Source organism: Camelina sativa, chromosome 19, assembly GCF_030686135.1.
Source record: "Camelina sativa cultivar CO46 ecotype springtype chromosome 19, ASM3068613v1".
NCBI classification, from domain to species: Eukaryota; Viridiplantae; Streptophyta; class Magnoliopsida; order Brassicales; family Brassicaceae; genus Camelina; species Camelina sativa.
Genome location: NC_141898.1, coordinates 26126106 through 26407087, shown reverse-complemented (window position 1 = coordinate 26407087; position 280982 = coordinate 26126106). Strand labels below are relative to the sequence as shown.

General features: G+C 35.9%; 33 protein-coding genes, 3 long non-coding RNA genes, 1 other non-coding gene and 11 pseudogenes across 87 annotated transcripts; 20 read left to right on the top strand and 28 right to left on the bottom strand.

Annotated features, from left to right (window-relative positions):
* Nucleotides 1-4273: 4273 nt before the first annotated feature.
* LOC104766823 (putative disease resistance protein RPP1) lies at nucleotides 4274-5619 on the bottom strand (annotated as a pseudogene). Its single transcript, XR_015591084.1, has 3 exons — nucleotides 5097-5619; nucleotides 4856-4928; nucleotides 4274-4768 (listed from the first exon to the last, which is right to left on the bottom strand). The product of XR_015591084.1 is annotated as a putative disease resistance protein RPP1 (transcript).
* A 221-nt stretch (nucleotides 5620-5840) lies between these two features.
* Nucleotides 5841-8471, bottom strand: LOC104766824 (26S proteasome regulatory subunit 4 homolog B). Its single transcript, XM_087501964.1, has 6 exons — nucleotides 7787-8471; nucleotides 7403-7648; nucleotides 6871-7040; nucleotides 6557-6773; nucleotides 6322-6462; nucleotides 5841-6196 (listed from the first exon to the last, which is right to left on the bottom strand). Exons 1-6 carry the CDS (start codon nucleotides 8258-8260, stop codon nucleotides 6113-6115), a joined length of 1332 nt encoding a protein of 443 aa, XP_087358090.1. The 5' UTR covers nucleotides 8261-8471; the 3' UTR covers nucleotides 5841-6112.
* Nucleotides 8472-8682: 211 nt separating this feature from the next.
* LOC147921060 (uncharacterized) lies at nucleotides 8683-9167 on the top strand. Its single transcript, XR_015590634.1, has 2 exons — nucleotides 8683-8793; nucleotides 8912-9167. It is a non-coding gene; the product is annotated as an uncharacterized LOC147921060 (long non-coding RNA).
* Nucleotides 9168-9538: 371 nt separating this feature from the next.
* On the bottom strand, nucleotides 9539-11832 carry LOC104766825 (uncharacterized; annotated as a pseudogene).
* Nucleotides 11833-17038: 5206 nt separating this feature from the next.
* LOC104766826 (protein CONTINUOUS VASCULAR RING 1) lies at nucleotides 17039-19200 on the top strand. The gene is made up of 7 exons (XM_010490790.3): nucleotides 17039-17425; nucleotides 17854-17906; nucleotides 18002-18111; nucleotides 18196-18363; nucleotides 18464-18561; nucleotides 18678-18804; nucleotides 18906-19200. The coding sequence occupies exons 1-7, from the start codon at nucleotides 17252-17254 to the stop codon at nucleotides 18995-18997; spliced, it is 822 nt and encodes a 273-aa protein (XP_010489092.1). The 5' UTR covers nucleotides 17039-17251; the 3' UTR covers nucleotides 18998-19200.
* Nucleotides 19201-19220: 20 nt separating this feature from the next.
* Nucleotides 19221-22696, bottom strand: LOC104766827 (protein tesmin/TSO1-like CXC 6). Its single transcript, XM_010490791.2, has 7 exons — nucleotides 21808-22696; nucleotides 21564-21683; nucleotides 21267-21444; nucleotides 20843-21190; nucleotides 20604-20674; nucleotides 20061-20521; nucleotides 19221-19966 (listed from the first exon to the last, which is right to left on the bottom strand). Exons 1-7 carry the CDS (start codon nucleotides 22107-22109, stop codon nucleotides 19674-19676), a joined length of 1773 nt encoding a protein of 590 aa, XP_010489093.2. The 5' UTR covers nucleotides 22110-22696; the 3' UTR covers nucleotides 19221-19673.
* A 9030-nt stretch (nucleotides 22697-31726) lies between these two features.
* LOC147921059 (uncharacterized) lies at nucleotides 31727-32616 on the bottom strand (annotated as a pseudogene).
* Nucleotides 32617-36565: 3949 nt separating this feature from the next.
* Nucleotides 36566-40085, bottom strand: LOC104768050 (transcription factor bHLH133). Its single transcript, XM_087502965.1, has 8 exons — nucleotides 39510-40085; nucleotides 39031-39310; nucleotides 38822-38905; nucleotides 38207-38272; nucleotides 38047-38112; nucleotides 37724-37786; nucleotides 37543-37587; nucleotides 36566-37009 (listed from the first exon to the last, which is right to left on the bottom strand). The coding sequence occupies exons 1-8, from the start codon at nucleotides 39809-39811 to the stop codon at nucleotides 36812-36814; spliced, it is 1104 nt and encodes a 367-aa protein (XP_087359091.1). The 5' UTR covers nucleotides 39812-40085; the 3' UTR covers nucleotides 36566-36811.
* A 10486-nt stretch (nucleotides 40086-50571) lies between these two features.
* On the bottom strand, nucleotides 50572-51844 carry LOC147921058 (class V chitinase pseudogene; annotated as a pseudogene).
* An 835-nt stretch (nucleotides 51845-52679) lies between these two features.
* LOC104768052 (putative F-box/LRR-repeat protein At5g41840) lies at nucleotides 52680-54538 on the bottom strand. Its single transcript, XM_087501357.1, is given in 5 exon segments — nucleotides 52680-53326; nucleotides 53412-53552; nucleotides 53697-54023; nucleotides 54025-54323; nucleotides 54499-54538. Coding segments are annotated over 5 exon segments (1260 nt in total). The 3' UTR covers nucleotides 52680-52873.
* A 372-nt stretch (nucleotides 54539-54910) lies between these two features.
* LOC147921057 (uncharacterized) lies at nucleotides 54911-55677 on the bottom strand. The gene is made up of 3 exons (XR_015591546.1): nucleotides 55537-55677; nucleotides 55395-55452; nucleotides 54911-54955 (listed from the first exon to the last, which is right to left on the bottom strand). It is a non-coding gene; the product is annotated as an uncharacterized LOC147921057 (long non-coding RNA).
* Nucleotides 55678-58691: 3014 nt separating this feature from the next.
* LOC104766831 (uncharacterized) lies at nucleotides 58692-59892 on the bottom strand. The gene is made up of 2 exons (XR_764125.3): nucleotides 59817-59892; nucleotides 58692-59183 (listed from the first exon to the last, which is right to left on the bottom strand). It is a non-coding gene; the product is annotated as an uncharacterized LOC104766831 (long non-coding RNA).
* A 568-nt stretch (nucleotides 59893-60460) lies between these two features.
* On the bottom strand, nucleotides 60461-62933 carry LOC104768053 (putative F-box/LRR-repeat protein At5g41840; annotated as a pseudogene). The gene is made up of 4 exons (XR_015591545.1): nucleotides 62633-62933; nucleotides 61443-62445; nucleotides 61228-61368; nucleotides 60461-61145 (listed from the first exon to the last, which is right to left on the bottom strand). The product of XR_015591545.1 is annotated as a putative F-box/LRR-repeat protein At5g41840 (transcript).
* On the top strand, nucleotides 62927-65516 carry LOC104766830 (uncharacterized). Its single transcript, XM_019241603.2, has 3 exons — nucleotides 62927-64844; nucleotides 65005-65160; nucleotides 65258-65516. Coding segments are annotated over exons 1-2 (975 nt in total). The 5' UTR covers nucleotides 62927-63870; the 3' UTR covers nucleotides 65006-65160; nucleotides 65258-65516.
* A 6179-nt stretch (nucleotides 65517-71695) lies between these two features.
* LOC147921056 (uncharacterized) lies at nucleotides 71696-73567 on the bottom strand (annotated as a pseudogene).
* Nucleotides 73568-74873: 1306 nt separating this feature from the next.
* On the top strand, nucleotides 74874-83742 carry LOC104766832 (lysine--tRNA ligase, cytoplasmic). 23 transcript variants are annotated; one of them, XM_087502567.1, is made up of 6 exons: nucleotides 74874-75257; nucleotides 75568-75664; nucleotides 75726-75741; nucleotides 75880-76001; nucleotides 76207-76244; nucleotides 81437-83742. In XM_087502567.1, the coding sequence occupies exon 6, from the start codon at nucleotides 81574-81576 to the stop codon at nucleotides 82681-82683; it is 1110 nt and encodes a 369-aa protein (XP_087358693.1). In that variant the 5' UTR covers nucleotides 74874-75257; nucleotides 75568-75664; nucleotides 75726-75741; nucleotides 75880-76001; nucleotides 76207-76244; nucleotides 81437-81573; the 3' UTR covers nucleotides 82684-83742. The 23 variants fall into 23 exon arrangements, 18 of the variants coding, with proteins under 18 accessions (XP_087358693.1, XP_087358705.1, XP_087358702.1 ...); XM_087502579.1 differs by lacking the exon at nucleotides 81437-83742 and adding an exon at nucleotides 77135-77597; XM_087502576.1 differs by lacking the exon at nucleotides 81437-83742 and adding an exon at nucleotides 77066-77597.
* LOC147921055 (small nucleolar RNA R71) lies at nucleotides 81970-82076 on the bottom strand. The gene has a single exon (XR_015591842.1). It is a non-coding gene; the product is annotated as a small nucleolar RNA R71 (small nucleolar RNA).
* Nucleotides 83743-96040: 12298 nt separating the features above from the next.
* LOC104768054 (protein SPEAR1-like) lies at nucleotides 96041-98324 on the top strand. The gene is made up of 5 exons (XM_010491998.2): nucleotides 96041-96466; nucleotides 97025-97114; nucleotides 97430-97470; nucleotides 97564-97639; nucleotides 98009-98324. The coding sequence occupies exons 1-5, from the start codon at nucleotides 96236-96238 to the stop codon at nucleotides 98111-98113; spliced, it is 543 nt and encodes a 180-aa protein (XP_010490300.2). The 5' UTR covers nucleotides 96041-96235; the 3' UTR covers nucleotides 98114-98324.
* A 13484-nt stretch (nucleotides 98325-111808) lies between these two features.
* Nucleotides 111809-112201, bottom strand: LOC109130883 (defensin-like protein). Its single transcript, XM_019240966.2, has 2 exons — nucleotides 112144-112201; nucleotides 111809-111990 (listed from the first exon to the last, which is right to left on the bottom strand). Exons 1-2 carry the CDS (start codon nucleotides 112199-112201, stop codon nucleotides 111809-111811), a joined length of 240 nt encoding a protein of 79 aa, XP_019096511.1.
* A 6151-nt stretch (nucleotides 112202-118352) lies between these two features.
* Nucleotides 118353-119873, bottom strand: LOC147921054 (uncharacterized). The gene has a single exon (XM_087501356.1). It carries the CDS (start codon nucleotides 119871-119873, stop codon nucleotides 118353-118355), a length of 1521 nt encoding a protein of 506 aa, XP_087357482.1.
* An 875-nt stretch (nucleotides 119874-120748) lies between these two features.
* On the bottom strand, nucleotides 120749-121740 carry LOC104766834 (protein TIC 20-II, chloroplastic). Its single transcript, XM_010490801.3, has one exon. The coding sequence runs from the start codon at nucleotides 121473-121475 to the stop codon at nucleotides 120858-120860; it is 618 nt and encodes a 205-aa protein (XP_010489103.1). The 5' UTR covers nucleotides 121476-121740; the 3' UTR covers nucleotides 120749-120857.
* Nucleotides 121741-125857: 4117 nt separating this feature from the next.
* On the bottom strand, nucleotides 125858-128182 carry LOC104766835 (uncharacterized; annotated as a pseudogene). Its single transcript, XR_015591383.1, has 9 exons — nucleotides 128090-128182; nucleotides 127866-127991; nucleotides 127765-127791; nucleotides 127499-127651; nucleotides 126969-127116; nucleotides 126792-126879; nucleotides 126584-126699; nucleotides 126297-126470; nucleotides 125858-126196 (listed from the first exon to the last, which is right to left on the bottom strand). The product of XR_015591383.1 is annotated as an uncharacterized LOC104766835 (transcript).
* A 5920-nt stretch (nucleotides 128183-134102) lies between these two features.
* On the bottom strand, nucleotides 134103-142531 carry LOC104768057 (uncharacterized). Its single transcript, XM_019240967.2, has 6 exons — nucleotides 142417-142531; nucleotides 135211-135359; nucleotides 134990-135121; nucleotides 134815-134934; nucleotides 134528-134701; nucleotides 134103-134442 (listed from the first exon to the last, which is right to left on the bottom strand). Exons 1-6 carry the CDS (start codon nucleotides 142529-142531, stop codon nucleotides 134284-134286), a joined length of 849 nt encoding a protein of 282 aa, XP_019096512.2. The 3' UTR covers nucleotides 134103-134283.
* Nucleotides 142532-148060: 5529 nt separating this feature from the next.
* On the top strand, nucleotides 148061-153334 carry LOC104766836 (protein phosphatase 2C and cyclic nucleotide-binding/kinase domain-containing protein). Its single transcript, XM_087500446.1, has 14 exons — nucleotides 148061-149799; nucleotides 149891-150022; nucleotides 150108-150338; nucleotides 150436-150561; nucleotides 150656-150718; nucleotides 150787-150869; nucleotides 150964-151195; nucleotides 151281-151597; nucleotides 151691-151778; nucleotides 151847-152194; nucleotides 152286-152351; nucleotides 152432-152553; nucleotides 152641-152797; nucleotides 152888-153334. Exons 1-14 carry the CDS (start codon nucleotides 148720-148722, stop codon nucleotides 153131-153133), a joined length of 3291 nt encoding a protein of 1096 aa, XP_087356572.1. The 5' UTR covers nucleotides 148061-148719; the 3' UTR covers nucleotides 153134-153334.
* Nucleotides 153335-154062: 728 nt separating this feature from the next.
* Nucleotides 154063-155453, bottom strand: LOC104766837 (RING/U-box superfamily protein). The gene has a single exon (XM_010490804.2). The coding sequence runs from the start codon at nucleotides 155337-155339 to the stop codon at nucleotides 154170-154172; it is 1170 nt and encodes a 389-aa protein (XP_010489106.1). The 5' UTR covers nucleotides 155340-155453; the 3' UTR covers nucleotides 154063-154169.
* A 1962-nt stretch (nucleotides 155454-157415) lies between these two features.
* Nucleotides 157416-158199, bottom strand: LOC104768058 (putative RING-H2 finger protein ATL12 pseudogene; annotated as a pseudogene).
* A 10333-nt stretch (nucleotides 158200-168532) lies between these two features.
* Nucleotides 168533-171252, bottom strand: LOC104766838 (CRS2-associated factor 1, chloroplastic). The gene is made up of 5 exons (XM_010490805.3): nucleotides 170298-171252; nucleotides 170062-170189; nucleotides 169733-169958; nucleotides 169510-169637; nucleotides 168533-169407 (listed from the first exon to the last, which is right to left on the bottom strand). The coding sequence occupies exons 1-5, from the start codon at nucleotides 171121-171123 to the stop codon at nucleotides 168640-168642; spliced, it is 2076 nt and encodes a 691-aa protein (XP_010489107.1). The 5' UTR covers nucleotides 171124-171252; the 3' UTR covers nucleotides 168533-168639.
* A 4582-nt stretch (nucleotides 171253-175834) lies between these two features.
* LOC104766839 (protein unc-13 homolog) lies at nucleotides 175835-179953 on the top strand. The gene is made up of 5 exons (XM_010490806.3): nucleotides 175835-176875; nucleotides 176970-177839; nucleotides 177934-178392; nucleotides 178474-178663; nucleotides 178765-179953. Exons 1-5 carry the CDS (start codon nucleotides 176453-176455, stop codon nucleotides 179682-179684), a joined length of 2862 nt encoding a protein of 953 aa, XP_010489108.1. The 5' UTR covers nucleotides 175835-176452; the 3' UTR covers nucleotides 179685-179953.
* Nucleotides 179954-181899: 1946 nt separating this feature from the next.
* On the bottom strand, nucleotides 181900-183159 carry LOC147921053 (F-box protein At1g30790-like). The gene has a single exon (XM_087501355.1). It carries the CDS (start codon nucleotides 183157-183159, stop codon nucleotides 182200-182202), a length of 960 nt encoding a protein of 319 aa, XP_087357481.1. The 3' UTR covers nucleotides 181900-182199.
* A 223-nt stretch (nucleotides 183160-183382) lies between these two features.
* Nucleotides 183383-188557, top strand: LOC104766841 (cell division cycle protein 27 homolog B). Its single transcript, XM_087500389.1, has 16 exons — nucleotides 183383-183635; nucleotides 184334-184406; nucleotides 184526-184635; nucleotides 184772-184818; nucleotides 184911-185008; nucleotides 185089-185375; nucleotides 185689-185844; nucleotides 185978-186191; nucleotides 186321-186544; nucleotides 186636-186701; nucleotides 186950-187069; nucleotides 187163-187239; nucleotides 187327-187446; nucleotides 187546-187765; nucleotides 187856-188137; nucleotides 188253-188557. The coding sequence occupies exons 1-16, from the start codon at nucleotides 183531-183533 to the stop codon at nucleotides 188301-188303; spliced, it is 2250 nt and encodes a 749-aa protein (XP_087356515.1). The 5' UTR covers nucleotides 183383-183530; the 3' UTR covers nucleotides 188304-188557.
* Nucleotides 188558-189055: 498 nt separating this feature from the next.
* LOC147921052 (uncharacterized) lies at nucleotides 189056-191150 on the bottom strand. Its single transcript, XM_087500882.1, has 4 exons — nucleotides 190630-191150; nucleotides 190157-190256; nucleotides 189740-190020; nucleotides 189056-189655 (listed from the first exon to the last, which is right to left on the bottom strand). The coding sequence occupies exons 1-4, from the start codon at nucleotides 190643-190645 to the stop codon at nucleotides 189492-189494; spliced, it is 561 nt and encodes a 186-aa protein (XP_087357008.1). The 5' UTR covers nucleotides 190646-191150; the 3' UTR covers nucleotides 189056-189491.
* Nucleotides 190985-192547, top strand: LOC104766843 (uncharacterized). The gene is made up of 5 exons (XM_010490810.2): nucleotides 190985-191063; nucleotides 191142-191351; nucleotides 191437-191724; nucleotides 191817-192026; nucleotides 192118-192547. Exons 1-5 carry the CDS (start codon nucleotides 191036-191038, stop codon nucleotides 192399-192401), a joined length of 1020 nt encoding a protein of 339 aa, XP_010489112.1. The 5' UTR covers nucleotides 190985-191035; the 3' UTR covers nucleotides 192402-192547.
* Nucleotides 192548-193652: 1105 nt separating this feature from the next.
* Nucleotides 193653-194483, top strand: LOC104766844 (pathogenesis-related protein 1 pseudogene; annotated as a pseudogene). Its single transcript, XR_015590728.1, has one exon. The product of XR_015590728.1 is annotated as a pathogenesis-related protein 1 pseudogene (transcript).
* A 559-nt stretch (nucleotides 194484-195042) lies between these two features.
* On the top strand, nucleotides 195043-196967 carry LOC147921051 (uncharacterized). Its single transcript, XM_087500390.1, has 2 exons — nucleotides 195043-195282; nucleotides 195857-196967. The coding sequence occupies exon 2, from the start codon at nucleotides 195857-195859 to the stop codon at nucleotides 196862-196864; it is 1008 nt and encodes a 335-aa protein (XP_087356516.1). The 5' UTR covers nucleotides 195043-195282; the 3' UTR covers nucleotides 196865-196967.
* A 1256-nt stretch (nucleotides 196968-198223) lies between these two features.
* Nucleotides 198224-203443, top strand: LOC147921050 (uncharacterized). 14 transcript variants are annotated; one of them, XR_015590413.1, is made up of 10 exons: nucleotides 198437-198571; nucleotides 198662-199497; nucleotides 199581-199638; nucleotides 199724-199771; nucleotides 199873-199929; nucleotides 200038-200085; nucleotides 200181-200342; nucleotides 200445-200493; nucleotides 200594-202540; nucleotides 202620-203443. XR_015590413.1 is itself a non-coding variant. In XM_087500388.1 (9 exons), exons 6-9 carry the CDS (start codon nucleotides 200076-200078, stop codon nucleotides 202678-202680), a joined length of 282 nt encoding a protein of 93 aa, XP_087356514.1. In that variant the 5' UTR covers nucleotides 198437-198571; nucleotides 198662-199497; nucleotides 199581-199638; nucleotides 199721-199771; nucleotides 199873-199929; nucleotides 200038-200075; the 3' UTR covers nucleotides 202681-203443. The 14 variants fall into 14 exon arrangements, 7 of the variants coding, with proteins under 7 accessions (XP_087356511.1, XP_087356510.1, XP_087356509.1 ...); XR_015590412.1 differs by having other exon boundaries at nucleotides 198437-198582; nucleotides 200594-202529; XR_015590411.1 differs by having other exon boundaries at nucleotides 199721-199929.
* Nucleotides 203444-204668: 1225 nt separating this feature from the next.
* Nucleotides 204669-205443, top strand: LOC104766846 (pathogenesis-related protein 1 pseudogene; annotated as a pseudogene). Its single transcript, XR_015590725.1, has one exon. The product of XR_015590725.1 is annotated as a pathogenesis-related protein 1 pseudogene (transcript).
* Nucleotides 205444-207166: 1723 nt separating this feature from the next.
* On the top strand, nucleotides 207167-212812 carry LOC104766848 (golgin candidate 1). Of its 8 annotated transcripts, none has more exons than XR_015590402.1 (21): nucleotides 207167-207589; nucleotides 207672-207752; nucleotides 208074-208123; nucleotides 208224-208871; nucleotides 208985-209047; nucleotides 209192-209269; nucleotides 209379-209582; nucleotides 209723-209775; nucleotides 209886-209960; nucleotides 210049-210120; nucleotides 210378-210440; nucleotides 210526-210624; nucleotides 210956-211033; nucleotides 211132-211200; nucleotides 211560-211610; nucleotides 211702-211797; nucleotides 211884-211960; nucleotides 212043-212088; nucleotides 212189-212287; nucleotides 212375-212419; nucleotides 212504-212812. XR_015590402.1 is itself a non-coding variant. In XM_087500381.1 (21 exons), exons 1-21 carry the CDS (start codon nucleotides 207562-207564, stop codon nucleotides 212558-212560), a joined length of 2133 nt encoding a protein of 710 aa, XP_087356507.1. In that variant the 5' UTR covers nucleotides 207167-207561; the 3' UTR covers nucleotides 212561-212812. The 8 variants fall into 8 exon arrangements, 1 of the variants encoding a protein (XP_087356507.1); XR_015590401.1 differs by having other exon boundaries at nucleotides 210045-210120; nucleotides 211563-211610; XR_015590404.1 differs by having other exon boundaries at nucleotides 210045-210120.
* On the bottom strand, nucleotides 212760-216087 carry LOC104766847 (putative N-acetyl-gamma-glutamyl-phosphate reductase, chloroplastic). Its single transcript, XM_010490815.3, has 14 exons — nucleotides 215636-216087; nucleotides 215288-215458; nucleotides 214881-214988; nucleotides 214686-214772; nucleotides 214550-214600; nucleotides 214402-214473; nucleotides 214198-214317; nucleotides 214056-214116; nucleotides 213888-213968; nucleotides 213730-213809; nucleotides 213566-213655; nucleotides 213363-213491; nucleotides 213142-213276; nucleotides 212760-213040 (listed from the first exon to the last, which is right to left on the bottom strand). Exons 1-13 carry the CDS (start codon nucleotides 215690-215692, stop codon nucleotides 213169-213171), a joined length of 1215 nt encoding a protein of 404 aa, XP_010489117.1. The 5' UTR covers nucleotides 215693-216087; the 3' UTR covers nucleotides 212760-213040; nucleotides 213142-213168.
* A 195-nt stretch (nucleotides 216088-216282) lies between these two features.
* Nucleotides 216283-221697, top strand: LOC104766852 (putative RNA-dependent RNA polymerase 5). 2 transcript variants are annotated; one of them, XM_010490820.3, is made up of 18 exons: nucleotides 216283-216820; nucleotides 216955-217099; nucleotides 217230-217380; nucleotides 217562-217633; nucleotides 217855-218038; nucleotides 218136-218334; nucleotides 218453-218540; nucleotides 218657-218800; nucleotides 218937-218957; nucleotides 219048-219119; nucleotides 219195-219298; nucleotides 219409-219557; nucleotides 219689-219911; nucleotides 220048-220273; nucleotides 220346-220494; nucleotides 220603-220898; nucleotides 221003-221157; nucleotides 221258-221697. In XM_010490820.3, the coding sequence occupies exons 1-18, from the start codon at nucleotides 216469-216471 to the stop codon at nucleotides 221492-221494; spliced, it is 2967 nt and encodes a 988-aa protein (XP_010489122.1). In that variant the 5' UTR covers nucleotides 216283-216468; the 3' UTR covers nucleotides 221495-221697. The 2 variants fall into 2 exon arrangements, with proteins under 2 accessions (XP_010489122.1, XP_087356625.1); XM_087500499.1 differs by having other exon boundaries at nucleotides 218910-218957.
* Nucleotides 221698-231885: 10188 nt separating this feature from the next.
* Nucleotides 231886-233014, top strand: LOC147921049 (uncharacterized). Its single transcript, XM_087501354.1, has 3 exons — nucleotides 231886-232300; nucleotides 232396-232625; nucleotides 232739-233014. The coding sequence occupies exons 1-3, from the start codon at nucleotides 231886-231888 to the stop codon at nucleotides 233012-233014; spliced, it is 921 nt and encodes a 306-aa protein (XP_087357480.1).
* Nucleotides 233015-233249: 235 nt separating this feature from the next.
* LOC104766851 (putative RNA-dependent RNA polymerase 3) lies at nucleotides 233250-235980 on the top strand. Its single transcript, XM_087501353.1, has 8 exons — nucleotides 233250-233531; nucleotides 233620-233768; nucleotides 233848-234155; nucleotides 234256-234425; nucleotides 234553-234661; nucleotides 235230-235375; nucleotides 235570-235691; nucleotides 235824-235980. Exons 1-8 carry the CDS (start codon nucleotides 233376-233378, stop codon nucleotides 235978-235980), a joined length of 1317 nt encoding a protein of 438 aa, XP_087357479.1. The 5' UTR covers nucleotides 233250-233375.
* Nucleotides 235681-256382, top strand: LOC104766849 (NADP-dependent malic enzyme 1). Of its 2 annotated transcripts, none has more exons than XM_087502685.1 (19): nucleotides 235681-235691; nucleotides 235808-235830; nucleotides 253177-253251; nucleotides 253342-253493; nucleotides 253574-253679; nucleotides 253875-253940; nucleotides 254018-254113; nucleotides 254216-254287; nucleotides 254401-254484; nucleotides 254565-254663; nucleotides 254753-254800; nucleotides 254874-254927; nucleotides 255003-255101; nucleotides 255216-255305; nucleotides 255391-255468; nucleotides 255552-255626; nucleotides 255720-255810; nucleotides 255896-256024; nucleotides 256120-256382. In XM_087502685.1, exons 3-19 carry the CDS (start codon nucleotides 253189-253191, stop codon nucleotides 256206-256208), a joined length of 1491 nt encoding a protein of 496 aa, XP_087358811.1. In that variant the 5' UTR covers nucleotides 235681-235691; nucleotides 235808-235830; nucleotides 253177-253188; the 3' UTR covers nucleotides 256209-256382. The 2 variants fall into 2 exon arrangements, with proteins under 2 accessions (XP_087358811.1, XP_010489119.2); XM_010490817.3 differs by lacking the exons at nucleotides 235681-235691; nucleotides 235808-235830 and adding exons at nucleotides 252538-252875; nucleotides 252959-253079.
* LOC147921048 (uncharacterized) lies at nucleotides 240562-241026 on the top strand. The gene has a single exon (XM_087501352.1). The coding sequence runs from the start codon at nucleotides 240562-240564 to the stop codon at nucleotides 241024-241026; it is 465 nt and encodes a 154-aa protein (XP_087357478.1).
* Nucleotides 247797-252523, top strand: LOC104768060 (putative RNA-dependent RNA polymerase 3; annotated as a pseudogene). The gene is made up of 16 exons (XR_015590824.1): nucleotides 247797-247999; nucleotides 248110-248191; nucleotides 248426-248606; nucleotides 248772-248970; nucleotides 249224-249311; nucleotides 249411-249551; nucleotides 249651-249671; nucleotides 249758-249829; nucleotides 249904-250009; nucleotides 250103-250251; nucleotides 250412-250634; nucleotides 250773-250998; nucleotides 251087-251235; nucleotides 251326-251630; nucleotides 251731-251900; nucleotides 252058-252523. The product of XR_015590824.1 is annotated as a putative RNA-dependent RNA polymerase 3 (transcript).
* A 319-nt stretch (nucleotides 256383-256701) lies between the features above and the next one.
* On the bottom strand, nucleotides 256702-261282 carry LOC104766853 (uncharacterized). Its single transcript, XM_010490821.2, has 14 exons — nucleotides 260549-261282; nucleotides 259999-260054; nucleotides 259735-259909; nucleotides 259529-259630; nucleotides 259301-259372; nucleotides 258977-259093; nucleotides 258753-258830; nucleotides 258600-258662; nucleotides 258420-258516; nucleotides 258252-258330; nucleotides 257957-258168; nucleotides 257598-257743; nucleotides 257365-257487; nucleotides 256702-257255 (listed from the first exon to the last, which is right to left on the bottom strand). The coding sequence occupies exons 1-14, from the start codon at nucleotides 260636-260638 to the stop codon at nucleotides 257103-257105; spliced, it is 1563 nt and encodes a 520-aa protein (XP_010489123.1). The 5' UTR covers nucleotides 260639-261282; the 3' UTR covers nucleotides 256702-257102.
* A 1494-nt stretch (nucleotides 261283-262776) lies between these two features.
* Nucleotides 262777-265032, bottom strand: LOC104766854 (uncharacterized). The gene has a single exon (XM_010490822.3). The coding sequence runs from the start codon at nucleotides 264670-264672 to the stop codon at nucleotides 262897-262899; it is 1776 nt and encodes a 591-aa protein (XP_010489124.2). The 5' UTR covers nucleotides 264673-265032; the 3' UTR covers nucleotides 262777-262896.
* On the bottom strand, nucleotides 265010-268372 carry LOC104766855 (hexokinase-2). The gene is made up of 9 exons (XM_010490823.2): nucleotides 267838-268372; nucleotides 266992-267142; nucleotides 266716-266898; nucleotides 266484-266558; nucleotides 266232-266387; nucleotides 266055-266153; nucleotides 265834-265964; nucleotides 265676-265757; nucleotides 265010-265588 (listed from the first exon to the last, which is right to left on the bottom strand). Exons 1-9 carry the CDS (start codon nucleotides 268107-268109, stop codon nucleotides 265229-265231), a joined length of 1509 nt encoding a protein of 502 aa, XP_010489125.1. The 5' UTR covers nucleotides 268110-268372; the 3' UTR covers nucleotides 265010-265228.
* Nucleotides 268373-272687: 4315 nt separating this feature from the next.
* On the bottom strand, nucleotides 272688-273848 carry LOC147921047 (uncharacterized). Its single transcript, XM_087501351.1, has one exon. It carries the CDS (start codon nucleotides 273846-273848, stop codon nucleotides 272688-272690), a length of 1161 nt encoding a protein of 386 aa, XP_087357477.1.
* Between the last annotated feature and the right edge of the window lie 7134 nt (nucleotides 273849-280982).

The following is a 280982-nucleotide window of genomic DNA, read 5'->3' as shown; positions in this document are numbered from 1 at the left end:
CGAACACCTTTGTGTTGGACCGAAGTTGGGGAAAGGACAAGTTTCAATCACAAGTTGATTGATGAGACCACAGAGAAGATCAAGTTTATTCAAGAGTGCATGAAGAAAGCTCAGGATCGCCAGAAGAAGTACGCAGATCGTAAAAGGCGGGAAGTGGAATTTGAAGTCGGATATATGGTGTACTTGAAGGTCGCACCACAAAAAGGAAAGGATCAATTTGGTAAGGTGGGAAAGCTCGCGGTAAGGTTCATCGGACCATACCGGATTGAGAAAAAAGTTGGAGAGGTAGCTTATCGGCTATCTATGCCAGAGGTTATGCGACTACATAAAGTCTTCCACGTTTCACAACTACGGAAGCATGTACCAGATCCTAACATGATTGTGCCTGAGCCTATCGAGGAATTAGAGTTAAATCTCACATACCCCGAAGGACCGTTTGGATTAGGGCAAAGGAGGACTCGGAAGTTGAAGAACATGAGCATCCCTCAAATCCAAGTATTTTGGGGAAAACAGAACCGTAAAGTCACCACTTGGGAGGATGAGGATAGGATTCGCACCAAGTATCTTCAGCTGTTCATTGGAGAGGATGAAGCAGGGCCATCATATCCTTATGGAATTCGGGACGAATTCTGTTAAGGGGAGGAGATTGTAGTGACCCTCACTTAAGGCAGAAATCCCAAAACAAGAATTCGAAGAAATGGCCCGGAAAAGACAGAGAAAAGAAAAGGAAGAAAAATAAAGAAGAAGGACCGAAGGAAGTCCAAGGAAAAATTCGTGAGTCGGAAGATGGCCGAGCCAAGTCCAAAGTGGTCGAATGTGAGATCGAGACCTTAAGACCGATCGGGAGTTGGCAGTTTACGCGGGAAGTATCGAGAAGGACGGTACGGTCCGAGTGTTACCAAAGATGTCCGAGAAAGTACCGAGAGTTGTCGAGAAGGATCGAGTGTGCCAAGAGAGAATCGACGACTGACCAAGCGACGACCGACCGATCCGACAAAATTCCAGAAATTAAGGAAATTTTGTTTTATCAAAATTGGCCAATGAGAATGCATGCAACTTAGTGGGAGACAAAATAACTTTCTCTTTTGAAAGTAGCCAATCTCGATTCATGCAACACTAAGTGGGAAGAACCATCATTTCTACTTTCTAAAAGTGGCCAATCATCCTTCATGCGAGAAGTGAGTGAGAGACAAAAGAAGATTGCCTTGGACAAGTGTTGTGCTCACTTAACAAGTATACACACATGCATTATGGTGGCTTTGAAGTTGAGCACTCGCCTAACATGCATTGGGCCATTATGCCACCCACTTTCTCTATATAAGGACCTCAATCCTTTCTCATTTCGCAAAAATCTTAAGAGGGAAGAAGAGAAAGAGAGAAAGGAGAGGAAGAGAGAAAGAAGAGAGAAAGGAGAGAAGTGTTGCCGCAAGGGAGAAAGAGTGAAGGAGAGAAGAAGCAAGCCAAGACTATCGACCATTGCAAGGTGTTAAATCGAGAAGGAAATCGATTTCAACAAAGGAGGGGATTCAAGTGTGCCGTGAGGGAGCTTCAACAAGAAAGTCCGACCACTCATTACAAGAGATCGCCGGTTTTATGTGAGTTCAGGCACATATTTCACTGGACTAGATGGGGATTAAAGACATCCATCTAGTGACCGGTTTGCATGAGCATTTAGTTGCATTTTTACTTGAATTTCTTTTGTGATTTTCTTGTTTAATTGCATGTGCTGTGAGGTTATACCAGTTACTAGTTCGAAATGTTCTAGTAACAAAGGTGATAACTAGTTTTGATACTTGTAAAATTATGAGCTTAAAAACCATAAGAACTCAAGTATCAATCTTGCTGAAGTCTTAATGCGTTTTAGTCCGCGACAAAGTCCGGCTAGCGTAGTAAGACTGGGGTATTGCTGTCCTTCCTATTCCGTACCACATGCAGCCGCGACATGCAACCCATGTTCGTGTGCTTGTAGGGTTGGTTACGAAGAGCTCGGAGGTTACTGGGCTCGCTACCCTGGCCGAAGCTGTCTACACGACGGTGTGGCTCTAAATGAAGTCCGGTTGCATGCCTTTGTGGTTGCAACGCGGTTGTTCAAAGGGGTGTTAAGGAAAGGAAGCATAGCGGACCCATAAATTAAAACTTGTTTAAAACTCTTTGTTTTCATTCAAGTTTGTGTTGCTTGTTGTTGCATGTTGTTGTGATTGCTTGCTAGATTAATTTTCTTAGCTCATTATCTTCCGCATGCTATCTCTGATTGTTTGTTTGATTGCTTTGATTGTTTGTTAATTGCTTTGCTGCTTGCATGTCGTATGTTATTGGGATTTGGGGTTGGGGATAATTTCTTTGCAGGAACCCTGAGCTCACTATTACTTATGATAATAATTTGTGTTGCAGGTAACCTAGAGGGAACTAGAGGGCGTGGTGAACGATAGGAACCCGGAGTAGTTTTATTTTGAATCAAACTTTGGCACTAGGCCTTATCCAAAACTCTACAATCTTTTGGTAACTGTTTTGTAATAAACTCTTTTTATTTATCAAAGCATTTGGATTTCTTTTAAACGGGCGAGTGGTACTGATATAGACTTTGTCCGAGTCGGCTCAACGCACGGTGTGTCACAAGGGTTGCAAAGCCTTAAGGATGTGCCGTATGGTCGGGAACCTCACCGATGGACTGGCCAAAGGGTCCTGATACGTTCTTACACCCGGCCGGATCATTGGTGAACATTTCCAAAGTAACGTCCCGGTACCGTTCACGATTCGCCGGGCCATACGGCGGTTCGAGGGCGTTACACCTGTGACTGTGGTATACATTTTTTTTTTTTTGCAATTTTATAGTTTAAAAATAAAGAAAAAAATTTGTTACGAATTTCGAAGTCATTTGGTTTTGGACTTGCCATCCATCCAGCTGAAATGCTCAGTGAGCTGTCTCTAAGGCCGTTCTGGATAGATATACTTGCAAGACTAAATTGATCAGGTTTGACAGGCGGATCCCATATATTAATGTTTCCCATTCCTCCATGATTTTCTTTACAATACTCAGCTATCGCAAACTAAGATAATTAAAAGAAGAAAAAAACAAATATTCTAATAAGTAACATGTTAGGATGTTAGGGTCTCAACTCTGAGAACAAATAGTGTTTCTTACATGACGACCGGTCATATCGAGCAAGTTTTTGTCTTTTGGATACTTGAATCCTAAGGGTTTCAAAAGATGAATTTGTATAAGATCTTCAAGTGTAGTTCTTTTAATAATCACTGTCCCAAGTGGACAACGTATGTTGTCGTCTTGTCGAAATGGCAGAGAACTTGACTTCTGAGAAGTGTTGTTATCTCTTGTCCATTTAGGTATAGATGTATGCTTCAACTACAAGTTATAATCCATTAGGATCGGATAATAAAAGAAAGAATCATAGAATAACTTTATTTGTAGAATAAAACCTGAATAGAATGGTTTTTGAGCAAAGGATGATCAAAGGCTAGCTGCTTTTGAATGTCTATGCAATCCAATATATAACCATGTTTCGTCTGTCAAAATACAAAGCAAATATGAGTTTAGATACTAAAACAAAAGTGAAAGAGCATTATTGAAATATGAGTTTTTTTTCCCACACTATCATAATAACTGAGATAATTCAATTAATTTCTTAATTACGACATAAATTTCCCATAATTAGCTTTTATCACTCATCCTGAATATATATATATATATATGCTTTTAAAACAGAAATCACATCTCCAATATGTTTTGTATCTTTCTACTGGTAGTCTGGTATGGTCTGTGATACAATAATGCTCTTTCACTTCTTTTCCTACACTATCATAATAACTGAGATAATTCAATTAATTTATTAATTGCGACATAAACTTGTTTCCCGACGGAGAATTGCAGAAACTTGTATTAGACTAATTTGGAAAAACTATACCACTAATCTCCACTTGGCTCCTTTTTACAACTGGACTTGCTGCCTCAAAAAGTCAAAATGTCTTGGGTCTTTGCAGGTCACGTTAACCAAACCATCAAAGAACACACAACTATACGACCTAAATCATACTGTATATATCTAACAATATACGGCCTAAACCGTCTAGTATTGTTTGGTTATACAATAAAAAAAGGTTTACACAAATGTGTATGAAATATAATATTCTCAAAGACCATTACACAAAACAAACTAAAACACCAGGTCACGTCTCGGTATAAAAAAATGTGATAAATATGCATATTGTAAGTTTTATTTAAAACTTTAAAATTAAAAAAAAAAAACAGTTAGAAAAATTTGTAAAACCCGAGGAGAAAAAAGTTTATTATCTATATAGACTATAGTATTTTTACACAAGTAAATGATATTATTATCTAAGATCTTTTGATCAACAAAGAGCAAAGTAAACCTAATGCAAACATGATTGGCCAGATAGAGAATTTGATGGGAGAATCATCTCCATGTGTGATGAATGAATAGCTAAGGCAGTGGTAGTGGTTTGGCACAAGGCACAATACAAAGCAATCCAACCATCTCCGGGAAGCTACCAAATCTGTGTGATCTTTGAGTTGGATAGTAAAACCAAGGAATAGGCCAAGTCCACTTCCAAAGAAGTCTCTCAACTCGTCCTTTGTGTAATAAATCTACGAGACAAAGTATACAAGATAACAATGACATTGACATAGCAGCCAACGCATATAAAGGTTTATGTGGAGAAGAGATTTGGTCGACAACAGAGGAAGCTATTTCCAGTATGGGTTGGCAATGACCAGAGACCACTCAGTTATAACCTGATTAAAAACAAAACAGAGAAGTGTTTGTTTGAATCAATTTCGCCAACAAAATTGTTAGTAACCAAACGTAAAGATTTTTAAAACCTTCGCTCTTGCGGCTCTTAGTAATTTGTTCTCGATGTCCCGAGCTATTTGATTCACCAACATCTCCTCATTTCTGAAAAAAGAAGCAGATATCAAAAATACACTATATATATAGTATAACATTAATGCAAACAGATCGAGATATGTAACCAAATGGTTCGTGTTACTGGTCACAACTGGGTTCCAACATGTTCGGAAAAAAAGAAAGAAAACGATCTACTTATATGCAAGTGAGCTATACCTCAAGTGTGCGGTGCTGCCTCCAGGGAGGTTAATAGCTTCTTCAAAACCATCTTTCTATTCTTGTAGCTGTTCGGGTTTATCTCGTCGTTCCTGTCTGATTTTCAATGTCTAGAGGATCAACATGGTAAAGCACGCAGGTATCACAATCTGACCAAACCTCTCTTTACACTTCAAGATGGTTACAACTTCATCTAAGCACCATTTCGAATCCCCAAAGTTTTCCGAGAACACAATCACTGAAACGTATCAAAACCTTCATATCTCTCTTCGTTTGGTAGTTCGTCGTATAAGAAGGTTTTGATACGTTTCCTACGTAGACAACCACTGAGATGGCTTTCGAAGTTGTCACGAGTGTCTTTGCTCCTGAAACTTATGAACACATCGTGTTTCATTTAACGCATCGAGTTCTTTTTTATCTTAAGAGACCAATCTTTCTTCTTCTCTGACCATCTTATAATCACTCTTTGTGACCAACACCATGCTTTTCTTTTTCTAATCCACCTTTGAAACTTTCTTTGCAGTTTCCTACAAAGAATAATATTAATAAAGTACAAAACGCGACTTTACTCTAATTCGCTGTTGCATTTTTTAAACTTTCATCATCATATCTTGGAGGTCCATGTATTTAATATTTGATTTAGGCATCGACCTGTTGACAATAACGACAGCTACTTATGTTGACTTTCCATGTGCCCTGAAAGTCTTCCTACAAACTCTACGAAGTACGATCATTCATGTCATGTTAATACAACCAGATCAGTTTTTATTGGATTGAACTGCAAATTGGACTACATTAGTAACCACAAAGTAAAAACAACGATCTTTTTCCGAATGAACATATGAGGTGGTTCGGAAGATGGCAAACTAATAAATGGCTAATTTGGAAGCAAATTAATAAAGGGCGAACGGTTTTATATGATCGGAAAAAAAAGCTAAGCAGAGAGTGAAAAAGGTAACAAAAGGGAGAGATAGAGCAAACTCAAAGAAGAGACTGAAATAGTTGTTGTGCGTCTTTCACATGTAAAGACCTTCAGGAACACCTTCTTTCTTCTTGAACATTACCTTCTCCTTCGCCTTCTTGAAGTCCACATGCGTCACCTAGAACAATAGACCAAATCAGGTTAACATAAAATTATTACAAAGATATGCATATCAGGTTAACATAAAATTATTACAAAGATATGCATATATGAATCAAGGGGTGAGAATCAGAGAATCTTTACTTTCATTCGGCGCTCTCTAAGAGCAAGCAGACCAGCTTCTGTGCATATCGCCTTAATATCAGCTCCTGAGAACTCGTCTTTCGTCATTACAAACTCTTCTAAGTTCACATCTTCAGCTAAAGTCATCTTTGATGTGTGTATCTAGTAATGTAATCCGTTTAAAAACCAATCAGATCTTTCTACAAAATTCAAAAAAAAAGAAGAAAGGACAGTTCAGGATCAACAATTGTGGTACCTGGAAGATACGCCTCCTTGTTTTGATGTCTGGAAGAGGGAACTCGATTTTCCTGTCGATCCGGCCTGGTCTAAGAAGTGCCGGGTCAAGACTTTCGATTCTGTTTGTCGCGAGAATAACCTTAACATCTCCTCTTGAATCAAACCCATCAAGCTGGTTCAGTAGTTCCAACATGGTTCTTTGGATTTCACGTTCACCACCTGAGTTTGCATCATACCTGTTTCAACAACCATTTTCTATCACAGATTAGATACCATCTCTAGAGCAAATTCCAGAACATTGTTATCAATAGATCATGTTATATTTAGTCATACCGCTTAGTGCCAACGGCATCAATCTCGTCTATGAAAACAATAGAAGGTGACAGGTCATCGGCAACCCTGAAAAGCTCTCTCACAAGCTTGGGACCATCTCCCAAATACTTCTGAATCAGTTCACTACCGACAACACGCAAGAAAGTAGCTGATGTAGAATTCGCCACTGCCTGAAAGAATACCAAGAGATAATACTTGCTCATACCTCACAGTTCCGAAAGTAACAAGCATAAGGAAAATTAAAAAGAGACAACATACTTGCAACATAGACAAAACAGAAAACGAAGATACTAGATCAATCTAATCCAAGTGACTCTGAAAATTTTCCTCCATCTGAACAAGTAGTATGATCTAATATCTCAATTCTATGTGATCAATTTAAAGAAACCAAGCCACTGTCCTGACTAATTTATCTTTCTAGGGACAAATAACTACAGCCTTGCTTAGTGAAGATTGATAAAAGACTGAATTGAGCAGTTAACAACTAGGAAGCTTACTGTAATTGATACACTATATAGGCTAAAAGACGAACCTTAGCAAGCAATGTCTTCCCAGTGCCTGGTTCACCATACAAGATCACACCCTTTGGTGGCCTAATTCCAATATCTTCATACAACTCGGGATGAGTTAAAGGTAGCTCAACAGCTTCCTTAATCTCCTGAATCTGAGCTTCTAAACCTCCAATGTCAGCATATGACTCCAGAGGAGCTTTCTCCACTTTCATCACAGACACCATTGGATCCACTTCATCCTGAAGAATCCCAACAACAGACAGTACCTACCACAAAACAATACAAATGTTCACATAAACGAATTGGTTTAACGTTTCCATAGACAAGCATTGTCAAATCAGCTACTCTTCCGACTAATTCCTAATTCAAATTCCCAAAAAAACGAAGCCCTAACTTCTCAATACCTTGTTATGCATCAAAATTGAGCAGCCAGGTTCGAGCTGATCCTTATCAACGAAAGACAAAATCCCAACGTAATACTCAGGACCAACAGAAGAAGAAACAATGGCATGATTCTCATCAATAAGCTCTTCGAGATTACCAACACTCATAGGTGTACCACGAAGATCATCAACTTTAGATCTATCTTCCTCAGCTTTCTCTTCCTGAGGTTTCAACCTCTCCTGATTCGCCACAAACTCTTCCTCCATAAGCAAATAGTCCTTGATTCGCTCCAGTTTAAGCAATCTAAGCTTACATTTGGTAGAAGGAGTCACCGTCGGCAACCTCGCCGCCGCTTCAGGTCCTTTCTGCCTCCGTTGCTTCCTCCCTACACGAGCAGGTGGTGCGGCTGGCTCGAACTTCTTCTCTTTCTTGTCTCCACCATCTGTTTTCCGATCCCCTTGTCGATTCAATCCGCCGGACGGTCCTTGACCCATCGGAGTTTCTTCTTTCTCTCTGGCTTCGTCTCTCTCCCTCTCTCTGAGGTTTCTTGCTCTCGGAGAAACAAATCTTCAAATCTAAATCGCAGGAGGAGATTATTAAAATGGGCTTATTATTTGGGCCTTTTACGCTGTTAGAAACTTAACGGGCCTATTAGTACCGCAATTTTCTTTATTTTGTTTTTGTGTTATCATCTTCTTCTTCTTCATCTTCTTCACTAATAATTTTCTTTTTGTTATAGATTTCAATTTTGAATCCGCTTCCATCTGTCTTGTTTATACATTAATGTAGGCATTGACTAATAGTATTAAAAAGATAAACCCACACTAATAATGTCACATGACAAATGGCAATATTGATTACAATAATTAGGAAATAGTATAAATTGTTTGGCGGCTCTATATACTTGATTGAACTTGAGGAAACAAATTACACCGAGATATTTGTTGACTGAAGCAAATTAAAATGGTCTCTACACACCGATGCTTGTTTTTCACATTTCTTTGTCTTGCTCTGCTTTTTAATCAAGGTACTTTTTCCTTTTCTTTTCAATATGTCACTAATCAATATTAGTTTTTGTGTTTTTTTTTTTCGGTCAAGGTTCATAAGAATGAATTGTTTTTGAACTCTTCTTTGTTATTTAAAAGGTCTTGCGACAAGAGAGATATTTTCTAGAAAAGACGAGACTTTGTTTGCGATGAAGGCTGGCGATTCAGCCGATCCATGTGGAGAGATAACAAACTGCGACCAAAAATGTGTCGACCAAAATTTCCCTAAAGGAGGATTGTGCTTAGCATCTACTGGTGATGCATCTACATTTCTCTGCCTTTGTAAAATTTAAAATTTATTTAGAACTTTCAACTTTTATAATTATAATAAAACTAAAGTTATAAGAAACTTTCAGATTGGATATAATCTTATTTAATTTCAGAATCGAGAAAAAGACCATGATGAATGCTTAAGATTATCTATTAACATTAATCTTTTTCTTAATATAGACATCGAAATATTTGACTACATCAATCAAGTAATTTGTACCTACTACATCACATTCCTCTCATTGTATAGTTGAATTACTTTGGCATGATTGCTAAAAAGTTATTATGCCGAGTGTTAAGTCGGCATCAAAAGTTTATCACTTGTATTATTTAGAAGTCTGAGAACTTCAGAATTGATTGCAAATCAACATATATATTTGATCAACAAGGATTAAACGACGAAAGAGAGAGAGATTGGAGAATATTAATTTGGAGAGATTGGAGAGAATGCAAAAATAGAGAAAGAAAAAGATTCCAGAAGTTATGAGGAAACGAAGATTAGAGAGATCATGTCTTCGCATAATTACACAAATCACAGAAGGAAACTAAAATATTGAACTTCCTATTATAAAACTCGAAGAAAAGTGATAAAACGATGGTGCTAGCTAGGGTTTAAGCATACAGCGGCTTGTGTATGTTTTATTATCTCAGTCATAAACAGCAAGCTTCTGATACTCCTCACCTTTGATGGCTAACCCCATGACATCTTCAGGATTCACGATCCCACCTTCTTCAAGAAACAGAGTCAGTAGATTCTTGGAAAACCCGCTAACCATAGCCACTCCTTTCTGCTTAGCAGCCACGGGTGTAGCCGACGAGTCCCTCAGGTTCCAAAATATTATTTCCGGAACCTTCTCAAAACCCTTCTCTTTATACTTCCTCTGAACGACCTCATAATCCGTCTCCCACTTCTTCTTGGACCATTGCTTCGATTTTTTCAACCGTTCCTCATATCTACTTTCGTAGTCACTCTCGTCACTCTCATAAGCAGTCTGGTAGTCGCTCCCGGGGTCACTTTCGGAGTCACTCACCTCCCATTCCCAATGGTAGTTTCCTGTCGCATCATCGAACTCCATGTCGCTGAACACAAAGATCCGCTTGATCATCTCATCATCGGTTAGGTTATTCTCGACTGCAACATCTAGAATACGATCAAACACCTTCTGTAAATCCGTGTTCCCTCCCCATTCCATTCGTCTGATAAAGCCAGTCTTTTCTCTCAGACTCGAACCTGTTACTAGATGCAGCTCCGGGTTCTGACTAAAAGTGATAACTTTCCCTTTCCACGGCTCTTCGTTAAGTTCCGAAACCAACAACCCTAGCGCCACACAAACCTCCATAGGTGTACCCGACATGCTTCCAGAGACATCACAAACCGCCAAGGAACTCTTCATCTTCCCTTTCTTGGCAACATCATCAACCATTCTCTCTCACTGAAGCTCTGCTACTTCCGCGCCGACTTCACCATCCTCCAGTTGGCTGATGATCTGATGAGGAAGCAACGCGCCAGCCGCCCGGATTTCACATCCCCCAAAAACTCTGTAAACCTCTCCAAATCATGTTCCGCAAAGTGCGTTCTGTAATTCTGCATAGCCACAGAAGCAACTCTGTTGTACTTCAACAAGTTCCATTCTCTTGCACTCATGGACAACTCAGGCAACTCAAGAGGTTTATGCAACGGCACAAGAACTTCTTTCCTCAGCCTATCTCTAACCCTATACGCATAATGTGCTTCTTCGATTCCTTGATCATACTCATCTCTAGAAAACATCCTTCTAGCAATAGCCTCACATATCAGAGTAGCCTTGTCGTAAGAAGAATCAACCGAAGGACACCACTTGGAAGCTAACCCAATCTTATTCGGCTGATTCGAATTCAAATACTCCAAATCCGATTTCAACAAATCCGCAGTTCGATCAAAGAGTAATCTGTAACTAGCATCAGAGTTATACCTCTGTAGCGCCTTTTTAGCCTTTTCGGCCTCTCTCTGTTTCCGTAAAGCCCTAGCTTTGATCTTATCCACAGGACCACCAATCTCCTCAGCGGTTTCCAGAATCCGATCTTCAAGTTCGCCGGAGACATCAGACCTTTGCTCAATCGTCCCTTTGAATCTCCTCTGAACCCTCTTCCTCCAAACCCGCTTTCTCCCTCTCTCCATCTGTTGATCACCTTCCAAGATCCGGTAGAGAATCTCAGGAAAATCTTTGAAATAACCAAAATCAACAAGAGAAGGGAGATTCAAAGCTAGGGTTTTTGGGTGATTCTTGTAAAGCCAAAGCGCAGCAGTGTAAAACCCTTCTTTATCTGATTTCCCGGTTCCTCTGACACCTCTGAGATTGCAGACGAGCTTCAAAGTAGTCAAAGGATCGTGTGACCACGAAGCCTCCAGCCTTTGGATCAGATCACCGGGACATGTGTCGGGGACGATGTGGAAGAAGAAATCGAGACATGGGCTCCCGGAAGAGAGAAACGTCGGGGAAAAGTTTTCGGTTAGACCCATCGGTGGTTCTTCGAGGTTTAAAGCGGCGGTTTTGGATATCAAAGTTTGGGAATCGGAAACAGAGGTTTCCATTGAATTGACGGTGACTGGGTTGACGGTTTGTAAATCGCCGGCAACGGAAGGTGGGCCAAGAAGAATTGTAGTAGATGAAGCCATTGTAAGAGAGAATTTGTTATTGTGGGCTGCGATGATGGTCTCAAGAGTATATCATCTTAGGGTTTTCTACTCTGACGCTTATTATATAAGGAGATTAGCTTGGGGAGCACGTTAGAGACATATGTATATCTCTTTATACAAGTTATTTATCAATATATTATGAATTTGGACAAATGTAAAAAGAAATTTTGTTTCCTTAACAAACTAGGAAAACTACTAAAAAGTTTCATATACTAATGTACAAATAAAAAATTACTTTCCATTTACCTAAAATTAATTATTAACTATTATTTTCTTTAAATTAAAATTAAAACTAACAAAAAAAAATATAATAAAGTATACACATGCCGACTTGCGTAAGTATTGGTCAATTAGATTTCAGTATTTTAAATAACCAATAGAAATAAAAAGTATAAGCTATAAGTTCCTTAAAGTCTACATAGGATTTTAAACAACTAATAGAAATTTGACATACCACTCATTAATATTTTTTACAATTTGCAGAATTTTCTATATGAAGAATTATTTTTAACAACCTATCATGATTTGACATGTTATTCATTAACATTTTTTAAATTTCCAGAATTTTTTAGAAAAAAGGAAAATTTTTTAAATTTATGAAAATAAAATAACTATGTACAATATCGGGTAGAAAATTTTTAGACAATGGTTCAAAACCAGTATAAATAAGATTAATATGATTCCAACAACGAATGAGCAAGAAAGCTTAATTTATCAGGCGTCCAAGTTTACAAGTTTTTACGGTTTAATCTGGTTTTTTATTTGATCAAATTGAAAGCTTTAAAAGTTTCAAAAAATATTATAATATTTAAAAAATTTTAAAGTTTAAATATTATAAATATTGAAACTTTTAAAAGTTCTTAGCTTTTAAAAAGTTTTTAAATTTTAATAGTTTAAAATATTATAAATATTGAAACTTTTCAAAAGGTTCAAATATTTTATTTTAAAACCTTTTAAAAGTTTAAAATATTATAAATATTGAAACTTCTAAAAGTCTTAGCTTTTAAAAAGTTTCAAAATATTATAAGTTTTAAATTTGAAAAATTTCTTAGCTTTTAAAAGGTTTTTAAAAAATTATAATTTATAAATTTTAAATATTATAAATATTGAAACTTTTAAAAGGTTCAAATATTAAAAATATTTAAATTAGAATGTTTTAAAATATTACAATTACTTAACCTCCATAGAAATTTTAAAATATTAATTCTATACTAATAAAAAGTTGAAGCTATAAACTCTTAAAGGTGTCCATATAGGATTTTAAAAAATTCTTAATTGAATACAATAAATGAAATCCCCCCCATATATGGAAAAATATGGCATTGTTTTTTAAAAAATGCATTTGTTTGTAATCTAATAAAGTAATAAGTAAAAATTTTACCTCATGCCAAACTAAATTTAAATACATATACCCTTTATTATTCATATAAATTTTCATCAAATAATCAAAATCATTCATATAATCACTAGGTTTTGAACCCACACTACGCGTGGGTTTATTTGATATATTTTGATTAAAATTATATATGATTGATGACGGTAATGAAATATTATCTTATAGAAAACTTTAGATTACTATTAAAGAAAAAAATAAATTTCAGATACACATTTTTTAAAATATATATAAATCAGTTGTGTTATAAAATGAAATCTGATAAAAAAAATCATGAATTTAACTCACGTCCAGGCGAGGTGAATCAAATTGGTGACCTCACATATCCTAAACCATTTATTTGACCACCAGAAAAACGAAACAATTTTATAATCATGAATTTATCTCGTTTTTCATATTTAATTGATCGCTACCACCTATGTTTTCGTGTTTTTTATTCAATGTTTTCTTATTTTTCATATTCTTTCTTGTCATTTTCATTGTCAAATTTTATGGTAATTAACATCGTTACTTTTATCGTCCGGTTCTTCGTTATACTCTTCTTCTTCTTCTTCTTCGTCAATTTCTTCACATTTTTCTACTGAAAAACCTTTTTTAAGACTACCACACAACTTGTTAACACATCAAACTCTAAAACCAAAATAATTTAGTTTCTCATAAAATTTGTGCAATTTATGAAGACCAGCATAGTCAAAACATGCACCCAATTATTGATAATTTTATCCATATGCTTATTAGGTTTTAGATCTAGACATATTGAAACTTCTCAAACCAAATTCCATACTTGCAGAGAAAGTAATATGAACACATGTATAATTAAAACAATATTTGTGCTTTTCATCGATCCTTGTTCTTTAAACTCAAATAACATCAAATCAAGATCTTGCGGTATCAATTTTTCTTTCTTAGATTAAAATTATATATGATTGATGACGGTAATGAAATATTATCTTATAGAAAACTTTAGATTACTATTAAGGAAAAAAATAAAATTTCAGATATATAATTTTTAAAAAATATAAAAATCAGTTGTGTTATAAAATCAAATCTGATAAAAAAAATCATGAATTTAACTCGACGTCCAGACGAGACAAATCAGACTGATGACCTCACATATCCTAAACCATTTATTTGACTACCAGAAAAACGAAACAATTTTATAATCATGAATTTAACTCGTTTTTCATATTTAATTGATCGCTACCACCTATGTTTTCGTGTTTTTTATTCAATGTTTTCTTATTCTTCATATTATTTCTTGTCATTTTCATTGTCAAATTTTGTGGTAATTGTTATCGTTACTTTTACTTTATGGTTCTTCGTTATACTCTTTTTCTTCTTCTTCCTCGTCAATTTCTTCACATTTTTCCACTGAAAAACCTTCTTTTTAGACTACCACACAACTTGTTAAACTATCAAACTCCAATAACAAAATCATTTATTTTCTCATAAAATTTGTGAAAATTAATGAAGACCATCATAGTCAAGACATGCACCCAATTATTGATAATTTCATCCATATACTTATTTAGTTTTAGATCCACATGTTTAGAAACTTCTCAAACCAAACATATTTTTTTTAGAGTTAAATCTTGACACTTTAATTTTTTATAGAGTTTAAATAGTTATAATATTTTAAAATTTTATGGAGGTATTTATAATTTTTTTTTCGTCGAAAAGAAATTATATTGATGATGAATATTGATAATCCAAATACAACTGTCTGTGGAGCCAAGTTGGAGGATTAAAACAATCAAAGTAAAAATTACAAGTTGGAGGTATTTATAATATTTTTAAACATTCTATAATAAATATTTAAACCTTTAAAATTTTAAATTTTAAATAAATCAAATAAAACATTTAAATTTGGAAACATGATAAATAAGCAGAAATCAAGAAAACTTGATAAATTTATAGTTTAAAACATATTAGTTTTATTTATAATGGTTCTCAATGATTGTCTAAAATTTTCTAGCCGATGTGGGACGTTGTACATATTTCTTTTATTTCTATAGATTTTATTTATTTTTTTTTTCTAAAAAATCTTAATAATATAGATTACTAATATATTTACAAAAATGTTATTAGTGAAATATCTAATTCTTATTGTTTTTTTTTAAATCCTATATGGATACCTTTAAGAGTTTATAGCTTCAACTTTTTATTAGTATAGAATTAATATTTTAAAATTTCTATGGAGGTTAAGTAATTGTAATATTTTAAAACATTCTAGTTTAAATATTTTTAATATTTGAACCTTTTAAAATTTTCAATATTTATAATATTTTAAATTTTTAAAATTTATAAATTATAATTTTTTAAAAACCTTTTAAAAGCTAAGAAATTTTTAATATTTAAAACTAATAATATTTTGAAACTTTTTAAAAGCTAAGACTTTTAGAAGTTTCAATATTTATAATATTTTAAACCTTTAAAAGGTTTTAAAATAAAATATTTGAACCTTTTGAAAAGTTTCAATATTTATAATATTTTAAACTATTAAAATTTAAAAATTATAATATTTAAAAACTTTTTAAAAGCTAAGTCCTTTTAAAAGTTTCAATATTTATAATATTTAAACTTTTAAAATTTTTAAATATTATAATATTTTTTGAAACTTTTAAAGCTTTCAATTTGATCAAATAAAAAACCAGATTAAACCAAATAAAACTTGTAAACTTGGACGCATGATAAATCAAATTTTCCTGCTTATTCGTTGTTGGAATCATATTAATTTTATTTATATTGGTTCTGAACCACTGTCTAAAAATGTTAATGAGTGATATGTCAAATTTCTATTGGTTGTTTAAAATCTTATGTGGACGCCTTAAAGAGGTTATAGCTTCTACTTTTTATTAGTATAGATTATGTTTTGTTATATTTTTAATTAAAATACATTTGTTGCTTATTGGTTAGTTATTCAAATATAACTAGTAAAATTTACAATACCATTGTTAATAACAATTTTTTTTTTACTTAGTCTTTTTGAACTTTCATTTGTTTCTCTTTACTAAAATAATTTGTTATTATTATTATCATTTTTTAATAGTATGAACTAAGATATATATATATATATATATATTTGATATTATGCACAAATAATTTTAACTTTTAACTCTAACATTTTAAGACAATGTGACTAGAATTAAAATACAATTTTTTGTGATGAAAAATGGTACTACAATTGTATCGTAAGATGAAATATGTGAGGTTCATCAAGTCAATAAAATTCAGTGAAAATATATATGTGAAGAGATAAGAGTTACTAAGCGATGTGATAATTAGCTAAAAAAAATGTTACTCCCTCTGTCTCTCATAGTTTGATGTTTATGAGTTTTTACACATTTTAAGAAAACAATGATTACTGATTTTAACTATATTATTTTCTCTCACTAAAAATATATTACTTAATTTTAGACCAATAACAATTCAAAAATTTAAATGTTTTCAATGATTACTTCTTGAAGTTTACAATTTTATTAATTCAAAATTGTAGAAAATCTATCTTTGAGGGACAAAGAAAATTCTCTAAAACATTAATCTATGTGAGACAGAGGGAATATTACATAGCTCAATTGCTTTTTGTTTTTACTTAAACTAAAATGTTTGTTTTGTGTTTGTGAATAATATAGATTACAATAGACTTATTTTTAATCAAAATCAGCAGAAAATTAAAGATGATGAATCGATGTTATATATTTTTTTACAATTATATGATTTCAATGAAATTTTATGATTTCAATAAAATTAAATATATTTATTCACAAATCACAACTAGTTATTAATCTTTCAGTAATTTTTTTTTTAAAATAATTTGTTTACACTGATCTGAATTTTTTTTTAACAAAAATTAATGTTGTAAACAAGAAAAAGATAAGTAAAAGAAGACAAATACAAAAAAAATAGAAAAATCTAAAAACGACAGAGAGCTTCAAGTTGGAGTTAGCTTTAGCCACTTTTTTTGTTTTTGTTTGTGCTCTAAGAAGAAAGAACAGTCGCCGGCAAAAAAGTCTCAACCTTTTTCCTCTGAGCTGTTCACTGGTCACCGGCATTTATCTCTTCTCCGACTTGATTTCCTTATCGACTGAGTTTCACGGCGATGGGAGACGAGAAGCCGGCGGTTGTGATGGCCAATCGAGAAAGAGATCGAGAGCTTCTGATTCCCGTCGCTGATTCCGGCGACAAAGACGATGGTCCTTCTTCGAAGCCTTCTTCTTCTGCTTCCTCTTCCTCTTCTTCTTCTTCTTCTTCTTCGCATCAATCCAGCCACGAGGTCTAGTTTCATCACCTGATCTAGAGTCTTGTTCTTCGTTTTCTCGTTTCAAGATTCATGCTAAATTAACAGTTGAATTCGATTTATAGTAAGCTCTTAGTTCCTTTCAAGATTTAGTCTTCACAGATTTGGGCGATTCCGTTTCCCCTTAGTTCAGAAATCTTGGAACTTGAATTACCCTAGATTCAGTCTATCACCAGAACACTTCCTGGAACTTGTGTGAACTAGTCAAACACTGATCTTTATTATGCAGAAGCTTGTAAAAATTTGACCTTTCCTGATTGAGTCAAGTATGAATTTGCATTCCTAGTGTCTTTGTTAGGATCTGTCGATTCTTGAGTCTTGTGATGTTTATGGTCATTCATGTTTTCAAGCATGTATAATACACATAGAGCATTGTGGTCTGATGCTTTGGCTATTTTCTGCAGACTTTAAGCTTGTTCATTAGGGGTTGGGCGTCCAAGAAGTTCATGACAGGCTGGTAAGCAAGAGTTGAATTTTTTTGGCATGATCTGTGGTTGTCACATGATCAGAATTTGTTCCGATAGTTTTTGAAATCTCAATTGCTCTTTGCAGTGTTATCCTACTTCCTATTGCAATTACTTTCTATATAACATGGTGGTTTATTCACTTTGTGGATGGATTCTTCTCTCCAATATATGCACAACTTGGAATCAACGTATTTGGTAAGCATTTGAATGGTCCCTCTTTATCGAATCAACTACTTGATATGATCTGCTGCTCACATGAGTTTGATTTTGGTTTTGTAGGTTTCGGTTTTTTGACTTCCATTGCATTCATCTTCTTGGTCGGTGTGTTCATGTCTTCGTGGTTGGGAGCATCGGTTCTGAACTTAGGAGAGTGGTTTATCAAGCGGATGCCATTTGTTCGTCACATCTACAACGCCTCTAAGCAAATCAGCACTGCAATATCTCCTGGTCTCGCTTTGAAAAATCTTATTCTACAATTCGACATTATATAAGTTAATTAAAATTTTCTAATCTCAACTTGCTCATATCTATTTTTTTCTCTGTTCAGATCAAAATACACAAGCTTTCAAGGAAGTTGCAATCATTAGGCATCCCCGAATAGGCGAATATGCATTTGGCTTCATTACATCGACTGTTGTTCTCCAGGTGAGTGAAAATGCTTGGTTCAAGGATTTAGTTATTGTTCTACAGAGATTGTTATGAATTGACTAAATGACTAGATCCTTTCTATACCAAAATGTAATAATGCTCTGTCATTGTAGAACTACCCAACCGAGGAGGAACTTTGCTGTGTATATGTTCCCACAAACCACCTTTACATCGGAGATATACTACTTGTCAACAGTAATGATGTTATCAGGCCGAATCTCTCTGTCCGGGAAGGAATAGGTGAGAATCTAAAGTCCGCCATTGTGTGACTTATTGTCTGTCCTAGATGTGTTGTTTTGTGGAAAGCTACTGACTTATTTACATTCATTCTTCATCTGCAGAGATTGTTGTATCGGGTGGAATGTCAATGCCACAGATTCTATCGACTCTTGATAAACCTTCGGCCTCAATCGACAGAACTACAAGTCTATAGTTTCATGCAGAAGATTTTCTCTTTTTGTTGTGGGTGACGATGAGTGTGTTTGTCTCTGGAGTCTCTTCAGTATTATTGTAATATTTCATTTGTGTTTACTAAAGTGTATAATGTAAGGTAGGTCTCTCTTCTTAGATATGAATCACGCTCCTGAAAATATTATTTTTTCTCGAAAAAGCATTGCGAATTTTCTGTTGTGACAAGATTTGATCGACTTGAAGCCTTAAAATCCAAAATTTGGTTTTATTTTATATATGCTTCAAATCTCAAGCAGAAGTAACATCAGATCTTCTGTATTCCTAAATCATATCAAAATCAGACTAAAGCATGTATGTTCCACAGTAAACAATCACTGTGATTGCCGGTGGTAAATAGCAATGTACACAAATAGTGACAACAATTTGTAATGAAACAGCTCTTATGAATCAAAGAGAAGAATTTGGAAGAAAGAAAAGAAGAAGAATGCATAACACAATAAAATTGTATGAATAGTTATATAATAATAATACTCTCTAAGCACCTGCTAATGCTGAAGCTGCGACTTCTCCTCTGTTTTAGAATATGTAAGAGGAAGAAAAAGGAGTGTTGGTGGCATTACCTCGTAAATCAGGCATGAGGAGGTGGAGGCAGCTGCATTTCTGTAAAGTCATTTTTTCCTAAAGGAGTAAATATTGATTCAGAGGTCTTTCTTCTCAGACAAAGCTGGAGTTTTATGAAGTTGAGTTTGTGCGGATGTAGTTGTTGGTATTGGTGTTGGTGTTGTTGTTGTTGTTGTTGTTGTTGTTGTTGTTGTTGTTGGTGTTAATGTTGTTGTTGGTGTTGGTGTTGTTGTTGTTGTTAGCTGGGAAGGTTGCTTTATGGTTTGAGAAACTCCATTCGCAACTGGTCTTTGTTGAACCACTGGCTGGATTTTGACGGCAGTGTGCGCAGGTGTATCTAGATCCATTCTTGACGAAGAAAAATTTGACTCTGCAACAAACAAACAAAAAAGTAGGTTTTAAAACGTGAATCTTATGTTTGGCCATATACCCCATATTCTTGATGATCAAAGAAATGTCTTTACCTTTTAATTCTCCGCAAGAAATAATCTGGTTAAGGCAGTCACGGAACTTGGTTAACACTACTTTCTCCTGTTCTGCATAAAACTGGTCTTGCCCGCCGTTTGGTAGCTGTGAGGTAGGCTCCACCGAACCATTAGGTGAAGCTGCAACCATTAACATAGTGTCCCGTTCGTCACACATCAATGCCAAAGTGTCCGGAGATAGTGACCTCCCTTTGGAGCCATCTGAACTGGAATCCTCTGGACCAGATTTCTCAGCTTGATTTCCACTCGCAGCTTTCTCAACCTCGTCACCTTTATTATTGCCTTGTCCTTGATCTTGCATAGAAGAGGACACCGACGTTTCTTTCTGATCAGCTAACCGTTTTTCTGTTAGTGCCTTTGCAGCTTCCCCAGCTACAGCAACCAGAACAGAACAGAGTGCTTTCACATTCTTCGGTTGAATTATGTCTGCCAAAAGAGACCTTCAAAAGAAAACATATTTATAAATCAGTTTCTGCAATCCCAGAGAAAATATTTAGCTTTGTCAATACATCAGACTTTCACCTATATACAACTTTAGATGGGCCTCCAGCACGAGAATCAGTTTTCGAAGATGGGGTTCTTCCAGTATTTGCCTGATACCAATAATTATACTATAAGATCTATCATTTCACTAACCAAGGAGGACAGATAAGGAAAGCATATAGAATATTAATCAGACGAAGCAAATAAACTTGAGGTTGTAACTGACTAAACTTACAAACCAGACGAAGCAAATAAACTTGAGGTTGTAAGTGACTTACCTGGCCAAGCCTATGAGTTGGTGAATCTTTGGTTCCTTGGTTGAGGAAAAACTCCTGACCTTTCTTTCTCTTAGGACCTGGAGCAGATGCAAAGCCATAGGAACCGATAGCTCCAGTTATGGCAGCATTTACGTGTTGGAGATAAGCCACGTTGTGGGAATGTTCACCGTGAAAGAGCGATTGTCTATCTTCACTTCCTTCAAAGTTTTTGCAATCCAAACATTTACAGTTCTCAGAGCAAAGAATATTTGCTTGAAAGCACTCACAATACTTCTTAAGACATCCTGATTTCTTGCAGTGACAGCCTTTGTAGTGTTTCCCTAACATCACAGGTTCACCAACCTCCTCCTGCAAATCGAATTAAAAATTTAAAAGTTATCCAACAACCTTAAAGGGCATTAACACAATTAAGTAAACCACATACCCTGCTATCTCGTCCGCCGTGTGGACTGCTAGCAATCTTAGGCTTGAATGCATTTGGATTCCGGTCCAGAACTGATTGAACAGCTTCCCGTCTCGCGGTGTCAAATTCAACGTTGTTGAAACAATTCACACAGTTGCAACCATCACAGTAAGTACCGGATGCAAAGCATTCACAGTACCTGATCAAAAGACAATGCATAGTAGTGTTCAATTCGTATGAAATCTATATATCACTAAGTTACAAAACATAAAATAGGAAAAGAGTTGCTCATCAAGGGTTAGATTGAGAGAGACTTACAGCTTCAAGCAGCGTGAGTGTTTACAGTTACACTGTTTCTTCTTCTGAGGGGTTCCATCTCTAGTTTCCCCCACACCCACAGCCCTTGGTTTCGATTTCGGTGATTCGGGCTTCCTTTCCCTATGCATTATGAAAAATTCAAAAATCCAAATCACAAATCTCTATAAAGATCTACGCTTTGCTTCAATCCCCAAATCTGACTTCTCAAAAAAGTTCAAATTTTTGAATTTAAGAGAAAACTCACGGATGCCTAATGGGGACGTGAAGAAGCCCCTGAGGTTGTGGCGGCGGTGGAATCGGAGTCGCCACCGTCGTCGTCGAAACAGGTCGTGCCTGACTGGTAGTAATAGGCGGCGTAGCCGTCACAGCCGGTGAAGGGATTGATGATGAAGCAGAAGCAGCAGATGTGACAGGAGCTTGATTAGAGTGAAGTGGATGCACCACATGAGTGAAATCGAGCTGCCTCGCCGACTTTATCGACTCTTGTGTAATCACCTCATCCTTTTTTGGCGGGAGTTTGTCTCCTTCTCCTTCACCTTCTCCCATCTCCCAACACAAAACCCAGAAAAATTTCCCCCAACGAAATTAAAAAAAAAAAAAAAAAAAATCCAAAATTTATAAATCACCAATTCCTCAATTTTTGAGAAAACACGAAAATCTCAAGATCTGATTTCACCCTTAATCCCGTTTCTATGTAAAAAAATTCAAAAGACCCAGAAGCCGAATCGTCGTCTACTTTAAAAACTTTTTTTTTTTAAAAAAAACGGGATTTTGAAATTCGAATTTATTGATCTAGACTTAGAGAAAGGTAAATGAAATTAGGGTTTTGAAAGGTTTTAAGAAGACGAAGAAGAGAGATTTGGTAACTCAGCGGAACCAAAAGAAAAAAAAATGCAGAGAAATTGGGGTTTTGAATCTTCTTCTTCTTCTTCGTCTTCGTTTTATAATTTTAACACTCGTCGTCGTCCTCCCTCTCTTATACTTGTTTTTGAAATTTCAATTTTTCTAGATTATATTAGACGGTTAGGTTTGTTTCGCATTTTGATCGTACGGTTAGTATTAGATAAGTTGATCCGACGATTACTATTCATATAAGGTTTGAGGTGTGGTTCTTCCTTCACCGTCCGATCCTCACAAATTATATTAAAAAAAAAAGTAATTATTACGAAATTGTTTTTGAATATTGGCCCTAATCTTTTGTTTATTCAAGAATTGTCGTAATCTTTGGTTTGTAATGTTCTACCCCATAATTTAATTTTTGGGGATTTATAGCAACTGAAATAATGATTTGTAAGTAATCTTTTTAATTAACTTGTATTTCTTATCTCATCTCATACTTTATTAATCTGACAAAAAAGAGAAAAGAAATACATAATTAAGGTTTAATTTTCTTATGACTAATAAAAAAAAATAATGTTTATTTAATTTTAGAGTATAGCTAAAAAAGTTGACTAAATTTGTGTCTAATTATGAGTAGTCAACAAAAAAAATGGGATTTATTTTCTATAGAGTTGATATTTATTTACGTAATTACCAAAAGTTAAAAGATTGTTTTGAATAATTTCTCCCTTAAATAGCTACAGAATCTTAGATAAGTATGTTGATAACTTTTTTGTTATTTAACCCCGCAGACAAAAATAATTGCGATTTAAAAGCCAAAAAAAAAACTGACAATCATATACCTATAACCGTAAAACCTCTATAAATTAATATCTCTAAATTAATAAACACTAGAAATTAATCAATTTTGCTGGTTCCAAATCGGAATAGTGTAAAAAATAACAAAATTTAATAAAATAATAAGATAATTTTTTTTTTGAAATTTCCATATAAAATATGGTCCCAATAATATCGTAAATTAATAATCATGTAAATTTATATATATATATATATATATATGTTGATATATGTATGTTTTAGAATTTTGAATTTTCTCATAGAACTCATATCTATAAAACAATTGTTATGTTGTATAATCAAACTATAATGATAGAAAATACTCTATAACATGTCATAAAAATAGCTAAGTTTTTTTTTAAGTTTTCAATTTCTACATATGCATCATTTTCATTTTCATAATTTTATAGAGTATTTGTAATTTATTGTCAATAATGTTTTCTAAATATTACAAATTCAACTCTAAATTGATAACATCTGAAAGTCTAATCTTATTTTGCTAAAATTATCTCAATTCATAATTTCGAAAAATTTAAACAATTATAATATAGATTTATGTTGTAAAACTAGAGAGTTTAGGGAACGAAATCTCTTGTTCTTATTAATCATAATCGAATGGAGGTTACATATATATAGGGAATACAAAGGCTAAAGCCCAAACTAACATAAGAATAGGCTAATGGACTAATGGACCTAAAGGCCATGACACATAACATGGACCGTACATGGGCCGTATGGCCGTGTACCATGGACTGTAGATGGGCCGGTCTATAGAGTCCACTAAGTGTTTTACAACACTCCCCCTTGGACGAGATGACCGTGCCATGTTGGACGGGATCGACGCAATGTGCTTAGGGGATGCTGCCTCATTAAAACCTTACCAGGAAAACCCAGTGGGACAAAACCTTGGTGAGGAAAAAGAGTACAGCACACATTGCTCCCCCTGTTCCAAACATCACTCCAAGTCCTTAAGCCTCCGCATTCCAATCTTGTGCGTGAGCTTCTTGAATGTTGTTGTCGGCAATGCTTTGGTGAAGAGATCGGCTGAGTTGTCGCATGACTGTACTTGTACCACTTGAACTTCTCCGGCCTTTTGCAGTTCATGTGTGAAGAAGAACTTTGGCAGTATGTGCTTCGTCCGATCTCCCTTGATGTATCCTTCCTTGAGCTGTGCGATGCAGGCCGAATTGTCCTCATATATGACAGTTGCTTCTTTGCTGTCGTCCATGCCGCTATCCGTCCGTATATGTTGAGTCATCGAACAAAACGCACTAAACCTTCTTTGCTATAACCTGCATCAGCAATACCAACTAAAACCTTCTTTGTTATAGTTAGTAAAATATAAACCCAAAAATTAAAGTTCCTTGTAGGTAACGTAAATACTTAATTCCACTCTAGTGCCTTTGGGTTTGACAAGAACTAATTCTTGCTAGGAGGTTCACGGCAAAACTTATCTCTGGTCTAGTGTGGCTAGCCAAGATTAATTCTCCTATAGCACTGAGGTATGGCATTTCAGGACCGAGAACTTCCTCATTGTCCTTCCTTGGACCAATGTATCTTTATCCAAATCAATGCTCCTTACAACCATTGGGCTAGTCAATGGGTGAGCTTAGTCCTTATCAAAACTCTTGAGTACTTTTATGTATATGCCATTTGATGCACAAGGATTCTATCATTTATGTACTCAAGTTGTAATCCCAAACAGAATTTTTCTTTTGCCTAGGTCTTTTATTTCAAATTCTTTCTTGTTTGGGCGATTTAACCAGAGGTTCCAAGGATGTTTAAATCATCCACATAGACTGCTATTATTACAAATCCTTTGTTTGCAAACTTCTTTATAAATACATGGACTGATGGGATCATTCTTATAGCTTTCTTTAGCTAGGTACTAACTCAATCTATTGTACCACATACACCCACTTTGTTTCAGTCCATAAAGGTATTTGTCTAGCCTTATGCAGTATTTTCTCGAGAACCACTCTTATAATTGAGCTCTATACCCTCTGGTAATCTCATATAAAGTTCATTTTCCAGTGGACCATGTAAGTATACGGTTTTAACATCCATTAACCGTAAATCCAGTTTTTCTTTTATAGCCACACTTATTAAAGTCGTTGCATCCATCACAGGGAGTAAGTCTCCTCATAATCTATTCCTGGTCTTTGAGAGAATCCTTGTGCTACAAGCCGTGCCTTATCTCACGCTTTCATTACTCTCATTTCTCTTTCTTACAAAGACCAACTTATTTCCAACTAGTTTATATCAAGTGTTGTCCTTAAGGTCGGACCAAACACATTTCTCTTCTTTAAAGAGTTTAACTCCTACGTCAATGGCTTCTTTCTATTTTAGCCAATCTTTACTTTGAGTGCACTTTAATATAGACGTGGGTTCTAGATCCTCATTTATCTCAAGTGCTACCTTGTATATACATATTGCATTGATGTCGACATCTTTTACGGTTCCATTTTATTCTAGACATGATATAATTTATTGAGTACTCATTATTATCAATACCTTCAGGTCCTTGAGGTTCAGCGTCCCAAACCTCATTTTTGGTACCTTAGGATTTGTCGCGGCCATGTCTATCATTTTCTGTAATTCCCTTAACCTCGGTCTGTTTTGCACCTTTAGATTTCCGAGGGTTCTTATCTTTGGAACCTAATGGTCTACCTCGTTTCAAACGGGCTTTAGACTCTGTAGCAACTTGATTATTGTGTCCCTTCTGAACATCAATACGTACTGGTGCATTACAAGCTGGTATGTACGATTTTCTTACTCTCTTTGGGTCAACAAAGGAATCTGGCAATTGTATAGCTAGCTTTTACAAATGTATAATCTTTTTGGACCTCTGCATCACGTGCTAGAGTCCGAGGATCTTGCCAATTTAAGGATGTTTGATTCCATAATATTTCTTTGACCAGCTTGTCTTTCTCTCCACCCAACATAGGGAATTCGGATTCAGCAAACTGACAATCCGTGTATCAGGCCTTAAATAAATCACCCATAGTTGGCTCAAGATACTTAATAATGGTGGGAGAATCATATCCAATATATATTCCCATCCTCCTTGGAGGTCCCATCTTTGTTCTCTGTGATGATGCAATATAAACGGCACACCCGTATATTATTTTAGATGGGATATGTCTGGCTCATGACCCGTTAGTAATTGGGATGGTGAATATTCTATGCTCACTAGATGGCCTGATGCGTATAAGCTCTTACTACATGTAATATTGTGTGTCCCCAAGCCGACACAAGAAGCTTCGACCTCATGAGTAATGGTCGAGCAATCACTTGCATACGTTTAATGAAGGATTCATTTAATCCATTCTCTGTATGTTCATGTGCCAACCTGCATGGTCCACACTTCCCCTCATGGACATACCATTATTATTAAACGCTTGGGATATAAATTCACCAGCACTATCTAGACTTATAGTCTTAAGTGGATAATCTCTTTATTTAAATTTACTGGTGATGGCCTTATAATGAGTTTCCCTTGTGTACATGTTACACACGTGAGATTCTTTAGGGATAACTCTTCTCTCTTTTAGGAGTGTGCCTATTTTAATATCGGCTTACGCATCATGTTAGGACCCGGATGGCCAATCCAGTCATGCCATAAAGTGAGTTGTTGAACATTTTGTTCATTGCCATATTAGCCTCTATTATATTAATCTTAGCATGGTAAAACCAGTGGCTAGTGCAGGTATAGGCTCTAGGACTTTCTTATGTCCATGGGTGATTTCAATATATAGGAACTCTCTGTTTCCTTCACCCTTTATTTCAATATGGAAACCATTAAGTGAATGTCCTTAAAACTCAATAAGCTTCTCTTAGAGCTGGGTGATTATAATGCAACACTTAGTTTAAAATGTGTGCCATAAAATATATGCCTGGCCGTAGCCTTCACTTAGGCTTGCTATACCCGCTTATCTTTGCTAATATTGGCTTTTTCAAAAATTTGTGTGGCTTAATCCACTATCCACCACACTTATTTTCTTGTCCTTAGCCATTTCCAATAATGGACAAGAATTTATGTTTTAATATATATTAAAGGAAATAAAATAATTAGATTTAAATCAAAATAATAATTCAATCAAATTCAAAGCATAGAAATTAAATTAATACACCACATGAGTTTAAATATTTTTCTTTAGGCAATCAAAAATCTCATAATCCAATTTAGTCATCATTCTCATGGTTTAAGTTTCTTTCACCATCGAAATGAACCAGGTTAGCTTCTGGATTTATTTTCTTTATTTTCAAACTCTCTTAATAGAGATCAACAAGGTGCTTAGGAGTTCTGCATGTCTTTATCTTATGGTTTTCTATACCATAATTATTATTACAAGTGGACTTGGTCTTATGTTGCGGGTTTAGATAACCCGTGGCCTTTACCCCGACCACGGCCGAAGCCTAATCGGTTTCTATAGCCTTGACCATCATAATTATGTCTTTGGTAAGTCCCACGACCAGGACCACCATGTCCACTTCTTCCTCGGCCATGGCCATACTTGTCTCTATGGACATAGATAGACTCATTAGTCTCTTTGGCTCTTTAGGCTCTTTAGGATTTTTCTTTGTCATGTCAACCTTGTGAGCTTCATTGCACTTCTCATTTATAATTGCTCATTCTTTTGGTGATACCACATCGGTGACAAACCAATTTAGCCTTGATTTGCGGTTTAAAGGACCCACGGCCCCTACCACCGCGGCCACGGCCACAACGGCCGTAACCATCAAAACGGATTGCCTGGCCCCAACGACCACCACGTCCTCTGCCACCACGGCCACGGCCATAGTGTCTTTTTCTGTGAACGTAGTTGGTCTCCTTGGGCTCTTTAGGCTGTTTAGGCTCATTCTGTTTTGCCACATCAACCTTCTGTGTTTCCGGTAATGGGGTTGTACCGGGAGGTCTCATAGCACTATTCATCAACAGCTCATTTTCACGGTACTGTTGTTGAAGTACTATATTGTGAGTACTAAAAGTAGACAAAGTCTTCTCTAGTAACTCTCTCTGTGTGACTTCAGTACCACACAACCTAAGGAGTGAGACAATCCTAAAAAGCTCAGAGTTATACTCATCCACGGATTTGTAATCATGGATCCTTAGGTTCTTCCAATCGAATTGAGCCTTTGGTAGGAGCACCGTTTGTTGGTGTCCGTATCTGCGTTTAAGCTCTGTCCAAAGGTCAAGAGGATTCTCTATTGTGAGGTACTGGTCTTTGAGACTCTCAACAAGATGTGCGTATGCATAATCACCTTATATATATTTTCTTAGTGCAATCATTATCATCCTTAATATACTCACATAGGTCCTTTGATTTTACAAAACATGCACCCGATTATATCATGCGGTTTTTAAGACCGAACCATGTAATTCATTTGGATCATGCCATGCGGTGTTTAAGACCGAACCATGGAATCATTTTAGTCTTAGGTCATGCGGTATTTGAGACCGAAACATGCCTTGCCTTTACTCATAATTTCGTGGTTATAAATTAATGCATGCAAAGACAACAAAAGCAAATAGATAATGCATGCAACAATTTCCTTATTTCTAGATAGGATTTCCTTTTCTTAAGTTTTCCTTTTTAGTCTAGGATTTAGCAAATATTCTTTTAAAGGGATTTAGATAATTGCTATAATTGAATTAGGAACTTATCCTAATCCATGATTTAATTTCTGATTTCAATCCTAGAACACAAGATCCGATTCTAATCATCCTATACAATGATCCGATTTTAATTATGATGCATGAATGATCCAAGTTTTAAATCCTAGAACAATACTCGATTTTAACAGTTTTAATTTCTAGGTTCGAATGCAACAAATAATCAAGCAAGCATAGACAATTAGTCAATCAATCGGATTTTAAGCTTGATATATCTTGGTGCAATTCACAAACAATCTAACAGTCCTATGCAACCGATTTAAAAGTTTTACAGGATTAGAACTCTTAAGATTTGTTTGTTTGTATACTTGGATGTTTTAGGGTTCAATAGCTTTAAAGTTCAAGTTCGATTATATAGTTTTAAGGAAGTTTGATCATGGTTTACCTTCCACCGTTTGGGTCTGACCGGTTTTGATCTGGGAGCTAAAGACCTCAGATATACCTTTGATCACGAACCACAAACCTCGATTCTTGTACTGCTATTGACCCGATTCTCGTCCCGCTCACGTACCGCTCTCGTCCGGAACCGCGAACTGCTATCGTCAGGAACCGCGAACGTCAGGAACCGCGAACGTACTCACCCTCGAACCGTGAACCTCGAACGGAACTTCAATAAAACTTTGATCACGAACCTTGCTCACCCTTGAACACGAACTGATCGCTGAACAGGAGCTTCCGCGAACATGGATTGAATCACGAACAGATCCCAAACAATGTCCTTCTCTTGAACAGAAACCGAACTTGGGTGGATCTCCGAACAGGAGCTTACCCCGGAACTTGCCGCGTATAGGATCCAAAACTCGGGTGGATCTTCGAACATGAACTTACCCCGGACTGGCCGCGTACACGGACAGAAGCTGATCGCCGAATTTGGGCGGCGGTTTTTAGGGTTTTAGGATAAGAGATAGAGGCGGCGGCCGATTAGGGTTTTAGGGTTTTAGGGAGGAGAGAAACGGCGGCTGCCTTTAGGGTTTTAGAGTTTAAGGCTATCGTGCTGATAACGTGTTGTGAAACTAGAGAGTTTAGGGAACGAAATCTCTTGTTCTTATTAATCATAATCGAATGGAGGTTACAAATATATAGGGAGTACAAAGGCTAAAGCCCAAACCAACATAAGAATAGGCTAATGGACTAATGGGCCTAAAGGCCATGACACATAACATGGACCGTACATGGGCCGTATGGCCGTGTACCATGGACTGTAGATGGGCCGGTCTATAGAGTCCACTAAGTGTTTTACAACAATTTATTAATTTATACTATAAAATAATAATTATTAATTTATTTAACTATAAATTAATAAAATGTCATGGTCATAACATTATTAATTTATAGAGGTTTTACTGTATTGGGCTTCTCTTTTCGTCAGTTGATATTAGGACAAACGAAAACTTTTGCAAAACACCAATTTGTAAGTGTTCAACTTCTTTTATCATGACGATTGATTATCTTTGAGTTTGTGTTTGTTTGCAGATGAAGAAAAGAGAGGCAGAAAAGAAAAGAGACGACATACGAAATTAAAATACGAAATTAAAAGTTCCCAAGACCAATGTGGCTAAGGTACGTTTTGGTGAGCTTACTAACCAGCTCACAAGGTTTTATAGAACGATTATAACTGAACAAGAGATTAGGAAGATGAAAACTCCTAGAGAACCTATACAACTGAGCTAAGGAGAAGATGAGGTTTTTGTTACTCTCAGTCTCTCTAGATCTTTCATGCTTGCTACTCACGCTCAATGATTTGCTGTACTCTTTACTTTGTTTTATACACCTTGTGGACGCTTTCTTGCCGGATCACTCCATAACCTAGGTGAATCGAACGTTATGGCCGCCAACATAACAATGATCCCGTACGCTTCAGCTAAGTGACAAACCAGAGTGTTGACCAGCCAAATATAGACATTACCGAGAACAACTTATTTCATGGGCCTTTCTTCAACCAAAAAGTCCATTAAATTTGTCTCTGGTCCATTAGTCTGAACTGGACCGAAAACTCACACAACTATTAAGGTTTTTTTTAGGAAATGGTTCAGTAAATATTACAAAGTCCCACCGTAGCTATATTTGGTGTGTTAAGGGCATCCGTATTGGGAGAATACTTTTGGGTGTTCTTAGAGTAAAAATATTATAAAAATAATGTAAGATCATTAGTTAAGATCTTTTGTTAAAAAGTTTGTTATTGGAAGAATATGTTTAAGATCATAAGATTTAATAATATAATAATCTTAAACATATTACAATTATAAAAACTTTAAAAAATAACATTTAAATTACAAACTTAAAAAACTTTTACTAATTCAAAATACAATACCAAATTTTTATGAAACAAAAAAACACTGTAACTAAAATTTAAAAAAAAAAACCAAACAAACATATTACTTAATTAATTAAAGCACACAAACATTTTATTTAATTAATACATAGTTTAATGTCCAAATTTATTCTATATATTCTCAATCAAATCCTCCTTTAATTTGTGATGTGCTTGTCTATCACGAATTATTGTATGGCCATCACCTAAACCCTCAAGATTTGAAGGCATATTTACTGAAAACGTAAGATCTGGAGTAGTTCCGGTTCCATCTTCTTGTTCGTCATAGAGTTTGTATGAATCTCGTTCATCTTCGACAATCATATTATGGAGTATGAGACATGCTCTCAAAAAATATGCAATTTTACCCTTTGACCATAAAAGAGATGAATTTTTAATCATGGCGAATCTAGATTGCAGGACTCCAAATGCACGCTCAACATCTTTTCGTGCACCTTCTTGACGTTGTGCAAACAAACGATGTTTCGGGTGTTGTGGTTATGGGATGGATTTAACAAATGTTGCCCATTCAGGGTAAATATCATCCGTCAGATAGTAAGCCAAATTATACTCACTTCCGTTGACATAGTATGTTACTTCGGGAGCTCGACCGTAAATAATGTCATTAAATACTGGTGATTGATCAAGAACATTTAAATCGTTACGAGTACCTGGAGCTCCAAAAAATGCGTGCCATATCCAGAGATCTTGTGAAGCTACCGCCTCCAAAACAATTGTTGGTTTACCGGTGCCTCGTGAATACATTCCTTTCCAAGCGGTTGGGCAATTTTTCCACTTCCAATGCATACAGTCGATGCTTCCAACCATCCCGGGAAAACCCCGCTGTTCTCCATAACAGAGTAGCCTTTGAAGATCCTCTGGTGTGGGTCGGCGTAGGTATTCAGTGCCAAACAAGTCCATTATGCCGACGACAAAATGTTCCAAACATTTACGAGCAGTCGATTCAGCAAGACGTATATATTCGTCGACCGAGTCCGACCCAGTCCCATATGCTAATAGTCGAATTGCTGCAGTACATTGTTGTAGCGGTGATAAACCATTCCGTAAGGTTGCATCCTTTTTTGGTTTAAAGTATGGAACTTCCTTACTGAGACGATTCACAATACGCAAGAACAATGACTTGTTCATTCGAAACCGTCAGCGAAATTGCCTCTTTGTGTAAGTCGGATTATCAGAAAAATAATCGTTCCACAAACGTTCGTGCCCTTCTTCCCGTTTTCTATCGATATATATACGTGTATTCCTTTCGACTGGAATTTCCTATTCAGCAACTTCAAATTGGTTACTAAATTGCTCTTGAAAAATTGGTTTAAACTATCATTATTCGGATCATAATGGTAGTGAAAATTGTTGGAAGAAAATGCCATAAAAGCTATGTATTAGTAAGATGAACAAAAGAAAATAATACAAGAGAATAAACTTGCAATTTGTAGATAGAGAGAGAAGAGAATTGTATGTTTTTGATGAGAGAAAGAAATTGGCATACAAATTAAGTTGAAGCCTCTTCACTATAAGGAATTACAAAGGTGTATATTATTAGCATACAAATTAATTATTACCAACTAATGCGTCTTCCTTAATTAAGTTCATTTGTATAACATAAAGGCTAAGCTAAGCCATAAATTTCATCTTAGATCTCCAAGACTCAATCCAAGACTTTTGAGAAGTATAGAGAATTCGTAGTAGGTAAAAAACCTAGTCGGGCCTAAATCCGAAATGAATCTAATTTCCATCGTTTAAGTCCAAATTTGAAAACTCCTCTGTTTTTTTTGTTTTATAAATCAGTTGGTGGATTTCAGTTGACATGTGGATGGATACTCCGAACTTGTTTTTTCTTTGTTTTTCTTTCTCTGAATTTATGCTTACTTACCATGTATTTGTATTCCGTACTCCTACTCTTTTTATATTCATATAAATCTTACTATATCTATTCAACGAAATTCCGTTTGTATTTTACAAAAACTGAATAATATTATTTTGATGTAGACTACCTAAAATTTGCTAACAACTAAAAGTTTTGATGCCATTGATCAAATTGGGTGGGATGGATTCGGTTACATATTGATCAATTTATCATCGACATTACTCAAAATATCACTGTTACTCTAAATTCGAAGTACTTAAGAGTTTTCAATGTTTTTTTTCTTTTGGCTATGACAAACTTAAGAAAACGTTTTTATTTTTTTGAGCAACAAATATAATAAGGCATAAGTTCGCAACATACAAAAAGTAGTAATCTAGGGGGTGTATTGAACTAAGGATTTTAAAATTTTTTGGGGCATTCTTAAATCTCATGTTATTTAATTGGTGATTTTTAAAAATCATCTGAAATCTAATGTTATTGAATGTAAAATTTCTACAAATCATTTACAATCTCTTGTTATTCAATTAATAATTTATAAATCTCACTTCAAATCTACTGTTATTCAAAAAAACACAAATTTCTTTTAAAAATCTATTGAATGTGATTCTAGGAGACTTTTCTAACATTTTTAGTTAAAATCTATGTCTAACAAAATCATACCTAGTAAAAGTGAAACTTTAAAATATTTGTTTAAAAAAACTTCTTCGATCTACAAAAAAAAAAAAAAAGACTTCTTCGACACTGTCGACACTTTTTTTTTGTGCGAACTCTCTCTCTCTTTCTCTCTCTCTTCTCTCTTTACTCTGGAAAAATCCTAAACAAATTTGTTGATGTGGAATCGAGTTCATCTTCTACAGGAACAATCCTAACTAGTTTATTAGTTACCGATTCGCTGGGAAAGACAACTCCCAGTTCTCATCGCCCATCAAATCATATCTCTGTGGGCAAAAGACAACTTCTTGTTCTCAATTTCACTCAAGTTATCTGGAACTTCATCATAGACAAGGTAAACTGTCTTGTATCTTGAGAATCCTTAGAGCTTATTTACTCTTATCCTTAAATTTTTTAGGTACTTTTGATTTTACAAAAAACCCAACAAAAAAACTGCATAAAATTATGTAATTAATATAGAATAAATTAAAATGTGTATCTTGCATTTTCCTGTGGCGGGTAAAATATGGTTCTTATATTGTGGCGGGTAAAAAATTAAAGGCCAAATTAGGGTGAATTATATATCATTTGCTGCCTTCCCTCATTTGTTCTCCACGCCGCCGTTGCTTTATCGTACGTGAGTACTCTTTTTTTCAATAATTATTTATGGTTTTGTGTCTTTATGCAATACACATGTGTTCTTTGTTTGATGATGTATCTATATTTTAACTTTCTCTATATGATGATGTGTGTGTGTGTAATACACGTTTTGTTTACGAGATGATTCTCGTTTTGTTTACGAGGTGATTCTCGTTTTCTTTATGAGGTGATTCTTTGTGGCTGTGTAGGGTATTATAATGGATCGCATTGTTCATGAAAGTGAAAAGATACAAACTAGAGAAAAAAGAAAACGAATGAGAAATTTCAAGTCAGATATTGATATTATGATTCTGGTTTTGTCAATCATTGCGAATGTTCAATATTCCGTACGGCAGATACCACGCCAGATAAGAAAACCAGCTACAAGACTTGGACATGAATACATCCAAAGAGCACTGATTCGTGAGGAGCATGACACTTTTCAACGTTTGTATCGTATAGACCCAGAAGCATTTCTGAATTTATGCTCTATTTTTAGATTGGAGATGGGTTTAAAAGACACAAGATATGTTTCAGTTGAAGAAATGCTTGCCATATTTTTGTTCATCGTTGGGCAAAATTCAAGATATGTTTCAGTTGAAGATAGATTCCAGAGATCAAGATTCTCAATAAGTACGAGCTTCAACACAATTCTAAAGGTATTAAAAGCATTTGCTCCTAAGTATATGGCTAAACTCGGGCTTGCAGTGCCTACAAAAATAAAGGATATCACAGGGTTTTATCCTTATTTTAAGGTATGAGATTGTTTTTTTTTGCTTGTTTTCTAGTATTTCAAAAAGCTATGTGGCTAGCTTATCTTTTGTTTCTATTTTTCTTAGGATTGTGTAGGGGATATTGATGGAACTCATATCCCTGCAATGATAACAAGACAAGACTCATCTAGCTACCGTAATCGAAAAGGACAATTATCGCAAAATGTGTTAGCTGCATGTAACTAGGAACACCAACAAATTAATTGTTCCAGAAGGTATGTCATTACATTATGATAAAACTAATATTCTTTGTTATTAATTTTCAAGTTATATTACTTATATTTGTATAAATTTAAAATTGTAGGAAAATATTATTTAGTTGATTGTGGATTCGCCAATCGTCGTCAATTTTTAGCTCCATTCCGAAGTACTCGCTATCATCTCCAATACTTTAGGGGACAAGGAAAAGATCCAGTAACTGGAAATGAGTTGTTTAACTATCGTCACTCTAGCTTACGAAACGTAGTAGAGAGGATTTTTGGCATCTTCAAGTCAAGATTTCTCATCTTCAAATATGCACCACCCTTTCCATATAAGACACAAGTAGAGTTAGTACTTGCTTGTGTTGTTTTACATAATTATCTTCATCGAGAATGTCGTTCAGACTTGTTTGAAGATGTTAGAAATGCAGAAGGAACTAACACTGATGAAAGAGTTTGATGATGAGAATAATGAAGAATAACAGCTTCATGGTACTCAAGAACAACAAAGAATGCTTGCTAATAACTGGAGAGCAACCATAGCGGAAAACATGTGGTCAGATGCTATGAATATGAGATCATGATACAATATTATTATTGTGCTTTATATTATTGTTTTCAACTTTTCTGTTAGTTTATTTTTTTTTATTCAATACTTTTTATTGAGAAATGCTTTTTTTCCTTTTAACTACAATGTCTATTTTTTTTTTCTTAAATTAACCAAAGTGTGATCGAGTGAAGTTGGTTAAAATGTGAATCTTCACATGACGTTGAATCAAGTTGTTTTCTTTTCTGTTTTTCTTTTCTTTTCATATTCTAAAATCACCTAATATTTATAATCAAATTTCACCAAATCTCACCAAATCCCAAAACCCAAATCTCAGAAAGTCTGCCACAATATCAAAATCTCCCAAAATAACATTCAAATCTCCCAAAATTTTAAAATATTAAAATCTTAGCAAATCTCCTAAAATATCAAATTCAATACACCTTCCCTAAGATTTTAGTCTCTCATTGAATAATTACTGTTGATGCTAAGTATAATGTAGTAATATATAAACTCCACAAGCCATCACCAAAATATACGTATCAAATATGAGCTCTTCAATTTTGATACGTAATAACTTTTTCTGCACGCTCATACCAATAATAAAACTAAAAAACAATCATTAGTTCATTAAGAGAAGAATAGATAAAGTTCTGATTAATTAAAAAAACATGATAAAATAGGCCATCTCATACTCGTCAACTGCAAATGTTCAAAGGCGAAAGGCCAAAACCAGTCTGTGTTAGCATCGCATCATGAACAACCAATCTTAGAGGAAGCTCATTTTTTTGTTGTTTTCTCAAATAGATTGGTTGCTCATGATGTTATAACATCTACTAAATTTTTTTGGCCGACGAAAACTCAAATAACAACAGAAAGTGAAATAGGTTACTGGAGAGTGAATCCGAACGCCGGAGCCCAATAGTCCGCGCCATTGTCGCTACCAACTTGGAGTGTGCATGAGATTGGGACAAGACAAAGTCCTCTACTTCTCAAATCTTTCATTGGTTCTTCGTTAGGATTTGAATTCTGGTTGTCCTTGGATGACGATGAAACTCCTCTTTTCATGCGATACTCATTTACAAGCTGATCACCAAATCAAAAAAGATTTCTTCAGCATATATATTTGGAAACAAAATATTTAAACTATAGTATAGTGTTAGTGTTAGTGATGAAACGGGTCGGCCCGCTCCACAACAATCCAAAATTTTGTATATAAGGCGGCTCAGCCCACACTACGCATAAGTAACACATATGGACAAAATGGTGATATTATTGGTTGCAAAAGTTGATTTAGATCGATCATTTGCCAAAAGATACTTTGATGAAGAAAAGTAAATATTCTAAATAATTTAAGTGGCTTTTTTGGGTATAATGAAAGGTAAATAGAGGACTGAAAAAGAAAGTTTGGTAATGTCATCTTTTTATTTATTTTATTGACCATACTTTAGTCATTTCACTTTTAAGAGAACAAACAATAGTATAGAGGAAAAGAAGGGTGATTTTTTTGGAATAAAGCTGTCAACTTTTTTTTAAAAAAAATTAAGATTTGTATTTAATTGATCCAATGAAAAGTAAAGTGCATAAAACTAGAAAATAACATAAATATGTATGCGTACCTGACCAGGGTCCTCAGGAAATATACCATTCAAATTTCCTTGAGCCTATACACATAATTAGGAATCAAATATAATTAGCAGTCAGATACATTTAAAACCCCCCATTATATGATGTGTAAGTAGAAATACATGCATGCAAGTGTATTATACATGTAACTAAGGCGGTTAATTTAATACTTACATGTTTTTGCATCATATTATTCCTCGAGGGAGTAGTACCAGCAAAGTATGGTAGACTTAGAGCCTGAACATTTTGAAAACAAACAAAATATTGAGAAAGCAGTTGTGTCAATTACTAATCTCGCAATTACTTATATTATTCTGTTCTAATAATTTTTTTTTAAAAATGAATATAGAAGGAAAACAAAAAGAACTCCAGATAATCCATACTTGGGTTTCACACACGAATTATTTTTGTTTTAGTTGTGAGGGAAGATTCGAAAGAAATATTTGTCTTGAAATAAATGAAATAAGAAGCATGGTAGTTTGGAAAAGACAAGTCACCTCAACTTGACTGTGGAGGAATCTAATGTATCCAATAGCCTCCGACAAGACAGAAGCTGTGTCAGTCTGAAATAAAAGGGATCAATCAGCCAAACAGTGACAATTTAAATTTTGATTTAGAAATTAGAATTAGTAAAAGGAGATTAATACGTAATTATACCTTGCCAAAGGGAGATACTAGCTGGTGAAGAGATGCGATTCTGCCTCCAAGTTTCTCCTTTCTTACCTTTGATAAGTGATAAACCAAGAGATCATAAAACATACTACAAAAATTGATCTAAGATTCAAACAAAAAAAGAAAAAAGAATGACACATTTTGATAACTGATCAAAATAATATATATATCTATGTTGTTACAACAATACGAATATTAATGTAGACAGGACAAAATAAACAGAGCAAGAAGAAGAAAACATAATTAACTTCGATAATGTATATATAAAAAATTGTTAGATAATGAAAGCTGAGCTAAAACTGAATCAAACTGAAAAACAGATTTAGTTTCTATATTTCATAAATAAAATAAAAACTAACAAAAAGGATAGCGTAACTACCGTTGAAATCATAGGAAAGAAAGAGAAAAAGAATAATGGGATCAAGAAGAAGAAGACACACGATAAAGACAAAAATGTAACAATCACACACACATGCAGCTTATTCTGTGCCCATTCTCTTTTGTTTGTTTCATATTCTCCTTTGTGTTTGTGCATTTGTTTTGTTATTTAAAATGTCAGCAAGAGGCAGAAACAAAGACATAGGGGTTTTAGTTAGTTACCTTGAGAGTTGATTGTGATGAAGGAACCTGAAGCTTTGGTTTCTTATTTGCAATAGAAGACCCAATCATCTCTGAGCTGTTACTCTTAATGAACACAAATTGACAAAGAAAAAAAAAATTGTTCATTGATAAGAAAATATGGAGACTTTGATTAAATATATTTGGTAAAGATTATATCTTCATCTAAATAGTTAACTATTTCGACCAACCTCGGACAAGTTAAGACCATTGTGACAAATGTTATTGTTGTTCTTGTTGTCTTCATTGGTGTTGTGAATTGTAATACATGACTTGTTTGGAGGTGAGTTCGGTGAGGACATTATTCCATAACCATTATTATTGTTACTCTCTTGTTTCATCGAAGCTTGGTGCCTCAAAACTTGTTCTCCCCAATTCTGTATATTCTTCTCTTGGTAACTATGCTGTTGATTATGATGATGACGGTTCATCATCTCCATTTTCTCTTCCTCTCCCATCATCAGTCCACCCCTTCATTCAAAGACACAATATTCATATTAGATCCTGTTTGTGTATATTTAAGATAGATAAGTATATTATATATACATGAAAAAAAAAACAAAGGAGAAACTTCATAAGATCGAACTAGATTACAAAACAAATCCAAGAACTCAAAACCATTTACTTAGGACACCTAACGAGAGAGAGTTAGAGAGAGAAAGGGAGTTACATGAGGAGTTGACTAAGGCTCCATGGCTGGTCAAGAGGCAGATCACTCATTTCAAGCCAAGAAGAGAAGTTAGGGTTACTATTAGGAGGAGGCAAAGAAGGTGAAGAAGAAGATGAAGAGGAAGTCGGAGAAGAAAAATAATTCGGCAAGAGACTTGGACGATAAGCGGTTGTAGGTGGTGGCTGGTGAGTACTCATCAACGGCGGTGGTGGCCTCAAGCCGCCGCTGACGTTATTCCACCAATTAGGGTTTCCAGCCGTGAGGTGTTGTACCGGCGAACTCTCCAACACTCCTCTATTCATCGCCTCTCTTTGTTTCTAGTAAAAGAATTTGGAAAGATTTTTAGATTAGTTGCTTCTCTATGCTTTTAGTTTGGCTCTTGTTTTTGGAGAAAAAGAAAGAAGAAGAGAGACAAACAAATTGAGCAATAGATAGATGTCAATGATGTATTTAACACTACCATTTTGTCTATCTCGCTCTCTCTCTACCTTTATTTTTTTTTATTTTTATTTTTTATTTTTAGTATTTGGATGTTCAATTGTTCATATTCGATATAACGATTAACTAATTCTGGATGAAGGGACGAATAATCATAGTACCATTTAAAAAAAAAGAATAATAATAACTCTAAGTGTGTAATTAAGTTTATGTAAAACCATGTATATAAATTATCAGAATTTTTTTTTACCAATTTAAGAAAGAAAATATATTAAAAGTCATTTTTGTATGTTAAACAAAAGAAAAAAACATATTTGAATACTTCATTTTTTTCATGCTTTAGCTTTATCGTAAAGTAGGGAAGCAAAAGGTGCTTTTGTTATTTCATCGAATTATGAGCTGAGAATCAAGAATGCTAAAAATCTTAAACACAAAAAGAAAAAGATGGTTATTCGAATGGTTTTTTACACAATTCCAATATACATATATTTTTGACATTTTCCACATATTATAAGTGTCTTGCATCGAGACCATACTTTGTACGCCGAATATATTTTAAACCCTTTTAATTCGATTTAATTGATTCACTTTCTGTCACTTTATGACGAAGTACTTTTTTTATACGGTAAGTTCCTTTAATTTAAAATTGTTAAGCTATTTGTCCTGATTTTATTCATATATAATCTCTGTAACAAATTCAAACCAATGATGTAGATAACTTTTTTTTTTTTTTTTTTTTTTTTTTTTGTCAAAATGAGATAACAACTAAGTACTAAATAAAAGTTTTCTTTGTTGGTGGTGACTTATAAATGGATCGACGTGTGTTGCTTAGGGTTTTATACGTACGCATCCATCCACTAAAAAAAAGGTACAAAGCTAATTGCGTTAAAATGAGTCAAAAGTGCATCTGAGTCTTCATTACATCGGATCATCAAGTTGTAATTGTTCATAGTGATGTTAAAATGGGCCGGATGTCCGCGGGTCTAAACGGGTCAGTATTAAAAATTTAAGCCCGTGGCCCATTTAATAACACACCAAAAAATAAAAAACTTAAATGGGTTCACTCTTTTAGATCCGCGGGCGTAATGGGTATGTCTAAAATTAAACGGGTAGCCCGTTTATTTCTCAACTTTAAACCTAAAAACTAAAACGTCGACGTCTCACTTCGTCTCTCTCTTTCGATTCCATCTCTCTTTCGATAGATGTCTCCATCTCCAGTTCTCCACGAAGCTAAAGCTCGAATCACCAAACAAGGGTAAGCTCGAATTCGATGGATACTTTGTTAAAATCACCAAACAAGCTCGATTTTTTCGTCCCTCAGTTTCATGGGTTTGAGAGATTAAGGAGTAACAATCCAAACCCTTCAAGGGTTAAGCTTGGTTTGAAGAAAAGGGCTATCAAAATTGGCTCTAGTGTTGTTGTTTCCGCGACTGCGAGTAGTACTAGTGCTTAGTTTTAGATGAACCTCTTCTTATACTTAGTTAATGTTACCATATCTTTGTGATTTTGGATTCAGTTTTGAGTAATTAAGAGTTGTTTAGTGATTTTTATTTTGTGTTAATTTTGCTGTTTGATTTGTACAGGAGCAAACAGTGTTGAAAAGAGTAGCACAAAGAGTTTAGACCTCTTGGAAACGAGTTGTGTTCAGAAGGAGCGCTGTTGAAAAGTTCTTGGACTCTGGGAGTGACAAATCTGATTATGAATGGTACTTCTTTGAGTGCTCGAATGTGAATTCTCTTAATATGTTGAACGGTTTAGGGAACAATATAATCATTCTCTAGCTACAGAGTTTCGAATCCATTGCAGCAGAACCAATTAATTACTCACAAGGTACGTTTGTTACTTACTTAGATCATTTTTGGGGTGTGTGTAGATTCACTCATGTCTTGATTTGTGTTTGTTTGCTGATTTGGATTATGTTTAATGGCACAGGTGGGTACCGGACTCTAATTTGGATTACTTACAAAGCTCAGTTCTATTTGTAAACCGGTAAGTATCTTATGTATGTTTGCCTCATGTTTTGTGACTTGTTCTATTTTGACAGTTTGTAGTTTGAGTTTACTGTTTTGCTTGGCTGTTTGAACCATGACTTTTGGCTTTTTTAGTAGGGTTTTTATTAAGTTGAGATGAACTTGATGACTCATAAACACTTACAAATCTGTTTTACAGGTCCTCTATCTCAAATACAACTCTCATCTCTCGACAATGAGACAAATGTTTTTAAATTGATTCAAGCTCACGAGGTGTGCTTAATGGAGAATAACGATTGTTATGTGAGTAGTATGTTCTTGTTTTTGATTAGGGTCTTCTCGAGAATTTATTAAAGCTTGTTTCTTCACTGTTTGTTGACTCATAAACACTTACAAATCTGTTTTATTAATTTTGCAGAATGGACTTAGAAACTGAACATTTGATAGCAAGGCTTAATGCTCAAAGTGAATATATGGATATGAATGAAGAAGATTGTGCTATAGATGTAGAAATTGATGGGAATGAGGAGGAAGAGACAGAAATGCATGGAACAGATCAAAGTGAAACTCAATCAACAACTCAAGCAACTCAAAATGCTCCACCGAAGAGAAAGTTAACTTCAAAGGTGTGGAAAGATATTGTGTCAGTTGGGGTTGAAGATGATGGCAAAGAAAGAGGCAAATGCATCCACTGTGGAACCAAGTTGGTGATCAATACTAAAACACATGGGACTAAGAGCTTGATTTGTCATTTGGAGAAGTGTCCAAAGAAACCAAAGAATGAAGATAGGCCTCCATATGATCATCAGATTAACCGTGAGATGACAAGTGAGATCATAATTTACCATGATTTGCCATTTCGCTATCCTGAGTATGAGAAATTTAGAGCAAGAGACAAGTATCTCAATCCTGAGTGTCAACCAATTTGTAGACAAACTGTTGCAGCCGATGTGTATAGGAAGTATGAGATAGAAAAGGTCAAGCTGAAAGAAGTACTTGCAAACCAACGTAGGCTGAGCTAAATGGGCAGAGTAGTCTCATTTTAACATCACTATTTGTTCATATAAGCTTTTTAGAAACATCTTACTTCTTTTTTTTCTTACCAAAGAATAATGTATGTGGCTCTGTCTTGATATCATTAATTCCATTGGGGAAAACAAAACATTCCCTTTTACCAAATAAACTGGTATAAGATCATAGAGTACCTAACTATGTATGTACTGGTATAACTGTCTACTTGATTGTGCATATATACATGAAAAACAAAAATCGACCTAGCAAAAAATTATGTTAAAGGAACAATTTCATGTGTATGTATATAGACATAAATTCAAGTAGAGTTTGGTGACCAAAAAATATAAAAATGAAAGCAGAGTTTCCATTAAAAAAAAAAACTGTTTTCAATATAATCCCCATAAGATAAGTTGCTTTTTTTTTTGTTACAAAAGATAAGTTGCTTAAGAGATAATTTGTATCTTTGCTTCTAGTTGAGTATTCTTAATGGCTACCTCTTTGAACTTCATGTCACATAAACAATTTTTTTTTAAATATATATAAAAAATCTTATCCATAATCAACTCTTTTCATCTCAAAGTATAGTGTATATATATATTTTTATATACTCTTTTCACATGGACTATAGTTTTGTTTTTGCTATTATAAAACACCTATATACATATGCGCCCATTTTTTCATATAATTTAAGCGTTGGGGTAGAGTAGGAAAAAATAACAATATTAAAGGTACCTATATTAATTTTATGAACCTCTGGTTTTTAATGGAGGAAATATTTTTTAATAAAAAACATAGGGTGAACGAAAAAAAAGTAGGATATGTACATGTACTTCGAAATATTTTTTTTTCCCACTCACGCAGAATATGATTAAAGCATGATTTCATGGTGACGCATTCAATCACAACTTGAAGGCGAAACGGTGAATTCGTGTTCGTTTACAAAACAAAATTAAAATATACTAAGATTATACCGTTATTTAGTTTTTTTTTTTTTTTTTTCATTTTACACCAAAAAAATACATTTTCGAAGGAGTCAATTTCTAGGGTTTAGAGACCCCTCTGTCTCTCCAAAGGACTACAATTTCCAAGAAATTCTACATCGACTATTTTAAAAAGAGGTGGTTTAGCAATACAGTACTACTACTGATTAAAAAAACAATCCAAATTCACCCAAAAAAAAAAAAGCCTCAATATTAAAAAATCCAAAATAATGATTTTAAACGATACTACCAAGCAAAACAAAGCTTTGATCAATATGCTGAATTATATACATATAATTATATCTCTTAGCATAATTAAGATGAGACAAAACAACAAGAAGAGTTCAGGTGATGCTGGATCGTCGCTACTAAACACAAATGGTAATTAGACTACTTGAAAAAGAAAATAAAAAAGAAAAAAAACAGATGTCGGTAGCCAGTATCAAACAGAAGTGGTAGATAAATGTTTTGAGAAAAAAGGGAAAAAGTTAAACCCTACGCTATTTTTACTAATAATATATCGACGTCGTCTTTCTCACAACATACAAGTTTGCTTTGGAATGTAAAAATCAATGCCAAATTAGTAATAATTTTTAAAAAGAGTTAGAGAAGTAACCTCGTGAGATGAAACAATGCTAGTAATATAGTAGTACTACTATTATTTATGAGAAAAGAGGTTTTAACTTTTAAGGCCAAGGGGAATGATGAAGAATGAAGCATGCTTTGTCCGTACAGGCCAAAATCTTTGTCGGAGACGATGTGTCGTTTCTTCTCAAATTATATTCTCTTCCTAATGTTATGTTTCATCGATCTTATTTTCTTTATAATAACTAAATATTATACATATTATAGCTGTTCTCTTTTTACATTTTTAATACAGTAGATATATTTTTGTTTGTTTTTAAACAGCGACATTAGTTTTGCATAACAAGCAACTGAATTTTCTCTAACTGGATTTTGAGACATTTTAATCTATCAGATTCTAAAGATATGTCTTACTTACACACTTATTGGAGAATTTCATTGTTTGGGTAGCGAAGGATACACATCTTTAACCAAAAAAAGTGTATACATTAAATTTTAAGCATTTATTTGAGACTGATAATGTGATACACTTATAGGTTTTTGTTAAAAAAGAAATATAAGTTATATGGTTATATACACATATGGTGTTTGGAAAAAAAAAAGGTTAATCTTGTTTGATTGATTGATTTAATATTCCATAATTTTATGAGATCATTCCATAAGCCTAGCTTTTATTCCATATGAATTTCTAAAACTTTAATTACATTTTTGCATTGCTATTTAAATTACAATTTCTGTTTAACATAATTGAAAGATGATTAAGTCTATTGTGTGCATCTAGAGTCTATATAGATTCGACCCCTAAAGTATTACAACTACAAGACTGTTAATACCATTAGGGTATTACAATTTGACCATATCAACTTCGTAGCTCCGAAATTCTCTCTTTTTGTCATGTAGGGAAAATGCTACTTCCTTCAATCTAAAAAACAGCCAGAAACTCGAAAGAATCCCATCTCCTCACCCTTCATATTCTATCCTTCCTCCCCTCATGGGATGGACTTGATTAGCTGGAAGCACGCTTTGGCTTCGTTGTATGTATCTTGCTGGTGCGGGCTGTCGGGGAACTTTGCAGGGATCTTGCCGCATGTCCTTTTTCCGTATTGATTAGCGCCTCGACGATACAAGTTGACATGGTACTTGGTGACATAAACCTCTTCGTCTGCTCCACGTGGTCACATGAGTCTATAGTTTGTAATTATTATGTGTTTAATAGTCGAGTAAGCTTCGTTGGAAAAGTCGACAATATTTTTAGTTGGCATCTCTGCGACAACTCATCAGGAGTTGTCTACTAGCTTCACTATCAAAATCGGCCAGCTCCTAGTGCGGTATTTGGGACTACCTTTGGTTACAAAGAGACTCACGATAACTGATTATCTCCCGCTGCTTGAGAGTATACGAAAACGGATAGGGTCTTGGACAGATCGTTCTTTATTATACATTGGACGCCTGGACCTGATAAAAGCAATGTTGTGGAGCATATGCAATTTTTGGCTGATTGCATTTAGGTTGCCACGCCATTGTATTTGTGAAGTAGAAAAGCTGTGCTCTGCTTTTTTATGGTCAGGCCCAGGGCTGAATCCAAAGAAAGCAAAAATAGCTTGGGATCAAGTGTGTTAACCTACAGATGAGGGAGGTATGGGATTGCGCTCTATCAAGGAGGCAAATGATGTTTGTTGTCTTAAATTAATCTAGAGAATTGTATCTTACAACAACTCTTTGTGGGCTAAATGTACAAACATTAACTTGCTCAAGCAGGTATCCTTTTGGTCAAAAAAGCAAAGCACAAGTCTAGGCTCTTAGATATGGAGGAAGCTTCTTAAATATAGAGATGTTGCACGGTCTTTCTGTAAAGTGGAATTTGGAATAGGCACACAAACCTCTTTCTGCTATGATAATTGGTCACCGTTGGAATGTGATAGACATCACAGGGGAGCGTGGATTTATAGACATAGGGATTCGACAGACAATGACAGTGGCTGAAGCCTGGACAAACCACCGTCATCGTCGACAGAGGGCTGATAATCTAAATGTGATGGAGGAGGTCCTCCACACAGCACTGCAGTCACAAAAGATACCCCCGATGTGGTCCTATGGAGAGGAAAGAATGATGACTTTAAGCCCAAGTTTTCTATGAAAGATACCTGGTATAACTTATGCACTCCATCACATAAGCTAGCTTTGCACAATAGAATCTGGTTTACCCATGGGACACCGAAATACGCTTTCTACTCTTGGCTTGCAGTCCACAATCGACTTTCCACAGGTGATCGCATGTTGTAGTGGAATATCAGGACTGATGGGATCTGTGTACCCTGCAACTCCAGTGAGGAAACGCGGGATCACCTCTTCTTCTCCTGCCCATTCGCAGCTGAGGTTTGGGAGTCCCTGGCAAAAGGGATTTTCAAGGCGCTACTCCACTCGATGGTCTGACATCCTTAGCACCATATCCAGCGCTCGACAAGATCAGTCACAACACTTTTGAGAGCGATATATCTTTCATGTAGTACTGTACTCGATTTGGAGGGAGAGGAATGGTAGACACCATGGGGAAGCCCCTACCACATCTACACAACTTATCAGGGGAATTGATTGACATATCAGAAATTGGTTTTTGTCAATTGGCCTACAAGGAGATTGAAGATATGATGCTGGTTTTCAGCTTTGGTTACAATCCAAGCTCTAATCTCTCTTACAGCCTTACAAACACTTTTTTTTCTTGCTGCTTTCTATTCTTTTAGACTAAAACATTTGGCCAAATGAAGCACATGATGTAACAAAATTATTTTTTCTTTTAAGTATAATTTAACATTTTTTTTCTTTTGAATTTAAAAAACGAGGAAGCTTCGTTGACAGAAATCACTATATTCTCTTAGAGCATTTACAACGGGAGGAGTCTTCCCCGTTTCTTAAAAAAATAACAATAATATTTTATCCCCTTTATAATAAAACGGAAGTACACAACATTGTTTTGTAGACTATATAATTTTAATAAGTTGGTTATAAATAGGTTATAGATTAATTGATAGATTAATTGGTTACAAATTAAATAGTGGGTGCAACTTTAATTTATTTCCAAAAATCTTAAAGAGAATATTTTAAATAATCATTTGATATCATCTAACTTACCATATTAATTTCCTTTATTAAATTATTTATCTATATTAAAATCTTTTGATATCTAATTTCATATTAATTTGTTAATTATCATTATACTTCACATCTCAGTTTTATATATGAGTCTATTTTGTGAAACAAATATATTATCATATTATTTATTATATTTAAAAAATATTTTTATTTACGCATATACCATAAGTTGAATTTTTAAACACAAATATAAATTGTTCAATCTATAAAATATTCAAGCTTTAGAAATATTATTCTTTTAAAATAATATCTATTGAATTAAAAATTCTACTGAGTAACGATCAAAATTTGAATATTTAAATTCAATTTTCTATTTTTTTGTTGAATTTTATAATTTCATATAATATAATAAACTTTAAATAATTTATTTTGAAATATTTTTAAATATTGAAACTTGATATAAAAGTTAGAAACTATAAACACTATAAATTGATTTGTTATAGCAATGTCAATATTATGTCACTTTAATATGGAAGAATTTCAAGAAATCAAGTATATTGAAACAAAAAGTATAACAGTATATTAAATTACTCATAATATAATAACTCGCTTTTAAAAAACCAAATTTACAAAATTATGTCTTATAATGACATTCAAGTCATGATGTATAATATACATTGTTGAAATTACTTCACATACATAAACTAATACACCATATTAAAATTTTATTTTAAAATATAAAATATTGTATAAAATAAAATTTAACCAGTGTTATAGTACAGATATTTTGTAAGTTTTATATTTTTAATGATTTTTCATTAAAAATATAAAACTTACAAAATATGTGTTTTTTTTCATGCCATCATGTTTAACATATGATTTTATTGCATAATGTTTTATCGAAAAAAACTTTTTAAAACAATAATATAAATTATATTTATAGAAAAATTATAATATAAGTAAAATTAATTTCAATCCGTGCTCTAGCACGAGTCTTAATCTAATTGTATAACTAATAAGAAACTGAAAAGTGTAGAATTAAGTTGAGAAGCGTTTTTACTGGGAGGATTTTGAGAACGGTTTTCTCTATTTGTCTCTCTTTTATATTATTTTATTATTTTTTAATAAAAAAAATTTGGTTGAGCAACTATCGCTAATGATGGGTTTATGTCTCTAATCAAGATATAGAAAAAAAAATAAAAATAAGAAAATGATCTTTTATGATCTATGTATAATATTCGCCCACGTGGGTCAACCAATGACGATCTCGTATCGTTTTCTTAAAATTGTGTTTAGTGTAAGATTTCGTTTACAACTCTTATCTTTTCATTGAGTTAAAGAATCAACTTATAAACATTTATTTTGGAAACTTATATGGTAAAGTGTTGTGGTAATAATCAACTTCACGAATATTTCAACGACAAAAAGCTATTTGAATAATGATAATTAATTACTAGTAAATTCTATTATTGTATATATGATATATCATCTACCTTTTTAGTGTTACGTACGTATTAGTATATGCGTATGTATTATCGCAATATCTTAACTTGACTACTTGTTGGTCTCATGACCCGATTTTTCTTCTTAGTCATACTCTTACTCTTTTTGTTTTTTTCCATAACCCGATATTAAATTCCAGAAATTCTAAATTAGCTAGACTAGATATCTCTATATATCAGATATACATATCAATATATAGTTCTATTTCTATATATTGACCAGTGACCATGTAAAAACGATGTTCATCCTCTTCACTTGAATAGTCTATTTTGTCCATTACAATCATTAGCAACGTTAATGCAGTTTCCGAGACTTGTTCCAATGCTATTTAGGGTTTTCTTCAAAGTCGACTCATTTGAAGAATGACGGATATTTAGACGATGGTTTGAATGAATGATAGTTAGTCTTAAACGTTGGCTTAATAATGATAGATTTCTTAGCCGGATGCTAGTTCGATACTATATTACGTTTAATTAGCGTCATATATTGTTAGTCCTCGAAAGAGCTTGGCGACGTCGTGTCATCTACAATGTGGTGCAAAAGGTGTCTCAACTTTAGCAAATGACAATTCCATCAAAAGAATAAAATTAAATAATGTCATTTCTTAGCCACTTATCTTGAAAGGTTAATTATATAAGCATATTAAGATAAGAAAAACGGATTAAGTCACCTGCTTATCCCTTAATTTAAAAGTGATCTGTATCCTCATTAGAAAGTTAGCTGAGTTTTATATCCTCTCAAAAGGAATCTATTTTTTTTGTTCTGGTCAACAGATAGAATCTAATTGAATTAGTTAAAACTTCTATGTTTCGTTTTTAAAAGGTAAAATTGGAAATAAATGATCACTAAAAAAAATTTGTCCATATACACTTTTTTTTTAAAATGGTCATTTTTACCTAAAATGCCCATACAAATTAATAAACCTAAATTTAACAAGTTATAAGAAGTGAAATATAGAAACATAAGTAGATATATAATAACAGAAGTAATATAATTTTTTACAAAAAAAAAAAATGTAGAAGTCATTTTTTTGATGAATAAAATTTGATATAAAACATTTAGAAAACGTTTTCTTCTGTTCTGAAAAAATGGATTATGTGTTCTAATATTTTATACATGTTATACTAATTTCAGGAATAGTTTATGTTCTAAATAGTTTAGTAGTGCAAAATTCTAAATTCTACAAAATCCAGAGTGTGTATTTTACGGTTTACTCTATGTTCTAAAATTTTTAGTACAATCTTTCTACGATTTACTCTATGCTTTGAAAACGTTAGAATATGTTTTATTCTTTTTACTTTATCTATGAGAAAATTAGTAGATATCTACAACGAAAAAGTAGAATGTATACACTGAAATTTTTAGAAACCACTAAATATAGGAAGTGAATCTTTAATAAAGAAAACTAAATATTTATCTAATATCTAGGTATGATCCCAATTGATTGTTAGGACTCTGTATCCAACTTTTGTCACAATACTCTCATAATCCAGCGTAACAATAATCTCCGACCACCGTCGAGTTATAAACCGTTGTTGCTCCGTTATCCACTATAAACTTTCTTATTTGATCATTGTTTATAGTACCATCAGCTGATGACGCTACTTGTGATAGGTCCCAATTTAGGACAATCAGAACCGTGCCTATGTAGGCAAAAAGGAAACTTTGGCCTACGGCTTTCATTTTTTGTTTCTAATCATATAAGCTTAACTTGAGAAATATAATGCTTTTAAATTAATAGAACCGCAAAGTTTTTACAAGAAAGAAAGAAAAGAAACAAATTATAACTTAAAGCTAAAATCAAAATAACAAATTAGGATAAAAATCTAATTTATTTATTATTCCTAATGTCAAATTTAAGCGTGTTTCTTTTTCTTCGTTGTTTTTGCAATCGTCTAGCACAATTAACTTCTTTGATATCATTATATTTTGCTATTTGTGTTATGTTTTATAACTAATATTTTAGTTTTTGACTCTACTCTTTTAAAGGTGATATTAGTTACCATTAATTTTTTGTATTTTTTATATGAGTTAAAGTGTTTTTTTTCTTACCGCCTCTGGCCTCCATGACCCTCGGCACGGCTCTGAGGACAATCAATGTTATCAAGAACAAAGGACAAAAACACTTTGGTTCTCAAAGACTTTAGAACAAGTTACTGCAATTTTCTCTTCATATCATTCCATAAGACAAATCGTTTCTTAAATACACAAGAAAGATGTTCATAAATTAACTGCCAACTAAACAAACATAGGATCGTGAATAAGTGGGAGACAATTCCAATATTATAGGAGAACGCACGATGCCATATCTTATTCAATCTTGACCAAGTCAATCTCGGTTTACTCTGGTTATGATCTTATCAACTTGGGTGGTGGCTTCATCATGACCACCTTCGAGACTCCATGCCCATCCAACGTATGGAAAATCCAATACTGCTTTCTTCTCCGGAAGTCCAGCCTTAATCCACTCCGCATGGACCTATATATTAACCAAGTTCTATCCCAGTTAAACCTTTGCCGAACCAAAAACTACTATTCTCTCTTTTTTTTTTTGGTCACTTATGTTTATTATACCTTTTAGTGGGTTTGGAGGATCAAACAGAGCGGCAGGTGAACTGATAATAGTGGTTGAACCGTAGATATCATAAGCAATAAGATTAACCCAATCCAAGTTTTCGTCAATCTCTTGGATCGGGTAGGAAACTGAATTGTGACTAGGGGAGTAATAAACCGGAGCTGTCAACAGCAAAGGCATATTTTCGGTGCGTTCAGCATCGTCTTCAACCGCTTCTCGCCATATCTAGCGATGGAGATTGAAGGCCAAATGAATGCTTTACGAGAGGTGGGGTTACTTGCCATGGACGCAAACGCATATCTGTCTGCGTTTCTTCGGCCGATCGACTTTTTTTTTTTTTTTTTTTTTTTTAAAATTTTTGTGAATAATTTAAAATAGCTTATTGTATTTTCTTATTTAAGGATAATTGAAAATTAAGGGTAAAACTGGATTTTAATTATTATAAAACCTATATGACTAAACCTAAAAAATAAAAGTATATATGGACATTTATCTTTAAAAATGTCCTTTTTTTTTCCAATTCTCCTTTTTTAAAATAATAGTAATAAATAAAAAATGTCTACTTTATGAGTGATTGATATTTAAGATACTAAGATACTTTAAGTGTCTTTTTAAGTGATTGATATTAAGATACTTGTATATGGTACCGTACATTCTAGAATCTTGGACCGCGTTGCCCTACATTTCTAAAAGTGGGTTTGAAATGGCCAAGTGTTTGGAGGTCACAGTGAGAAGAGTCACATTCCAGATGAGATCGTTGCTTGGAACAATGAGAATCGTGGCCAAGTGTTTGGAGGCCATGTTCATAGTTTCAATATCTGATTCACGAATGAGTCAATTCTTCAGAATGTTCTTACCAATTCTTCAGAATGTTCTTGCCAAGATCACATTTTGTTCTGATTGTATTCTTCGTGAACAAGAATAAAACTGGCTAACACCGACTTACAGAACAAAATGTGATCTTGTTCACGAAGAAAACAATCAGAGTGCTAATTTTCTTTGAAGGAAGAGAAGAGAGAAAAACAAAAGATAACCAACATTCTCAGTCAAAAGCAAAAAAGCAAACATTAAAGTACTCAAGTCATTAAAGAAATAACAAATTAAAGGCAGAAACAAGAGAATCTTGGATTGGATTTTAGATCTTTTAGCAACTAAACAAACTTGTAGCCTGAGACATATCCATGGCTGAGAAACCACAAGAAGAATCTTCTACAGACGAGTACCTCGTTTAGTCGAAGAAGACGACAAGCTGAGGTTCTTCGATTTTATTTGGACATTGCAAGTAGCTGAAGCTACTCGAGGAAGCTTCTGAAGTTTCCTGAATACTTTCATCACATCTTTGATCATTTGGTGTATGTAGTACAATATCACTTGTTCAAGATCCGGCATTGTCTCTAGGAAGTGCTTGACATGCTCAATCTGCTCCTCTGCGACATCACCAACTTCATCACAAGATCCAGCATCTTGATCATCATCGTCATCATCAGCACGATCAACATCATCATCATCAAAAGTTTTACCAAACTTCAATATCTTCAGAACCTTCACTGGACTTGATGATAGACAAGTACGGACATCCATCTTCACCCCCCAATCATTATCATATTTGCACAAGCATCCGTCCTTGTCTCTACATCTATCTGTATAATTGTGATACAATCCCTGAAACATTTAAAAGAATCAGTTTCATAATCAAATAGTGTGCTTAAAAACGTGTCAGCAGTATATCTAAAGGATGTAATAGTACTTCGAAGACCAAGGTTTCTAGACTTGGACAACTCTTGAGTAAAGGTGGCAATGATTCCCATCCTACATATGGTGTAGTGTTAATAGTTAACTCGATTAGGTTGTCGAACACCCGTATTCTTCTTCGGCAGCAAGCAAGTACCTGAAACACAAACCAAATCAAATTACATCAACACTCAGTAGTGAAAGGTGATTATTAACTCAAGCCCTTAATCATTATTTTTAGTCTACTAATAGAAACAAAAGTAGTCAATAAAAGAATGTTAAGGAGAAAGAAGGTACTGACCTCAAGAGTGTCATTTGACAAGTAGAGAATCTTAACATTGCGTATTCCCATGAGAAGCTTTGGCACATTGAACTTGTCTGTTTCAGTTTGATCACCATCAGGTGTATTTCGAAGTCTGAGATTAGCTTCGACAAGTGAGTCAAAACTCACTTGTTTATACTTGTCCACAATAGCATCAGAATACTCCAGGTAGACCAAATTCGGATTATCAAACGACAATGATACTCCCTCTTTTTCCTCATCATAGTCTCCATACTCATGAAAATCAGCCTCATAGAAATCTTTAGAACGGCAAAACTTAAGTCTCTTGAGGGTTGGGATAGACACCAGTCACAGGGGAAGGTTCTTCAGACTCACCCCACATCACATTAACCAGCACTAATTCTTCAAGCCCGTGACAGCCAGAGAGAAGCTTGTTAAACGTACTCGTTTCTATCTTGATATAATCAAGATGGAGAGTCCTAAGCTTCGGAAGGGAAACACCACGTTTCACATGAATGTTGACCCCATATTTAAACTGTATCTTCAGCCTAACCAATGTCTTGCTCTCAAAGATCTTAGAAGGCAGAGGATAGAAGCTCGAGTTTTCACAAATATCACGAGAGGTAGGGATTTGTAGATCAATATCTAACACACCACGTTTCAACACTTAGGGTATCCATTCGAGAACCCAATATTGATCAATGTTGGAATCAAACCTTTGATTAATACCTAAACTTGAGTGAATAATCAGAGATTGAACAAGAGGTGAAGAAGATCGAAGAAGAAGATAGAGGAAGAAGATAGAGGAAGAAGAAGCGACGAGAATGAGGGAGAAGAAGTGGTAAAAGGCTTTGGGCCATTAATATTGTTGTAAGCCCAAAATGCTAAGTGAATATTAGTGGTTTACAAAACCATAGGTTAAATGCTAAGTGTGGCATATATATATGATGTAAGGAGTATAATGAATCTTATCCAGAAAGGTTTAAGAAAACAAAAGAGCTAAGCGGCTGAAACTAAAAAGTGAACATGGTATCAGAGCTCGGTCAATCTTGGTGATCTTCAAGACTTGAGGGATTTGTATCTGTTGAAGGAATTATGGAGTGAGAGGGTAGTTCAATAGTAGAGAAGAAGAAGCAGTGTAAAATATGTAAGAAGTTCAATCATGGAGCAGACAACTGTTACCTTACACGTCGATATGACGTCCAGTTTGCCTCCAAAGAATTCAGACCAATGAGAGGGTGTTTTGTTTGTGGGAAACCTGGACACTTTGGAAAAGACTGCAAAAGCAAACAGATTTGTCAGAATAACAAGAAACAACAAACTCAAGAAGAAGAGTCAGCCCTGTTTAACACTGCTCACGTCGGAGAGGAAGTGAGTAGTGAAGAAGTATGGCTAATTGATAGCGGAGCAACTAACCACATGACCAAGGAAGAAAAACTTTTCACAACTATTGACAGGTCAGTCCATATTCCTATTAGGGTAGGAAATGGTGCTAGATTAATGACTGCTGGGAAAGGAAATGTCGAAGTAATAACAAAGCGAGGAATTAGAGTAATCAGAGATGTATTCCTTGTTCCAGGAATAGATAAGAATCTCCTAAGTATACCTCAGATGGTAAGAAATGGATACCAAGTGCTATTTGTGGGAAACAAATGCATAATTCATAACCAAAATGGAGATAAAATTGCTGAAGTGGAAATGGTGAGGAAGGCGTACACGTTGAGAATGCAAGTTGCTGAGGAAAGTGTGAGAATAGCAAGAGAAGACAGCATATCTGAATTGTGGCACAAGAGATTGGGACATTCAGGCTTCCACAATTTACAAAACCTTCAAACAAATCAGATGGTAAAAGGGTTACCAAAGTTTAAGGTAATCCAGGATGTGTGTGAAGCTTGTGTTAAAGGGAAGCAATGTAGAGTAGAGTTCCCGAAGATGTCTGAGACCAAAAGTGCAGATGTGCTAGAACTGATTCACACTGACGTGTGTGGACCAATGCAGACACCTTCATGCAGTGGAAGTTTATATATTCTCACATTCACCGACGACTATTCACACATGGTGTGGGTCTATTTCCTGAAGCTGAAGTCGGAAACTTTTGTCACATTCAGAAAATTCAAAAACCTGGTTGAAAATCAAACGGGAAAAAGGATCAAGAAGGTGAGATCAGACAGAGGAGGTGAATTTAAATCAGAGCAGTTCTCAAGGTACTTAGAAGAGAATGGACTTGAGAGACAATTCACAGTGGCATACTCACCTCAGCAAAATGGAATTGCTGAACGTCGAAATAGAACTCTGATGGATATGGCACGAAGCATGCTCAAGGACAAAGGAATGCCTGACAAGTTTTGGGCTGAAGCCACATTTACTGCTGCATATCTCCAAAACGGACTCCCTACAAAAGCTTTGGATCTTAAGACACCCCTTGAAGCTTGGAGTGGCCACAAGCCCTCAGTTGCCCACCTAAAGATATTTGGGTGCATATGCTATGCCTGGATCCCTGCAGCAAGAAGGAAGAAGCTTGATGACAGATCAGAAAAAGCTATACTCATGGGGTACAACAGTGTGAGCAAGGGATACAGGATATATGTTCTAAGAACACAGAGGATAGAAGTGTCAAGAGACGTCATATTTGAAGAGACCAAAAGTTGGAATTGGGAAACCCACGAAGAAGTAAAGGAACAAAGAGAGGCGGTACCCAACAATATCAATACCAATCAGAAAACAAGTATTGATCAACAAAGAGAAAGGGACTCAAGGCCAGAAATCCAGTCAAGTGACAAAAATGAAAGAGGAAATGTTAGTCCCATACCTTTTCAACTAAGCGATAGTGCGCCAGAAGTGGGCAGCTCATCCCGAAAAATCCACAAAGTGAAGAAACTAAGTGAGATATATCGTGATGAAGAAGATTTAGGGAATGAAGCAAATCAGGTTGAAGAATCTTGCTACTTTACCTGGGAAGAGCCAACTACTTTTGATGAAGCCATGAATAGTAAGGAGTGGAAGATTGCAATGGGTGATGAGATTTACATCATTAACAAGAATGAAACATGGGAACTGGTAAAAAGACCTACAGATATGAAAGTTATATCAGTCAAATGGATATACAAGGTCAAATCAGATGAATGTGGTCAAATGAAGAAATTAAAGGCAAGACTAGTGGCAAGAGGGTTTACACAGACTTACGGGGAGGACTATGATGAAACTTTTGCACCAGTTTCTAGACATGACACCATAAGGACCCTCATTGCTCTAGCTGCACAAAACAAGTGGAATCTGCATCAGATGGATGTCAAATCAGCCTTTCTAAATGGGGAAATTACTGAAGAAGTGTATGTGGAGCAACCACCAGGCTTTGAAATAGAGGGAGCAGAAAACAAAGTTTACAAACTAAAGAAGGCCCTATACGGCCTGAAACAAGCACCAAGAGCCTGGTACAGCAAAATCGATTCATACTTTGTGTCACAAGGGTGCAAAAGAAGTGATTGTGATGCAGCCATGTATACTCAAGAACTCGAAGGTGAAATCATGGTAATAAGCTTATATGTGGATGATCTTATTATTACAGGGAGCAATGAGGATATGATCAAGCAGTTTAAGTTAAATCTAAGTAAAGTTTTTGAAATGACTGACATGGGAAAACTCAAGTATTTTCTTGGGTTCAAGCTAACTTACATTGAAGGAGGAGTGTTTCTAAGCCAACAAAAGTATGCTAAACAGTTGTTGACCAAGTTTGGTATGGAGAACTGTAATAGCGTCAGCACGCCACTCTTGCCAAATGTGAAACGATATGATGATGGAGCTGAGCTACAAGATCCAAGAAAATACCGAAGTATGGTAGGGGGATTACTGTATCTTGCTGCGACGAGACCAAACCTTGCTTTTGCAGCATCCTACCTGTCAAGGAGCCTTTCAAATCCAAAAGAAGGAAACCTACAGGATGCTAAAAGAGTATTAAGGTATGTAAAAGGAACAGTTGAGTATGGATTAAGGTTTCAAGAGATGCACCAAACTGAGTTGATTGGATTCTCTGATTCCGACTGGGCTGGTTGTAAAGAAGATATGCGTAGTACTACGGGAATGTGTTTCACCTTAGGAAGTGGAATGTTTACTTGGCAGACCCAAAAGCAGGACACAATCGCTCAATCCACTACAGAGGCAGAGTATATGGCATTGAGTGCGGCCACCAACCACGCAGTATGGCTGAAACGTTTACTGGATGAATTGAAAGTAGACACCAACAAAGGAGTTCCCATTTACTGTGATAACACGTCGGCTATAGCGATTGGAAGAAATCCTGTTCAACACAGGAGAACTAAGCACATCCAGATTCGTTATCACATTGTTCGTGAAGCAGAAAAAGAAGGAGTGATTGACTTACGTTACTGCAGTGGTGAAGAACAAATCGCCGACGTACTGACAAAACCTCTTGGAACAAAACACTTTGAAGAACTCCGATCTAAACTGGGAGTGGTACCAAAACCGAACAAGCGATGTAGCATCGAAGAAGATCATGCTAAAACCACTATGGCTGAACCTGAGTTGCATGTCAGCAAGAAAAATCATTCTATGGAAAACCAGCATAAACAGAAAAAGAAGGGGATAGAGATGAATCCGGAAAAAGACACCAACTCGGGAAATAAGTTGAAATCTTCAAGGGAAGAGGTGATGAAAAGAACAAGAGACTCACCGTTGAGCTACGCAGACGTTGTGAGAGGTGTGTCTCACATGGGAATCAAAATCAACAACAAAGATTTGGAGGAAATAAAGATCAAATCTCAGCCTGGGAATTTAGAGATTAAATCAGAAGGTTTGAGAGGGAGTGTTGGAATCAAACCTTTGATTAATACCTAAACTTGAGTGAATAATCAGAGATTGAACAAGAGGTGAAGAAGATCGAAGAAGAAGATAGAGGAAGAAGATAGAGGAAGAAGAAGCGACGAGAATGAGGGAGAAGAAGTGGTAAAAGGCTTTGGGCCATTAATATTGTTGTAAGCCCAAAATGCTAAGTGGATATTAGTGGTTTGCAAAACCATAGGTTAAATGCTAAGTGTGGCATATATATATGATGTAAGGAGTATAATGAATCTTATCCAGAAAGGTTTAAGAAAACAAAAGAGCTAAGCCGCTGAAACTAAAAAGTGAACAATCAACAACATGTTTACACTTCACATGGAATCTGTTCAACGGAGCTTTGGCTTTCGCTTGCAAAGCCAATACACCATCCACGAACTGCATAAAACTTTCAGAACTGTTTCTCGCTCTTTGGTAAGTCCTTGGAGGATGGAAACAGATTGAATCGTCAAAGTCAAGATTTGGTACAAAAGCAAGCAGAGGCTTCCATCTCTTGGCAAGAACAGTGGTTGAAGCAGCTTCTTTTGTGGGAAGAAAGCTTAAGATGTGACAAATCAGTGCGTCCGGTAAACTGCTGATACTGTCACTGGAACCACCAACGACCTTCTTTCTCGATTTCATACTAAAACAGACCCTGATCAACAGTGTTACAACCTGAAAAACAGACACACACACAGATACAGTTCATTAAGAAGATATATACTAACTGAGAACAAAAAACACCAAAAAAAAGGCTAAGAAATAGCAAGTACCCACAAAACCAAATCGTTGGGGACAATATAGAAACATACATACATTACACAGTGTGAGATCATAATTAGACGTAAATTGGGAAAACGATTCTTAATCACAGAGAGATCCATTACCTACAATCTGAACAAAAAGGCTAATACAGAGAGATACAAAAGGATTCGCCTTTTTGTAAAATCAGCAAGACCCATGAAAGAAAAACCAAATCTTTGGAGATATAATACAAAAGGCTAAGAGGAGATCAGCAGTAAGTACCCACAGAACCAAATCGCTGGAGAAAAAATAGAAACACACATACAATACACTGAGAGATCATACGACGACGTAAAATGATCAACCGATTCATTATCGATTTCAGTTTATCACAGAGAGATCCATTACTTACTTACAAGTTACAACCTGAAAAAGAAGACTAGATACAGGAAAGGCGAATCCTTTTTGTAAAATCAGCAAGTACCCACGAAAAAAAAACCAAATCTTTGGAAATATACACTACAAGAGCAGCGAGATCATAAGAAGAAAATGGAGAAAACTTACTTAGAGTTATCAAAGCAGAGCCCAACGGTTGAGTCTTCTCGAGGGTTTCTTTTTATTTTATATCCAAAATAGTAACGAGAAGACGAAAAGTTAGGGTTTCTTTCTTTTTGAAATCGGTCCACGAAATTAAAGAATCCATCTTTATATATGATGAGTGGTTTTGCCCACTACTCAGTTACTCCTATATAAGCAAGTTTAAATTGTATTTTTTTTCTTTCTAAATGGGTCTACAAAATACAAATATTTATTTATTTCAATACTTTCAAAAATGTATTAATCATTTTCATTTGATGTTTATAATTTTACAAATAATTTTTTCATACATTTTTACAAAAAAAAAAATTGTGATTATTTTCTTCTTCTAATCATTTTAATAAAAAACACAAGCAGTGGAACTCATCAGTGAGCATGTGGTTTAGTGCGATTTTTGCTCTTGAGGAGGACTGTATATCATTATTTTTACAAATGCTAAGAATTTTGTACTATAAGTCTAAAACCATTACTTTTGGGGTTTGTTATTAATTTATTTCACATTCAAGATAAGATCAGTGTTACGTAAAAACAATAGTGCTTGAGAATGGTATATGTCAACTTTGACTTACAAATCAAGATTATGGACACGACATAGCAACGTTCACTCACTATTATCATCAACAAACTATGATCCATTTCAAGAAGAGAATAGTGAGCTTATGCTAAGATTCTTCAACAAACTATAGAAGAAAGAGAAGACAAAACAAAAGATGATCACCTTCCTCAGTATTCAAACGGAGCAAGCAAGTCATTAAAGGAAGAACAAACAAACAAAAGAAACAAGAGAATCTTTGAATAGAGTTTAGATATTCTTAAAGCCTGAGACATATCAAAAAATAAGGATCTTATCAAGAAGAGTACCTCCGTTTAGTACTCGACAACGTAGAAGATAAGCTTGAGGTTATCTGAGATAATTTGGACAGTGCACTTGGCTGATGCCACTGTCGGAAGCTGGTGAAGTTGCTTGAATAGTTCCATCACATCTTCATCATGAGGTGTATTGTAGTACAGTATCACTTGTTCAAGATCCGGCATTGTCTGTATGAATTGCCTGACCTGCTCTACCTGCTCTTCTATGCCTTCATCAATTTCATCACAAGATTCACCATATTCATGCTCATCCTCATCCTCATCCTCATCCTCATCCTCATCCTCATCTATTTCACCAAACTTCATTATCTTTATAACCTTCACCGGGCTTGATGACAAGCAAGAACGAGTCTCCCACCCACTACGATATTTGCACAAGCACCCATCCTCGTCGTCACATCTATTTGTAACTTTGTGATGTAGTCCCTGAAACATATATAAAGAAATCAGTTTCAAAAAGCTAAGTGTGTCTTAAAAACATGGCAGTTGTCGATATAAAAGGTTGTACTTCGAAGACAAGGGTTTCTAGATGTGGAAAATTCTTGAGTAGGGCTGGCAATGATTTTCATCCTACATCTGGTGCGGTCTTAATAGTTAACCGAATCAGGTTGTTGAATACCGGTATTGTATCACGGCAGCCACCAAGTACCTGAAAAAAAACAACAAATATCAAATCAACTCAAGCCATAACAAGAGTAAGTAACGAACAAAGATGGGACTGACCTCAAGCGTGTCATTAGACAAGTAGAGGATCTTGACATTGGATATTCCGGTGAGAAGATTTGTGACATTAATCTTGTCCTCGGTTTCCAGAAAAGAGTCTGTCAAATACAATGGCTTATAGATCTGATCATATGTCACTCGAAGTCCCAGACTAGCTTCAACAAGCGACCCAAAGCTCACTTGTTGATACTTGTCAGCAATAGTATCAGAATATTTTAGATAGACCAGATTTGGATTATCAAGTGATAGTGACACATAGTCATTATCTTCATCAAATCTTTTGGAACGACAGAACTTCATTCTCTTGAGGGTTGGGATAGACACGGTCACAGAGAAAGGTTCTACACTAAACCAAGAATCGTCCCACATCAAATTAACCAGCACTAGTTCTTCGAGAGTGTGACATCCAGAAAGAAGCCTGTTAAACATACGTGTATCTATCCGAAAATAATCAAGATGTAGTGTCTTAAGATTCAGAAGAGAAACACCATGTTTCACCTTAATGCTGACACCATCCTCAAACTGTATCTTCAGCCTAACCAATGTCTTGCTGACAAAGATACTGGTGGCAGCGTATAAAAAAAGTCCATACCATCCCAAGAACTCCGAACGTATAGATCGATATCTAGCACACCACGTTTCAACACTTTGGTTATCCAATCCAACACCTTATATTCATCGATGACATTTTTACACTTGAGGTGGAATCTTGTCAACAGAGCATTCGCTTGCAAAGCCAACACACTATCCACAAAAGCCATAAAACTCTTACTTTCTGGAGGAGGATGGAGATGGATGGAGTCATCAAACTCAAGATTTGGTACAAAAGCAAGCAAAGGCTTCCATCTTTTAACAAGAGCAGTAGTTGAAGCAGCTTCTATAGTTGGAAGAAAGGTTAAGATGTGACAAATCATTGCGTCTGGTAAACCGCTGATTATATCTCTACAACCACCAATTTTGTTCTTTTCCTTTTCCATTTTGTGACAGAGACACTAATTACAACCTGAACAAAAGACATGAACCGGTAAGAAATAGATTCCAAGTTTCAACCGAGAACAAAAAGAACAAGGCTAAGAAATAGCAAGTACCCACATACTGTTGATTGCCAACAAAAAAATAAAATACCGAATCACTGAAGACAAATCAGACATGACCAGTGAAATCATAAGAAGAAAATGGAGAAAACTTACTAGGGCTGCTTGTCGGAAATTGATCCTTTGCCTCACATGGTACTAATGATATCAGAGATAGAAGGTGATGAAGAGAAGTGGTGTGGTGAAGAAGATGAGAGCATCGTGAGAGAAGAGAAGAGAAGAAGTATGTTGTGTCCTAGAGGAAGAAGAAGAAAAAGAAAAAATGCCTATGGGCCATGCTGTTTTATTTAAAGCCCCATATATGTTAATGAGTTATTTTGTGTTAAGAGATAACAATTAGGGTAAGATAACATTTAGTATAAATATGTAAGATTGTGGTATTAACAAGATAAGGAAGTATGAGAGTTTAAGCTAAAGAGTGGCTAAACCTACAAAAACCTTCATGGTATCAGAGCTCCAAGGTCTTGGTGGCCTGGATGGAAGTTTGAAGAATCTACACAAGAAACAAAGAGAAGTCAAAAGGTACAAGCTAGGTACAGTAGAAGAAAACGCTGGAAGCAAAAATCAGGTACAAATCTGAGATCCAAATTTGCTGTTGGGAAAAGATGCAGAATCAACAAGTAGTTTCGGTGTTTAACGGAAAGAAATTTAACTTATGGGCTATAAAGACAAGAGTTCTACTTAAGTCTAGAGGGTTGTGGAAAGTAGTAATTGAAGGAATCCAAGATGAGCATAAAAAGAATACAAATTGGGAGGAGTTAAAAGAGAAAGATCAGGCAGCCTTACAGTTGTTGTGTAGTGCTGTCTCAGAAGAAATTCTTAGTGATTATTTGTCTGATACTAAGACCTCAAAGGATGCATGGGGCGTTTTAAAGCTGAGATTCGAAGAAGACTCAAATGGCTCCATGATGCAAGCTCCAAAAACAAATAATCAACAAGAACTACTATTCACAGCCACCCATGGACAAGAAACAAGTGATGAGGATGTTTGGTTGGTTGATAGTGGAGCAGCTAGCCACATGTCTAGAGATGAAAGCTGGTTCTCACAACTAAACACATGTATCAAAACAACCCTGACATTAAGTAGTGGTGAAGTTGTGCAGACCAAAGGGAAAGGAACAGTGACAATGATGACAGAGACGGGAAAAAGAACCATAAAGGATGTTCTGTTTGTTCGTAGTCTGAATTACAACTATCTAAGTGTTCCTGAACTAACGAGTAATGGCTATGGGATTATGTTCAACATATCAGGATGCACAATCACGGATCAAGAAGGGTAGAAAATAGCTAAAGCACTCGTGACAGATGAAGGTTATGCTGTCAAGTTTCAAAGGATGAATAGTAAAGAAAAACAAGAAGAGAGATCACATGGGAAGATAGAAACTGAACCTGTATGTACTGATAAAGAATGTGAGGATGCTGAATCTGTAAAGTTCCAAGAGAAAATAAAAGGACAATCAATAAGGTGTGTGACTGAGGGAGTAAAAGATCTCACTCAATATCATGAAAGTCAAGGAGACAAGCAAAAGCTGCAAACCTGCAATAAAACAAAAAGGCAAGAAATCATGAACTGCTTACCAAAACACATCCAAGAGGGAGAATCAGGCAAGGGGCATAAAAAGAAACAACAATTCCTGAAATCAAATTTCAAGAATCAACAAGGTTCTAATCCAAAAGAGAGGATTAAGAAGAAGGTATGCAAACCTGTTGAGCACCAAGTCAATAGACAGAATTCTGAGAACAAAGCAACGATCCATGATGCAGCCAAAGTTGAGAAGGAGAAAAGTGTTTACTCAATCACTGTCAAGAGAGAAAGTGTACTCATTGATCAGAAATTTGATGAAGTAAGTCAAAAAGCTGAAAATATCAAGGATGTTATTAAAGTTGAGGATCAAAGAAGTGCCACAATTGAAGATCAAGAAATAGAGGCCAAAGAGATGGAGGCTACCATTCAGAAAATTGAGAAGCACAAGTCCGTGTTCAACAAAGACACTGGACAGAGAAAAGGGAGCTTAACTAAGAGAGAGAAGAAGCTGGTTCGAGAGGTAATCAGCATGGACGTGAATAAGGGTCACGTGAAACAGAAAAGTGATTTGAGAAAAGCTCATGAGACAGTGGGAGCAAACATGGATAACAACAACAGCTGTCAAATTCAAGCAATAACAAAGAACACAAAATGCTCAGAGAAACAACAACAGATTGAAAGAGGGAAAATACAGTTAACCTTGAAATCAGGAGATAACAAAGATTTCAGGCAGAGGGAGTCTCAAGTCTTTGATTCCAGAAAAAGCTCATTTCATATGCCTTAGTAAGTTTTCTCTATTTTCTTCTTATGATTTCACTGTTCATGTCTGATTTGTCAACGATTTTGGTTTTTTGGGTACTTGTTGTTTCTTAGCCTTATTCATTTTGTTCTCGCTTGAAAATTGGAATCTATTTTTTACCGAGTTTCATGTCTTTTTGTTCAGGTTATAATTAGTGTCTCTGTCACATAAAGAAAAAGGAAAAGAACAAATTTGGTGGTTGTAGTTGCTGAAAGATCCTACGATTCTCTTTGCTTATGCCTTAGAGCATGTGTAGTAGGGAGAACTTCTCATAACCAATTAAGATGAGACATGTGTCAAGTGAGTCTCTGGCAAGGTTTTCAAAGTATCTCATTTCATCTTAAAGACTCACCTAATTCTATTTTTGACTTTTTCTATATTTTATATTTTTTTGTAGGTGAGAATTTCATTGAGAAACTTCTACTGTACATGCTCTTATGCCGTTTCTTTCTTTATTTGACAACCTTTTTTTTTTTTTTCCCTTAACACTCTTGTGTTTAATATATGGGTTTCTCCTTTTGGCTTTGAATGGTAATATCATCTTTTGTTTTTTCAATATATTTTCTGCTAGTATGTTGAATAAACTTATCAAACCAAATGTTTAATGCCGGCAAATTTTGTGGCTGCATTTACAAGAGTTTTATTTTTTGTCTGTCTTTTGCTCGTTCCTTTGTAGTCGAGTTCTTTGGTCTGAAATTAACTATATAATTAAAAAGTGAAGATTAATATATCATGTAGTGTATGTAGGCATGTCGATTAGGGCTAAAGTCTGTGGGCTGACCGGGTCCGGCGCTGAAAACATTAGGTTCGGACTTAAAAATATATGTCCAAAAAAAATCAGGTCTTTTGGGCTCAGCCAGTTTAGGGTATAAAGTTTTGTGGGCTTAGCCCAATCGAGTTCGGACCAGCCCAAAAAACTTTAAATGAATATATTTATATCTTTTTGTTAACATTTTTGTTTAAGATCTTTATCTGTGATATTTTATATGAATTATATATTGTTTTATTTGGTTAAAGTATAAAAAACTTATTTTGTTTTAAACTTTTTCTTTTAAATTAAGTTGGTTTTAGTGAATATAGATGAGTTATTTAAATTTGGATTGATTTGTTTTATAATGCACATTTAAACATTGCTTTTTAAGATATGTTATAAATTTATAAGTTTAAATTTTTGATATGTAAGATAAGTTCGAAAAATCCCAAAAAGTCCTATGACATGGTTAAGCTTTGAAATATAGGCTCGGAAATATTTCAGACCGGATTAGGCCGGGCTCAAACATATACGGGCTTTACACCCCTAAATGTATGTATGTGTAATGTGTTAGACATTTAGACGTCCCAAGTGTTTCTTTGTATTTGTATTTTTTTTTTGTTTCCATGGTACGATCAAGTGTGCATTGTAGATGAAATCACAAATTTTAAATTATTTTTCCTTTCAAAAAATATCTGTTAATCGTAAATCTCAATACAACTGAATATAATTCAAAAGTTTTAAATAAAAAATAATGGGTATTTTCAAAAAGTATTTATCAAAAAAGTAGCTAAGAAAAAAGCGTTTCTAACAAATTCTCAAAAATAATACAATAAATAAGAAACATATTCTAAACATTGGTGTATTTTATAGAGTTTATGTTTTATAATCTGCTTATAAAGTTTCACAATCTATATATATATATATATATATCTATATAAAGTTAATTTTTCTATCTTCTCCTTCCTCCATATCGCTATATTTTTTTATTTGTTAAAAATTATTATTTTAACTAGTCATTCATTGCATATTTATTACTTATAATTGATAATAGTAAAAAATAAATTAAAAATGAATTAATTAAAGTTAATTAAATTTTAAAATAGTAAAAACAATCATATAAATTTGTTTTATTAAATAATAAATAATAACTATATAAAAATGAATTAAGTAACATAAATGAAAATTTTCAAATAGTAAAAATAATATTATGAATTTGTTTTAGTAATAATGTTATTATTCAAATATTAACAAAAATGATCGTATTCTAAAATTTAGAATGGGTTAATGAGTTTTTTGAATGAAAGTTAGATTTTAATGCATGGTAGATAAATAATAAATAATAACTATATAAAAATGAATTAAGTACCATAAATGAAAAATTTTAAAATGAATTTGTTTTAGTAATAATGTTATTATTCAAATTTTAACCAAAATGATCATATTCTAAAATTTAGAATGGGTTAATGAGTTTTTAGAATGAAAGTAAGATTTTAATGTATGGTAGAGTAAAAAAAATCTATGTAATTGTATTTACAAAATTCTAAATATAAAAATAAAATTGAAGTGAAACATTAGTTTCTAATTAGAAACATATACTAAAAAGATTTATTATTAAATTTCAGTTAAAGAAAAGTAAAAGATTATTTATTCAACTCAACTTAAAAGTTTTGATAAAAAATGAAGACATTGTAAGAGTCACATTTTTTTGGGAAAACTATGAAAAAGACTATTGAAAAAATCATTCATCTAAAAAACAAAATCAATGGTCACACCATATAGAAAAAATGATATGTAAGACGTTACAAAAAGTGACATGTGATTTGTGTAGTATATCTTATAAGATATTACCAACTAAAGGTATAATTCTATAACATGATAAAAAAAGTAAAATATAAAACAAGCTTGAGATTTCATTAATTTTATCAAATGCTTTCAACCCAAAACATTGGGAAAAACAACATATTTAAAGTACATTATGTTTTTTTTTTGAAAAGACGATGCTGAGGTTGCATCACAAAATTAACATATGAAAATAGCATATGAGGTTTTAGAAAAATATGTAATTTGGATTAGTGAATGAATATTCATTGTTAGGTTTAACTGTTTCACTATTTAAGCATTCTTGACTTGGTCGGAAATTCTATTATGGTAGGTAATGCACTTGGACAACCCCGTTGTAACGCAATATCACTAAAAATGTTCATGAAACTTTGTATCTTTACATTTATTGTAGAAAATCAATATGTTTTAATGATCTTTATAATTAGGCCGACTATCAAAATTCGACATTAAAACTTTTAAAAAGATTTTTTCATGGGATATAAATATAGAATGAACTCTTTTAGAGGTAAAATGTTAGAAGATTGTCGACTTTTCCAGTGAGATTTTTAAGTTATTTTTTGTTATCATGTGATATATTGTTAATTTGCCAAGAAAACATTATTGCGACAATAGACAATAAATGTTACATATATATTAGTAAAATAAGTATAGCTTTTGTATAGATTTATTTTTTAAACTTCAAATGATTATATTTATATTCAATAATTTTTATTGATAAAAAACTTAAATTAAAATCATGCGCAAATAGATATAACAAAGAAATATTATCTTTCAACAATATATATGTTGCAGTGATCTACAACGCGCTAGGCGTTTTCTAGGCGTTAGACTAATGCCTAGTGTCTAACTGTATACACGAGTGTTTAGACGGAACCTAGACGGATATTTATATATACTAAATAATTATATATATATATGTAATATATATAAAATGTATAAAATAGCTATTTTCTGTAAGCAAATATTTATGCAGATTCAGTCAGAAATCATAGCAGCTGAATTTTGATGATAATCTCCTTCAATTTTTACTGAAAAAAATACAAAAAATATAAATATAAATAATTAAATAATCAAATCATGACAGCAGAATATGATTATTACTCCAACAATCAATGTTATATAAACACTTCACAAGGAATAGCCATGAACAATAAACCAAAGGTATGAACAGAGACATCAACAAACTATTACTAGTATAGTATAATATTAAATAATAAAGAAAAATTGTACCACAAAGACTACAATACACGAAAGTGACCATAAAGCAGCATAGTAGCTTACGTTGGGAAGAAGGTCAACCGGAGTAGAAAGATAAACTAAAGAGGAATACCGAATGACAGATAAGAGTAATAGAATTTAACGAGCTATAAAAACGAGAGGTATAGCGAGAGAGATATCAATATTAGTTGTGATTGTATTTAAGGTTTTTTATTAAGTATTGAGAAACTAGGTTTTTGTCCACTTAAGAAAACGTATAGACAACGTTTCGGTGGTGTTGTATACGCGGACTCTGCGGTGCCCAAGCGCCCGCTTTATAAGAAAATGGATAATAAGTTATATATGATGTATTTGATACGTTACGACATCGAATAGAGAATAGACGGTGCGTATACGGACAAAACGCCCACGTTTTAGAACATTATGTTGTATATCACTTATTAAAGTAATTTTAGTGTTTATATAATCAAAAGTTTAAATGATTATATTTGAGCTCAAAAATTTATATTGATAGAAAATATTTTAAATTAAAACTTCGCGCGTACGCGGGTACAAATTATAGTTTAATATATAACAAAAAAAAAACATTTTTGAAAGTTGTAGTGGAGATCTCATTGAGTTAATTACTAATATGGTCACATCAAAGTTACGGACGTCGTTAAATCTAAATTATAATCTTGATTCCGTAACCATTGATGTGACATAGTAATTATTAACTCAATGAAATCTCCAACACAGCTTTCATATAAGTATGTTTTTAAAATAGACACTTTTATTTTGTTATAAATTTACTGTGAAATTTTATAAGCAGATTATAAAACAGAAAAACTATAAAAAACTTCAAAATATGCATCTTATTTATTGTATAAATTTTTACCTCAATATTATATATATACTGTATGTATATCTTTATCTATTTATAATTTTCAAAAATATTCAATTGCATTAGAGATTTACGACTAACAAATATATTTTTGAAAATAAAATTGAAATTGTGATTTCATCTACAACACACTAGGCCTGAGACCAACTATCCGGGATTCGTGACCCGATCCGGGATCCGTCTGTATCCACTCCAAAAACCGGATATCCGGAGAAGTCAAAACCAAATCCAGATATAAAAATCTAAAATCCGTCAAAACCGGATCCAGATCCGAATACCACAAAATTTTGAACCGGATATCCAGATCCGGATTCTAAATATTTTTTTCATTTACATTGGTTTGGATCCCTGTTTTAAAAATCTCCGCCTAGCACCGATTACGCTCCGTAAAATCGCTAGGCCCACTCTCTCCGCCTCGATTAATGACTAATCTCCGCCTAGCATCGATTATCCGATTATACCATCTAATCCCATTAATTCCCGCTTAATTTTGTATATACCGATTATTTTTGGAGCCAAATATAAATTAAATATATATATATATATATATATATATATATTTATTATTTAAACATTTAAATTAAGAGTTTATGATGTTTTACAATAACTAATGTACAAACTTTTAATTAAAATCATATGTTTTTTTTTTAAATTACATCCTTATGTATTTACCGTAGTTTTAAAGACAATACTATAACTTTATATTTTATTTGATATTTTTCTTTTCACATAAACAGAATTATACATATATTTAGTACTATATATTTTTAATTTACTATTAATTTAATAAAATAATCCTAAAACTAGTCCCCGATTAATCTTCGTTTAATCTCCGGTTTTCTCGCTAGGCGCTAGGCCCACCCCGACCGCCCGACTAGCGCCTAGCGATTTCTAAAACAGGGGTTTGGATAGAACACCATAAGAGCATTCCCATCGGTTATACCGATGGGATCTGTTTTATTTTTTTAATAATTAAACATAATAAAAATAAAGATTTAACCTTAGATTTTCAGAGAAGGGAAAATTCCATAAAAATACACCAACTATTTTTCTATTACCACTTTAATACACAAACTTTTATCACTTCCAGTTTAATACTCCAATTATTTTCTTTGCCCAGATTAATACTCAAACATTTAGCCGCGTACCCAATTCACAACCGCGGATTAATTAGACTTAACGAGACTGTTCACGGTGGTTAACTTCCGTTTGATATGTGGTTAAGTTACTAACCAGGGTTAAAACATAAAACACATGTGCTTATAAATTTCAATTTAGAAAAATCCCCAAATCTAAACCCTAATTTTGATTTTGGAGAAAGGTACGAGCTTTGGGAAAGAGACGATGAATCGAAGCCAAAATTCAAGAAGTGGGTCAAATGCTACTAGCAGAGGAATGAGCTTCGGGCCAAGTAGTGGGGAGGTTTCTGTGACTGTGGCAAGGTGGCGATCATGAAAAAGTCTTGGACCGATGCAAATCCAGGGAGAAGGTTTTACAAATGTGGAGATGCGTGGAGGGGTGTGTGCGATTTCTTTAGTTGGTTTGATGTTGAAAAACCTCACGGGTGGCAAAAAGAAGCTTTGCTAGAAGCACGCGATGTAATTAATGGGAAAGAAGAAGAGTTGAAGAAGCTTAGAGCATTGGTTGAAGGTGGAAAACGGGAAAAGGGTACTCAAAGAGGATCAATGGTTGATAAATCAGAGCTATGGGATGCAATGGAAAAAGAAAACAAGAAGCTGAAAGAAGAAACAACTGTGAAACCAAAGGTATGAGATGCAATGGAGCAGGAAAACATGAAGCTGAAGCAGGAGATTATGGTGAGCAGCGAGAAGGAGAAGATGCTTCGCCAGTGTATGATTTTATCGTGGGTGGGTTTTGTATGTGTTGTTGCAGTTCTCGTTCATGCTTTGAAGTAGCGTTGGTATTTTATTTTTGTACTTGCTTAATGTTGTATTTGGTTGGATATAAACTAATATTGCTATTGTTGTTGTTTAGTTACCATAGACAATAATCAAAGCATTCATAAGAAAAGTTACCAATCCAAAAAAATAACTGTCATAGATAATACAAAAAGTTAAAAATGGGAAGGGATGCAAAAGACTACTATAGTTAACATGGTAACCCAATTGGTAATATTACTAGAGTTGGCGTGGTCCCTGAGATATGTTGTACGCCGGAGCACCTCCAAGATCTCGTGCTCTGTTTCCTCTAACATCTAATACTCAATCTGTGAAAGAGCATATGTATACCCCAATTCCTCTTCGAATAAATGGCTGTTTCCGGACTGGAGGACGACCACGACCTTGACCCGGTGGACGACCACGACCTTGACCCGGTGGACGACCACGACGACGTGTAGGAGCTGAGCCTTCAGCAGGAGCACTAGATGATAATGGAAATGTTGATGTAGTTGCAGGAGCACTAGATGATAATGGGTATGTTGATGTAGATGCAGAAGCAGGAGGCGGCTGAGTGTTTGTTTTTCGCCTTTTTGGTGGATTTGTGTTGCTTTCACCATCAACCTGAAATGTTAAAGAAGACAAACATAAGACAATGTAAAAGTTCAAAAAAATTAAGGGAAGATTTACACTTACTGGTATCTTTCGAGGTCTTCCACGCTTCCGTTTTGGACCTTCCATTGCGTAAGATTCATTCTTACAAGTTCCAAGATTATGTCCAATTTGTTTGCAGTTACCACAAGTGATTGTCCTTCCATGACGAGTTGCTTTATTGGGCTTGGATGAGGACTCATGTGCAGGTTTTATCCGATTCTTCCTAGGACGTCCTGGCATCTTCCTGAAACCTGGTACTCCAATGGGTTCCTTATTGGTTTTGTGCCAATAAAGCTCCCCATTAACTGGTTTTATGTTGTTCCTATAATTATCTATCCAAACTCCAGTCCTATAATAGTTAACAACATAACTGCAAATATCCAAAACCAAACGCATAATCAACATATAAAGAAGACATTTTATAGCAATTGATGATGAAAACCTTATTTGACTTACTCTTCCGGTTTATGGCGAATGTCATTGATGACACAGATTACATGATTGCAAGGAATACCAGTGAGGTCCCAACGCTGACAAGCACAAGTTCCCATCCGTAAGCTGACCTCATGACCAGTACCATACAACACAACTTCATATAAGTTATCACTGCTTATGATAATCTTGCAATCTTTGCTGTTTTTGCGATTCACTTCCAAGACATCTGCTATCCTTTTGTTTGTCTTAATGGAAAGAATACCCATCCCCTAAACCCAAATCTAAGTCGATCTTCAGCTTTTTAATGAACCATTCCCATGAATCCTTGTCCTCACCCCTAACAACAGCCCAAGCTATAGGATATATTCTATTTTCTGCATCCCTACCAACTGCTGATAGTATCTCTCCTTTCAACTCCCACTTTAAGAAAGCACCATCTAAACCTATCAAAGGGCGACAACATTTTTTCCATGTTCGTCTAAGGGGTTCAAAGCAGACGTAGAAGCGATCAAATACTTGTTTACCATCCTTCTCAACAGTAACAATTTCTGTAGTAGTATTCTTATCAGATCGCAATAACTCAGCTTCATAATCCCACAACTTTGCAAATTGTTGCTTCTGGGTTTCCAAAACCATATCTAATGCAATCCTTCTCGCTTTCCTGCACTTATAAATCGAAACTGACACACCGTACATATGCATCAGCTCATCCTTAATATCTGTACTTCTTATGTCAGGTCTTCTTCGTGCTTCCTCTTTAAACAACTTGGCAATAGTACCTTGTTTCAACATTCTTGCTCTTCCCGTGGCTACATGATTGTTCTTGTCTACATATACTTTAACCATCCACTTTCGCAATGGTTTCTCCACCGAGCAATAAATCCTCCACGGACATTTTGGATCAGTACATATAGCTGCTTGCTTTGTAGACTCCCACCTGTTAAGCTTCACATCATACTGAGTTTTCAAAACATACCTTAACAGTTGATCTTTGAACTCATCTCCAATATTAAATGTCTACATCAACCACAAGTATGGAGGCTTATCATAGTCAATAAGTCCTTTACTCTTCCTTTGCTTGCATTTCTCATCTTTCTTATTACAAATTTGCCCACTCTTCATCGGTATCAACTGGAGAATCCGGATATTCACCTGTATCAATTTCAATCTCCTCTTCACTTTCACTTTCATCATCATCATATGTCTGCGGAACAGCACCATATATGCGGGCCTCCTCTTCCGCATTTGCAAAAAAGTTTTCAAATCGTTGATCAACAGCTCCTTCACCTAAAATAACAGCCTCATCCTCAGACGGTGGATCTTTATTACTAGCTTCCTCAACAACTTGTATATTCTCATCATCACTTTCAGCATGTCTAACATCATCACCAACATCCTCATTTGCATTCTCATCATCATCATTTTCTTCAGGATCTAGCTCACCGTCTTCCACTTCTTCTTCTTCTTCTTCTTCGTCTTCCTTTTCATTATCAGTATCTTCGCCATCATCTAGGTGTGCTTCAATATCAGCCACATTACCCATAATTGGTGGAGATACACCATGTACAATGTACACATAAACTTCTCCAACTTCTGCTACTTCTGAACACATCTTTCTGATCTTGTTATCCTTGTCTTCGCATATACATCTTGCCACTGAAATGTTCTCATTTGGTAGTCGATACCACACTTGCTCCACACCCCTCACAATTCCTTGCTTCTCCGTAAATTCCTGGAAAATTGACCATGTCATCAGGTCTGGATCTATGCGATAATCCATCGCCAACTTTCCACCAGAATAAGAGAACTCATTGTCTGTGAGCGTCATGAAACCCCCATAAGTAATATGCATCTTCATCTCTTCGTCGTGACTGCACATATATAAGATGATATTCAGATGAAGAACTCAGAAGAACTCGGATTAGAGAATCTAAAAACTAAAAGATGCAAACAAACAAAACCCCAGAATCGTTAAATTCATACCTCATCCAGCTTGATTTCACTAAAATTGAACTTCGATTCTCGTTAGAACGTCGGACTCATGTTCTCTTATTTGATTTAGGCTCCTCTCATCTTCAATTTCTCATAGTTGCGATTTACGGTTCATAAATTGGGGATTTAGGGTTTCTGAAAATTAGGAATTTAAAACTGTTAAGTGACACTCGAGTTAACTTAACCACATATCAAACGAAAGTTAACCACCATGAACAGTCTCGTTAAGTCTAATTAACCCGCGGTTGTGAATTGGGTACGCGGCTAAATGTTTGAATATTAATCTGGGCAAAGAAAATAATTAGAGTATTAAACTGGAAGTGATAAAAGTTTGTGTATTAAAGTGGTAATAGAAAAATAGTTGGTATATATTTATGGAATTTTCCGTTCAGAGAACTGTGTCTCTGCGAAGCAAAAATAAGATCCTCCCAGACCCTCTACGTGTCAAAATATGATTGCTGGCGTTTATTTTTTTGATTTTTTCTGCATTTGGTTATCTCTCTCTTTCGAAAGAAACGAGAGAAGAGATGGAGAGAAGAATCGATTTTTCACAATTTGGTACCCAACCCATCGGTTTCCAAATAAAATTGATCTGTTCAATTCTGGGTATTAATCGATTGATTTCTAGGGAGAAGACGACAAAGAGAACGGTGGTAAGAGGGATCGTGGGGAGGAAAAGAGACATAGGAGCAGCAGAGATAAGGAGAGAGAGAGGGATAAGGTTAGAGAAGAATCGAGAGATTAAGAGATCGACCATGGTTGGGATATGTTGTTCTTGTCCTCTAATTATTTCATGGTTGGGTAGTATATAAAATGGCTAGTTTGCTTCCAATTATTTAGTAATGTTGGCTAGTTTGCTTGGGATATAAACGCTTAGTTAAAACAGTCTTGATTTGTCTCTTGTTTTGGTTACGTTGTAGATGACTGAGGAATTGCTCAGTGGTGTGTCTATTACCTCTGCTTCCACTGGTACTGAGTGCTATGTTTACGTTTTGAAACAGAACTTAACATTTTTTTCTTCTTTTTTGCAGGTATGGTGAAGGAATTAACAGGTGACTACAAAATCAAGTATCATGCTAATGGGTACGATAAGGAGCCGATTGAAATAGACTTCACTCCTCCATTCAGGTTAGTCAAATGTTTTAATATGTTTTTGGGAATGAACTCATGATCTTCTTTGTTTTTGTAGGAGGATAGACATGATGGTAATGTTCTTGTTATTCCCTAATAGTATGAATTGGGAAGTTCTGTGATTAGTTCTATTTTACCTATACTTAGTTGACGCAACAATTCTTAATGTTGAAGCTCACATTTTCTTTTTCGTGTTTCCTCTCTCTCGGCAGAAACTGATTTGCGGCGCACAGCTATCTGGATGTCTACAATTTTTCTTATGCTACAGATGCAGTTCCTTGAGAATAGAGTGGCTTTGGAACTTACAAGGTCTGATTATGTTGAAGCAGAAGAGGTATATCATCGGTTATTTTTTTGTTTTTTTAATATTTGTTGTTGCCTCCCTTCACCACTCCACTGTGATACAATTATTTATCTGAGTTAACCAGCTCTGTATGCATAATCGATCAAGCCCCCTCACATTAGGCCCTATTAGCGGTCTTCTCTAGCATCATGCTTTCTTGAAGGAAAATTTTACTCTTTAAGTATCGTTTGTGCAGGCTTTAGTTGAGATGAAAAATTTGTTTACTCGACCAAGGTAAAATTTATAACCTCATGTATATGATAGATAATCTCATGTATAGTTTTTGGAATGAGGTGTTCTATGTGCCTATTTGATATTGGTCAAACTATTTTGATATTGGTATATATGTTTTAAGGTTTTTGTAATGTAATATATTTGTTTTTTTAATATATGTATTCTACTAAACCATAGTTTCTAGTTTTATTTTCCTTATATTGCATACATTATCTAATCAACATTTATACCATAATAAAATATACTTAAAACACAATTTTAATAAAAAGTTTTTAAGACACTCATGTTTAAGGATGACTAATGGAAGGAGATAAAATAAAAACATTGGATTAAGAATCTAAACTTAGATTAATATTTTTTTAAATCTTATTTAAAATTTAAGACACTAAGATGAGTATCACCAATGGGCATGCCTAACACATCAAATATCTACAACTAAATAATATATAAATATTATAAGATGTCAGTAGAAGTTGACGTGCGGTGAAAGTGGGAATATACTAAAGTTTAAGAGGTTATTTTTTTCAAGTCACCGATGTGGGTTTCCAATCTCTCTCTTCTGCCTTAATACTTTGTCCCACATCGCTCATGCCCTATTTTCTTTCCCTTTTCTTTTAAAAAAAGAATCAACACAAAGATAATTTTATGAGTCGGACCAAATAAAGCAAAAAATAGAGTTTGTTGTAAATATTTATTTCGTATGGGTTTATTTGGTCTGAATCATGAACTGATCCTATATTGGTATGTACTTTATACAAGATCTGAGTTGTGTAGTTTGCAAGGATAAACTGACATAAGCTCTAGAGTTTTACTATATAAAGGAAGCTATGGTTGAAGAAACAAGATATGCACAAACGCAGACACATAAGAAGCTTATACATTGGTGGCAGCTACAGGGCACAACGTAGGGTGTTGTGCAGTGCAGATGCAGAGATGTAGAGCGCAGTGCAGAGAGCATGCACAGGGTGTCGTACATGGAGCTTGAAGCTGTTCGCACAAACATGATAAAGGAGCAGAAGCTTGGCTAGAGTCAAAGGGCTGAGAGCCGGACATAACCTTGTCTAGGTTTAAGGTGTCTTCAGGACACTCTGATGAGAGACGAATATGGAGTTGCTTCTTTGGGGTTCTGTAGGTGTTTCAGGGTTATACATGGAGGGGAGAGCTGTACCATAGACATAGAGAGGAGAAGAAGAAAAGTATCTACTATGTGTTTTCTTCTTTGATTGCTTTATAGTAGTTCTCTAAGTTTGTATATGAAACACTGTGTGTAAACTTTGGTTGATTGATAGTGGATGTATGTGGGAGAAGGTTCTCACACGAGATGTACTCTCTACATGAGGGAAACTCGTTAAATCTATGTGTTATGTTTATGTTATACATATTAATCTGTGAAGTAGACAAGGAGTAAGGGCAGAGTCGCGGTATGTGGTTCACTACAGAGGTGAATCGGGGTCTGCAATTCTCAACAAGTGGTATTAGAGCCAGGCTTGGGATTTCACAGATTCAGGCATGACGCCGTAAGCATACAAGGAGGATCCAGAAACTGTTGTAGAAGCCTCGAAGGTTAAATCAATTATGGGGTTGGTTGAAGGTGGAGTTATCAATAGTGTTTGATTCAGGTTCATGGTTGTGAAATGTGAATCAAAGCATCATCTAATAGGCTCAAACTTATCAAAACAAGAGTTCAGTTTTCGCTGCAGTCACAAGGTACTTGTAATGTTTTGTTTTGAAGCGTCTGAATACTCAAAACTGTTTCAGTTTAGGGAATCTAGACACAAGAAGAACACAAGGAAGTAGACGTCTTCAACTATTGGAAAGTAAAGATGGTATTTTTTTTGGTCTGGTTGTTGAAAGTCTGTGTGGTGGTATTCAATGAAGATGGACCAGACAATTTATGTTGAAGTGGTCAGTTTTGAGAGGTGTTGGGTGAATGGTTAAGTCTCAAGAATGAATCAGGTTGTCAGAGATTCGAAAGGACTACAATCAAGGTAGGTTTACAGAGATATGAGAATGCAGAGAGTATCAAGAGTCAAAGTTGCAGTCAGTGAGATTTTCTTTGTCAAGGTGGAGTTTGCTCTTCAAGGTGACTTAAAATCTCTAGAAGACTTTTGTAGACGTTATATGACTGTGCAAGGGTTTAAAAGTAAGTGCAAAAATTTATAAGTCTGGCTCAAGGCGACTGGGGGTTGTGTTTCTGCATTGAAGAGGGAATCAAAATCTGGAAAGTTTTGGTTTGACTGTTTGCATCTACAGAGATGATCTAGTGGATGAATCTTCTGAAGGTATCACTTGCAAGAAGTTTAAGTGTTTTGTTGAAACTTAATGAGGTAGTTATGTGAGTATAAGGAGAATATTCAATAGATCTCAATTGGTTAAAGATGCATGTTATAATAGACAAGATTAGTATAACATTAGTGGGTCTAGTAGCATCGTTAAGTTTCTCAGGAAAGTCACTTACATGGAGGTTAAGTGAAGATTCATTAATGGTGAAGACATATCAAGCTGATGTTGATGAATAATAAGAAAAGGGATTCTAGAGTGAAGCACTAAAGGCTGTTACAAGAAGACTAGCGGAGGTTTTAAAGATGTTGATCGGACATATGTTTTAACATGAGGTTGAACAGGAGGTTGTACTGTCAGTTCGTACAAGCTGGGTTCAAGAGTCAGTTGGTTAAACAGATGGGATGTAAAATCAATCACAAGAGTAATGCATTGGGTTGAGATTGTTTTACAGGATGAATGAGGTATTGTTCAGGTTTGAAGCATGTATGATTCATGTGTTTTGCATGGGATTCAGGAGAGTTTGGTTCAAGCTCAATGCATATGAGGGGAATCAAAGGTCGACCAAGTGAGTCAAGTTGCAGACGAATACAGATGATATACAATCATGATAACAGGTCTATGACGTTTATCAGAAACCATGGAAGAGGTTGTGTGATTGTTTAATCATGTTCTGAGAGGTTGATATCTCAGGCTTTATTGTTCTAATGTTCTAAAGGTTTTCAAGACCAAAGTTTCATAAGCAAGTCACGTGTTACCTGTGGGTGAATCAGAAGTTCTGGTTCTAGGTGGGAGCTTTTGTGAGAAACAAGGGAAATCAAGTAAAGGTCTTCATAAGTGCTTCTAAGATCAGGAGGAACAAGCTTGAAAAAGATGATTCGTGTAAGGAGTTACACGAATTTGTTGTGACAGCTGAAGAGCACCATAAGCTATTAAGAGAAGTTGTCAAGAACAATGGAGAAGATGTATGGCTTCGCAGACTGAAATTTTGAATATAGTTGATATGTATATATTTTGTCTCTCCTTAGCAAGTATTCGTCATGCATTTAGCTAGGATAACTCATTGTTTTGCATCATTTTCTTGTCTCTTCTATATACTTTGCATGTTTAGGTAGTTCTTGCATCATCTTGCATACATTGTGCATTTTGGAATATTTCAGGTGTTTAGGAGATGTCCAGACTGTTGGAACCAAATGGAGGCTAAGACACGCGACTCGACCGACGCACTCCCAAGATTGATGACACGCGACTCGACCCACACTCCTGGGAGAGAAGCAATGCGACTCGACCGACATGCGACTTGGACGTGCTCCCAGGAAGAAGCACCAGCATCCCACTCGACCGACCACGCCAGACATCCGACTTCTTCCACCTCTTTGATCGAGTCGAGTGAAGATTTTATATGGGATTCAGCTTTCAGCGTCTTCATCAAAGTTGTAGAAAATTGAGTCATCTTTCTAATTCCATTTATTTCAAGCCAATCGGAGATGTGGTTCAATAGTTATCATCGTTTTTGTGGATGCGTATACACCCAGCTCGAGCCGACACCACTCCACTCGACCCAGCTCGAGCCAACACCACTCCACTCGACCCAGCTCGAGCCAACATCACTCCACTAGATCCAGCTCGACTCAACGCCACTCCACTCGACCCGTTTCACGCGCACCGACTCAACCGCACACATCAAGAAGAAAGACGCTCCGATTTAGCCAACCCGATTCCCGAACCGACGCTCTATCCTGTTGTTTTATGTTTTAGGGCTTTTCATGTTCTACTATAAAAAAATATTTTTGTTAAGTCTTTACTTGGACATCTCGTTTTTCCAAAAGTTTACCGAGCCACCTAAAACGTTTTGAGATTTTGTTATCCAGAGATCTTTGAACTTATTTAGATTTTGCATTTGATTTCTTCTACAAAGTTGTTCATCTCATTTTTATTTATCTGATGATGCTTGATTCTGCATTTTTTGAGATTGTATCCTTGATGATGGTTTTTAGATCCGAGTAGTGTGATAGTTCTTGAGGATGAGATAGATTAGGTAGAGGATCTTAGTATATAGGGTGTTTAAGTTTAGATTCGTGTGATTCCCTTCTAGACTAGAGTTAGAAATACTAGTTTCTCTCTGATCAATTAGAATTAGTCTTAGACATTTCCGCACCCAAAAGGTGTTTGATGAAATGTCTGACCAACTAGTGCCAGAGACTTGCATTCCTAGCCTAAGAGATTAGTTGTCTAGGGTGTTTGTTGACGTGAATGAACTGATTCGTCATGCCTGCTCGACCATGTTTCTCTAGCGAGAGCTAGGTTTGGAAGTGGTTGAGTCTGAGTAGCTTTTTCCAAGAGATTGGATTAGCTAAGTCGTGATGTTCATTGTTTAGGGATAATTTGTTTGTGGCATGTTAAACACCCTGTAGACTAGGAGACTCCACTGACATCAATTACTCCCATCCTTAAGACTCCTATCTTTATGATTTTTATTGCATTCCTGAGACTGTTTCGGTTCTTGCTGTTTAGTTCACGCTTAGACTCGTTTCTGCTTTGACTCATGTTTACTTCTTGTCATGCATTCTCGTTTCTAGTTCTGTAGCTCATTTCTGTTTTGCAGTCTGATCATTCTAGGATTGTTAGATATAAAAACACTCTTTGAATTGGCTTGACTTGTGATTTCTTGATTGCATCTTGAGTGGTAGCATCATCCCATTTGGATTGACACCTTAAGTACTACAACTAATAAGGTTAATTGAGACCTACTAGGAGACACAAAAATCCTAGTATTAATTTGGTGTCGTTGCCATTTGGGATTCGTTTTGCTACATTTGAGATTTCAAGTTTTGCAAGATTAAGTACTGTTACACTTATCATACTGAGTACTGACTTGTTTTGGTTGTCTGCTTGTTTGTTTTGCGTCTCAGGAACCTGTTGATTGCAACATTGCATGCACACCAGATCAAGAGGACATCAGAATATCCTTCCTGCTATTGACGACATTAATCGGTTGCAACGACCATGACAAGCTCGTACTTTCACTGATCACACCGCACCAGTCACTATGGAACAACATAACGGACCCAATCCGCGACCGCAAAAAATTGGTGTTGGGGATGCACCGAACACTCTTACTCAGTATGCTGGAATCGTCCCTTCTGCTGTGCAGAACAATAACTTCGAAATGAAAAGTGGTCTGATCTCCATGATCCAAGGGAACAAGTTTCACGGGTTGTCTATGGAGGATCCCCTCATTTACTTAGACGAGTTCGACCGTCTTTGCAGTCTCACCAAGATCAACAGAGTGAGTGAGGATGGTTACAAGTTGCGGCTCTTCCCATTCTCCTTGGGAGACAAAGCTCATCAATGGGAGAAAAACATTCCCAAGGGAACCATCACCACTTGGGACGACTGCAAGAAAGCTTTCTTTGCCAAGTTTTTCTCCAACTCCAGAACAGCACGTCTCAGGAATGACATCTCTAGCTTCACTCAGAAGAACTCAGAATCATTCTGCGAAGCCTGGGAGCGTTTCAAGAGTTACCATAGCCAATGCCCACACCATGGATTCAGCAACGAGTCACTGCTGAGCACTCTCTACCTTGGTGTACTTCCAAAGATACGCATGCTGCTTGACACTGCTTCAAATGGCAACTTCCTGAACAAGGACGTAGATGAAGGTTGGCAACTCGTTGAAAATCTCGCCCAGTCTGATGGCAACTATAGCAAGGACTATGATCGCACAGTCAGGGGAGAGTCTGGTTTGGGGGAGAAGTACAAGAAGGATCTCAAGACTGTCAATGACAAGCTTGGTCGCCTCTTGCTAAGTCAGCAGAAGACCATCCACTTTGTATCTGAGGGTGATCATTTCCAAGTTCAAGATGGGGAGGGTGATCAATCTGAAGAGATCAGCTACGTCCAGAATCAAGGTGGATACAACAAAGGTTACAACCCCTATAATACGAACCCCAATTTGTCTTACAGGAGCATCAACGTTGAAAATCCCCATGATAAAGTGTACCCTCCTCAGCAGCAACAACAAGGTCAACAAAAACCTTTTGTGCGTTACCATCAAGGATTCGTGCCTAAACAACAGTTCCAACAAGGTTACCAAACTCCTTTAGGACCACCGCCAAAAATTTGCACCTCAACAAGTTTAGCCTACTCACGCTCCTGATCAGGAAATGAAGCACATGATGCAACTAATTCTTCAAGGTCAAGCTATTGGTTCTCTGGAAACTGCCAAGAAGCTTGCTGAACTCAGTCATCAAATGGAGTGTTCATACAATGATCTGCATGTCAAGTTTGAAGTTCTTAACTCCAAGATGAAGTATATGGAAGGCAAGACTGCTTCTACTTCTACCCCAACACCTGGCCAACTACCTGAAAAGCAGTTCAAAACCCCAAGGACTATGCTACTATCCATGCCATCACCACCCAAACTGTAGATGTACGGCTCAGTGAGGACAATGAGAGTTTAGATGGGGAAGATTTTCTTCAAGATGAAGTTCAGATAAAGGATCTCGTCGAGGTGCTCAAGGATCCAATTGAGTTAGTCAAGAAATCTGATCCTCAAGCTACTAAAGAACCCGCTACTCCCAAGGATAAACCTGTGAGATTCATTCCTCCACCATACAAGCCACCTCTACCATTTCCAGTGAGATTCAAAAAGGAGCTTAATGAGAAGTATAGAGCTCTGTTTGCTAAACAAGTCGAGGATATTGAACTTAGAATGCCTTTGCTTGATGCATTTGCACTTGTGCCTGATATATCATGGTTTTTGTGGGTTTTAACCATGATATAAGGAGTCTTTTAGAGTCTTTTGATTTGTTTTCTAGGATATTTTTGATCTTTTACAGGTTTTCTAGGATTTTAGCATGGATGGAGCAAAGTGAAGCGATTTGGATCATTTTGGAGCAATTCATCAAGGAAAAGAAGTTGGATTCGATTCAGAGTGATGGTGCCCTGTTTTGTATGCGAGAGAAGTCAAGTTTTGGAAGTTTTACAAAGTTGCCCGAAGTTTTCCATAATTGCAACACAAGTCCCTGACGTGTTTTTGGACATATAAATAGTATTTTTAGGTTTTAGAAACCCTTAAGTTTTATTCTTGCAAGTTTTACTTTCTGCAACCCTGTGAGATTTTGAGAGCTTTTGGGAGAGAGAGATCTGAACTGCTTTGAGAGAAGAATTCATGAACTCCCTCTCTACTCTTTTAATTTCAATTGCTCATTATTCAGAATTATGTTTTGTTCTTCATTGAATATGTCTGAGTAGTTTGCTTGTTAGGTTCAGGGTTTTTTACAAGGATTTTATGATTTATTAGATCTGTTTATTTAGGATTCATTATCTTTCTAGATCTTCATCATAGGTTGTTCTTCATATTAATCCTTGATTGACCATCTAGAATTAATAACTTAGGAAAATAAATTGATATGAGAATATAATTGATTTTCCTCATAAAACCTTCTGATGAGCAAAATTACTTTCTGCAAAGAGATTTGATTTAGTAATTTTCTGAACTTATCTAAACCTGTTTTTAAAGCTGATTTTTAACCTAGAATTTTACAAAGAGATTTGGATTTTCTGGTTTTAAATTTAGATAATATTTGCAGTGAGAACTGATTTATTTTACAAAAGTGTTTAGTGTTCTAGATCTGATTTTTAATTGCTTGAATCCTAATTTATTGATTGATTTTAATAATTTGTAATTTCCTGAGAAATTCCCTAGACCTAGCTTTTTAATCCCTTGAATTTACAACAGTTTTATTTTAATATTTTGCATTGCTTTTCTTATTTAAATAAATTTGTTTAGCGTAATCATTAAACTCTATAATTTATTGTGTAGTCTTGAGTCCTTGTGGAATTCGACCCCTAAGTACTGCAGTGATCTCTTAATTTGAGAGAGTAGCTCTAGGGTTTAATTTGAGCATATCAGTGCCTCAATATCAAAAGTTTTTAACTGATTTGGTAACAAAAAGGACCAAAGAGAAGGAGGAGATAGCTAAAGGAGCTCAAGCTAAGGCTCTGGAAGATGAGAGAGTAGTACATGTCATAGGTGGAGTTATTCATGAATGCAAGGCTGTTCTTCAGAAGATGATTATCCCAAAGAAGTTAGAGGACCCTGGTTCTTTCACCTTGCCTTGTTCTCTAGGTCCATTGGCCTTCAAAAAATGCCTATGTGTCCTTGGTGCTTCAGTTAGCCTCATGTCACTCTCTACAGCTCAGAGGCTAGGATTCAACAAATACAAGTCATGCAACCTCCGCTTAATATTGGCTGATAGGACTACTAGACTGCCTCATGGTCTACTAGAGAACCTGCCCATCCAAATTGGACAAACTGAGATTCCTACTGACTTTGTGGTGCTGGAAATGGATGTAAAGCCTAAAGATCCACTAATCCTGGGAAGACCTTTCTTAGCTACAGCTGGAGTAGTCATTGATGTCAAGAAGGGGATGATTGATCTCAATCTGGATAAAAACTTCAAGATAAAGTTTGATATCAAGGACTCTAAGAAGAAACCAACTATTGATGGGCAGACCTTCGTGATTGAAGAGAAAGATCAGAAAGCTGGATTTGACATTTTTGAGAGTGTGAATGAGGCAGAAACTGAGGTTTTGGTAACCAAAGAGAAAACTCAAAGTGTCACTCGACCATTCTCCAACTGAGTGAAGTCATTATCCTCCCTAAGCGTCAAGACCTGCTTCCTAAACCTCACCAACCGCATGATTCAAGTCCTCCCACACTTGACAGTTTGTATGAACTCCAAAATACTAAGATTCTAAGGGATTCAGTGAAAGAGTTAACATCTATGGTGAAGGAGATGAGTGGGCAAATCAAGAAGCTCCAAGGTACAATGAGAAGTTCTCCTCCAAGGAAATTAAGGAAGAGGTTTGGGATAATGAAGAAGAGCTGTTCATTTCTTGTTGAACCTGGGCAGAATGTTAAAGAGTATCTGGCTAGACAAGACATTCTAAAGGGGTCTCCGGAGCCTCTCTATGACCCTCCCAAAGCATAAGAAGTATGCAAAGTCAAGCTCAAAGACTTTAAACAAGCTCACTTGGGAGGAAGTTCCAAAGGTATCACTGCAAAAAAAATTTAGGATCCTTGTGTTTTTTATTTTTGTTTTTAGTTTTCTGGTGTTCAGGAATCTACAGAAGGAAGTATGGGCAACAGAAAAGGAAAAGTGAAAGTAGCAGATTGACCTCTATGAACTCAACGTCAAGACTACTGGAGGCAACCAACGACTCGAACGGATCTGCTCGACTCGACCCTCTCAACGCTCTCCAACTATCCGACTCGACCGCCGTAGCTCGCCGCTTCCCTCGAGTCGACTAGACTCCACTCGATCCGCCAAGTTGTCCCACTCGCTCCATTGAGTTATCTTAGTCCAACGTCATCCCACTCGATCACCGTTCATCGCTGCCATGCCACTAGAGCCAAGATCTTCCCTCTCGACTCACGCATTGAAGACACCCTCAAGTCACGGTGGTTAGACCCGATCGGTTCAGCATAACTGCCTTTGTGCTTTGAGTTAAACATGTTTCAGAGAAGTAGAAAGAGCACTGAACTAATAGATGAAATGAGAGATGCATATGTTTGTGTGGGTGGAGAACGGTCATCGCCTATGTTCATGGCTAAGCGTTTCTTAGAAATGAAGAACTTAGATTGAGCAGAAGATTGAGCATCAAGGAGATTATCAGCCAACAGAGGTTGTGGTGTTATTATCGAACCATTACGTCTCTCGAGTCGATGACATCCAGTGCGACGAGCAGCGGAACTTTTATTAGAACACACAAGGGGTTGAGCAGCAAGTCGTCAAAGCAGCTAAGATCACTCATGCGGATCCAGAAAAGGATGAGGGACAAAGTCAGTTTCACGCTCCTCCTTGGGCGAGCACCGACTCATTCTTCTACTACTGAGGTACTCCTACCTTCCCGTTGTATATACTATTTCATTCATGCATTGTTTTTGTTGTGATTCTCAAATCCTTCTGCAAATTTTTCTTACACAAAAGACTGTGTAATTTAAGTTTGGGGGATGGTTTGAGATGATGTATCTGATGTTGTTTTTTGTGATTTTTATTTGATATTTTTGTATCATATCATGTTTGAGTCTGCATTCATTTCTTTGCATAGAAAAACCAAAAAAAATTTGAAGAAATTTCGAAAATTTCTACAAAAACATAGTGTTCATGTAGTTTGCATTTGCATATTAGGATTGAGTTTAGTGTTATTCATATAGGGTTGTTGCATTTAGCATAGGGGTTGATGATGATTGTAACCTTGTTAGTATGATGGATTCAATAGGATAAGATCAAGGCCCTTATTATTAGTTCTTTGATGCTTGTTGATTGAACTTGAAATGTAAGACTGAACCAGGTTTTGAATTCTCGAAATTGCATTCTAGTCTTTATTGAAGCATATTTTTAATTGACGTCATTCTTTATCTATCTGAACCTAATCCTGACTTGTAATTATCTTATTATGCATTGAAGTCGAACTCATGGATACCATATACATACTTGGATTGTCTTTCACATTTTTTTCCACCCTTGTCAATCCAAGTAGCTGATTCCCATCTTTGGAACAGTTCCCCGCACCCTTAACCAACCGTTCTTTCAAGTAAATTGTATTCTTGAGTGTCAGGCCTTTTCCGAGTTGAGCTTGTTAGAAAGTGTTAGGTTCAAACCGACAAGAGTAGGATCCTGTGTAGTTCTAGTTCGCGTTATCTGGACTAGTAGGACTAGGTGAGAACTTGATTTTGGGTTTTGGGTATGGATTTGGGCAAGAAAAGTGAAGAGTAAAAAAAGAAAGTAAAAGGTAGAAAGGCTTTAGGAGGGGGATGTGTTTTCAAAGTTTACAAGTCTAGTAAAGGATTTGGGTTGAGCAAAGTAAAAAGAGTTATTGGTTCTAGGCATAAAATCAAAAGATTAGACAAAGAAAAAAAAAAGTAAAAATGCTTAAGATGTCTAGAGTCCTTAGAAGAAAAGAAAAAGAACCATAGTGATAATAAAGATTTCCCAATCCACTAGAATGATAAGAAGTGAACTCCTCCTAAGACTAAGTGTAAAGAGTAAGAGAATGAGTTTGAGATGATGTTTCTGATGAAGGGTAGAGATAGGACCAACTTCTGGGTTAGAATGTTAGGACTGAGTTTCCTTGTGGACCTTTGGGTAGACAGGGCGCTGCTCTTATATGTATTACTGGTTTCAACCTTTAGCCCTCTCTTAATCTCAACTCCTTTTCATGAGAGAACCTTATTATTTATTGATAAAACCACTAGAGAAGGAGACCATCTTCGTCTCTAACCTTTCACCCTAGCCAAATGAGGTCAATGACATTGCTTAACTTGATTCACGGTTATCTGTTAATGAATGTTAAAAAGAATGATTGATAGGATTGCATGTGTAGATTAAAGATCAGAATCGTTTCAATAAAGTTTTTTAATAAAGTCCCTTCACCATGCATCATAGAACAAAAAACAAAGACATTGATTCTAACTACTCTATTCAGCATGTTTTAGGTTCTGAGACCCCATCTTCACACTTCTCTTCCATACTTTGTTCTTGATTGTTTGCTTGAGGGCAAGCAAAGAATAAGTTTGGGGGAGTTGATATATCTATATTTTGTCTCTCCATAGCATGTATTCATCATGCATTTAGCTAGGATAACTCATTGTTTTGCATCATTTTCTAGTCTCTTCTATAAACTTTGCATGTTTAGGTAGTTCTTGCATCATCTTTGCAAACATTCTGCATTTTGGAATATTTCAGGTGTTTAGGAGATGTCCAGACTGTTCGAACCAAATGGAGGCTGAGACACGCGACTCGACCGATGCACTCCTAGGACAGACGACACGCGACTCGACCGACTCACTCCCAAGACTAACGACACGCGACTCGACCGACGCACTCCCAAGACTGACGACACGCGACTCGACCGACGCTCCCGGGAGAGAAGCAATGCGACTCGACCGACATGCGACTTGGACACGCTCCCAGGAAGAAGCATCAGCATCCCACTCGACCGACCACGCCAAACATCCGACTTCTTCCACCTCTATGATCAAGTCGAGTGAAGATTTTACATTAAAATTGTAGGGAATTGAGTCATCTTTCTAATGCTGTTTATTTCAAGCCAATCGGAGGTGTGGTTCAATAGTTATCATCATTTTAGTAGATGCGTATACACCCAGCTCGAGCCGACACCACTCACTCGACCCAGCTCGAACCAACACCACTCCACTCGACCCAGATTGAGGCAACATTACTCCACTCGACCCAGCTCGAGGTGACTACACTCCACTCAACCCGTTCCACGTGCACCGTCTCGACCGCACACATCAAGAAGAAAGACGCTCCGACTCAGCCAACCCGATTCCCCAAACGATGCTCTATCCTGTCGTTTTATGTTTTAGGGCTTTTCATATTCAACTATAAATACATTTTTGTTAAGTCTTTACTTGGACATCTTGTTTTTCCAAAAGTTTACCGAGCCACCTAAAACGTTTTTAGGTTTTGTAATCCAAAGATCTTTGAACTTATTTAGTTTTTGCATTTGATTTCTTCTACAAAGTTGTTCATTACATTTTTATTTATCTGATGATGCTTGATTGAACGTTTTCTGAGATTGTATCCTTGATGATGATTTTTATATCCGAGTAGTGTGATAGTTCTTGAGGATGAGATAACTTAGGTGGATGATCTTAGTATGTAGGGTGTTTAAGTTTAGATTCGTGTGATTCTCTTCTGGACTAGAGTAAGAAATACTAGTTTCTCTCTGATCAATTGGAACTAGGTCTTAGACATTTCCGCACCCAAAAAGTGTTTGATAAAATGTCTGACCAACTAGTGCCAGAGACTTGCATTCCTAGCTTAAGAGATTAGTTGTCTAGGCTATTCGTTGACGTGAATGAACTGGTTCGTCATGCTTGCTCGACCATGTTTATCTAACGAGAGCTAGGTTTGGAAGTGGTTGATTCTGAGTAGCTTCTGCCAAGAGATTAGATTAGCTAAGTTGTGATGTTTATTGTTTAGGGATAGTTTGTTTGTGGCATGTTAAACACCCTGTAGACTAGGAGACTCCACTGACATCAATTACTCCCATCCTTAGGACTCCTATCTTTCTGATTTTTATTGCATTCCTGAGACTGTTTCGGTTCTTGCTGTTTAGTTCAAGCTTAGACTCGTTTCTGCTTTTACTCATGTTTACTTCTTGTCATGCATTCTTGTTTCTAGTTCTGTAGCTCATTTCCGTTTCGCAGTCTGATCATTCTAGGATTGTTAGATATAAAACCACTCTTTGAATTGGCTTGACTTGTGATTTCTTGATTGCATCTTGAGTGGTAGCATCATCCCATTTGGATTGACACCTTAAGTACTACAACTACATAAGGTTAATTGAGACCTACTAAGAGACATACAAAAATCCTAGTATCAATAGTGACAGTCATGAGACAATCTTAGGATTCGATAGGTGCTGGGAATTTCAAAGCAATGTCAGAGGATGGCATTGGAGAACTAAAAGGAACATCAATGGTTGGTTGTGTTCTGTATTGATTACCAAGGAAACAAGGTTGTTAAGGGTTTCTTCAGAGTTGTCAGATTCAATGGTTCAGAGTTCGTCTACAAGTAGGATAAAAGTCATCAGGAGAAGGATGCTTGAGGGAGAGTCATGAATCTCTTGGAGTTTTTGAAGATGAAGTTGAAGATTCCTAAGGTCAACAAACATAAGGATCATTGGAAGTTGCAGGTTCTTTAAGAGAATACAAGTTTTGTTTTTTTCTTCTCAAGAAAGAATCAACACAAAAGGGATTTTTTGAGTTGGACCAAATGAAGCAAAAGGTGGAGTTTCCTGTATATGTTTGCTTCATATGGGCTTATTTGGTCTGAACCATGAACTGGACCTATATTGGAATGTAGCCATACATGATCCGGGTTTTGTAGTCTGCAAGGGTAAACCGACATAAGCTCTAGGGTTTCACTATATAAAGGAAGCTAGGGTTGAAGAAACAAGATATGCGCTAACGCATACACATAAGAAGCTTATACACTGGTGGCAGCTGCATGGCACAACACAGGGTGTTGTGCATGGCATATGTAGAGATGCAGAATGCAGTGCAAAGAGCATGCGCAGGGCGTCGTACATGGAGCTTAAAGTTGTTCGTAGAACCATGATAAAGGAGCAGAAGCTTGGCTGGGGTCAAAGCGCTGAGAGCCAGACATAACCTTGTCTAGGTTTAAGGTGTCTTCAGGACACTCTGATGAGAGACGAAGGTGGAGCTGCTTCTTTGGGGTTCTGGAGGTTTTTTAGGGTTACACATGGAGGGGAGAGCCGAACCAGAGACATAGAGAGGAGAAGAAGTAAAGTATCTACCATGTGTTTTCTTCTTTAGGTTTCTTTCTATTAGTTCTCTAAGCTTGTATATGAAACACTGTGTGTAAACTTTGGTAGATTGATAGTAGATGTTTGTGGGAGAAGGTTCCCACACGAGATGTACCCTCTGCATGAGGGGAACTCGTTAAATCTCTGTGTTATGTTTATGTTATGTATGTTGATATGTGAAGAAGACGAAGAGTAGGGGCAGAGTTGCGGTATGCGGTTCACTACAGAGGTGAATCAGAGTCTGCGATTCTCAACAATATCATTCCTAATTGCTTTTTGTAGACCATGTATTAGTCTTTGACTTTAGAACTATTAGTCTTCAACAATGTCGTTCAATGAGTTTAAGGGCCTAATGATGGTAACGATAGAGCCTAACAATGAGATATGGTGGGAAAATAGTAATGGTAGAGCTTAATGATAGATATGATGGGGATTGGAACCGAATTAAAATTGAAATAACACATGAAAACAAAGAAAATTTAAGAGAGGTTAAGAATCTCTTGGTCGCGAAGGTGAATACGAAAGGCCGTCGACCGAAATTTTTGGTAAGGTTAAAAATTATGAATAATTACGGTGGAGATAAAACAAAATAGAAAAATATTGTGAAGGTTAAAGATGTCATTTTATCTATAATGACTCTCACATGATCATGTAGTTATTATTAGTATTATTTTATTTTATTTTGAGTCAAATACTATTTTGTGCATGGACAATACTTGAGTGAACTTCTTTATTTACCTCTTTATAAGCTGAAGAGGCTTTGGTAACCATTGTTCCATAAAAACGAGATCATAATGCAGGCCTCTTCTCCAAGTGAGGCAGGAAGGATAGGCTGAAGAGGCTTCGGTAACCATTGTTCCATAAAGACGAGATCATAACAGGCCTCTTCGAATTTAATTAGTACTTTTTTTAATGAGTTAAAATAGTTATATATATCCTAATATAAAAAACCTATCATTATCCCCTGATAAATAGACATCACCCAATTGAATTTCTAATATTTGTGGGCTAAAATCTTATTTTAAAATTTGATTTTTTAATAGGAATTTTTTTTTTTCTGAAAAAGTCTTGTGTAAAAATCTCACTACATTTATTAATAAAGAGTTATTTTCCGTTGTTTTGTAGGGTAAATGTTCATTAATTATTGGTTATTAATGCTCGATTATGTTTTTCAAACAGTCAAATATTTAACGATCAGAGAGATAACATGAAATTAAGAACTCATAATGAAATGCTTTGATAAACTAATATACAGAAATGACTTTAGGTCTGATTGGCTGTCGAGGTAAGTAGCAGGATCAAAGGAATTTGATTCGAGAAAAATGATTTTTATATAAAATCCTTAACAAATCAATAATTTGAGTATTATTTAAACATTATACGAGTAAAGATAGAGAAGAAATAGACAGAGTGTGTTATAATGTAGTAGGGGAAATGCATGTGCACACAATCTACAGTAGATATTATTTCATATAAATATTCATTTGTTTAATTGTTAATAAATAATTAAGTATATATAAATATACTTTTTAATTTATGTATTCATTTACAAGCAAATAAACTCCTTCCTTTTTTTGAGGAAAAATAAAAATAATAAACTCCTTCATTCTTTTATCTTTTCAGATTTAAAAATTATCCCATGAAATCCTAAACCTCAGATCAAATCTTGAGATTCTGTAAGAAAGTTATTAATTAAACATTTAATTATTATTTTAAGCATCTGGACATTTAATTTTCTTACAAAAACCATAATACATATTCACTTATTTAATTTATTCATCGATTATAAGACCAACAGTTTGTTCTATCCCACTATGCTCTGTCTGTTTTGGTATTATGCTCTCTTCATTACTCATCAAATCACTTAATAATCTCAACATAATCCCCTATTTTGATACACTTTTCGATCTCTAATTTATTTCAATTATTGTGGTCATTATTGTTTTATTTTGTGGATGTATACATTTATAAGTATGTATGTCACATATATATATATATATACACACACATTCCTAAACATATTCTATAGAATTTTTTGTTACAGTATATAATATAGAGGATGAAAATGTGCATGAGATGAACTAATTTCAGGTTATAACCATACCAGAAATCGTGATATAAAAACTGGAATTAGTTTTACCGTAACAAGCGATGCTAAAATAAGATTTTGTTTTGTCCAAAAAAATGGATTTAATTTTAGTTCTACGAATTTAATGCTAATAAAATCAAACCAATAACAGAATTTTATGAATAAATAAAAAAATGAATAAAAGGAATTTTTACATAATTTTTGTTTTTGAAAGATAAAAATGCTTCTGTATGTATTTTGCTAATAAAGAAAAAGTATTTTGATGATAATTTCGAAGTTGTTTTTTTTTTTTGTTCACCCTTCGATTTGAATCTTTGATTAGTGACTTACTGTGATATTCCCACATGACCGCACGTACGCGTGTTTGCAACCTGTAAGATCTTTTTACCCAAAACAAAAATATTACGTGTATATCATCTCATGTTTTCTTATCATGAATTTCAATTTTTCTGCTCTTCATCGTATCTATTCAGAGCCTACGTATTTGAGGTTCTCGAATTGATAGATCTACTATATTTATAAGGGTCATGCTGAAAAAAAGAATATTCAACGTCAGCAGGACTTACACGTGTCTATCAAATATTGGTTAATCCAAAAGTGACACCTCCTTGCTACATTTCTTATATACGTATACAATATTTTAGTTTCCCTTCAGAGCTAATTAAGGCTACGACATGTTCTAAGAATCACATGTTTCACGAGTCCACGACATAAGTTTATACTTAACAGTTTTATTGGATTAGAATTAGTAGTTACACAATATTTATATTCTTTGGATCGTTATTGAACATAGCTTTGATAGGTCCATTTAACAACCTAGCTAGGGTTAGAATTTACACAATCGTGCTTACCCTTAAAGTTATCATAAACCTTCAAAAGAATTCTTTTTATTCTAAATCGAACATATTAACTTGAAGCAACAAAACAAAACCATTACAATACATCGTTAGCTTTTGATTAATTAATATTTTGGTGACGAGAGAAAAAATTATTACATGTTTTACTGTCATATTAATTAATTTGCATAATTGTATATATTGATCGATAGACAACGATGAAATGTACATATATCAACAAATATTTAATGGTCAGAAAGAGCATATCCAATAGAACAAACTGTTGGTCTTATAATCGATGAATAAATTAAATAAGTGAATATGTATTATGGTTTTTGTAAGAAAATTAAATGTCCAGATGCTTAAAATAATAATTAAATGTTTAATTAATAACTTTCTTACAGAATCTCAAGATTTGATCTGAGGTTTAGGATTTCATGGGATAATTTTTAAATCTGAAAAGATAAAAGAATGAAGGAGTTTATTATTTTTATTTTTCCTCAAAAAAAGGAAGGAGTTTATTTGCTTGTAAATGAATACATAAATTAAAAAGTATACTAAATGTATCTGTTTTTTTAATTCATTGCAACTTGCAAGGATATAATTTCAGAAAAACCATGATTTTTTAAATGGTAACTGAACTTGTTCACATGTCTTGCATTTGCATAACTGATTGGCCTGACACAGCAAAATAAGAACTTAGATATTAAAATTTATAAAATACAAGACAAATTGTAAGCCAATGCTGCCAATCTAATCATGCGTAAATCAACTCAATGACGATGGATGGTTATTTCCTTAATGTGTTAAACACACTATATTACATATACAGATATATACTGTATAGTGTACATATAAAAACCCATAAATACCATTTTATCATATACCACTTTCTTATAAATATATAGGAGATTTTCAAAAATACCCTTTTTACTATGTCACTTTTTTAAAATACCTTTTTTTGTGTATATTTTCAAAAATATCCCTTTTTAATATATAAAATGACTAAATTCTAAACCCTAAACTCCAAATACTAAACCCTACTTCCTAAAAACTATACTCTAAATATAAAATAAACAACTCAAACCTAAAAAAATTCTAAAAATTGATTTTTAAATCATATTGTAATTGTGTAAAAAAAGTAAAAATAAATTTTTTCTAAAAGGAGTATTTTAAAAAGGGCATTTTTAACAAATTCTCTAAATACGTAGTATCATTATTATACCATGACATATGTAGTTATCTAGTTAATTATTTTCTTTTGTAAAAATGTGGTCTTTGATTATTTTCATGGAAGCTACAAAGAAGAAACAGTGTATTGAACCTACAAATTTAAATAAGAAACTAATAGAAAATCCTTGTATTATAGTAATAAATAAGTGTTGACAGAAAAAGTGCATTTAATACATTATCACATTATATATGCGTTATATATACAGTACAATATAATATTTTATATACTAACAAGTTTAATTATTTTCCGGTTCTTAATAAGCAAAATGTTTTGAATGCTGTGATATATATTTGCTGGCAGTTAATTTCTTGGTATGATCTACTATTTTCAGGATATGAGTTCTATTATTATGATTTAGTATGAAATGTAACTGTAATAATATGAAGATGACAAAATCGAAAAATAGGTTTGTCAAACAGACAGACAAAACATCGAAAATAGTATACAACGTGGATTGTATATATACCATATCAAAATTGATCAAATACATATGTGTATATATATATATATATTAGCATAACATCGATTATATATTATAATGGTCAATAATATACGAAAATATAATAACAATCAAACTATATTCGTTACGTGGGTCAATATGAAAATATTAGTTTAATAAGTCCGAGTTTATATAATATAATAGGAGTTTCTCGATTAGAGCATGAATAATAATTATATCAAAGACAAGGAGAGCTGAATAATTTAGATCGAATCAACATTGAAGTCTTTTTTGTGTTAGAAGTCATCCAAAACCGAGAAATAGTTAAGAAAATTAAGCTAATCATCCATATTATTTTATTGCACAATCATTGTAATTAATTAAATTGTAAACTAATTAAAAATAAAATAAAAAGAAAGTTGCAAAATCAAAATAAGGGCATAAAATCTACGTAATGTAATGTATTTGTGTGCGTGGCGTATCTATTGAAATCTGGACACAATCTGATCCAGCGATGCAGTAGTTATACTAAGGGTTTTTATTTTATTTTATAAATTTAAAATAAAATTATTTTTTAGAAAGCTTATAAAAAAAATGAGATCACCATTTCACCATGAAAGAGATCTCTCTAATTTCTTAGTTTAAAGCAAAGACAAATCATTTCTCTCTTTCTCTCCATATAGAGAAGACTCTCTCTCTAGTTTTCTTGATCTTCCGGTGTCCTTTAAGACGATCAAGCTAGGAAACATGGGAAGTAGTTTCTTTGGTAGACCAAACATAGGAGGATCTTCGCCATCTTCATCGTCTCCAACGTCGTCTTCTTCTTCTCCGACGACAAGAAGAGGGAAAAAGAATGGCTCAGAGAAGCCCAAGCAGCCACAGAGAGGTCTCGGAGTAGCACAATTGGAGAAGATTAGATTACACGGCGAAATTAGTTGCAATAGCTTCAACAATTATAACCCTTCTTTGTATCCTCAGGTAACATATACAGTCACTTCTTAATATAACCAAGATATTCCGATCCGACACGTAGAAGTTTCAAAGTTTAAGACAACCACGGGTCGGGTTAACAGGAACATAGATATGAGCCATTAAACATCCACAGTCCACTAATTAAGACCCCATAAGTTGTTTGACATAGTAGGTTTTGCTTTTATCTGATCATCAGATCCTTTTACAAAAACCGACCAAGTTTTTATTCATTGTCCCGTGGCCTTTTGATGTTTGACTACTTAATCATAAGTAAACTTAATCGCAATTTCCATCATAGACTTCTTTTTCTTTGGATTCAGTTAAGCATATGGAATTAGTCAGTTGAAATTCTATTTACAATAGATCTTGTATAACTTGTACCTTATGTTGTTGTAAAGCTCACGAGGGCAGTTTCCACTCATTTCTTAAGATCTACACTTCATAAAATTTATGAAATAGATTAATTTACTGAATTTGTATAGTTATCGATCTAATTCCATAATTTTCAAGAGTATATATACGTTTTATATTAATTAAAACTTCGTATGTAAATGTGATATATAGGAGGATGAGAGGATGCAAGGATATTCATCCATACCATCATCATCACCATCACAATCTTCGGCTCCTTACGGGTTCTATCCAAACATGATGGTATAATTACTTTCCCTTTAATGCTGTATATGTGTGCCTTTTGTAGAGATGATATTTTGTTATATTCAGCAACATATATAGGTTGGGGTATATGAAGAAGAATAAAGTACTTAACTCCCTAATATGATTAGTTTAGGTAACTATTTGCTTTTTAATTTGAATATCACATAGGGAAATTTTCAACAAGATTTGGCCGATCATATTACCATGTTTCACAAAACTCATTTCAAACGATTATAAAACCAAAACAAAAAAAACTATAATGTAAACCAAAAATATCAACTACTAACGGTTTATTATTTCTGCTCTTTGCAGATGGGAGTACACAGAGATCAATACGAAAGAGCAAACATGAGGTACGTACAAAATCACTTATATGTGTAGGTGTATGTGTTATAAGTTTTGTATTGTCTTAAAAATAACTTCATTTTTGTTTTTTGTTCAAATAGTTGGAACCCAAGCCACGGCATCTTGGAGAGCCAACATTCTTTCGAACCAAACATCACCAGACGTTTCTTACACGAGGTACTTTCTCTATACCCTCAAACATATATGCAGCATATGTGTCAAATTAGTAATAGTGTCACATGATCAACTCTTTAACTAATTAAGGGGTCGAATTGGTAGCTAGTATACACGTTCATTCACATGTCAATGTCATTATTTCAAAAAATTAACCAATCAATTTCTCTTATCTTGAAAGTTGAAATAGGAATTATTTTTTTTGGTTCGTTATACGTCGTTCATGGTAGCCATATATATATTGTTCAATGTAGTTATGTCATGGTTAAATGATGGTTGACATGCATGATTTAAAGTGTTAATAAGTCGTAGATGGATTTGTATATAAGTGATTCTAGTAATAACAAAAAAAAGAATTGTCTAAATATATAGGATCCAAGTTCGACAAGGCGAAGTAAATCTTTGGGATCTGGAAACCAAAACTCGGGATCGAGTGAAAATCAAGAGCTAGATTTGGAGTTGAGATTGTCACTTTGATCATTATTTTTGTAATAGTTTGGTCTTTATAAAATAAAAAAGAAGTGAAATCATTTCAATTTGTAGTCTTTATATCGTAGGGATATGTTTAAAAGTAATGGAGAGATTGTTTGTACATTTTGGGGGGGGGGGACTAAAGGTAGATTTATAGAAATTTATGCTTCTGATGCAACACAATGATTTTATCTCACTTTTTTTTTTCCTTGGGAAACTGATTTTAGCTCTTCCAGACTACCCCGTAAAGTAACCATTTTATGGTAAATTTCAGTAGAATCAAACATATCAAGGTTTAAGGTTCGTCTAAACATAATACAGTATGCTTGTATTATAGCTTACCAAAATTTGCTTATATCATCCAAATAAAGAAAAACATAAACTATTTGTGAGCGTCACGTATTTTTCTACAAATAAAAAGTAGTTCGTCCTAACTTCCTTTTTCTCTCTGGCACAACCACCGAGATCTGTTCTTCCGGCGGTGTCGCTGGGACTTGGTTTCTTCCTCTCCACGGTCTCCTCTTCTCTTGTAGTCTACTCGTCTCTAGTTTCAGTTCTATCGGCGGCCTGACGAGATTCCAGATCTCGTCTCCGCCTTTGCGACAGCTTCAACCACCTGCTCCGACTCCGTATCTGGGTACTCCTCTCGGTGAATCCATCACATCGAGTTCCCACCCCCGTATTCCTGCTCGGGAGATCCATCAGTGTTCCTCTAGGCCCGGTTCTCGTCCGTCTCACCACCCCTTTAAGCCGTCAAATTTATCACCTTACCGCTCCTTGGATCCAGATCCTCTCACCAAGTTCTTTGCTTGGCTGCAGTTGGACAGAAGCTCTGTTTTGACGCTGGCACCAGTGAAACGTTTGACAAAGAAAACCTCCTCCTTGGTGACCTCTGCTTCTCTCTCGAGAACTCTTTGTTCCAGGTTATTTCTCCACTCTTATTCTCAAACCCTAGAAGATAGTTTAGGGTGGATAAACTATAAGTCATCCCTGACCTGGAAAAGCCTTAGAATCGCTAGTTTTAATCTCTTAACAAGCCTATATCGTGTAATGTTTTTGTATCCTGCTTGGTCAAGACGAGTTTCACTCGATAGCAGATCCCTAGATATCTCGATTGTGTTTGAATCTTCCTTGCGTCAAGGCCAATTAAAGAGCTTGTTTTGGAGTCTTGCAATGCTGTTCATTGATAATGTTTCTGACCTGCCAATCGGTTTACCCCTATTTCTTGCTCTCCCTGATCTCCTAGCATACATATACCAATAGCTCCACTGTTTCAGTGTCAACTTGTAACCAAGTCTAGTCTGAATTCCACTATTCCCTTGTCTAGTCAATGGTTGGTTAGGTTAAGAATACCGCTAGTCCGAAGACTGCTAGTTAACCTTAACCATAAACTGCTGCTAGTTTGGTCCAAGAGTCTTTTAAGAATCATGTTACTTGAATCGCTTAAGGATAACCCCTTAGAAGGAGATAGTTTGTTGAAGATTGGCATTATGACCCTACCTCTACGGAGTGGGGGTTACCTCTGCTTCATCAACCTCTCCATTTTCCATCGACTAATGATTATGAGATCCAATTGGTTTTGCATCAACTTTTTGAAGTCCCCTCAGCCAAGCCTGAAGAATAGCGGCATTATGACTCCTGCTCAAAGAGATAGTAGTTACCGCAATCTCCTCAAGCTACCCTCACCCACACACAGAATCACATCCACCTTTGTGGTGGTCGATTTGCATAGCAACACCAACTGTGCTCCTTTCCTTGGCAAAGCTCTTACGAGAGTCCTAGCTTTGGTTTCAGATTTAAAAAGAGTTTTAATGACTTTAAATAAAATCATGGAAAGTATAAAATGAAGGATTTTAGGTGATTGTTAGAAAGTTTTTTAAAATCTTGTTGATTTGTTTTTCCTAATCTAGTAAAATCTCTCATAAAATCTTTCTAAAAAATACTACACAACATTCTTGTATTTATTCAACGTTTATGCGAGAAAAAAAAATCTCTTACTTATCTTTCATCTTCCTTACAACTAGATTCACAGAACACATGATTTCACCACGATGGTTTATGCAAGTTATGAATATATATATATATATATATATATATCCCCACAACACAATGTTTGATGTTTCACCACGATGACTTTCATAAACCACCAAACACATAATTGAGATTTAGTGTTAAGGTTAGTTGATATGAACGAACCACCGAACACATAATTGAGAAAATTTTCTCTCTACCCAATACGTAACAAAAAGATTGATATAAAGATATATTGAGTCTGAGAGAAGAATCGAAGAGATGAGGACAGAGCAAGCTATGAATATATATCCCAAAAGACCCATGTTTTCATTTTCAACAAAAGAACAACAAAAAGTCATGGACTATATGATTAACAATCTTTCTATTTGATGAAAGATTTTTTATAAAATCCCAAACCAATAACATAATATTTGAATTCATTAACAATCCAAGATTCTTTTGTTTTAATTGAATAACAAAAAACTTTTAATGACTTTATAAAAATCTTAATCCAATAACACTATATTTATCAAGATTTTAAACAACTTTTTACCAATCCACAACTAATAACACCAAATTTTAAAAGAGTTTTAAAAAGTCTTAATTGAATAACAACATATTTTACAAAACTTTTAAAGTCATTAAAATTCTCTTTAAATCCCAAACCAATACCCCCCTCTTAGTAACTCAACAAAAACAATTAATTCTTCTATCATTCTAATCATTCTAATTTATTTTTGAAATTATGAAAGTGTTCTATTACATTTGATATTTGATAAATGGGAAGAAAATAAGAAAGAGAGATGTTTAAAGGAAATGATTTAATTAAAGAGATTAAGAAATAACGTACCTGAAACAGAAATGCTTAAGGGGGTGGGTGTATTCAAAATATGATTTTGGAAGATTTTGTGGGATTTATAATATTTTAGATTTTAGGAGATTTAAAGTGATATTTTAAAGTATTTAGGTAGATTTATTATTATTTTTCTATTTTAAAAATAAAAAATAGTTTGTGATTTCATGAAATTTGGTGAGACTTTAAGTGGAGTTTTGGTTGATTTTAAGAGATTTGCACCCAAAATACATTGTTCATCAACTTTTTACACACAGTCATTCTTTGTAATAGTATATTGGTCTAACAAATCGTAAAGATGAACAAGAATAACAGAACACCTCTCGTTGCTTTCATATCTTCAGAACACTCTTGTTGGCTGACTTATCACTACGATACTGCTGAATTAACTTTTTTCGGCTGGCTGAGTTATGAACAACGGCTGACTTATGAGATGTCGTTACGGCTGAGTTATGGTTAAACACTATAACTCAGCCGTCATAAGCTGACTTCTCCGACAACTCGGCCCTTTTACGGCTGACTTAGTAGCAAAATATTAATTACTAGAATATCATTCAGTTACGACTGACTTATTAAACGATACGGCTGAGTTACAAATTTTCAGTTGATTAAGCGGCTGAATTTGGCAGCCATTTTTTTGCTTTTTAATTACTGTAATAGTAATCATGTTACGGTTGAGTGATAATCTTGTTTGATGGCTGATTTAATTAGGCTGATTTACATGTTCGTTTGGTGGCTGACTTGCCACTTCGGACACATCATCCATGTCAGCATTCCATGTCATCATCTTCTCCGAAAATAAGAAACGTCGTTCCTTTGACTCTTGTTCTTCAACTGGTTAAAAAGTGTTCTTCCCCTTGTTTTTCTCCTCGCTTTTAACTTCTTAATTACACTCATTCTTATTAATTTCCTCATGCTTCTTCATTTTCTTTCATGGATCCAGTTCTGGTAATTGTTGTTTCCGGTAATTGGGTAAAGAAACACAAATATGTATTTAAGAAACACGCATGTTCGCGATGTAAACAAGTTGGGCACAATATGAAAACTTGTCGGATGTAGTATTGTTGTAATACGTTTGTTTCATTTTGTGTAATAACTCAGCCGTCAAGCATTATAACTCAGCCGTCATATTAATCGACATGACCTTTCGTTTTCCGCTTTCAGATTATTTCTTGTGATAACTCAGCCACAAAGCATTATTACTCAGCCGTCATATGAATGGACGAGACCTTTCATTTTTCCGTAAATACTATAACTTAGTCGTCAAGTCGTATAAATCAGCCGTTTGCTTTCAGATTATTTTTTGTAATAACTCAGCCACAAAGCATTATAACTCAGCCCTCATATGAATCGACGAGACTTTTTTTTTCCCGTAAATACTATAACTCAACTGTCACATACCGGAACTCGAAAACAAGGATGGAAACGAACAAGACAGCGACGACGAAGAGATAGAGAGTGAGCGAGTACGGCGAGAGAGTAGAGAAAGACAGAGTATCGCCAGCGAAATTAGGGTTTGGTGATGAGAGAGAGAGAGAGAGAGAGAGTTTTTTCGGGTTGTGAACAGTAAAAATTGTTCAGTTTCCCTCTCTTTTGATATAAAGAAGAAACTATGGATTTTGGGAAAAAAACAGTACAGTGACGTGGATTATGGAAGGTGATTTGTATTTTAATTTTTTGATGTGTATTTTTTATTATTTTCTAATCAAAATCGAAAAAACAAATCCAAGGGGTAAATTATAATTACACTCAGGGCACTAAATATGTGAGCAATTTTTAGAAAATTTGTAGATATCAAGATTAAACCAATTTTTGGAGTACATCTGAGTAATTCTTTTCATATTTTATATAAATCATAATCCAAGTGTACTAAACCCAAATCTTTCAATTCAAATCCAGAAATTGAAAGCTTCATTGCTCCAAATTAAATATTCAAGTTGATCCGAACAGCATAACACAAATATTTAAATTGAAAAGTACAAAACATAATTTAAAGACAAATTAAAGCACTTGTATTGCATCATTACCCAATATTCAAGCATCAGTCCACATATGTGTAGCTATTGTTTCTCTCCAGTTATTAGCATGAATTCGGTCAACATATGTGAAGCTATTGTTTTTCTCCAGTTATTAGCATGAAATCTTTGTTGTTCTTGAGTACCATGAAGCTCGTCATCCGCATTATTTTCACCATCATCTCTTTAGTCAACACCACTTTCTTCAACATCATTTTCTTTATGAACAAACACACCCGAACAACATTCTTTACGAAGATAGTTATGTAAAACAAAACATTCAAGAACTAACTTCGCTTGTGTTTTATTCGGAAAGGGTGGTGCATATTTTAAGATAAGAAAACTTGATTTGAAGATGTCGAAAATCATCTCTACTACATTTCACAAACTAGAATGACGATGGTTGAACAACTCTTTGATTTACGGGATCTTTTCTTTGCCCTCTAAAGTCTTGGAGATGACACCGAGTACTTCGAAATGAAGCTAAAAATTTACGACGATTGGCGAATCTACAATCAACTAAATAAAACTTTCCTGAAATTTTATAAAAAACACAAATATAAGTGAGATAAAAAACAGATAGATAACAAATTCTTGTTTATTTAATCATAATGTAAATGACATATCTTCAGAAACTGTTAACTTGTTAGTGCTTCTTGTTAAAGCAACATGTAAAACTTTTGAGTCATGAGCTGAACCTTCCCATCCACTAAGAACATATATAAATTCTAAATCAAAATTACATGTACTAAAACATTTTACGATAATTGTCCTTTTTGGTTACGATGAGGAGCTGTTTCTTTTCCAGCTATCATTGCAAGGATATTTGTTCCATCAATAGCCCCCCATAATCCTTAAATAAATGAAAACAAAATATTAAAATTTTGAGAGTTCATTAAAAAAAAGAGAGAACAAGAAATCACATACCTTAAAATAAGGATAAAATCTTGTACTGTCTTTTATTTTTGTGGGTACTGCAAGCCCAAGTTTTGCCATGTAGCTTGGAGCAAGTGCGATTAACATATTCAGAATTGTGTTAAAGCTCTTGCTTATTAAGAATTTTGACCTTTCGAATCTAACTTCAGCATTGATATACCTCGTATTTTGACCAACGATAAACAAAAACGTTGCAAGCATTTCTTCAACTGAAAAACCTCTTGTGTCTCTTAAACCCATATTCACTCTAAATATGTTGCATAGCTTTAGGAATGGTTCTGGATACATACAATATAGCCGTCAGAATTGGTCACGATCTTTGACAAGTGCATATCGTATGTATTCATGACCAAGTCTTGTTTTCTGATCTGGAGTTGCATTTGTGGGTAAAAATAACGGATTTTTGCAATGATGGAAAAAAGCATTAACATTGTGACAACATCTAACTTGAAATTCCTCATTCTTTTTCTTTTTGCTTGTATCTCTTCACTTTCTTGAACAATACGATCTATTATTAAAAGTCTACACAATAATACAATAAAAGAAACGTTGGATGAAAAACCAGAAAAAGTCACGACTTAAAACAGAGATTCTATTATGAGTAGTTCATACAATTCATACATAGGCTAAAAGGCACATGGTCATTAAAAGATATTAAGAACTACGTAATTGAAATTATAAGAAAATGGTGTACCTCACAGTAAACTAGCGGCGGTGATGTCAACTCTCGAGAAGAATAACAAATGAGTTAGGACAAATATCATTTACACATATATAAGAGATTATGTTGGCTCCAAATTTTTACCCTCCAAAATTTGTTTCCAATTTTTTTTACCTGCCAAAAGAAATATAGGGGGTGTACAATTTTTTTATTTATGAATAACAAATGAGTTAGGGCAAATATCATTTACACATATATATAAGAGATTATGTTGCCTCCAAATTTTTACCCTCCAAAATTTGCTTCAAACTTTTTTTTACCTCCCAAAAGAATATATAGGGGGTGTACCATATTTTTATCAATGAATTTGAGAAGGGATTATACTCTTTTCATCCGAGTCAACACAACTCAGTGACTACTCTCTTTTTTACCTCTAACATAGGTTTCAAGTGATCATGGAATGAGTTGATTATACGTAGAAGAGAATATAATTAGAGGTATTAAACTAAAACTGAAACTATAATTAAAATAAAACTAATAAAATATTTTAAAGAATTAATAAAATGTTACCTAAAACCATAAAATATTTTTAAATTAATGCCAAAAAAACCAAAAAAAAAAAAAAACTCAAACTGAAATAGAAAAACCATCCTCACTCCATATTGATCCATAAAACTTCATTCGCTTGGTTTACAAAGGTTTCATATCATCCATCTCTTACGCTATGCTATGGACATATGCACAAATCCATTTATCATACCTAAGATGTGAACCAATATCATGGCCTCATACCGCATATCGTCGGTCAAATCAGGAATTTCTTTGATAGCATCCCACACATTATTAGTTTTGTCATCAGCTTCTTTTTCTTCAGTTTCTTTTTCCCATCTTCTTTGTATCATACCAAAAATCTGATGACCAAATTCTGCCACCGTATTCACTTCATCAAAAGCCTTGTTCGAACTACATGCATCAGTTCTAGCTTTTTTACGTGAATTGTTTCCTCCGTAAAGCAACTGGCATTTTACCATCAGACATCAGTTTGACAAAGAGCAATCCGTGGAAGAACTATTACATGTCCTGCGTTATGACCAGTAATAATTTTTTCCTCAATAATACGAATACCCCAGACGTGTAATAACCAAACGTGTACCATTGCAAAGTCCATTAACTTGACAAATATTACGTATAAGCATCACATGTGAATTTACTTTCAAAGATAACTTATGTTGGGGAAAGTTTGGAAAATTTATCGAATTTAAATAGTCAACAGGATATTCAAAACTAAAGTCATCTCCCTCATATTCATTACTATTGATCGAATCTACACTTAAATACACTTGTGATTTACCTGGGACCCATTTTAACATTTCCATGTTAATTTCACCAAGTGTATCTTTTAGTGGGCTTAGTATTGCTCTATCTCTCAAATAATCTACGTTAGTATAATTCTCTTGAAAAGATGTATAAACATGGCTTGCTAACGATGTTATTGGGTCGCTCTCTGATTTCAACAATAAGCTATCATCAACATAAATATGATCTTCACCTGAATACTTGTACGTCTTGGCGATGACCTTACTTGCAGTACCATCACCAACCTTCAAATCCAATTAGAAAATTCAACTTCGGAAGCTCTTACTCTCATAATTTGTGAAAGTACAAAAATATGAAAAAGAAGGCCATAAATAAGACTGATTTATTGACGCAAGTATGCTGTCTTGTCGACTATTCTGAGCAATAACTGGTAACGTTTGCCTAAAGTTGCCCCCTAATAAAATGGTTTTGCCTCTTAATGGTTTTAAATGTGATTGATCATCAAAAGTAGACATAATATCTCTTAAGGATCTATCAAGAGCTTCAAAGGCATATCTATGTGTCATTGGAGCTTCGTCCCAAATAATCAAACTTGTTTTTATCAAAAGATCAGCTAACATAGTTCTCGCTTTTATATCACAAACATAATCATCCATCAAGTTTAAAGGAATTTTAAATTGTGAATGTGCAGTTCTACCACTAGGAAGAAGTAATGCTGCAATTCCAGAAGATGCTACAGGAATTATAATTTCATTTTTAGAGCGTAACTTGTTAACTAACGTCTTGTAAACAAAAGTTTTTCCTGTACCTCCACAACCGTACAAAAAGAAAACAAATTTCCTTTCTTTTGTTTAACTAAAGAAAGAACAGCATCATACAATTCCTTTTGCTCTTTAGTTAAAAAACGAAATTGTGTCTCAAACTCTTCTTTTAAACATTTAATATTGAAATTTTGTTCTTCACTTAGTAATGAGTTTCAAAGGCGTGCAACCATACTCTTATCAGGATTTGGCAAATCAGGATAGTTTATGAGAGATTTATCATAGCGGTGTAGTAACAATTCAATCAATAAGAGCATATTTTTGCAAATCCTCATCTGTCAAGTCATACTCCTTATAATTAAGAATTTTTTCTTTTCTTGATATGTTATATCCTCACTTAAATCTTTCCAGAATTTATTCCACAATTTCAACAGACTTGTCACTTCACAATGAAATATCAACATTGTGAATAGTTCACGTAACTGATGGGGAGTCGATGATAACACAGCTTCTTTCATTGTTTCATGCCATTCCACATCATCTTCAAGAAAGCTACGAGCAACACCTGATTCTTTAAATGTTTTATATTTCTTCCCTTTAAATGTTAACATACAATCAAAACTGGTTGGCCCTGCTAAGTGATTTATTAACAGTTGTAGATAATATAATTCACCAAAAGAGGGGTGTATATTATATAAACGTCCAATTGATCGACCTATTTTCTGTCTTGTACACATATGAATTGATTTATTCCAAACATAATAAGTTGGAAACTGAACATATGTTAAGGTTCTTGCAATTCATTATTCTGGTTTGTCTCTAACCACGCCTCAAACATACTTAGTTGGTACTCAGAATAATATGCCACATTATTCAAATTAGATAAATCTTTAAATAGGACAGATTTTTGACCAGGAAGATGTATGCTTAACCTTTGCACCAAAGGATTCTGATGATGAATCTCAAACTTAAAAATTCTCCACATTGATTCACAAGCAGCTACATATCTACAATCAAGATAATTTTCAACCTTATTGACCGTATCTATCTTATCCAGATTAAGATTACTTGTATTAGTCAAATTTTTTTTCTAAAACTATTGTAGCTTTATCGACTCTTTTCGTAATTTATTTGAATAAATATTTTACTGTAGTTGTTTTACTGCAAAACTCCACATTAATATGAGCCCGGAATCGCTTCAATCATTCTAAATTATGAGGAACAACAAACTGATTATCTAATTTTATATCTCCCTTCATAACAAAGCTAGACTTTATATTTCTTCGCCTATATATTATGTAACCGTTCTCATCGATACATGATGAGTGACAAAAAGCTCGAGGATATTTTTTTGTGCAAACACCATTTTCCTTACATGAGTTGTTTGGTTTTTTAATTCCACACGGTCCATGCATCATATTTTGTGTCACTGATTCATAACCTTCTAGATCTATTAATTTATTAGGCAATTCAACAGACACAAATTGATCAATATCTTGTGAGGATCCAATATCACACCCACCTTTAAGCCATGCAAGAATATGTGCATAAGGAAGTCCACGTTTCTGAAATTCAATTGTATAGACAACTGCAATTTTTTTTTATAAAAAAAGCGTTAAATAGATAAGTATAAAGTATTATGCTAATAAATTTATTTATTATATAACTACATACCTCCATTGACAGGTCCAAAAAAGTTTTTATTTTTGATTAAATTAATTAGTTCGTCTAGCTTTAAATAAAAAACTTGTGATTCAACATCTGGTCGATTATTAGCTGAATCATCACTAGAAATTTCTAAATATTCATTTATCTCTGTCCATTTGGGATTAACAATCATAGTGATAAACAAATTTGGATTTTCATAACAACGACAAAGAGCCATTGCATCTTGATATTTTTCAGCCATATACCTTGAACTTCCCGTAACTGAAGAAGGCAATACTATTCTTTTCCCAAGTGTATGTGGGTCATGATCACCTCTTGTTACAACATCTTTTAAATTGTTATAAACATCAGCTCTAATTGTTTTTTGGTTAATTTTTATATATGTAAGACGACTGGCTTCAATAGATGTAGAGGCATCAACAAAAAATTGATGATGAAATAATCTTCCACTCTTTAGAATGGTATTTCCCTCCAAAGTCCTCTGTTGTATACAATACATATAATTTTATGTCATCAAAATATACCTTTTCTTATCATTTGAAGAGGAATTAGTATGATATGGTATCCCTTCGTAAAATCCAATTTCTCCATAAGGAAATAACAAAGGATATTGCAAAGCTATGTATAGAGGATGATAAGCCAAAATTCTCTGCAAATTTCCTGTTTTATGTTGTCATAAAAAATCATGTTCACCAACGTCTCAGTAACCACCCACAACTAAACCTGCTATTTCATTAGCTGATGGTAATTTATATTGACGTTTCCTCTTATCAAATCCTACCATATGAATTTTCAGTTCCTCATCATTCCCGCTTTCATAATAATTTCTAGCTTTTCTAAATGTTTTGGCTAAAATATTTTTTTCATCAAACTTGTTTATTAGAGCTAACAAAATTTGCTCATCTACTATTTCTTTTCCACCTGAAAATATAGATAACCTATTTTCAACTCATTAGCGGTGTCAAATATATACATTTGTAAGAATTTAGGTTGTTGCTCATCCACTGGTAAAAGTGACCCAATACTATGATAATTTTCACCATACACTTTAAAACAAAAAGGGACTGCTGAATTTAAAATTGAATAATCAATGGTAGCACCCATAGAACACATAGAGAACATAGAATTATATACTCTAATATGTCTTCGTAAAAATGGATCGGACAAAAGCTTTTTTTAACAGATGTGGAGGATCTTGAATGATAGGCAATTTGACACGCCCTTGTTTACAACATATTGTAAATAAAGGTCTTTTTGTTTGACGATCATTTGCAGTACTTTCCTTATTAATTGATTCCGTTTGGTTTTTTTTGATGATATTGGTTGTTTACCTACATTTAATTAAACCAATTTGTTTATTAATTACTTACGTTACGTTTTTTAAAAATTGTATACAGATTAGAAAGTCATCAAAGAGCAAATAAGTCACCTTTAGAAGATCTTTTCTTTCTAACTTGACTTGTCATTTGGTCCTGCTTACGCTTTCTCGAATTTGACATTGTGTTGTCATAAGTTTGTCTGGCTTTTTCTTCGGTACTCTCTATTTCGATGCTCATTTGGAATGCTTCTATATATTATCAAAATGTTTGATACCCAGAAAGTAAAAAATTGAAATTTCAACTAAAACTTTTAATACACTTTATTTACAAAATAATGGAAACTAACCTGGATCATTTATATCCAATGGACATCTTTCATAACAAAATAAAAAAAAAAAGATTATTACATTTATAACATGTTTGTTAAAAAAATAAATAGGTTAAATAAGACAATAATAGAACATATATAAAATTATACAATGTATGTTAAAAAAAATTGGCTTATTCGTATCTCTAGAATCATTCCATGTCATCATGCATGATTAGTTAAAAAGTAAAATATTAACCGGACTTGTTTAAGTACTCTACCAAAAAATGTCCTGCAATATAACAATGCAAAAAAAAACTGTGTACGCCCGATGGTTTAGATCTTTATAGATCATTAATTTTATACTCTTTCCGAACTTTATGACCACACATATAATAATAATCCTATAAATATATTTTATTTCTATGAAGCGTCGTCATCATTCCTTCTTCTCGTAAAGCACCTTTTCATAAATCATGTGTTTACAATACTATAAATAGCACTTTAGATAACGTTTAACAAGATCAAACTTCTTCAGGTTATAATAATAATCTAACAGAGAAGAAATTAACTTTATTCGTAATTAACCGAATGAAAACTAACAAATTCATAAGTAGACACTAACAGGTTCATTCGTAAGTTTTTCTCATTGGTTCAATGAGTTTCATAAATCTATATATATATATATATATATATATATATATATATCTATTACAACGCAATGCAAATACAAACATATGAATTGAAGATTGATGCAGATTAATAATAGAACAACACCTTGAATTGAAAATTGATGCAGGTTAATTAAAAGAACACTCCAATAAAACAATTCTTTGATTTTATTTATTAGCTTGTAAGTTTTAAAAATACTCAGAAAACAATAAATTCGAAACTTGTTTTGATAGTCCATAAAAGTTTATATATAATAAACAAAGAGATGTAAAATATAAACGTGTAAAACATGGAGGTGTGAAACAAAAAGTTGCAAAAATTAATAAGTGCAATTTATGAAAGATGGGGGTACGACGAAGAAACACGAATTTGGATTAAAAAACTCGCAACTGTTGGGATCATTAATATTTTTAAACCATTAGATGGGATAATGGAAGTAATCTTATCTGTTGGATTAAAGTTGACAAAAACAAAGAGGTGTAAAATATAAAGGTGTATAACATAGAGGTGTGAAACAAAAAGGTGCAAAAAATAATTAGTGCGATTTTTTGAAGATGAGGGTACAACGAAGAAACACAATTATTTAGAAGAAAAAAACTTGCAACTGTTGGGATCATTAATAATTTAAAACCGTTATATGAGATAATAGAAGTAATCTTATCTGTTGGATTAAAATTGACACCAAAAAGTAGGTTTGCTATTATATATAGATTTTGGTTTATCGGAGGCCTTTCATTGTGACCATATATGGCTCAATGTAGTTATGTAATGGCTAAATGATGGTTGACATTATGTAAAAGTTTTATAAGTCGTAGATGGATTTTTTTTTTTATAAACAACACATACCATTTTCATACATCAGACCAAGAATTTTGGAATCCTTTTACAACAACAAGATGTCTCCTAAAACAAGTCACACCTACAACAAAAAATTATACCAAGAGCACATTACATTTGGAAATTTCCAAAAAAAGTAGCGAAAACAGAGACATTTGGAGGCACTACACGTTGTGTTCTTTGGAATTTCTTGCATTTCTTTGGAAGGAAAGTAAAATTCTAGAAATTGGAAGAAACATTTTTGGAAGGAAAGTAAAAATCTAGAAATTATTATTCTAGACTATAGAAAAAATGTCATTAGCTAGTAAGGAAAAAAAGAACAAATAACAATCAAGCAGTAGCTCAAACATCATCATCAACAGGTGCAGAGGTTTTCTTCTTGCAACAACAAGTGTTGTTTGGTTTACAATATCCTCCAGCAGGAAACCCTAACTGATGGCAAAGTCCATTGCAGTCGGGTTTAACAAAAGATCCACACACTCCAGGACACATCCGATCGTATATTTCAGGTCTTGCCTCTGAACCTGCGAATATTTATTACATTCATAGCAAAAAAAACTCACACTGGTTGACATACACATTATCGAATTCTTGGTAAAGAATTTCCTAAAAGTTCATACATGAAAAGTTAAATATATGAACAAGAAAACTTATTTTGATAATTGTAAAAGATTTACCAGAGATCAAAAGGATGAGAACAAGAGAAATCATCATGAGCGTATTCTTGTTTGCCATTGTATGTATATAGTTGTTATAGAAAAATTTGTTTGTGTTTCTGTTCTTTTTTTTTTCTTGGTAGGAAACAGGGAGACAAGCCTCCCTGCAATTATTAAAAATGAAATGAAAAAACAAACTCAGCCTGGAACAAGCCTTAGAGTCGCAACCCCTTCGACATCTTCTCTCACCAACGACTCCACACACAACGGAGCAGCCTCAAACAGATGAACTCCCAGTGGTAAGTCAAACGCATAGTTAGCTAACACATCAGCAAGACGGTTAGCTTCCCTATACACATGTGATATGCGGACTATCCAGTCCCTCGATAACAAGCCATGGCACAATCGTACCAGGAACGACAATGGATGAGCTGGATCAATCCCTGTCCGTAAAAATCCAACTACCAGCTCAGAGTCAATCTCCAACTCCAGCCGGCTCACTCTCCTCCTCCAAGCAATATAAAGACCATAGTACACCCCCCCCCCCCACAACTTTGCTAGAGGAGTCGTACATATCCCAATGTTTACCGCAAAGCCACCACACCAATTTCCCGCTTCGTTCCTCAACACACCTCCTGCCGAAGCTAACCCCGGGTTTCCTCGAGATGCTCCATCTGTATTTAACTTAAACCTGTTCGCCTCTAGTGGTGTCCAAGATATCATACGGCCAACCCTTTCTCCCCGCCCCATACACCCCAATGATACACGATGGACTCGGTACACCTCCGCAGATATTTCCCTCACATACTTTACCCGATCGCGGCACTTACCAGTCACTCCGAAGACATAGCCACACCTCCACTTCCATTCCCACCAAACACACATAGCAAACATTGTAGGCCATACCCCCTCCATACCGTCAGACTTGTTAGACAAGTTACGAAAAACCCACTCAAGAATCGTGCTTGTAAAGAACCACACCCGTTTGGAAGCCGGTACTAATCTGTTCCAAATACCAACGATAGCCGGACAATCACGCAACACATGTAGAATGGTCTCCTCTCCCATCTTACATAACTGACATATATTTGTGTCCCCAAGGTGCCTCCGATATGGTTTAGAATTTGTCATAACCACTTGGTTCACCACCAACCAAAGAAATACTCGTACTCTCTCCGGTGCAATCACTGTCCATACTCGATCAAAGAAACTAGCCATGTTCTGATCCGTTGTTATCGTCTTAACAATAACAGCGTGTGCTGACTTCACTGTGAACCTACCATCTGCAGTACCGCCCCATGATAGACGATCCTTAACCCCTGCAAACTTATCCACTACCACCACAGCCAGTTCGAGACTCACACTGTGAGACACATATGGCATAATCTCCTCTAACTTCCACCCCGCTCCATCCTGCCAAAGGTCATGTACCCGCAATTCTGCATAATTATGTGGTAAGTTGACACTTACGCTCTCAACCAGTGCTTCGTTCTTTAACCACCTATCCGTCCAAAACCGTATATCCCGGCCATCACCAACTACCCAACTCCTGCCCCGCAGGATAACCTCTTGCAGACCCTGTTTTACACTACGCCATGTCGATGACCCTGGCCGTTTCAATCCCAACCAACTCTGATCAACAAAGTCACCCACTTTATACTTGGTACGGAGGATCCTAGCCCACAAACCCGTAGTATCATGCAACAACCGCCAGCCTATCTTTGCAATAACCGCCATATTCATATCTTGCAAAGCACGAATCCCAAGTCCTCTTTCTGGTCGTGGTTTACATACTCTATCCCAAGCCACCAAGTGTAACTTCTTCTTCTCCGGGATACTCCCCCATATAAACGACCGCAATACTTTGTCCAACCCGTCTAAAATTGCTTTAGGAAGTACAATTGTGCTCATTGTATGAATAGGTATCGACGCTAGTACTGACCGCGTCAATGTTATTCGCCCAGCCATACTCAAAAAACGCCCTCGCTAACCCGCTAAGCGTGAGGACACCCTTTCCAAAACTTCACCAAACGTCTCCTTGTTGATCCTCTTCTGGAGGACAGGCATGCCCAAATCCACTGTGGCTTGTATACCACTCTCCACACTTATTAAACTTCTCAAATCCCGTGACACATTTTCAGAAAAGAAGATCTTCGAATTCTCCAAGCTTACCTTCTGTCCTGAGGTGACTAATACTAAGATTTTTGTGTCTATCCTAGCAGGTCTCAATTAACCTTATGCAGTTGTAGTACAGAAGGTGTCAATCCAAATAGGAAACTTTACTAACAATCAAGATGCAATCAAGCAGTCACAAGTTAAGCCAGATTCAAAATGAGTTTTTGTCTAACAACCTAGAGTGAACGAGATGCAAGAACAAAACGAGTTTGCAGAACAAGAGCTAAAATGCAATAACTTAAGAGAGCAAAAACAAGCTAAACGAGCAGAGACAAATGAGCAAGCTATTGGAACAGAAATAAATAACAAGCTTAAAGATGCAGAAACAATCAGATAAGATAGAAGTCCTAAGGATGGGAGTAATTGATGTCGGTGGAGTCTCTTAATCTACAGAGTGTTTAACATGCCACAAGCAAGCTATCCCTAAACAATGAACATCACGACTTAGCTAAGCCAATCTCTTGACAGAAGCTACTCAAACTCAAACACTTCCAAACCTAGCTCTCGCTAGAGAAACATGATCAAGCAGGCATGACAAACAAGTTCATTCACGTCAACATACACCCTAGACAACTAATCTCTTAGGCTAGGAATGTAAGTCTCTGGCACTAGTTGGTCATACATTTCATCGAACACCTTTTGGGTGTCAAAATGTCTAAGACATAGTTCCAATTGATCAGTGAGAAACTACGATTTCTAACTCTAGTCCAGAAGGGAATCACACGAATCTAAACTTAAACACCCTACATACTAAGATCTTCCACCTAATCTATCCCATCCTCAAGAACTATCACACTACTCGGATCTAGAAATCATCATCAAGGATACAATCTCAGAAAATGTTGAATCAAGCATCATCAAATAGACAAAAATGAAATGAACGACTTTGTAGAAGAAATAAAATGCAAAATCTCAATAAAATCAAAGCTATCTAGATTACAAAGTCTCAAGTGTTTTAGGTGGCTCGGTAAACCTTAGGGAAAAGAAAACAAAAAAAACGAGATAAAAGAATGTCTCCGTCAAAACTTAACAAAACGTATTTATAGTAAAACATGGAAATCCCTAAAACGTAAAACGACAATATAGAACGTCGGTTCGAGAACCCTTCTCGGACGCGTCTTCAGAACAAAACCAGGACGTCAGTTTAAAAGCGTCGATCGATTCGTATCATGGGAGTGTCGATCGAGTCGGAGTCCAGGAAGCTTTATCGAATGGTGGCTTGAGATCGTTGATCGAGAGGCAGCTTGAAAACATCGATCGAGAGGTAGCTTGAAAACATCGATCGAGAGGCAGCTTGAAATGTGTTGTCTGAGAGCTGCTGATCGAGTCGCGCCTAGAGGGTGCTCAGGAGCCCTCCTGGGACGTCTTGGTCGAGTCGCTGCTGACATGTACGATCGAGTGGGAGCTCTTCTTTGTGTGCGGGTCGAGTCGGAGTTTAGAATGTACGTGCATCCACTAAAACGGTGATACCTTTTGAACCACGTCCCCGATTGGCTTAAAATCAACGGCATTGGAAAAATGACTCAATTCTCTACAACTTTGATGAAGACCTCGAAGGCTGAATCCCAAAGTAAAATCTTCACTCGACTCGATCAAAGACTTGGAAGATTGGGTCGCGCTGGGTAGTGTAGATCGAGTCGCGCTGGGTAGTGTAGATCGAGTCGCTGGACTGCTCTCCTGCTCTCTGTTTGCTCTTGATGGTTTGGACATCTCCTAAAACACCTGAAATAACACCAATATGCAATATGCATGCAAAACCAATGCGAAGACTACATAAATATGCATATTATGCAAAAGAGACGAAAAATAATGCAAAACAATGAGTTAAGAGAACAAAATGAACGAGAATTGCATGATGAAAGTGTGTAAAATATATACATATCAGTGACACAAAAAATTTCTAACACCGTCTTAATCACTCTGATCTGGGAAACAGAGGCTTCCGCAAAAAGAATTAAGTCGTCAGCAAAACAGACATGAGAGAGTTTTGGGCCTCCTCGAGATAGAGTAATAGGTTTCCACTCTTTAATCGCCATTGGACGGTCAATTAGCCATTCAAGACAGAGAACAAAGAGGTATGGCGATAGCGGATCCCCCTGACGGAGGCCACGAGCAGCTATAAAGGATGTGGTCTTCTCCCCATTGAACATCAATGACATAGATGGGTTTACCACACATTGTAAAATCCACCTCACCCAACAATCCTCCAGGCCAGCAGCCTTCAGAGTATCTTCCAAAAAATCCCACCGGATGCGGTCATATGCCTTCTCCAAATCCAGTTTGAGAAGCATCCAACCTTTGCGATCCTTCTTCCGTCTCATAGAGTGTACCGCCTCTTGAACAATCACAATATTATCAGTACTCAACCTACCCGGAATAAAACTAGACTGAGCGGGTCTGATACGTGTCCCAATCACGCGTTTCAACCGTAACACCATTGTTTTAGTAATCATTTTGAATAACACATTGCAAATACTGATAGGACGGAACTGAGTTATTCTTTCTGGAGTAGCAACTTTGGCGATTAAAACAACCAACGCCGCATTCGCCTCTGCCGGCAACTGACCGGATGCAAAGAAATCAATAACAAATTTAACCACTAACTCTCCCACTACATCCCAACAGTCCTGGTAGAAGATCGGTTGATAGCCATCTGGCCCAGGAGCTTTAAACCGTCCCATGCTCCGCACCGCTTCCTCCACCTCAACCACAACAAATGGTTTAGTCAATCATGTCTGTTAATACCGTGTAAGGGGGACAAACCCGTCCCGTGGTAATTATTCAACCACCGCCGGAACACTATCAAGCGAATACAGTCTTATATAATAATCCACAGCAAGCGTCTCCAATGCCTGCGGATCCACCACCCATGTATCATCCGCATTACGTAGCATCTCAATTATGTTATGCCGGCGCCGGATAACCGTAGACTTGTGAAAATACTTAGTATTGCGATCATCAAGCACTATCCACTTCTCACGTGATTTTTAGAACCATAAAACTTCCTCTTGCTCCAAAACAATATCAAACTCTTTCAAGAGCTCCTCCTCATGTCGCAGCATATCATCAGTCTGGGAAACATCCAAAGCATCCTGAATAACCCGTATCTTCTCCATTAATGCCTCCTTCCGCTTCTGGATATCGCCGAACACCTCACGGTTCCACCGCTTTAGCTTAACTTGTAACTCAAGCAATGCCTCTAGCGTACTCTTCTCACCGTCCCAAGAAGCAACAAACAAATCTTTAAAGCTAGGGTGTTCAAGCCACGCAGCCTCAAAGCGGAAAGGTCGCCGTCCTGGGTTCCGCCCCACCTCCGGACTCAGTTGCAAATACAAAGGTGCGTGATCAGACGCTAAAAACGGCAAGTGTGTAACGCAAGCATCTTGCCACTTAAGCCGCGCATGGTGACAACACAATACCCGGTCCAGCCTCTTGGCAACATAATGCCCCTCAGTTCTCCCCCTTTTCTAGGTAAAATGATGTCCTCGAAACCCCATATCCACCAAAGAAAGGTCATTTATCCAATCCCCAAAGGCCAACGAATCCGCCGATAAACGCCCATTACCCCCTGATCGTTCGTCGATTCTCACAATAGTATTAAAGTCACCACCTACCACAATTGATCCATCCAACGTCTGAATGATATCGCTCAGCTTCTCCCAAAGCCCGCTTCTCCTGCTTGCAGATGGAGCCGCATAAACCACCAATAAGTACAAGACCTCACTTCCGTCTTGTAGCTTCGCAACAATAAATTGATCCGAAGACTCCAAAATCTCCATCTCCCCGACCACTTCTCTCCACAAAAGCCACAAGCCCCCGCTTTGACCCACAGCATCAACTCGAAACGAGTGCTCAAAGCCCAACCCTTGACATATTTGACCCGCTCTGTCACCAGCCGCATGCGTTTCAAACAAAGCCAAAATGTCTGTTTTATTTTTCTTCAACATGTATCGTATTGTTCGCCGAAAATTAGGTTTATTCGTCCCCCGACAGTTCCACAAAATCAGATTCATCATAGAAATTATATAGATGCTTCGCACTACCGGGGAAAATCGTTATGCCTTCCCTGTATCCGACTCTGCAACAACATCAACCTGTTGCGGATCATTCTCCCTGCCACTCATCGAATCATCAGGCACTGCAGGTTGAGTTACAGTATTTCTGGAACCCACCTGCATGCTTCCCTCCTGTACTCGATTGTCGTTATTCGCAAACTCGTCTCCTAATCGTCCCATCCCAGTTGATTCTACCCGCAAACATTTACCATTAACAGAAAACTCCTCCCCCTTAATGGGCCCAAAAACCAATCCTCCCATGGGCCGACTATTATGCACCTGCTTCTGCCTCGGCCCAGTGGACTCCAAAGTCTTCCCTACCCTCTTTTTCTTTGTTTTAGGTCCATTCCGAGGACCACTATTTCCTTTCGCCAAACTTGCCGTGAACGGCACTGCTTTGATTTGGTCCAGATTTGAATCATTATTACCGTAGGTAAGAGGTAATTCATTTTCCTTATTCGCTTCATTTATTTTGGCCACTTCCCTTATCTCTCCAGATTCTGCATCATTGCCAAGATTCCCGAAACAATTTGATGTTTCCAATCCCGGACTTTTCGTGATATCCTGAAGATTCTCTCTGCTTCGAGCGGTCGACGGACTCGCCGCAACCACCATCTGCGGAGTCACCGGCTGAGACGACCGGTGCCCTTTCCGACCAACCATCATAAAACCATCATCAACCTTATTCAGCTCGGGCTCCTCAGTCGTAGCAGTCCGCTCTGCTAAAGGAATCACCTTCTCCACCACACGGTGGGGGCAGAAATGGACCAAATGTCCATACAAACCACACGAAGAGCAAATCTTCATCAAACCTTCATATGCGACATAATATCGTTCACCATTGACGACTACTGATCTTTTCAATGGTTTCGATAAATCAACCTCAACACAAACTCGAGCATAACGGGCCCTTTCAAACGTTAGGGTCGTCATATCCACCCGCACAGGCTTCCCTAATCCACTTGTGATAGCTCTAAGAATGGCTTTATGATAGTAGCTCACCGGAAGGTTATTCACCCGCACCCACACCGGCGTTGCCACAATCTCATCGCGTAACGGATCAAAATCCGGTGACCAATCCTGCACAAACAGGTAGTTCCCAAACACCCTCCATAGACCTCCAGTTAGTGTAGCCAGGTATTCCTCCTCCACTTCAAACCGGACCATAAACAATTGTCGGGGAAGGTCCATGACATACATGACACCCTTTGGCTTCCACAAATCCCTCAGTTTCCGACTCAGCACCGCGACGGGGATATGGCTCCCCAACACCTTCACAAACATACACTTCCTCCATAAACCATGCATAGCTTCAAGCACCTCAGCCCCAATTGTCACAACCGGTTCCCCATTCTCTCTGTCAGGGAACTCTAACCGGCACCTCTCAGTAACAAAATCATCATCAAGCACACTATCTGGCGACGGCACTCCTCCAAACTTGTCGTTCCGTACTCTAGTCACCCAGTCCCTGAGGGTATCCGGCGGATCCCTTGGTGGCCGCCCCCTCTCTCCGATATCCATCATTATCACGTCTTGCCCACAATCGCCAAATCGCCCTCTCTCGCCATTAGGGTAAAATGTCAATTGATAACGAATTGGATATTTTAAACTTTTCTAATTTGCGTCGGTTGTGTTTCTGTTCTTTGCATGTGGGGTCGTGTTATAGAATATTAGACCATAGAAACCTACTCTATATATAGAGATATGTGTGTGTATGTGGTATATAATAAGCTTTTATCTCGGATCCTCAAATTGATTTTGAACTTCAATTTTTCGAAATCAGCGGTATTTAATTGTGTAAACCATCTTGCAAATTACCGGAATGTAGAAGAGATTTTTGGAAGGTAATAAATATTTATTTCTTTATGTGGGTTGATTCTGTCTTTTGAACTTTCGAAAGTAACGGTTCTGATTTCTCTTAACATCCTTTGTTTCGTGATCTCTTGTGAATCTTCATTTTGTATTCTCTTATTAGTCCAAATATTCTTCTATCCAACGTTCATAATTCAAATGTCATTATTCTAGTTCCAAAAGTCAAACAATCAGAACTTTCTTATCTCGAATAGGATTTGTTTCTTGATTATAATTTTTGGTTTGTCGTACGGTCGTTACATTGCAACCATAGATGGCTAAGTAAATTTTTGGCCAAGGGAAACCAGAACTCGGGACGAGTGAAAATCATTTGGAGTTTGGGACTGTCACTTTGAGGGGTCATTACTTTGTAGTAAATACTCTGGTCTTTTAACAAATCAAAATCAGATTTCTTAGGGATTGTTTGATCGTCTCAGTTATGGCATCATAGGAGACTCCCGCACGAATGTGTTTATGCCAACGAATTTAATAATCTTGATAGTTTTCATATCTCTCACAGGTCTTGCTTGCTTCTGAACCTAAGCTATCAAAATTATTACATTTCATATAGCCCAAAAAACAACTTACACCATCATCATCATCATCAGTAGTTTTAACTAAACAAACATATATAAGAGAAGCTGAGCAATAATTTTAGAGTTGTCTACTGGCGGCATCAGCGACAAAGGGAATGTAAGGTGTTTTACCGACTAAGCAGGAGAGGACTCCATAGACAAAACACATAGAGCTGAAGACGAACACACCCGTGTGTCCCCACATCATCGCCTTCATCCCAAACCCGCCTCCTTGACCCGGATCAAGAATCCGGGTCAGGAGCACCGGAACAGCAAGCAGCACATCCAGCGTCACCGCCTGCATAGCGTTGAACCTCACGTACCTGCTGAGACTCGTGTTCCTAACCACACCCAGGTACAGCCCGAAGAAGGCCACGAAGCTCGCGTACGGCACGGATCTGTACAGATTCAGGATTGGGAACACTGGCTCCATCAGCAGTCCAAGCCTAGGGTACTGCGCGAACAAGAATCTACCGTACTGCAGCGAGTTGAAGAACGGCAGCGCGTAGGACGCGATTGCTATCACGCGCTCCGTCGCCGGCGTTGGGTTGTATGAGGCGCGTGTCGTCACGGCTCTCTTCCTTGAGGGGCTGGGGATGGAGACGGTGCTCGATCTAGGGAAGGAGAGGCTGTGGAGTAGTGGTCTGCTGCCTCTGGGATTTAGGGTTGGCTGGAGAGAGATGCACATAGACGCCATTTTTAATTTTCTAGGGATTTGGCGATGGATGAGTCTGGCCGGACACTGGAGGTTTTTGGATTTGGACAACAACAAGAAGTGCAAAAATAAACTCAAACGCCGTCGTTTTGACTTCTGTTGGTTGCTTATTGGGCCGACCTATCTATTAACAGGTCCAGATATTTTTTCCTTGCAGCAACATGTGTTTATTTGCTTTGGAAGCGGTAGCACACTGTTATCAAAACTGTAAGAATGGTTTACGTAATATATGTACATTTTGATAGAAACAAAATTGTAAGAATGGTTTACGTAATATACATACACTAGAATTGGATCCGTGCTAAACCACGGATTAACATTTATTTTATTTATTTTGTAATTTTTATTTAAAGTGTTATATATATAACTATTTTATTTGTTTTAATTTTTTTTTCTCAAATACTATGCCATGAAATCATATGTTGAATATAACTTATGAAAATAACATATATTTTATAAGATCTATTCTAGTAAATCTAGATTTTGACCCGCGATACACTGTAGTTTAAGTTATTTGATAAAAATATTAATTTCTGTTTGTTAATTTCATTTGATTTGTTTAGTTTTTAAAATTATATATTGTATTTTGATTGTAAATTATATGACTTAACCTACACTATACCACATATTAATTATTTTGTTACAATATTAATTAATCGATTTAATTAGATATGCCTATTAATCTAATATTCATATTGTTAACAAAATAATGAGATGATATTTTATCCATGTAGCACCGAATTAATGACATTTTAAGTTTCTATTAATATCTACTCAAACATGTCTAGCCATATAACTCGTCGTGTGATATTTTAATTCGTTGTACACCGCAGAAAAAACTTCATAAACATCTAAATATATTTTTAAAATTTAAAATGTTTTAATAAAGTTTTTTTTATAGAAATTGAACTACTTATAATATTTGAACTTCTTATAAAGTTTAAGTATTATTAATATCTTAAACAGTTAAAAATTAAATGTTATAATAATTGAAATATTAATAATCTTTAAAGTTTTAAAAAGTTCACAAAATAATGAGATAATATTTTACCCGTGTAGCACCGAATTAATGACATTTTAATTTTTTATTAATATCAACTCAAATATGTTCTGCCATATAACCCGTCATGTGATATTTTAATTCGTATATATTATTAAAATTTAATATGTTTGAATAAATTTTATTATTTTAGAAATTGAAATACTTATAATATTTGAACTTAATATAAAGTTTAAATATTATTCATATCTTAAACATTTTATAAAACGATAAATGTTTTAATAATTGAAATATTAATAATCTTTAAAAAAATTTAAAAAGTTATACATTTGAATTTTTAAAGTTATTAAAAGTTGAAATTCTTTAAAATAAAGAACCGTAATAAAATGCATAAATTTTTTAATTTCAATGCCTGATAAATCAAGGTTTCTGCTCATTTATATTCAGAATCATTTTGGTCTCTTTTTTATTAATATGACTTTGAATCTTTGCCTAGTTTTCTTAGGTGATGTAGGGCATTATGTATATTTTTTTTATTCATCAGTTGAGCAATATATATCTGTTTTAAAAAATTTAAATTACATCATATGCAGAAAAAATCATAAATTTTACTAATTAAATATATTAGATAAAAAAATTAAAATAATTTAAATATAAAATAAAATAAATGTGAAAGAAGAATCACATATTTTTGTTTTAATTAGGTTGAGAGATTTTCTTATCTTTTAAATGTTACCTATAATTGATTTATATGTTACTATAATTAACTAAATCCATACTATCCTTACTTACCAAAAATCAGACTAACCCGTATATTATGATACACCTATATCATAAATGTATAACCAAAAAATCATAAATATATCTATTATATAATCTAAAAAAAATATCCTGTACTTTCATTATATAATTTATTATATAGAGGATTTTGATAGAAACTTTCTTTCGACATCAAAAATCACTTTTCGAGAATCGCAAATGCCCAAGTAAATTGAATGTCTAGAAACATTGAAATTGTATACCATTCATTAATTTAAAAACTCAATCCAATATAAAATTACCCGTACAGAAAACTACATGCTGGATTTCCTTCGTTGTGATTTAATATAGTATTCTTTTTGGAGTCCAACTAGATTTGGATCCATGCTAGAGCACAGATTAAAATTCCATTTATTTATATTATAATTTTAAAATAAAATATAATTTATAAAACGGTTTAGCATTATAAACTGAGAAACGATTGTTATTTTTTTGTATGAATATGAGAGATGTATTTTGGTGAATGGAGATCTGAATGATTTATATCAATGTTTTTTAACCAGGACCGGACCGGCCAGTCAGTTCGATCCAACCACAACCCGATAGGTATTCCGGTCCGGGTAACTTCTATCTAACAAATAAAACCCGGCAGGTCAGACTGGATTGTCGGTCTCAAATTAAAATATTTTATTTTGGTCATACTTTAAACTCAAACCAAATTAAAAATAAATGTCGTTATTTATAAAAGAATCAATTAGTTATTTTATCTAATCATTTAAAAGTTTAATTTTAGTTGTTTAGTACTTAACTATGTATGTTTTGTTCATATATTTATAGAAAAGTAAATGTTATATTCATAAAATGTAATCAAACTAATAAACCAATTGACCCTTAATTCAATATGTCCGACTTGTTGACCCAGTGACCCGAAAAACTTCTGGTTCACCTTCCGGTCCGGTTTTAAAGACATTGATTTATATTAAAAGCTTGGAAGGGTGTTAGATCAGAATTTATTTTGAAATCCACAATAAAATATCGGAAATCACGATTAAGTGTGATTAATTGCCAAGATTTTATTCCTTCTTACGCCTAACACTATATTTTTATGCCTAACACTATATATGGTGTAACAATATATGGAATAATCAAGATTTTTTTTCGAAATTGTATACCCCATTGGAATATTATCTTTAAGAGGATTCTTTGAGATATTCTTAAGTGTATTCGTAATTTCATATAGCCCACGAATTTCATCTATAACTTTTTTTTGTAACCAACCTATATTTAATATATTATCTATTTTGTAACCAACTTATAAAAATTAAGATTCTACAAAAAAAGTTGTATAGTTCCGTTTTATTATACCAAAAAAAAGTTGTGTACTTTCTTTTATGATTGAGAGTATATTTTTATCCCCTTTAATAATTTGGTTAACGTTGTGGTCTATCAATAAAATCTCAAGAAAATAAATTGGTAATATTGTGATTATAAATCTTTGGAAACAACGTGATCTTCCGAAAATAAAGTTTGGAATATCTATGAACTATCAATTTAGAATACCCCGTTTAAGATTTTCGGTTACAATTAAGGTTTTATTTGTTACCATTAATATATTAATATATGAGTTATGAACTTGTAATCAATTAATATATGGATTAATCTATAACATATATATAACTTATTTGTAACTATTTATAACCATTTATTAAAATTATAAAGTCTACCAAAACAATGTTGTGGACTTCCCTTTTATTAAAAAGAGGATTTTAAGACATTCATCTCTCTTTTAACGGTTAATAGGAGTATGCATAAGCTCAACGATAGCTATGAACTAACAGGGTATCACAAGGTTTCACAGTTAGAGACTTAGAGTTAAAGGTTTTCAAAGATGGTACATTATATAATAGATATGAGCGAGAAGAAATCTATCGACCAGCATGTAATTACCGGATTGCTCCGTTCCACTAAATCTTATTATATAACCAACATTTAACAAGAGCGCTACCAAAAAGTTCGTTTCTCGGACCCTACCCCTATCTTTGATTTCTCTTACTAAATTTGTTTTTGATAATCTTAGTTTTAATGCAAAAATGATTAAGTGGTGTTACGGTCCAACAGGACCAACACCCATGCATGGTTGTTGGGGTTTTGCCCAATCACATCTTAAAATCATTTGAACCATTGAGAGATTTACGAGGCCAATCTGAGTGTTTGATTTCTTCAAGTTCAAACTTCAAACAAAGTTTTGTTAGATACAAAATATGAGCATGAATGATAAATATATGTATATGATCTGTAATTAAACTTAGTACACTCCAACTTAATAAAGAGAAACTTACCCTAACTTACTTTATCAAAAAAAAAAAAAAAAACTTACCCTAACTTATTTTTACATGCTCAAATCCACACACAACTTTTGATAACCTAACCACGATTTTAGAGTTGTAACTGTTTCAATATTTATAAGCACGGACGGTGGTGAAGACATTTTTTTGCACATAGTATTGTTACGTTTAATTTAAGAGTAAGTATGTATCTGCGCTACAGCGCAGTGTTCTTTAAAATAATTGATATAAAAATTTTAAGTTCTTAAACGATGTTAATGTTTTTTTTTAACGTCTAACTTTATTAATTTAGAGAAGAAGTATACAATTACAAAGAGTTTATACGGTACATATTACTATTTTTCATCTAAATTGATAGTAAGTTGGACGAAAACATATTTTAATCATCTTCTATATCCGTTATCTGACTTGAAAAAATATACTCGTACTTTCACAATTTTACTACTCGCAAATCAAATTTGAGTATCGTATCACCCGTAGATCTAGTCCACAGCATCGCGGGACATCACATGCTGCTACATCAGCACAACAATCTTATCCACAGCATCAAGGAACATCACAAGTGTATCGTGTAGCAGAATGCTGTAAACATTTAGCCCCTGCAAAGCGTTACATAAACAAGGTTAATTCCATCAAGATTTGCCAACCCATTAAAGTCGAGGAACCGCAAGGTTTGATATGTGATTATCTATAACTTACTATTGATGGAATTATGTTGACATAATGTAGATTCTGGGTGGCTAGCTTCAGCTTTTCATCAATAGGACCACCTTCAACAACAAGGACTTTCTTTGTCTTCTCCATTTGATTGTAATAATTTACAATGTTCTTTGTTTTATGCGTAGGCAATGCCAAATCATCAAACACGAGGAGCTGCATAAATTTCCTCAACCATCAGATACGATAAGACCAGTTTAATAACAAAGGCACAGTAATGATGGACGATCAAGAGCACAAGTTATGATTAAGAAGAGAAAGAGACTGACTTTTCCTTCAGCGGCTCGAGCTGTCAATGCTATTTTCAGTCCAAGCCGTCGAACCTGCTTATTCATCTTTATCGCATGGCTTCTCGGTATGGGTCCATGCATGACACAACCACCAACTAATGGTTCAATGAAGTTCAATCAGAGAGCTAGCTATATATGATGGCAAAAAACCTTAAAATCAAAAAACTGATTTATCTACGCAGAGTACCATGTCTAGCTCGACCTGTACCCTTCTGATTCCATGGCTTTCTTCCAGTTCCACTAACCTCACTCAATGCTTTGGTCGAATGAGTTCCCTAAATATCAACCAACAAAGTGTCACACACTTATTGATTGTTTGCTTATACGACTAAATTAAGGCACTGTGAGATAACTAATTAATTACCTGCTGGCGTTTAGCAAGCTGCCATCGCACGACATTGTGAATGATATCTTTCCTTATTGGAACATCAAAGACATCACCTGCTAAAACCATGAAACCTTGTCCTCGTTCTGAAAATTCGTCACCGGAATGACCAAGTCTTGATATTGTCCTATGGAAAGTATCAATACCAGAGCCAGTTAATACACGTCCAGAAGTTCTAAAAAGAGAGAAGCAATAAGGAAAACATCATTGCTCGGAGATTTTAAACACGTCTCAAGCACAATCACAAAACAGAGAGAAACACTGGCAAACAAACCTAAGTTAACCTGCACGTAATAAGCTAAATAAGGCCAGGAACTCCTCTCAAAACATAAAGTAACTACATTTCTCTAACACAACCACCCACTCTCCATTTCCCCAACATAAACTCCCATGAAATGTACTAAATTCTTAGCAAAACCATATGAAAGATGTACAAAATTCTCAGCAAAACCATATGAAAGATACAGACAGAGTTATGGAATTAGCTTGAAACAAAACATATAAGATACCTATGGTTCGGTCTGGTGTAAGCACACTCTTTTCCGTAAGTAAATCAGAAGGAAATGTATCATCAGGAGTCAAAATAGAAGTCGAGAGCTTTCGGTTGGAGAACAAAGCCATTCCATATTGCAATTGATTCAACAGAGATGAAACCCACACATCTAGAGAATAACAAAAAAAAAAAAAAAAAAAAAAAAAAAATACTCAGGAAGAGAGACTACTCAAGTACTAACTAAGTAGATTACCTTGAGATCACTAGTAAGAGAAGCTAAACCATTTCCAGATGTATTCACGGGCATATCTGTTCGAAAAGAGGCAGAGAGAAACAATCAGATAATTTTGAGACGAGAGAAGCTTAGGAAATGAGATAAGTACTTGGTGAAGAGCCTCGTCCTAGAGCTGTTAAGGATCCCAAAGTGCGAAAGATCCTTCTTGAGATTAAAGCAGCCATAATCTCCGATATCGATTTGAAGCAATAAAACAAAAACCCTAGCTGCTCATCTACAACACGAAAACCCAATTTCTTCAGTATCTATCAAAGGCTGATTAAGAAGCAGAAATCAAAACCAGTCCACATGCATTTTTCGGGGAACACTCACCGGTCACAAGATAGACGGCGGCGACTCATGAGTTCTCGTTCTGAATTGGGTCATCCCGAGACGGGTCGGGTCTTATTTGGGTCATCAACTTAAAAAAAAAAAAGCCCATAAGTCAACACTTATTTGTGGGCCTATTTTCATTATTTTTGGTTTTATTATCATCACTTGTATTTTATTTTCCATCTATACACCTTAACTCAATTTATCTTTTGCTCTAATTTTTTTATTTTTCATATGTTTTTGTAGCATTCAAATGTATATAGCTTTTGTTTTCAAATATCGCCTAGCAATGTACCATGTTGGCTCTTGATGGTAAATGTACAAATAATCACCATATTAGCTATTGCAGATGAGTGAAGCAAAATAAGCTTTGTATTATGGCCATGGTCATCTCATATAGTTTACTAGTCTTATATAGAGTTGACAAGACTAGGTTTGGAATAAAATTGTGTATATATTTTCTAGTTACAATAATTGATTTGAATCTGTTTGATGGTAAACTGTAACTTTTTCCTTCTGATGTGGCTAAGCAAAAATGATGTGGTGATATTAATGTGATACAAGCCATTGGGAGGGCATCTATAGCTTTAGTGAGAACTTGCATCAAGAAAGAACGAGAGCTCATAAATGTAGCATGTTACATGTGTATTGTTGTGTTCCATGGCTTCTTTGACCTCATCAAGACATCAAATGTTCTTGCCGCTCAAACAAACAAATACATTCACATGCATGTGATTGGGTATATATGTGTGGGGGCTGCGGGAGAAGAAGTTCGAAATAAATTTTGTTTCGATAAATTGAGTAAATATAAATTTTAGTTGGCTCTATAAATATTACATAAATTACAATGACATTTGAACATAGAAATTTATTTGTAATGTTTCCAACATGTTATGGGCTAAAGGCTACTTGTTCCCACTATGTACATGCATCTTCTACTTATATTGGCCACCCACCAAAACCAACATTTTATTCCATATCAGGATATATAGTTCTTTCCTTGTATCTATTTTTGATTGTTTTAGCAATGAGTTATAATTCTATATTTTTCAATCAAGTTATTAACCAAAAAGTCTTTTTGGGTTACCAAGACAGTTTCGGACATTAAACCTAGCGCTAATTAAAGCCATAATCTCCTTTGGTATAAAACCAGCATTTGATGTTACTTGTTTAAAGCGTATAATAGGGCTGGGCATTCGAGTAACCCGTTCGGGTTCGGGTAAACGGGTTTAGAAAAATAGAACCCATTGGGTATTTTTAGATATATGGGTTCGGTTCGGTTTGGGTATTATAGGGTTCGGGTCGGTTTGGGTTACAAATTTTAGAACCCGATTAGTACCCGAACTACCGGATACCCGAAAAAATATAATTAAATTTAAATAAATTTAGTTAAATTTTGACTTACATAACAAAATATTTTAGATATTTTGATTATTTTAGATATTTAGGTATAAAACTAAATTAAATATTCAAAATTATAATCATAATTTTGGGGTAATTGCATTATATTAATGATAAATATTATAAATATGTTTATATGTTCGGGTTTAATGGGTACCCAAACGGGTACCGGGTATTACCCGACCCTAACCCGAACCCACGGGTATTAGAAAATAGAATCCAATAGGGTTTTATAGGCAAACCCGTACCCAACCCGAACCCGGTTTTTCGGGTTGGGTTCCGGATTGAGTATTCGGGTACGGTTTTTATGCCCAGGCCTAGCGTATATTATTAGCATGTGAGAGACTTAAACCTGGAAACAAGCTAGGATTCATCACTAACATCTGTGACAAAGATCTTTGCTATCCAAGATCTGAGTTTTTGGTTATTGAATAAGAAGTAAACTTGAGAGAGGGAGAGAGGGAGAGAGAGAGAGTATCATCATGCATATGCATAGCGGAAACACCAAAGCTCGCTGTTACGTTCCGTAAATGTGTGTAGTAGAGAGCAAAGGCTATTAGTAATTAGTAATATAGCCAGAACCGAGGAGACCGCAAAATGTAATTTTTGGATCCACGTGAAAACATAAAAGAAAAAAGAAAAAAAAAAGAAAAAAATTGAAGAAATCAAAAGTTTAAAAACAATGAAAGCATTAGCGTTGTCAATCGCGCTGGCCCGGCCCGGCCCAGCCCGAAATCTTTAAAGCCCGCATATGTTTGAGCTCGGTTCGGCTCGGTCCGAAATATTTCCGAGTCTATATTTCAAAGCTCGAGCCCAGCTCTAACAGGGCTTTTCGGGCTTTTTCGGGCTTATCTTATTGATCAATAATTCAAACTTATAAGTTTTAAAAAGCAGTGTTTAAAGATGTATTGTAAAACAAATCAATCAAAATTTTAATAATTCATCTATATTCACTACAACCAACTTAATTTAAAAGAAAAAGTTTAAAACTAAATAAAAGTTTATACTTTAACCAAATAAAAAATATATAGAATTCATGTAAAATATCATAGAGAAAATTTTAAAAGTATTAAGCAAGGTTATTAAGGAAATATGAAAACTAGGATTAGAGTTTTAAACTTTATTTACAATAAATCATTAATCAAGTATTGCAATCAAATAAAAATGTTAACAAAAAAAGTACAAAAAATATTTGTTAAAGAGTTTTTCGTGCTGGCCCGAGTACGGTCGGGCTAAGCCCAAAAAAATCTATAGTCCAAACGGACTGAGCCCAAAAACCTGATTTTTTCTGGACATATATATTTAAGCTCAAATCCGGTATTTTTCAGGACGGGGCCGGACCAGCCCGCAAGCTTTGGCTTAATTCACATGCCTAGATAGCATATCATACCCAACTCCATTCATTCTCTAAACTTAATTTTTTAGGCGATGAAATGTGTGCTGCCACCTAAACATATATATATGTATGTCAGTAGAAGTTTCAACCGCCATCAGATCGACATCGTTGCTACAAACATCATGCATCGTTTTGTTTCTTTACCCCATTATCATGATTGGCTACTCTATAGATAGTGCACAAACTATAATTTAAGTGTCTATCATATCCAGTTTTGTAAACCAAATGGAAGCTTATTAATTAGATGATGATATATGTTCAGTATATATAGTAGCTTGAAGAAATGAAACTACTCTCATGACAACAGACTGAGTTATGTTATCGTATATTTTTAAAGATATCTATTTTGTTATTTTGTTAAAAACGTTACGTGTGCATCAATTTACAACTTCTTATCCTACTATATTAATTGAGAAATACATTTATAAAAATAACATTAAAAGTGTAAAAAATTACATTAGAATGCCATTAAAAATAGTAAAAAATAGTTAAGATCCTTAAGAATAATTAATACAATTTAATAAAATATTTGTGTATTAAAAATAATATATTAAGAAATATTCATTCAATTAAACAGCTAAGATTTCTACATATTTTAAACAGATTTTTTTGGCAATAATTTTTGCAGCAATAATCTAATTGTAAGTAAGCCGGATGAATTGCTAATAATAAATAACAAAATAACAAAAAAAATATTTCAAATTTAATTCAAATAAAATGTTTAGTCCACGGTTTAATGTCGGTTAATACCTAGTCGTTAAGTAATTAATCGTTCATTTCATACCTTTTTCTTCATATACATACATTCTAAATTATTATGCGTTCATACCTAAATTCTGTGGCACTTCTTAATAATTTCAGATTCATTATTTTCTTTTTTTTTGCTCATACGTTATATTCTTACCGTGGGTTACATACATAATATACATTTCGTTTTTTTATTCATAGTAGTTATAGTTGAAGGTGTATCAGGTGATCTAGTGATTCAGAATTCTCTGACGACCCCCGAAGATTTTGTTTTGAATGATGATTGTACAAATAGGCATGATCACGGTTACGGTTATCACGATTATGGTTTATTAACTACCGGTTACGGTTAGAAATTTTGTTTAACCTTAACCATAACTGTTTAATAAACGGTTACTGTTAAATATGGTTCCGGTTCAAGCGGTTACAATTATATATTGTTACGGTTATTTGATAATATGATACGATTAATATTATTTGACGATAAAATATAATTGATATTATTTATTTATAATTAATATGTTCTTTTAGTGTCTCATATTTCTATATATCATATGATTCATATTAAATAAATAATTATTAGTATATTTTATTATGTTTTTAAAACGATTACGGTTAACAAATTATGGTTTAACTATGCGGTTAACCAACGATTTTGATATAGTTACGGTTAATTAACGGTTATGGTTAATATAATTTAACCATATATTTATGGTTAACCGTTACGGTTTGTAACCATTTTATACGGTTATGGTCTGGTTACGGTCCGAAATTCAATAATGGTTTAATTTTCATCATACCTATGTACAGACGACCAGATACCCTTACCGTGAAGGTCTGTAACCCGTGGTAACCTCTCCTCTAAATTGATAACTGAGTTGAATACAAAAAGAAAAGCTTCTATTACCCTTGAGGATGCAAAAACTTGTCTTGATGAAGAAAGAGGTTACGATTTTACCCTAGCAGATAATCATGGAATGATGCATCTGTTATGGCCTCTGAAGAAGGGACTCTATGCTATGTTTTTGTAACCTTCTACCAGAATATATAATGTTTATGGGTTCATACGTAATCAGTTTAATCATCCTCTTTGCTGGGATTTTTCAGTATGCAATTTAATCAGCATCACTGCTGTCCTTCGTAGTCAGATGGCTAAGTCTAAGCATCTGAGCCAAATGTATGTGTGCCAACAGGCAGATAAACAAGTTTACAATCAGCAGCGTAGGAAAGGCGACAGTCATTGTTGCTAGTATTATGGACCACTTATCTAACGCCATGGAATATATTTTTGGGTAGTATTGGTACAGTAAAATCTCTAAAGTCATGACCATATAATTTTATTAATTTATAGAAATTTTAATTTATCGATAAATTAATAATTATTAATTTATCGATAAATTAAGAAAATATTAATTTATGAAAAGATTTTTTCATTTTCATAGCTTTGAACATTCTCTATTAAAAATAACATACATTTGTTATAATTCACTAAAATGTTTTTAATTTATAATTTTGGCTATCGTAATATGATGGATGTCGATAGTTTACTAGATTATCCAGGTGAAAATAATAATTATTTAGAAGTCCATAGTTTATATGAAATTGATGTTACTATTCTTCATGATGAAATCCAAAAAGATATTGCGATATCTTTATAACCAATTACACGTAAAGAAACAACTATCGCATCTAGTTAGTGGCACAATTTTGGGATGTAATTTGAAAAAACAACACAAAAAAAAAATTTGATGCAATGAAAAAGATTATAGATGAGTTCTAATATGAATCTTATTATATAGACCAACATTTAACAAGCGCCCTACCAAAAAGTTCATTTCTCCCAGTGAACCCTACCCCTATCTTAAATTTCTCTTACTAAATTTGTTTTTGATAATCTTAGTTTTAATGCAAAAATGATTAAGTGGTGTTACGGTCCAACAGGACCAACACCCATGCATGGTTGTTGGGGTTTGCCCAATCACATCTTAAAATCATTTGAACCATTGAGAGATTTACGAGGCCAATCCGAGTGTTTGATTTCTTCAAGTTCAAACTTCAAACAAAGTTTTGTTAGATACAAAATATGAGCATGAATGATAAATATATGTATATGATCTGTAATTAAACCTAGTACACTCCAACTTAATAAAGAGAAACTAACCCTAACTTACTTTATCAAAAAAAACAAAACAAAACTTACCCTAACTTATTTTTACATGCTATAGTTCCCAAATCCACACACAACTTTTGATAACCTAACCACGATTTTAGAGTTATAACTGTTTCAATATTTATAAGCACGGACGGCTGGTGAAGACATTTTTTTGCACATAGTATTGTTACGTTTAATTTAAGAGTAAGTGAGGTCAAAAAAAAAAAAAATTAAGAGTAAGTATGTATCCGCGCTACAACGCAGTGTTATTTAAAATAATTGATATAAAAATTTTAAGTTCTGAAACGATGTTAATGTTTTTTTTTAACGTCTAACTTTATTAATTTAGAGAAGAAGTATACAAAGAGTTTATACGGTACATATTACTATTTTCATTTAAATTGATAGTAAGTACTAAGTTGGACGAAAACATATTTTAATCATCTTCTATATCCGTTATCTGACTTGAAAAAATATACTCGTACTTTCACAATTTTACTACTCGCAAATCAAATTTGAGTATCGTATCACCCGTAGATCTAGTCCACAGCATCGCGGGACATCACATGCTGCTACATTCAGCGCAACAATCTTATCCACAGCATCACGGGATATCACAAGCGTATCGTGTAGCAGAATGCTGTAAACATTTAGCCCCTGCAAAGCATTACACAAACAAGGTTCAAGATTAGCTAACCCATTAGAGTCCGCAAGGTTTGATATGTGATTATCTATAACTTACTATTGATGGAATTATGTTGACATAATGTAGATTCTGGGTGGCTAGCTTCAGCTTTTCATCAATAGGACCACCTTCAACAACAAGGACTTTCTTTGTCTTCTCCATTTGATTGTAATAATTTACAATGTTCTTTGTTTTATGCGTAGGCAATGCCAAATCATCAAACACGAGGAGCTGCATAAATTTCCTCAACCATCAGATACGATAAGACCAGTTTAATAACAAAGGCACAGTTATGATGGACGATCAAGAGCACAAGTTACGATTAAGAAGAGAAAGAGACTGACTTTTCCTTCTGCGGCTCGAGCTGTCAATGCTATTTTCAGTCCAAGCCGTCGAACCTGCTTATTCATCTTTATCGCATGGCTTCTCGGTATGGGTCCATGCATGACACAACCACCTCGGAACTAATGGTTCAATGAAGTTCAATCAGAGAGCTAGCTATATATGATGGCAAAAAACCTTAAAATCAAAAAACTGATTTATCTGCGGACCACGCAGAGTACCATGTCTAGCTCGACCTGTACCCTTCTGATTCCATGGCTTTCTTCCAGTTCCACTAACCTCACTCAATGTTTTGGTCGAATGAGTTCCCTAAATATCAACCAACAAAGTGTCACACACTTATTGATTATTTGCTTATACGACTAAATTTAGGCACTGTGAGATTACTAAATAGTTACCTGCTGGTGTTTAGCAAGCTGCCATCGGACGACATTGTGAATGATATCTTTCCTAATTGGAACATCAAAGACATCACCTGCTAACACCATGAAACCCTTGTCCTCGTTCTGAAAATTCGTCACCGGAATGACCAAGTCTTGATATTGTCCTAAGGAAAGTACCAATACCAGAATCAGTTAATACATGTTCAGAAGTTTTAAAAAGAGAGAAGCAATAAGGAAAGCATCATTGTTCAGAGATTTAAAACACGTCTCAAGCACAATCACAAAGTAAAGCGAGAACATAATAGAGCCACCAACACAAGCGAAACACTGGCAACCAAACCTAATACCTTCACGTAATAAGCTAAATAAGGCCTGGAAAATCCTTACTCCTCCCAAAACATAAAGTAACAACTACATTTCTCTAACACAACCACTCCCTCTCCATTTCCCCAACATAAACTCCCAAGAAATGTACAATATTCTCAGCAAAACCATATGAAAGATACAGAAATTAGAATCAGCTTGAAACAAAAACCCTAGCTGCTCATCTACAACACGAAAATGCAATGTCTCAGTAGCTATCAAAGGCTGATTTGAGCGATTAAGAAGCAGAAATCAAAACCACTCCACATGCATTTTTCGAGAATAGAGATCTCAAGGAACACTCACCGGTCACAAGATATACGGCGGCGACTAATCAAGGAAGAGGTTCAGTGAAGGTTTACTCATCAGAGTTCTGAATCGGGTCATTCCGAGATTGTGTATATATTTTCTAGTTGCAATTATAATTCATTTGAAATTGTTTGATGGTAAACTGTAGCTTTTTTATATATGATGTGGCTAAGCAAAAATGATGTGATGATATTAATGTGATACAAGCCATTGGGAGGATATCTATAGCTTTAGTGAGAACTTGCATCAAGAAAGAACGAGAGCTCATAAATGTAGCATGTTATTGTTGTATTCCATGGCTTCTTTGACCTCATCAAGACATCAAATGTTCTTGTGCTCAAACAAACAAAAACATTCACATGCATGTGATTGGGTATGCGTGGGGGCTGCGACTGGGAGAAGAAAGTTCGAAATTAAATTTTGTTTCGATAAATTGAGTAAATATAAATTTTAGTTGGCTCTACAAATGTTTCCGACATGTTATGGGCTAAAGGCTACTTGTTCCCACTATGTACATGCATCTTCTACTTATATTGGCCACCCACCAAAACCAACATTTTATTCCATATCAGGATATATAGTTCTTTCCTTGTATCTATTTTTGATTGTTTTAGCAATGAGTTACAATTCTATATTTTTCAATCAAGTTATCATGCAAAAAGTCTTTTTGGGTTACCAAGACAGTTTCGGACATTAAACCTAGCGCTAATTAAATCCATAATCTCCTTTGGTATAAAACCAGCATTTGATGTTACTTGTTAAAGCGTAGATTATTAGCATGTGAGAGACTTAAACCTGGAAACAAGCTAGGATTCATCACTAACATCTGTGACAAAGATCTTTGCTATCCAAGATCTGAGTTTTTTGGTTATTGAATAAGAAGTAAACTTGAGAGAGGGAGAGAGAGAGAGAGAGAGAGAGAGAGAGAGAGAGAGAGAGAGAGAGAGAGAGAGAGAGAGAGAGAGAGAGAGAGAGAGAGTATCATCATGCATATGCATAGCGGAAACACCAAAGCTCGCTGTTACGTTCCGTAAATATGTGTAGTAGAGAGCAAAGGCTATTAGTAATTAGTAATATAGCCAGAACCGAGGAGACCGCAAAATGTAATTTTTGGATCCACGTGAAAACATAAATGAAAAAAGAAAAAAAAAAGAAAAAAATGGAAGAAATCAAAAGTTTAAAAACAATGATAGCATATCATACCCAACTCCATTCATTCTCTAAACTTAATTTTTTAGGCGATGAAATGTGTGCTGCCACCTAAACATATATATATATATATGTCAGTAGAAGTTTCAACCGCCATCAGACATCGTTGCTACAAACATCATGCATCGTTTTGTTTCTTTACCCCATTATCATGATTGGCTACTCTATAGATAGTGCACAAACTATAAATTAAGTGTCTATCATATCCAGTTTTGTAAACCAAATGGAAGCTTATTAATTAGATGATGATATATGTTCAGTATATATAGTAGCTTGAAGAAATGATATATGTTTACTTCTTAATAATTTCACATTCATTATTTTCTTTTTCTTTTTTGCTCATACGTTATTTTCTTATTGTGGGTTACATACATAATATACATTTAGTTTTTTTAGAAAAACCCATCTTTCAAAATATAAATATATATGTAGTTGCATATATAACATATATAGGTGGAGTCGATGTACAGATAAGCTAGTAAACAAACAATACGTATTATGAGTTGTGACGTACAACCAATCAAATACCCCACAAACGTAAAAAAGCGCAATTATATAGACATGAGAGAATCCGTTTACGTTTCTTCAGATGTGTGACCCAAAAACTTTCTCTTATCTTCTAACTTTTCTTTTGACCAAAACAAAAATGCGAAGATGACTTATATAAAGCATAGACATTTGATATTACCAATTTTTTAAATTCAAAACAAAAAGCTTATGGAAAGTTGCATATTCATTCATCAAACCTATACCGACCAAATACAACTCTATGTCGGCTTATATTTTGGAAGGACGTATCAGACAAGTTTTATCATTGTGGACTTTCCACTACCTTTTCTCTATATAAATAACCAACACAATAACAATGCTCCGATCATTTAGTAAAATCTTATGTTGAATATAATATAACCATTCGTTTTTGAATAGTATTAAATATAACCAATTTATTGGGCAATACTATATGATTACCATATGAATCTAATAAAGTTTCAATCATGAATCTTTTATTAAAAAAGTGTCACTACTATTATTGTTAATTACATTTATTTTTTGTGCCACTACTATTATGTTTATATAGTAGTTATATACTTATATTGGTTTTCTTTGCCGTCTTTGTTAGGTTTTGTCATTCATTGAAAAAACAAAAATTCTTAAACATATTATTATGATCTACCGTACAAAAGCAATGAAAGGGTATTATTATGAATAGGTTAATGGGAAAATATATAGGGAATAATAATTAAGTAATAATGAGGGTGATGAGACACGACGCAATGCCCAAATACTAATAATTTGAATGAGATAATTAGGTCGTGAGGACTGAGGAGGGACCATTTCGCATTCATAACCTCAAAACTCAAAAGGCTTAAATTACGTTGTATCTCTAAATTATAAAATAAAATTGAATGCCTCAACGTGGCTGCCCTTTTCACTTCTCTTCGCCACACCTTTTCTCACTTTACAAAGTGTCGTTTATTAATAAATACGACTCTTTGTTCAAAAAAAAAAGTACATTAATAAATACGACTCTGTTAGATTTTGCAGTTGTTTTTTAGTTTCTTTCAATCAGAAGATTTCAGGTTCAGGTTCATAGTTTTCTTTTTCTTGTTCGATAAGGCATAACAAAAAAAAAATATTCAATTTAAAATCTATAATCAAAAATTTTAAGTTACAATAGTAACCAATCATGTTTTTAGTAAAACGTACGTGTAATTTGTAAACAATAAAGAAGAAACATACGATCGATTTAGTGATTTATGATAATATCATCATTACTGGTTTTTCGAATTCAAATCAAAGCCATATGATGGAGTTTTTTGTATAATTAAATAAAAAAAATATATGTGTTACGATATATAGAGTGTTGTTAATAAAGAAAGTTTACCAAAAAAATTAGTAACCTAATAGTTTGTACTGGTGTCATTAACATATGAGCTTTAAACTCATTCGAATGCATATTTTTGAAGAAAATAAAATCATATATCAACTAAAAGTGTACATACCAAAATAATTATTGTAAATAAGCATGTGCAAATTATTAGAATTGAACCAAACTAAGCATGTTCGAAAAAGTCTTTCTTCGTTCGGCTACAAGTACACAAAATAATGTAATACCCCTCACCATGACTAAGGTCCGGACAGAACAACCTTTGCCATGACCGGTCAACTAAAACTCATTATTTTGTTAAAGAAGGATAATTTTGGCTCGGACATTCATAAGGCCAATACAAGGGAGAGATGAGGCACACCTATGGATTCTCCGTCAAATGGGAAAAATAGTATGGAAAGTCAGGCTATCGACAATGTCCCTAAGTTGGTCGAGGAACCCATAGGTAAGATCATAAGATAGTCTTATCTAGGAAACCTTAGCTGGTCTAGGGAAATAAGGAGGAATCAAGGAAAGTTGGACTAAGGCAGGTTGGTACGGGTTAAGGCGATGGTTGGCCATGGTAGTACCAGCGGACATAGGTTGCGTTAGGCGATCTAGACAATGGCGGAACATGCTAACGCGTGTCATTATCAATGATCTAGATGATGGTAGTACCAGCTAACGCGGATTGTTATTAGTAGCCCGGACAATAGTGGGACCGGCCAACAGGATGGCTATCGGTAACGTGGATAGTGGTATCACCAGTCGATGCAGGTTGCCTTTGATAATTTGCACGAATGAAGGATTGGTCTGGTACGTATCATTTTCCTAAGCTGGCATGTGGGCAGGTAACCTTATGTATCACCCACCAGTTCGGTACCCGGTGGTCGGACACGGCCGTACCTGTACGCTAACAGACTGGCGGTCGAGATGCAAGGGCGCTAGCTAAAAGGAATGGATGGCCAAAATCGTCCCAATGTGGTGCTTATCCGATCAGCCTTCATCCCTATCCACAAGGACGTGGAGCTTATCCGGTAAGGTCGTCCCTATCTGTTCGCCATGTGTTGCCACCACAACCACGAAGAGTGTCCGCCATGTGTCGCGCCAAGGGCTGCCCAGTGCCACGTCCTGCTTGGTTAAACTGACCTTGGGAGGCTATATAACCCCCCCCCCCCCCAAACCTTAGAGTTTAGGAGGAGCGCGCGGAGAGCTGCGAAGCGCCGGAAAAAGTTAGGTGAGTTTCCGATTGCGTGGAAGTAGCATGTAAAATGGCTAGTTTAATTTTTGTTTATTTAATTATTTAATTGAGGTTAGTTATAATTACTTGATTAGTTTAGGATTAAGCTACTTAAGTAGGATTAAGTTAGTTAATCATGTTTAAGTTAGATAATTATGATTAAGTTAAGTTAATTATTATTAAGCTTAGATAACTAGGATTAAGTTAGTTGATTAAGATTAAGTTAGTGATTAGTACTTAAGCTGGAACTGCTAAGTGTTTAGCATTAGGATTAGAACGGTTTAGTAGTCATTAGCGCTTAAGTATGGAACTACTTGGTTATTGTTGTGTGATTGATTAGTACGTGATTCCTTGTGTGACTTGATATTCTTGTTTGTGATATTGCTTGTTGTGTGATCCATCCTTGTGTGCATCATGTTAGGTACCACCTGCATTGTTCCATTAGTACATGATCATAGTTGCATTGTTCTTATGTTGCCTGATTGTTTGATATAGCGTTGCGATGGTATAGCTCTGATGCTGGACGTTTAGTTGCATTGCAGTTATGCCTTCCGATTGTTATATTATTGTTTTCTTGCATTTTAGTTACTATCATTTAGGTAGCTAGCATTAGGCGAATCATGAGGATCCCATCCGTCTACTATGCGTTGCGTGTAACTTTGTAACGTTATGGTTTATGAAGGTTTGGAGCGGTTCATGCCCGGTCGGACGCTACATGACGATGTAATACGAAGGAATGTGGATCTCTTTAAGACTTTGTGTCTAGGGGTGTCGGGCATTGCCTTGGGATATCATGTATTCGTAGGCTTTCCTTAGGGTAGAAGCATGCATATTCATTATCTCCGCTGCATACTTAAATTTGAGTCTTCATGCATTGTATCATTGCTTGTTGGTTGAATTCGTATTGCTTGTTGTTAGGGGATAGGTAGATGGGTAGAATTTCCTTAGGTATCGCGGGGTAAGATTTTCTTAGATATCGGCCTCACTAAGTAATGCTAGATTACTTATGATTCTACTTCATTTTTCCAACAATTCTTAGCCGAAAGATCTCCGTAGTAGAAGCAACGTGACCTAGGCGAATCAATGTAGGTTTTACAGCTTTTGTAAATTCTTACTGTGTATATTATGTATGGTTTTCAAAAAGGATCCGAAAGCTATATAAATGTTTTGGTAACGTTTTTTGCGTATATTATATAGATGTAAAGACTCGAATTTTTCAAAAGCTAAATGGTTATTCCAACTCATATTAAGTCTAGTCCAAACTTAACACAACTATCGCTCGCGGTACGGGTTGCAAAGCCTTAGGCCGTGTTCGAGAGGTCAGGCGCTCGCGGTTGGATAACCAGGGTGATTGGATTCGTTCCAAAAGCCTTGGTTGGCCGACTCCGAGAGTCCTACGTAGCGCTTCCGATTTGTTCTTATATTTAGGACGGGTTAGGGGTGTTACAACTGTGGTATCAGAGCATGGTTAAGTGATGCTACGGGATACCATATGTTCAATGTTTTATCGAGTAAATGTGTCGCAAAATCTGTCTAGGAAATTGATTCGGTCACTTGCTAAATTCTCGATTCATAGGAATGTTCATAGGAAGTTGTTCGGTCATTTGTTAGATTCTAGGTTAGGAATTCTTATAATAACAAGACTTATCTTTATTTTCTTGTAGTATGCCACCGAAAAGAGGACGTGGACATGGTAGGATGGAAAGAGGGGGACGGGCTACGGTTCCACCGCCCCGTATCCCTCTTCCCATCCTCCACGACCACGTCCACGTCCTCTTTTCGGTGGCATACTACAAGAAAATAAATATGAGTCTTGTTCTTATAAGCATTCCTAACCTAGAATCTAACAAATGATCGAATAACTTCCTATGAACATTCCTATGAATCTAGAATTTAGCAAGTGAACAAATCAATTTCCTAGACAGCTTTTGCGACACATTTACTCGATAAAACATTGAAATATGGTTTTCCATAGCATCGCTTAACCATGCTCTGATACCACGCTTGTAATACCCCTCCCTGTGGCCTAAAATACCCGCGAGATGGCCGAAAGATTGCTATCGAAGAAGAATCTATCAAGACGAAGGGGAATTGAATTTTAGAGTCAAGCCAGAGTATTAAAGGATGAACATAAAGCTTTTGGTCGAAGAAAAACTGGAAACGAACGGAGAAATCGGATTTTGGTACGGTGGAAAAGTTTTTGGCCGATGGCCATACGCGACCGCTAGCGTACCATTCCGTCCGCGTCCATTAGCTAGTAGGCAGGCAGCTCTACCAGCACAAGTGGATAAGAACATAAGTGGATAAAGATAACTAGAGAGATAAGCTCGTCCAAGCTTATCCGCCATGTGTCACCGCCCGGAGCAGGCTTGGTGTCCGCCCATGTGTCATGCTCCGGTGATGCCTATCCGCCACCTCATGCTTCCACCACCGCCCTAGCACCCTTATATATACCCCCTTCATTTGTTCCTCACACCAAAAACCAACTAAAACTTTCCTATTAAGCGCTAGGCCGTAGGAGATCGAGTCGGGTAGTTGGGGTAGTTGGGTAGTCTGGTAAGTTAGTTCCGCCCTTAGTTTTATTTTAGTTTTAAAATATTTTTATAAGGGTTTTGGTTTGGTCCAAGTTTAGATTTATTGCGTCAGCGAAAGCTTGGTCGGATCGGGGCTAGCGTAGGCGTCAAGGGTAGAATGTCGTTCTCTCGACATTAAGCCAAGGTGAGTTCAGGTTATGTGTGTTGCATGTGGTTGTATGTTGTTCAAAGAACGCATGTTAACCAGCTTGTTTGTTTAATTGTTTGATGCAAACTAAAATTAAATAGGGATTTAATTATGCGATAGACTGCTTGTAAATCTATTCATTTATTTGTTATAAGTTCGACTTGATTTAGGTTCATTACAAGAAAACAAGACTTTTGCGATGGAAGAATTCATAGCAAATCCCTCGCAAATAGGCAAAAACGATGGAATTGCAAGGAACACACTTCCCTCGCAAATCGCTTCTCGCAAATTGGTTAACATCGCAAATCCCTCGCAAATTTTGCGAGGAAAAAAATGCTGTCGCAAAATCAACGCAAATTGCGAGGGACAATATCAATAGCAGATTCCTCGCAATTTGGTTCAAGCTAATCCCTCGCAAATTTGCGATGGATTTGCAACATTTATGTCTGTCGCAACAGCTGAGATTTGAATTAGGAATTATTCATTTTGTAATTATGTTTATTTTTAATTATGCAAATTAATTATGATTAATTTCTAATTAGGCAAACTAAAATTCATAATTAGCCCAAAAAAACTTTGAATGAAAACTGAAATTAAACTTGTAATACAAAATGTTGTTAAACTTACATAAACATAATAATATAAGTTCAAAACAAAAATCAAACACATCTTCTGAATATACAAACACAAGTTCTCGGATACAAACACATAAACACATAAACACAAGAGATCCTAAGTTGGTCTGGTGATACCTCCTGCTCCGGTCTCAGGTCCGGTATCTCCTGCTCCGGTCTCATTGGTGGCAGCAGTCTCAGGTCGGGGAAATCTTGCAGCAAATTCAGGGTCCTTCTCAGATAGATAATCGAATTAGGCATCATAGCAATGCATCTTCTGAGTATTTTGTTGCAACTTCAATGCATAATCCTCTAGCTGAGTAGACTGACTCGCAAGAACAGCTTCGGCCTGAGAAAGCTTCTCAGCTAGAATGACTGGATCTTCAGTCGGAGTAGGCGTCAGAACAACTTGAGCTGAAGATGCTTCAGTTTGCATAGTACCGACTCCATATATCCTATTTTTCTTCTTCAGAGCAACCTGCAAACAACAAAAAACAGAGACACAATGTAAAGTTCAAAGAGATAAAACAAAACAGTATGTAAAGTTCAAGAATTTACCTCAGCAAAAATTCGGTTCTTCATACTAACTGACAATCCGCCAGAAGCACTACTCTCTATGTTGTCCCCTGAGCATAGCCCAGTTTCAGCCTCAGTTATCCTCGATGACACTTCACGGTATACTTTCTCAGATAATCCATCCACAAACGACCCATCAGGTTTCCTATGAGTATCTTCTAGGACTTTCAAGAAATCAGGAAGTGCCTCACCAGTAATCTCCGACTTAACAAAGATATGAAACAACAAAGTATTAGACTAAAGCAAGAATTTATAGATAATTGTACTAAATAACTAACTAAGCATACTTACATGTTTTCATGCACGAGCTTTAAAGGAGGTCTGACCAGACCGGTGTTTATGCATTCCAGTGCCATCAGGATCACTGTATCGAGCATTTCGACTATTGATGCTCTTTTCCTCAGATTTTGGTTCACACCAAAACTTGACCAAGCCTTCCCATACTGTCGGATCAAGCCACCGCGGCTTTGCATCATCACCTTTTACTCTCCACTTAGACTTCCACCGAGACACTTGATCAGTCATCCGGGTCTTCAACTTGCTTTCAAACTCGGCTCGAACTCTCCCATTGATGGACTGGTCCCAGTTATATGTTTGCTTGTAAAAACATAACATGAATCAAAATCAGAATCAAGTAAGTAAAAACAAAATCTGTAATTTAAACACATCAACAAACATTTAACTTACTGCAAACGTTTCAAACCACCGGTTTACAACTGCAGCTGGTGTTTGGGTCCAATTGGCATGAGCTCCTTTGAAATCTCTTTCAAAGATGGCCCGAACAGTAGCAGCAACCGAAGGATCCTCGTCAAACCTACAAAACACAAGAAAAAAGGAATGAGGATCAATGAAAATATATCTAAAAAATTAGACAACCCTAACTACATTCTTACCATAGAGTACCCGGAGGGCGTTTAGGGTCTAATTTCTTTAAGCTAGCACGACCGGGACTTGCAAGTAGCTCTTCCAAAATAAAAAAAGAGAGCTGAGTAGACTCATCGTTGACACGCGAAGTCGATTGCTGTGGTGGAAGATGATCTTCCACCGCCGGTGAGGTTCCTTGACGATTCTCTTGGATCACCGGTGAGGTACCTTGCGAGGAGGCGGGAGAAGCTACCCTTGGAGCAGAGGAAGAAGAAGGTAACCTTCAAGAAGGGATGGGAGGAGATAACCCTTGAGAAGATATAAATCTTCTGTAAACGTTTTGGCTCCCATAATGATTTTGGTTCTCTTGTGAAGACATCTAAAAAACAAGTCCAAAAGAAAGATATAATTAGAACCCAAAATCGAAAAACCCTAAATCGATATAACCTAAATCGAAAAACTCTAAATCGATATAATTAGAACCCTAAATCGATATAACCCTAAATCGAAAAACCCTAAAATCGAATCGAAACTCTAATCCCAATCGAATCAAATTAAAACCCCTAATCCCAATTAAATTGAATTGAAACCCTAATCCCAATCGAAACCCTAATCCCAATCGAATCGAATAACCCCTAAAATCGAATCGAAACCCTAATCGAAACCCTAATCGAAACCCTAATTGAAACCCTAATCGAAACCCTTATCAAATCGAATCGAAACCCTAATCGAAAACCCTAAATCGAAACCCCTAAATTGACAAACCCTAAATCGAAACCCTAGTAGAAACCCTAATCGAAACCCTAATCAAATCGAATCGAAACCCCCAAATCGACAAACCCTAAATCGACAAACCCTAAATCGAAACCCATCTAAAAAACAACAGAAGAAGAGAGAGGAGGAGGAGATTAGTCGGAGAAGGGATGAGAGGAGGACAAGACTAACTTGAGAAGGGATGGGAGGAGGAGTAGACACCGGAGAAGAGATGAGAGGAGGAGTAGACAACCAGAGAAAGGAGTAGACAACCGGAGAAGAATGAAATCGGAAGAAGAAGAGAAGTTTTTAGGGTTTGTCGGCTGCGGGTGTTGGTTTGAGCTTCGCTCAAACTAGGTTTTTTACTTGTATAGGAAATTAATGGCGTCGCAATTCCAACGCAAAATTTGCGAGGGATTTACTAGAGTCCCTCGCAAAAGCATCGCAAACAATAATTAATATAATTTTTCTTATTTAGAGTTTTTTGCGACCAATTTGCGAGGGAACGTAGCAAATCCCTCGCAAAATTTTTAGGGTTTAGGATTTGCAATTGTCATTAGTGCCCTATCTTATATTATAAATATTGAATTATATCAATTTAATAATTATTAGTAATGTAATTAGTCTTAAAGGTTAAGGTTCAAGGGTTTAGGGTTGTTATTTGCGAGGGAATTGCTATGTATTGCGTCTTTTGCAATGGATTTGCGACGAACTTGCTATGGCTCTAGCAAATCAGTCGCAAATTTGTCGCAAACCTTCAATATCTAATTTGCAAAAACCATCAAAATAATTGTAACAAATTAGTCAAATTAACTTTCAAGTATATTATAAGGTCCAATGGTGTCATCATACTCTTTTCTATCATCAAACTTTCCAAAATTGTCCAATTTTGCATTTTACTCTAAACATGATGATGTTCTACACTATATCACATATATGTTCAATACATTGAGACAAATTTTTGCCAAATTGTCCAATTCTCTAACAATTTTGTGTTGCACTGCTATCTTTGATTAATAGTTTTGGATTCATCTTTTTTAATCATTAATAGTAATGTAATAAGTCTTTAGGGTTTAGGGTTTAAAGTTTTTTTTGCGAGGGAATTGCTATGTTTTGAGTCCTTTGCAATGGATTTGCGACGCATTTGCTATGGCTCTAGCAAATCAGTCGCAAATTTGTCGCAAACCTTGAATATCTAATTTGTAAAAACCATCAAAATAATGTTAAAAATTAGTAAATTCACCTTATGAACACATTCAAATGTATTTCAGAATAATTCTATTAAGTTTTGTAATATTTATAAAAACTTATTATCCTAACTTTGCAATGGATTTGCTATGGCTTTCGCAAATCACTCGCAACTCCATAGCAAATTTGCTATGGAGTTTGTTCTCGCAAAATCGTCGCAATGTTGAGATGGATTTGCGAGGAAAGGGACCTTCCCAGCGAATTTGTCGTAAATGCGTCGCAAATGAGCAGCGGATTTGCGACGACTGAATTCCTCGCAAATTTGCGAGGGATGTGCTATGGTTTTTTATTTCCTAGTAAATTCCTCGCAAATCTATCGCAAATTTGCGAGAGCTGTACTCCGTCGCAATGTGTCCTCGCAAAAAGCTTGTTTTCTTGTAGTGGTTAGGTAATTATACTTAGTATAATTATTGCATTGTTGTGTGCTTGTGTGATTGTTTATTGATATAACATCGCGATGGTATAGCCGTGATGTTGGATGTTAGGTCGCATTGCCGTTATGTTGTCCTATTGCTAATGCTATATTATTGTTTGTTTGTTTGTTAGATACTATTGTTGCATGAATAGTAGATTGTGCATGAGAGTATAGTAGCATATTTGATGCTTTCCAAAGGCCGTACTACTTATCTAATCAGTTTATGTATTTTCTAGTTATAGTTTTAGGTTAAGGTTAAAGTATTATCTGAATAGCAAAAAACTAAGTTTAACTATCAAGTTAGACCCTAATTTTGACTCTTTAGAATTTAGTTATACTATTAACCATGTTCACTAGGATTGAACTGAAATTTCGTAAAATTAAATAAAAAAATTTTTGAAAAAAATTTAGTAAAATCTAAACATATTTCGAAATTGAACTAAATTCTTTAATAATTTCATAATATTAACCAAAAAAAAAAAAAAAAAAAACTGAATAACCCCATAAGTCAAACTACTTTGAATTACCATAAGACCTATATAATTTATTTTGGTTTTTTTAATTGGGATCCCTTTTTGTTTTGGTTAACTAGTCTAAATCCTGAATTATCCAAACCCAAACCCAAACCTGACATGAATATCCTAATGGGAGACCTAATTGTTGTTGATAAAATACAAATTGTCATCAATCTAATAAAGCTGTCTTTTATCCAAATCACTCTTCAGCTATTCGATTGGTTGTAACACTTACACAACAACAAACTCACCAAATATATTTTTAAAAGAAAAAGAAAAAAACAAACTCATTCATTATTTTTAGTTAGCCAAAAAAAAAACTCCAAAAATCCAATATTATAATTTATTATCCTTCATTGGTCTCGCAGCAACGGTTCTTACTTGATGAAGTAGAGTCAGTAGATCGATAGAGAGAGAGAGAGAGAGAGACCTTGTGTGTTCTGTGTGCTCCCACAATCAATCTAACTTCTTCCGTTTCAATTTTTCAGTTATCTTCGCAATCTCTTTTTCCAATGATTCGTTAGAAAAGTTTTGTAATCTTCCGATTCCATGTGTTTTTTTTTCCCAAATCTGTGTGAATAATCATCAATCAATCAATCAATTCTCCGTTAGATATTTTTTTTTTCTTTCCTCGGGAAAATTTTGTAACTTTCGAGGAAAGTGATGACAAAGCCCGAGTCTTTGAAGAGAAAAGAAACTGCTTTGGACTTCCGTTACTGAGATAAATAACAAAAAATCTCAATGATTCATTGAGCGAGCAAGCTTATCTTACTACTACTAAGGGGTTTTAGTTTTGTGGTTCTCTTCTTCTTCATCTCTCTCTCTGAGTGATGGGTTGTGCTTATTCCAAAACTTGCATTGGTCAGATTTGCGCCACGAAAGAGAATAGTATCAGGCAAGCTCATCATCAACAAGCTCCGTCGAGAGGCGGCGGCGTGAGAGCTGCGACTGCTACTGCGGCGGCGACGACTGAGGAGGATAATCCGGTGTTTAATCTCTCTTCAGATGCGGTGGATGACGACGACGAAATCCATCAGCTGAGTTTGACTAGAGACCAGGAATGGGGGATCACTCGTCTTTCTAGGGTTTCTTCTCAATTTCTACCGCCGGATGGGTCTAGGGTTGTCAAGGTTCCTTCTTGCGACTACGAATTGAGATACTCATTTCTCTCTCAGAGAGGGTATTACCCTGATGCTCTCGATAAGGCTAATCAAGATAGCTTCGCCATCCACACGCCCTTTGGGAGCAACTCCGATGATCATTTCTTTGGGGTTTTTGATGGCCACGGTGAGTTTGGTGCGCAGTGCTCGCAGTTTGTGAAGCGGAGGCTCTGCGAGAATCTTCTTAGACATGGTAGGTTCCGTGTAGATCCTGCAGAGGCTTGTAATTCGTCCTTCTTGACCACGAACTCTCAGCTGCATGCTGATATTGTTGATGATAGTATGAGTGGGACAACTGCGATTACGGTTATGGTTAGAGGGAGGACGATTTATGTGGCCAATGCGGGTGACTCCAGGGCGGTTTTAGCTGAGAGAAGAGATGGTGATCTTGTTGCTGTTGATTTGTCTATTGACCAGACTCCTTTTAGATCCGATGAGCTTGAAAGGGTTAAGCTTTGCGGAGCTAGAGTTCTTACTCTTGATCAGATTGAAGGCTTGAAAAACCCTGATTTTCAGTGTTGGGGTACTGAGGAAGATGATGATGGAGATCCTCCTAGACTTTGGATTCCCAATGGAATGTATCCTGGAACTGCTTTTACCAGGAGTATTGGCGATTCTATTGCAGAGACTATTGGTGTTGTTGCTAACCCTGAGATTGCTGTTGTTGAGCTCACACCGGATAATCCTTTCTTTGTGATTGCTAGTGATGGTGTCTTTGAGTTCATCTCTAGTCAAACTGTGGTTGACATGGTAAGGTATTCTTCCCTCCGCAGTCTTGCTCATTATACATTTCAAAGTAGAGGAAGAAGTCTCACAGAATTTGAATGTTTTCTTTTTTCAGGTTGCAAAGCATAAGGATCCTCGAGATGCTTGTGCTGCAATTGTTGCTGAATCATATAGGCTATGGCTACAGTATGAAACTCGGACAGATGATATAACCATCATTGTCGTCCACATTAATGGGCTAAAAGATGTAAGGAAAGCTTCTGTTTGTAGGCTGTATATCATCTTTCTTGTCTTTGTTGATAGCTGAGGCTAGATTTGAAATCTTTCGATAGGATGCTCCTCGGCAATTGTCAAGTACTGGAACTCTAATGCAGCCTCCTATTCCCCAAGTTGTGGAGCTTACTGGTTCGGAATCTCCCTCCACCTTTGGATGGAATTCTAAAAACCAACGTGTGAGGCATGATCTATCTCGAGCTAGAATACGTGCCATTGAGAGTTCACTAGAGAATGGACATGCTTGGGTTCCTCCGTCTCCAGCCCATAGAAAAACCTGGGAAGAAGAAGTAAGAGTGCTTGTCTGCTTCACATTTGCTCAACCAATCGGGAATGCCTTGAGTCATTCTTAACTTTAAAGGCTAAAAGCTGAATTTTCTCATGCAGGCACACATTGAGCGGGTGTTGTGTGACCATTTCCTCTTCAGGAAACTCACTGATTCTCAGTGCCAGGTTTTGTTGGATTGCATGCAAAGGCTTGAAGCTAATCCAGGGGATGTTGTTGTGAAACAGGTCGAAACATATTCCTCATAAATCACAGATTCTGCAACAAATATCCATCAGTAAACATATGATATCATTTTATCTCTGGTTTGTTCTCTTGCAGGGTGGTGAAGGGGACTGCTTCTACGTTGTAGGTAGTGGCGAATTTGAGGTCTTGGCAACTCAGGTTTGTTCTATAGTAACTCTATTTGACTTGTGAGCAGCTTTGAGAATTGTTATCACTGTGAATATTAGGATGAAAAGAACGGCGAGGTTCCTAGGATCTTGCAGCGTTATACAGCTGAGAAACAATCATCATTCGGTGAACTTGCCTTGATGTGGGTTCTCTGCACTTTTCTTATTAGAAATTATCTTCTTCAGGAGATGAATTCTCTGTCTAATTCAGTTTCTTGCAATATATGATGGTGCTAGGCATAACAAGCCGCTTCAATCTTCTGTACGTGCTGTGGATCACGGAACATTGTGGGCCTTAAAAAGAGAGGATTTTAGAGGAATTCTGATGTCTGAGTTTTCAAACTTAGCATCCTTGAAGCTTCTTCGTTCTGTCGATCTTCTTTCCCGTCTTACAATTTTGCAACTAAGCCATGTTGCAGAGTCTCTTTCCGAAGCTTGCTTCTCTGATGGACAAACAATAGTTACCAAGGTGAAGTTAGTTTTGCATTTTGTGAAGATAAATAAATTATTTTTCCCAACAGATTCTTACTCAATACTTTTTCTTGAATGTATAGGACGAAAAACTTCAGGGTTTGTATGTTATCCAGAAGGGAGTCGTGAGAATTACTTTCGGTACAGAGGTGTTGGAGAGTCAAAACGTTTCAAGCCTTAAAACTGAAATCACTAAAGAATATGAGAATGCTGAAATTGGAACAGAAGTCTCCATAGAAAAGCAAGAAGGAAGTTACTTTGGTGAATGGGCACTTCTTGGTGAACTCAAAGATTCCTTAAGTGTGGTCGCCATTGGCGATGTGGTCTGTGTGATTTTAACAAAAGAAAATTTCGAGTCAGCGGTGGGCCCTCTGATCAATCTTACAGATGACAGTCACAAGTATGATACTACAATCTTCTTTCATGCTTGTTTTTGAGTTTAGCTCGTATGCTTCATTGGTGGAATGATTTCATGTAATGTTCTTTTGTCTAGGTCAAGACATTCTTCATTTGATCTGTCCAAGGAATCTGCAAAAGTTACTGATACCACAGCTCTTGCTAAAGCCACCCTTGCTGACCTGGTAAGTAGTATTACTTCACATATATCATACACATTTCTTCTCGGTTCACACATTTTTGGTTTATTTAGGAATGGACGACATGCTTGAGTTCAACAGACTGCAGTGAGATTGGGCTCGTGCATTTGAAAGATAAAGATAATTTGCTTAGCTTGAAAAGATTTTCAAAGCAAAAGGTGAAAAAGTTAGGTAAAGAGGCACAAGTCTTGAGAGAGCGGAATCTGATGAAGAACGTAATAAAAGCCTCAACTTTTGTTCCCGAAATCTTGTGCACTTGTGTCGATGAAACATTTGCAGCCATCTTACTGAATGCTACTCTTGCTTGTCCTATATCTTCTCTTCTTAACTCCCCACTTGACGAGTCATCTGCCCGTTTCATTACTGCCTCACTTGTGTCTGTCTTAGAAGATATACACAAGGTTAAAACTTTTTGTCTAACATCTCCAGTTATTTCTAAGATTTCATGGTCTTATCAAATGAAACTCAGTCTTTTGCTTTTGGAATTTGTAGAACGAGATTCTCTTCAGAGGTTCATCCCCCGAGTTACTGATGTTGGATCAATCCGGATATCTACAGGTCTGTGTTGCCTTACATGGTTCTTTCGATTTCATATATCCATTTCCACCAGATCATAATTTTTAATCTCTTTATTTTAGGTTGTAGACTTCAGATTCGCCAAGAAACTATCCGGGGAACGGACATTTACAATCTGCGGAAATGCAGATTATTTGGCCCCAGAAATTGTTCAAGGGAAAGGCCATGGTTTTGCAGCTGACTGGTATTGATTTCCCTCTGTTCCTCATGTTTTTCATTTCCGGCATAATATTTGAAGATATGTAACCTTTACTCGTGCTGGTTAAAAAAGGTGGGCTCTTGGAGTTTTGATCTACTATATGCTAGAAGGAGAAATGCCATTCGGGTCATGGAGAGAAAACGAGCTAGACACCTTTCAGAAGATTGCAAAAGGCCAACTAACTTTTCCTCGAGCTCTAAGCTCAGAAGCGGAAGATCTCATCGCCAAGGTATCATCTTTAAGTTCCAATTTCACATCTATTAAAACTAGAAATCTCCGGTTTTCATTTTCTTACCCGTATCTTAAAACTTTTGTGTAGTTGCTTGAAGTTGATGAAAACCTGCGGTTTGGGAGCCAAGGAGGTCCTGAATCGATCAAGAAACATCCCTGGTTCAATGGACTTAAATGGGAAGCTATTAGTAACCGTGAATTTCAAGTTCCTCAAGAGATAATGTCGCGTATTCATCACCATTTAGAGAATGACACCGTTCTCCCCCTAGAAACTGCCCAATCGCTCGACACAACAGATGATAAAGATGCTCGAAATTGGCTTGAAGAATGGTAAGAGACTTGAAACAAAACCGCAGCTCTTTTTGCCCACTTCTATTCAATTCAAATTTATGTGCTTGTAAACAGTCATTGATGCTGAAAACAAGGGAGCCTATGAATCTTAAAACCATGATTCATGAGAAAGTTTAGGATCTTTTGATTGTGGTGTAAATAGGTGTATATGTTTAGATAATGGCTGAAGAAGATCATTCACCAATCACCTCCAAGTTTTTGTATTTGTCTGACTTCTTTTTCTGATGGGCTCTGGCTTTATAGAGAGAGTTCTCTCTTTTGTGGCGGCGTAGTCTAAATGATTTCGAACATGGAGAAGCAATATTAACTACATACAGTTCAATACAATGAATTTAAGGTTTAAACCAGAGAAAAAGTATATTCCATGAAATTAAACTCCGATAAATCTTAAAGTTGAATTGTTTTTTTTTCTGAAGTCAGCAATGTGTTTTTCGTAAATATGAATGCTAAATAAGATTGTATTTAGTGCCATTACTTTGCTGAAGTTAACAAAATTGTTTATTTCCGAAATCTGACCATAGATTCGGACTTAACTAGTATTTCGAGAAGTTGACTGTAAATTTGGAAAAATACAAAACTCGGTGGCTGATCATGCTATATTTTAGAGTGGACTTATAACAGAAAAAATGCCATTAGTGGCGTACATGTTTTCTTACTTTTAGTAGGCTTCACATTTTTCGTGTTAGTTTTTAAACTATTTTATACTACTTTGTTGTTATACTTTTTACCCCCTCAAATTCATCTCAACCAACGTGTATCACACATCATTTTTGATCTCAAAACGTGGGTAAGTTTATTTCTTATAAGTTTTTTGCAAGTCTACTACAATTCACATGTAAAAAACAGATGTTGCCCTAATTCAAGTTGACCGACCAGATAGTCCACGAAGAGTATTTGCAGATAGTGAAACCAAATCCGGAACCATTACGAGTTTATACATAAAGTGAACCCTAAAGCCAAAACCACCCTTAAAATCAACTACTATGAAAATATTTGCAAATTGTCAAGGGTGAAAGAAACTATACATTAAGATTTTGGCGTGCCGTCGTGTTTAGTTCATTCCCTTTCTCTCTGTTAACAAACCACTGTGCCGTTCTTCTAGAGATCGGCAACCACAACCGCCGTCTTCTTTCCTCCGTCGTGGCAGTAACTGCGTAACTCTGCGACGTGGACGCGGTTGAACCGCTGTAGCTTCCTCCAACCACGTTTTCTCTAGGAACAGTCATGATCTCAGACACCGTTCTTCTCGATGAGTATTTGGTCTTCAACACTCTCTTCATTTCCATATCTTCATTTTCCCGCAAGTTACCTCTCTGCACTCGATCCATCAACGAGAGTCTGTCGCTTGACATCGAGTTCAGCATCTCGGATGTCAAAAACGTCAAATCCGACGAAGTGACGTTACTCCAACGGTTCTTAAACACGACATCTGAAACGACGATCCTGTGATTGAACTTGTGCATAGCTTTCTTCTCCTCGATGTCCTCGTTTCCTTGTCGCTCAAGAAACAACGATTTCTTTAGAATCTTCCGGAAACTGCTGAATCTAGAAGACCCATCACTAGTTCCTTCTTCTCGTTCGATGTAAATCTCCAATCCCGAGTCTTCTTCTTCTCTTGTCTGAGATTGGTTCACCATCCTAAGACTATTGTTGCTATTGCCCAAAACAGAGAGATCGTCTTCAATATTGACTCTGTTTCTACACAAAGGACACGTGGCGTGCTGCTCAAGCCACTCATCGATGCACCCAATGTGGAAAGCGTGTTTGCATTTAGGCAAAAGCCTAAGAATCTCAACGTCTTCGAATTTAGACAAACAAACAGAACATTCAAGCCCTTGTTTCAACCCTTTTAAAGCAGAGAAACTGAAAAAGGGAAGAGATTCGATTGCTGTCTTGTCGAGACCAGAGAATCGAGAGGATCGATTGAAAAGCCCTTGCCAGATACGTTCGTGTCGTCTTCTCTCTCCTTCACTCTCGGTCTCTGATCGGAGATCGTTGTTGAAGCATTTGGCGTAGACGAGGAGAACGAACGTGAGAGTGAAGACAATGGAGAAAACTCCGGTGATGATGGCTAAGCTCGGCTTGAAGAGGTCGCTTGTTGCGTACGGGTCAGGAGGAGATTGAGCAGAGACATAGTCCAAGAAGATGAAGAAGAAGAAGAGTATGGAGATTTCTTGTGGTGAATTCATCGTTTGAGGATGATTCGAAAAAAAGACAAATGTAAAAGTCGTATTTATGAATTTTGGAGAGAGAGAGATGTTCAACGTGACATGACATCATTATTGATCTCATTGAGAGGCATGTATAATTCTGTGAAAGGAAATAAAATAGTATGTGGAATAATACTACTATATATGGGTCCATGGGTGTATAGTTGTAGAGGAACTATTATATAAAATCTATAGGTTCTGGTTAATTAATTAATTAAGGATTGGAACGAAGGAAAAGATTAACGAATATGAATTGAATATATAGATACTTGTTATAAACCACTTTACGGATAGACTCATATACGGCCCGTACATGGCCCGTGTCTGTCCAAGGCCATAAGGCCCATCGGCCTTATCCTTTTATCTAGGTCGGTTTAGTGTTCCTAATGTAATTGGGCTTTACCCTTGACTATATATATGTAACTTCGAGTTTGATCAATGAATAAGAAGAATAAGAGAATTCCTTCTTTCCGTTCTCTAGTTTACAACAATACTACCATATATGAAAAATTTCTTGACTTTGAATTGGGGAGTTTTTTTTTTTTGGTCAACTGAATTATATTAGATATATGGTTTGAAACACCAATTGATTACATACAAAGTATTGAGATCTCCTTAACAAGAAACCTTCCCCCCTAAAAACCAACTGATAAACTAGACTAAACTAGACTTTGAATTGGGGAGTTAATAACCTATTTTGGTGTGATTTACCACATATGTATTTTTAATTAAAAAAAACTTGTAGTCAAATCACCGATAAATTTATCTTGAGAATTTAATTTTATGTTCATGTATATATAACAAATAAATTAGATAAAGTATTCAGTAAATAATGTTGATAGTATTTTGTATTAACTATTTTGATGTTGGTAAAAAAAAAATCTACATGAGTTTTTTTACGCAGGTTTTATACTAGATATCTACCACCACAAGCTTCAATTTCTAAAAAGCTAGTTTAGTGCTCCAAATAGTTTGAAAGATCTAAAAGTTTTGTCTAGTTTTTGATTTTTTTTTTTTTTTTTTTTTTGTTATAACCCCCAAATAGACCCAAAACCAAGAGGTAACAAAAATGGATCTTAGGTTAAAATTGCTAGTAGCAGGTCAGTGACTGCTTAGTCTTTGAGAAGAGATCACTCAACTCATAGTTCCTGTCTTTTTTTAAATATACCTTTGCTCGTTCGTTCCACTAGTCATTTGCAGGAGGAGAATAATGCCGCGACACGGCTGCAAAGTCCGTAACACTTTTGCTCACTCTTACTCCAATTTAGATACTCATATCTCCCTAACTCAACCAATCTATTTCTTTTTAACACAACCAAGAGTTGCAGCTAGAGTGTTGTTAGATACAATATAATCTACTAACTTTTGAAGGCTGTGATGGACTCCAAGATGGATCGGATCCTCTGCGCTTTGCCTTTTAAAAATGATATGTGAGAATGTAGTAATGCTTATCCCCCCAACTGTCGTTCCTAATTAATGAAACATATATAAAACATCAAATGTTTTCATACGTCTAGGAGCTTAAAATGGTTGAAAACAAGAAATCACAAACGTTAAGGGAAGATGGAGGTGAGACTGTAATCTCTTTCCTTAACTCTTTGAAACCCTTGCAGTGAGACAGGATTCTTAGTTCCAAGATTCCAAGATACAACCACCCTCAACCGGGTTTGCTATCACTTGAACACATGACTCTAAACGAACTTAATCATTACGATACTCTCGTAAACTTTTATAAACTGGACTTGAGCAGAATAGACACTACTTTACTTTGATTAGAGTGAAAAACTTTCGAGAGTATACAAAAATGTTACCGTGTCTAGCGTTTTTCAACTTTGAACCAAACAAATTTTTATATCTATTGTATTTACTTGGCCAAGAGGCAAGAGGTGAACATGATATTTTAAACCACCATGATTTTCATGTGAACGGAGACAATAGATATTGGAAATTCCTGGTTTTCATGAGTGAACTTGGAGAATATAGCCTCTCTTTCATTCTCCAAGAAACGACCCCATTTCACAGTACTCATTAGGTGATCCCGCATTAATTTTGTTTTTAGAAGTAATACTCCACTACTATCACGACATCTGAAACAACTATCCTGTGATTGAACTTGTGCATAGCTTTCTTCTCCTCGATGTCCTCGTTTCCTTGTCTCTCAAGAAAGAACGATTTCTTTAGAATCTTCCGGAAACTGCTGAATCTTGAAGACCCGTCATTAGTTCCTTCTTCGCGTTCGATGTAAATCTTCAATTCCGAGTCTTCTTCTCTTGTCTGGGATTGGTTCTCCATCGTAAGACTATTACAACCCAAGACAGAGAGATCGTCTTCACTCTTCAATATTGACTCTGTTTCTACTTTCTACACAAAGGACACGTGGCCTGCTGCTCAAGCCACTCATCAATACACCCAATGTGGAAAGCGTGTTTGCATTTAGGCAAAAGCCTAAAAATCTCAACATCTTCGAATTTAGACAAACAAACAGAACATTCAAGCCCTTGTTTCAACCCTTTCAAAGCAGAGAATCTGAAAAAGGGAAGTGATTCGATTGCTGTCTTGTCGAGACCAGAGAATCGAGAGGATCTTGCCAGAGACGTTCGTGTCGTCTTCTCTCTCCCTCACTCTCGGTCTCTAATGGAGATCGTTGTTGAAGCATTTGGCGTAGACGAGGAGCACGAAAGTGAGAGTGAAAACGATGGAGAAAACTCCGGTGATGATGGCTAGCTAGGCTTGAAAAGGTCGCGTGTTGCGTACGGTTCAGGAGGAGATTGAGCAGAGACATAGTCTATAAGAAGATGATGAAGAAGAAGAGAATGAAGATTTCTTGTGGTGAACTCATCGTTTGAGAAAAAAGACAAATGTAAAAAGTCGTATTTATGAATTTGGAGAGAGAGAGAGATGTTTTTATTTTTAAACACAATTATTTATATATCATCAACGTGACATGACATCATTATTGATCTAGGCTTGTATAATTTATGTGAAAGGAAATAAAATACTATATGGAATAAGTTAAATTTTATATAATTAATAAATACTACTATATATGTGTCCTGAGTGTCCATGGGTATAGTTGTAGAGGAACTATGATATAAAAACTATACGTTCTGTGTAGTAATTAACTAAGGAATTATTGGAACGAAAGAAGATTAACTAATATGAATTGAATATATAGATACTACTAGTACTATATATGAAAAATAAATGTCTTGACTTTGAATTGGGGAGTTAATAACCTTTTTGGTGTAAATTACCACATATGTATGTTTTAATGAAAGAAACAGTAGTCAAATCACCGATAATTTTATCTTCAGAATTTAATTTTATGTTCATGTATTTTATTTTATTTTGGTTTTCATTTTAAGATGTTCATGTATTTGTAAGTTACAACTAAATTATATAAAGTATACAGTATTTTGATAGTATTTAGACTAGGAAACCGGCCCGTGCGTTGCCGCACGGGAAAATAAAAGTGTTTGAAGAGATTAACATTAGTCATGTTTTAGAAAGAAAATTTGATAATAATTTTTTTATTGAGAGTATTTCGATTATGGATTTTTTAAACTGGTTCTACGGCTATTCACTTTTCTAATTTATCAGGTTTTGTTAAAAACATTCTTCTATAATATTAATCGCTTTTTATTTGGATGTGTTCATCATTGGCTCTTTTGCAGGAAAGAGGAAAGTGCTAAGGTGTATAATTGTATATACATAAATTGGGAGTGCGTAACAGTTTTTCCTAGCTTCCTCGACATTGGAGTTATCAGCTTGGCTTTAGTTTGTGTTATTATAACCACATCTTAATCTCAATAAAAGTATATCCTTCACCCAAAAAAAACTACAAACTCCATTGTTATTTATGTTTTACCCCAACATATATAGAGACATTTATCAGCAAAAATAGAAATGTTCCAAAGTCAGCTCATTTATCAACTTTAAATCGAGATCCATATAAAGTGTCCTAAACAAAACACAAATCATATGTGAGAAAAAATAGAAACATAAACATATATATATATATATATATATATATATATCTACTGCCCGTTTTAAATTACAATTGATGGTATAATATATATATTATATAGGCGTATATATACTCAATTCGAGCATATTGCCAATACAATGCCATGATAGTTATGCATGTTATCCAACTAATTAATTAAACTCTTATATATTAAAATTAAAATCCGAAGTAACATTATACATATGAACTTATTACAAATATCTTTTTTCAGTAAAGCAAAAATAAAATCTAAATACATATGTATTTCATCAATTAAGAGGAATATATATATATATATATAGATATATAGATATATATATATATATAAATGATGTATGAAATATGTTCACTTAAATTTTAAGATGCTCACCGGTTATTTATTTTTTATTTAAGAGTCAAAAGGAACGATGATACTCTATGGCATTTTATGCAAACTTATTTCTTGGTCAACTTTATATTTCGTAGTTACAAATTTTTAAATGATGAAATTGACACTTTCCCCTAAATTTCCCTATATATTCTCTACTATTTACTTATAATTTGAAGATGCATATGCTGCAAAAGAAATTATGTAGCAACTTAGTAGACACAATTAGGGTAGTAACCAAACCACAATGCATAGAAAGCAACATTACTTATTAAGTTACCAGTGACATGGATTTTTATCTGTCAAATACAGAAAAGTATACAACAACGTTTCCAAAACAACATTGTTACAATTTTTAAACTATAAACCTAAAAGAACATAAATAATGCCAAAGGCAATATATTAGACTTACGCTCATCATAATCCATAACAGATAAACCATTTCGAATTATGCAAAATACTTTTCCATCTAATCAAACATCCAAAGAATATTCCAAAAATTAAAAATACACATAGGCGTTTTCAACTAAATTCGTTCAATTGGTATAATAACCCTTGGATGAAATATAAATTTTAATTGTTGCAGCATGTTAAGTAGAAACCGTAACATTGTTCTACTCTTAGTAAAGTCTCCCAAATCGAGCATCATTGTATTTACGAAGAAGAAAAATATGAGCGTTTTTACAAAAAAAAAAAAAAATTAAAAAAAATTAAAGACCTCACGAAAAATGTTCACCAAAGTTTTTTGGACCTGTAAATCATTTTTTCTCTAAAAGGTTCGCAGCTTTGTTGTTATTACTTCTTATTCATTGAAATTGAATAGTTGAAAATAAATGATTCATCGTGATTGTACTGGACCCGCGACGGACTTCTAAAAGACTTTTTCGTTTGAAACACCGATTCAATTACATACATGCCTCTCTGACTACTCTCCCTCTCATCGTGAAGGGTAGGGGAGTTAGATAACACCCATAATATTTATAATATAAAGAATCATAATATCTTTTTATAGTTACAACATAAACAGATAAAATGGCTAAACATCTGTTAATTATTCCATATATTTTATTTTATTTTTGTAATAACTGGTCAATATATTTTAATTATTTTATTATACCTTAGATTTGATCCTGTAGAGCTGTTCTATACCATATAGGAATACAATTATGCTAATAAAGAAATTGAAATCATGACTCAGCGGTGCGACGCTAGTGACAAACTGTAGTATATGGAGGTGGATAGTTTTGGTGATGCGGGTGCGTGTTGACTTCCCAAACGTTACCACCGCCAAATTTAAAATATTTCCAGTATGTCTTTCTTCCAACAAAGAACTTAACACTCTTTATGTCTGGAAACAGAGAAATCTCCTCCCTTCATCAAACAGATTCATGACCCCTTGTACGAAGAATTTTTGTTTTGAAAACGAAGAATCATTGTTTATTAACTTAAGAAAGGTAAAAAAAAGTCGTTGATTAGAATAAAAACTTTTCGAAGCAAAGCTGCTACATCATATCAAACGGATAGATAACAACAACAGGTCTACCGTCTATGACATGAGCGATTAAATTTTGATAATACTGCATACGAAATGATAAAAATCAGAAACACTGATGATCTAACTAAAAAAAACTCAGACCGTATCAAATCCAAACAAAAATGAGGTTGTAATCAGCAAATGAACTAATTCATCAAAGTCAATCTAAACAGTACATTATAATGATGGTTAATAATATCAGTTCCACAGAAAATCAACATATGGTTTTATATATTAACATGCCTTTACGACAATTAGTAGACTAAGCGACTAACTCAGAGGGTATGATGAATTGATCCCCATTCAAGGGCTAACCAATATAGTTCTCCATCTGTCGGAATGAAAGTGACTCCCATCTGTAGATTTCCATATAAGTTTAAGAATTACATTTGTATCAGAACGTACAAGTCAAAGGATTACTGGTGAGTTTAATTGTTACATTAGAAAATAATTAAGAGAGACAGAAGAGGTAAGATTACATAAAAGAGAACAACGTACGTTCCTCTCGCCATCGCCACTGTTGCAATTTTTAAAAATATAAGTTAAGAAAATTAACAGAATTGCATTTGACAGGTACTAACATGGAAAAGAAAAAAAAATTAAGAGATGAGAACAAATGACCACCCAACGATAAGGATGAATCACAAACATAAAGGAAGACTCACACGTCAACGGGCCTTTTAATATATATCAACGAAGACTCACATAAAGGAAAAATCACAAAGATTGAAGATGGAAAAGCCCTTGGTCAGCAAACGTTCAAACCTTCCTCCACAACCACCGGGAATGAACCTAATCTAAAGGCTAAAGCTTTTAAATAAACGTTATAAAATTTCACCTCTTTTTCTGTTAACGGCATGCTGCTGAAAATACGTATAAAATAAGCATCGTATGTTTACTCAATCAAAGAAATAAAGTCATAATTACACCACGTATACACGAAAAGGAGAATCAAAGATCGAACCCAGATCTGCAGTGTGAGTGAATGGAGTACCAAATCAGGGATTCTAAAACAGAACAGAAACTAATCATACAAAGTCACACACGAATTGTATAACTCAAGAACCAACGAATCTATTAAACAGTGGCTATATTTTACAGTCAAATAAACGATGTTTTTTGAAACAGAACTCACTTGGTATAAGAAGAAGAGACAAAGCAAGACTTCACAAGAAGATAAGCAGAGAATATAATACAGAACAGGGATCACCCTAGAGGCGATCGAAATGAGTAGCGATGGTAAGATTCTGTACTGGCGGCGAAATAATACATGGAGGCAAAATTAGGCAACGTTGCACACACTCACTGGAAAATGTGAGAATTAATTAGATCACTTTTATACCGTTTTGATTTTTAGGTTCAGTCGTTCAAATATTTTCAACATGCGAAACCGTAGAATGAACAACAGAGGAGGACAAAAATTAGAAGAGTTCATTGATAAATATATATATATATATATATATATATATATATAAATTCTGAAAAGAGGCAACTCAGCAGTGTTGTGTCTTTTAGATTGTTGAGAACCACTGTGTCGGGAAAGACCGTTCGTTTTGTTTTAACAAAAGAGGTGACTTTTACTTTCATAAAACAATCTCGACTGTTCGTTTTGAAAGAGGCGACTCTTGCTTTCATTGTTTTCTTCTAGTTCTCAACCGTTAGATTATTATTATGACCTCAGCAGTCCCTCCTCTGAATCATGAAGTTTTTCGTGATTGTATTGTAAATCCTTTAGACACGGAATCAATTAAACTAATTTGGAAAACCTTCTTCTGAATCCTTTAGCCACAACGACGCCGCAAACTCACTACCAACGCGCCCGTTGGTTTTGGTTGCGATTCTTTCTTCTCACAAGTTACACACCTTCGCAGCGAAGGTCCACGATTCATTCTCATCACTCCGTTTGCTAATAGATTGCAATTCTGTTTCAAACTAAATAATGAGTACCGATGGTAATGGTGTCACATCTTGTTGACTATGATTAAGAGGATTTTACGAAAACAAAGACTGAATTTACAATGGCAAGTAAACGGATGATTATATATCGCAGATTCTCCGCATATTCACTTCACACGTAAAAGTACATAACATAAGCACTGCAACAACGTCTGTTTCGTTTTAACATCTAATCGAACATTCAAAAAAATTCTAAATATAAAATCTACACATTTGAGAATTGAAACATTAACCATACAAAAATCTGGCAGGCCTACTTACCATCAACGAATCGAAGTCAGGGACAAACGATAGATTTGAAAAACTTAAGAAACAAAAAGTTTACAAAACAAAGATTAATGATGACTGGGTTTAGAAACTATAAGAAGCATCAAAAATTTATTCTGTAATACATTTGTTAAAACACCAACGAATACGCATATCTACACCAGACATACTGTTCAGTTATTGGATGAGAAGAGAGAATAAAAGACTCCTTGCAGTAATTCACGCCAACAAAAAGTATATAGATAGATTGTAAACCAGAACAACTGAAATGGTTGAACGAATTCCAAATATATAGATCTGAAAAGAGGCAATCAAACAGGTGTTTTTACATAGAGAAACGTTGATTCGGCAGGACTAAACAAAGAGAAGCGACGATTTGGGGAAGGAAGAGAAGAACCTTTTCATTTAATAAATTAACGACATCAACTTTGATCTAAACCGTTAGATGAGAAAATAAAATAATCTCATCCGTTGGATTAAAAAGATGATGTCAGCAGTTTCTCAAAAATGGATTTGCTATTATATATAGGAACATAATAATTAAATAATCTACGTTATATTAACTTGAGGCTTTAGAGAAAAAAGGAGCTCGAAACTTTAAATGGATTCGCGACCAAAAAATACTGGAGAGATGGTTTGGCTATTTTTGTCCCTTTTAACGATATGTCTCCCTGCAATTTTACAGATATCAGTTTTTGAGTCATAAAGAGATTTAGTATTCTAAAGATGTCATCATGCCTCTCTCTTGGTTTTGACTTTCTGGGAGTACTGTCGTGCAATGCATGAACAAATTAATCCACATGTACGCATGTGTTTTGTAATAGAACGTTAATTATATAATATACTCTTTCACAACTTAACAAATTAAAAAGCCACGTACACTCATATACAAGAAACACTCATATATAAGAAACATTAACAGGTCATTCGCAGCAAAAATATATAAAATTACCTTGAATTAGAGATTAATGTTTGTTAGTTAAAAAACATTTCAATATAACAATTCTTTAGTTTTATTTAGTACTCAGAAAACAATTTTTTCAAAACTTGTTTATGTAGTCAAGAAAAGTTTATATATAATAAACAAAGAGGTGTAAGACATAGAGGTGTGAAATGTAAAGGTGTAAAATTAATAGATGTGAAACATGGAAGTACAACAAAGAGGTGTAACACATAGAAGTGTTAAATAAAAAGGTGTAAAAATTAATGGATATGATTTTTGAAACCAGGAGGTACAACAAAGAGATGCAAAAATTAAGAGATGTGATTTTTGAAAGATGGGGGTGCGACGAAAAGACACGATTAATAATTTTAAACCGTTGGATTAAAAGTAGAACTAATCTCATCCGTTGGATTAAAAGTTGACACAAAAAAGTGGGTTTGCTATTATATATAGATGTTGGTAAAAAAAAATCTACATGAGTTTTTTTACTCAGTTATGGATAAAGTATATAGCTGCTTAGCTTGATGAAGCTATAACATACTTATGAATATCATCCACAAAGTTCAACACTCATATAGCTTCATCAGCTTTATCCAAAGTTATAGCTTCAACACTCTTCTCAACATGACACCACATATGTTAATTACATGTACTTTGTTATAGCAATTAGATATTTTGAATTAATGATCAAATTGTTAATTACAAAGAGCAATGAGTTTAAAGCTTACAAAATAAAGACACGCTTTTTGTAGATCCCAAAATCTAGGTTCAAAGAGAAAACGAAATCCAGTGAGTAAGAGATGAAAACTGTAAGACTATATTTACGCGCAATTCCTAAAGATAAAAAAAATAAACAGTTGTTACTTGTATGAGTTTAGGCTAAGCAGCGTTGGCTTTTAATAATATCATAATTTTGAGATATTTGTGGAGTGTTACAGGATTGCTACGGATTATAGTCTCGCTTCCATTCTTGTTTTCAATCATTTCTTTGTAGTGAATTTCAGTTTTAAGCTCCTAGAGTCCGTAATGCTGCAATTTAAACTCTCGTCACACGTTCGTGAAATCTCAATTCAATCTTTTACATGTTTACAGAACAACGAATTCAAAGAGTTGAGAATGTAGGAAGTGACCTCTGACGTAGAGGAGGATATCTGAATCCCCATATCTATACCGCACATTATCCATCCGTGAACAAATTCTTGTCTTTATAAACGTACGTGGACATAGATTCGACCACGATAACTCTGGACAAAAAGAGCTAATTAGATATTACACATGATAAAACAAGGTTCTCATAGTTAGGCATCTCCCTAGGGCAATCTACGAGGTCCACATATCCGTTAATATTTACAGTTATAGATCTGACGATTGGATCCGATAGTTTGCTAGATTAGCATGACAAATCGATCACATGACATATCTAGAGAGGGAGAGATCTTTCAGTTGATAGGTTCAACCCTAACTTTGTTTAGTTTTGTTCATTTCTTCCCCCATCAACGAATTTGCCGGTAAGATTCCTCTCTATTATTGTTGATGTACAAAAATTTTCCAATCAGTCAATTGAGTGTCTCTCTCTGAGTAAGCAATCGAAGTTATCTTCATTTGATATTTTCACAACAAGCTAAGTTATTTACCAAAAAATACATATACATGTAAAACCTCTATAAATTAATAAAATCATGACCACAAAATTTTATTAATTTATAGAACTTTTAATTTATCGATAAATTAATAAAATATTGATTTATAAAAAGACTATTCATTTTTATAGTTTTGAATATAATCCATTAAAAATAAGATACTTTTGTTATAATTCATACTTTTATAGAATTTTCTCAATTTATAATTTCGGCTATTCTAATATGATAGATGTCAATAGTTTACTAGATTATCCAGGTAAAAATGATTAATATTTAGAAGTTCAGAATTTGGAAAAAATTGTTGTTACTATCCTTCATTATGTATTCCAAGAAGATATTATGGTATCTATAGAACCAATTACACGTAAGAAAACAAGTATGGCGTCTATGAAGCTTCACAACTTTTGGATACAATTTGAGAATACAACACAAAAAGTTTTTAATGCAATGAGAAATATTATAGATGAGTTTCAACAAGAATGTAAATTCAAGAATAGGCAAATAATAATAGAGTCATATTTCACTAAATTTTTTTAGAGAAAAAAAAAATATATATATATATATATATATAGTTTATATCATTACTCCCTCTCTTTTACAATAAGTTTGTCACTTTATATTTCCAATGTGATTTTTACATCAAATTTTCAAATTTACCATTAACCCAAAGCTTGTTTTTTAAATTAAAATGATAAATTACTCATTAAATAAGGATATATATGTATAATTCAAAAATTTTCATAATTTGTGTGCAATATGTCAAAATGATACTTTTTGTGACAGAAAGAATATTAATTTATTTATGAAACCATATTTTTACATAGGATTTCAAAAAAATATTATCTTATTATAATATTTCAAATATTATATTAAATGTTTGATCGAGAAAGCTCTTGGCGGAAATCCTTCCAGTGTCCATACACGAAGCTGCATTTTGGCAACATTCGAGAACATACAGCTCTTGCAACAGACGTTCTTAAATCGTTGCGTGAAATGTAAATATATATATATATATATATATTTGATTTATATATATAGAAATAATATTAAACAAAATAAATAAAATTCTCTTTTCTATTATATTGTAGTGGCCTTTGAGGAAAATTTTCTGTACAGTATGCTAGTGCTGTGGACTTTGGTGTGTACTTGAGAAGTTTGCCTTCCGCATCATTCGTGCGTCCTTTGTACATAAAGCAATTGTTAAGTTTCTTGGAACCAAGAACTTTTACATATCCGACTTTGCAGGATTTGGAAGTCAGATACATCAACATGTAACAACCTTTGTCTTATATTTTATTTTAATAATCTCTCAAATAACTTGTTTTTAGTTTAGTTTTTTTCTTAGTAGGAGAAGCCATTATTTTAATAGCCGCCGAGTTTGAGTTTTTTAGGATGTATGTAGGAGAACTAATTATTTTAATAGTCACCGACCGAGTTTAGTATGAATTAGAGAACTAAATTGTTTTTTAATAATCTTTCCCAATCTTAATTTTTTTTAGTAATCTTCTTGCAAATAAAGATGCTGTCAACCAAGCTGTAAAGGTGGTACTTCTACAGTATGTTTGTGACAGACTTCCACCTTGTCCCATTCTTCACGTTTCAAGCGACAAAGATTTCACCAAAATTATTTATGCTCTCTAGAAAAGAGGTTTTCAAGTGTATTTAGCTTACAACGACGAAGCCCAAGGTGAACTTATAGCTAGTGCCAACCAAAAATAAGGCCGAATAAGAAGAAGACGAAGTCCAGCTAGAGTGCTGAAAGATTTAGCTAGAAAAGCTAAGCCTGATCTTGAAAGGTCCGACCCATAGAACCAGCGGGCTAAGCCCAGGCTTAGGACCATATTTTTTTGTTTTGAGTTTGTTAATGCCACATAATGTATTGCGTTTTATAAATATTACTTTAAAAGTTCAAAAATCTTTTTAACAATAAGATGTTTTAATTAAAATATTTTTTTTAAGACCACATATTTTAAAATTTTCTTTTGTTGTATACACATATTCGTTTTTTTTTCTTTTATTGCTTGTTTTCTGTCATTTGATTTAAAAATTAATTAGAATTGTAATTTTTAAAGAAAATATATATACATTATTACAACAAATTATAAAAGGGTCCATAAATTTTTTTTTGGCTTCAGGCTACCAAAATTGATTGGACCGGCCCAGAAGAGCGGTGAAGGTGAAGGCCAGGAAAAGGGTGAAGGTGAAGAAGGTAAGAAAGAGGGAGCACAATACTGGAAGAGGAAGCGAGCAGGTGAAGGTGAGGGAGGAGCACAAGACAAGAAGAAGAAGAAGAAGAAGAAACCAGAAGAAGGCTTAAACATATGAGTCTTTATGTTGATATAATCTCCCTAATAATTGATATAATTTTGGTTAGGACTTTATGTTGTCTTTCTAGTAGGAATATCTGAATTTAGGAAAAAACTATTGATTGTATTCCAAATTCGTATTCCAAAATCGCATTTCATAAATCCAAGATATATTTATCTAATTTCTCTTAAAATTACACCTTTTACAATGATGTATAGCTCACATTATACACTACAAAAAAACAAATACATATAATTCCTTATGAAAGTAGTTTAGCTAGTTCATCGACCTTCAATTTTCCATGAGGTATCACTTCTCTGTAATCTTCGTCAAACTCATCAATTTTCTTCTTCTCCTCTCTTTTCACACTCACGGCAACTTCTTTCTTCCTAGTTACCACAACATTACTCGTCTTTGCCTCCAAGTTTCGGTTTTCCTGCTTCTTAACCATTGGCTGTTTTCTCAATCCATGCTGGAAAACTGGTCCCGGTGCAGCTACAGTCGAAAAGGCGACAGTTTTTGCAAAGACTGTGTCTGCGTCCAGCTCAGTACTGTCTAACACAAGTGCAGTCCCGCTCTCTACAGCTTGTTTCATCAGATTCAGAACTCTTTCAATGCTTTGTTTGCTGACCTCTTCTGATCTTTCTGGCTCGTGTTCAGGTTCTTGATCGTCTCCAAGAGAACTATCTGCAGTTAGCTCAGTTACATCTGTAGACAAGCTCTGTATAGAACTGCTTGTGCCTTCCATCGCCGAGAAATCTACTGTTGAAGGGCTCAAATCATGACCATCTGGATCATTTTGCAATTCCATAGAATCCAGTGGAGAGTCCTGGGTCACAGTTTGAGTCTGGTTTGGAGACACCGATGGTTCATCCTCTTCCGGCAAGGCAGTATCAGTATCAACTTCGATATCTCTAAGGTAATCATCCTTTTTATTCGGAGTTGTGAGAGACGATTTCCATTCCCGTCCTCTCCAGATAAGGATCTGCTCGTTTTGAAAAGATATGAGAACACATGGAACAAGATCCTGCAAAGTGAGCCATAACATAACCACCGCGTTCAATAACGAGGCTGTAAACACAAAGATTTAAAATTAAAAACACACATATGAAAAAAAAATATAGCAAACCTTGAGTTTTGCACCTATTTTCCTAAAATCACTGCCTTTCATCCCTTGACAGTCGATCCGAACCAATTCACAAACTTCAAATGCTTCTTTCACATTTTTCACAAGGTCACAATACACACCATTTTTTCCTACATGACCCCCAACCCAACACATGGTAGAGTTAACATTCTCGGGTCTTGAAGAAAAACTACCATATCAAGATTATTGCTATCCAGATGCTTACCTAGCTTACATATGGGCATGAGCTCTCGTCCTTTCCTCCTCATCTCGGTAGCTTCCTGGTGAGTTAAACCCTGAGGCACTTGTTGAATCAGCTTTGGATAAACAGGTGCTACAGGCTTCCACAACATAAGAGGGAACCGCGGTCTTGTCCTGTGGTTATAGTTTCTGCCACGGAATAGGAAAAGCACACCTCCTCTTCTATATATCACCTTCCCTCCAATTTTCTCCTGCCAATTCATCAAAACTTCATGAAGAACGAACACAACATATCGAAGAAGTATGATCCATGTATTGTCTACTAATATAAACAAAACAGATCCAAGGAGAAACCTCTAATTGCTCGCAAACATTATCCATGTCGACTGTACAAACTCCTTTGCATTTAATCTTACAAACCCTTCGCCGCTTCCATAAATCATGTATGTTGTTCAGCATGTTATGCGTCAAGCCATCTCTGCCTGAGAAAAGACAAAAACTTGATATTATATCTTCGCCTACTCTAACTACCTGAGCTTCCATAGATACTAATTTTGATCATCAACAAAAAGTATCGAGCTTTATTATACCCATATTCAATTGCCTAGTTGTCTTCAAGCAAGAAGTGACCAGCTCTCTAATCTCTTCCTTAGTCAATGGTTCCCCTAAAATCTCCTCCTTGGTGTAAACATACCTCGGACCTACCCCGGGTCGAAAAGGACCCGGTTTCTGCACCGGTTTAACCCCTTTCTTTCCCACCGGAGGCAATCGGAAAGAATCGAACTCTCTCGGCGTCTTCTGAGACTGAGGAAGCGGAGCACGACCAGTCCATGGCCTTCCCATAGTCGTAGGCCCAAAAGGCGCGTAAGCAGGCTCACGAAGCTTCAAAGGCTTAACCTTTGGCGTCTCCGTGTAACTGTACTTGAATTCAAAAGGAGCTCCATTGATGACGTAAGATAACCCGTCTTCGCTTAGCTTAACCTCCGCCTTAGCGTCTAACTGCGGCGGCGAATCGGGTACTCTAGGTTTGTTCTTGGGTTTATTGGGTCCTGAATCGGGTTTGGAGTATTTGGATCTTCGACCCGGAATCGAACGAGCAGACGGAAGTGAAGGAGTGCCTCTTGATCTAAACGGCGAAGTTTTAGGCTCTGAAGCTGCAGCTTCGGAGTCGTGTGTATGGACGATTTTAGTAGCGGCATCGAATCGGCGGTCGCGACGGATCTCAGCCTCAAGTTCTTCTTGGCTCCGGCGACGCTGCTCGAACCGCTCGGCATTAGCGTTGCCCCACCTAGAGAATCGGATCTCACTGGGTGCTCTTGTGTTCGGCTTAGGAAATAGAGATGGCGCGAAAATTGGAAAAAGGGTGTTGTTGAGTTTCAACGACATTGCCGGAGAAAACAGAGCGTCGCAGAGCATACGAAGGTTTTAGTCTTAGACAAGACTCATCCACACTCCACAGGTATTGAATGTGGTAGGTCAAAACTATGGGGTCGAATTTGTGAAAGATCAAAACATAAAAGGGCCGAATAAAGCCCACTTGTTTTTAAAACAAACTCCCAAATCTAATTTAAGTTATATAGATTAGTTTGGATATTAAGTTTTTATTTTTGAAAAAATGACAATAATGTCTACCCCTGTGTTGGTCACAATTTAACAAATTTTTTCCGCTGAAGTAGACATTATTGTCATTTTTCTTTTGTTAGTTTTTAAATTGATTAAAATATAATAATATTTTTTTGTAATATATCACATGAAAATAGGGTTAACTTTTTAAGAACATTCCTTAAATAAGTATATAAAGATTTCCAAAGTAATATGTATAACTTAAATTATATTTGGGTTAGTTTGGTTAATTGTTTTATGATCCAAACAACTTATACATGATCTAAACCCTTGAAACTTAATCTAAATTATATTTGGATTAATTTTCGTACAATATTTCTTAACATCAAAAAAACAAATTAAACCCAAACCAAATATTTGAACAAACCAAAAAAAATATTTTGTATAACAAATTGTGATGTAAGTTTTTTATTTACATAGTAAAGCAAAAATAGTTGGATTAATATTGAGTATTAATAATAATAATAATAATAAACAATGGATTAAGGTACGGGTTAAATGGAGTGTTTTTTTGGCATATAAATATTTTTTATAACAACTATCACAATTTCATTCATTAATTCAACTGAACTCCTGAGGAAGTAAGGTTTTAGCCTTGTCGAATAAGTAGCGACAACCGGAAAATTTCGGATGAGATGAACGAAGGAATTGCCGACTTTTTAAATTTGTGTTGTTTGTTTGCAATCTTTTTAATATCATATATTTGTAGTCACACGCTTCTCCTTATATTATGAAATAAAACAAAATACCAAAAATAATAATTCTCTCTCATCTCCTTTGATCAAAATCACCGATATCTACAAAATCTAAAATCTTTGAGTGTAATTTCTTTGGTTTATTCTAAGATTTGGTTTAGGTTTAGTTTTTTTATGTTAAGAAATATTGTATCAAAATCAATCCAATTATAATTTAGATCAAGTTTTAAGGTTTTTAGATCAGGTCTAAGTTGTTTGGATCAAAAAAAAATTAACTTAAATTAACCCAAATATAATTTAAGTTATACAGATTTATTTGGATATTAATTTTTTATTTAAGAAAAAATGACAATAATTTCTACAATAAATGACATGTACATAACAAATGATTAATGAATTGAAATCTTAAAATAAAACAAAAATATTGTCTTCCATAACCTAAATTAGAAACTAATAGTAGAACAAAAGTTTTAATAGACTCGAAGTGGAACAAAAGACTCAAGGTAGCATAAAACCTATAACAAAAGACTCGAAGTAGAACGAAACCTTTGATAGACCCACACTCGAAGTATTGGTTCTTGTTTGAGCTTTGTTCCTAGCAGTTCAACCCACACTCGGCAAAAACTTACAAAATAATTTCTGTGTAACATGTTATTAAAATGCACACCCACAAATAAATATTGCACACAAAAGTTGGTGCAGGATATGCTACATGAAAGATTGACTTCATGTTGCCAAACAAATGGTTTATGGATGCACTGTACGGTGCATAGATATATAAGTTGTTGCATGTAAGTAGCTTAACCGAATGTCATTTTGAGATATTTTACACACAAAAAAAAAAAAAAACTTAAACTCTACATATATGATTTAAATAATAAATGACTAATAAGTTAAATTCAATAAAAAGGAATTTTGGATCAAGATACTTGATTAAACAGTAAACCAAAATGATGCTCTCTCTCTCACACACAAAATTGTCATTTTCAGATTTTATTATTTTGTTTGAGTGTTGTTTTATATTTTCAATACAGTTTTAAAGATTAAATTTATTTTTTATTTATAATATTTTGCTTATATAATTTTTTAATTAATATATTGAAAAGAGTAAAATAAAAATTTACTTAGTTTTTTAAACATGTGTGAAATATGTTATCATTGTGTAAAAAACATGTAATATTGATCAAAACCTGTGAATACAATTATACAAATGGGTCAATTGTGTTTTTCTTTAAGCAAGGTCTCGAATCAATTATATATTGTTTTAAGTAAAATGAAAAAATGTAATATTGATCAAAACCTCTGAATACAAAATGGGTCAATTGTGTTTTTCTTTAAGCAAGCTCTCGAACAAATAAAATATTGTTTTAAAGTAAAATTGGAAAACTTCAAATGATTCCCAAATGCAATGATTCTTGTTATTATTTTTTGTGTTGTAGCTATTTGAACACGAAGGAACAGAAGCATATGATTAGAAGAATAATTAAACAATGGTCAACAACCGCCGCACCACATGGCCATATTAAAGAATATCTCGTTACTTGACCCAAAAAAAAAATAGCCTAAAATTTTAGTTGAATTGGTACTTGTTCATACCGTGTGAAAATGGTGTCAAACCTTAATAAATTTGACGTGTGAAGAAGATATTGAAAATTTCCACCAAATATGAACTCTAGAACTCATAATGGTACAAACTTTTGTGTTCAACTAGGTCTAACGACATATACAGGTCTATTTGTGACAGGTGTTTGTACCTAATTCCCATGTTCTGAATTGTATTTGTATCATCATCATCTTGTATGTAAATTGTATATCCCTTTCTTTTAATTTTATTTGATTTTTGTTTTTTTAAAAAGGAAATAAAATTAATTAATACTAGTACAATAGTATAGATTAGGGAGTGACATATAGGTCCGTCCATTTCAAAGGATGAGCTTCTTAATTAAATCTAGTTCGAATCTCACTTGAATCACTATATGCTGGTTAACAATTTTTTTTTTTTTAATTTGGGGTCAAAGACTAAAGACTAAGGTTTTTTCTTTTGTTAGAGATCGCTTGCAGAGTCGCACGATCGGCTGGTCAGCGTGGTTACTCTCAAAAGAGAGAAAAGAGGTGATGATTAAGTCTATCGCGACGACTATCCCAACTTTTGTGATGTCTTGTTATCATCTGCCAAAGACTAACACATCTAAACTGACTAGTACAGTGGCAAATTTCTGGTGGAGTACGAATGAACAGGCAGGGGGTATGCATTGGATCGCTTGGAAGAGGCTCTGTTGCAGCAAACAGTTGGGTGGTTTGGGTTTCAAGAGTGTTGATGATTTTAACACGGTTTTGCTGGTTAAGCAGTTGTGGAGACTGATAGATTATTCGGACTCTTTGTTTGCCAGGGTTTTTAAAAGTAGGTATTATCGGAACTCAGATCCTATAGATCCAATACGATCTTATTCACCCTCGTATGGGTGGAGGAGCATCGTCTCTGTTCGCTCTCTGGTGAACAAAGAGCTTATTACACGGGTTGGCTCAGGGACCTCCATTTCTATATGGAGTGATCCCTGAATTCCGGCTCAATTCCCGAGACCAGCCTTAAGTAACGGTCCTTTTAGGACCCAACTCTCCGGTTACCCCATTTAATGGATCGTCAAACGAATTTTTGGCGTAAGGATCTGCTCACTCAGCATTTTGGTCCCGTGGATGTCGCTCTGATAGAGGCTATACTTCTAAGTAGTTGCTCAAAGGAAGATTATTTAGGATGGCACTTTACTAAAACTGGGAAATATACGGTCAAATATGGGTATGAGACAGAACGTTTGGATGTCCAAGGTCATTTTGTGTCCGCCGGCCCGACAAGTCTGGGCTTTAGCCCATGTACCAGTGGGGCCACATCTCTTTCCGACGGGGTCTGTGTATGCTAATGTCGATCATTTTCTAGATCCTAAAGGTCCGGGTTCACAGGTTTTAGCCTTTCCTTGGCTGATGTGGTACATTTGGAAAGATCGGAATGCACATGTTTTCGAGATTCAGGTGGAACGCCCGGATGAGGTTGTCTGGGTGGAGGAAGGCGAGGTGTTGACTTGGCAGAAGGCTCAGGTGGATGACGAGGGGGAAGAGATTCCCTCCACCCCTACGCGTCCACCGTCTGGGCCTTACGAGGGCATATCGCTTCCCCCGGTGTTTACGGGACATAGATGTTATGTTGACGGCTCTTGGAAGGCGACTGATGTTTTTGCAGGTGCAGGATGGTGATGTACCTCGTCACAAGGATCGCCACCGGTGCTTGGAGCAACAAATTTCCGGCGAAGTTTATCCCCGTTATATGCCGAAGTTGAAGCCTTCCTCTAGGCGATGCAATGCATGATTGAACATGACTTCCAGGATATGGTTTTCCTTACCGACTACTCAGACTTGGTGAAGATGGTTTCTTCTTATACTGATTGGCCAGCTTTCGCAACATACCTCGACGATATTCAGATGGACAAGGAGGAGTTTTCTTCCTTCTCTTTGCTTTATGTTTCTCGCCATGCTAATGTACGAATGGATTCTTTAGCACACCATGTGCGTGTGTCTCCGCATCATGTTTTATTTGTACATAATTTTCCCTCTAATTGGTTCGTTCAAGCTGATTCTTTTATTGACAAAAAAAACTTTTTTTTAATTTAAAAAATCTAGTTTATATGTCATATATCAATATGCAAATAAAGGAAGTAATTAGATGAAAACACATTTGATCTCTTCCAAGCTTCAACGAATGAGACTGATTACCCCCCTTATATATTTTATTTCCCACTATAACATTTTCCTTTCTTTCTAACAGTAATGACACTCCCTAATCTATACTATTCTACTAATATTAATTAATTATCTTGCCTTAGAAAAACAAAAATCAAATAAAACTAAAAGAAAGGGAAAATACACAATTACATACAAATACAATTCCGAACATGTGCATTATTAGGTACCCAAAGACAAACACCTGTCTCAAATCTTCTTCTCACTAATTCCCTTGTCATCTGCTTTGTACTTTTGTCTGCTTTTCTTCTTTCAAAATCATTCAGTCTTTAACCTCAAGCAAGAATCATTATCTGAGCATCACCAAATTCTTCATCTTTTTTAGTTTATAATTTTTTTTGTCCTTCAAGAACAAAAAAAAAAAAAAACAAACAAATAGTAAAGTTTAATACTTCATCTCTCTGTACAGTTTTGTCTGTTTCTTTGTACATTTTGGTGATGAATCAGTGATTGTTTCTTCTTCTTCTTACCTTTGATCTAATCGTTTCCGCAAAATATTCTCTTGTCGCTTCTTTCTGATTCTGATCATCCCCCCAAAAACAAAGGTTTAATTTTATTTTTGTTAAATCAGGGAAGGGTTTTTGAGTATATATTCTCTTGTCGCTTTTTACTTTGATCCAAAAATTCCAAGTGGAAAAATGGAATCGTTGTTACCTTCCCCATTTGGCGATCCAGCTCCTAATTTATCTGATTCGGAGCTCCGTGAATCCGCTTACGAGATCTTAGCCGCTGCTTGCCGGACCACCGGAAGTCGTCCCCTCACTTACACCCCTCAATCCCCCAAATCTGATCGGAGCAACGGTGTCCCGACGGCTTGTTTATCTCCATCGCCGTCGCTTCATAGATCTCTGACGTCTACAGCTGCTAGTAAGGTGAAGAAGGCCTTAGGGATGAAGAAACGAAACGGTGACGGAGACGGCGGAGGAGGAGCATCGTCTGGTCAACCTGATCGGAGTAAGAAATCCGTCACGGTCGGTGAGTTGGTTCGGTTACAGATGCGAATTTCTGAACAGATCGATTCAAGGATTCGTAGAGCTCTTCTTAGGATCGCTTCTGGTCAGGTACGTTTCTCATTGTATGTAAAAAGGTAGCATTTTTATATTTCCCCTAAGAAGAGTTGGGATTGAGCTTTGGCATATGTGGGTTTGATTGTAGCTTGGGAGGCGTGTGGAGATGTTGGTGTTACCTCTTGAGCTTCTGCAACAGCTCAAAGCTTCAGATTTTCCAGATCAGGAAGAGTATGAATCATGGCAGAGAAGAAACTTGAAGCTTCTTGAAGCCGGTCTGATATTATATCCTTGTGTGCCGTTAACTAAATCAGATAAATCTGTTCAACAGCTTAAGCAGATCATCAGGTCAGGTCTCGAGAGGCCGTTAGATACCGGGAAGATTACAGGGGAGACGCAGAATCTTAGGAGTTTAGTAATGTCTCTTGCTAGTCGGTCTGACAACAATGGGATTGGTTCCGAGACTTGTCATTGGGCTGATGGGTTTCCCCTGAATCTTAGAATCTATAAAATGCTTTTAGAGTCTTGTTTTGATGTGAACGATGAGTTGTTGATCGTTGAAGAGGTAGATGAAGTTTTGGAGCTTGTGAAGAAAACATGGCCTGTCTTGGGTATGAATCAGATGATTCACAACGTTTGTTTTCTCTGGGTGTTGTTTAATCGGTATGTTACAACTGGGCAAGTGGAGAATGACTTGCTTGTAGCTGCTCATAACTTGATACTCGAAATCGAGAACGACGCAAAGGAGACGAATGATCCTGTGTATTCAAAGATCTTGGGTTCTGTTTTAAGTTTGATTGTGGATTGGGCTGAGAAGAGACTTCTTGCTTACCATGATACTTTCAACATTGATAACGTCGAGACGCTTGAAACTACAGTTTCTTTGGGGATTTTGGTAGCTAAAGTACTTGGTGAAGATACTTCTAGTGAATATAGGAGGAAAAAAAAGCATGTTGATTCAGGGCGTGATCGTGTCGATACTTATATCAGATCTTCGTTGCGTATGGCTTTTTCACAGGTTTGTTAATTTTCCCTTTTTTTTTGTTGATTGTATTTTGTATTTGAGGCCATTTATGTAGTTTTGTTTTTCTTCTACTGTTTGGTTGTAATAGACAAAGAGGATGGTGGAACATAGCAAGAAATCAAAATCCCGTCAGAACACTAGCAATCTTCCGGCTCTTGCGATTCTTGCAGAGGATATTGGTCATTTAGCTTTCAACGAGAAGGCGATATTTAGTCCAATCTTAAAGAACTGGCATCCTCTTGCAGCTGGTGTAGCTGCAGCTACGCTTCATTCATGCTACGGAACTGAATTGAAGAAGTTCGTGTCTGGTATTACTGAGTTGACGCCGGATGCTATAAGAGTACTCACCGCTGCAGATAAGCTTGAGAAGGATCTGGTGCAGATTGCAGTTCAAGATGCAGTAGATAGTGAAGATGGCGGGAAATCAGTTATTAGAGAGATGCCTCCTTTTGAAGCGGAAGTCGTTATTGGCAACCTTGTGAAATCATGGATCAAAACTAGAGTTGATAGGCTTAAGGAGTGGATTGACAGGAATCTCCAGCAAGAGGTAGCTAACGGCTTTAAAAATCTTTCCTTTTTGGTTTTGCCTTAAGAGTGTATTGATTGGTTGTGTAACTTTCTATTGCAGGTATGGAATCCTAGATCGAATAAACTTGGTATCGCTCCTTCTGCGGTTGATGTACTGAGGATGGTAGATGAGACATTGGAAGCGTTTTTCTTGTTGCCAATACTAATGCATCAAGTTTTACTTCCTGAGCTAACGTCAGGTCTCGACAAATGTATGCAGCATTACGTATCAAAGGCGAAATCTTCCTGTGGTATGCAGATTCAATTATCTGGTATTTTGAATGATGAAGCTAATGCTTTGTTGATTTCTCACTTATGGAAGTTTTTTATTTTTCTTTATGGAATTGATTAGGCTCGCGGAATACGTTTCTACCTGCTCTGCCTGCTTTAACAAGATGCACGGTCGGGTCGAGACTACATGGTGTATTTAAGAAAAAGGAGAAGCCAATGGTAGCTTCTCACAGGAGAAAATCACAGTCGGCGTCGAGTAATGACTCGGCAGAAATAATTCAGTTCTGTTGCAGAATCAACACTCTGCAGTATATTAGGACAGAGATCGAATCACCGGGGAGAAAAACACTGAACCGTCTCCCAGATTCCGAAGTTGCTTCTTTGGATGGTAACGGTAAAGTCTTTGAACAGTCGATCGGTCATTGCTCGAAAGGAATACAGCAATTGTCTGAAGCAACTGCTTACAAGATTGTCTTCCACGATCTGAGCTACGTTCTCTGGGATGGTCTGTATATCGGGGAAGTTCCTTCCTCGAGGATCGAGGCGTTTCTCCAAGAGCTCGAACGGTGCCTTGAGATCATCTCCTCAACGGTTCATGACAGAGTCAGAACCAGAGTCATTTCAGACATCATGAGAGCTTCTTTCGACGGGTTCTTATTGGTCCTCCTCGCAGGTGGACCATCACGTGGCTTCACAGTTCAAGACTCTGCTGTGGTGGAGGAGGATTTCAAGTTTCTGTGTGATCTTTTCTGGTCAAATGGAGACGGATTGCCTTTGGATTTAATCGAGAAGGTTTCGACGACGGTCAAGAGTATACTTCCGCTGCTGCGCACTGATACAGACTCTTTGATTGAACGTTTTAAAGCTGTGTGTCTCGAGAATCATGGTTCTGACAGAGGGAAGCTTCCACTACCGCCGACTTCTGGTCCGTGGAGTCCAACAGAACCAAACACACTTTTAAGAGTATTGTGTTACCGTTATGATGAGTCTGCTACTAAGTTTCTGAAGAAGGCTTATAACTTGCCCAGGAAGCTAACCTGAGAACTATCGAGAGTTGGGAATTTGAAACAGATGGTGATTTTAGTGGTATACGCCGGTTTAGTTTGAAATGTGGGATACTGTATGTTTTTTTGGTTAACCGTCTGGTATTGGCAAATTAAATTACTTGTACACAAGAAAGTAGAAACCCTTTAGTGAAATATTCGTCTTTTGTACTAATCAAAGCTTGTGGGCTTTGTAGTTTATACTTTACATGTTGTCGACTGTTATCATTTTGTTTATTTAATAATTAATACCTTTGTTTTTCATCATTCTTTTTAAATTTATCTGATTGACAATGGTGAAATTAATTGCTACAAATCACACTGTTCATCAGTTCATGTCATGAGCATCAGAAATGATTATCGTATATCGAACTTTCCACAAATATACATGTGCAACGATCTAGTCTTTTGTTAAAATTCTGTAGTGATTTTTTTTTTTGAGTTACATTGTAACCACATTTTTCAAACTTTTAACCACACAGATAAAGCTTCTTCAAATAACGCAATATCTTCGGTTGATTACTACGGTGCACTTCTTTGATTACCTCGATCGAGTTCTTCTCCATCCGTTACATCCTCATAATTGCTTTCATGAGTAACTCCATATGACAATGATGTTGGTGGTGGAAGACATGGACTATCAGCGAGATGGTCTTGATGAGGTGTTTGGATTTATGACATGTGGTGATTAGACGATACATTTTTTGTGGACTAAATAGTTACATGGATCACAAGCATAACCTATCTCTTTGTTTCCACCCAAGCCACAAGCACTACAAGGTTCTTCAATTTGTCTAGGAAATAAGGTGAGAGGATGTTGATGGCTCTCTGAGTCTGTGATAGTAAAAGGAGGATCTTCCTTCATGCAATCCAAATCGAGACGAAAATCACACTCAATACAACGATAAAATATACTACCGAGGTTTTTGCCACACCAATCACAAGCGTTGTTAGATTCATAAACAACGTTTCGGTCAAGCATAGAGGCAAGTGAGTACACCGTAAGAGGGATATTGCCCTCAAACGAATGGATATTGGATTCTGAAAACCTAAGGGTAGTATAGAGAATGTGGTTGGGGTGATAAGGATGTCTCAGACGTAGCGGGACGATGTCACAGCCTTCGTGGAACACGAGCTTGCAGATGTCGCAATAGTAATGCCAATCATTCCAATTGTCGTCAGCACTCTCGCCAATTGCTGTGCAACTAAGACATCTTGAAGGAAGAGAATTATCTTGGTGAGGATGAGCTGGATCAGAGAGACGGCATCTTGGTGCGAGATCTTGATATTTTCGTTGCAAGGAAGAGTCTAATTAATTAGGGGTTAAAGCAAAATATATATTTGTAAAGTATGATTGTATGAACACGGATGTTACGTGTTATTTGAATTTAGTTAAATAAAAGGAAAATTATATAGTGAATCAGTTGTTTTTTTAACGACTTATTAGTCGAGGTCTAGAGATAAAGCGGTGGGTTGTCAATGATTGTAGTATCCAATTTGCTGTCAAACATATATCTCATCACAGTGATTTGTTAACAAAAAAAAGAAATTAACGTTTATGTCAAATTTAAAAATTATATTAGACATTTTTTTAATAATGATATCATGATATGAATCTTGATAGTTTCGAAATTCTTTAAACTGGATGTGCATATGGAAGACAAGTTTTTGGGAGACTTTTTACATTTTTGAAATCCGCATGCCGTGTGATTATCAGATCATTAGAGACCAAATAAATGAATTTTATTTCCAAAAATTGTTCCCACTCTCTTGTTTCACTTGAAATCGATGATTATGAATACATGAAAAGTGCTTGAGGCTATACTCTGTCTAGTGATAAACAAAGACGAGAGTTTCCACTGAGACTTCTGAATGGTTGTGTAGTATTAGCGTGGACCGGGCTTCCAGACGGTGAATACAAATATTTTGGTATGGGAAAAGACTTGGACTGTCGTATAGAGCATATATTATAGTATGCACGGGTAAGATACTGCGATGAAGATCATAATGGTACGAAGTTTTTGAGGAATGTAGTAAAAAAAATGCAGATCAACAATGAATTTATAATAGTGGAGTTTTATGCTTAAGAGCACTAGTATACAGACTTTTAGTACACAACAATATAATATAATTAATTAAATGCGAACTAGTCCTGCTTTAGTATGGTCATAAACATACTACACAACCATTCAAGAGTGAGAGGGAACCGAATATAAATAATCAGACAGTCTTTCGATTAATCTAGAAAGAAATAATATTGTCTACATGGTCACATGATCTAGACAAATACCAAAAAGTATCGGAATGACGCTTACACTCATTTGCGATTCCTCCAACTATAACTCTTCTTCTGAAATTATTCTTCTCTAAGTCATAGAAGAAAATCTCGGGAGCATCCTTTTCTAATGACGACACAATACAGATTTCTCCAGCATCAGTGGTGCCGCAGATTTTCATTAGTTCGAGATTCCAGTATGAATCACAAAAAGAAGGAGAAAGAAGACCAGTCTTGGTCAACCAAATTTGCTTCTTAATATCATCAAGCGCACACAAAATATAACCTTGTTGACAGAAAATAAGGCTAATTTCCCTTTGTAGTTTATTAGTTTTAGACGATCTAACTTCTCTTTTTCTTTTGATGCTTCAACGAAAAGTAACCGTTCAACCCCAACATCAAAACACACTATAACAAAGCTGTTGCTGCTGCTCGATATTTTTTCCGAAGCTGCATAATATACAACTCCATTGATGCATAACACTTGGCTGTCATGACGATCATAAGAGATATTACATTCAACGTGCCTCCAAGATGAAAAAGAAGAAGATTGCATTTGATCTCCTTGCAACGTACATACATTATGTTTGACCAAGCCGCCCACTCTCATCATGATGCGCAATATCTTGTATTGACCTTTCCTTGTGTCGTATCCCAAGTACATAAAACAATACTCATACTTGGGATCAATCCCGGTCAGGTCATTAGGAATCCTTAGTACTTGTCTTGTTGTTGGATTCCATATCAAGAAACAAGGAGGACTCTGACCAAGCTCCCCAACAGATATACAGATGATGCCACGGACAGAACTGCAGAAGCCCAGGAACTGAACATGAGAGTTTCTAGAGACCAGCATTTCGTGTTTGGATATAAGTGATGAATCGTTTGATGATTCTTGAGGAAAAAGAGGCGTCGATAAACAGAGAAATCGATTCTTACGACTGGGATTGTATTGAATAACATCACAGCAGACGAGGAAACGTGGTCGAGATAGAGACAAAGACATAAAAGAGTCAATGAAAAATCGGCTACGTGTAATGGAACACCACTGCTTCGATACGCACCTAAATCGAAAAATAGATTCCGCTGGCAACCTTTGGAGTATCTCGATCGTAAGATCTAGAGGAATCGTTTCGGTGTTTCTGTTTACAACGTTTGTCTCGTTGAAGTCTCCATCTCTCTGATGCTGTGTTTTCATGGTCGCCGCCCCCAATAAGTAAACAACACAAACCCTAAACCAATTATATACTGTTGGTGAAAGTTTGTTGAACAAGAAAGAAACGGGTCAATTACAAAGCCCAATAGCTGACCAAAAGCAGAGAGACTCGGCCCATTATACTTTTTTAAAACAAGGCTTTATGGTTTTGTCACGTGCCGAAAGGTTTGAAAAACAGAGCATCGCACGTGCCGCCTCAAAATTTGAAATCACGACTTCAGAAAAAAAAAATCCCAAAGGGTAAGAAAATAAATTAATTCCCAGAAAAAAAAAACAGAAACCCTCTCTTCTCTCTCTTCTCTTCTCTTCTCTTCTCTTCTCTCTCTTCTCTCTCTGGAGGAAGGAAGGCAACTATGGAAGCTATGCTTGTGGACTGTGTACACAACAGTCTTCGTCATTTTGTATACAAGAATGCTATTTTCATGTGCGAGCGTCTCTGCGCTGAGTTTCCCTCTGAGGTGCCCTCTTCTTTTCACTCTCTCTCTGCTTTTATCTCTATTTCTTTCAAATTCTGTTAAATCGAAGCTGTTGGAACGGTCAAATAGAGATTTTTGGGTTTTTTATTCGTCTGGGTATCTTTGAATTCGTCGAAAGTGCATCTCTTTTTGGATTTCGAATTCGGTAGTTTCACTGTGTCTTCTTCGAGATCGATTTTGGTTTCTCACCTTTTTATCCCTTTGCTTCGCGATCTGTGTATTGATTCGCGGGTCAATTCGTTTTTTTTACTCTCTCTCTCTCTCTCTCTCTCTCTCTCTCTCTTTTGCTGAATTTGTTTTTATTAGTAGCTGTGCTCATTAGTCATTACTGATTTTGGTCTTTAGAAAAATTTCAATTTGAGGTTTGCTTCTCTCTAGATTTCAGAAGTAAATGACTTTGTCCATATATGATTCCAAGTTTAAATTTTTATTATCCTTGGCACTTTAGCTATGAGTCAACTGTTACAGGAAAGTCTCTGGGCTTATCTCAAGCTTTGTTAAAATTTGGGTTTATAGAGCTTCAATAATAGCTGATAAAGTATTTATTCATTTAGCCTTGTCTGGATAGTTTCAACATTCGTAGCGGTTTTCAAATTGTGAGCTTCAGGAAGCGTGTCAATAAAAGACTAGCCTTTGAGGCCTTCTTCTTTAATCACTTTCTGACTTTTCCTCTTATACAGGTTAATTTGCAGCTATTAGCCACCAGCTACCTGCAGAATAACCAAGCTTACAGTGCATATCATCTATTAAAGGGTGCGTGCCATGGTTTCTTGACTTGTTGCTTGTTTAGTTAGCCTTTCAGTCAGAATTTTGCGCCTTCTTTTGTTAGGTGATTTTGATCATCTTTATATTCGTTTTGATATTGTGTAAAGGAACACAAATGGCTCAGTCCCGGTACTTGTTCGCGTTATCATGCTTCCAGATGGACCTTCTCAATGAAGCTGAATCTGCACTCTGTCCTGTTAATGAACCTGGTGCGGAGGTATTTAATGTTCTCTGGTATATTGCCTTTATTCGCTTATTGAATCTCAGTTTACAAGCACAGTGTGTCAGTATCTGGACCTTATTCATTGATTTAGTTCAGTTAAGATAACAACAGGCTTCTGGTTATTGTGCAGATCCCAAATGGTGCATCTGGCCATTACCTTCTTGGACTTATTTACAAGTTTGTTTTTTTTTTATTTTCTCTATGCAATTATTCTTGATTCTGAATCTCTTCGATGAGATGATTTCTCATATATAATTGTGACCTTTCAGGTATACTGATAGAAGGAAGAATGCTGCTCAACAATTTAAACAGTCTTTGACAATAGACCCTCTACTTTGGGCCGCATATGAGGAATTATGTATACTAGGTGAACAGAATACCTTTTCTGCATACTTGGCACCGTTGCTATGCCTCTCTAACACTTTTCTTTCCGTTCAACTTCTTCAGGTGCTGCAGAGGAAGCAACTGCAGTTTTTGGTGAAACAGCTGCTCTCTCCATTCAAAAGCAGTACATGCAACAACTGTCAACTTCCCTCGGCTTAAACACGTACAATGAGGAACGTAATTCGACTTCTACTAAAAACACGAGTTCTGAAGATTATAGTCCAAGGCAGTCTAAACACACACAAAACCATGGCCTTAAAGATATCTCTGGAAATTTTCATTCTCATGGACTTAATGGAGGTGTTTCGAATATGTCATTCTATAATACGCCTTCGCCAGTGGCTGCACAGGTAAATGCCACACGATTTTCATACTCCTTTTTTTAATGTACAACTACGTGTTCATCTGTTGATCACCACATTCTTTAGTACTTAAGAGATTAATGCATCATGGGTATTAATCTCACACTGTATGCATCGGCTATTTTATATCTCTTATGCCAAAAGAATGGTTTGTATCTTCACTGTTAAAAAATGGGGTCTTGATTCTGCTATTGTGTCTCTGGGTTGGCACTTCATTTTTATCAGCCTTTATAGTTATCTGAATAATAACAGCTGTAAATGAGATTTTACATGTTTTTTTCTTGTATTTTTGAAATTGTAGCTGTCCGGTATAGCTCCACCACCACTTTTCCGGAATTTTCAGCCGGCTGTTGCAAACCCAAACTCCCTTATTACTGACAATTCTCCAAAGTCCACAGTAAACTCGACTCTTCAAGCACCCAGAAGAAAGTTTGTAGATGAAGGAAAGCTACGTAAGGTAGTATACACATACAGTATCTCTACTGGTCTACTTAGTTTTCACTTTACTCTTTAATAGTCTGATTTGTACTCGGGATAAAATTTTCTCTACTATCTTTCTTACCGTGAGTGCATGTCTCCTTTGTTTGCAGATTTCTGGCAGGCTATTTTCTGATTCTGGTCCACGACGGAGCTCGAGACTGTCTGCCGATTCAGGGGCAAACACTAATTCAAGTGCTGCAACAGTAAGCGGAAATATGAGCAACGCTTCCAAGTATTTGGGAGGTTCTAAATTGAGTTCTTTAGCACTTCGTTCTGTAACACTTCGGAAGGGACACTCCTGGGCAAATGAAAACATAGATGAAGGTTTGTTACATTTCATGTACTAGATCACTATTTTGTTTGAAATCTGGCTTGTTGTGATTATTATCATGCCTTCTATTTTGGTTTCGGCATATTTGTAATACCCAAAGCGTTGTCATTCTAATTGGCTAGGAGTTCGTGGGGAACCTTTTGATGATTCAAGGCCTAATACTGCCTCAACGACTGGTTCTATGGCCTCCAATGATGCTAAATTCTGTGATCAAGAAGACGAAACAATGTTGACTGCGGGCACAGCAATGAGTGCCCAAAGAATCACAATTGGTGTTTCGGAAATTTTAAGCCTCCTTAGGATACTTGGAGAAGGGTGTAGACTTTCGTACATGTACAGGTGTCAGGTAGACATATTGTTGTTCTCTTGAATAATGCAAGGTGAGGTGAACTTATATAGGCTTATATATTGTGTTCCTCTGCTTCTGGATGGTTCAGGAGGCACTGGATATGTATATGAAACTTCCACATAAGCATTATAATACAGGATGGGTTCTTTCCCAGGTAAATTAGTGACTCTTTTCTCTTTTAGACTGTCATATATGGATACAGCTTAGACATGTTTTATTTGGACAACCATTGTAGGAGCTATGTTATTCAGTTTTTTTGTTGTTGTTGTGTATATACACTTTTTGTAACGACTAACTTGGACAGAAGTTTCCAACGAGATCCCCTGTGTGAGTTTTAGTCTGGTGCCCTGTGATAGTTATTGTTGGAGGTTTATATACATCTATTATTGCTATTAAATGCAGGTAGGGAAAGCATACTTTGAATTAATCGACTATTTAGAAGCTGAAAAAGCATTCCGTCTTGCCCGCCAGGCTTCTCCTTATTGCTTAGAAGGAATGGATATATACTCTACAGTCCTCTACGTAAGTGTATTTTCCTGTTTTTAAACATACAGTCTCATCTGAGTCCCATGTATTGTAATGTTTTCATCCAAAAAAATATTATATTTTTTGCAGCATTTGAAGGAAGATATGAAGCTGAGTTACTTGGCTCAGGAACTAATATCAACCGATCGCCTAGCTCCCCAATCTTGGTAATTTTGGTCGAAGTTCTTTTTCTGATTAATGTTTTAATTTACTGTTAGTGATTTGGAGACATAACCAAATAATCAATTGTGTAGGTGTGCTATGGGGAATTGCTATAGCTTGCAAAAGGACCATGAGACCGCACTAAAGAATTTCCTGCGAGCTGTTCAACTGAATCCAAGATTTGCATATGCTCATACTTTATGTGGCCACGAGTAAGAAAGCTTCTATCGATTTGATTGCCTTGTACAATGTGCTTGATGAATAAATCCTCTGGTTGTTTGTCTCACTCTCTATCTTTACTGTCTCTGTAGATACACAACTCTTGAAGATTTTGAAAATGGAATGAAAAGTTACCAAAACGCACTTCGTGTAGATACAAGACACTATAACGCATGGTACGGGCTGGGAATGATATATCTACGCCAAGAGAAGTTAGAGTTCTCAGAGCATCACTTCAAAATGGCTTTCCTAATAAACCCGAGTTCATCTGTCATAATGTCTTATTTAGGGACAGCCTTGCATGCCTTAAAGGTTATTTTATTAATTTCATTATATAAGGTCTACAACAAAAAACAATCTTTAAAGAATGACTAAATGCTTTTTCTTGTTCTGTGTGAACAGAGAAGTGAGGAAGCACTAGAGATAATGGAGCAAGCTATAGTAGCAGACAGAAAAAACCCTCATCCAATGTACCAGAAAGCTAACATTCTTGTCTGCTTAGAAAGATTAGATGAAGCTCTAGAAGTTCTTGAGGAGCTCAAAGAGTATGCACCTTCAGAGAGCAGCGTTTACGCTTTAATGGGCAGGATCTATAAGCGGCGAAACATGCACGATAAAGCCATGCTTCATTTTGGTCTCGCTTTGGATATGAAACCGCCTGCAACTGACGTTGCTGCAATAAAGGTTTGAGTCTTTCAAAAACACAACAAACAGAGTCGTCCAGTGACGGTTTCTAAATTTGAATTATTTTGAGTCTAGAGAAAGGGATTAATAGCGTAATAATGATTGTCTAAAACAGGCTGCAATGGAGAAATTGCATGTTCCGGATGAGATAGACGAGAGCCCATGAAACCATTGCTGCTCCAAGGAACCTTGAGTATGAATTAATGTGAAACCGTTGCTGCTCCACGAACCATGGGTATAAATTATCTGTGCAAAGCCTAGCTCTTTTAGGGAACTAGTTGAATTTTAAATCTTTAGCTTTGGTACTAAACAGTAACACAGCCACAAGAGCTTACCACATGACATGACTTGAGTAATGTATCATGAGTTAATCTGTATGTTGTCCATAACTACTTATTTGCAATATATAAATTTTCCACATGGGTATGTTTCTTACGAACTCTTTGTCTTTTACATATTTTTTCTTTTAGTATATGTTCAATTTCAATGATATAATTATATTGTGAACAGGGTTTAAGAATAGCGATTAAAAAGTTAAAAAGCGTTAAACTAATTTATATTATATTCTGTAGATATCGGTTATTAAACGTTCTCAGAAAATCTTTAATAAACGTCTACTGGAATAGCTGACAACGCGTTTGTAGAAACGTTTATGATCGCAAAGACTGCATCCGAAACCATTTCGGGAAACTCACCATTAAGCCTCCTTGTTGTGATTTGAAAACTAAAGACAATACAAGTCTCGACGCTTGTGTGCTAACACCTCAACAACCAAACCACCTTTGATTATTTTTATCAAACAAAATGCAGTACACGTCTGACTATTTCAATTTGTATATATGTGAAGCCGATATTCCCGAGACTTCACTTCAATTTGCAAAAAACAAGGGACAGTAGTAAGTCTCGATGCTTCGTGTGTTAGAAACACTAAACACAACAGCAACTAATTTGTTTCAATTGCACAAAGTTCAACATCATACTGAATAAGATCAAAAAGCAAAAAACAAAACTGAGAGAAGGAAGATCCGACACACACACCAGGAGATGATCAGTCACACCAACTAGATAAGATAGCATCATAAAACCCTAAATTATTATTTAATCACGATATTTAAACTAATATTATGCTCATCTGCTCAAGCTTGTGAACCCCTCTTCATGTCTCAGTCTTACTTGTGCTCTCTCCTCCTTGCTCTTTATAAGCTTTTAACCTTTTAGCATCTTTTGCAAGTCTACCTTTCTTTTTCTTTCTCGGCCTTTTCTTAGTGTTAAGGAGCTTCCTGTCTATACCAAAAAAAGTTTGTAGTAATGCCAAGCTTCATTGGCACTAGCTATGAGTTCTCCTGTTGCTTCATCATTGTATGCCAAAAAAAACTTCGAAACCTCTTTTTCGAACAGACTGAATGATCTTCATGAAGTCTTTATTGCCTGTCACAACAAGGGTGGGACAAGGGGGCATTTTATCACACATATATTGAAGAAGTGCCACATTTGCAGCATTGTCGGCTGTGTCTTTCTCTGAAAAAATTATTAAAATAATGGATTACTAAACTAATAGAAAAAATAAACTAAAAAGACAAGGTTGTAAAGAGAGGTTGTTACCTTCCGATTCCGATCGTGGTACATGGACTAAGTTAATATTGTCTTTCTCTTGCTCTTTCAGATATTCATATTTTAGAGTGTTGAAATGACGTTTATCTCCAGTCCCGATAAACCCCGATACAATAAAATTCTTCTTCTTAAGAAACTCAACGATATGTGGATATAATAAACCTAAATCTTGAGCTTCATAATAATTTGGGATTGGACAGTTTTCCCAATCCCAAAGTATATATAAGAGGCGAGATTGGGTATCAATGGAAGGCAACCTTACAGATTTGCCTCTGCAACAAAATAAAAAGAGAGTTTTAGTTATGTATGGTTACAAAACAAAAATAGATACTTATAATAGTTGTTTATTATGTATCCTTCTATGCTTTTATTAATCATATTGGATGAAGAAAAAAAGAAAAAAATTACTTGGTTGCACGATCTTTATTCTTGAAAACGTTCAGAAGTAGTTCCCCACCAGCTGCTTCTTTGATTTCGGCACCCCTTGCATCTATGGTTAGTTTGGACCCTGAAAATTAAAAATTAAGATAAATCAGTTTTAACGAAAAAAAGATCAAACAAAGCGATAAATATAAATTTTCTTAAGAAATATAGAACATTTGTTAGAATTAATAGAAGTTTACACGAAAACTCTATAGTATTGGTTTTCATATCTAAACTTGTATTTTGTTCCTCATATCTTTTGTGTTCTCTTACAGAGACATCAATTGAAGTAGTTTACACTTAGAGGAGAATAAGAACCCATAGAAATAAGAGCGAGGAATTAACAAGAAGAGCAAAGAATTAAGGAAGAGCAGCTCATACGTAGACAAAGAGACAAGAATAATCCATGTCTAAGGATAAATAAGAGCAAGCGACTATGTTGACAAGAATAATCTTACCTTTGGTTGCAGACATTGACACCACCAACTTGAGTGTGGCCGGCGACTTTCTTCAAGATGATCAGGAAGATTAAATTTTAGTTTGCAGCTTGTATATAATTAGGTTTTTTCTTTCTGGATTAGGGCTTCCTTGGGCTAAAGTGATTAGTGTTCATTAAATTGTCTAAAACCGAATTAATTGACAAACCGAACCCGAAAATTATTAACCGAAATGTCTATATATACCATAAATTAATGGAGTACGTGAGATCGATCCAACGGTTGAGAAAACAGTTTCTTAATTTACGTCAGATCAGACGGCTGGCATAGTAGTTTCTAGGAGTACATGCCACGGCAGATCTAACCCTAGCTAGATAGTCTTTCATCGGCAGCCACAAATCAAACCTAACTTTGCTCAGTTTTGTCCATGTCTTCCCCGAGCAACGAATTTTACGGTAAGATTCCTCTCTCTTACTCAATCGATCTGTTGTTTTTAGTAACTTAATTTGTTCTTAATCAATTGTTCTCATCAGAGGCGGAGACGGGCGTCTTCTGGGACGTCGTGGATTGCGAAATTCCTAATGGTCTCTCTCTTGACTTGGTTTGTCAGAATATCAAATCAGCTCTCGCGGATGCTGGTTATCATGGTAAAGTGTCAATCCATGCTTATTGTGACACGGAAGAGAGCGAAGTGGCTTTGGCTTCAGCGTTTGAATCCTCCGGCATCAAGCTCGTACGCGCAGGTGATTATTGAATACCTTCTTCACCCTGAACATGTTCTCTTCTTCTTCTTCTTCCGCACCGTTGATATATTAATGTTTTCATCAGGAGATACAAATTCGAGACTTTTTAGGATGTTCGAGGACCTTAGTCTCTTTGCGATAGACCACGAACCATCGAATTTGATGGTAATCTCACAAGACATCTCATCTGAATCGCTGTACGTGAAAGATCTTCTCTCTGTGAAGAAGACGAAGAATCACAATCTTCTCTTAGCACAGATTGATAAGGTAAAAGGAGAGTTACTTAGCAGCAATGTAAGTTCAATAAGGTACTGGAAAGACTTATCAAGTGGAGGAAGGCCTTGCGGGGCTTGTAGTACTAGCGAATTTGCCAGTAAGAACCTCGATCCTCCAAATTGTGTGATTTTATCTCTAGTAGTCATATATATATATATATAAAACTAGGTCGGATCTGAAACCTTGCAGAGGCTGAGATGGGCATCTTCTGGGACATTGTGGATTGCGAAATTTCTGATGGTCTCTCTCTTGATTTGGTTTCTGAGAATATCAAATCAGCTCTTGCCGGTGATGGTTATCGTGGTAAAGTGCCAATCCGTGCTTATTGTGAGATGAAAAAGAGCGAAGACATAGTGCCGTCAGAGTTTGAATCCTCTGGAATCGAGCTCGTACGCGCAGGTGAATTCCCTCACTTTTAGCTTAAACCTCTCTCTCTCTCTCTCTTTCAGTAACGTATAGCTCATATCCGTTGATGTTTGTTTGTTTTCAGGAAATAGACGTGCAAGACGTAATCAGATGCTAGAGGACCTTCTTTTCTTTGCAATAGACCATAAACCACCATCAAGTCTGATGGTTATCTCAAAAGACATCTCAAAAGACTCCCTCTTCGTCCAACATCTTCTCACCTTGAAACAACAGAAGAATCGCAATCTTCTCTTGGCGCAGATTGATAACGTAACTGGAGATCTATTTGCTAGTGTAAGTTCAATATGGTACTGGACTGACCTAGCAAATGGAGGAGTGCCTGCCTTCCAAAGCAGGTGTTACCAATAAGCGGGCGAGGAAGCTCACTACAGAGCCCTGAGGATTGTTCATTGTTATCTAGTTTTCTTGTCTTAACTACTTTATGTTTAATCTGTGAGGATTTCGATGTGCAACGAACTTCAAACTAATCAAACAACCGTCTTAATTTTCACTTATCGCGACTCTAATTTAGAGACTTGAAATTTTCACTTTATCTCAATTTGATGTTTTTTTAGTTATATAAGCAAGAATAAATTTTCATACCTATGTAGTCTATAGTAGTATTTTACCATCCACATAAAAAGCCAACAATCACTCCCCGAAGATAAAGCTGAGAACAAATCACGGGTGTTGACTTGATAATTTCAGAATGATTGTACGTGGACTTGTTAATACGTATGTACATGTAATTCTATATTTATCATTAACGAACTCCACTTTCGGTGGGATTAAGATTAACGAATGTCGTCATTTATTCTGACTTTTGTGGTTAATTACATGAATTCAAAGGATTTGGGAAGTAACGGCGACGACTAAGAGTAAATAACATTTCGTTTCACTGATGATGCCTTCAACTTTTATAACTTTTTTGTTCTTCTATATTATTATTATGTTTAATTCAAAAGTTGCGTTTGGACTCTTTCATACTGATATGTTTATAACTGCTTATCATGTTATCATATTAATATTATTATATATAACTTATCGGATTTCTTAGAATTGATAAAGAGTTCATTTGTAAGATAGCTGTAGTCTCTAACTCATGTTTATATAAGACTTAAGATATAAAGTTATAAACTATAAGCTTATCTAGTATGTGTCTTTGGGATCATATCTATATATATATATTTTTTTTTTTTGGTAAACAGGATCTCTTAATCTATAAAATTATAGAAATGCATTTAAAATCTTATTTTACTTTGCAATGTAAAATAACTTATATAATGAAATGTGTCTTTTTGTCAATCTAACATGGGATAAAGAAGTTGATGGTAAGATATTGTAATATGTATTTTTATATACTATGTTAAAAACAAATCAACAATTCAAAAGTTAATTTAAGAATATTAGATACTATGTTAAAAACAAATCAACAATTCAAAAGTTAATTTAAGAATATTAGATACTATGTTAAAAACAAATCAACAATTCAAAAGTTATTTTAAGAATATTATATACTATGTTAAAAACAAATCAACAATTCAAAAGTTAATTTAAGAAAATATATATATATATATATATATATTTTTATTCTATGCAAATTTATAATTCGACAGAGAAATAAAGCTTAACCCACCAACGCAACTTCTATATATACATTAGCCAAGATAATGTTTTCTTCCACAACACAATAAATGCCAAAACAATTACACACACAAGACCAAAATGAATAAAATGTCGTTTTTTGGTTATATTTTCATCGTACTCGCACAATTCTCCGATTTAACCCAAGCCTATCGTCACACTCCCGCTGAACCGCCAAGAGCCAGCGAAAACGGTGATGTCAAACCGCAAGAAACGCTCGTCGTTCACAACAAGGTCCGAGCCATGGTTGGAGTCGGGCCAATGGTGTGGAACGAAACTCTTGCGATCTATGCACAGAGCTACGCAGATGAACGGGCCAGAGACTGTGCCATGAAGCATTCCTCGGGACCATTCGGCGAGAATCTAGCAGCGGGTTGGGGAACAATGAGCGGTCCGATCGCTACTGAGTATTGGATGACGGAGAAGGAAAACTACGATTATGACAGCAACACGTGTGGTGGTGATGGAGTGTGTGGACATTACACTCAGATCGTGTGGCGTGACTCGGTTCGACTAGGTTGTGGATCGGTGAGATGTAAGAATGATGAGTACATTTGGGTGATTTGTAGCTATGATCCTCCGGGGAACTACATCGGCCAACGTCCCTATTAATGATTCGATTTTATAACGAATTAAAAATATATTATGGTCATGCATGTGATTGTAATTGATAGTGTTAAAGACGTTTCTTAACAACATTTAGTTTACCAAAAAAAAAAACGGATTTGGATTCTAAATTGACTTATTAAGGTGGGAAATGCAACCACTTATATCACCTTGGTCAATTCGTACAAGTTATTCCTCGAAATTGTATACTCTACATTTATCTCAGCCATTAACACAGTCTCATGACCGACATTGAGTTCCTACTTATTATGAAACAACCTATTGTTCACGTGAGACATATATATGTCTCTCTTTACTAATCAGTTGGTTAAATTAAATCGATCAAAATCAATTTCTGTTATTTTTATTAAAAAATATAGTTGTCATATAATTTCTATCGGTTATCCTCTTCACGGGTGTGTTAATTATACTAGAGAGAGAGAAATTAAAGCTTGTACCGTAAGAGAATTATCAAATCGAGAAATAAATCGCGGTGTTATATACTTTATTTTATTTTTGTCGTTCTTATGTTTTTCTTGATTTATCTCCAACTCCAAGCAAGAGAACGATACAAAATCTCAGTGACACAAATTGTTTCTTTTAAATTTTATTATTTCCTTGTTGTAAACAATTAAAGATGGATCTCCATAACCGATTTTTACAAGCCCATGATCATAAGGCCCATCGTCCTTTACTTATTCCCACCGCCAATAAGACTTCGTGTATATATATATATATATATGTATTTTCACCATTGAATGAATAAGATAATTACAAGTTTCACAACACGTTATCAGCACGAATTTGCTCTAAACTCTAAACGAGAAAATCTCCTAACCCTAAACCGCTGCATATCAACCCTTGTTCGTTCAAAGCTTGCAACCGGATCAAGCCTTTGTTTTTTCAAGCTTGCAAGCAGAGGTTAAGCTCGTGATCAACTAGTTATTTCCGAGGTCTTTAGCTCCCGGATCAATCCATTCAACCCCAATCGGTGTTTAAGGTACACAATCAAACTCATCGGACATATATATCGAATGTGATCTCTAATTATATTAGAACCCTAAAATCTACATATACACAATCAACAAATCAAAACCCTAAAGCTATAAATCCTAAATTCTAAAACATTAAAATCCGATTGTTTGAGGTTTAGAATTGCTTAGGATAGATTGATTGTTATTTAATTGTTCTATATCTTGCATGAAATCCTAAATTGAAATCTTACAATCGGAACCTAGGGAAAATATAATCCTATCTAAAAGAGGAAAACCTAACTAAAGAAAAGGAAAACCTTAATACTCAAAATTATTTGCATGTTTCCTTTTTCATACTAGATCATAATTTTGTCTAGGATTGTTTCATACATAAATTAACCATGTAATAATACAAGAGATTATTTACTAGGACTAGCATGATTCGGTCTTAAAAACTGCATGGCCTAGACTAAATTAATTACATGTTTCGGTCTTAAAAACCGCATGGTATAATCTAAATTCATGTGCATGTTTGTTTCAGTCTTAAAATCGCATGGCATAATCTAAACCAAGTACATATTTTGCTTGTGTGTCTTATAGATGTCAAAGATCAACAATCTCCAATATGCTGCACTTAATGTCTCTGGTGACAACTATTTACAATGGGCTTTGGATACTAAGATTATCCTGAAATCAAAGGACCTATGTGAATGTATCGAGGATGACAACAATACCACTGAAAAGGAAAGATATAAGGCGATTCTCCTCATACGCCATCACCTTGCTGAGAGTCTCAAAAATCAGTACCCTACCATTGAAAATCCTCTTGACCTTTGGGTAGAGTTGAGAAACAGATATGGTCACCAAAAGACGGTGCTTTTACCAAAGACCCAATTCGATTGGAAGAACCTTAGAATCCAGGATTTTAAAACCGTGGATGAGTATAACTCAGAACTATTTAAGATAGTTTCAATCTTGAAACTATGTGGTAAGGAGGTTACTGAGGAAGACTTGCTAGAAAAAACATTCTCAACTTTTCACACCAATAACATACTGCTTCAGAAACAGTATCGTCAAAAGGATTTTAAAACATATGCAAGTCTAATCTCTTGTTTGCTACTTGCTGAGCAAAACAATGAACTATTGCTGATGAACAGTGCAATGAGACCTCATGGTTCTACCCCATTACCAGAAGCCCACAAAGTTGATATGACCAAGAAAGAGCCTCAAGGGCCTAAAGAGACTAAAGAGTCTAACTACATCCATAGAGACAAGTATCACGGCCGTGGTCGTGGCAACTACCAAGGAAACCATTATGATGGTCAAGGCCGTGGGAATCGATCCGACTTTGGTTGTGGTCGAGGTAGAGGCCGCGAAATTTTCAAACCGCAACATAGGACCAAATCCGTTTGCCACAGATGCGGTATGGGGAACCATTGGGCAAAGACGTGCAGGACACCTAAGCACCTTACTGATCTCTATCAAGAGAGTGTGAAAAAGAATGCAGAAGCTAACTTGGTTCATCTTGATGGTGAAGGAGATTTCCACCATGAGAAAGATGATCTAATGGAGTATGAGACTTTATATTGCCTAAGAGAGGAAAATTAAATTTAGACACCTATTGTTTTCATTTATTTTTAATTTCCATGTTTTTTTGCTTTTAGATTTTATTGAATTATAATTTTGGTTTAAATTCAATTATTTTTATGCATTAGTATGCTTTATTCTTTTTATGTCTAAAACATAATTCTTGTCTATATTAAAAAATGATTGAGGACAAGAACATACTTGTGGTGGATATGTTATCCGGAGATATAGCATTTGCCAAGGGGAATGTTGTAAATCATTGAAGATGGATCTCCATAACCGATTTCTACAAGACCATAATCATAAGGCGCGCCAATAGGACTTCGTGTATCTATATATATATATATATATATATATATATATATATATATACTTTCACCATTGAATTGAATGAAAAGATAATTACAAGTTTCACAACATTCCTCAAATATTTTATTTGTTTGATATATTAACGTTCATGTCAAAGACCCAATCAGATCTAATCAATTACTAGAACATTTGAGTATTGGACTTAACTAAGCAATAATTATAAAAAAATTAACGTGACAGCATGTACGTATACGTTAAAATTGACATTATCTATGTAAAACTTTAGTGCAACACCGGTGTTGGATTACAAAATATTATATCTCACAATCTAAAGAAATGGTTTACGTAGAATAAATCACGGGTGTTGGATAAAACTCACGAGGGTTATTACATCACGTGTACGTGGATTACAGTTTAGAGAGATTAGACGTGTGTACTCGACGACCATTGTTGGTAGGATTAGCGAACGTACGTTTTCTCTTTTGTTAAAGGGTTTAAGCGAACGTACGTTTCGAACAATTACCAGAGTTCAATTATAGGATTTGGAAGGAAACCTTCGAAAACACTAACGACAAATAAATCGTATGATTGCTTTCATTTTTAGCATTTTATATTAATAAGTATCATCGATCTCTTTATTTATTTTCCTGATTTTGAAAACATCTATATGATACATGTTATATTTGATGTGTTTTGCATTAAAACTAACATTTGTTTCTTTAAATTTGTTTTCAACAACACACTTGATCAAAGTCCATTCTACGGAAAAAAAAAAATAATAATAATAATTCTATATGAAAATATCTAAAAAACTGTAATTCAAATTTAGAATAATTTATTTGGTTAATGCTTGATGTGTAAAATTAGAATATCATTATCATATATCTTTGTTATTTTAAGTAATTTCTAAAAGTCTATAGTTTTACTATTTCATAACTGACAGAAAGAAAAACAATTTAATTAGTCTTCTTTAGATAGTTTTGATGGTGAATACTGGAATCCCAAAAATAGTCACGGAGCTCTTGTTTTCTGAGGGTTACAAAAGGAGAGGAAAAAACACTATCAGAAAAAAGGATTTGATAATTAAGTCTTCACGAAAGAGAGAATAATGTCGTTTTCTGGTTATGGCTTCGTCGTATTAGCATTATTCTCCATCGTCTTAACTCAAGTCTATGGTTTGAGAAACATAAACCGAATGGATGATCTCCAACCGCAAGAAACGCTAAGGATTCACAACCAGATTCGAGCTGCGGTCGGAGTTGCTCCTTTGGTGTGGGACCCAAAACTTGCTGTGAGGATAATTGTTGCTTTTGGTCTCTCATCGCCTCACACCCGATTAAAGATTCACATATCTAAAACTTGAACATGACACATGATGACACAAGAGAATTTGATCACCGAGTTCCCGGCCTCTAACCCGTACGTCTCGGGTGGGAATTGTCTCCCACAACTTCCACTATATGAAGAGGTTACACACACCACTAACTTGTGATGTTCTTTGGTTTACAGATTTGGTACACAAGAGGATACAAGAACAAGAACACAACAAAGAAGGAGAAAGCTTCTTGAAGAAGAACCCTTTTTTCTTCTCTTTCTCTAGAACTCTCTTTGATGTCTTGTCTCTCACCTACCTCCACTTTATTGATCGATGAAACACACTTATACATGTATGCATTGGGCCAAATCATTTCCAGAATCTTATTCTCCTTTCCTTAATGCCAATTTCGTCTGGCCCATTAAGGCCCATTTGTTTTGTGTTTGTCAAACCCAACAACAATCTCCACCTTTTGACAAAACAAAACACTCATCGACAACAAGAAATCTGAAACCAACCTCTCCTCTTCTTCTGTTCGTGAAGCCAAACTTCAGCGAACCTCCTCCGACAAACTCCGCCTCCTTATCCGGTGAGCATCTCTCTTCTCCGGTGGCAACCAGTTTTTTTTTTTTCTTTCACCGAGCCCTCTCGTTCTCGACATGGAGAAGATGTAGCTTCTTACTTCCCCATGGTATAGCGGAATTGGAGGCTAATTCCGGTCATCCCTGCATGTTTTCCGGCGAAGCCAAGCTTCAGTCTCCACCTGTTTCACGGCGGCTCCCAATTCCGGTGAATCAAGAGACATTATCTCCATATCTCAACTTTGGTTCGATGAACCATGTATCACCACCATTCTCGCTGGCAATCTCCTTCAGCTGCGATCACTACCGGTGGAGCTCTTCTCTTTCCTCTTTGGTGATTTAATTTGTAGAACCCGAGACATCAACTTTGTCTCTTATCCATGCCTCTTCTCCCGAGCTGTTCCGTTTTCACCCGCGAATCACGCCATCGCCGTCACCGTCCAGCTCAGGTACCCTCTAATCTCTCTCTTGTCTCTTCCTGACACTTAGTGATTAGGATCTTCTGAGAATTGCCATTTTGAATCCATTTTAGGTGATGAGCTCCACCTGGAACCAATTACTCTCCATCATGGCTCCACAACCTTTTCCAGGTAACTCCTTCACAGCCCTGTCTCTTCCGATTTCCAAAAGACTCATGAAACTCTAACTTCAGTTTCATGTCTACTCTCACAGCAGCTCTAGTGTTGAACATCCCATGTTCTTCTTTCTCCTTGATGACTTCAAGTAATCTCCTAACCATGAATCATCTTCCTCTCTAGCTGCTGGAGTTTTCCCCCTTTGAGCCACCAAAATCCTTACTTGGATTTTCTGAATTTTCATCTCAGAAACTCCACTTGGAATCAGTCTCCAACTCTCGACAACTGATTCTCCAGTCTCCACAAGTAACCAAACTCCTCTTATTATCGGTCACCTTTTCTTGGCTCATACTTTCAAATTCAAGAACTAACAATGAAGAACTAAATTGTTGTTCCTTGAATCTTAACCAACAGCTCCACCTGGAATCTAAGTCTCTTCACAGTAATACCAGATGCCTACAGGTAACTCCCTTAACCCTCCTAATCTCCTTTTATCGACATAGTTTTAATTTTAATTTCCCAAAGCTGACTTGTTTCTCTGTTCTTCTTCCTGTCAGCGTATAATGTCGATTGGGGTTACCTGGAGCTGTATCTTCCTTCAGACGACATTGAGGAGATCATAGCAGGCTTGTTTCCCTTCCTCACACTTCTGCATTTTCCTTCCTTTGCAGCAACTCCGACGATCTGTTTCGTCCTTTTTGCTGTTCCAATGACTCCAGGTAAACAATTGTACCTTGAATCATTTTCTTTTGTCTCTGGATTTTTTTAATTCTGTAAGACACCATGAAACCTTAACTTGGTTTTTTCTTTCTTCAAAACAGCTCCACCTACAATCAGAGTCTACACCTTGCGACTTCTGATTACTCACAGGTACCTTTTCTTTTCTCCATTCCCTTGGATTTCTTGGAACCGTGACTTGCTGTGGAACCTTGTTTTGATTTCCTTTATGTCACATGTGCCCTGATCTTAGATTCAACCCCTTAGTAAACCACTTGCCAGAAACTTGAATCATACTTGCCTCAGCCCTTAAGACAATCCATGATTCCAACACCTTTCTGTTTAAACTCTTATGCCTTGGACGTTTCTTTGTACCGCTGTTAAGCCTAACAGAACCCGCCATCAAGCTACCATCTTGCTAGATAGACTTTCGACACAAACCTTGATCCAAACATCTTGTTTAAACAGAACCTTGCTGACAAGTAAACTTCCTGTTGAATCAACTGCAGAAATAACTCTTAAGTCACTTATGCTTCATTTCCTTGAAACAGTCTTTGACTTACTCTTCATCTGTTTGAGCACCTTTGATTTGAGCATCACTTTGTACCGCTGTTGTTATCAACAGAACACGCCGCCTAACTCCACCTAGCTAGGAAGACTTTCGACACAAATTTCTTTGCTCATCCTTTGCTCAAACTATTCTGCATCAGTGCACACTCACAAATTCAAAACTATTGCTGCCTCCTTTGAACTTGTCTTACACTCATCACCAGCTTACAGCCTTTGCCACACTTCCTTGCTGTAACCACCACATTTAGCAAAACTGAGATTGAGCTTACTGCCTTTGTTTCAACAACCATAGCCTGAATCCATCTTGTACCGCCATCATCATCACTGATGGAACCCGCCTCCAAACTGATCCCATTTGGAAGACTTTTGATACAACCTTCATTCAGCTCTTGTGCTTAAATATCCTCTTTTACTAGCAGGTTTCTCCACTAGGAAACTCAATATCAATCTCTTATCAATTTGCTAAACCATAACACCAAAGACTTCCCTTTTACAGCAACTTCCTGTCACACCACACTTGTGACAACCCTTTTACCGCTGTAAAACACCATTCTACACAATACTTTTCCTTAGTATTTGGGAATCCACTAACACATCAATGCCTGCTTCACAACCAGCCCTCAATTCTCTTCTTGTGATGCCAAAGGAAAACAAGTATAACCTTTCCTTCTGTCAATGCAGCCATGCATTGACCTCCATTAAACCTGAGACTAAAACTCTTCACCCAACACCTCTCAAACCTTACTGAATTCTTTCAGAGTTATCGACCTGCTTTGCCTCAAGCAGTTTCTAGCCTCATACTCATCTGCTCTGATTTTTTTCCTTGAATCTTCAACATCCTTCTTGAACACCAAACTTACTGACTTTCAACAACCAGACAAGCAAGATACAATCTGATTCACAGCAAAAAAATATTGACTTCTCCATTGTTAAACTCAGTCTATCTCCTTGTGTTCTTCCAAGCTAAGATTCCTTCAACTTAAGCAGCCTTGAGTATCCTGAAACTTCAGTAAAGAACATCACAAATACCTTGTGATGGCAGCGCCGACTTGAGCCTTTTGGATGATTATTCGATTCCTCTTTCCACAGCCTTGAGTTAGTCACCTTAACCCATGCTTTCTTAAACTTGAATCGAACTTACTGCAGAGAAACTCCACCTTAAACCAACTCACCGTTGATTTAGTCTTCACAGATCAAGAACGCCTTCAAGATCTTGTGTCTTCTGCACTAGTCTCCAACTTTTTTTTTTTTTTTTTTATGCTGGCATACTTGGACCTGAACCATAACCATAACTCTCCCTTGATGCAACTCTCTTGTGTCGTGTCATTAGAGGATCTTTCTGATCTCCTAACCTGAGATCTCTGCTACAGACTCAACCTTCACCTGAGAATCTGTTATCCTCCACACAAGATGACTTCAACCTTTAACTGTCATCTTCTTCCTCCTCCTTTAGATCTTATGAATCAGAGAGCCTGTGCTCTGATACCACTTGTGAGGATAATTGTTGCTTTTGGTCCCTCATCGCCTCACACCCGATTAAAGATTCACATATCTAAAACTTGAACATGACACATGATGACACAAGAGAATTTGATCACCGAGTTCCCGGCCTCTAACCCGTACGTCTCGGGTGGGAATTGTCTCCCACAACTTCCACTATATGAAGAGGTTACACACACCACTAACTTGTGATGTTCTTTGGTTTACAGATTTTGGTACACAAGAGGATACAAGAACAAGAACACAACAAAGAAGGAGAAAGCTTCTTGAAGAAGAACCCTTTTTTCTTCTCTTTCTCTAGAACTCTTTTTGATGTCTTGTCTCTCACCTACCTCCACTTTATTGATCGATGAAACACACTTATACATGTATGCATTGGGCCAAATCATTTCCAGAATCTTATTCTCCTTTCCTTAATGCCAATTTCGTCTGGCCCATTAAGGCCCATTTGTTTTGTGTTTGTCAAACCCAACAACACTTGCTGCCCATGCACAAAGCTACGCTAACGAACGATCCGGAGACTGCGCCATGAAACATTCCACCGATGGAACCTACGGCGAGAATATAGCCGCCGGGTGGGTCCAACCTGTCGACACCATGAGCGGTCCGATCGCGACTAAGTTTTGGTTGACGGAGAAGCCTTATTACAATTATGCAACCAACAGATGTAGTGATGTGTGTGGGCATTACACTCAGATTGTGGCTAATCAATCGACACACCTCGGTTGTGGTACGGTCAGGTGTTTTAATAATGAGTATGTTTGGGTCGTATGTAACTATGCTCCTAGGCCAATGGGTGATGCCAATACTCGTCCCTATTGATGAATCGCATCCGGACTAATCAAAAAGAATTAATACGGTGTCAAATGTGTAACGTGAGTATAGACCCAATTATAAGCTACATAGTAAGTTTGTAATCTAGTGGTTTGTATTAGCATTGTATCAACTATCAAACATAAGAAAACGCATGTTTGAGTTATTTCTTTTGAACATAACAAAATAATACTATATTTTTTTTTTGGGCATTGTAAAATTTGTTGAGCGCCTAAACAAAAACTTTGCAAATCACAACTTCAAACAAAAACGTTATACAATCTTCTTCAGAACTTGAAGCACGGACACATGATTATACGAAGCAAGAAATAAATGAACATTCTATGATCCAATGCTAAGAAAATGAAAGAGTCAACAATTACTTACCGAGAATGAAGGCAAGAACTAATCACGGGTGTTGAATAAAATTCACGTGAATTATAATATTACGAAGACTAGATGGATTATACGTTGCTTACAAGTCTTGTTGATACACATATAGAACTAATGATAAAATGATTAATTTCTTACGACCAATCAGAGATCGACTTTTGGTGGGATTAACGGTCGTGTTTTGCGTAATTGATTCTGACTTTTTGTGTTTAATTACCTGAATCTACGACTACGAGTAAGCATTTACAAGAAAACTTATAATTGTTTTCATATATTTTTGTATAGAAAATGTTTTACCATAAAGTTGTTTTTGGGACTCTTTCATACATCTAGGATTACAATTTATCCCTCAGTTGGATTACTATCCCTCAACCTAATTGAATTGACTATAACAGCCATTACATGTATGATCGATGTATCTGGTGGTTTGTATTGGTATTGTGGTATTGTCAATATGTTAACACCTGAATATAAATTCACACACACATATATATATATATATATATATATATTAGATGTTCTTGAAAAATAATAAAAATTAACTGACTAGTATGTTATTTAAATCATTTTCTAAATATTACTCATCATTCAAAGCTTTGATTTTATTTTCTTTTAATTTTGGTGATAAATCTTTAAAGAAAGAAAATTAAACTAATAATCACAATCTACAATATTTTGGGAATTCATTTTAACCTTTTCTTATAAAAATCAAAATCTATAAAGTCATATAGAATTGAAAAAGTCTTATCTATGAAATGATAGGATGCATTTAATTCTTGATATATATATATATATATAGCCATCAAATTTTCTTTTGTTAATTCTGAAATCTAAGATCTTATACTAAAACTATAATTTACCCTACAATTATGTTATTAGAAGGGATTTCGAAATTTAATTGTGTGAGATTGACTAATGAATGATTCCAAATTCGCTCGTACACACCAAACAAACTTTTTGTTTTTTGTTTTTTAATAAAAAAAATTGAATTTTGTTTTTTAGCCAACTTTTTGTTCATCCTAGTTAATTTTATAATCTAAATATTTAGTTGCAGAGCCTTTTTAATTAATTGCTTAGGCCTACAAAAGGAGGATGAAGTAAGAACAATCAGACCATAAGTTCCAAAAACAAATTATACAACAAAACATAACAAAAATGTCGTCTATTCGTTATAGCTTCGTCGTAATGACACTATTCTCTGTTCTTTTAACTCGAGCCTATGGTTTACCTAAGGTAAGACCAATCGATGATGTGCAACCGAATAAAACGGTAAAGATCCACAACAAGATCCGAGCAGAGGTCGGGGTGGCTCCATTGGTGTGGAACAAAACCGTAGCGGCCTACGCACAGAACTTCGCAAACAGACAAGCCAAAGCTGGAGTCTGCGACTACAGCTCCATGAGACATTCAGGTGGACCTTACGGGGAGAATATAGCCGCGGGATGGGTCCAGCCTGAGGACCAAATGAGCGGTCCGATCGCGGCAAATTATTGGTATACGGAGAAGCGAAACTACGATTATGCCACCAACAAGTGCAAAGATGAATGCGGACACTACACTCAGATGGTGGCCAATCAATCGTTCAGTATCGGTTGTGGCTCGTTCAGGTGTCATGATAATGAGTTAATATATATTGTATGTGACTATTATCCTATGCCAGTGGGTGATGCGAATACGCGTCCCTATTGATATGTTGGTTTGAATGATTCAAAAAGACTTCATATGGTGTAACATATGATTTGATCAAAAGTATTATATTGAATTACTGATCAATTATACCCATATGTTACTCTTCTTTATATATAATGATAATCTATAATTTGTATATATTGTTCTTGTTGTGAGATCTTTTAAAATAAAATGCGATAGAACAAGACTATAAAAAGTCGATTAAATAAATTGTAATTACATATATACTTTCATATGGTAATGTATGAACTTTTTTTCTTATAGATGAATTTCAATATTTTCTTGAAAGTCAATATTGGGGGTTATTTTCATAAATATCAACTTTGGAGTTATTTTCCTTCGTATTTAGTCATTGGTATCTAAGAGCTAGTAAATCAATTGTGAAAAAGTACCTAAGACATGAAAAATGGCGCTTCCAGTAAATAAGATTAGGAGCATTTACGAATGTGATGGTATGTTGTTAGTTTTTTTTTTAATATTGCGTTATTTGATGTATTAAAATTAGAAGTACGCACAATTCTAGCAGATATTATGCAGCAAATTTCTGTCTTGGGGAGCTTTATGATGCGGTTAAAGCGGCTATGAGATTCTAAGCATCCTATATACATTTATAATAGGCTAGATAACACAACTTTTTATATAGCCTGTGGCTGTGGGCATACACTTCTCTAATTTACTAAAATGATTTACTCTTTTTTGATAAAACCAGTCAATAAAGAAATGAAATTTCTAATGGGTCGGTTTAGTGGCTTATTCTAAGAACTAACTCCATTGAACTAGAGTTAAGACTTTTAAAAGGTACCAAAAGAGAAATGCTTTTATCTTTTCAAGAAAGAGAATTATGCATATATAGTTTTTACGTGACGCTACCTTGAGAGTTGAGAGGCGCCTTTAGCCTAGTTGAAACTTAAAAAAGACTATAAATGGCCGTCACGTTTTCACTTCGGAAGTTCAATTTCCCCACCCTTTGAGTGAGATAAATAGGCCATTGTACTATCGGTTCATTGTCATTCAACAGAAAAATAAAAGAAGTGACGTTACGTTTGTGGCAAGTTTGGTTGGTATTCTATGAAATTCGAAAAATATAAGGCTAAGTGAGATTATTGGGTGCCACATAACATAACTTATCAAAATCAGAACAGATGCAATTGTTCGAGATGCAATCATAACATAACTTATCAAAATCAAGATATTTCAAGTGCAAACCTGAAAAGCTAAGTGCCCATCTAAAACAAAACTTATGTGGTAAGTTGTCAAATATAGACTTTACTAGTGAATTATAATGTACTCAAACAAAATCTATTCTTTTACTACAGTTAATGTTCTCAAATTCTTACTATCTTATTTTTTGGGGTGAATCCACAAAGAGTAAATGGAAGCAACATACAAGAATTTTCATGGATTTTATGTTACGTTATATATTTGAAAAAATCTTGATAAAAAAAAACCATTTCAAGGACCTTGGTAGTTAGTACCGAAGGTGGTTCCATTAATAGCCGGGTAGAACAAATAGTTGTTAAAAACTAGATATATAGTCTCTGCTCAGGCTTTGGTTGGATTATAAAACTAAAATGGCGAGACGATCCTTAACCCCTTTACAAGTGGTAGTAGCTAGCTAGCTAGTCATCTTTGAAGATATCGTTTCCTCCTGACATTATGATGATATAGTAGTAGAAAAGTCTTTGACCCCTTCACTTCACAAGGAGTTAAAGTGTCCATCTAGGACGATGAGGCAAGAAAAGAATTCACAATGGGCGTTATGTCTGCCCTCTATATTTTTCAATTTGCGTGGCATAGAAAAACAAAAATGGGCGTTATTTTTTTCCTTTATAAAGTAGAACAAACGACGACGTACTAATCTGTTTCATTCATTACGTTAGTCAATAGTTCAAAACAGCGTCGTTTTCATTTTAACTTTAAGAGAAAATCAAAATCTCATAATCCCAAATTGGACGGCCACGATCAGCTAGACCACTGTAACTCCGGTGGTCGTGACATCACCGGATCAACGATCTGAGTTCTTCCTCGTTCGCTCATATGCGTATTCAAGTGGGAAAACATCTGAAGAACTCGTTCGTCGCCTTTCTATTTGATTCTCCTTTGGAACAAAAACTCTGTTTACAGAGATCAGAACTCGATCCCGCGATACGATTGGTTATTTCTATAACATCAAAATCGCGAATTGAGCCCGGTGGTGCATGGAAGCAAGCTCCTTTGTGTCGGGAGTTTACCTTCTACTAATTTGATTGATCATCAATGGCTTCTTGGCTTAAAGCTGCCGAAGGTAAAGTTTGTAGTGGGTTAATCTGCATTCGTTCATATCGGGATACCAATTTTGAAGTTTCCGTTAAATTTTTTTTCGTTAGATTTATTTGAGGTTGTGGATCGAAGAGCAAAATCTGTGGTTGAAGATTTTTCGGAAGAACAGAGCGAGTTGCAGTTGCCAGGTACTGTGGGGAGTGATTACTCTGATTTCACATAACTGTGGTGCAAAAGCTTTATATTTGGAACTTGTTTGATCTCTGTGATTACATTTTGAAAATGTCAGAAGAATCTTGGAAATGTCTTATACAAATTGTGCTGTTGTAAATTCCAATAATTTGATGAACTTCAAGTAACTCTGTGAGAAGTTATACTTAATATACATTGGGAATTGTCGTGGAGTGTTGATATAAGCAAAGCTTGACGCTTATATCTTTATTTTAAACTTATATAGTCAATGTATATGTCTCTTATTTTGTGTTTGTCTTTCTTTGGGATGGCTAAAGCTTCCGGGAGAAAAGGGCTCCAAGGGAAGAGAACCAATTCAAAGAAAAAGGTATGACCGTCGATCTATCGTCCATAAGTTGTTATCTTTGCTTGTTTTATCAGTACTTAAGTATTAAGATGAACTTCTTTGTTGTGGAATGTATTTGTAGGCTCGACAGAAACTTGTAAAAGAAGAATCTTCTAGCAAAAGAGATTTTTTTGGTGATCAATCCGGCCCAGTGGTATCACAGTCAGAGGTTCCTCCATCTAAAAGTTCTGTTTCCACTGAAGAGGCCTCTTCATCAGGGCCTGTTTTGCAGAAAACAGAGATTGAACCGATTGATGTAGATGTTCAGAGGGTTCAATCACTTCCACAGTCAGCGGCAGATACAAAAAGTGACAATGCCGCTGTGGTAGCTTCAGAATCTGTTGTGGACGGTGATGGAGCTGAGTCAAAGCATGCTGATGGAGATATTCCAAATGATTTTTTGGTGCAACCATCACCATCTTTACCTGACAAAGAAATTGAGGTCGCTGTCAGTGAGAACCTGGTTGATGCTCCCAAAAAAGGCGCTCAAAGAGAATTAGATGATTCTTCAAAAACTGACCTGGAGAAATTGGAATCTGTAGTGCATGTATCTCCGATTGGTGAAGGGAATGTTGCTCAGAGCGCGGGTGATGAGGCGAAAGCTGGCACTTCAATCAATCTGGAGAAAGAACAGGAACAGAAAGTTCCTGAAACCTCAACCGTTCTGGAGAGAGAGAAGGATCTTAGAGCTGATAAGACGATTATGAAGATTCAAGATCAACTTGAAGAGGTTAGTTAGTCTCGGGATAATGAAGAAAATGGCAAATGCTATGTCTGCCACTTGACTTTCAATGTATGTTGTCTTCTTAAAAGTCTGTTGATCAATCTTTCTACTAATTCTAGGCCCAGGGGTTGCTAAAAGCTACAGTTTCCACTGGGCAGTCAAAAGAAGCCAGGTTAGCAAGGGTAAGCTCAAATATCCATTGGTAGTTTACCGCATGGAATTGGTGGTTAAACACTCTTTCATATGTAAGATAGGATTTATCCATGCCTGTGGTTGGACCTGACCAATTTCAGATGTATCCTTCTTTTGTCTTAATTTGCTTTTAGGTTTGTGCTGGACTTTCATCCCGTCTTCAAGAAATTAAGGCGGAAAATGCACAATTGGAAGAGCTTCTCAATGCAGAGGTAAATTTCAAAAGTTTGAGTTTCTTTTGACCCAGATAAGAAAAAGTAAAAGTGATACTTGAAGGTGGGCAGTGCACCTAATTTTATTTCTTCGTTTTTATTGTAATAGCAAGAGCTTACCAAGTCCTATGAAGCTAGCATTAGACAGTTGCAAAAAGATACGTCAGCTGCTAAAAGTGAAGTGACGAAAGTAGAGTCAAACATGGTTGAGGCACTAGCAGCTAAGAACTCAGAGATAGAAGCACTTGTCAGCGCAATGGATGCCCTGAAAAATAAGTCTGCTCTGAACGAAGGAAAATTGTCGTCTCTCCAGGTTTCTAGGCCTCTCACTTACTCGAAATTTCTTTTGTGTTACCTATTATAACATACCATGCGTCTTCAATGGTGTTAGTTACTTCCTCTCTTCAGTTGCCAAACCAACTTTTAGTAAAATCATTTACTTTTATTAGGCAGACATGGAGTCTATTATGAGAAACAGAGAATTGGCTGAGACTAGGATGATGCAGGTATTACTATATTTTTTTCATTAATGACTTCCAATAATTTGCTGTTTGCTATATACAAATATAAACATATTACGTCCTCAGACCATAGAATTAATATTTTCTTATTCCAGGCATTGCGGGAGGAGCTTGCCACTACTGAAAGGAGAGCCGAAGAGGAGCATTCTGCACATAATGCCACAAAGATGGTTTGTTGCCTGAAAGATGCGAAAACTTTTTCCAATGGAAACATTATATTATTTTTTTCTTTTACATGAATTGCTCTTTCTAAGACAGGCTGCCATGGAAAGGGAAAGGGACCTAGAGCACAGAGCTGTGGATGCTTCCACAGCACTTGTTAGAATTCAGGTGAGACATAATTCTTGGATTGAGCGCTACTATCAGTTGTTTACATTTCAAATAGGCCATCCAACTTAATATGCTGTTAGTTTCTGACTGTTGGCTTTCTCTTTTGTAAATTGTGTTTGTCTTTTTTAACAAGGAAAGTTATAAAACCTTCGTATATTCATATACTACATATTCACGAACAATGTAAAGATTCTTTGTGGAACTTTTATTTCTCAAAAACTACTTTGATTTGACTTTTCAATTGGCTGGTATTTTAGAGAATTGCTGATGAAAGGACAGCAAAAGTGGCAGATCTGGAACAGAAGGGGGCATTACTTGAGGTAGATGAACTTATCTTCAATGGGATTTGTTCCTGCATCTACATATATTTGAATTTAATGCAAATAATTGGCAAATAATACTCAGGCTGAATGTACATCTCTAAATCAAGAGCTGCAAGATATGGAAGTTCGTGCTCGCAGAGGACAAAAGAAAGCCCCAGATGAAGCAAACCAAGTGATCCAGGTATGTTATATTAGGTTATCAGGCTCGAACATTGTGGAAGTTTACTTATGAGTTAGTGGCACACTTTGAAATTTTCTGTTAGAAGTAAAAACTATAGAACATATATGCACAAAGTATTTATGATCCCTTGGTAACTTTGATAACTCATGTAGCTTGAGTTTAAATCTTCTATTGTATTTTTTTATATGGGTCGTTTCATATAATAAAGCACCAGGTGTTATCGAAATCAAATTCCAAAAGTGAGAAATATTGGAACCTTGAAAAACAACTTTATCAGCTTTTCAAAGTTCAGATTTTAGCTACTCCAGAGAAGTAACTTTTAAATATGCAGATTCAAGCATGGCAGGACGAAGTGGACCGTGCTCGGCAAGGTCAAAGAGATGCTGAGGAGAAACTTTCTTCAATGGAGGTATGTTACTAACATTGGAATCCTTGATGACATGAAGTATTTGTTGTTTGTGCTATACTAGCATTATTATTTACACATGATCTGTTCGTTTGTTATAGGCTGAAATGCAAAAGTTGAGAGTTGAAATGGCAGCCATGAAGAGGGATGCAGAACATTACTCACGTCAGGTGACATTTACAGTTTCTGAGAGTCTGTCTTTTCTTGTGAACGCATTAACAGTTTCTGATTGTTTGTTTCTCATAGTCTATAATTATGAGATTTCCTAATTACTACTCTTCAATTTTTATTAATTGGATAAGGTAGACCTGGTAGTTCTCTATTAAACCCATTTTGATTATATTGAATGCAGTAAATATCATTGTCCTGTCAACTCTTTTGAATCTTTTGTGTGAAAGATTCTTTCGATGGTCTTGTGAACAGAAGTGACTATGATTAATTGATTTATTTTGCTTTTGCTCGTCAAGTGGTACCTTTAATGCATATGATTATTTAACATGAGCATAATGGTTATATACCCTTGACCTAGTAGGAGCATACGGAGCTGGAGAAACGCTACCGTGAACTAACAGATTTACTGGTAAAGTGAACAAGAGAATTTACCGATTCTTTATATCAAAGTCATATTCGGGAGTTGTCTGATAGCTTCTGGTCACTGGGTTTTAATTCAGTACTACAAGCAAACGCAACTGGAGACTATGGCGAGTGAGAAGGCTGCAGCAGAGTTTCAGTTAGATAAAGAGGTGAAACGTCTACACGAAGCACAGGTCTGACATCAAAGCTCTTACAGTTAATTTATGTGCTTTTGCTTTCCATGCTACTTACAAGAAAGGTTCTAAACTTGTTGATTCAGGTAGAGGTAGAAAAAAGCAGGGTTTCACGGCGCCCATCAGCAACTTGGGAAGAAGATTCTGAGATAAAGACACTCGAGTACGTATTAAACTTGTCTTATGTGCTAATGTCTACATTTATGCTGTGTTTGTTCTTCGATACTTAACTAAAACAATTTCAGGCCTCTTCCGTTGTATCATCGACACATGGCTACAGCAAGCACACAGGTAGAAATTTAGGAGCCCATTTAGAAAAACTCTGCTGTTCATCATTCACTTTTAACTTTTTTTCTTCTGTTTTATTTCTTTGTTTGCCTTCTCTCTTCAGTTCCAAAATGCAGTGAAACTGTTAGACTCAGGAGCTGTAAGAGCCACAAGGTTCCTTTGGCGGTACCCGATTGCGCGGATTTTCCTACTCTTTTACCTTGTGAGGCGCTCGCTTACCTATTCAATCTCATTTGCGGTACTTGTGAGTTTATGGAGCCGTTAATCAACATCATTTATGAATTTGCAGGTCTTTGTTCATCTCTTCTTGATGTATCTAATACACCGGCTCCAGGTACGGCTGGCTTACATTAAAACTCACATCACAGTCATGGAATTCAAATTGTTGTCATTCCTAATCTCATGGTTTTTGGTGTAGGAACAAGCTGAGGCCCAGGAAGTTGCGGAAATGACCAACAACGTATTCAGACCATAACAGATTCCATAAGAAAGCAACCAATGGGGTTTTCAATAGATTGCTGAGTGAGAAGTGTCGAAGAAAGAAGCATAACTATGGATTATAGAGAAGGTTTTGAACTTTTTATATAGAGGCTGCTTCTCACTGTGTTCCATATTGCACAGAAAATTTTTGTCTCTTTCTAAATTCTAACCGTTGGAATGTGAAGAACATAATGTTTGGTAAATGAGGCTTATACACGCTTTATTGATATGCATGGTTTTAAAAGCATCTTGAACCTATGTCTATTGAACCAGACCAGTTCGAACTCACATTGAAGATACATATTTATTCCAAGAAGACAATAAATTAAACAAGAGAAAAGATTATTGTTCAACTTAAATAACTAACATACAACAAAACCTTTTGTTTGTAATGAGAAGAGAAGAGCTTTTTTGTCTTTATAATAACCCTATTTATGCTCCACAATGCCGTCCCAAACAGCTTCAGGTTTGTCATCTGAAGATAAGTGTAAAAATAAGAAAATTAGAAGGGGTTAAGGTAAACGACAGAAGAAACCTTCTAGAAGCGGAGCAACCAAAGAAAATAAGTTCTTTCACCGTTTTAAAGCGGGAATTTGGAATAACTCAAGGGAAAAGTGGCTGTTGTAGGAGTCCCGTTGTTTCGGGATATCCCAACATTATGTTAAGATTCTGCAACGCTTGTCCCGAAGCTCCTTTCACCAGATTATCAATCTGCAACACCAAAGAGCTTTTTATACACTGACATTGTGGAAAAGTTAAAGATGAATTTATAACAGAGCATAGCTATGCTCAATTACCACTGAGATTATGATAGCTCTTCCAGGGATTCGATCAGGATAGACATTCATATGACAATAGTTGGATCCTCTAACGTTGTGTGTCCGAGGAACTACTCCTTTATCCAACACTTTGACAAATTCTTCATCCTACAAAACATCTCGTGAAACATAACGAGTAACAAAACGTAGTAATTGGCTTACAACACAAGAGTAATCATCACCTCATAAGACGTCTTCAATTGCTGGTGTAAGTCTTCAGTTGTAACCCCAGGTGCCATTTCCACATATATAGTTGATTGCATTCCGCGGATCTACATAAACAACAAAGACCAATAAATACGTTTTGAGGCTAAAACCATAGAGAACAGGTTTAAGATTTATGTACCATTGGCATGAGATGCGGCGTAAAACTGACTGTTACTTTTGATTGTGCAACATCAGATAATCCCTGTTCAATTTCAGGAACTACAAAATAAAACAGACAGTTAAATTCAAATCACAGAACCAAATTTTACTCAGCGTAATAATCAAATGGTTACATACCATGGCGATGTCGTGTGACACCATAAGAAGAAATGCCTTCAGCTATCTCAGAGTAAAGATTTGCCTCCTTCGCACCACGTCCTGATGATATTTTCATATCAGTCAAGAAACTAGAAACATTCTACTGCATCATTGTTCATAAATAAAGGTCGCGGAGTAAGCTCAAACCTGCTCCACTAACACCAGATTTTGCGTCGATAATAATGTTTTCATGTTTGATGAGATTTGCCTGCATCAAAGTAAGCACACTGAGTGGAGTTGATTGAAGACTAGACAAAATAGCATTCCAGAAAAGAATAGACAAATAAACCTTCATTAAAGAAACAAGAGGAAGTTGAATCGAAGTCGGGTAACAGCCTGGGTTAGCTACAAGGCGTGCCTTTTTTATGTCCTCCCTTAGAATCTCTGTTAGACCATACACAACTTCTTTCTGAACGCAGCATGACACTTGGTAAGTGTAAGCATTATGAACACAACAGACACAGAATCAAGCAATATCTTTTGAGAAAGGTACCTGTAACTCTACTGCCTGGTGTGGTTGACCATACCATTCTTCGTATTCTGAAATATTACGCAGCCGGAAGTCCTAAAAAGTGTATTTTAGATAAGCATATCACATATAGAAAAACAAAAACAAAAAAGCCATTTCTCTAGGGCATTACCGCTGAAAGGTCAACAATTTTTAACGCGCTGGGCAGTTCCTTGATGATTTCCTAGCAAAATTAACACACTCATTTCTGTTAAGCTAGGAAAAGCTTTGAAACAAGTGGTAACGGAAGCATAAAATGGCATATGGACCTGTGTTGTTCCATGAGGCAAACAGCAGAATACAGCGTCCACAGTAGAAAAATCTGCATCCTTCACCGAGATCAATCTAGGTAGTTTCTGAGGACAGGAAAAAGGTTTAATCAGTTGACCACTATATGCCATAACAAAGTATCATTGAACAGATTCATCTCTTGGAATTGTACAAGGGATAGAAATCACTTATACTTGAGCTCTCAGGTGCGGGAAAACGCTTTCCATTGACTGGCCAGCTTTTCTATCAGCAGTCATCAGAGTGACCTGGAAATGCGTATGATTTGCAAGAAGCCTGACGATCTGCCATTCAATAAAAAAAGGTATCCCAAATCATTTGCTAAATTCAAAACTTAGAGACCTCATCCATTCTTTCCCATGAAGTTCTGAAAAACCTTAAAAACCAATGACTACTAATATCTTTCTTTTCCCGGAATAAAAGCTAAACCTAGCATATGTTTACTGCTTAAGCTGAATAAGGAGGACAAAACCCAAAAAAAAGCCACATACTTGCAACAAAATGCATACCACTTGAGCTCTGATTCATTTCAAAACCAAAAGAGTAAACTTTGAAACAGAAGAGAGAAGAACATTGCACAAACCTCAGCACCAGTGTAGCCACTAGCACCAAGAAGACCAATCCGAATATCCTTTTCTGGTTTAGCAGAGCTATTGGCTGAAACTCTGAAGCTCTTTGAAGATAAAGAAGCCACATGGGATCCCAAAGTAAGCTTATTGACTCGCTTATCCGCTACACGAATCTTCCTTCCCCCCTTTGCACAAAACAAGAGAAAACCCACATTTGTATGATTATCAGATTGCATAAAAATAACAAAAACAAGCTACAACCAATGATCTTAATTAGGGGATCAAAATTAGTTTGAACTTCATCAATGTGGATTCAACGGAAAAAAAAAAAATCAGAAATGATAAGAATTATAGAAACAAACCTGGAACCAACATCCTCGTTCGAAGCAAATTGAACTAAAAGCCGACGCAGTACTCATTCTTTTGATTCAATTATGCAAAATAGCAAATGCCAGAATCGGACGTATGTATACGAAAGACAATTTTTTTTTTTTTTTTTTTTTTTTTTATCTTGGCTTCTCTTCAATGTAAACTGAGATTGAGATAGAACCCTAATCTCATATCCTTTCCATCAAAACAATTTCTCAAAACACTCAATGCTAAAAAGAAAAGAAAAGGATACAATTATTGCAGTAAAATCAAAATACCCCACTAAACTCTTCGTCCACTGACTTCGTCGGAGTCGGACGACAAAGATTGTGGAACGCAAAAACAAAGAACAGAAGCGACGTCGCTTTGAGCTGTCAACCCTAGATGCAACGACGTCGTTTTTTAGAGAAACTCGTGGATTTAACCCACGTGTCGGGACGCAGCCGCAACGATTCTAGCAGAAAACGTGATATTTTCTCGTCGTTAGCACTTAGCATTACGTGGCGACAAAAAAAATATTGTTTTTTTTTGGTAAATTAACTGACTAAAGTTGATGACTGAAGAATAAACGGTTAGATGATGAACTTCAGAACTTGTGTGTATAATACAATAAAATAAAAATCGAATCTTTTCGGAAGTCAAAACGAAATCTAGTAGAGCAAAAAAAAAGCTTCCAACTTTATTTATTTTTCTTGTGTCGTCAAATCAAAATCACTATCGCTATCACGTCTGTTTTTGAAATTTCACTACGAACAGTGATCAGTCTCTGATTCTACTGGGTAAATTAAAAACCTTTACGCTGAAGTGAGCGAGAAGAAGAAGAAAAATGATAACTTTACGCAGCAGTGCCAATCATGCTTCTTCGAGGTCAAGGATCGATCTTTCGGGTCGGATTGAAACGGCGTTGGTGAATATTTACAGAAAACACAATCTTACTCCGATCAATGATGAGACGAGGCAGAGACTCTCTTCGATTCCAGAGAATATGGCTTTTGCGTTGGTCTGCGACGTTTTTAATTTGCAGTTTGGTATGATATGCAACCTCGACAGCTGCATCGTTTCTACGGTCAACCAGGCCGTTGGTGTCACTGGCTCTCCTCGGCTGAGCTCCGCCTCTGGTGGGTCTCCGGCACAGTCTCGCATCCCCTCTGGAAGTCACGTGCGCAGGGTTCTTCAAGGTCAGTATCTCAAACACTCTCTTTGCTTGTGATTCTGTTTTGGATTCGGAGGTGTGTTTTTAGAAGACGACTCTTTTGAAATAGTATAAAAATCGTTACTTTCTTATGATCTGTTTGTTGTTGGGCGATTGCAGAAGAGATGTCTGTTGATTCTGATGCTCCTTCTGCCAATTCTTTGCAAAGAGAAGACATCAGAGGATCTCTGCAGATTCCTCAGCTGGTAGCTTTGGGCGAACTCGAATTCAAGAAGGCGTTTCTGTTGCTTAGCTATATCCCAGGGTAATGTTTGTGCTGCAAGTTTTTGAAAATATATTCCATTACTATGATCTCTTATCCAAGTATTTTAAGTGATTGGTTTTGGTGAAAGATGCCTTTTTTTTGGTAATACTTAACCTTTGGTGTTATGTAGGCAACGTTTGGGTGAGGTTAAAACTGCTGGTGGTAAGGTTTTAAGTGCTGATGAAATCAGACAATGGAAGGATTTGCCCATGGTTGCATATGAAGCAGCGGTTTGGGACAGCTTGGGCCGGTTTTATTGTCCTCAAACTGACCGAAGTGTGGTATGCTGTTTTGTTGTTCTATTGGGGTATTATTTTCAAATTTCATGTTTGCATTTCTAGGGGGGATTTGATCAGAACTAGAGACTTGTTCGTTACTAGATAATTATTTTCTGCTATGAGAATTAGATTTTGGTATCAAAGTTTTGCTAACTGCATCCTCTTTCTTGCTTTGTCTCTCCAGTTACAATGGGATACCGGGAAGACCCATTACTATCAATGTCATGTAGCTCCCGATGGTAGCTACACATTTAAGGTTGCTTCAGCTCTTCAAGTACTACTACCTTTCATGTTTCATTTTACCATCCATCCCACATATGTTCTTTGTGCTAAAAAGGTTTAATTCACAAGATACTTCTAGTGGCTGTTGAAGCAATTTGTTACCATATGTCTATTAAAACTTAAATGTCTCAGTAGTAGGATAAAGTCCTTGACAGTGACTTAATATGCTGGTACTTATCAATACGATATTCGCAGGGCCCTTTACTGGAAAACACTGGAACACACCTGCACAAGGTCTTGGGTGATGAAAATGTTCTAACGGTCAAATTTACAGATGTCCAGAAAAAATCGTCAACCTATTCTGGTGACCGTTACTTCACATACAAAGGGATTGCCAAGAATGGTATCATGGTTGGTTTACGTCGTTATCAATTTTTTGGTGGGTTGTTTTCCTTTCTCGTCTTCATTCATGCCATCAGACACACAACACTTTTCAATAAGTACTCTTTGATTTTGGATAACATTCTGTTGAACAGTTTTCAAAGATGGAGGGAAGGAAGACAAAAGCAAAGATGTTTCTACAAAGAGAGCGAAATGCTACTTTATACGCACAGACTCTACAGCTTCAATTGATATGGAAAAACCCTATATCTTTTCTGGGAAGTCAATCTATGAAGCTCGTATGCATTTTATGCATGTGCATAAATTGCCATCTTTGGCCAACTATATGGCAAGGTACTCCTGTCTTTTCCCCTGTTTGAGGGTAAACAAGTGCTACAGTTTCATCTTTGAACTCCTTGAAAGATCTTCCCTTATATAATTCAAGTCACCTTTCTGTTTGTTAATGCTTCAGGTTTTCTTTGATTCTTTCGAAGACTAAGAAGCTTGAAGTTGATTTGACAGGAGTTAACTTCGAAATAATCAAGGATATACCCTGCCATGTACTTCCTTAACTGATATGTCCATGAGGACCTCAGTCTCTTTCTACTTAGCCTTACTTAGTGATTTACTAAGCCTCACTATATGCTTTTACCTTTTCTAACTGTTCCAATGGCAGGATCAAGATGGTAAAGATGTTCTTGACAAGAATAACAAACCTTGTATACATTCAGATGGAACTGGCTACATCTCTGAGGACCTTGCCCGGATGTGTCCAGTAAATATATTTAAAGGGAAATGTCTCAGAAGTGAAAATATTAAGGTCCTTTCCTTACTTTCATGACTTTGATGGTTTCTTAGGTGCTCTTTGTTCACTCTATTTTTATTCCTAGGATTCCTTGTCATTTTTCTTTAATTTGCTGTGAATTAAGAGCACGATTTCAAATTTTGAAGGACAGGAAGCATGTGGCCAAGAACCGGTATGTATGATATAATAATACCCCTGTTTTTGCTTGATCATAGATATTTTTCTTTTAAAGAGTACAAGTAACACTTAATTTTTCCAACAGCCTCTGCTGATCCAGTTTCGGATGTTTTATAATGGCTATGCTGTTAAGGGAACTTTCCTTGTAAACAAGAAAGTAAGCCTGCTCTCTTTCTAAATTTGTGGTTTAAATGTTTGGAAGCTATTCCTTAATTTGCTCCCATTTTGGTAGATTCCTTCTCGGACTTTCCAGGTTCGACCTTCTATGATCAAGGTGTTGCCAGATCCCTTGCCGAGTTTTAGCACCTTTAACGCCCTGGAGGTAGTAACGACAAGGTATTTTGTTCTGACTACTTGTTGTTTTAATACTGAAGTTTTTTCCCTCAAAATGTTCTTATGGTGGAGTGAAGTTATCCTAGTGACATCTAGTTGTTTCAATCATCCAGTAATCCACCAAAAAGAATAAAGCTATCAAGAAATTTGGTTGCGCTGCTTAGCTATGGAGGAATCCCTAATGAATTCTTTTTGGATATATTGCTCAACACGCTGGAAGAGTCGAAAACCATATTCTACAACAAACGTGCCGCACTTAATGGTGCTTTAAATTTCAAAGCTTTCTGGCTCTTTTGCATTTTTTTTCTGTAATCATGTTCCTAAACCTACTGAGTTAAGTAGCTAAGATGTGACTCTTGATGGATCTTTTAAAAAGTCAATTTGTTTGTGCAGCTGCCCTTAATTATGGCGAAATGGACGACCGAAATGCTGCACAAATGATATTGGTTGGTATTCCCCTTGATGAACCGCACTTGAAGAATCATCTGTCTATTCTCTTAAAGACAGAGAAAAATGATCTCAAAGCAGGCAGGCTTCCTGTGACTGAATCTTACTATCTCATGGGCACAGTGGATCCTACCGGAGAGCTAAAGGAAGATGAAGTCTGTGTCATCCTGTATGCTACTCAATTCTTCTCTTACTATTGCATTTTCAATTTTACATGGATACAAGAAACAGTTACTTACTTTCATGGAATTGTGAGTTAGTTGTTCTTGTTCATTTTGTCACTGCTTCTTGTCATGGTTTTGTAGGGAGTGTGGGCAAATTTCGGGAGAAGTATTAGTTTATAGAAATCCTGGATTACATTTTGGAGACATACATGTACTTAAGGCTACATATGTTAAGGCCTTGGAAGAGTATGTTGGAAATTCCAAGTATGCTGTGTTCTTCCCTCAAAAGGGTCCAAGATCCTTGGGCGACGAGATTGCAGGTGGTGACTTTGATGGTGATATGTATTTCATATCAAGAAACCCTGAGGTAATACACCGCATTAGAAAGTAAATAATCATTGTTGTGACCTGATTTTCTTCGGCTTGCTTTCTGTTTTAGCTACTTGAACACTTCAAGCCAAGTGAACCGTGGGTGAGTTTGACTCCTCCCAGTAAAAGTAACTCTGGTAGAGAGCCAAGCCAGTTTTCACCAGAAGAGTTAGAAGAAGAGCTTTTCGAAATCTTCCTGAAGGCAGGATTTCATGCCAGGTACTCTCAACTCAGTTTTAAGACCTCAATACTGAAATGGTCAAAACTGTCTTGGATTTGCAGAAATCAAATCTTTGGGATTCATGTGTCTTTTTCTCGGGTTCACAGCAATGTTATAGGAATAGCTGCAGATAGCTGGTTAGCAATAATGGACCGCTTCCTCATACTAGGAGATGAGAGAGCTGATGAAAAAGCTGAAATGAAGCAGAAGATGCTAGAGCTAATTGATATATACTATGATGCTCTTGATGCACCGAAGAAAGGGGCTACGGTCTATCTCCCAGGTGACCTGAGGCCCGACATTTTTCCACATTACATGGAGCGGGAGAAAAAATTCAAGTCTACTTCTATTCTTGGATTGATCTATGACTTTGTGACAACAGAGCAACCCTCACCATCATCTGGTAAAGGACCCTTCTTGTTACTAGTACAGAAATTATATATATTATCAGATCACCAAAGAAATCATAATATCATAATATGTGTTTAACTGTGGTATACAATTCAGAGATCAATAAACTCCAGTGTTTTGAAGATGAGCCTGTCTCTGAGTTTCATATGGAGAAATGTAGACGGTGGTATGGTGCTTACAAAGCTGAGATGGCCCACGCAATGCAAACGGATACCACTCATGCAGATTCAGTTATTGAGAGCTACAAGGAGGTAATATCTTCAATCCAATACCAAGTATGATACAATCACAAAACTTGGTGAAGTACATTCTAAAAAAAAAAAAAAAACTGTTTCTTCTCGTATATAACAGGAGTTCTACGGCGCTGCAAGGTTTGAAGACAGCAAGAAAAGCCTGGAAGAACTCTATCCGCAAGCCCTGGCACTCTATAACATAGTATACGATTATGCCATTCATAATGGTGTCTCGAAATGCAGTTTTGTCTGGAAGGTAGCAGGACCTGTCCTGTGCAGATTCTATCTAAAGAAGAAAATGCAGGAGAAATCTTTAGTGTGTTCACCATCTGTGCTTAAAGAGCTTTGGGGTTGAAGAATATAATCAGTTGGTCTTCCCTGTTCTGGTAATAAATAAGCCTATGTTGTTGCTTCAGGTCTAATAAGAAGCGTATGAGGCAAGTAACCTAACTTAAGTAGGTGCCAAGATGTGTATTGTGTAGTGCCTTGGATTTAAGTTCTAATGTAACTTTGTCGTCCTCCGGTGCTTATGAAATGAATAAAAAATATGTTAAATAATGAAGCTTATCTATTTAGTGTTATTTGTATGCTGAGAATTTTAAACCTTGGCAGTTGGAACCAGCAGGCAACTTCGTTCGAACTAAAAACAAATGTTTGATCGCGATTTTGCGATGATCACACCCGAAAACGCGATTTTTATTTGTGCGTTGCTACAAAGCAGTGGCAGCTTTTGTAATTAAGAGGGCTACCGCTTGGGCATTTTAGTATATTATCAAAAGTTTAATAAACGGCTATATTGTATTGGTGTACTGTATAAAATCGTCGTCAAGTCAAGTCCGTAAAATCGTATCACAGAAGAAAATAAAAAAAGTTATAATTTTTATTTTTGGTCTCCCTTACATGTACAAGAACCCTAAAGAGGGGGGATTGGGGAATAAAAAATAAAAAAAAATGATGATGATGATGACCACTACTACTAGGGATTGTAACGGCGGTGATCAAGTTATTTCCCGGTCAGAAATCGTTCTTCTGGCTAGTGTTGAAACCATGTTGGAGAAAATCTACAGGAAACACAATCTTAGTCCGATCAAAGTGGAGGCAAGGCGGATGCTTTCTTCGATTTCTGAGGAATTGGCTTTGGAAACTACAGCGCGTGATAGCAATCGCCTCGTACGCGCTGCCGTTCTTCAACTCGCTGCAGTACGGTAGATTCTTGTTCGCGCAGTATCCTCGACTTGGACTGCTGATGGAGCCAGTGTTCCCAATCCTGAACCTGTACAGATCCGTGCCGTACGCGAGCTTCGTGGCCTTCTTCGGACTGTACCTAGGGGTGGTGAGGAACACGAGTCTCAGTAGGTATGTGAGGTTCAAGGAGGCGGGTTTGGAATGAAGGCCATGATGTGGGGACACACGGGTGTGTTCGTGTCCAGCTCTATGTGTTTTGTCTATGGAGTCCTGTCCTGCCTAGTCGGCAAAACTCCCTACATCCCCTTTGTCGCTGATACCGCCGGTAGACAGCTCTAAAATTATTGGTCAGCTTCTAATATATGTTTGTTAGTTAAACAAATGATGATGGTGTAAGTTTATTTTCAGCTATATGAAATTGTGTAAGTTTTTCATACCTAGTATAGAAGCAAGACCTACAAAAGTAATTTGGAACACATGTATGAGACTGAATCATAATTTTTCCAGACTGAGAGGTATGAAAACAATCAAGATTATTAAATTTGTGGGCATAAACATTCGTTTGGGAGTCTCCTATGATGCCATAACTGAGACGATCAAACATACCTACGATGTAAAAAAATCTGAGATTAAACTATGGTTACAATCCATGTAACGACGTACGATAAACCAAATATTGAAATGAATAAACAAATCCTATTTCAAGATAGAAAAATGGATTGGTTCATTTTTGGAACTACTGACATGTGAATTATTTATGAACTTCCTTCGATAGAATAGTTTTGGACCAAGAGAATCCGAAATGAAGATTCAAAAGAGATCAGAACCGTGAATTTCGAAAGTTCAAAACGACAGAATCAGCCCACATAAAGAAAAAATGACAGAATCAGCCCACATAAAGAAATAATAAACCGTTTTTTTTTTTTTCACTGAATGGATTATATTAGAAAAGAAGAGTTCGGAAAGATTACAAATCACAAGATAAAAGACGAGAATTAAATTACAGAGACACAATGATCTTTCCATAACCTGCAACTAGAAGAGGAAAGGATTTTACCGATACATTGTTTAAACCAAAAACATCTTGTCTCGAGACTGATTGAACTCTCAAAGGACCATAGGGACTTCCCGCATACCGATTGGTGTTAACGAGCTTCAACACATATGGCCATAACAAGAGAATGGAACTTGGCTTTCTCCGCATAAGATGCATCTTTCTCTATAAGTGCTTTGTCAAGGGTCTCCCGGGATGTAACCGTAAAATAATCTAAACCCACTTGAACCTTTCAACGCCACATAGATCAAGTAATTAAGCTCAAACAAGCCTTAATTCTAAATGTTCTAAACCAAGCACAAACCAGAGCTCAATCCCCTAACTAATAAGGAAATATAGTCGAGGATGAGAAACTTAGCCCAAACAAGGGAAACTACAAATGGGAAACTACAGGAACCTGAGCAACTGATGATACCAGATCTTAATAGGATACAATCTGATCAGAGCAAACAGGGTACACAAAGGGAAGCAGAAGAGAAGATCGAGATACCGAGATAATGAAGTTTCGAGATCGGCTTATATGTCGATGAAGGAAGATGAAAGAACCGTCGCTAGAAGAACCAAGAGCCTCCACTTCGCGAATACTCACTAGAAAGAATCAGCGGTTATAACTGAGACTAGCCAATATTCCCCTCCGTGAATCGCGAATACCAACGACACCCCGAGCACATCAGCAACCAACAGATCCTAAGAAACGTGAACCAACAAACTCGCTAGATCTAAAAATCCACAACTACAGATCCAATCTCCAAAAGCCTCCACACTTCAAAAAACGCATGATACAACAACAAGGAATGAAAAACTAAGCAAAAAGTAAAAGAGGTGACCAACGCCGGCGCTATATGAGCCGCCACGTGCCGGTCAAAGTTTTAACGGAAGTTTTGAGAAAGGGAGTCGGAGAGAGAGAAAATTAGTTTTTAGAGAGAGATGGTTTTTAAATAATAATAAACCGTTAAGAGGTGATATTTTTGTTTTACTTTATATTTTTTTTTGTTTTGTTTCGTGATCACTGATCAGTTGAAATGGGTTTTGTTAATCATGGAAACATGATCGACCAAATATTCTTGAAGATTTCCCTATGTGTTATTCCAAATAAAAAAAGTGAAAAGTAGATTAAGTTAGATTAGGGATCCAAGTACTTATTTCTATATATGTTGCTTAAAAAGAACAAAATATCGTCTCTAAAAAGAACATATACAGCATTAATGGGAAAGTAATTATACCATCATGTTTGGTATGGATGAATATCCTCCTTGCATCCTCACATCCTCTCCTATATAGTCACGTTTACATTCAATGTTTTAATTAATTAATATAAACCTTATACTCTTAAAAATAATTGAATTAGTTAGATTAAAATTTTTATAAAATCTATATCTTAAATAAATGGAAACTGTCTCGTGAACTTTACAACAACATAGGGTATATAACTTATATGGGATCTATTGTAAATAGAATGTCAACTGACTAATTTCAATATGCTTAACTGAATTTTAAATTTGAAACAAAATGTTTATAATGAAATTTGAGATGTAGTTTACTTATGATTGAGTAGTCAAACATCTAAAGTTCACGAGACAATGGATAAAAACTTGGTCGGATTTTATTGTAAAAGATTGATCCAACAAAATTAAAGCAAAACCTAACTCTGATCAGATTATTCGTACACGTATATATTTTTTTAATGTTAACCAACTTATGGGGTCTAAATGGTTCAATGGCTCATTATATATATATGCTCATGTTAACCAACCCAGGGTGTCTTAAGTTCCGAGACTTTCACGTTTGGGATCGGAATCTCTCGGTTAATATAAGTAAAAGAAGTGTTTAATTTGTAATTGATGAAGCTATTGCAACTAATTTCGCCGTGTAATCTAATCTTCTCCAATTGTGCTACTCCGAGACCTCTTTGTGGCTGCTTCGGCTTCTCTGAGCCATTCTTTTTCCCTCTTCGTGTCACCGGAGAAGAAGAAGATGACGAAGATGATACAGGAGATCGGATGTATCAAATATGGTGACACGTGCGGTCTGGTGATTGGTGGAAGTGAGGGAAAAAACGTGGAGGGCTGCGATTGGAGCAAGGTGAACTTGCTAAAGACTTTAATGAAGCTGTTTATCATCTTCTTCATTATAAAAAGAGTCTGAAATTGTGAAAAACGTGTAAAAATAGTTTTGTATAGCCTGAAAATCGCATTTTTTTTTCCCATTTTAATTATAAAAGAAAAACATTACCCTTCATTAGCCTTTTTAAAATTAGTTTTTTGTAATGGGCTTAATTAAAAAAATTTGCACAGGCCCAATAGAGCCTAAGTGAAGAAAACCCTAAATCACTTCTTGTGTGCCCATATATAATGGTTGTTTATCTGCTCTTATCGCGTGCATTTTTTCTCTTTGTTTCTTCTTCCAGTTCTTACTTGTTTTCCCACTACCACAGACAAATTTCCTCTTGCATTTCTCTTTGCTCCTCTTGCATTTCTCTTGCTCCTCCTTGCCGGTTACCTCTCCAAGCTTCAATGTCTTCCGTTCACCAAGGTAAGATTTCGGATTTTTCTTTTCTCAATTTATAAATTGATATGCATGGCCGGTGATTCCCTTGGAAACATTAGAAAAAAGGTTCAGTTAAAAAAGTTGGAAAACAATAACAATAATTATATATATAAATTATATAAAAAAATTTACCTTTCATTAAAATTTGTAACAACTTTAACTGCCTCTTCGTTAGTGGAGAAAGTGAAGATAGAGAATCTTTTGGTGACTAGTTTTGTAGTTTGGTATTTTTCAAAAACATTTCGAACGTCACTTTCACTAACATAGTTATGAACTATGAGAGTATTAGAAGGATCCAAAGTGTACCGGCCATCTATAAAGAAAAAGGGATCTGAGCTTAGAATAAATCTATTAACCAATAATAAAATGATTTGTAATACTAATTGAGAAAAGAAAAATCTGAAATCTTACCTTGGTGAACGGAAGATTTATTCTAAACTCAGATCCTTTTTTCTTTATAGATGGCCAGTACACTTTGGATCCTTCTAATACTCTCATAGTTCATAACCATGTTAGTGAAAGTGACGTTCGAAATGTTTTTGAAAAATACCAAACTACAAAACTAGTCACCAAAAGATTCTTCACTTTCTCCACTAACGAAGAGGCAGTTGAAGCTGTTACAAACTTTAAAGAAGGGTAAATTTTTTTTATATAATTTATATATATAATTATTATTATTGTTTTCCAACTTTTTTAACTGAACCTTTTTTTCTAATGTTTCCAAGGGGATCACCGGCCATGCATATCAATTTATAAATTGAGAAAAGAAAAATCCGAAATCTTACCTTGGTGAACGGAAGACATTGAAGCTTGGAGAGGTAACCGGCAAGGAGGAGCAAGAGAAATGTAAGAGGAGCAAAGAGAAATGCAAGAGGAGATTTGTCTAGAACCGGAAGAAGAAACAAAGAGAAAAAATACAGGCGATAAGAGCGGATAAGCAACGATTATATATGGGCACACAAGTGCTGAGGGGATTTAGGGTTTCCTTCACTTAGGCTCTATTGGACCTGTGCAAATTTTTTTAATTAAGCCCATTATAAAAAACGAATTTTTAAAAGGCTAATGAACGGTAATGTTTTTCTTTTATAATTAAAATGGGAAAAAAAAATGCGATTTTCAGGCGAACTATAGACGGTTACGCTCCGGTTCATCCACAGGCGGATCCAGTTTAATTTTCATCACGGAGGTTTCGATGAAAACGGTTATCCGCCGAGATCCTTGGGCATTTGCGGACCGAATGCCTCCAACAATGGACCCCTCCGATGAATCCACTGGATACAAATTCGGAGAATCCCTCTCCAATACATGAGTGAGAATGTTACTGCTCACATTGGAAGAGCAATGGGGATTTTGATGGACATCGACTACAATGCGGAGGCTGCTGCTCGGATTATGTTTGTGTCCGTCCGACTGAATTGGGATGTGGATGCGGCGGCCACTGTTGATGGCTCTCCACGGCTGAGTTCCGTCGAGTCTCTGGTACCGTCTCCTCCTAGAACTCCTGGGAAGAAAAGTTGCAGGGGTTCTCAACAAGGTCAGTCGTGTATCTCTGATGGGGTCTAAGAATACTTCTTCGGTTTGTGTGTTTTTGTATGCTCTAGAGTTTTATAATGACTATGGCTAATTGTTGTAGAAGAAGTGTTGTCTCTTGATATGGAAACTCCCTCTCCTAAGTTATTGAGAAGAGAAGAGAATGGAGGATCTAAGCACATTCCTCCACTGTTAGCTCTTGGCGAACTCGAAGTCAAGAAGATGTTTTTGTTGCTTAGCTATACTGGAGGGTATGTTTAGCAATTTCTTTTTATCCGATCAAAGTGGAGACAAGGCGGATGCTTTCTTCGATTTTTTTTCATGGTTTTGTAGCGAGTCTGGCCAAATATCCGGGGATGTGTTAGCATACAGAAATCCTGGATTACATTTTGGGGACATACATGTACTTAAAGCTACATATGTCAAGGCCTTAGAAGACTGATACATTTGAGGTCCAACATCCTCCTATTCTCTATCAGTACCAAAGGAAGAAGAAAAGCCCAAGTGGCTAATAGTTCATTGATGAGGATCCAATAGTGTATTGGACCCTGGTCGAGGGTCAAGATATCTTAGTAAGGAATAAGTGTCACTTTCCTACTGCATTGTTCTGCAACGGTTCTATGGGGTGGGGTAGGTATATCAGAAGTAGTACTTATGTAGTAGGTTGAGAGGAGAGTTGTTTTATCGATCTTTTGGGTGAAACATTGTAAGGGAGAGGGGAGAGACTCCATTAAACATTCTCTTGGTTGTTATCGTTGTCTTTTATCAAAGAGTACTTTATTATTATTGTCATTGTTCTGTTCAAAGAGTTTACACATTCAAAACGTATCAAATTGGTATCAAAGCTCTCTATCTTGGGAAACTACTCTTCTAGATGGCGCTCAAGAAGGTGGAAGAGTTGGAGAAAGTCATGGAGAACATCCAGAAGGAAGTCCAGCAACTGTCTAGCTTGGAATCCGACGTCAGTGCCATGAAGAAACAACTGGGGAAGTTGGACGTCTTGGAGAAGCAGATGGGAAAACTGGATGTTCTGGAGAGGTTGGAACGAAGGATGGCGGAAGAGGACCGCCTTATTTGGGGTACGTCCAAGGGGAACGAGGATGATTCTCAAATCTCCAGCGTGGAAAAGCAAGGCGGGGAAGAGTCGCAGCGACGCTCTCCGCAGAGCCCTACAACTGAGGTGGGAGAAACACAAAGGCGTAATCCTCTGGTGGAGGAAAGAGAACCACTCTCACAGAGGATCGAGCTTCCTTTGTTTGATGGAGAAGAGGCGGAAAGCTGGGTTCTCCGGGTGGAGCAGTACTTCGAGCTATAGGAGTTCACTGAGGAGGAGAAGCTGCGGGCAGTGCGAGTTTGTTTTTCCGGGGATGCACTGTCGTGGTACCGATGGGAGAAGGATCGAAATCCCTTTCTCAGCTGGGAGCAGTTGAAAAATAGAGTGTTGGAGAACTTTGCCACCGCTCACGACTTGACCGCTGGCGAACGGTTGTTGTTACTCCGACAGGAGGATACCACAGAGAAATACTGCAATGACTTCATCTCCTTAGTGTCTAACGCGCCGGAGGTGTCTGAGAGGGTGCTGGAGATGGCGTTCATGATTGGGTTGAAGCCTAAGGTTCGAAAAGGAGTGAAGATGTTCGAGCCCAGGACGTTGAAGAAGATGATGGATCTTTCCCGAATGGTCGAAGATTGGGAGGGACAAGGTGACTCGCCGGCGCCGACGGGGTGGGAAATCACGAGCAGAACACCGTTAAGAAACACGGGAGACAAATATTCGTCATGTGGGTCCCACCAGACAGGGACGATTTTGTCTTCTCATAAACCGGTAGTGGGTACTGAGTCTAAAACGACAGCGTCGCGTCTAAATGGGAAAAAAGTTCAAACCCTAATTCGAAAACCTCAGAACCGCGACGACCACCATTCAGACGGCTGACGGATGCGGAAGCCAACCACCGTCGAGCTAAGGGGTTGTGCTTCCGGTGCGACGAGTAATATCAGGTCGGACACCAATGTCGCTTCAAAGGGCTCCAGATTCTGGTGGCTACCGAGGACGACGAGGGATTGTGCGGGAACGAAGACGAGGAGGTAAACGCGGCGGAAATGGTCGAGATTCCGGAGTTCACAGCGTTATCTATTCAATCCGCCGCAGGAATATCCTCCCCACGCACCATGAAGCTGAGGGGAAAGGTACATGAGGAAGAGGTAGTGGTGATGATTGACAGCGGCGCCACCCACAACTTCATATCTAGAGAGATGGCTCAAAGGTTGGGAATAATCCCAAGAGGAACCGCGGGTTATGGACTGAGAATGGGCAATGGTGTCATGGTGAGAGGAAGTGGGGTGTGCCAATGTGTGAGGCTGCAACTCCCGGATTACACGTTGATCACTAGCTTCTTACCGCTGGAGTTGGGAGAAGCGAACGTGATCTGAGGGATGCAGTGGTTACAAACCCTGGGAGACAAGATGGTGAACTGGCTCGAGCAGAAGATGAGTTTCATGGTGGGTAGAGAATGGGTGACTCTCAGGGGGGACCACAGCCTTAAGAATGCGTCTATATCTCTTAAGGCTATGTGGCAACTGGACGGGGAAGTGATATATGTGGAGTGTACCAGTTTGCAATCTCCTGCTGGGGAAGGTGAAGATACGACACCCGAGATCTTCCAGTCACTGTTGGAGGAATACACTCGGGTGTTCTCTGAGCCACAGGGGCTTCCTCCTTCAAGAGGTAAAGAGTATGCTATCACGCTCAAACCATGCAGCAAAACCGTGAGTGTAAGACCCTTCCGGTATCCGCACGCACAAAAGAAAGAAATCGAGAGGCAGATTGCTGTGATGTTAGCTGCAAGAATCATCCGGGAAAGCGGCAGTCCATTCTCAAGCCCGGTGCTCCTGGTCAAGAAAAAAGACGGCAACTGGAGGTTCTGTGTCGACTACCGCTCCCTCAACAAAGCCACGGTGCCTAACAGTTTTCCAATCCCGATGATTGACCAACTCTTGGACGAGCTCCACGGCTCAAGGGTCTTCTCCAAGCTTGATTTGAGGTCAGGATACCACCAGATCTTAGTTAAAGCGGAAGACGTACCCAAAACCGCTTTCAGGTCTCACGACGTACACTACGAGTTCCTCGTGATGCCTTTTGGGCTAACAAACGCTCTTGCAACCTTCCAGTCCTTAATGAATGAGGTCTTCCGTCCATTCCTCCACAAGTTTGTGTTGGTATTCTTCGACGATATCCTGATCTACAGTCAATCCGTGGAAGAACACCAGAACCACCTTCGAGAAGTCCTCAAACTGCTACAACAACACCAGCTGTACGCTAACCGGAAGAAGTGTTAGTTTGGGACATCAAGGATTGCCTATCTGGGACATGTTATTTCTCCAGAAGGCGTGTCCGCTGATCCTAGCAAGATACAGGCCATGGTGGAGTGGGAACCTCCAACCAACATCAAACCCTCAGAGGAATCCTGGGTCTGACAGGGTATTACCGAAAATTTGTACAAGGATACGGAGAGATAGCCAGACCTCTCACGGACTTGCTGAGAAATAATCAGTTCGAGTGGACTGAGAAGAGTGACGAAGCTTTTGTCAAGCTCAGGACAGCGATGACAACCGTCCTAGTGCTTGCTTTACCCAACTTTACAGAGGTCTTTGTCGTGGAGTCGGATGCTTCAGGGTTTGGATTGGGCGTAGTGCTTATGCAGAAGGAGAGACCCATCGCTTACTACAGTCAGGCTTTGACCGATAGGCAGCGGCGCAAGTCCATATACGAACGAGAGCTCATGGCCATAGTCCTCGCTATACAGAAATGAAGACATTATCTCCTTGGAAGGAGGTTTGTGGTGAGAACCGATCAGAAGAGCTTGACATTCTTGTTGGAACAGCGGGAAATTAACCTGGAATATTAGAGGTGGCTAACGAAGGTGCTGGGTTTTGACTTCGATATACAATACAAACCGGGGTTGGAGAACAAGGCAGCTGATGCTCTGTCCCGTATGGAGATGGTGCCAGCGTTGTTTGCCATATCTGTTCCAGCAGCCATCCAACTAGAGGAGATTTGTGCGGAGGTAGATAAGAATCCCGTATTGCAGAACATTATCAAAGATCTGCGAGCAGGGGGAAACTCCTATCCTGAGTTTTCCTTGGTGCATGGGAGATTGCTGAGACAAGGGAAGCTGGTGATACCAAGTTCCTCAGCCGTGACGGGGTTGATAATGCGTGAGTTCCATGATGGCAAACTGGGAGGACATGGAGGCGTCCTAAAAACACAGAAGAGAATCGGGGACCTGTTCTACTGGGAAGGTATGATGACTGATATTCGAAGACATGTGGCAGCGTGTCTTGTGTGTCAGCGCTACAAATATTCAACCCTGGCTCCTCGTGGTCTGCTGCAACCCTTACCGATTCCGTAGAAAGTGTGGGAAGACATCTCAATGGATTTCGTCGAAGGGTTACCAAGGTCGGGAGGCAACAACGCAGTCTTGGTGGTAGTAGACCGCCTCTCCAAATACGCTCATTTTCTCCTCATCAAACACCCGTTTACAGCCACCGACGTCGCCAACCTATTCATTCAAGAGATTTTGCGGCTCCATGGGTTTCCTCGAACCATAGTCTCAGATCGGGATAAGGTGTTTACCAGCCAATTCTGGAAGGAGCTCTTTCGCTTAGCAGGCACCAACCTCTGTTTTAGCACGGCCTACCACCCTCAATCTAACGGACAAACTGAGGTCACCAACAAAAGCTTAGAGACCTACTTGCGGTGCTTCGCAGGGGAACAGCCTCGAACCTGGTCAAGGTTCCTTCCATGGGCTGAGCTGTTCTACGATTCCTCTTATCATTCTGCCATCCGTATGACACCGTTTCAAGCTGTCTATGGCCGATAGCCTCCCACTTTGGTGAAGTATGAGAATGGCTCCACCTCCAATGCTGAATTGGAGACGCAGTTGCGAGAGAGAGATGCAGTGTTGGGACTGATCAGGGAACATCTTCACAAGGCCCAACAACGAATGAAAAAAAAGCAGATGCACACCGCAGGGACGTGGAACTCGAAGTAGGGGAACAGGTGTATCTCAAGATGCGTCCTTTCAGACGTCGTTCCTTGGCCAGAAGAACCAACAAGAAGTTAGCAGCTAGGTTCTATGGACCATATACAATCGAAGCAAGAGTGGGGAAGGTAGCTTACCGCCTGAAACTGCCTGAAACAGCGAAAATTCACCCCACATTTCACGTGTCACAGCTGAAAGAGCGGTGGTAGATCAAATTGTGGCCGCATCTCTTCCTGAGCAGCTCACAGATGAAGGTGTGTTGGAAGCGGAACCAGAGGCAATCTTGGGCACTCGTAAGAACACTGCAACAGGTCAAGCTGAAGTGCTGGTCAAATGGAGAGGACTTCTGGATTTCGAGTGCTCATGGGAATGGGTAAGCACCATGAAGGGGCAATTTTCAGGATTTAACCTTGAGGACAAGGTGAATTTCAAAGGCGAGGGTAATGATACATTTGAGGTCCAACATCCTCCTATTCTCTATCAGTACCAAAGGAAGAAGAAAAGCCCAAGTGGCTAATAGTTCATTAACGAGGATCCAATAGTGTATTGGGCCCTGGTCGAGGGTCAAAATATCTTAGTAAGGAATAAGTGTCACTTTCCTACTGCATTGTTTTGTAACGGTTCTATGGGATGGGGTAGGGATATCAGAAGTAGTACTTATGTAGTAGGTTAGGAGGGGAGTTGTTTTTATCGATCTTTTGGGTGAAACATTGTAAGGAGGAGGGGAGAGACTCTATTAAACATTCTCTTAGGTTGTTATCGTTGTCTTTTATCTAAGAGTACTTTATTATTATTGTCATTGTTCTGTTCAAAGAATTTACACATTCAAAACGTATCAAAGACATCCCCGGATATTTGGCCAGACTCGCTACAAAACCATGAAAAAAAAAAGCAGTGACTTTGATGGCGATATGTATTTTGGAAATTCCAAGTATGATGTGTTCTTCCCTCAGAAAGGTCCAAGATCCTTGGGCGACGAGATTGCAGGTGGTGACTTTGATGGTGATATGTATTTTATATCCAGAAATCCCCAGGTACTCACTCTGCTATATCCGTCATAATTTGAAAGTACATTCTTCATTGCTGAGACCTGAGTTGTGCACCGTAAATTCTTCTATTTAGCTACTTGAACACTTCAAGCCAAGTAAACCGTTGGTGAATTCTTCTAAACCGAGTAAAATCTACTCTGGTAGAAATCCAAGTGAGCTATCACAAGAAGAGTTGGAAGAAGAGCTTTTCAAATTGTTCTTAAATGCACGATTTTGTAAGAGGTGCATAATTTAATTCTGGGCTTACTTTCAAGCTCACTATAGTTCATATACTTAACATTATTTTTTTCTTGGTTTACAGAGACGTTATAGGGATGGCTGCAGATAGCTGGCTAGGAATAATGGACCCTTTACTCACCTTAGGAGATGAGAGTGCTAAGAAAAAATACGAAAGGAAGAAGAAAATTCTTAAGTTGATTGATATATACTATGATGCTCTTGATGCACCAAAAAAGGGGGCTAAGGTTGATCTACCACCCGACCTAGAGATCGACATTTTTCCACATTACATGGACCGTGAACATAATAGAGATTTCAAGTCCACTTCTATTCTTGGATTAATCTTTGACACTGTAGTATCCCATAATGCAGAGGAACCCTCACCATCTGGTACGGATCTTCTAGTTATTATCAGTAATCATAGTACACAAGAACTCATCATCTCGAATATGTATTAACGTCTTTATTGTGTTGTATGTTACAATTTCAGAAATCAGTAAAATCTGGTGTTTTGAAGATGAACCGGTCCCTATTTTTTACATGGATAAATTTAAATCCTGGTACGAGAAATACAAAGCTGAAATGAACCAAGCGATGATGGAAACTGATAAGGTTAAGAGGAAGCTATTAACTAATGAATTTATCCAGAAATACAAGCAGGTAAGCTTCTTAATCCAATGCAAAGATCTGCCAATAGACTTCATATATCACATTTTTTTGTTGATTAGTCCATCTAATGCTTCTTGTCACAACTCATCGGTTGAACCATTTCTTCTTCCTGTATCAGGATTTCTATGGCGCTGCAGGGTTTGAAGACAGAAACAAAAGTCTGGAAGAACTCTATCTGCAAGCCCTCGCACTCTACAACATCGTTTACGATTATGCCATTCAGGCAGGTGCTTCAAAATGCGGGTTTGTCTGGTTGGTTGCAGGACCGGTCTTGTGCAGATTTTACCTTAAAAAAACGCAGGAGAAACCATCAGTGGCTTCAAACTCTGTGCTTAAAAAGATTTTGAGTTGAAGATTTGTCCGGTTTGTTGTCTTTCATGGCTCATAAGATGCGCACTTAAGTAGCCTAACTTATAGGCTAAGCTATGTGGTGTAGTGCCTTTGTTTCAGTTCTTATCTTAGATTTCTCCTCTAGTATACAAGTAATTCCGTGTGTATGTTTGCTTATGGAATAAATTTTTAAAAAAACCCATGTTTACATAAGACAAAGCTTATATATAAATTTCAATTTAATTGTACGTGGCAACGTCAGAGTCCGTGTGCTGTACAAAGCTGTCTTCTCAGTGTGACACCTCTTTGCATCCTCAAGCTTCCATTTGGATTTTCCACAACCTTCTTCCTTCCATTAATATATATTTCAAAAAAAGTAGAAAAAGTTTCTCCCTTTGGGATACTAAAAAAATTCTACTTCTTTTCGCATTTGTTTTTGGGATTGTGTTCATTGATCCTTTCAAGATGGAGAAAATGACAATGGCGTTGTTGATGTGTATGGAGAAGATTCAGCCACCATTGAGCACAACATAACTCCTTGGTGTCCATGTGGTTACTTGACGCAACATAACTCCTTGGTGTCCATGTGGTGTACAGAGCTGTCTTATTCAGTGTGACACCTCTTTGCATCCTCAAGCTTCCATTTGGATTTTCCACAGCCTTCTTCCTTCCATTACTATATTTTCTTCCTTCCATTACTATATTTTTCAAGAAAAGTAGAAAAAGTGTCTTCCTTTGAGATCCTAAAATTTTTGTACTTCTTTTCGCATTTGTTTTTGGCTTTGTGTTCATTGATCCTTTCAAGATGGAGAAAGTGACCAACTCGGATTTGAAATCCTCCGTCAATGGTGGCGTTGTTGATGTGTACGGGGAAGATTCAGCTACCATTGAGCACAACATAACTCCTTGGTCTCTCTCTGTTTCTAGGTAAACAACATAACTTCTCCATGTTAACAAAAACTAAGTGTCTAAGTTGTCAGTCAAGTAACTTCCGTTTCTTGTTTCAATGGTACTCCACTACTTGCGTGGTCTTCTCCCTCCAGTTGTTCTTGATCAAAGGCGTCAGGTAGAACTTGGTGATTTGGTTATTGTGTATGGTTCTGTTAATGGAGTTCAATCAAAACTTTTTCCAATCATATATTTCGGGGTTTCGAATGATTTAGGAGAAAAGGCTGATGAACAATATCCGACATTATCAGTTTCCATTACAAAGTGAAAGTACATGGCCTTGACAGAACTTCAGGTAAAAAATCTTGTCTGCTTAATCTGCGTAATTGTTAGTGTAAAAATATCAGAGAAAGATGAATCTCTTCTTGGACATAAAACAGGAAAGGAACGAGAGGCTGTTTTACAAGTTGTTGATAGATAATGTTGAGGAACTTCTTCCTATTGTTTGCTTATACTCCAACTGTTGGTGAAGCTTCTTCTTCCTATTGTTTATACTCCAACTGGCCGGTATATATAAGAAGCGTGTCGGCAAGTAAGTAATCTAGCTAATAAGGTAACCAAGATGTGTTTGTAGTGCCTTTGGTTTGGTTTTATTTGTAGATTTTGTCCTCTGGTGAATAATAAGTCCCTGTGAATATTTTGCGAAATGAATTAAAAAAATATGATAAATAATGATTAATGAATCTTATTAAATTAATTAATTGATTACGTCAGCATGAGTATTATTTGTAGTAATGGAACTTGTAAATTTTTAAGAGAAATGTACAGAATTCAAAACTTTCCTGGACATCAATGCAACTATGATTATGTACTAATGGAGCAATGCAGGTGATACCTACATGATGCACACAAGTATAATACAACAAGCAATATCACAAACAAAAATATCATGTCACACAGCAATAACCAAGTAGTTCTATACTTAAATGCTAATGACCACTAAACAGTTCTAATCTTAGATGATAATGGTCAAGCAATCCTAAACTAGGTGCTAATTACCACTAAACAGTTCTAATAGTAGATGATAATGGCTAAGCATTCCTAAACTAGGTGGCTAATTACCATTAAACAGTTCTAATCCTAATGCTAAACAGTAATTCCAACTTAAGCGCTAATTACTAATTTAATCTTAATCAGCCAATTTAATTCTACTTAACTAACTTAATCTTACTTAACTAACTTAATTTTAAACTAATCAAATAATTAAAACTAACTTCAATAAAATAATTAAATAAACAAATGTTAAATTAGCTTATTCACGTACTATTTACACGCAATCGGGAACTCACCTAACTTTCCTAGGCGTTTCGCAGCTCTCCGTGCGCTCCTCCTAAACTCTAAGGGGTTTCTCTTCAGTTTTCGGGTCTGAGGAACAAAGGGGGTGGAAGGGGGTTTTGTATAGCCTTCTTAGGTCGGTTTAACCAAGCAGGAGGTGGCAATGGCCGGCTGTTGGCACAACACATGGTAAACACCTATCGTGGCTTCAGTGAAGATACACGGCGAACGAATAAGAACGACCTTACTGGATAAGCTTCACGCTCTTGTAGATAAAGATGAAGGTTGATCAGATAAGCATCACCATGGACGATTCTGGTCGTCCATTCTCTTCAGCTAGCACCCTTGCATCTTGAATGCCAGTCCATTAGTGTACCGGTACGACCGTTTCCGACCACCGAATACCGAGCTGGTGGGTGATATATAAGGTTACCTGTCCGCATGCCAGCTTAGGAGAAGGATATGTACCGGACCAATCATTTCCTCGTACAAATTATCGATGGCAACCCACGTCGATTGGTGATACCACTATCCACGTTACCGATAGTTATCATGCACTGGCTGGTGCTACCATTGTTGGGTTACTAATAACAATTCGCGTTAGCTGGTACTACCATTCTCTGGATCACTGATAGTGACCTGCGTTAGCTTGTACCGCCACTGTCCGGACCACCTAATGCAACCTATGTCCGTTGGTACCACCATTGCCAACCATCGCATTAACTCGTACCAACCCGCCTTAGTCCAACTTTCATTGACACCTCCTAACTTTCCTAGACCAGCTAAGGTTTTCTAGATAAGACTAGTTCTAAGATCTTACTCTAGGTTCTTCGACCAACTTAGGAACATTGCCGATAGCCTGACTTTCCATACCATTTTTCCATTTGACGGAGAATCACTCTTGATATGGCATTTTCTTCACGGTCTTTAGGTGTCTCTCATCACTCTCTTGTATTGGCCCTTTGAATGTCCAAGCCAAAATTTTCCTTCCTTAACGGAATGATGGGTTTTAGTTGGCCGACCGTAGCAAAGGTTGTTCCGTCTGAGTCTAGGACGCGGTGAGGGGTAATACATTCTCCTACCCTTAAAACAAACCGTCCTGTAATGTTGGTCGCGACTAGAAAGCTTCTTGCGCCATCTTCATTTAGTCTTTGAATGACTTATCACAATCTGGTTGTTCCGATAAACTCCTTAAAATAGTAGTAGCAAATATTTCTTGATTGCAATAGTTTTCATGGTCTTTACCATTATTTTTTTGCACCCTCTTCTTGGCTTTGTATGCGTTCTTTCTCCTTTGTTCGTCGCAATGCACCTTGGATATTGTTTTACTCCTTTGAGTTGGGTTGTCAACTTATTCTTCATGAGGATAATAACCCTCTTTGGCTGACGTCTAGTGAATCATATGGCTTCTTTATCTTCGCTTCGACTAAGGTACCACATCGTCATGTACCTTTCTTTCATCCTTGGTCTCCATGTGTGATTCTCTATGTCAATATATATGGCGTGGCTATCAACTTGTCTCTTTGGTCGGTGAGGTTTTGGGATATTCGTTCTAACTTCTATGGTTTTTGCCTAACTCTCTTGCTCTCCGGACTCCTTAGACTCTTATGCCTTTAACTAAGATTCTTTGAGTTGAACAAATATAAACACTCACATGCAAACAAACAAATCAATATAAAGCAATCAAAGACAAGAGCAAGAATATAAACACATCATGGTCATATCATAACATAAATTTCAAACATTATGGTTGTATCCATATACACACACCGCTTATTCAAATCTCGTCACAAACCAACCACACCCAACAAGATGATATAAGATAGAACCGCAAGTCACTAGGGGCCTAAAAAAGCCACCGCTGTACACGTAAAAATATGGTTAGTGCCGGTTATCTAACTAGGGTTTAGGATACCTACAAGGATCAAGGGAACCTAAATCTACACTGGGAGCATATACAATCTGGATAGCCGGTGGGCGAAGTCTGGGAAGATGATGGACCGGTAGCGTGAGAAGAGGGTGGAGTAGGAGTTGGTGTGCAAGTCGGAGTATCAACCCTCAGTGTTGGGCAAGTGCTGGAGTAATGTACTCTCACTCTGCAAATCAAACAGATGTTGCATGTTAGTGCTAGGAGATGTAAAAGTGGCAGTCAAGAGGGTAATGTCCTATACCTCTACAAAGGTCAGTTTACCGGGATAATATCAGCCAAAAGGTCAGTTTCAAGTCCAAGTGCAGGTGGAGTATCTCTCCATGTCATGGTGATCGGGGTGTCAGGTGAAGGGATAATGAACTCTAGAACGTCCAAGGGAGGATCAGGGAGATCTCCAAAGTCCAAGCTCAGTAGATCATACCCATCGATCATGGGTGTGTATGCATAGGGGCTAGACACTATAGATGGCGTAGCGAAGCTGTCAAAGGAGATGTCAATGACCCTCGATGGTGCTCCGAACGCTCGTAGTGACTGAAAAGAACCCCAGGAGATGCTGATATAATCTTCTACCATGACAATCTCCTTCTCTTCTTGTTCCGGCTCCAAACAAACACATTCCTCAGTATTTTTCTGGACTTCACGTTCAGGCTTCTCTTCGACTTTTTTCTCAGGAGTGATTTCTCTTAGTGATCCTATTGGTTTCTTGGGTTTATCTTTCGAATTCTGGATGCATGGTCAGTAGCATTCTTCGATGACTCCCCCCTCTCAATCTCACGATAACGATACCCTCGGGGCGGTAGATCCGTAGCCCGTTCCCCTCTTTCCATCCTACCACGTCCACGACCTCTTCTTCTTTTTGGTGGCATACTACAAGAAAATAAAAGATGAGTCTTGTTCTGATAAAGATTCCTAACCTAGAATCTAACAAATGACCAAATCAATTTCCTATGAACATTCCTATGAATCTAGAATTTAGTGTGACCGAATCAATTTCCTAGACAGCTTTTGCGACATGTTTACTCGATAAAACATTGAAAACATGGTTTCATGTAGCATCGGCGGATAAGCTTCACTAATGGATAAGACAAGAACAACGATCGAATAAGCATGTGCGGATGGATAAGGTTAAGGGCGGGACCAATCACGGTCATACACGACGGAGGGGCCATCCTTATCCAGTAAATGAGGTGGTTATCCGCCGATGCTACGGAAAACCATGTTTTCAACGTTTTATCGAGTAAATGTGTCGCAAAAACTGTCATACAAAATTGATTTGATCACTTGCTAAATTCTAGATTCATAGGAATGTTAATACAAAATTGATTTGGTCATTTGTTATATTATAGGTTAGGAATCTTTATCAGAACAAGACTCATCTTTTATTTTCTTGTAGTATGCCACCAAAAAGAGGAAGAGGTCGTGGGCATGGTAGGATAGGAAGAGGGGAACGGGCTATGGATCTACCGCCCCGAGGGTATCATTATTGTGAGATTGAGAAAGGGAGTTATCGAAGAATGCTACTGACCGTGCATCCAGTACCACGAAAGATAAACCCAAGAAGCCGATAGGATCAATAAGGGAAATCACTCCTGAGAAAGAAGTCGAGGAGAAGCCTGAGCGTGAAGTCCAGGAAAATTCTGAGGAATGTGTTTGTTTGGAGCCAGAACCAAAAGAGAAGGAGGTTATCATGGTAGAAGATTATATCAACATCTCCTCGGGTTTCAGTCGCTACACGCGTTCGAAGTACCATCAAGCGCCATAGACATCTCCTCTCACAGCTCCGCTACACCATCTATAGTGTCTACCCCTTATGGATACACACCCTTGATCGATGGGGATGCCCTATTGGACTTGGACTTTGGAGATCTCCCTGATCCTCCTCTGGACGTTCCAAAGTTCATTATCCCTTCACTTGAAACCCTAATCACCATGACATGGAGGGATATTGCACCTGAACTTGGATTTGGAACTGACCTTTTGGCTGATGTTATCCCGGTGAACGAGACAAACAGCACACCATGCGCCCAAATACCATACTGGTTTCTTTGTGGGCGTATAGGACATTACCCACTTGACTGCCAGTTTTACACCCTGTACGCACCAGCATGAAACATCTGCTTGATTTACGGAGTGAGAGGACATTACTCTATCAGTTGCTCAACATTGAGGGTTGACACTCCGACTCGCGCACCGATTCCTATTCCACCCCCATCTCACGCTACCGGCCCATCATCTTCCCAGACTCCGTCCACCGGCTACCCAGGTTGTATATGCTCCCAGTGTAGATTTAGGTTCCCTTGATCCTTGTAGGTATCCTAAAATCTAGTTAGGTATCGGCACTAATCATATTTTTGCGTGTACAGCGGTGGCTTTGATTAGGTCCCTAGTGACTTGCGGTTCTATCTTGTATCATCTTTTTGGGTGTGGTTGGTTTGTGACCAGGTTTGAATAAGCGGTGTGTGTATGGATATAACCATAATGTTTGAAACTTATGTTATGATATGACCATGTTGTGTTTATATTCTCGCTCTTTCTTTTGATTGCTTTATATTGATTTGTTTGTTTGCGTGTGAGTGTTTATATTTGTTCAATTCAAGGAGTCTTAGTTAAAGGCATAGGAGACTAAGGAGTCCGGAGAGCAAGAGAGAGTTAGGCAAAAACCATAGAAGTTAGGACGAATATCCCAAAACCTCACCGACCAAAGAGACAAGTCGATAGCCACGCCATATATATTGACATAGAGAATCAAAAATGGAGACCAAGGATGAAAGAAAGATACATGACGATATGGTACTTTAGTCAAGGCGAAGATAAAAAGCCATATGAATCACTAGACGTCAGCCAAAGAGGGTTATTATCAATGTTTTTAAAACCGGACCGGTAACTGAACCGGGAAAGCTTCTGGGTCATGAGTCAATATGGTTTGACCGGGGTTAACCGGGTTCAATTGATTTTGATGATATTTTTGTAAATAATATGGATATTTCTTCTATTTTTTTTTTTCAATGATTACAACTATAATATAATTTGGATATACCAAATAAAATACTTCAATAATCATAATGTTTTTTAAAAACCTTTAAAAGTAATAAACTCAAAGTATAACCATTACTAGTAACATATTTTAGAAATTCAAATATAAAAGCAATAAGAGAATAAGAGTGACGAACATTCAATCTTCATTCTCTAAGAAATCCTATTATTGCTAATTTGCTAAGAAGAAAACTAGAAAAAATAATTAATTAAATTAATTGCACTCATTTTTACAAAAAAAAGTAAACCCCAGTTTTAGCCGGTTTAATGGTTCACTGGTTTTTAGTTTTTTGACGGGTTGATATGGTTTTTTTACCGGTTCGATTTTCTTTGGGTTTTGACTTTTGATATTAATCAAACTCGGATATGTTTCCGGTTCGCGGATTAATGTGGTTCAACCGCCGGTCCGGTCCGGTTTTGAAAACATTGGTTATCATCCTCACGAAGAATGAGTACTAGGTAGTAGACCCACGCTTTACGCGTGATTAATTGTTATTTATTTTTTTGTTATTTTTATAATTGATTATCTTAAGGATAATATGTTAAAATCATTTAAGTGAACATCATGTAATGATTTGGATAATAAAAAAAAATATGTGTGATAACAATAACCAATTGAATCATTTATATATTAATTTTTGATATATATATATTAATCTTACTGATGAAGATGTACATTAAATTGATTTTGTGATTTGCACAATTTAATAAAAATTGTAAATTAATGTAAATAATATGGAAGGTAAGAATTAATACTCAAATTGGTTTTAGAGCTCTATAATACTGACACATCAGCTTTTTGGCCAAAATTTTTCTCTATTAATATATAGAGAATTTTTTGCGATTTTGTAATAAGTCAATGTTGAGAAAAATAACGGGAAAAACGATCTGTATTCCCCTATAAATTTTCATATAGCACCACAACTACACAGATTCTGAATCTACTGCCATGAGGGTATCGTTATCGTGAGATTGAGAGAGGGAGTCATCGAAGAATGCTACTGACCGTGCATCCAGTACTATGAAAGATAAACCCAAGAAGCTGATAGGATCACTAAGGGAAATCATTCCTGAGAAAAAGGTCGAGGAGAAGCCTGAACGTGAAGTCCAGGAAAGTTATGAGGAATGTGTTTGTTTGGAGCCGGAACCAGCAGAGAAGGAGGTTATCATGGTAGAAGATTATATCAACATTTCCTCGGGTTTCAGTCGCTACGCGCGTTCGAAGCACCATCAAGCGCCATAGACATCTCCTCTGACAGCTCCGCTACGCCATCTATAGTGTCTAGCCCTTATGCATACACACCCTTGATCGATGGGGATGACCTATTGGACTTGGACTTTGGAGATCTCCCCGATCCTCCCCTGAACGTTCCAAAGTTTATTATCCCTTCACCTGAAACCCTGATCACCATGACATGGAGGGATATTGCACCTGAACTTGGATTTGGAACTGACCTTTTGGCTGATGTTATCCCGGTGAACGAGACAGTCAGCACACCAGGAGCCCAAGTACCATACTGTTTTGTTTGTGGGCGTATAGGACATTACCCACTTGACTACCAGTTTTACATCTCGTACGCACGAACATGAAACATCTGCTTGATTTACGGAGTGAGAGGACATTACTCCAGCAGTTGCTCAACACTAAGGGTTGACACTCCGACTCGTGCACCGATTCCTATTCCACCCCCATCTCACGCTACCGGTCCATCATCTTCCCAGACTCCGCCCACCGACTACCCAGGTTGTATATGCTCCCAATGTAGATTTAGGTTCCCTTGATTCTTGTAGGTATCCTAAACCCTAGTTAGGTAACCGACACTAACCATATTTTTGTGTGTACAGCGGTGACTTTGGTTAGGCCCCTAGTGACTTGCAGTTCTATCTTGTATCATCTTTTATTTTGGGTGTGGTTGGTTTGTGAGAGGGTTTGAATAAGCGATGTGTCTATATGGATACAACCATAATGTTTGAAACTTATGTTATGATATGACCATGCTGTGTTTATATTCTTGCTCTTGCCTTTGATTGCTTTATATTGATTTGTTTGTTTGCGTGTGTGTTTATATTTGTTTAACTCAAGGAGTCTTAGTTAAAGGCATAGGAGTCTAAGGAGTCCGGAGAGCAAGAGAGAGTTAGGCAAAAACCATAAAAGTTAGGAAAAATATCCCAAAACCTCACCGACAAAAGAGACAAGTCGATAGCCACGCCATATATATTGACATAGAGAATCACACATGGAGACCAAGGATGAAAGAAAGATACATGACGATATGGTACTTTAGTCAAGGTGAAGATAAAAAAGCCATATGAATCACTAGACGTTAGCCAAAGAGGATTATTAATTATCCTCACGAAAAATGAGTACTAGGTAGTAGACCCACGTTTTGCGCGTGATTAATTGTTATTTATTTTTTTGTTATTTTTATAATTGATTATCTTAAGAGTAATATTTTAAAATCATTTAAGTGAACATCATGTAATGATTTGGATAATAAAAAATATGTGTGATAACAATAACCAATTGAATCATTTATATATTAATTTTTGATATATATATATATATCTTAATCTTACTGATGAAGATGTTATTAACGTTAAATTGATTTTGTGATTTGCACAATTTAATAAAAACTGTGGGATCATCTTGATGGCAAATTAATGTAAATAATGTGGAAGGTATGAATTAAAACTCAAATTGGCTTTAGAGCTCTATAATACTGACACATCAGCTTTTTGGCCAAAATGCTTCCCTATTAATAATATATAAAGGATAATTGTTATTTATTTTTTTGTTATTATTATAATTGATTATCTTAGAGATAATATTTTAAAATTATTTAAGTGAACATCATGTAATGATTTGGATAATTAAAAAATATGTGTGATAACAATAACCAATTGAATCATTTATATATTAAATTTTGATATATATATACATATTAATCTTACTGATGAAGATGTTATTAATATTAAATTGATTTTGTGATTTGCATAATTTAAAAAAAATTGTTGGATCATCTTGATGGCAAATTAATGTAAATAATGTGGAAAGTAAGAATTAAAGCTTAAATTGGCTTTACAGCTCTATAATATTGATACATCAGCTTTTTGGCCAGAAAATTTCTCTATTAATATATAGGGAATTTTTTGCGCGATTTTGCAATAAGTCAATGTTGAGAAAAATAACTAACGGAAAAACGATCTGTATCCCCTTATAAATTTTCATATAGCACGACAACTACACAGATTCTGAATCCCGATTTCAGTCCACACAAATGAAAAGTTACAGTCCAGTTTCCCCATAATTTTAAAGTTCAAAACCTCCATCCCCATTAATGTTGGTTAACTCGGTTTATGGCATAAACCCGGTGCCAACCAAAAATTCCACTGGAATAAACCGAACTGAAACCTGATTATATATATAAAAAAAAACATATTCCTTCCTCTTCTTCCTTCCTCCTCCACTTTCTAATGCCAGATTTTTTTATGAAAAAAAATAAAAAAACATATATTTTTTTGGGCAATTGTCATAAATACCATTAAAATAGGTTTTTATTCCAAAAATACCATAATTTAGTTTTTTTTTCTAAAAATACCACTAAAATATATATTTTTTTCAAAAGCACCACATAATTGAACTAAAGTTCTAATACTAAAAACTAATTCCTAAATTCTAAATACTAAATCCTATCCCTAAAAACTATATCCTAAAACTAAATGTGTCAACTCAAATGGAAAAAAACAAATTCTACATCTTTAAAATATTTTTTTTGTGTTTGTGATAATTTTGGAAAAAAAAATTTTGTGGTATTTTTGGAAAAAAAATTAAAATGTGGTACGTGACACTTCTCATTCTCTTCTCTTTCATCTTTTTCCAGATTCGTAACTTTTGTTCCAATCTTATCACTCCTCACATTCGATTTCAGATCTTTTGCCTTCGCACAATTCAGAGAAAGAAAGAGTAACCTTAAACAATGATTGTGTTTGGATTATAGCTAATTTCGCAAACAAATTACACCTCGAATTTGAGAAACTGAAATCGAAATCTGGGTTTGAAGTCACCACCGCCATGAACTCCTCCGCGACGATGATGAACACGACTAATCTCCGTCGTTATCAAGATTCTGGATTACCCGAACATTGTTTTCTCTGTATAAGAAAACTTCTCCCAAGAAAATTTATCTCTATGTATAAAGTAAGTGAATCGATGAAATAGCCAAATCCAGAATCAATCGCAATCACAACTTGTTCCTCCTCCGTCGTCGCTGTTGCCGTTAACGATGGTTTGTTCGACGTCTCAGTAGTTTCGTATTGAGACTTAGGATCTCACGAATCGAAATCAGAGTTTCTTCTCGGAGACATCGAATTCGGAAGCTATCATTGACGCTTCTGCTTCGTTTGTAAGGGACATTGCGAAGGAGATAAATCGAAGAAGAACCATGTTTGTGTGTATGTCATCTTCCAACTTGTGACTGAACTAAGAGAGTCGAAAGTGATCGGAGATGGAACGATGAACCCTCCATTGATAAATATTTCTCGGTTTGATATTGAATTTTGGTTAATCCGGTTTAGTTTTGTTGTTTTATAGTTAATGGTTACCTAGGCAACAGTAAACCAATTGTAAACCATGATTGTGTGTTTTTGGATTTTAAATTTTGAAATCAGGGGAAAACTGGATTAGAACTTCCTGTTTGTGTGGACCAAGATCGAGATTTAAATTTTGTGTAGTATCGTTTTAATGTTTTGAAACCCGACCCAGATTATGAACCAGACTAGTTTCGAGTCACCGGGTTAACCGAGTTCAACTACGGGTCAGTTGAATAAAATATGTTTAATGTATTTATATAAAATCAGAGAAAGAGAAAAACAGATTTGAGATATAGACATGATCATGATCAATTGCTAATATTTATTTATATATATGCAAACATGAGGATGAATAAGTATAACACAGGAACACCTAACGTATTGTATTTGAAAAGCAGAGTAGCCACGAGAGTTGGAAAAAAATTATACTAATAGTCTAATATTCGAAATCAATTAAACACATGATCATCACAATTAAAATAAAAAATTCAGAACAATAGAGAAAGATTAGAGATAAAACAATCAACAGTTCTTACACAAAATGAGAGATGACAAAGAAGTTGAAGACGAGAGGTGTGTCGTGAGTTGTGTGTATCGTCCGTCTAATCTCTAAAAGAATAAAAGGTTCTAAAATAATTGAATATGTGAAACCTTATACTTTTTTTCAAAAAATCAAGTAAATATTTTTGAAAACCGGCCGGGTCAATTGATTCACCGGGTTATGGGTTAATAGCGGTTTTTTCTGAGTTTTACCGGTTTTATTACTACCGGTTATTAGCACTATACTCGAACTGGTGAGTCTTCAGGTCACGGGTTAACCGGTCGGACCGGCCGGTGGGAGCAGGACGTGAAAACACTTTTTCCAAAATAACGCGATTTTATTTGGGCGTTTACAGCGGCGGCGAGAAAGTTAGTGGCAGGGTTTGTAATTTGTAGTAGTGGAGGTTGGGCATTTGATAAAATTAAAAATAATCATAAAACGGCTAGATTTGTGGACTACTGTGTATGCAAAATAAAATTTTCCGTCTAGTCAAATCAAGCAGACTAACTTACACACAAAGCAAATTTGTCTGAAAAAAAAGAAAAAGGGAAAAATGCAATCAAAAATTTGTTTTTGAAATCGAAAGGAAGAAACTTTTGAGAAAATGGCAGAGAAAGGCAAGATTTTTGAACAGTTTAGTGTCTCTTTCCATCTATTTATGAACCCTAACTAAAGAGACGAAGACACAAAACTCTGATTTGGGGGAGAAAAAACAATGATGATGAACACTTGTTCGGATGAAGTGGTGTCTTCTTCTTTGCGTTCAGAGATTACTCTTCCGGGTCCGGTGGAGACTTTGTTAGAGAGAATATATGGGAAACACAAGCATCGTCCGATCAAAGTGGAGACAAGGCGGATGCTTTCTTCGATTTCTGACGAATTGGCTTTGGAAACCCTCAGGAAAGTTTTCAATAAGCCGTATGTGAATACCCTCGATGGTTTAATCTTCCTTTTTAACTGCTGCAATTTATGAGGAATCTGACTTTAATATCAAATTTGTACTAATTCCATCTTCTTACATGCTTCTTTCCCCAGTCACTTGGAGGGGATAGTGGGAAGACTCATTACTATCAATGTCATGTTGCTCCCGATGGTAGTTACAAATTCAAGGTTCGGTCCGCTCTCCTTGCTCTGTCTTTCATGTTTGCGTTTTTCCCATGTTGCATATGTTCTTTGTTTTGAAAGGATCTGAATTCGCTATTACAAATTCTACTATAGGCTGTTGCCATAATTTGTTTGCAAGTCGCTATCATAAGTCAGTTAAAAGTGTATATCCTACTGTTAGGATAAAGTCCTTGACAGTGTCTTAATACGCTATTACTTATTGATAGATTGTGTTCACAGGGTCATCTTCTGGAGAACACTGGAACACACCTGCACAACGTTTTGGGTGATGATAATGTTCTAACCGTCAAATTCGATGACGTGTCAGGCGTGGAAATCAATTGTAATAACCTTTACTCTACATACCAAGGGATTGCTAAGAACGGTATCATGGTTGGTTTACGTCGTTATCAGTTTTTTGGTGGGTCCTTTCCCTTGTTATTTTCTCTTGATTATTATCTATGTTATTGCACATACAACACTTTCCATTGCTAACGTGCTAAGGCCATATCTTGCAGCTATTGTCGTACTCTTTCTCTGTGTTTAGAACTCCACATAATAGTTTTTTTACCTCTCTTTTAAATAGTTTTCAAAGATGGAGGGAAAGAAGGGAAGAAGAAAGATTTTTCTACAAAGGGAGTTAGATGCTACTTTATACGCACGGGCTCTACAGCGTTGAGAGATATGGAAAATCCTTATATCCTTGACGGGATGTCAATCCATGAAGCGCGTATGCGTTTTATGCATGTGCATAATTTGCCATCTCCGGCGAACTATATGGCACGGTACTCTAGTTTCTTTTAAGTCTCTGTTGCATGCATATGAAGACTTTTTACTGTTTCATCTTTAAGCTCTTCTATTTTTTTTTGAATTTGATGTTAAATTATATTCAAAGAAAAAATAAACGTTTTACATCCTTAGTGGAAACTGTTGTTTAAACATTTTGTTTGAAAGCCAAAACATTAATAGAATCTTTAAACTCTTCTAGAGATTTTCTCATTTGTAATTAGAGTCAAGTTTCTTTTGCTGATGCTTCAGGTTTTCTCTAATTCTGTCAAAGACTAAAAAGCTTGAATTGGACATGAATGGGATTACCTTTGAGAAAATCGATGATATACACTGCCTTGTATGTCCTCAAACCATGTTTTCTTCAGTAACTGCACCTCTAAGGCCTTAACTTAAATGCATCCATTATGTGACCTTTTTCCATTTCTTCCAATCGCAGGATCAAGATAATAATGATGTTCTTGATAAGAATGGGAAACCATTTATACATTCAGATGGAACTGGCTACATCTCTGAGGACCTTGCTCGGATGTGTCCAATTATTTGTAAAGGGAAATCTGTTAGAAGTAACAATGTTCAGGTCTTTCTTGTACTTCCATGATTATTTGATGGTTGCTTAGTTGCCTTTTGTTCACTCTTGTTACCTTATCATGTTTGTTTCTTATTTTTTTAATCACAGGGACCCTGTGGCGAAGACCCGGTAAGTAGTTCACATTCCATGTTCAGGCTCGATTCTGTATTTTTCTATCACTCATAACATGTAGTAACAATTCTTATTTTCAACAGCCTCTGCTGATCCAGTTTCGGATGTTTTATAAAGGCTATGCTGTTAAGGGAACTTTTCTCTCAAACAAGAAAGTAAGCCAACTCTCTTTTCATGTCACAAAATCAGGTTTGCAAGCTACTCCTAATTTTGCTCCTTTATTTGGCAGCTTCCTCCTCAGACTGTCCAGGTTCGACCTTCTATGATCAAGGTGTATGAAGATGAGACCTTGTTAAATTTAGTACCTTTAACTCCCTGGAGGTAGTCAATACAAGGTAGCTTCCTCGTGGATTTTTATTATCTTGAATTATGAACTCACTTCTCGTTCGATTTTTTTTTAATGATCTTTGGTTGTTTACATCTTCCAGTAATCCACCAAAAATGACGAGGCTGTCAAGAAATTTGATTGCACTGCTTAGTTATGGAGGAGTCCCTGATGACTTCTTTTTGAATATATTGCTCAAAACGTTGGAAGAGTCTAAAACCATATTCTACAGTGAACGTGCTGCGTTTAAAGGTACCGAAAAACCCAAATCTTTCTGGTTCATTTGCAATTTCTTACTACCCCTGAAACCACTGATTTAACTTAACTTATGCACCCTGAAGTCTTTAACATGATAAGTAGTTTGAGGAGACACTCGGATGGGTCTTTTATTAAGTTAATTTTGTATGTGCAGCTGCCATTAATTATGGGAATATGGACGACCAGAACATTGCAGAAATGATCTTAGTTGAAATCCCCCTTGACGAACCACATTTGAAATATCGTCTGTCTGTTCTCTTAAATACAGAGAAGAATGCTCTCAAAGCAGGAAGGCTTCCTATTGACGAATCATACTATCTCATGGGTACGGTGGATCCCACCGGAAAGCTTAAGGAAAATGAAGTCTGTGTCATTCTGTATGCGACCCAATTCTTCTCTTGGTCTTTCACTTTGGGTTCTAGATGGAAACATCAAGAACCAGTAAATTAGCTTCAAAGTTATTCCCAAGAGGTAGCTGATCATTTCCTCACTGCTTTCTTTTTGTGGTTGTGTAGCAAGTCTGGCCAAATCTCTGGGGATGTGTTGGTTTATAGGAATCCTGGATTACATTTTGGAGACATACATGTACTTAAGGCTACATATGTCAAGGCCTTAGAAGACTATGTTGGAAATTCCAAGTATGCTGTGTTCTTCCCGCAGAAAGGTCCAAGATCCTTGGGCGACGAGATTGCAGGTGGTGACTTTGATGGCGATATGTATTTTATATCCAGAAATCCGCAGGTACTCACTCTGCTATATCCGTCGTAATTTGAAAGTAAATTCTTCATTGCTGAGACCTGACATGTGAACTATAAATTCTTCTATTTAGCTACTTGAACACTTCAAGCCAAGTGAACCGTGGGTGAGTTCTTCTAAACCGAGTAAAATCTACTCTGGTAGAAAGCCAAGTGAGCTATCACAAGAAAAGTTGGAAGAAGAGCTTTTCAAATTGTTCTTAAATGCACGATTTTGTAAGAGGTACTATAATTTAATTCTCGGCTTAGCTTACTTTCAAGCTCACAATAGCTTTTTTAGTTAATATATATGCTTTGTTTTCTCGGTTTACAGAGACGTTATAGGGATGGCTGCAGATAGCTGGCTAGCAATAATGGACCGCTTCCTCACCTTAGGAGATGAGAGTGCGAAGGAAAAATATGAACGGAACAAGAATATGCTAAAGTTGATTGATATATATTATGATGCTCTTGATGCACCAAAAAAAGGTGCTAAGGTCGATCTCCCACCCAACCTACAGGTCGGCACCTTTCCACATTACATGGATCATAAAAAAAAGATAATCAACTCCACTTCTATTCTTGGATTAATCTATGACACTGTAGAATACCACAATGCAGAGATACCCCTACCATCCAGTACGGATCTTCTTTTTTACTTTTGACAATCTGAGTACACAAGAATTCATTATCTCGAATATGTAATAGTAATGTCTTGACTCTGTTTGTTACAATTCAGAAATCAGTAAACTCACGTGTTTAGAAGATGAGCCTGTCCCTAAGTCTCACATGGAGAAATGGGGACGCTGGTACGAGAACTACAGAGCTGATATGAGCCAGGCGATGATGGAAAAAGATGAAAATAAGAAGAAGAAACTAACCAGTGAAGTTAACCAGAGATACAAGCAGGTAAGCTTATCAATCTAATGCAAAGATCTGACCAATAGACTGTATAAATCACAATTTTTTGTTGATTGGTCCTGGGGAAGTCTGCAATCAACAAGAATCCATGTGATGCTTTATAAACACAACTCATTGGTTGAACAGTTTCTTCTCTCTGTATCAGGATTTCTATGGTGCTGCAGGGTTTGAAGACAGCAAGATAAGCCTGGAAGAACTTTATCCCCAATCCTTGCCACTTTACAACATTGTTTACGACTATGCCATCGAAAAGAACGACGCTAGTTATTGTGGATTTGTCTGGAAGGTTGCAGGACCAGTCCTGTGCAGAATTTACCTTAAGAAAACGCAGGAGAAATCATTGGTGGCTTCAACCTCTATGCTGAAAAAGCTTTCGGGTTGAACACAACTACTTGTCCTGTTTGTTGTCTTCGTGTCTCATAAGATGCGCATTAGGCAAGTATCTGACCTAAGTAGCCTAACTTATAGGTCAAGCTATGTGGTGTAGTATCTGTGCTTTATTTATAATCTTAGATTTGTCCTGTAGTGTCAAATAAATTCCGTGTGTAAGTTTGCTTGTGGAATAAATTAAAAAAACCATGTTTAAATAAGATTAAGTTCATATTTAATTTCATTTAATTGTACGTGGCAACTTTAGAGTCCATGTGGTGTACAGAGCTGTCTTCTTCAGTGTGACACCTCTATGCATCCTCAAGCTTCCATTTGGATTTTCCACAGCTTTCTTCCTTCCATTACTATATTTTTCAAGAAAAGTAGGGAAAGTTTCTTCTTTGTGATACGTGAAAAAGACTACCTTCTTTTCGTTTTTTTTTTTGGGATTGTGTTCATTGATCCTTTCAAGATGGAGAAAGCGACCAACTCGGATTTGAAATCCTCCGTCAATGGTGGCGTTGTTGATGTGTACGGAGAAGATTCAGCTACCATTGAGCACAACATAACTCCTTGGTCTCTCGCTGTTTCTAGGTAACAACATAACTTCTCCATGGTCACAAAATTTAAGTGTCTAAATTGTCAGTCAAGTTAGTAACTTCCGTTTCTTGTTTCAGTGGGTACTCGTTGCTGAGAGATCCTCGCTACAACAAAGGACTTGCTTTCACTGAGAAAGAGAGAGACACACATTACTTGCGTGGTCTTCTCCCTCCAGTTGTTCTTGATCAAAAGCTTCAGGTAGAACTTGGTGATTTGTTTATTTGGTATGGTTCTATTAATGGAGTTCAATCAAAACTTTTAATTCCAATCATTTTTCGGGTTTTGAATTATTTAGGAGAAAAGGCTGATGAACAATATCCGACAATATCAGTTTCCATTACAAAAGTACATGGCCTTGACAGAACTTCAGGTAAAAAAAATCTTCTCTGTTTAATTAATCTGAGAAATTATTGTGTAAAACTATCAGAGAAAGATGGATCTCTTCTTGGACATAAAACAGGAAAGGAACGAGAGGCTGTTTTACAAGTTTTTGATAGATAATGTTGAGGAGCTTCTTCCTATTGTTTATACTCCAACTGTTGGTGAAGCTTGCCAAAAATTTGGAAGTATTTTCAGGCGACCTCAGGGTTTATTCATCAGTTTAAAAGACAAGTACATACTGCTTGTAACTTTTATCTTGAAATTTTCATTTCCTTGGCTTTACTCATGCCATAACCTTTATATTCATGCAGGGGAAAGATTCTAGATGTGTTAAAGAACTGGCCTGAGAGGAATATACAAGTTATTGTTGTTACTGATGGTGAAAGGATTTTGGGGTTAGGAGATCTTGGATGTCAGGTATTCCTAGGATTTTGTTTCATTTCGGTTTTGATGTGATCTTAAAGTGGCTTTGGTTGCTTGTTTGCCTTTGCATTGACGTTTACATTTAGTGTGTAATTTCTCCAAATGAACCCATAACCTCTTAACATCTTAAAAAAAATTCCTTAGATAAGTTTATATCTGAATACCTGACCTGAGGTTGATTGACTTCAGGGGATGGGTATTCCGGTTGGTAAATTGGCGTTATATTCAGCACTTGGAGGTGTTCGTCCGTCAGCGGTAGTGGTTTGATTGTACAAAAAGTTTAAAACAATATTTCTAGAGTCAGGAACTTGAGACTAAATTGCTTTTGGCAGTGTTTACCTGTCACCATTGATGTGGGAACAAACAATGAGAAACTGTTGAATGATGAGTTCTACATAGGACTCAGACAAAAGAGAGCAACGGGACAGGTTTTTTTTTCTTTTGTTCTTGCATCCTTTATTCTGTTAAGAAATTTTAAGACATGATCATATGAACTTCCATGAGTGAATAGCTTTAAAACATCATTGCAGGAGTACAGCGAACTCTTGCATGAATTTATGAGTGCTGTGAAACAGAACTATGGTGAAAATGTTCTTGTACAGGTAAAGAAACAATGAATTTTTTCTTCTTGCTTCTTGATTCTATTATACGAGGATTCAATAAATTATTATTGTGTAAGCTGTTTATATACATTGTTATCTTCCATCTAACACAGTTTGAAGATTTTGCTAATCATAATGCCTTTAAGTTGCTTGCAAAATACCGCGACAGTCATCTAGTCTTCAATGATGATATACAGGTAAGAGTTTTAGAATTCATTTTTGTTGTTTCTTGTTGTCTCCATTGTTTGAAAAATTATTCTTTGCCTGTCAATTTCAGGGGACAGCATCTGTTGTTTTAGCGGGATTAGTTTCCGCACAGAAGTTGACTAATAGTCCACTTGCAGAGCACACCTTCCTCTTTCTTGGTGCTGGTGAAGTAAGAGTCAATTTTTGGAATCACGGTCTGATCCTTTAAGTCCACGTATGCTGAATGTTTTCTTATGTCTTCTTGTTTGGTTGTTGCAGGCTGGAACTGGAATAGCAGAACTCATAGCTCTCTATATATCAAAACAGGTAATGAGTGTTCTTTGGAATTTGCGAGTTCTGAGGTGTTAGTTGCTTCAGTTTATTCATATTTCTTCTGCAGATGAATGCTTCAGTGGAGGAAAGCCGCAAGAAAATCTGGCTTGTGGATTCCAAGGTAGAAACAATAAAAACTGTAGATACGACATTTCATTGGAACGACAAATTTATGCAAGTTTTGGTTCTCTGATAGGGATTGATTGTTAACTCCCGTAAAGATTCACTTCAAGACTTCAAGAAACCATGGGCTCATGAACATGAACCAGTGAAAGACCTCTTAGGTGCTATTAAGGTTCGAAACTTCTTCCTATTAAGTGTCACAATCCTTTTGTATCTCAATCAGTGATGATGTCGAGGGAAGTAGGGCTACTAGCTATTGACATCTTTAAGTTATACGTCTTATTAGGCCATAAACCCGACTGTTCTAATTGGATCTGCTGGCATTGGACGGGCTTTTACAAAAGAAGTGATTGAAGCCATGTCCTCCACCAATGAGGTATCTATTATTCCCCATCAGGTGATCATATTTGAACATCGTTTTGGTTAGAGTGTAAGAGAAACCAACAAGATGTTTCTTGCAGAGACCTCTGATAATGGCTCTCTCTAACCCGACAACACAATCAGAATGTACAGCCGAAGAAGCTTATACTTGGAGTAAGGTAAGTCTCTCCACACCACACCATTATTCCAATATGTCTTCACCTCAATGGAAATTAAGTTCTCTGGTTTTCTTCGAATGAAGGGTCGTGCCATTTTCGCAAGTGGAAGTCCTTTTGATCCAGTTGAGTATGAAGGAAATGTGTTTGTATCTACACAGGTAATGATAGATAAACTCTCTTCTCTTCGTCCATTGGGATTTACTGAACTTCGTTGGTAAAACGCTCTCTGCATTTCCTTTCTTAAAATACAGGCAAACAATGCGTACATATTCCCGGGTCTCGGACTTGGTTTGGTTATCTCAGGAGCGATAAGGGTACATGACGATATGCTTCTTGCTGCTGGTAAGCATTTAAGAGATGTCAACTTAGTAAACATATCTCCCAGCTTTGTTGTTTATTAATATTATGATGTGTTTCTGCGACATAGCTGAGGCATTAGCTGGACAAGTAAGCAAAGAGAACTATGATAAAGGAATGATATATCCTTCATTCTCTTCCATCCGGAAAATATCAGCTCATATTGCAGCCAATGTAGCAACTAAGGCATATGAACTAGGTCTCTGTCTCTTTCTGTCTTTCTCTCTCTTGTATCAGCCTTATATTACGGTTTTGAGTACTTATGCGGTTATGGTGGATATATTGGTTTTGCAGGATTGGCGGGGCGGCTTCCACGGCCGAAAGATATTGTCAAGTGTGCAGAGAGTAGCATGTACAGCCCCACCTACCGTCTCTACCGTTGAAAGTTGAAACTCAAGAGTTTACTTTGTGTGCTTCTCCTCCCTTTTTTCAGTTATTCCCAAGTTTTAATGTAATTTCCAGTAATAATTCAAGTTCGAGTTCAAACACATGCAAGATCTCATCTTAACTTTTTAACTTTGAAAGGTTAATATTATTACTCACTCTTGTTTGTCAAACTATGACCCCAGCACTCGTTAAAAACAATTGCAGCCTAGAAGCCTCGTATAGATCCTCAGTCTTCACAAGTGATTCTGTGCTATGTGTATTGGTTATTACCATCTAGCTCCATAAGATATGGTTGGTTATTGGTTATCATCATATTTGACATAAAATTGTTGTCTATATCATGTTTTTTGTTAAACTTTGTAAACGCAAATGGACATTCATTGACCAACATATCAAACTAGACTAAATGGATGATATGACATAAAATTGTGACACACAACTTCAATTTGGAATATTGATATTTCAGACAACTAGAAAACAAGGCAAGAATGGGAATTTAAATTGGATTGAACATTTGTAAGATACACAACAAACTAAAAAGATGAATGATGAAAGAACCAAACAATTACAGAAACCAAGGTGATGAATTAAGATGGTAAGCAATATATTTCATCTCAAACGGCTAAGTAAAACCCAAAATTAAAACAAACAGAAAGAGATCAATAAATAAAAATTTACTAAAGGGGGAGAATTAATGCCTTTCATCACCAATAAACATTTGAAGCCAACAAGTAAAAAAAAAAAAAAGAGAAAAAAATCGAATCAAATCTTCCCCTTCTTGAAAAAGAATCACCAACATTGCAAAGAATCATCAGTTCACCCGCGAATTCCCGGGCAAAAAATGACTTTTTGAGCTTGCTTCTACTGTATAAATTACGGACCTTTTTTTTTTAAACATCGAATTTCTTCGGTTGTCGCCAGTGAGCCAAATTTCTTCCCAAGGAGCTTAAGAATGAAGCTTTCTGAGGAGCTCCTTTCTTACCATACAAATGTTTGCCTCCTAAATCTGTCTTTGCTGGTCCCATATCCTTTCGTCTCTCAATCTGATATCACGTTACAAACAATTACAGATACGCTTTGTCTAATTGAACACAACATATCTAAAACAAGTGAAGTGAGACAAAAAAAAAAAAAAAAAGGCAATTGATTTACCTTGAATATCTTTCCATCTTTCAAATGGTATCGGATTCCAGACCAGTTTATGGATTGAGAAAAGTGAGAACGGAAAGCTGAGATCGGGTATAGGAAGTTGTCTACAAGCATTGCTACAAAAATCTGTACGTTTTCCCCCAATCAAAATGAAAATGTTAACTTCCATATCTATTCACCACCACAACTATTTCTAGTTATAATCTAACTCAATATTAGAAGATGAAAGTACTTACAAGTCCCCAGTTGTATGTTGCAAGAGAGAGACGAGGAGCCTCAGGGGATAACAGATTGCATAATTGAACTTCTCGCCTTGTCAAATTCCACATTGAAAGAAGTTCAATGAAAGTGCAGACCGCCAACATTATAACAAGCAACATACCTACATAGAACCTCATCTTTTCAGGTCAGTATGCAGCATAAGAAAAAACAGACAATCCTATAGTTCAAGTTAAAGATGACAAATCACTATGCTTCCACATGTATTACAACAGTTCAAGATCCCCCAACACACTAGCAATCATCGTGGCAATAGGACAATTTTCTCTCATCCGAAACACATATCCCACCTAAATAAGAGGAAACGTATGCTCACCACCAGATGCAAAGGCTGTGTCTTCAAGTTGATAGCCCTTAATGTAGATTCTTAAAGCTGATGTGATGTGAATGACAGCCATAACATATGGTGCAATAAAACCCCATGAAAGATAGCAGTGGACAGCAAACAAAGCCTTGTTCATTATCCAGTTAACTTTGGATATGTAAGATTCTAGCACAAAGGTTTGCTTTCTCAGGTAGTTCCAGTACCTATAAATAAGAAAGAAAAAAAATGGTTAAACATCTAAATATTCAGTACCTTTGGGTTCAAACAAGTAAATAAGCAAATGTACCGTCCAAAACTCAGATCACTTGCAAGAGGATGAGGAAAAACAGCAACAGGAGGAGATGTAATGAGCCTCTTGTGAGCACCTGCAGTGAAAAGAAGAAACTGTCAACTAAACATACAATAGGCATATATCGTGCAACAAAATGGAGGAAAACTCAGAACCAAAGGTTACCTGCTAGAGAGGCAAGTGTCATATCATCTGAATATCCACCATCACGTAAGCCAGAGACAACACCGTATCGATCTTGTCTGAAATCATCGGCATGCATCTACAAATAGTTGCAAACAATCACCAAAATTAGATGTAGCAGAGAATATAAAAGAAACATTACGTATCATGTTATCTACATACCATCATACACCCTCCCCATAAAAAGAATGTTCTCCCGCCAGTCGCAAATCCCATTGAGCAAGGCTGTAAAGAGAAGATGCCAAATACTAGCAAATTACAAACACGAAGAATCTAAAAGCTTGATAAGGAATCCAGTGATTATAGGCACTCTACCATGTGGTACTCATAGATGCAATAACTCCCAAGAGTTCCAGAAGGCAAGTCTAGAGGATACCCTGTTTGAATAAAAATCTGCAAGAGATCACTATAACTGTTAAACAAATTCAAACAGAAGGAAATATAAGGGTCTATTCTCATTAGCAATGTCTCCGACACATGTAAACAGAAACAAGAAAACTAAGCCAGTTCATTCATGAATAATGTAGGTTGGGTACCACCTCCGGATTTTTCTCCATCTCAGTTGTGAGAGCTCCGATTGTTCCAGGATGCAGTCTAACATCGTCGTCCAGAAATAATACATATTTGCTGTCTTTGTGCATTTTCTCAACTCCAATCTTCAAGAAATACAAATAAATTCAGCTAAAGCCAATGAATAAACAAAAATGAAAAACATTAAATTGGAAGATAGTTTCTCTTCTCATGGTTATAGCTAAGAACAGTCACAAAGGAGAGAGGGAATATATTGAGAGAGAAAAAACACTGGTGCAACCCATGAAAGCCATTCACCAAAAAATTCAATCTACATTAAAGATCATACATACCAACTGATTATGAATTTTCTGGCTGCAAGTTGTCGATAAACCAGCAACCACAACCTTAGCTTCAACATCATCCTGTGCACATTCGGTGAAGAAAGATGAGGAGTCAGTAGATACTTCAAGACAAATGGAGGCCGAACGAACTATAAATTGAACTTTTGTGGAGAGTACTTGCATCGGTAGCAAAAAATTAAACAACCACAAAGATATGTTGAGACGTGTCTGCTGTACCTGATACATAGATAATAGACGGGAAACAGCGTGATATGCAGGGTCTTCCGTACTTTCTACAACAAAAAGGAATTCCAATGGCCCGCCATAGAGAGAAGTAATCTACACATATACATGGCTCAATTTTCAAAATTAAGTTTGCCACGAAAAGTAAGAAAACTCTGCCAAGAAAAGGAGACAATGATACTGCAACATGAGAGGCTAACCTGACTTCTCCAGTTGTGTAAATTGTGTTCTCCAAAACCTTTTAGAGGCATGACAACGGATACTCTGGGAAGTTTGACCTGCCTAGAGTGCTCGAGTTCATTGATATCTTGATAAAGAAAGGCCAAGCTATTGCCCGCTTTCATGCTGTTTTTAATTCTCTTAACCTCTCGGTTCCTTACACAAGTAGAACACACATATATTCAGAAAACATAACTCAGATTGTAAATCAAAATCAGGCTTTTTTATATGGTAAAGGACACTACCTGACATATTCAGCCAAAAACCAGCCGATAGCAAGGAGTAAGCATATTGTACACCCCTGAGGCACAAAAAGGAAAAATTAAGAAACAGCAAACACAAGAAAATTCTTATCCTGATGATAAAAATACCCAATCAAACACGTTAAGCCAAAACTGATGATCTGAACCTTTTATTCTTCCTTGAAAAACTATGTTTGATTCATCAATAAAGGCTAAAAATTTCTTCTTTTCTACGCTTCATTATGGTACTTAATAAAAACCATTACTTTTCAAACCTCTAGAGAACAGAACGTAGCTTAATAAATCCCCAAAATCCATAATTGTTTTCTCCAACATTGAAAGAGAAAAAAAAAGGACCAAACTTTCGATCTGAACCAACATAAAAGATGAAAAAGAGAATTGGGTTTTATTGGGAATCATCAGAAGAGGTGTGTGTGATTCAAACGAGAAGAGCAAAGCAAAATTCAAAATTGTGAAAGAGAAGAAAAAGGAGAAAACTTTCATTCGATCTGAAGCAACGGAAAAAAAAAAAAAAAGGAAAGAGAGGTGACACCTGGATCTGAACGAAGACAGCGAAAGGGCTGGTGAAAGCTCTGCTAAGAGAGAAGAGAATCGCATCAATGGAGTCCAATGCTGTAGACATCTTTCTTTGTTGTTTTGTTTTTTTTTTTTTGTCTTTGCTTCTCTCGCTTTTGTTCTAGTCCTCTTGGTCGCGAGAATAAAAAGGGATTATGAGAAGAAGAGAGCAAAAAATGAGAAACCCTAGATTTTGAAAATCGTCTCCTTGTATCTCTCTCTCTCTCTCTCTCTCTCTGTTGTCACAACATCGAAACCAAATTAGATTCGTGCAAAACTCAGATCACCATTGACGGACCAGCGACAATCCAGAGAGTAGAACCCAAAATATAAAATAACTTAATTAAGTATAAAACTCTTTTTTTTTTTTCCCAGAAGGAATCACACAAATTCACCATTCAATCATGTACACATCCCCTATTTTTCTTACCTTTTTCTTTCTTTTCTTTTTTTTAATCCCCAAAAAAAAATTACTATTTTATTTTTAAGAATTTAGCTAGCAGCACCTTCTATTTAAATAAGATATTTTTTTTGTTGTTGTTGTTGTTGTTGTTGTTGTCATCAACTAAAAAAGAAAAATAAATTATTCCCAATAATTAAGGAAATATATATTTTGTTTAAAAGAAATATATATGATTGTAAATCTGTCAAAAAATTAATAGTAATAAGTTTATACATTATATGTTTTACACGTTAAATATTTGTTGCACATTTTGTTCTTTCATTTATTTTGTATAGAGCTAATAAAGGAACAGATTTTTCTCAGTGATATTGCTGAAACGCGTTACAAACATTTTTGTTGGTTGGTTCATTGTGAAAAGATTTTGTTAAACTCTAGACTCTAGCGTGTGACCATATGTGTCAACTGGTGGTACGCTTTTACTGGCCATAAGTGTTGGATTGGTTATCTTTTGGAAAGATTCTTATAATATTTCATTTATTTTGGATTGGTTATATGTTTTGTTCGCTGCCAATATAAATACTGTAATATATGTTTTAGAAATGGTGAATGATATTTTGATTATTTGTTACATAGGTTTTTTTGATCAATCACACCAAAACACATCAACTAGTGTGTGCTTTTTTTTTTTTTTTGCTTTCTCGTGAAAGATTATTCTTATTCAAGAGGAAAATAAATAAATTGTTTGTTTAATAAGTTGATTTTGGCGGCAAAGATGCCAGAATGTGATGCCCGAATCTGAAGATGTCCTTTTCGAACAGAGAGTATCACGAGTGGTGACAGCTTAGATACATGTGTGTTTTAAAAAAAAAATTGACAACCCAATTTCTTCTTTTCATAATTATTATATTCAAACATATTTTGTTCTATAATTTATTACTCCTATGACCTAATCATTGATCTCTTTTGCGTATTTGCATTATGTTCTCTGGTATATTCTTATGCATCTTCTTCTCTGATGTGACTTAAAAATATTATTGTGTTTGCCTTGTAATGTTTTCCAAATCAATTTTGGAATAGTTGTAAACCCATATGGCCTAAATTATCCATTTATTAGATTAGTTTAAAAAAAAAATTAGATTCTGTTTGCTTAGATTATAAAAATAAAAACTATACATATTTTATATTGGCAGTGATGAGTGAACAAAGTTTTTTTTTTTTTTTTTTTTTTTTGACAAAAGATGAGTGAACAAAACTATTGTCTTCGTTCTAGACTTTCTACCTATGTTTGTTCTTCTTTTTTGAACATCGTAATTACATATTTTCATAGCTTAATTTTGTGTTTGTTTTTTTGGATCACGGTCAAACAATAATCTCTTAAACCAATCTAAAACATTGTTTGCTTATGTCCGTAACTAGATTTGGTGTTGTGTACAAGAAATAAACTACGTACAGTATGTTGCAAGAAATTGACTTCAATAGATTAACAAAACATTTTTCGTCATACTACTAAAAATAATACATTTTACCAAATTGCCAATGTTTTTACATTTTAATTCACAGGCTGAACTGGACCGTATTGCTACTTGTGCCTAGAAAAAAGGATATTGTGGTACCCATTTCATGTTTTTGGCTCCATATCCTTCTCTAAAAAAGTAGTGAAGCAACATGGGTATATTCTGAATGTGGTTTTTAGTTAACGTTTCAACTAACCTTAATTATTTATTTGTCTGTATCCCTTCCCTAATGCAACATTAGAAACACGGATAATGCAGCTTTCCGAGCATAGATAGATCAGATCGTACCATCAAAAGAATCCATTTTCGTAACATAGCAATATAATAAGAGCATAAAGTTATACAAGTAAAGAACAAATCCCAAGTTTGGTGCAAAAATGGAATTACTAAGGATACATCACCGAGGGTTCAAGCGCTTGATTTGTTGCCTATCAAGTGATGAAGAAACAAACCAGCTGCAACACTCACGTTCAAGCTCTCCACAGCAAGAAATGATCTGAAGCCTCCACCTTCCGCATCATCAGACTCTGTAACAGCAACATCATTTGGCATATTACCACTAATCCTGACTAAGTCAGTACAAGATCTCTCCACTAACGGCCTTAAACCCGTTCCTTCATTCCCCAAGACAAGTATTGTCGGACTACCGGGTAAAACCTCGTTCAAAGCAACAGCCTTTGGAGATACCGAACCACCAACCACACGCCAACCGTTCTCAGCAGAAGCTTCTAAAAACTGCATCATGTTTTTGCAGTACCTGAGTTCCATAACCTCGAGTGATCCAGCACTTGCTTTACTCACAACCGCACTTAATGGAGCTGAGTTTTTCGCGCATACAACAACACCTGTGGCTCCAAAAAAGTAAGCGGATCTTATGATCGCACCTAAGTTCTGCGGATCAGTGACCTCATCAAGAGCTACCCAAAGAGAAGATTTCTCTTCCTCAGATGAAATCGGATCTAGTTCTTTCACTTTCACCAGTTCCAAGGGTGAAGCATCAAGCACCAATCCTTGATGCGGTCTGTTATCAGAGACCATGTTAAGATCATGCTTTGACGTTTCCTTGATGTTTAACCCAAGTTTTTCAGAGATTTTCAAGACTTTCTCAAACCCCTTCTTGTCTTTCTTCTTCTTGTTGTTACTGCTCAAATCCAAACCCTCTTGAACATAGAGAGCATAGAACTCTCGTCTCCCAACAGAGAGTGCAGCCAACACTGGACTTACTCCATAAACCACTTCACCCTCCAGCCTAGGCACGCTGGACTCGGTCGCCTCTTGCCATGTTTTCCTACCCCAGCTCTCTTGCCTATTCCAGTTCTGATATGCTGCATTCCCACGTCCTTGTTCTCTTACATCATATCTATTGAACCTATTTTTGATCTCAGACCACCTAGTATTATCTGGTTCTTCTTCAACAATTCCATCATCACCATCTTCACGGGCATGACTCACCGTTTCCTCTTCTTCTTCTTCTTCAATGATTCTATCATCACCTCGGGCACCAAAAGACTTCTGATTTCTTGTTGTATCCTCCCAAGACGACCGGCTGTTAACTCTCGGCGATTGCTCTTTCGCCGGTTTATCATTATTCGCCACCCAAATCGAGTTCCCACCACCTTTCTTACTTTCTTCTTCCACTTCACTGATTCTATCATCTCCTCTAGAACGAAAAGAATCTCGATTCCTCGTTTCACCATAACCTCTAAATCTATCTCTCCTATTAGAAACAGAACCATTTCTACCATCTCGTTTCTCCCAAGAACCTCTCTGAAACTTTTCTCCCACTGGCTTCTCATCAGATTTCACCCAAATCGAATCTCCACTAGAACGGCCATCACCGCTACTTCTCTTCTCTCGGTAAGCTTTCGATTCAAATCTAGATTTCCCTCTATTACTACTACCAACACGATTGCTTCGTTTGCCAAATCTCTGAGAATCAAAACTCGAAAAACCTCTAACACATCCAGGCTTACTCAACATTGCAATCTTCATAGAATTAAGGCGAGAACTAACTAAACCAGTCGAAACATTCGTAAAGGCGCATCCTTTAGGGTTTAAGAGAAACTTAACTGGTAATAAAGACGAAGACTTTGAGAACTGGAAACAGCTTTTGACTGCCGTTTGTTGTAATGAAACCCTAATCGCCATTGGAAAACCTTGGCTTCTTGTTAAATTACAGTACATGATTTTGGGGTAAAACAGAAGAGATCAAAAAGAGCGAACGGTGGAGAAAGGTGAAATTTTTGAAACAAAGAGGGGCTATTAGAAAACGGTAGTTGAATATTCTCTCATTGATAGACCAATCTGATGAATACCAGAAAACTTTAGGGTTTAAGGGAAAGAGCAGAGGAGAGAAGTGGAGAAGATAAGAAAGATATCGTTTGTATAACCGAAAATGAATGCAAAACGATGTCGTTGTACTCTTGAACCCTTTAGATTTCTGTTTTGGGAAAAAAAATATAAGCGTACTCATCAGATTGAACCCTTTAGATTTACAAATCAATTAATATAACCCTTTAGATTTTTGTTTTGGGAAAAAAAAATGAACATTTATATAAAGATCTCGAATATATATATAGTTCTACAACATTGGCTGGTGTTCTGAATTTCCCAGAGCTTGAAGAAGAATCCAGTTTTTATTTTGTTCCTGAAAATTTTACCTTCTTCTTCTTTTTATTTGTTTAAACCCTAATTGGCAAACAAAGAAGAAGGGTTCACACCAAAAAAAAAGGCTTTAAGATTAACTTGTTTCAGAGACTTCTTCAGGTTCGAGATACTGAGAATGAGAAGCAGCGAGTAATGCTGCTCCAACACCTGAACCATCATTCGATAGAATCACTTCAACACTCTCTGAAACTTCATCTCCAAGCAACTCTTTCAATGAACTCTTCATTGTCTCGCTGAATTGAGTGTAGTGCTCGAATAGCCCACCGTCCATGGCTATCACAGATTTCTGAGTTTCTCCATCTTTTGCTGCGTCTCTTCCTATTTTCTTGAGGATTCCATAGATCCCTGCAGCAGACAAACGAGCTCCTCGGCTTGCGATGATGTTACATAGGCTGATTACAACTTTTCTCATCTTCAGAGAAGATGTAGGGACCTGAGCGTTCACCAAAGATAGTCTTTTTAGATTTCAGTTATACCTTTTAAAGTGTGAAATCATTATGTATATGAGAAAGTGTCTAACCTCCAATATGTCTTTTAGCTTGCTTCCCACAACCTTCAAATCCGGAGAAGTGTCGCTGTGCATAGCAGACATGTTCGGGGTCCTGCACAATGTGATTAGTGATTATTAGACTGCTGATTTAGTGCAAGTAACCATATCCAAGAAGTTAATTAATCAACCTTATGATGAATGGTATTCTTAGCTTAGGTGGGACAACGTCACCAAAGAAAGCAGCTTCTTCAGCCATCTTCAGAAGAACTCTACGCAAGATTTCTCCCAAATACATTCCGGATATAATTTTCTCAAGAATCTGAAATTGTTAAACGCCAGATAGAATCTTTAAGAGTCATGTCATGATGCTTCTCTAAACGAACTTAAAAGCCAGGTTCAAAGCTCATACCTGTTCACCTGGATTCAAACTCTCGGAATCTAGAGAATGGTCGTATTCTGTCAATGGAAGATGCGATGACCTGAAGTTTCCCCACTCCATGTTTATAACCTACATGGCATTACATCTAAGATTCAAGTACTGCAAAGCCTAAATCGGAATTGTTATGCTTTTGGGGAAAACACAAACCATTTCTCCTGATTTTGGAAGCAAACCATGCCATTTGGGAATTGCATGTGCACGTTCGACATAGGCTGCATTTGTGCCGGTGCCCAAAATAACAGCGACAACAACATCCGGATTAGTGTATCTACCACCCGCGAGTGTTCCAATGGTATCATTAACCTTACAGTTTACAAAGGTATAACAATATCATAATCAAATAGATTAACACAAATTTCTGCTAGCTGAAACAAAGATTGGGTAAGAGGGAAAACTCACAAGCGCTGCAACACGCATGTCCAACCCAACTCTTTCCATAGCTTTAACAAGTTCTCCAACAACATCTTCACCAACCTACACAAACAATCACCAAGAAACAGAGGTCAGAATTTCAAAAAAGCAAAGCCTGTAAATTTCTTAGCTACAACAAAACAGGGTTCATGAAGTCTAGAGGAAGAACAGAAGCTTCTGTAATGAAATAAATATAGATGAAAGGGAAATCAAGCTCAACTGTATCATCAATGGAAAAGCCCTTTGTCCAGTTGATGAGAGTGCCAGAGGACAAAGAAGTCTGCTTAACCGGAAATGAGAAAGTGAATCCTAACTCCCTTTGCCTACCGGGTGGGAGATGAAAGTCCTCGCCTTCTGTAGCGACAAACTTTGCAAGAACTTCAACGATGAAATCGAATAACTCCTGCCTCCATAATTACACAAAACACAATCAACACACAAAGAGATAGATCATCCAAGACTATACATAAACATAAAGTACAGTAAGAAAACTGACATCTGATTTCCCGGTCATGAGATGAGGAGGAATTGATTCTTCTTTGAACTCTCGTTTAACAACACGGTCTTGCTTCCCACCAAGAAGCACACGCATTACACGGAAATTTGTTCCGCCTAGATCCAACGCATAGAAGAAACCAGTTTCATCCCTGTCAAATAATAGATAGCAGCAACAAGCATTTAGAAGCTCATCCAATTACAGCTAAAACCTTTACTACTTAATTAGCATCATACCAATTACATCTCAACAAGCATTAGAAGATCCAATTACATCTCAAACTTTACTACTTAATTAGACCCCAAAAACAAACAAGTGCACAGTGAAAGTGCACACACTCATAATTCACCAAAAAGTTACATTAAATCCTCTTACAAAGACATATGGACTCCTACAAAGAACAAGACAGAAAACATTAAAAAAAAAAACAAAAAACTCTTTCTAATCCAAGAAAGTGATAATAATAATAGCCAAACTTTGGAACAGTGAGATATAAAAAATGCAGATACTATTAAGGATAAGAATCTCTAGACTCTTGCAATCAAGAGAGATTATGATTCAAAGTGACGGATCCGGATTCCATAGATTCTCTAACAAATGAGACAATCAAACAAGTGAAATATAAAAAAAAAAAAAAAACGAATTCCATATCAATCATCATAAAGCATGATACTTTTTTTTAGATGAAACTCATAACATTATCTAAATTGAAGAAACGTGGCAAACGATGTTATCCAAACTCATCTGAATTCAGATAAAAATCTCCACTTTTATCTTTTTTTTTTTTTTTTTTTTTTGTTATCTCAATCCAATTCACAAAATTAAGGGAACAAAATTGAATATTACCCAGAAGGAAGATTATCAACGTAGCTAATAAGCATCTTAAGCTTGCTTCCACCTTCAGAGGCAAGACCAGCGTGCATCTCAACGGTCATAGCATCAGCCACTTGTCTCAATTTCGCAACTGGCGTTGCACAATCCTCTTCGAAAGCTTTCAAGATCTCAATCACTCTTGCCCATTTCCCTGAGCTTTGCATTCGCCGCCGCACAATCAGCGCCGCCGCCGCACACACCGCCACAGAGCACACCACCGTCGTCGCAACAGCCACTTTACCCATCTCTCTATCTCTCTCTCTCTCCGAATACTAAAACTAAATTCTTACCAAAAAGAAAAAAAAAAGGAACAAAATTTGGCAGAATCAAAACAAGAAGCTTTGAAATTTAGAGAACCCTAATGAGAGATGAAGGATGGATCTAATCTAGTTGAGGTACGAATTTTGAAGAACACGTAAGCAGCTCTGTTGTCTGTAAACTACGAAAAGTTTATTTAAATTATTTTTAAAAAAAATTGGTTTCGGTTTTTTTAGGTTTTTTTTAATATATATATATATATATATATCTACGATGGGTAATGGAGTTTGTGTAAAGTTACGAAAGTGACCCTTTAAAAGATTTGGTTTTGGTCTTTTTCTTGCCGAATTTTGTGGAGGACGTTTTAGCTAGTTCTTATGAATTTATCGAATGTTTTAATCTCATTTTGGGTATTATCATTTATTTTACACTTTATGGAATTAAATTTTCATTATGAAAATGTATATATGTGAATATCTAATTTTAGTTAGTTTTGACTTGACACGTCTTCTTCGCTTTATATTATTAATAAAAAAAATAACGCTTGAGTCTATTTAAGAGCTAAAAGACGGCGAAATATATATAAATATAGTCATTGGTCAGCAGTCAGCACAATATTATAAGAACTCATTATTGATTTGAACACCGACATAAAATTACGCTAATTATTTTGTAAATTCTTCAATCCATTTCTGTTGTAAATCTGTAATAATTTCTTCTTTGTTTTTTTTTTAATGTGAGCAATCTTTTTATGTGTAAAAGAGGTCTTTTGTTGACCTAATTATTTAGCAAAATAAGAATTTAGTTTTTGTAAAACATTCCTAAACTACTTCCGCAAACAATATAATAATAATAATAATAATAATGATAAAATAATAATAATGATAAATAAAACAAAAGAGAGAAATCGTTGGTTTATATATTTTTTGTATTTATTTTGGTGACATCCGATAAAAGTTTGAAGGATAATTCACACACATGTTGAAACTTGTCCAAAGTTTTGTCACACAAAAAGAAAAGATTGTAACCTTCAATTGCCTGTTTTGCAAACGAACCGTCTTAAAAATTATTAATCAACATAGCGATTGAAAGAAGCGATTAGAGTTGGTGATCGAAAAAAATAGTTACAGAGAGTGGTTAGAAGGAGGAAAATGGGTAGTTTTCAACCGTCTAAAAAACAAGGCGGTTTATTTACAAATGAGACGGTTTGTTTGCAAACGAAGCGATTATATTTTTTAATTATTTAAATTTTTAAAAAATAATATTCATATTTATTATTTTCTAAAAGAATTTATAAAAATATAAATATTTTTTTCTTTGAAATATTCATATTTTAATTTATTTTTATATTATTTTCTATAATAACTTGTTTAGAATTCAACTATTTGTTACTAATCAAAACTATTATTTAATCGTTCATGTTAATATAACCATTTTTTCTAATTGTCTTTTCTACAACCGCTAAATGTTGTTATTAATTGGAGCCAAAGCTTTGTACGCTATAATGAAATGGGAATAGTAAAATTTGGGTATTGGCAAATTCAGTGGGATCTAACATCATCTGGCTGACACCTTTTTTATTTTTTGAGTGCATGTGTGTCTCTTTTCTGATCAAAGTCATTTTAGATTTCACATCAGTTTGGTACGAGAAAGCTAATATTTTGAATTATCTTATATGCATAAAGTGTTAACAACAACATACTACTCACTCTTTAGCTTTCTACTTTTTAGACTTTTTTAATACTAAAACTATGCAAAGTCCTTGTTCAAATCCGGTGGTAGTCAGTAGACATTCCATCAAAATCGAATCCAACAAAAATAATAAACATTTTTTTCAATTAAACTAGTTGGTTGTACGGAACTAAACCAACATAATTGAGTATAATTCGAAACATATTTAAGAATGAAACATATCAAATCAGCCTTAAACTATAATTTAGCCATAACTAAATAAATATGGTGAAGTAGATGGACAAAACAAACTTCATGAACAACCAGGCCAACCCGCACAACAAAGTTGAGGAAACCGTGATATATACCGGCTTACCGCCTCGGATATATATAGCTCTAATTTAAAACCCTTGTAAACAAACTCAACTAGATGGAAGCCGCGACTCATGCTTATATTTCAATAGTATAATAGTATTTTGTGATAATTCAAATAATGAATTGAACAATCACCAGAATGGTAATCCTACTTAGTGAAACATTCTGAACAATATCAATAGATTAATATCACTAAACGACGTACTAATCTATTAATTGTCAACTTATATAACCTAAAACAAATAAAAGTTCAATTTATCAACGGATCCAACAAAAACATATAAAAGCTCAAATATCAGGTTAATGTTTCTTTTTGTCCACGACACTGACAATGACAAAAAAAATATTTAAGAAAACCATTATGTGTTTGCTCGTTTTGTTAATGGAAAATTGAAAACAACGTCCAACGTTACCAATACGTGTTTTTTTTTTTTTTTATGTTGGTGACTTGGTGGCTAAAGACTAAATTTTACTGTACTAGGTAAAACGTACGTTGATGAGCATACATACCCACACCATGTCACCATCAGATTTTACTGAAAACCAAAAGCTCGCAACTATATTCATGTCGTTTTGAGATTTGAACTCGAGACGTGAATAAAATATAAACTTTCACAAACTAAAGAATACAGTAGTTTTTTTACGTCATATATGAATGTGCTGTTTTCATATTGAAAAAACAAAAAAACAGAGGCACGACAAAAAAATAATAAACTAAAAAATAGAGTTAATTTATCTTTAGTTTCTCGTACAGCGAATGAAGCTGCAGATTCTTTGGTACGCTAAGCTGCGAATGAAGCTGCATACGTTTAAAAAAAAGAAGTTAATTTATGGTTTTGGTAAGTCGCTATCAATATCATAATAAGTGGTCCTCAACTAGTTTTCTCAAAACAACGGTGGAGAAAGATGATTCTTCTGGAGTCTTACATCATTTGCATATAATAGAAGTTTGATTCCTATCTATTATTTATACATCGAGCCTCTGGTTTTAAAAACATTTTTTCTTAAATCACTATATTTTGATACTATTTTTAACCCTCCATATGTTAGATAAAAATTTGGGATATATAATGGTGGCTATTGATCGGACAAAAGTATAGATATATATAACACAACTACGATATCAAAAATTGTTTTCCCATATTTAATTACTTAAGAAAAAACGAATTGGGTAATGTATAGATCATTCAGATAATGAAAAGTGAAAACAAATATCCGAAACGTTACAAAGAGTAAATAGTTTTAGGGGAAAAAACGAACCGGATAATGAATGGATAATTCAGATAGTATCCAATTACTATCCAAACGAATAAGAATTAGATTTTAAATCAATTATTTCAGTAAGTACAAATAATTTTTTAAAAAAAATTGGGTAACTTCGATAATTAACTAATTAAGCTAGTCGAGTAATTCTAAAAACGATAGATAATTAAAAGAAAATCCGAATAATATATGATATATCCAAGGTGATAATTTTAGTTACACTTTATCGAACAGAACCGAAATACAAATGTCTAATATCTTCAGTTTATGTCTTAAGATAGTTTCAAAGATCGGCCAAAGACAAAACCGACAAAAGCTAGGCCTGAATGTTTTGATGCAGCTATACTAATCCTACAAAGTAGTATTATTTAACTTAGAGCAATCGTTCCCATCTTCAAAACTCTTCGTTTTACTGAAAGAAAAAGAACAATATACATCATGATTTTGTTTAACTTCAAAATGTTTAGTGCTTGAAAATGGGCCATGGATATATGTAATAACTAATAAACATGGGACAGTTTTGGTGTCTACGAGAGCTAGAACAAGCTAACAAACAGCATAACAGATTTCTTTTAAAAAAACTTCCATCATTTTACCCATATAAAAATTTACAAAATTCGATGTCACACAATTTTTTTTTTTTATTTATAAAGCTAGGTTTTGAATCCACGCGTAGTGTGGATTTATTTGATATATTTTGATAAAAAATATATATGATTGATTACGGTAATAAAATATTATCTCATAAAAAAATAAAATTAGTACTGAGGAAAAAAATTAAATTTCAGATACATAATTTTTTAAAATATAAAAAATCAGTTGTGTTATAAAATCAAATCTGATAAAAAAAATCATAAATTTAACTTGACGTCCAGGGAGGCAAATCAAACTGATGACCTCACATATCCTAAACCATTTTCTTTGATCACCAGAAAAACGAAACAATTTTATAATCATGAATTTAACTTGTTTTCATATTTAATTGATCGCTACCACCTATGTTTTCGTATTTTTTATTCAATATTTTTTATTCTTCATATTCTTTCTTGTCATTTTCATTGTCAAATTTTGTGTTAATTGTCATCGTAACTTTTACCGTTTGGTTATTCGTTATACTCTTTTTCTTCTTCTTCCTCGTCAACTTCTTCACATTCTTCCACTGAAAAACCTTTTTTTAGACTACCACACAACTTGTTAACCCATCAAACTCCAAGAACAAAATCATTTTTTTTTTTCCAACCTTACATTTAAATAAATTAAAAAGTGACTCCAAGATTAGTTGCCCAATCTGGAGGAAGAGAATTCACAAAAGAAGATTCAGAAGCTAAAGGTCTAAAAGAACGAGCAAGACAGTCTGCTCGGGCGTTTGACGTTCGCGGAATCTGTGTCAGAGTGAAGGAGGAGTAAGATGATCTGAGGGAATGGAAGTCTTCCAATAAGTGCGAAAATGCTGGCCAGTCGTCCGGATCCTGCACCATCGCCACCAGTTCAGCGTTGTCTGACTCGAAATTCTGACAATCAATCCCCATTGCCCGAAGAGACTCCATCGCCCATACCAAAGCATTAAGCTCCGAGTGAAGGGAAGAGGGACTACGACGAAGACTGCGAGCTCCCAAAAGAAGCGTCTTATCCTCATAAGTCCCATACCACCAACCCAAGCCCTCTAAAGGGTCGGATCCTTTCCATGACCCATCAACCTGACACCAAACAGAAACAACCCTTTCCTCCGGAACCGGCTGAGGAGTCAATAAGTTCCCCGAGAAGGACTTAGCCTCCTCCCACAAAAGTTTATCGGTTGACGCCTGATTTATAATATCAATTGGGTCAGCCTCAACTCCTTGAAAAACTTTTTTATTCCTATACTTCCAAATTGTCCACAAAATCCAGGGCAGCAAAAATCCAATACCCAAACCCCCGGAGCTCGACAAGGCCTTGGAGTATAAGAAATCCAAATTTGAATACACTGATCCGTAGGGAAACCCTGTCGAAGAAAGATGCATCGACGTTAGCTCCCAAACCAAACGGGAACGTTCACACACGAAAAGAGCGTGATTAATAGACTCCACCGCATAACCACACCGTTGACACGTAACATCACACCGTACACCCCTATGAGCGATCCGTTCCTTTACAGGGAGACAACCAGAAGCCACCTGCCAGAAGAAATGTTGAAATTTTGAGGGGACCTCAAGTTTCCAAGCTTGTGCTCGTAAAACAGTGCACGTTGGCCCAAATTCGGCTTCCTTTTGAAATTCTCGTGCTAACCTATAGCCAGTCCTCACGAAATACTTACCGGACTTAGTATAATGCCAAATCAGTCTATCCGAACGAAAAGACTTACTAACCGCCAAACTCTGTATAAGCGGGATATCCACTGGATCCATATACTCCTCTAGAATGGGCAAGTGCCAATCCATCGTAAGGGGATTAATTAAATGATTGACCTTCATGATTACCAGCATAGTCAACACATGCACCCAATTATTGACAATTTTATCCATATACTTATTTGGTTTTAGATCCACGCGTTTAGAAACTTCTCAAATCAAAATCCTTACTTGGTTTATAATATTTTAAAAACATAATAAAATATACTAATAATTATTTATTTAATATGAATCATATGATATATAGAAATATGAGTACACTATAAGAACATATTAATTATAAATAAATAATATCAATTTTATTATATCATCAAATAATATCAACCGTATCATATTATCAAATAACTTTAACCGTATATAACAGTAACCGCTTGAACCGTAACCGTATTTAAACGTAACCGTTTAACCGTTTGTTAAACGGTTCTGGTTAAGGTTACAAAAAATTCTAACCATAACCGATGGTTAATAAACCTTAACCGTGACAACCGTAACCCTGGTCATGCCTATGTATAGCTAATAAAACATATGTGTTTGTCGTCCATCTTTCTTCTTTAAACCTCAAAATTTGACTCAAACATCAAATTAAGGTTTTGCGATGTCAATCCTTCTTCCTTAGACCTAAAAATAAAAAATTAATGAAAGAATATCAACTCATCTATAAAATCATATACAAAAATATGTTTTACAGCTCATAAGAAATAAAAAGCACAAATGTAGATAAATAAGATAATTTATGTTTTGCATCAATATTTATAATATTTTAAACTTTTAAAAGGTTTCGAAATATAAAATTTGAACCTTTTAAAAATTTTCAATATTTATAATATTTTAATCTTTTAAAATTTAAAACTTATAATATTTAAAAACTTTTTAAAAGCTAAGAACTTTTAAAAATTTCAATATTTATAATATTTAAACTTTTAAAATTTTTAAATATTATAATATTTTTTGAAACTGTTTAAAGTTTTAGTTTGATCAAATAAAAAACGAGATCAAACCAAATAAAACTTTTAAACTTGGACGCCTGATAAATCAAGCTTTCCTGCTCATTCATTGTTGGAAGCATACTAATCTTATTTATACTGGTTCTGAACCATTGTCTAAAAAATTTCTAGCCGATGTGGGATATTGTGTTTAGTTCTTTGATTTCCATAAATTTAAAATTTTCCTTTTACTAAAAAATTCTGTAAATTTAAAAAATGTTAATGAATGACATGTCAAATCATGATATGTTGTTTAAAATAATTTTTAATATAGAAAATTATGTTAATAAGTGATATGTCAAATTTCTATTGATTGTTTAAAATCCTATGTGGACGGCCTTAGGAGCTTATAACTCATACTTTTTATTAGTATAGATTCAATATTTCATCAAGAAGAAATTACTGAGACAAATAATTAAATTCAGTAAGATTAAGACAGCTGGGCTCTTATTGGGCATAAGACTGTTAACTAAAAATAATTTAGCCCATGACTATTGGTATTATGATTTTCAGAGACAATTTCGACATTATTCTATTGCTTTTATTTACCATGATATTGTTTTCAACTTTGCTCTATTGGTTAAACATTTTTAATCAGAGGGCAAATTTTCTTTATTTCTTAAAACCAAAATATATTCATACTTTCTCCCTTTTTAGTTTGGAATAGGTAAGATTAATATGTTGACCCAAAAAAATAGAAGATTAATATATGCATCTTCTTTTTCTAATACTGTAATTTAAAATTTATTATAGTAGTTTTAGACTGTTTTATTGAATTTGTATTTTCATCTTTGAATTATTTGAGATTCATATATTATTGTGCTTATAATTTTCTATTATTTCTTTGATTATTTCAAATTAAATTTCTTCTAATTTTTCAACCTTGATTGGTTGGTCATATACCTTTTTTTTGTGCAAACATAATTATTACCATTCGTCAATCTCAAGAGAAGATTAAGAGGAAAAGGTCATCAACCTAATGGTTGAATAAAATAGGCGAATCAAACACAAGTTTACAACAAACATAGATAGATTAGAAAAACATAAATCATTGTTGATAGATGCATAGGAGCTCTGAGATAGAGGCTATATCATGGTGTGTCAAAAAAACTTTCACGAATACATTGGCAAATTTAACATTAGTTACTATCAAAAGATTTTGTGATGTTGGAAAAGGGTATGTAGTTTCATTGGTTGTTGGAGCAAGCCACTCTGAGATAGCTAAAAGACTTGAACATCCATACAGGAGGAGGGCAGAGCCGAGGTTCTCTCTATGGTGAAGAAGGTTAGACCCAAGGTTATCTCCCCAAGAGAAGAAGATGGGAGAGGTTGGACGCAAGGTTATCTCCCCATGGGAGGAAGGCAGAGCCAAAGTTCTCTCCATGGTGGAGGAGGTTGGATGCAAGGTCTCCTCATAAGGCAGGAGGACAAAACTGAGGTTCTATCCATAGTTGGTCATGCACTATTGTGATGTAATTTATTTTTTATTTGAAATATTTTTTGAGATAACAATTTTAGTTATTAAAAAAACTATGCAAAAGTGATTAGTAAAAAGACATATAATAGTTGGCTTAATTTGTTCATGTAGACATTTTTAGGTGGTGGTAAATAATACTCCATTTGTAACATACAATATATCTAGATGTAAAAAATATACTTTTAATGGTAACATACATAAAATATTTTTATATGGATATAAATCAGTGTATTATATAGCAAAAACAAAATTTATAAATAATGTACACTAAATTTTAATTTTAATTACAAACTTTAAACTCGCACATCGGACGGGTCATTATCTAGTAAATATATATTGTTATGTTTCACGCATTCAGTTTTATAATAGTTACTTTTTTTCAATTTCAAAACTTAATGAAAATTGAATTAAAAATCATCCATAAGATATTAAAACTTAAATTCAAACCAAAAAATCTTGTTGTACTAAGTAAAATAATAAACTACTTATTTTAACATTATTAATTAATAAACACCAACTTCTAACTTAATTTATTAAATACAAAAATAATATTATTTAATATTCTCAACCACAAAAAACATTTTCTACGCTAAAAATACTTAGAACCAAACCAATACATATCAAAATCATTAGAATTATTGAAAAAAGTTATATACTCATTGTAAAATAAAATTTTCATTATCTGAAAATATTATTAATGATTTTTTATTTCACTTTTATTAAGTTTTGCAATAGAAAAAAACTAACTATTATAAGACCGGATGAATTAACATATATAAAATATATTTTTATAATGAATATAGACATTTCGTTAATTATAAAACACCATAGATAATTTAATAAAATAATTTTCTTATTTTTTTGTTTCTAAAATTAAAAAAAAAAATTGAATATTTTTGTTGGTCAATATTGGTCAACACCAGATTCTGACGAACAGTGTACCAGAATAAGATGGTCATGATGTTGAGCAAATGTCATCGTATATAGTTAGTATATGTGGCAATGCAATACATATAATTCATATAGTTGAATATACATTTCTAAAGTTGATATGTGTGGTCATGTATTCTGGTATAGTTGATGTAGCTGGCTATCTTTTTCTCAAAATATAACGTTTTGTTTTCGAACACATAGCCCTGTTAACGGAGCAGATATCTGCTTTTTTGGGATGTCCGCATCCATATCCGTTTTATCTGTAATTTATTATCCGTATTCGTATCCAAAATATTTCGCCAAAAACTTCGATTTTGGGGATATTCGTAAAAACAAAATAAAAAATTACGTATTTTAAACTAAAATACAGCATATTTTGTATAAAGTATTTTGGACAAAAATACCAGATATCCGTATATAAATACCGGATATCCGTGAAAAATGAATATTCGTTTTAAAATTTAGCATTATCTGTATTCATATCCATATATAATAAAGGATACCCGGGAAAAAACGGATATCCGTTTCAAAATTTAATACTAGCCGTATTTGTATCCGTATTCGTTTTATTTGTTATTTCACTATCCATATTCGTATCTGTTTGCCACGAATATTCGTTTTTTGTAGCAAATTTGGATATAAATACAGATATCCACAAATATCGGATAATTATCTCGGGCCCACGGTAACACATATATTTAGGAGACTTTTAAAAGAAAACTCTTACTACTAAGAGGGGGGTATTCAACTTGATGTTTTAAGGATTTGGTAGGATTTAAATATTTTAGAATTTTGAAAGATTTCAGAGATTTTTAGGAGATTTGATTGTATTTTAGATTTTTTTATTTATTTTTCATTTTAGAAAATAAAATGTGATTCTATAAGAGGGGGCTATTCAACTTGATGTTTTAAGGATTTGGTAGGATTTTAATATTTTAGAATTTTGAAAGATTTCAGAGATTTTTAGGAGATTTGATTGTATTTTAGATTTTTTTTTTCTTTTTAGAAAATAAAATGTGATTCTATAAGATTCTGTGAGATTTTATTGGTAAACTTTGTGTGATTTTAAAATATTTTGCAATACAAAAAAAAGAAAGAAAATCTGTCGAAAAAGAAAGAAAGAAGTTGTGGGAGATGAAGACGTAAACTTGTCGAGACACCACCACAGAGTCTAAATTATGCAAGAAAGAAAAAGAAGCTTTAAGTGAGATGAATAACAGAGGAAGAAGATGAGCAAAAGGGAGAAGAAGAAGGTGGAAGACACATGAGGAGAAGAAGGAACAAGTCAATAAGGAAGTTGGGCTTAGTATTTTGTGTGTGTGTTGTAAGAAAAAATCCATGTGATCCTATATTTCAATTGTTCTCTATAGAAAATAACCAAAACAGCAGAGTAAAGGGATAGAGAGAGAAGCAAACATGAATGGAAGAAAAAAAAAAAGAAAGAAGCAAACGTGAAACAAAAAAATGTTGTGTGATGAGATACAACTTGAGGAAAAAGATGATGTGGCCATAGTTTCAATATTAAATAGTTTCAGCATTCTCTATTGTGTAATCGGACATGAGAGAAAATTGTCATAAGTTACTTGTGTTCTGTTCTAATTTTCATTGTTAAACACTTGATTATCCCATAATTGTGACCTATCATCGTGAATGTGTTTCTACGAACAGAGATGGTCTGCGGAGAGTTGCCGGAGTTATCTGCAGAGAAAGCTTACAGAACAGAGATGGTGGTGGTTTTAGGACTGTGTTTTTTTTTAATGAAATCCTTTAAAATTCCACCTCAAAGGGTATGATTTTGAGAGGAGTATTTTTTAACTAAAAAACAAAGAAAAAGTTTCTTAGAATCATTCAAAGTAGTATTTTAAAAAAAGTTGTGATATTTTGAATAACAAAAGATTTTAAGTTGGTTTTATAAACTATTGATTGAATACCAAGAGATTCTGAATTATTTTAAAGGATTTTATAAAAATCTTAATTGAATAACATAGGATTTCATAAGATTTTTTAAAATTCTTAATTGAATAACAGAAGATTTTAAGAATACTTTAAAATCCTTTAAAATGTTAAGTTCAATACCTCCCTCTAAGTTTAATTGGCACGCATGGTAAGTGTTGTTAACTATATGAACAACTTACTCAGTGTCTGATATACACAACTTACTCAGTTTATGACAAAACAGAAACATAACGAAGGCAATGTAATCAAGTCGCCGCAAAATTGGTTCACCGACAACTTTTAATCTTCAGTTTGCTATAGCAAGACTATGTAAACATTTTGACAATATAAACTGAGTAAACTAAACTATCTCAGTTGTTAAAAAAAAAGTACTTAATTTTTGTTGTAAACTAGAGAATTGAATGAAGTAATTCTCTTGTCTTATTCATTGATCAAACTCGAGGTTACATATATATAGTCAAGGGCAAAGCCCAATTACATTAGGAATCCTAAACCGACCAAGACTAAAGGAGGTGGCTGATATGTTACGGTTTTGACTCACTTTGATCCCGTTTATTTGATAGTTTTGTAGTTGTTTGAGTCCTTTTCAGGTTATAATAAGAGGCTAGGAAGCTAAAAGCAAGGATTGGAACAGCAGGAGCAATCGGAGCAGAAAGGAGTTGAATTGGAGCAGAAAAGCTGATTTTAGACCCAGGAGCACATGCTCCCGATTTCCGAGAACATGCTCCCAACTCTACGGATTCATGACGACACGTGGCAAGCATCTAGGCGCCGATTCCCTGCCTAATTCCCCTTATTTTAGGCGATCCTTTGTGAGAGAAAGAGGGCTGAGATCGCTTTTTAATAGGAAGATTTGAATTTGGATTCTTTCCTTATTTTTCTCTACTTGTATGCTATTTAACCTAGGGTTTTTAGGAGAGAGAATATACTTTTTTCTTTTTGGTTTTTGAGCGACGCTTTGGTGAGAGGGAGAAGAGCGGCTACCTTGGGAAGCATATTCTGAACCCTTGTGATTTTTATATTTTTATGCTATTGAATTTCTCATCTATGTTGGTTACTCATTTCTCTATGTCTGAGTAGTTTTCTTTGCTAGATTAGGGGTTTCAAAAAGGGGTTTCATGGGTTAGCAACAGAACACAAATAGGGCTTTATATAATCGATTGTCTTCACTAATGTTAGACTTAATGCTTAGGTTGATTTGATCACCCAATCTATGATTCTAGGTTTATCTATTCATCAAAAGTGTAATAGGTTGCTAGAAAAGACATTAGTGGGCAAATTATCCTAGACCTGCGAAAGTTGATGTGTAGGTGATTTGTGAACTTATCATTCCTGTTCTTTAATGCTTGTCTGCGATTCTGGGCTCAAACGACAGTTTAGGGTTTATGGACCGCCGAGCATGCGCTCCGGATGTCTGAGCATGTGCTCCGCGTTTTTGCACAGAATCGATCAGATAGAGTTATTGATACCACGACAGTGGATCAGTTTATATTTATGTTTGAGTTCTAGACTGGTACTTAATCTATGCCCTGAATAGTTGTTTAGTTGTTATCTCTGAAATTCCCGAGAATTACCCCTGATCTAGTGTTTTGCTTATTGCCTTTTTATACCGTTTTAATCGCGTTACTATTACCAAACAAACCCAACTTTGAATTGTCTTAGCTTGAAATTGAACCAATAGAACCATAGAGTAAAACTTGGTCTTCGTAGGATTCGACCCCTAAGTACTACTTCTTTGCTGTGCACTTGCAGTAGGAAAATAGGGTTTAAACTCTGTGTATCAGTGGCCGAATGGGCCTTATTGGCTTGGACGGA

Bases quoted from the DNA above. Each gene is read 5' to 3' on its own strand.
- LOC104766824 (XM_087501964.1), bottom strand. From the start codon at position 8,260: ATGGGTCAAGGACCGTCCGGCGGATTGAATCGACAAGGGGATCGGAAA. The intron at 7,649-7,786 runs GTATTGAGAAGT...GTTTTGTGGTAG, and splicing joins CAATTTTGATGCATAACAAG to GTACTGTCTGTTGTTGGGAT. The intron at 6,197-6,321 runs GTAAAGATTCTC...CTATTGTTCTAG, and splicing joins TTAGAGAGCGCCGAATGAAA to GTGACGCATGTGGACTTCAA.
- LOC104766826 (XM_010490790.3), top strand. From the start codon at position 17,252: ATGGGAGACGAGAAGCCGGCGGTTGTGATGGCCAATCGAGAAAGAGAT. The intron at 17,907-18,001 runs GTAAGCAAGAGT...TGCTCTTTGCAG, and splicing joins AAGAAGTTCATGACAGGCTG to TGTTATCCTACTTCCTATTG. The intron at 18,364-18,463 runs GTCTCGCTTTGA...TTCTCTGTTCAG, and splicing joins CAGCACTGCAATATCTCCTG to ATCAAAATACACAAGCTTTC.
- LOC104766827 (XM_010490791.2), bottom strand. From the start codon at position 22,109: ATGGGAGAAGGTGAAGGAGAAGGAGACAAACTCCCGCCAAAAAAGGAT. The intron at 21,684-21,807 runs GTGAGTTTTCTC...CATAATGCATAG, and splicing joins CACGTCCCCATTAGGCATCC to GGAAAGGAAGCCCGAATCAC. The intron at 21,445-21,563 runs GTAAGTCTCTCT...TCTTTTGATCAG, and splicing joins CACTCACGCTGCTTGAAGCT to GTACTGTGAATGCTTTGCAT.
- LOC104768050 (XM_087502965.1), bottom strand. From the start codon at position 39,811: ATGAATAGAGGAGTGTTGGAGAGTTCGCCGGTACAACACCTCACGGCT. The intron at 38,906-39,030 runs GTTGGTCGAAAT...GTGTTCATTAAG, and splicing joins ATGGTCTTAACTTGTCCGAG to AGTAACAGCTCAGAGATGAT. The intron at 37,010-37,542 runs GTACGCATACAT...TTTGGTGATCAG, and splicing joins TTCCTGAGGACCCTGGTCAG to CTTGTAAATGAGTATCGCAT.
- LOC104766830 (XM_019241603.2), top strand. From the start codon at position 63,871: ATGAATAGTAAAGAAAAACAAGAAGAGAGATCACATGGGAAGATAGAA.
- LOC104766832 (XM_087502564.1), top strand. From the start codon at position 81,574: ATGGAACAACATAACGGACCCAATCCGCGACCGCAAAAAATTGGTGTT.
- LOC104768054 (XM_010491998.2), top strand. From the start codon at position 96,236: ATGGGAAGTAGTTTCTTTGGTAGACCAAACATAGGAGGATCTTCGCCA. The intron at 97,115-97,429 runs GTATAATTACTT...TGCTCTTTGCAG, and splicing joins GGTTCTATCCAAACATGATG to ATGGGAGTACACAGAGATCA. The intron at 97,640-98,008 runs GTACTTTCTCTA...CTAAATATATAG, and splicing joins CCAGACGTTTCTTACACGAG to GATCCAAGTTCGACAAGGCG.
- LOC109130883 (XM_019240966.2), bottom strand. From the start codon at position 112,201: ATGGCAAACAAGAATACGCTCATGATGATTTCTCTTGTTCTCATCCTT. The intron at 111,991-112,143 runs GTAAATCTTTTA...AAATATTCGCAG, and splicing joins TCTCATCCTTTTGATCTCTG to GTTCAGAGGCAAGACCTGAA.
- LOC147921054 (XM_087501356.1), bottom strand. From the start codon at position 119,873: ATGGATATCGGAGAGAGGGGGCGGCCACCAAGGGATCCGCCGGATACC.
- LOC104766834 (XM_010490801.3), bottom strand. From the start codon at position 121,475: ATGGCGTCTATGTGCATCTCTCTCCAGCCAACCCTAAATCCCAGAGGC.
- LOC104768057 (XM_019240967.2), bottom strand. From the start codon at position 142,531: ATGGCGGATAAGCTTGGACGAGCTTATCTCTCTAGTTATCTTTATCCA. The intron at 135,360-142,416 runs GTACGCTAGCGG...TACTTTCCTTAG, and splicing joins TAATGGACGCGGACGGAATG to GACAATATCAAGACTTGGTC. The intron at 134,702-134,814 runs GTCAGTCTCTTT...AAATTTATGCAG, and splicing joins CTCGAGCCGCAGAAGGAAAA to CTCCTCGTGTTTGATGATTT.
- LOC104766836 (XM_087500446.1), top strand. From the start codon at position 148,720: ATGGGTTGTGCTTATTCCAAAACTTGCATTGGTCAGATTTGCGCCACG. The intron at 150,023-150,107 runs GTAAGGAAAGCT...ATCTTTCGATAG, and splicing joins ACATTAATGGGCTAAAAGAT to GATGCTCCTCGGCAATTGTC. The intron at 150,562-150,655 runs GTCGAAACATAT...GTTCTCTTGCAG, and splicing joins GGGATGTTGTTGTGAAACAG to GGTGGTGAAGGGGACTGCTT.
- LOC104766837 (XM_010490804.2), bottom strand. From the start codon at position 155,339: ATGAATTCACCACAAGAAATCTCCATACTCTTCTTCTTCTTCATCTTC.
- LOC104766838 (XM_010490805.3), bottom strand. From the start codon at position 171,123: ATGCTCTGCGACGCTCTGTTTTCTCCGGCAATGTCGTTGAAACTCAAC. The intron at 169,638-169,732 runs GTAAGCATCTGG...GGGGTCATGTAG, and splicing joins CATGCCCATATGTAAGCTAG to GAAAAAATGGTGTGTATTGT. The intron at 169,408-169,509 runs GTTTGCTATATT...CTCACTTTGCAG, and splicing joins AAATAGGTGCAAAACTCAAG to GATCTTGTTCCATGTGTTCT.
- LOC104766839 (XM_010490806.3), top strand. From the start codon at position 176,453: ATGGAATCGTTGTTACCTTCCCCATTTGGCGATCCAGCTCCTAATTTA. The intron at 177,840-177,933 runs GTTTGTTAATTT...TGGTTGTAATAG, and splicing joins TGCGTATGGCTTTTTCACAG to ACAAAGAGGATGGTGGAACA. The intron at 178,664-178,764 runs GTATGCAGATTC...GGAATTGATTAG, and splicing joins AAAGGCGAAATCTTCCTGTG to GCTCGCGGAATACGTTTCTA.
- LOC147921053 (XM_087501355.1), bottom strand. From the start codon at position 183,159: ATGAAAACACAGCATCAGAGAGATGGAGACTTCAACGAGACAAACGTT.
- LOC104766841 (XM_087500389.1), top strand. From the start codon at position 183,531: ATGGAAGCTATGCTTGTGGACTGTGTACACAACAGTCTTCGTCATTTT. The intron at 184,636-184,771 runs GTATTTAATGTT...GTTATTGTGCAG, and splicing joins TTAATGAACCTGGTGCGGAG to ATCCCAAATGGTGCATCTGG. The intron at 186,702-186,949 runs GTAAATTAGTGA...TATTAAATGCAG, and splicing joins CAGGATGGGTTCTTTCCCAG to GTAGGGAAAGCATACTTTGA.
- LOC147921052 (XM_087500882.1), bottom strand. The intron at 190,021-190,156 runs GTAATTTTTTTC...ATTTTGTTGCAG, and splicing joins AATAAAGATCGTGCAACCAA to AGGCAAATCTGTAAGGTTGC. The intron at 189,656-189,739 runs GTAACAACCTCT...TAATTTTTTCAG, and splicing joins ACCACGATCGGAATCGGAAG to AGAAAGACACAGCCGACAAT.
- LOC104766843 (XM_010490810.2), top strand. From the start codon at position 191,036: ATGTCTTCCCCGAGCAACGAATTTTACG. The intron at 191,725-191,816 runs GTAAGAACCTCG...GAAACCTTGCAG, and splicing joins TAGTACTAGCGAATTTGCCA to AGGCTGAGATGGGCATCTTC. The intron at 192,027-192,117 runs GTGAATTCCCTC...GTTTGTTTTCAG, and splicing joins AATCGAGCTCGTACGCGCAG to GAAATAGACGTGCAAGACGT.
- LOC147921051 (XM_087500390.1), top strand. From the start codon at position 195,857: ATGTCAAAGATCAACAATCTCCAATATGCTGCACTTAATGTCTCTGGT.
- LOC147921050 (XM_087500382.1), top strand. The intron at 200,343-200,444 runs GTAAACAATTGT...TCTTCAAAACAG, and splicing joins TGCTGTTCCAATGACTCCAG to CTCCACCTACAATCAGAGTC.
- LOC104766848 (XM_087500381.1), top strand. From the start codon at position 207,562: ATGGCTTCTTGGCTTAAAGCTGCCGAAG. The intron at 211,961-212,042 runs GTACGTATTAAA...AAACAATTTCAG, and splicing joins TCTGAGATAAAGACACTCGA to GCCTCTTCCGTTGTATCATC. The intron at 212,288-212,374 runs GTGAGGCGCTCG...ATGAATTTGCAG, and splicing joins TTTTCCTACTCTTTTACCTT to GTCTTTGTTCATCTCTTCTT.
- LOC104766847 (XM_010490815.3), bottom strand. From the start codon at position 215,692: ATGAGTACTGCGTCGGCTTTTAGTTCAATTTGCTTCGAACGAGGATGT. The intron at 215,459-215,635 runs GTTTGTTTCTAT...TTTTGTGCAAAG, and splicing joins AACGAGGATGTTGGTTCCAG to GGGGGAAGGAAGATTCGTGT. The intron at 214,117-214,197 runs GTTTATTTGTCT...ACTTTGATGCAG, and splicing joins CTCTTGTTTCTTTAATGAAG to GCAAATCTCATCAAACATGA.
- LOC104766852 (XM_087500499.1), top strand. From the start codon at position 216,469: ATGATAACTTTACGCAGCAGTGCCAATCATGCTTCTTCGAGGTCAAGG. The intron at 217,381-217,561 runs GTATGCTGTTTT...TTGTCTCTCCAG, and splicing joins CTCAAACTGACCGAAGTGTG to TTACAATGGGATACCGGGAA. The intron at 219,912-220,047 runs GTATGCTACTCA...ATGGTTTTGTAG, and splicing joins GATGAAGTCTGTGTCATCCT to GGAGTGTGGGCAAATTTCGG.
- LOC147921049 (XM_087501354.1), top strand. From the start codon at position 231,886: ATGGATTTCGTCGAAGGGTTACCAAGGTCGGGAGGCAACAACGCAGTC. The intron at 232,301-232,395 runs GTATGACACCGT...TTGGAGACGCAG, and splicing joins CTCTTATCATTCTGCCATCC to TTGCGAGAGAGAGATGCAGT. The intron at 232,626-232,738 runs GTAGCTTACCGC...CTTCCTGAGCAG, and splicing joins TCGAAGCAAGAGTGGGGAAG to CTCACAGATGAAGGTGTGTT.
- LOC104766851 (XM_087501353.1), top strand. From the start codon at position 233,376: ATGAAAAAAAAAAGCAGTGACTTTGATGGCGATATGTATTTTGGAAAT. The intron at 233,532-233,619 runs GTACTCACTCTG...TCTTCTATTTAG, and splicing joins TTATATCCAGAAATCCCCAG to CTACTTGAACACTTCAAGCC. The intron at 233,769-233,847 runs GTGCATAATTTA...CTTGGTTTACAG, and splicing joins AATGCACGATTTTGTAAGAG to AGACGTTATAGGGATGGCTG.
- LOC147921048 (XM_087501352.1), top strand. From the start codon at position 240,562: ATGTGTTTGTTTGGAGCCAGAACCAAAAGAGAAGGAGGTTATCATGGT.
- LOC104766849 (XM_010490817.3), top strand. From the start codon at position 252,595: ATGCATCCTCAAGCTTCCATTTGGATTTTCCACAGCTTTCTTCCTTCC. The intron at 253,941-254,017 runs GTAGTGGTTTGA...TGCTTTTGGCAG, and splicing joins GAGGTGTTCGTCCGTCAGCG to TGTTTACCTGTCACCATTGA. The intron at 255,811-255,895 runs GTAAGCATTTAA...TCTGCGACATAG, and splicing joins CGATATGCTTCTTGCTGCTG to CTGAGGCATTAGCTGGACAA.
- LOC104766853 (XM_010490821.2), bottom strand. From the start codon at position 260,638: ATGTCTACAGCATTGGACTCCATTGATGCGATTCTCTTCTCTCTTAGC. The intron at 259,373-259,528 runs GTACAGCAGACA...GAATGTGCACAG, and splicing joins GTCTATTATCTATGTATCAG to GATGATGTTGAAGCTAAGGT. The intron at 258,517-258,599 runs GTATGTAGATAA...AACTATTTGTAG, and splicing joins TATGGGGAGGGTGTATGATG to ATGCATGCCGATGATTTCAG.
- LOC104766854 (XM_010490822.3), bottom strand. From the start codon at position 264,672: ATGTACTGTAATTTAACAAGAAGCCAAGGTTTTCCAATGGCGATTAGG.
- LOC104766855 (XM_010490823.2), bottom strand. From the start codon at position 268,109: ATGGGTAAAGTGGCTGTTGCGACGACGGTGGTGTGCTCTGTGGCGGTG. The intron at 267,143-267,837 runs GTAATATTCAAT...ATTATTTGACAG, and splicing joins GTTGATAATCTTCCTTCTGG to GGATGAAACTGGTTTCTTCT. The intron at 266,559-266,715 runs GTTGAGCTTGAT...TTGTTTGTGTAG, and splicing joins GCTTTTCCATTGATGATACA to GTTGGTGAAGATGTTGTTGG.
- LOC147921047 (XM_087501351.1), bottom strand. From the start codon at position 273,848: ATGGATTGGCACTTGCCCATTCTAGAGGAGTATATGGATCCAGTGGAT.